The sequence below is a fragment of the Sparus aurata genome, chromosome 1, assembly GCF_900880675.1.
Source record: "Sparus aurata chromosome 1, fSpaAur1.1, whole genome shotgun sequence".
Taxonomy (NCBI): domain Eukaryota; kingdom Metazoa; phylum Chordata; class Actinopteri; order Spariformes; family Sparidae; genus Sparus; species Sparus aurata.
In genome coordinates, this window is record NC_044187.1 from 14,998,140 (window position 1) to 15,235,844 (window position 237,705).

The window sequence follows — 237,705 nt, forward strand, 5'->3', positions numbered from 1 at the left end:
AGGGGGAGAAGAGTAAAAAAAAAGAGGCTATTTTTTCTGGAATATTTCACTAAATATGCAGATGTGTGCAAATTGTAATGCATGCATCAGAAGGCAGAGAGGATATAAGAAGTACTATGCATGACAACATGACAGTGATCATCATCAAACACTGTTCCAGTCAAGTCAATGGTTTGAGGACAGCAATAGTAGAAAGTTGAGGGGGCGGAGTTATTTGTTTTGCGTCATAATTTATGTTGCCTAGTGTAAACAGTCCATTGGCTGATTCTTTGTGATGGGGGTTCCCTGCCCCAGATTGCAGGGGTAAAACAATAAATAGAAGCTATCACTTTAAATTTTCAATCTCTGGTACAGCAGAGATCATAAACTATTAGATATTAGAGCGTGGGGAATAATATAAAACACACCTGGGATACTTTGTATTTCAGAACAGTTTGCAGTCGGTAACTCGTAGTTATTTATTACAAATAATTCTGTCTACATAGATAGGTCTTTCATAAGGTAAGTTAGCCATCCTCCTAGCTAAGTTAGCTATCAAACGCCTGACAAGCTAACGTTAGCCGCATTGTCTACTGAAAACCACGACAACTCGATAGACAGACAGTAACCATTCAAAGTTGCTAGCTTGGTGTGTCGCTACTGTACAAATAGCTTATTTTGGCTATGTATGTAAAAAAAAAGATGCGATCAACTAAATTTGTCAAATCTGGTCCCTTTGTTTTCTTTGAGCTAGCACAGCGCTGAACTTGTTTCATTGAATGCTGTTCGACAGTCCAAGTTGGGAATAATTTGTTTTAAAGTTTGAAAAAGGTTAAGTGTTGTCTGCAGTGTGTAACGATTGCGATTGAGTTACTTGTACAATAGCAGTTGATGCTGTCAAATTCGGACCCCCATTGGGGTAACATGGACATACTTTATTGGTGCACCACAATGGCTATCACTAGCTCAACGTTATGTCGGCTTCATGGTTTTCCTCGTTTGGTTCCAGCGTGAGAGCTGGCGTGAACTCAAAGCAAAGTAAAATAATGACAGTTGTCCGCATTCTCGTGTTAACTGAAAAACCTCTGTTTTTATCATGAAATATGCTCCTCCCGCACATTGCTAAAATGAACACCGGCTGAAGGAAAAACGACGACGCCACAAGTTAGCTAAAGCTAGTGTTAGCTAGCTAACTGACCATGTCGCGAGCTTGGCGTTGCTTTCCTGTATGCCGGGCTAGCGTTAGCCATTAAAGATGACAGCGGGCAGGCCAGTAGTTTACAATTAATATTACTTATGTTGTTGTTGGTTTTTTACAGTGTGTATGTATATTGTTGACCTGGGTGAAACTGTAGTCGTACAGTGCTCCCGAAATTGGTGGAATAGGAAAACATGATGCAAATACTCAGTCTGTCAAGATACATGGCTAATGAACCTGCGACAAATGTGAGAACTGGCAAAATGTTGTTAGCATGGAGATGAAAGGCCCAACTCGTACAGTAGGCCACTTATCTACAAAGGGACGTACAGATGTGTGTAACACATGTATGTGGTTTATACTTTTATAGAAGGATTTAACTGTAGATAAGTTAGTTTTCTCAGCTGCCCAAATTGAACACCTGCACCAGTCGCTTCCTTTTTTATCTTCTGCCTGTTTCCCTCTTTGTCTCATTGGATGAACGTGATGGCGCAGTTGCATGTTAGCTTGTGTGTTAGCCAGCTAGCTAAATAGTCAGCTGTCGTGCTTCTGCCAAAGGCTTGATGTGGGTCAGAGAAAACATTGGCCTCAAGAGACAAAGAAAGTGAAACGTTGTCCTGCCAAAGGGCTCATCAGATGAATTCAGTATTTGAACTTCGTGTACTTCCTGCTCGAACACATCTGTGTTGTTTACCTGAAGCACAGTATAGGTTAATGTGTACCAATGTGGACTTCCTTAAAATGTCATGACTTCAGACAGTTCAGTCAGTATGTCGCACACGCAGTTGCTTATTAATTAGGGATGTTTAACCTTAATTAATGCAGCCTAACACATAAGTTATACAACCTTTTCTGAAAGTTAAAATGCTCAGATTTTGATTAAACTGTTTTTGAACAGGTTCCACTTTATTTCAGCTTTGGTCTTTTTTAGGCTGTTGATAGTTTGTGGGACTGTTGAACCATACTGCAAAAAACAGAGGAATACACAGTGTTTGAATGAAATGCTATAAACACATTTCTGTATGATGACAGAAATGTGTTGACCAGGAACAACACCTAGAGCCTCCACAGTGACCTTAAAGTTTTGATATTAACCTCTGACATCTTTTGAAAAAGCTTTAGCGAACGCTAAAGTAAATAAAAAGTATAAAGTCTTCCTGAAATAAAGTGTTATTGCAGACCTCCCCCTTTTTTTTTTTTAGCTGAGCTTAATTAATAAATTGCATCCTGACTATTGGTGTATTTATGTATGTTAACTCCATGTTATAGATACATCTTTACAATTGAGTCTTTGTTCATCTTCTCCTCCAGCACTTAATATTGTTTACCAAAGAAATGGTGATGGAGAAGCCAAGTCCCCTGCTTGTAGGGCGGGAGTTTGTGAGGCAGTATTACACACTCTTAAACAAGGCACCAGATTTCCTGCACAGGTAATTACGCAAATGTTATGCAATACAGTCAAAATGTGTGGGTGTTTGTAATACTCTGTTTAATTAACCGACATATTCTTGTGCCACAGGTTTTATGGGAGGAATTCCTCATATGTTCATGGAGGACTTGACGCAAGTGGAAAGCTGGCGGAAGCAGTGTATGGGCAAGCGGTAAGTGTTGTGGATCAATAATGAAGATTCACATTGAAAATACTGTGAAGTAGGTGGCTGGTAATAATTACAATGCTGATGAAGAAGTAATCATTTTAATTAAATCGAACATGGCACAACTTTAATCATTGACAGTGTTAGAGGAAGGACTAAACGAAGGAGGAAACATTGTTGACGTGTTCCTTGCATCGGATAAAACTTAAAGGAGAACTTTGGCCGTTTTTAACCCATATCCCTGTTGATCGAGGTTACCGAGTGCTGTTATTAGAAAAGATAATGAGAACATTTGGCACAATATTTACAGAGTTTCAGAACGGCAGCTGAAGCAAACCTATGGGGGCAGACATGACCGAAAGTGAAACTTAAGGATGTCTGCCCCCATAGGTTCGCTTTAGCTGCCGTCCTGACATCTGGTCAATATTGTGCAAAACATTCACGTTATTTTTTTCTACTGACAGCACTCTCGATCAGTAATCTCGATCAACAGGGATATCAGTTGAAAACGGCCAAAGTTCTCCTTTTATTGCCTTTTTTGTAACAGCCACATGTTTACATGTATCAGTATTTCATTTGAGTCTAAACAAAATGTTGTCAGATATGAAAATGTTATTAACCTGCTTTCAAGGTCAAGCCGAGTAACAAAAAGCAAAAGTAAACCACACATTGGCTGACCTCTGATTAAAGGGATATTCCGGCGTAAATTTAATCCATGGTCTAACACTCCGTGACACCAAGTAAGACCCCCCCCTCGAGAGATCAAGTTTTCCAACGGCTAGCTTATGTAGTTTTAGCAACCTCAGAAAAGATTGCACGATAACAATAGACTGCAGTCTATGCCTCCACCAAGAAACCGCCTTCAAAAAGCCACTCATAGCCACAAATAATGCTCAGAACAGCACAAATAGGGTCCCAGCACATAGTTCGAGGCATCAAACATCTGCTTGCTTTGCCGGATTTCTATTGAAAAGAGAACACAACTCACCACTCTCCTGCAGCAGCTTGCTTACTGTGGGGAAACCCTGACGAGTCGATTACCGTAGTGCAGTAGAGTTCCGCAGCTCAAGATGAAAATGTATGATTATTACTCCATGGAAATGCAATCAGAGTTCATGTGTCTTGCCTACCAGTTTATAACAGTTATTATCCAGAGCTGACAGGGAATAGAAGGGAATTGAGCATTTCTAACTGCACTCGGTAATCGACTCGTCAGGGCTTCCCCACAACATTATTTGTGGCTATGAGGGGCTATTCTTGGTGGAGGCATAGACTGCAGTGTATTGTTATCATGCGGTCGTTTCTGAGGTTGCTAAAACTACCTAAGCTAGCGGCAAGCAAACTTGATCTCTCAAGGGGGGGTCTTACCAGGTGTCACGTGTGTTAGACCATGGATTAAATTTACACCGGAATGTCCCTTTAAGGCTAACTGCCAGCAGATTGTAGAAAATGGGAATGTGATTTTCTAATGTAGTTTTGTAGCATGGCATCAAAAGTTTGTTGGAAGTACAAATGTTTTTTTTCCAATGGTATGATGTATTTTGTGTTAGTACTTGAAGTATCCAGTCAACAGTAGCATGACCAATTGTGATCATAATCAATTAAATGCAAAATACTCAGAAAAACAATAAATATCTCTAAAGAAATGTTTTGTTTTGTTTCTTTTTCTCTGCGTCCCTTAGGAGATCCACAAGAAGGTTATGTCCCTGCAATTTAGTGAATGCCACACAAAGATCAGGCATGTGGATGCCCACGCCACACTGAGTGATGGAGTGGTGGTGCAAGTCCTTGGAGAACTTTCCAACAATGGTCAGCCCATGAGGAAGTTCATGCAAACTTTTGTGCTTGCTCCAGAGGTGAGAACCTCCACCTTACAGTACTGTTAACAGACATTATGTTTGAGTGATAACAACAATAACAAATGATTATGCCCTGAGATTTATGTCTGTGATGTTGACTAAAAAGAAGTTTGGGACATTTTATTGGCTTGGTTGAAAACAAATAAAAGGATAATTTGTGGTAAGCTTAAGTGCTGAATTTTCTTTGTTTGCATGACAAATTTTCTTAGGGTTCAGTGGCAAACAAGTTCTACGTCCATAATGACATCTTCCGTTACGAGGATGAGGTTTTCGGAGATTCTGAGGCTGAGCTTGATGAGGGTAAGATGTTCACAAATATCCCCAAAATATTATTAAGTTTTTAGTTTATGTTTTCATGGTAAAAGTGCGAGGGGAATTAACCTCTCAATTTCTTTATTTGTTTTTTCTCACTCAGAATCAGAGGAGGAAGTTGAAGAGGAGCCAGAGGAGAGGCAGCCTTCCCCTGAGCCACTTCAAGAAAGCCCCAACAGCACCACCTACTATGAACCTCACCCTGTCACGTATGCTAAAAGTTAATCGTAACCTCAGATTTATGTATAAGTGTGTTAATGAATAATGAATGAACTTCTGTGGAAGTGACGGCCTCCTGATTTATGCTCTGTAGTAATGGAGTAGAGGAGCCCATGGAGGAGCCAGCCCAAGAACCTGAGCCAGAGCCTGAACCAGAGCCCAAAGTAGAGGAGATAAAGCCTGAAGCAGATGAGAAGGTTCTCGAAGAGATGGAGGAGAAGGCACCGTCACCGGCCCCTGTGGAGTCTCCACCTAACACCCAGGAGCCCCCCAAGGTAAGATTGATGTGTGTCTGTTGTGTACTTCTCTTGTATTTGACTATGAGGGGCGTGATCTCCTGACACGATTTATCTCCCTGTTTTGATATATCAAGTATGCTAACATAACACATCATTTATTTTTTTATTTTTTTTAAGTGGGTGCAACTTGCAGATTTGTTCTCACAGATTTCATTTGTATTCAATATTTTACAGACTTTCTCATGGGCCTCAGTGACCAGTAAAAACCTGCCCCCTTCTGGCACAGTTGCCTCCTCTGGAATCTCACCCCATGTCGTCAAAGCTCCAAGCTCACAGGTAACAAACTACCACTTGCATTGGCATAAAAGAGAATTTTCTAATCATAAAATGTCAGCGTACACTAGAAATCTGTCACTATATAAGAGTCTGCCACAGTGTACATGAAAATCGAACAGTGGTTACCAGCAGCAGTATGTTTATAGGTTTGTGTGAGGGGCACCCTTTGACTCGTAAATTGTGTCCAATGCCTCTTTAATTGTGTAGTGTTTAGAAACAGTAGAGTTTCCAAGGAGTCCCAATAGAAATAAAAAGCCATTAATAATAAAGAATTCACTGCACAAGACTTTCAGGCAAGGGTGGGTTTTCTGAATGGGATTGTTGCGTTGAGTTTTTATGTCTTTATGTCTGGAAGAAGGTATTTCCCTTTGCAAGGACTTTGTGAAAGCACGTTGATGCTCATGTACTTTATTCCATTGTATCTCATTTTTTCAAGACTTCCTCAGACTTTAAATGGATTATTTGTACAGCAGTTTAGATGGGCTTTAGCTCTATATAAAATGTCTCTATATTGAGAAAGAGCATTATGACAAGAGTCACAGTATGTGTAATTTTATACTGCCATATCACTGTCTATAATTTTGAAACAAATTTGCTCGGAAATCAAATTAGAAACTCATAATGAAAATAATTACTAGATATGCTTGTTTTCACATAAACAAGTTAATTAAATACCAAAAAATAAGTACCTTTTTTACATGCATGCATGCATAATCACATCAACAATATGGAAACATCTCTGACAGTTGATGAATTTATATCCTACTGTACAACCACATGTCTAACATAAGGTCTTGTTGAAAAGTTTGGGGAAGAAAACAACAAAAAAAGGTCAAGTTGAAGCAGCATAGTGACTTGACAGATTTGAAATTAAACAATAACCAGGTCAGGTGAAGTGACTTAAACTACTCCCTTGAGCACCAAGTAAAAGCCTTAATAAAAAGGGTGTCTGACTGATTTATTTATTTTTTTTTGTGTCACACTCTTCCACCACACAGCCCAGAGCTGAAGCCAAGCCGGAGACACAGACAGCACCTCTTCGGCCCAGAGACCAGCGCACACGCGACAGACCAGCATTCACTCCTCGGGGTCCCAGACCTGGTAATGCAAACACTCCCACTCCCAGAATAAAGGTTTTTTTGCCCTATTGTTTTTGTATATTCTGACTTCTTGCATGTTTCTGTCACTATTAGATGGTGTTGCATCTTCGGAGTCACAAACAGGAAAACCACACTTGAGTTTTGTTAACAAAGGTACACATGATCATTCTTTGATTACTGACCAACAACATTAATTCATTATCTTCTCACTTGTTGCATACTTTTGGCTTACATCATGCCAGAAATTTTACTGCGCTGTAGATGATTCATGTGAGCTGATCTGATGTTTTTCCACCTGTTGTTCTGACATGCAGGTGGCAGGGGAGATTCTGAATCTGGTGACATGGACAGCAGGCGAAATCCCCGCTATCCAGACAGCCACCAGCTATTTGTCGGCAACCTCCCACATGACATCGATGAGAGCGAGCTCAAGGAGTTCTTCATGAGTATGTTTCCTTGAAAAGCAACACTTGCTCCACGTCCTGCAAAAAATCATGCATGTGGTGAATACAAATAGTCAAATAAAATAATATCTTTTTATTCATGCAGCATATGGAAACGTCGTGGAGCTACGGATCAACACCAAGGGCGTTGGTGGGAAGCTGCCCAACTTTGGATTTGTGGTCTTTGACGACTCTGATCCTGTGCAGAAAATCCTGGGGGCCAAGGTAGACGGGGCATGTATTGACATTTTCATTACCCACTTTCATTCCATTGGTGGTGGTTTGGTGACACACATTTCTACAATTAGTCAGACCCTGAATCTGACACATTATAGACATCATAAACTCCACACAGTCATATTTATGCCATGATAAATAAACCAATATGTTTGCTTCCCATTGTCATATCGGTAACAAATCAAGTTTGTAAATCAGTGTCTGAGGCTGTGTTCAGACTAACCTTGAATTTAAAAAAAAACCAAAAAAAGAGCTGTGTTGCAACAGGTGCAGATGAAATAAAATATGAACCCAGAAGTGTTTGTGGGTTCAACAAATGGCAAGACATGACAAACTTTTCCCAAAAACAGTAGAGACTGTAAACCGCAGAAAGTTTTATTCGCTCTGATATAATCTGCCATTGCAGGATATTCATGTGTTACTGGATGAGCAGACGCACATTTTTTTTCATAACCCCTGTGTTAGAAATTTGGCTGCATCTTTGCGTTGGTATGAATTAAGTGAATGAGGGTGCTGTTTTTTGTTTGTTTTTTTCCTCCCTCAATCATAGTTGATACTGTTTTAACTGATTTTTTCTACTTAATTTTGATAAGAGCAGGTTAATGCAGGGATTTCCAAAGCTTGATTTGTGCTTCTGGGCTGAATGACGTATGCCCTACGCCATAGCCTTTACATCAACAACTGTGATTGGGCCGCTTGGTAGAATTGCATTTGGGGGTGTTGCTTCAGGTATTCTGCGATGAGAAAGTCCAGTTTGAGTAACTGATCCTTGTCCTCCTAGTTTGGAAGATTATAGTACTTTGACAGCATTTTACAACCCTGGAAATATAACACAACAGGAATCTGTTTATCTTTTCTTCCAATGATCTTGAGATAAACGGTAGAAAAACTTTTCTGACAAAGTAATCCACCCAGGATAGTGTGCTGGCATGCGTGTATGATATTACAAACGTTTGTTGCCAGAAAACCCTGTGTTGACACCCCAACTGCAACAACATACTGGCCGCACTCAAACGAATGAGGGGGCTGCATTTTTGTCATACAGGACTGGAGTTGGTCTGAACACAACCTTGGAGATTAAATTGTTTCACTGGCAGGGACACAGGACTTGTCAGGTCAGACCAACGTGACACAGAACAGCGCTTGCATAGTCTGGAAGAGATCAACAAACTTGTGTGCAAACCAGTGAATGATGTGGGTTGTGAAATGAAACAGGGAAATATTCAGTCCTGGGTTCTTCTGTAGTGACATTGCTTTTCTCTCTGCAGCCCATCATGTTCCGAGGCGAGGTGCGTCTGAATGTGGAGGAGAAAAAGACAAGGGCAGTGCGTGAACGAGAGACCCGCGGTGGAGGAGACGAGCGTCGGGACATGAGGCGCAACGATAGAGGCCCTGGGGGTTCGCGAGGCATCGTGGGAAGCGGAATGATGCGCGAACGCGACGGGAGGGGACCACCACCTAGAGGCGGCATGGCCCCCAAACCTGGCATGGGCTCCGGACGCGGCTCTGGAGGCCAGGGAGAGGGTCGCTTCACGACCCAGCGCCGCTGAGAAGAGCACCACCTGCAGTGTGGAAGTAGTTCCGTGTTCTTCATCTTCAACCGTTCTCGTTAACGAAAAGAAATCTTCATGTATAAACGTATATATTTGTTTTTGTTTTATTTTTTATTTTTTGTTCCCTCTTTGCTTTGGAATGTGACACAGCCTGTCAACCATTTGTTTGTGAAATAGACAAAACAGAATAAGCAAACAAAAAAATTTCGCTTATTAGTTGTGAGCTGAGCATCCTTTTCGGGTATCTCAAGAAGTCACAAACTTTAATTTGTAAATTCGTGAAAAAAGGCAAACCAACCAGGAGTAATCTGCCACATTAGGAGGGACTGATAAGACTTTTATCTACGACAGTACAGCCCATCATTTGGAAAAGAGATTATATGCCTTGACTTAACTGGGGCGCTGCTTCACGAAATCCCTCTATTGCACATTTTATATGGTAGTTTTCTGCCCGTTACTGTTGGAAGAGTGAGATGCAAAATTTGTGCAGTTCCAGGGGAAAAGCTTGCCTTTTACTTTTTTCCTTTTGAGAGACCACTGCTTCAAAATTGCATAATGCACTCATCAATATGCACTAATGGGTACTTTTTGTCGTATTACATTGACATCCACGCTCGGAACGCAGCTGGAGAGACGTGTTTTGTCTCAAAGGGATACGACTTAACGGGGCAGGCCTCGCTTACAGCCTGTCTGCTGTGACCAATGTACTTTTCTCACTTTTGACCCAAAACTACGCTTCAATTACTGCTGGATGGACAAGATGACAAGCAAATCTACATTATATTTTTCCTCATTTATAAATCACATTAAGAAAAAGCTCAAATCCTGGACTTTCACCAAATGAGTGGGGGGACAAAGGATAAACAAGAAACAAAGTTGAACAATAGAAGAGTGGTGGTAACGATGGCTGCTCGCTCTGTTTTTCTTTTTCAAAGTTTGATTTTTCTTCATGTTTTTCCCTGCCAGCTAGACCGCAAAAACCGGGATGGACGACGCCTCCCTCCCCTCTTCCCTCCCTCCCTGTCTTAAGTGCAGAGTAACAGAATAAATGTACAGCAAAAGTCATAGTTTACTGTATGTTTGGTTTTTCTGTGTATAATTTAATTTCTCTCTCGACTTGATAAGAGCATGATGGTGCCTTCTATTTCACCTTATCCAGTCTTACTAAAGCGGTTCAGAGCTCGCCGCCTCCCAATGCAGAGCTGCTCATTTTGAACTATTGTCTTCTGGGAGCAGATACAAAAAAAAAAAGAAATTGCAGTATTCACAGGATTTTAGGTTTTTCAGGTGCATTTCTTTTTTCCATACTGTTTTACTACCTAAGATGATCTGTTGTGAGTTTTGTACATTTGTTTTGTATTGTGTCTGTTCTGGGTTTTGTAGAGACAATAGGTGCCTCAAGTTCTGTTTGATGTTCAATGGTTAAGACGTGCATCTGAAGAATTACTCCCAAAAGAAAAAAACAAAAAGGTACATTAAAGATGGTGACCGTGGAGTGCTTGGTCCTTGGTTGAACATGTCAGCTCTGCACAACCGTGATTTCAGTTTGGAAAGTCTCGCAATGTGATTCAGATACTGTTTATTCTTTCTTTTCAGTCTGACCGTCATTTTTGACTCATGGCAGCACTCGGGTTAATCCCCGGACTCAGAAGTTTTCAGACTGTTCTTTTCTCAGCAACAATTTTGTAATGATCTGTGCGGGTGGGCTGGCCGTAGTTCCAGCCTGCAGGCTAGCAAATAATTGTTCTCACTTTTCTAGCTGTTTATGCATTTGTATTTTCATATGCTGATTATTCATTGTGCTTATGATACTCATTTATTTTTCCATTCAAGGCGAGTCTGAATGCCATACTTGTTGTCTTCTCCTTGTCCTCTGGCGTGTTTTCTTTTTACCAATCGGTAGGGAGGGAAGACCTTTTGCTTTCAGCTGGAAAGGAAAACATAAACATGAGATGTTAACCTTTTTTATTTTTTATTTTTGTTATCTTGCACTGAAATGGGAGGTGAAATTGATGTAGCATTTTTCTGGACAAATATTCTTATGAGGTCTTCCTTGTCTGGTGGTATTGCACTATTCCCAACATTTCTGGGACAATCTGTCAGTTTGAACACAAGCCTCTTTCCAAATTTCTCATCTGGCGATGATACAAGAAAATATTAGCGCTCATCTTGTAATCGACATGAAATAACATTTGATTTAATGCTCGGACATGGCAAATTTATTTAGTTTTCCGCAGTGATGCTCAGCTACTCCCCCATGTAGGTGAGAAGAAAATATTTTCAGACGTGAGTAGTTTTCAATAGAGAAAGACTTAATTTGTTACCCTCGGCCTTTGACCTAACATTACAGAAAAATTACAGCTCTTTTGGTCTTGGAGTGTTTTTAACAGACAGCTCTTATGGGTGCCTCTACCCCGAATGTTTATTTGTCAGGTAATTGCTTAACACGGGCACTTGACTGCAATCACACTTTTTACAGCAGTGGTCAATGAAGAGAGTGGTGAAGAAGAGCCATCATGCTTTCAGACCAATCTGTGCTTTTACATTGTAGTGGTGGTGAAAATGTTTGAGCATATAAATTTAGGGGTTGGATAGTTCTTCTTTTTTCACTGAGGGTTTTAACGACCAACCCTTTTTTTTCCAAACTTTAAAGGATCCACATTTAAAAAAACAAAACATGTATGTTTATTTTTCTGTGGTTGAAAATGAGTGGATCCTCATTGTGAATCATTCCAGTCCTTTTTGAATGGAAATAGAAGTACCTTCTTGGCTTTAGCAGGTGTGGTAAACAGTTGGCTGCCATCTTAATTTTACTGTGTTTACCCTTTACTTGTTGCTAGTACAAAGTGTTGCAGATGGAGAATCTTTTTTTGTTTTGTTTTGTTTTTTTAGTTTGTTTTTTTTCCATTTCTTTTTTTTTTTTCCTTTCTATTTTGAATGTGTTGGACTTAACATACAATAAACTACTGATATCAGCACCACTCATACCGTTTGTCATATTTGCAGGTTACTCGGTATAAAAATAATGCAAATATTAAAATGCTTACAATGTTTACAAGTGTAAACTAGAAAGATATTCGGAGAGTGCAGACCTCTTTGAAGGCCCATAGTCCACTCTTCTATGATATCAAAATCTGCAAACGCGGCCATTTTATATGTCTTGATATATTTATAGTTGTACCACGTCCCCTGTTTAATCATTGTCTCTGAGGTGAAGTTTGAGTAACTACATGTGTCGGCTACTCCTGATGGTTACTGGTTTCCCCGAATGTGTATGATGACATGGTGTCATCATTTCGGCTATGTTTTGTCACTGTTAAACTTAACTTTCATCTACTTGGATTATAAATTTTATGGCATTTATTCCGCCATGGACAAATAAACGACCATGTAATGTTGAAGTGATGGATGATGTGTGTACCTGCCCCGTGTTCCCACCTGTTGTTATATTCAATGAGTTCTTCCCAGGTGTAAACCCATCTTGACTTCACCCATTGGTTTGTAGACTACCATTTTGAAGGCTTGAGTTTGGCATTATGGTTGACACCAATTCTGTTTTTTGGACCCAGAAGTAAAATATTTGGATGAGAGGTAGGCATTGCTGAGGACATCCTGATTGGACTGTACTCAGAACCTGAGGACTTAAGGTGCTAGTCACTTGTCGATCATAGCATGTTTATTTTACTCAAAATGGGACAATTATTAACAAAGTGAACGTAATCTTGTTTTGAGGATGGCTCGAAACTAGCAATTGAGACTGTAAACCAATTTGAAAACTGTTTACTGAGGCAATAAATCAAGTGAGAACTACGCTCATTTTCTCATAAGCTTGCATACAATTTTGCAGCCACTGGAGTCGCCACCAGTTGGCAACTTGAAAAACTGTTTCATGAAAATAGGACCAGTAGTTTTTGTATCATCCGGGTGACAAACAAAATTGAAAACATGACCTCCTTCGTGGTAATCAGGCTACAAACCACAGGTGGGTTTTTAAAGGTTTTAGTAATAAATGAGATAATTTGCTTTTATTTTGAATATTTAACATTTGAAGGGAATGTTACAATTAAAGGAATACTTTAGATTTTATACATCAACACCTGTGGAATTTTAACTATTGTAAACGCCGTGGAGCGATGTGTTTATGTGGTACACGCTGCAATTTCCAGCCATTAGTTTCACATTATTCCACTAATCTACAGGTGATGCTAACACTTTAAGAAACACACTAATTAACTAAACCCACAGAAGCAATGAAGAAGAAAAGTAAATTAATATATATGGAAGAGAAAAATCAGCTCATCAAATGTTCTGTGAGGAAAGAAATACACTCAACATGTCTGTCTGACACAATGTGTCTTGGTAATAGTAAATGAAATAAAGAAAAACTCAAAAGGCTGCCTTTAAGACTGAAAGACAAGACGAGGATGGAACCAGTCTCATGAATCAGTCCCCGTCACTATCACTGTCCTCCTCAGAGGACATTTTACTCAATGTCGAATCAGGCCTTTCAGCTGAGAGGGAGCCTCTTTGATTTCCCGTTGGTTTGATGTTGCCTCGAGGAAATGTGCTTACAGGGAGGTGTTTTTTTCTCAGAAGATCCAAAAACCACTGAGGAGGTCGGACAGAGCCAGGCGTTCCAAAAGGTGATTGTGGAAAAAGTTGACCCCCTCCTTGTCCAAACCCATGAGACCCCCCGCTGGCTGGATTATGTGGGAGAATATAATAAGGACCAATAGGTTGGTAGAACACATTTGGTGGAAGAGGAGGGGGTTTCTGACGTGGATCCTGTCCTTGGTTATTGACAGTAGGTGCAGGAGGAGGAACAGTCTGATGATGTGGTTTATCGGTGCAGATCAGAGGTGGATTAGTGATCGTGACTCCCATCGAAGGATCATCCGTGACGGGAAAAATCTGACACGGAAGGTTTTCATTTCTTAGCTGAGCAGCAGCACCTTCGCTGACAAAGGACCCTACGAAATAATCAATACAAATATGATACTGCATTAAAGTTCAACCCCAAGAGAATCTCATGTAGTGCCAAGAAAAAATCATTTCTATCACACATTACCTCCTTTTTCATTTCCAAAAGCTTGATGCTGATAGTGGTTATGGTCATTCCTAACAGGCAGAGCTCCTTGAAGAAAAGACAAATAATTATGTTTTTTTTGGTTATTTCACATGTTTGTTAAATGCAACTCTGTTGCAATGATTTTTAGACATTTTGAGGTCATGAGTATGATTTACCCCATCCCTTAGAAAAAGTTGACCAGAAATAAAAAAGTGAAGTCATCATCATCTATTTTCAATGAATTTTCTTCTTTTGTTTCTACAATTAAAACAAATATTTTGAAGTTTTCACCATTTTTCCACATTTTGTTTATTCAGTTAACTGTTCCTTAAACAAAACAAATTGATATAAGAGGATCATAAAGCACATTTAGTAAACCAAAAGGACATTATATTAACACACAATTACATTCCTATACATCCTATATCCAATATTATTATCATGAAATAATGAAATACAATAGCACAGCTAAATGCATACAGAAAATTGCATTAATGAATTTGAACTCAAATATGTGAAGATATATTTCACATATATTAAATTGAGTTAAAAGCCCTGAAATATTTTAACTATGATGCTGTATTAAAGCTGCAAGCAATACAATTCTATTATATAAATAACTCTTTTCTTAAAAGTGAGCATTAAATCATTTCTTTAAGAATGAAAGCTTACCTGTGTTTTGTATCGATAAACACAGAAGAAACATCAGAGCTGCTGTCGTTGTTGGTTCCATCGCTGACAGAAAATGTCTCCTGAGGACCCTCCGTGACACTTAAAACAAGGAGATCTTTTTAATACCTCATTTGTTTGTGTTATTATGACTCAGGTGTTTGTATCATACCTTGACTTAAATTGTATTCATAATAGTATTGCTTCACTCCCAACATCACTTTATCAACAGAATTACTATAATTACTGAGCCAACGTGATTCAGCTTGTTTTATTTTTCTTAAGGTGTGGAGATACATGGCTCGGTGCTTTGTATGAGTCACAAAAATAAGAGATACACACGTCATGCTTATAGTAAAGTGTGTAACTATGGTGAACCCAAACATTGAAAACATCAAAAGGCAGATGGGGTTTGGAGGCCTGAGGTTGTGCCCTCTATAAGTAAGTTATATGAATAACACGGAAAACACTTTGCTCCCACTCTGATCGACCAATGCTGAGTAACAAAATAATTCTAAATACTCAAATAATTCCCTTTCTTGTTCTGCAAGTTGTTTTTGTTGTGTTTTGACTTGTGTACAGTTTGGAGGTACTTGTACTCGATATCAGTGGACATACTACTTTGGTAAAAGTGAAAGATGTCCCATATGAATAGTATTTGAAGAAAGTTTGAAATATCTGATATCAAATGTACTGATGTACCGCATCAAAATAACAAGTAAAAGTCATCATACATATATTTACTTTACTGTATATAATGTATATATGGGCATCAAAACGGATACTGAGCTGATTGCTGTAAAAGTACATTAATTAAAGCATTTCTATTTGGTTACTTCAGTGAAGGTGTAGGACCACAGCTTCACATACATAACTGATGAAAATATATTATGATATATAGTCCCATGGTGAATTATAACTATGAGATAAAAAACAAAAATTATGAGATGAAAAGTGAAAACGACATTTTGTCCCTTAAATAAAAATAAAATAGTAAAATGTTTTCCACCAAAATGTTTACATATTGCACCTTTAAGTACGATACTTGAGTAAATGTACTGTTATGTAGTTAGATTGCATCACCATTATAACACAGTGGTGACTGAGTGTTTGTGTTTGTGTCAGTGATTTCTCACACAGACTAATAAATGAGGTCTTCTGGCCCTTTAAATAACCTAATGACGTGTCTGCTGATCAGCCACGTATCGCCACGTCTGCGCGCATGCGCGGTGTTACCACATTTGTGTTCCGGGGTCGGTCAGTGTTAACAGTGTAAAAAAAAAATCACCATTGTGTATCCTTTTCCTTTTCCTACTCACATAGTTATTGCGCGGACCACTAAGAGGGGAGTTTGAGGGTTTTTTCCAGAGGGAGAGACGCTTTGAATACGGCACCGAGAGGACGTCTATAAAGATGAACTTCTTCAGAGGAGTGATGGGTGGGCAGGCAGCCGGGCCGCAGCCGTCCGGAGCGGAGACGGTAGGAAACCAGCCCCGGCTAGCTGCGGCTAGCTTACATTTCCTCCACGGTGTGCCCGACAACCTGAGACCACACAGTCGTCACCAATAAAACGTGTCTTTTTTTTCTACACTCAGGGTTATAATTGTCTCTGAAAACACACACAGAGGGACACACTAAGACACTGGGGCCTCCTTAAATTAGATCAACGAGCTAGTCGAGAGGCTAATTAGCTAACGTAGCATACCTGTCAGTCAGCAGCAGGGCTGTTGTGACACATCTCCTGCACCTGTACGTGTAGCTAGACGGAATTATGAATGAATCAAAGAAAACAGCTAGTATCAAATTTTAGGAATATCAGCCGTCAGTCTCTCAAACACCATCTTCCTACAATATCTGTATTAAAATAACCTCCAACAATACAGAATGCTGAAATAGATAGAGATATTGAAACCTAGAAACGTATAAAGATTAGTCAAAGCTATAGCACATAATAAAAATAGACCCTCTTGTTGCTAGGTCTGCAACTGAGTATTACTTTCATTATCAACTAACATGCTGTTTCATTATCGATTAACCTGATGTTTAATTTTCAATGACTGATTAGGTCTACTAAATGTCAAAAATCACCATTTCCCAGACTACAAGGTGACAAGTTGTTTATGTTGCCCAACACCCAAAGTTATGTCATTTCCAGTGACAAAAAAATATTTAAAAAGCAGTAAATCCTCACAGGTAAAATCCTAGTGCGAAACAAGCATTATCTCCAATTAAAACAAGATATGAGATACATGTATTTTTATGCAAAGCGTATGTATTGTTTGCAGAGTTCTAAGTGGAATTTGGTCCTGCTGTTTTCGCAGGAGCGTGATAGCCACATAATCAGATCTTTGTCTCTAGGCATTCCTGTTTTGGCTGTTCAGAGAGTCAGCTTGTCATTCCTGCAGGAAGCGTAATAGCCTGTTTTAAAGTCCTTTCGGATCACTGGTATTTAAACATGTAACCAACCATCTATCCAGTTTTTTGAGTGGGTAAATTATATGTATTTGCTATATAAACAATTGATTTGAGTCTTATTCAGTTTAATGTTGATTGCTACAGCACTAGTTTCTTGACTTTTTCCTGAAATTTAGGCCTGTGATTCTGTCCTGTATATCAGTGTGTCACAGTGTTTTTGGTACCTCAAATCCAAACAATTTCACATGTTACCAGTTGTGACTATGTAACCAAATGAACCAAAGAATGTATGATTGTTTCTTTATTTTCTTTGAATAATTTTGAGAATCCTAATAAGTTAAACTCTCAGAAAACTCTTAGAAATCTATCTGATGACTACTCAGACCAAGAATTGAAAGATTTGCAATTAGACATCTTGTCTTCCTCTGTTAACAGATCCAGAAGTTGTGTGACCGTGTTGCCTCATCGACGCTCCTAGAAGACCGCAGAGATGCTGTCCGCGCTCTGAAGTCGCTCTCTAAGGTAAAGTATAACGACAAATCTATTGGGAACAGGTGCAGTAAAAAATGCAAACAGCTGCTCGTTTACTTGGTAAATCTAGCCATCACTTATGCAGTATAATACAACAGCCCTGCAGTAAATCCTTCCTTCTTGAAGTCTGTTATGTGTACAACCTTTTTTAATTTACTGCTGTAGCTGTCAGCAAAAGAGAAAATAGCAGTGGAATTAAATCCCTCCTCTCCTACGTGAATCTTTTCTCCTCTGCCACACTGTCATGGACAAAGCACTCATTTGTCAAACTCTGCTATTTAAAATGAACTAATCATTGACATTGACTTCGTCAAAGCCAGTTGTTCTGTTCATGGACAGTTGTAGGTGGTTGCCCCATCAACCATGAGTAATGAGTTGATCAGGCATGAATAAAGGGTTTAGGAGGCACAGAGTTGCACGTTAACACAGTGGTGTCCGCGTCGGGCAGAAACTCTGACATGGATGTGCAGACTTCCTGTATTTTGTAAATAGATAAAACAAAGATGTCTTGTTGTCGTCTACATTGATTGAAATTCCTTTATTTTTAAGATAAAGGAATTGGAATTTGATGATCATTGAGCAGCACATCGACAGCATGTTGTTACCGTTATGTTCCTGTTTTCTTGATATAGCTTGTATTTGTTAGTTCTTTTACTCTTTCAAAATCCTGTTGTTTCAAATCCTTAGTGTTGTTTCAAATTGCCTTGCGTTTATTTGATATGTAATGGCTTTTTATGTCTCATGTGCAACACTTGAATTGCTTTGTTGTTGATCGCTGATATACAAATAAACATGCTTTATTATCTTTTTTAGAAATATCGCATGGAAGTTGGCACACAGGCGATGGATCACTTGATTAACATACTGCAAACTGACAGGTGTGTTGATGTAGTGTCTGTGTTTTTGTTTGGTGTCTGCGATGGCTGGAAACGCAAAATCCAAAACAACGGAAGTTCTCCAGGCCTTGTCCCCTTAGGTGGCACTGAGGGAAACAACTTGACTTTATACTCAAGAGAGAAATAACAGATATTTTGTCCTTTTATGATATCGTTGAAGACCAAGGCCAATTGTAAAAAAAAAATACAAACCTTTTTGTGTTGCCTTTTTATCTTATTTTTCTTCCTGCTTCAAAAAGAAACACATTCTCCTCTGCTCTCTCTCTCATGGCTCTGAAATCAAGCTGTTTCCACTTTTCTGTATTTGCAGCGTGTTTGCTGTTCTAATGTTTGCGGTGGCTTTCTGCAGCTCGTTTATTAATTGACAGCACATTTCCTTTGCTGTATTTTGTTTTGTATTTTCATATACTTTAATGAATTGGAATCATTTCTGAAGCTGCAGCATGTTTCTCCTAATGTCAATGTTTTGTTTACCATAGGTGTCTGTCATGTAGGCCCAAAATAGCTTTGTACCTGTTGCTACCTACTGCATAATGTGTTATGTGTTAGATGTTGGTTTGTGACTCAAGTTACCGTGGTTTGTTAACACTCTGCTTCTTCCTGGCAATTGAACAGGTCTGACTCGGAAATCCTCGGCTATGCTTTGGACACACTGTACAACATCATCTGTAATGATGAGGAGGAAGAGCAAGGTATTATACCTTCACATAATTATGAGAAATAATGAAATTCACTTGAAATCAGTTGTCCTGTAAAGATAATTCTTCTTAATTATGTGTTGACCGTGGTTTGTTTGCATGTGTAATTGAGATCAATTGATGTCAACTGGACATCAGTCAATTTGCATTCCCCTCCTTCTGATAAAGACTGCTGTGTATAAAGATTCTCGTCTCTCTTCTCTTCCATGTTTTAACCCTACAGATGAATCAGAAGGTAAAACTCTCTGACTGCATGTTACCACCCCCCTCTAACCTCCTGCAGCACTTACAAATCAAAGGTTCCTCTTTGTTGGATTGTGGAAAAAAAGGGCACATTGATATTCTTGTTTACACCTCCTGCTGCGGTGCACAGATTGTTAACAGCTGATGGAAACTAAGGCTGTGTTTTGGTTGTTGTTGTTGTGGCATGTCTTCACAAGAATCACTCAGCTGGTTCTACTCTTCTTCAGAGTGGATGAAAATGAATGCTAGCTTCATTTGGGCGAGGCTGGTAACTTACTCTCCCTCCTCCTGCTCTCGCAGACGCAGTAACCCCTATCTCTGTCTCAGGGAAGCATAAGAATGTTTCCATGCCTGGTCAGTACTGAAACAAAGCTATCCACACAGTAGTAATAGAACTGCTAGATAACTAACTTCACTAAGATCAGCTGACACTGGAGAAGTTACTAGAAGGTGTTTGGGTGGTAACAAGAATGCTTCGCTAATAACATCACATGCCCGAACCTCTGTCTTCTAGTATGTTATGTCCCAATGCTCCTTTTGTTTCCTTCACATTTTAGTAGCTGCTTGTTTTGCACTGTTGTGGTGAAATTAGGCTGTTTGGTTTTGATTTCCCTTTTGGGTGTTTTGTCATTATCAGTGTACCCCAAAAAATACAATCGAATCTAGTGTTTTGTTTTGAGAAATGAGAATCGTTAGTAACAAAGACTAAAAGGACATATTGCCTTGTTCAACCTACTTTAACTTACTGTGTTTCAGTCCCCTGATAAAGTCGTCGACCAAAATATAGTTACATACTTAGTCACCAAACGCACTCAGACGTAAGATGAAAGTCCAATATTCATGCCACTTATTTGATAAAGCAATGCACTTTATATTCTTAATATTTAGACATTGAAAAGTGAATGTGAATTATTTTTTTTAATATTCCAAAGCAGGTTGCAGGTTGGAAAACCAAAATATTCAACTAAAATCAGCTAAAATGATTAGTATAACTGAGGGAAACTGTAGAGTTGGTTGATATTTATATGTGGGCTTGTCACTACAAATGCCAGCTGTTCAAATTTCACATAGTCATTTGATCCGTAATGATTATTGCAGGTTTTAATGACATTTTCCGATGCCATGACCGGAATTCCATTATTTTGTATTGTTTTGGGGAGGAAGCAGGAATCTTAGAGATGAATAAATCAAAACATGGATAAAAAATGTTGTAGTACCATTTAAGCTATGACCACATAAGTAGGTTGAATACGTACATATTATCAATGCAGCGGTTTTGCTCACTATCCTGTCAAACTAAATCTCTCAGATAACCCCATATTTAATGTTTATTCGTTTGTATACACAGTAGAACCCCTTCTATAGTAACCCCTCTAATCTCACCCTGTTCACACTCCCCCCACCTGTGTGTCACCCTTAATTATCAAGTAGGCCTGTTCAATAGTGTCAACCTGAGTATGCACACATTTTTTATGTAAATGTACATCATTTTTGTAAAGTCAAAATACAGTAGTGGAAAACCACCAGTGACAAACACTTTCCAATAATTATGGCTTTCTAACTCGGGCTGATGGCTGTGAACAAACCAACTGGTTCCCTCCCTTGACTGATGACTCCTGCGGTAGAGTTGTATTCATCAGAGACATTTACTAATTTCAGTTTTTAATCTCCTTCACAGATGAGAACGCCCAGAAGCAGGCAGATGACCTGGGAGTCCAGTTCACAGACACGTTCATTCAGGACCCGGAACATGTGACTCTGCTGCTCACTCTGTTGGAGGTACTGAGCTGTTTCTGCTCCTGTGGCAGGACCTCTGTTTTTTTATTATATTACTGCCTGATGACTTCATGCATTGATGTGGATTTCAGGAGTTTGACTTCCATGTACGTTGGCCTGGAGTGAAGCTGTTGACTGCACTCCTGAAGAACCAGGGTGTCCAAGTCCAGGGGATCATTCTGGTCAGCCCCATGGGTGAGTTTCTCCTCTCCAGATCAATCAAACTTGTTTTGTAATGTCAGGATTTTACTCAGGACCTGCACCCCCGTTGTTATATCAACATCACTCTGTAAGTTTTTAAGAGAATATGTTAACTCTTAAAAACTTGGATTTTTTTAAAAGGTTCAACCAGTATTTAGTTCTCCTTTTTCTTTGTGCCTATTCTCAGGTGTTTCCAGATTAATGGACTTATTGGCAGACTCTAGAGAAGTCATTCGCAATGATGTAAGTACTTGTCCCTGCTGTTTAAGCTGCCATTTTATAATAAGCTTTGCATGAAAGCTTCTGAAATTAAGGTCACGTTCAGACCGACTCTAGTTCTGTGTGAAAAACACAACCCTGCCAACACAGATGGTGCCAGCAAAAGCATTCAGTGTTGTATCTTATTCGTTTTTTGCTACATAATGTCAACCTGCACAGCGCAGTGTTGGCCAATCAGATTCATGTATGTGACATTCCTAATTCCAGTCCGTGTAGGCTGGCGTTTGAGAAGCCTTTAAAATCACAGGTCCGTTATCAGAAGTGGACTTCCTGGATTGTATTTCCTGTCTCAGCGGTACCTTAAACAAAACACCCCCACAACAACAGGCTTTTAATGCAGGGACGTTTTGGGTCTGAACTCCTGTTGTGTATTTAATGCAGGCCTTTTTACAATGAAGAGATGTATGACGATCTGTTTTTTTCTTTTCCAACAGGGCTTACTGTTGCTCCAGCAGCTGACCAAAAGCAATGCTGCCATTCAGAAAATTGTGGCATTTGAAAATGCATTTGAGCGCCTCCTTGATATCATCACAGAAGAGGGCAGCAGTGATGGAGGTACATTTTTCACTTCATTGTCTCTAGACTTTTTAATGAAATCACACCTTTTGTATTTTCTGTTGTTAAAACAGTAAGATTATTTCTCCTTCTTGTGATATAATGTCCTGACGTGCATCCCTTTGCCATGGTGCAGGTATTGTGGTGGAGGACTGTTTGCTGCTGCTGCTTAACCTGCTGAAGAACAACAGCTCCAATCAGAACTTCTTCAAGGAGGGCTCCTACATCCAGAGAATGAAGCCCTGGTTTGAGGTCGGGGATGATAACTCTGGCTGGTCTGCACAGAAGGTCACCAACCTCCACCTCATGCTGCAGGTAACACGGAGCAGTCCCGTTGAACTTTAACCTAACAAGCAGAACAATGGGATGTTGAGTTGTTGAAATCTTGCGCTCTGCTCCCAGTTGGTCCGAGTCATGGTGTCTCCAGTGAACTCACCTGGAGCCACAGCCAGCTGCCAGAAGTCCATGTACCAGTGTGGTCTGCTGCAGCAGCTGTGTACCATCCTCATGGCCACTGGTGTGCCTGCTGACATCCTCACTGAGGTAAAGACTGGAGCACTAACCAGTACAAAGAAGAATTGTTACTGACTCGGAAGGCTCAGTAAATTCAAGCTTGTTATCTGGTTTCTATCTTTCAGACCATCAACACTGTATCAGAGGTCATCAGAGGCTCACAGGTCAACCAGGACTACTTTGCTTCTGTCAACGCTCCTTCAAACCCACCAAGGTGAGAGAATCAAGATGTTAAATCTCCCTTAACGACTTGAAATTCTGTACTTATACTAACTTTTTCTTTCTTCTTCATGTGTTCACAGACCAGCCATCGTGGTTCTGCTCATGTCCATGGTGAATGAGAGACAACCGTTTGTGCTCCGCTGTGCAGTCCTCTACTGTTTCCAGTGTTTCCTCTACAAAAACCAGAAAGGCCAGGGAGAGATTGTCGCTACGCTGCTGCCCTCCACCATCGATGGTCAGTTACACCAGGATGAGAATTTAGAATGTTGAGTTTGTAGACAAACTGACCTGAGAAAACATTATATACCTCTACTGGATATGGTAAAAAATAAAAATTGAGATTGTTTTTACAGTTATTATGATATGACTCGCTATTAGTGGGAACACACATTGTTGCATCACAGTTTTCATTTTCAGTTGAACAATCTATTCAAATCTTGATGATGTGACATTTTTGGGCTCTCAACCAATCAAAACAAATGTTCTTACATCTGTCCACCAGGACATCTCTGCAACACTGCAGTACTCTATGATAATGGTGTTATGTCGCATTTCAGCTCTACCAGAAAATTGCAGCTTGGATATAGAACTTGGCTATTTTTCAGGTTCAATAACATTTTGATTAATTGTTATTGAATTGACAGTAATCTGTAGCCGTATAATTAGCAGAAGAGCTCACAAACATGACATGGAGGTTATAAATGTCCATGGCAGCCTTATCTAGTGTGCCCACTCTATTTTCCCGTTTTACAATTGTCTTTCTGTCCAGCAGCTAGTGTTCACCTTGTTTGGAGTTTGAGTTATTTTTGAAGCCTCCTACTCTACTTTCAACAAGGAGTGGGAGTTCCACTTTCACCATAGTGGCATCTGCGCTTCACAACAGTTAAAACTGTAAAATACATTTTTAGTAGTCATGTTTCGGAAGCAAAACGTTGTCTGGCTGGTATATGGCTGATATATAATGTGATGCAGGAAAAACAATTAATCAATTATTTTAAAGCACAAATCATATATATAATGATCATTTTAATCACTTACTGTCTTACTGACTTTATCATTTTCTCCGCCCAGCAAATTCCATTTCAGCGGGCCAGCTGCTGTGTGGAGGCCTCTTCTCAGCAGACTCTCTGTCCAACTGGTGTGCCGCTGTGGCCCTGGCTCACGCCTTGCAGGACAACCTCACCCAGAAGGAGCAGCTGCTGAGGGTTCAGCTGGCCACCAGCCTGGGGAAGCCCCCGGTGTCCCTGCTGCAGCAGTGCACCAACATCCTCTCCCAGGTATGACCCTGACAATGAGCTGCTGGAATGACAGAGATGCTGACTGGTTACGTGTGTAAGGGTAGAAGGACATTATAAGAAAAGAGGCATATTCTTGGCACACAGAGGTTAATAAAGTGTAAACAACAGTGAATAGAACAATGTGACATTATTGTAATTTTGCAGGGAGATAAGATCGTCCGGCGGGTGAGTAACGTGTGTGTGCACTGTGTCTGTGTTTGTGTTTTTTGAGTGTTTGGGCGGCGCCTGTACTGGTTGTTTTTGGCTTGGCATCTGTAGTAGGGGTCTCACTGACCCACGTGTTAGGGGGGTCTTGCTTCCCTTTAACTCTTCACTACCACTTCTTCGTCCCTAACGTATGGCTATGACCCAGTTCCTCCTCTTTCAGGTGGCACCTGGGTGCACTCCTCACCGTGTATTTGGAAGCTCTAGTAGCTCACTCATGTGAGTGTGGGCATGTACACAAGTGTACATCTGACAGAGGTTCAGAGAAGAGGGACATAGCAGCTGTTTTTAGTGGTTTGAGCGCAGAGATGTCATCCTAACACCTAATTTGAGCTGTGAATTGACCGTTATTTGACTGCAGGCCCTTATATGTGTGCACAGGAAGTGTGCACTGCAGACGCTTTTGGGCCTTTTACTGTTGAACTGAGAGATCTCTGCTCTTGTTTGTCTGGTCCTTTCATTTATATCTACCTACTTAGATACAACTCAAATACACAGAGCAGGACCCAGATGGTTTTATAATGTATACTTTACTTATGAATATTACCCAGTTGTCTGTTTAGGTGTTGAGATGAAGGTTTAGATTATTCAGCCATTCCTAATCAACCATCCTGGAGCTGCAAATTCTCTGACTTTTCTCCCACTGTCGATTCTGAGATGGCAGTCTGCTAAAATGCATGAACTTCTGTGCGCTTTCCTGGTGAAATTTTTGTTGTTGCTTGGCAAACTCTTTGCTTTCAGCTGGGTTGGTCTCAAGTGAGGTGACCAAGTTTGGGTCAAGGAAAATTGGCCCCTGTCCTGGGCACCAATGTTACTTCGTTAAGTTCCCAACAGTGTCCAAACTTGACGGTGTGGGTGAGATCTCTGGGTGAGCTTAAGAGGTACCAGAGTACCAACTAGATGGAGTCAAGATTAGCTCTACGCAAAGCAACATCTTCCGGATTTCGATTTTGTAATTTTTTGATCAAATCTGCGTCTAAATGTTTGGACACTCAGATGCAGAAAAGAACATGGCTGTCCACTGATGAATACATCATGGAGAGTAGTTTAGGTGGTGGAGGAAGCAGCTGGACACGCATCTGAAGACAGGACATGAAGTCTCAGTGCGTATCTCAGTTGTAGCATGTCAGCAAATGTTGAAGATGGACATCTCTCTTACTTGGTTAGCCCAAGAGACACTTGATTCAGCCATTAGTACTGGTAGGGCTGAAAGAAAGCAGCTCCTGTGGTCATGTAAACAGAAAACGTCTGTGTCAGAGGTTTACTGAGAAGCAATGGGGACCCAAGGCCATGGCACTCTTCATGTTTTGGGGGTTCGGAGCAATTTGCTGCTCCAAGTGAGGGAATTTGGAGCGTATCAGGGTTTAATAGTGACAAGATGGAGTGAGACATTGACAGGTCACTTGGTGTGGCACCAAGAGAAGTCCTGGTTTTTACTGGACTGTTGTAGTAAAGAAGGAGCTGACCCCGAAGGACACTCGTGATTCGATAGTAAATCTTGTCCTTATCAAACTACAGGTAATGACTGTGAAGAATGAGATTGTAGATTAAAGCAACAGAATTTTTTTCACACACACTGAGTGTTACCTGAGGAGCTCAGACAGCTAGAAGTAGTCTGGAATGTAAGTCCTGCACCAGACACATCCAGCCTCAGCCTCATTGTACTGATGTTTGACTTCGATGGTTTTAATGACAAGATGGAGTCTTCAGTTTTAACTTTTCAGCTGTAGTTTAAACCACAATCACCCGCACAAGTACATTGTACGATTCTTTTCTTTTTTTTTTTGCTGAGGCCACTGTGTGTTCAATTAATACTTGTGGTCATTTCCTGTCTTTTGTTTTCCTCTTCATTTTTCGCATTACGTCACATTTGGAGACTAAATCTGAAAAGGTGAATCGTAAGTTTCTGTAGTCTGGAATGCTGATAAGTTTTTATCCACACCTTCATTGCTCAGATCTCCGTATTTCCTCAGTTCTGACATTTCTTTATGTCACCAGAGTAAAGAAGTCTGCTCTTCTTAAAGCATGATGTGCATTTAGTTTTAATGCACCAGCTTGTCAGCAGCTTTAAGCTACGGTGTAGAGTTTGCAGTTTCTGTTTGCCACTGCACTTTGATTTAATCTGTTTTTCTACATCTTACATTTCAGCTCCATGAAAATCACCCTTTTTCTGCAGCTGATTTAAATAAATTGTTTGACACTGCATAATTACTTAAGACTTTTGTGAAGATGAAAGAAAATCCAGCTTGAGCCACTTTTTTGTTGTTGATCTTAAACCTCCAAGCTGCTTCTCAAAGCTGTTGTCATGGAAATGCACGATCAATTTTTACATCATCTTTTTATTATCACAGTTCATTTAGTTTTTTTTATTGAAAAGCACATTTAGCAGGTTTTGCTTTGCATGTGCTGATATCTGGAAATGCAGTAAGATAAAACATTCTTTGATAATTGGATTGTAAGTCATCAATCACTAGTAGAATGAAAATTACCAACTTTAATGGAAATCATCAATTTAGGCTTTAAGTCCATTGATGTATTCAGTGAGCTAAATACAGCTTCTTCTTGTCAACATAACCTTGTTATAATGCACTGATTGTATTAATTTGGACTGTTTTTGTGTTTGTTATAACCTCATTAACTACTAATGGTTGATGTGATTGAAGTGCTCCCAATTAAACACTGATGGTTAACCTTTTTATACATCTTTGTTCTTGGAAAATCAAATACAGGATGGGGAAAAAAAAATCATGTGTCAACCAAATTAAAGATTTGAACACCAACTCCTAATCAAGCACTTTCGGTGCCCTTTTACAGCCCCCGTTTTACTTTCTTTTTGCATTAATTTTGTTGGATAACTTTAACATTGGTTGCCATGCTGATACTGTTTCACGATCACATGCCTTGATGTACATAATCTCCTGTATTTAAAATCTGGTTCTTCACTTTCTAAACTCAAAATGTTTAAATATGTGTAGAGGATTACATATCTGGTCTGCATTACGATCTTGTCAACCATTTCATAGTCATCTTGGAAGCCTGTGTTGACATTTCTTTTGCTTTCTGTTGTGCTCTGCAGGGCAGTAAAGTGCAGACCAGGGTGGGCCTCCTCATGCTGCTGTGCACGTGGATCAGCAACTGTCCAATAGCTGTCACACACTTTCTACATAATCAGGAAAATGTTCCTTTTGTATCCTTGAAGCGGCTTGCAACCAGACACAAGTTTCATTGCCTTTACTTTTTTTTTTTTGATCACTCCTTCCTTACTTACTTAAAAATGGGTGTGTTAGTGTGAAACAAGTGGTTGTTGAATTCCTCCTTGACTCGGTGACTCCTGCAGCTGACAGCTCAGATCTCAGAGAACTTGGGAGAGGATGAGCGGCTGGTGCAGGGCCTGTGTGCGCTGCTTCTCGGCATCTGCATCTATTACAACGACAACTCGCTGGAAAACTACACCAAGTAAGTGTCAACTCACGCACCTTAAAAATTACTCAGATATATGATGTCATGATAGACCACATTTTACATGAACTAAAGTCTGTGTTTCTACCGCAAACTTGAACTATTATTGGCTGTGTATGAATGTATTCATGTTATGTAATCAACTGTATGTTTGGTAAGCTGTCACTGCTGCCTGATTTTGTTATACAGATGTGAATCATACAAGTAGACTGCTGTTCTGCAAGGAAACTGACTTATTTTGATTACAGTTTTTTGGGTATGACAGACAGTTAAAAGCACAGATTTTTCGGTTCTTTCCTCTGCTTTGTTATCACAGTGATGCTTCCATGTTGTAGGTATGTGCCATGCAAATAATGTGCACATATTTTATACAGATCAGGACTGACGTGCAAAAATAATCATACTGGGATATGAGTCTCATTTTTTGGTCATTTTTTTTTTACATGTTTTTATCACAGGAAATAGATATAAAAATGATGATGTATATGAATCTCGAAAAACACCAGCCACATTTGCAGTTGAAAGATCAATGTTGATGTCGGACCGACAACTTGTGGCCTTGATCAGGGTCATCCCATTTAAAACCTGCCTTGTCATCTCTGTCTTCCTCAGAGAGAAGCTCAAGCAGCTCATCGAGAAGCGTATCGGAAAGGAGAACTTTGTAGAGAAACTGGGCTTCATCACTAAACATGAGCTGTACTCGAGGGCGGCTCAGAAGCCACAGCCTGTCTTCCCATCTCCAGAGCAGATGCTGTTCGACCACGAGTTCACCAAACTGGTCAAAGAACTGGAGGGTCAGTCAGAGACGGTTTTTATAATCCTGTGATTAATTATTAATTTATTATTAGCAGTCGGAGCAGTCACCATATTTTCAAAATGTTTTTATCACAGGTATGATCACCAAAGCAGTCCACAAATCCAGTGAGGAGGAGAAGAAGGAAGAGGAAGTGAAGAAGACTTTAGAGCAACATGACAACATTGTAACTCAGTATAAAGAGCTGATCAGAGAACAGGTAAACAGAGGATAAGTGGTACTGTCATTTTAAATTCTGCATGTGGTTTTGTTGCTTTGTCCATTTGATGTTATTTATATTCAATGTGTTCTCCTGTTGACTCTTTTTATTTTGATGCTCAGGATGCTCAGATCCAGGAGCTAAAAGAGCAGGTATCTTCCATGGCATCTCAGACCGAACAGATGCAGACTACGATCACTCAGCAGGTGTCCCAGATCCAGCAGCACAAAGATCAGTACAACATCCTCAAGCTAAAATTAGGTGGGTTCCCCTCAGTGGTTCACTGTCAACTGGTGTTTTATGTCCTCGCAAAAAAACAAACAGAAAAAAAATTGGAGGGGAAGTCGTTGGCCAAAGTGTGAAAATTCTGTGTTCTGGCTTTTCATACTACTTCATACCCAATGTGAAAATGTTCATTTGTGGTTTTTGGGGAGGTATTTGACAATTTCTTGAGAAAACAGCAGGAAGTTATAGTGATAAGAGTGCTCTCACCCTATCTGGCTATCCTTGCTAAGACTTCATAAACAACATAAATTTAAATTTAACGTTTATGTGCAGATTAAACAAACATGATACACCAGCTTTAGAGATGCTTGTAAGCAAATTCTTTAACCTTGACCTGAGCCATGCTAATTGCCTCCCGCTTCTTCCTGTCTTCATGTTAAGCTAATGTACTTAGAACTCTACCGGTACACTTAATAAGCAGACATGAGGATGGTGTTGGTCTTTTTATCTAACTCTCATCAAGAGAAAAAGCCACAGTTTCTGATATCACTTATTCAGAAGTGAAAATGAAAGTGAATGCACTAGAGTTGTCCATCAGACTGCAATAGATAGCTCAGGCTTGAACCAGAAAGGTAGTGATATGTTGAAAAGTCTCAATCTGCATGTCAAGTGAAAATAATGTGGTTAAACTGGACGTGTTTAAAACCTGTCTGATAGCTTGTGTGCTTCAGAGTCACTTCTTCAATACCTTATCTGAAGACTTTAGACAGTGACTAAAATTCTGTCACATCCACACTGTTATTCTTTCTGAGAGTCATCATTATTCTCAGACTAAACTCTTGCCTGAAAGGAATTATTTGGGTTAACAGCAGGGTTGTTTGAGGTTTCAGTCAGTTAGTCAGTGTATGACCTTGGGTAGATGGGGGTCAGCACGTCCTCAGTTTGGAGAAGCAGCAGGATTAGAGCGGTAGGACGCTAAACAATGAACTGTGTATTTTCAACACCTGTAAAAAGCCCAGCAAAAAAGTTAATCTGTATTTTTGATATTTTTCACCACTTTACCTCTCCATTAGACAGCTCTTTCTGATGGAAACTGAAGTAATTTTATCCATCCACGCTAACTTCATAGACACCAGACTCCTTTGGCAATAAAACGATCATTTTGCCTCGCAGCACACAGGAGTTGGTGGACTGCTGCTGCCTTTATCAACTAGTTTGTTTGTGTTATGTGTGACTTCTGTGTTTTAAAGGGTTAGGTCAGATTCACCAAAGTCACACTATATCACCAAAAAAACAGATTGAGGTTCCTGGTTGTGTATGTTGTCTAGAACATCAACATTCACTTCACACTTTCTGTTGAATCTGACATTTTAACAGAGTGTGTTTTCATAACTTCAGGTAAGGACAACCAGAGTCAGGGAGACGGCTCACAGATGAACGGTCTGCAGACGGAGGAGCTCACACAGCTCAGAGAGGAGATGGAGGAGCTCCGCAAGCAGCACACACTCCTTCAGTCACAACTTGGCGACAAAGACGCGCTCATCAACACACTGGTTAGTAGATGTTTGTGTACGGCATTGACACGTTTGTTCTTGTGTGTGCCGGGGCTGATTATGGTAAGAAAAATGTAACGCTTTTGTCAGTGCGCAGACTTTATCAAGACGTCTGTGTGTGTGTTTGTTTGTCTAAGCTTCAAACGAAGGCGGATGAGCCGTGCAGGCAAAACACACCCTCCTCCAGACGGCGCTCGGTGACACTCCGGGGAGCGTTTCCCCAAACAGCAACGGTGGTCACAGTTCGACCACCGGAACATGTCGTCACTGGAAACAGTTGACCTCATGGAACAAACTGTGTTTAGTTTTCTCTGGTCTGATTCACACATAACATATAACCCGCCTGGTAGAATATGAGTGATGAAACGAACCACACCTTCACAATTGTAGCCAATGTCTGGCAGCATTACAGTGCTGGTTGCCAACTACAGTGTTCAGGCAAACCAAAACTATTTAAAACAACAAGCAGACTCTTACAGCAGAAACACTTCCCTGGGGTGTCACATTTTATGTGTTTGTAAATCACAGAGAGGAAACTAATAGGCATCTATTCTTGATAATTGATTAATAATTAGTTGCTTTTTTAGCAAAAACTCCAGGTTTAGTAAAGATTTACTGCTTTTCTTTGTTTTTTATCATTGTAATTTGAATATATTATAGTTTTGTACTCTTGGTCAAACAAGACATTTGAAGACATCAATATTTAGAATATAATCAGCAAAACTGATCATTTAATTTAATCTTTATTTAATCTTTATTTGATGAACAATGCTCGTTGAGATTAAGGTGTTTTTTTCTTGACTGTTACGATGTCCGTTCAACTTTCTGAGTACGTGATGAGCACGATATGTGTCTGTTGCGGTAAAGTGTAATTCACTCTATTCTGAATTTAATCTTAGAGTAGAACAGTATGGAGAGTTTTACTTTTATCCTATGACAGTTATAATGACATCATAGAGTATTGATAACTTCCATTGTTTTGTTTTTTTTTGTGACCGCAGAGGTCGGAGATGTCACAGACGGCAGAAGGTTCAGCAGCAGGATCAGACAACACCGAACTGCTTAAGGTGTGATTTCATCACTGTAGACTGTCCCTTTACAAACAGGATACGGCTGGTGTTCTACATTTTTGTTGCATGAATGGATGACAACCAACAAAACTGGTTTGCCTCTAGATACTTCCCAACTTCCCGACCTTTAGCCCTGCAGCCATTTGTTCCTTTTGTAGATAGAAATGTTTAAAAAATACACAAATATCTTGTGAGTATTTACAGCAGCAGTACAGCTAATATGAGACTGACTCAAAATAAGCTGCCCTGCTTGTCTTCATGGTAATTAAGAAGCATTTTATGAAGAGTAAAAGTGTGGCTCATTTATTGTTTTTAATACATTTAGAGCAAGAATGGAGATCTGTGGCACAGAGGAATATTATTCAAGCAAACTCTATTGATTTTCCATTAAATCTACGATACATTTGACAGCAACTTGTGCTGGAGATTCAGCGCAGTAAGAATATTTCAGCCATTGACTACACAAGCAACTCATGATAGTAGAATCAAGTTTTAGACAAGACAAAATATAGCATTTCACCAGACTTGACCTTTAATGTCAATCTAAAGCATTTCTCATATTTTCAGATGATTTAGTTTATATATAGTTATACAGTTTATATATTGCATTTATTTACTGAGTGTTGGTTGACCGTTTGTTGCAGGAGCTGGAGGCTCTGAGGAGTCAGGTCCAGTCACAGTCTGCAGAAATCAACCAGATGAAGACAGAGAGACAAGAGCTGCTGAGAAGAGCTGAAGCCGGGGTGAAAATCATGCAAATAGGACATTTCATATCAAGTATATCACAACACATGCTAAATGAATTGACCTTCCACTGGTTTCTCTTCAGTCCTCGGATGCAGCTCCCAGTAGTGACGGCTCATTAGACGCTGCCAAGATGGCAGAACTAGAGAGCAGACTCGCAGCGCTGACGACTGACACAGAGAGACTCAAGGTTTGTAGAAGAACTTTTCAGAATGTGTGATTTACTTTCATTATCTGACATCTTTGAATCTATGTCCATCAGTTGTTAAGGATTTTTCCTGAGTTCCCATTATTTGTATTTATGGATCATCCTACTCAACATCTACATCCTCCTTTTCCCTCTCTGTCCTCTCCCTCTTTTTCGTTTGTGCAGGGCGAGGCAAAGAGCTCGTCAGAAAGCCGGGCGGAGCTGGAGCAGCAGCTGGCTTCAGTCAACAGCACGGTGGCCATCCTGCAGACCGAGAAGGCGAAGCTGCAAACGGAGGTGCAGGAGTCCAAGAAAGAGCAGGACGACCTGCTGATGCTGCTGGCAGACCAGGACCAGAAGATCCACAGCCTCAAACAGAAACTCAAAGAACTCGGAGAGACGGTAGAAAAGTCACTATTATATTCTTTTTCTGAAGTCAGTGGGAGTTTTAACTCTGGCCATCGTTTCAGAAAGGCTGAACGGCTTTACTGTTGTTAAACTACCATGCAGCCTTGATTGAGATAGAGTGTTTCCAGTCTTGGTGCTGATAATCAGAAAATAAGAAATTGGATTCATTGTTTAAAAGTCTGGAGTTTTTCCTGACTAAAAGTGGACTTAAAGGTATTAATCTAATGGCTAATATGTGCTAAGTAAATAATGTTGGTGCCTCGTCTAAAACTAAATCCAATTTTTCTAATGATTCTAGATTTTTAGATTTGTTAACCCTGAATCTCTACCACTGAATAAACTCTCTGGAAACGCTGAGTAATCTGGTACAATTAGCCATCAGAGAGATTTCATGTTTTATAATCAGTTTAATTTTGTGGCGGAGGTTTTGTCAGTCATAAATGAGCGAGGCCAGCAGGAACTTTAGTTTGCAGGATCCAGTTATCCAAGTATAAAGAGCTCAGTGTTTACCAGCTCCTGATGTCTGTGATCTTAGTTTATAGTAATAGATGTCGTGAGTATACATCTTGTGGTAGAGCAACAACTTTAAGGACATTGCTTTGTGTCCTGACCACTCAGCTGTGTGTTGTGTGTTTTGCTCTAGTTAGCCTGTGACACTTTCCCTGCAGGTGGACGATGAAGACGACCTCGACGCTAGGGACCAGACGGACGACGACGAGGAGGAGGAGGACGACGACGAGGACTAGAAGAAATAAAAACACTGAAAGGATAAAAAGAGAGGGGTGGGGAATTTACAAAAGAAAAGACTTTTCAGAAAAAACTCATGTGAGAAACTGAAGCATAGGACTAATATATTGATGCAGTTTCTCTCCAGCTGCCATGCTGTCTTCACTTTTCTTTACCCCCTCTGTCACATCACATGTTAGTTATATGGACATTTACGTGTTCAAGATGTGGTTCTTCGGTTTTCAGTGACAGCTACAAAGACGTCAGTGCGTTCATCTCCGCCGCGTTCACCATCAGTCTGTGATGATTTTTACCAGTCTTGTGTTTATTGTAATGTATTGTCACGTAGTGTTCATTTTGACACACAAGTCATCTGGGAAAAAACTTAGAGGGGAGGATTTGAAATGTAGCAAAAATGCGACTAAACAGATTTGATATTACTCTCATTTTTTATCATAGACATGCTGGTGAGCTCTTCAGGCTTTTCTCCCCTCCATCTTACTCCTGCTGCTCCCACCAGATGCACCCACAACATTAGCACCACCTGCCACATGTCACTGTGCCTGCATCCCGTCCCCCAGAGTTCACCTTCACACCCAGATCAGTTCAGTTCAGTGTGTATGTTCAGTATTCAAAACACTCAGAGTTGTTTCATTTCACATCGACAACTAACCGCTCTACAATATGCTGCAAAAACACTGACAGAAAAGATGTAAAGTCAAAAAAGATATTTTTGCAACTTTTTGTCCAGTTCTGGCATCAAGCTTCTGTATGATATTGTGTAACTTATCAATTTATGAGCCACATTGAAAATGAATAAAGAATCTATCAGTCTGTATGCCTGTATGGAGGGATAATTGTAGATAAATTAAATTTTACTAAATCCACGGTAAGACTTTTGTATTTGTCTTTTTCAGGATTGTTTATATCTAAATGTTAAGCTGGATAACTTCTTTTATGTAGACATCATAGCAATACAAATATGATTTAGTATCTTCTGGTGTTGTCAGGTACTCAGAGTTGACAATTTGAATTTATATTACAAAAATCAACTGTTCAACATGTTTATACTAACCGGTGTATCAAGCATTTTGGGCTTCAACTTCATGGATTTTGTATGGATTTTCATGCTTTTATTTTGTAGGGATACACAATACAAGACGAAAAACAAGGAAGATGGAGCTAAAATAATGGAGATTCAAACTGGGTTTGACAAGCTGTTGTGGTTCATGGTCACAATTGGGTCGGTTTTCAGAAAGTGGTGGTTTGAAAAACAGCCTTCTTGTGAATAAAGATGAAAGAATATCACACAGTTTGATTATAAGTTGACTAAAAGCAACATACAAACCAACGTTTACAACTTATCTGCTTTACAAGACACATTGCCCCTATACACATCAATATTTTAAATGGAAAGGTTCCAGAAAACTCACAACTTACCCTGTTTTTCTTTTCAACTCAAACACAAACAAAGACATGACGAGCATCAGCAAAGATACCAGGCTGCTTTTGTGGAGACGAAGAAAAACAGCGAGAGGAGAAAAAGAACAACTCCAGCTCATCCTTTTGCTCAAGGACTCACTCGAGGAAATGCTTCGCTTCACTTTTTATTATGAAGCCATTTTTCTCCTCTCTGTCACAAAAACCTGAAGAGGAGGCTCTCCAGGCCCTGAGAACATTTGTCACCGGTCCTTAATGAATAGCAGAGAAACGGATAATGAGTTACCATCTCCTGAAATATAAAGTCTGGGACAGAGTACGAATTAAAAGACTTGTGACATCCACAACACAACAGTGAGTCTTCAATCCAGAATCAGAGAGGGAGGCCAGTAGTGACAATTTAAAACATTGTATGAGCCGTACCCACACATTCATTGAAATTATCCTAGAGTTGCAGATGGCATCTCAGTCATGTTCATCAAATAAGGCACCAAAGTCTTGATTTCCGCTGAACTATTAAACAATATTTGATGTTACAGTTTGTCAAATGTCTCCAACAATTCAAGCTTCCGATAATGTTTCCACTGGTTCCTTTTATTTTCTTATTGCTTTTCTGACGGACACCAAGTTTCTTAGACCATTCCACATAAAAACTCCTCTAAAAGTAGAAGTACTGAGTCAGCTTCTTTACTCGAGTAAAAGTAAAAAATACAGGCTCTGGACAGTGTAAGAGTAATACGAGTCCCTCTGAGGGAAAATGCATCAGAGCTAAAGTAAGGAGCCTGCTTTGGAAATGTAAGGAGCAGAAAGTTCAGATATTTGTGTTAAAATGTAGGGACTCATGTAAAAAGCGCAGAGAGCTGTAACATCTACAGTACTTGAGTTCACTAACAGAAGTATTTGTACTCCTGCTTTCATCAATCCTCTTGTGATGGCTGCGTTTCAACACTAGAGGGCATCAAACACCTTCAAATACAGATGTACCAAACACCACTCAGAAAAGTGACATATTATACGGAATGCTCCTTAACATAACACGTGAGGGAAGCATGGAGGATTCCAACAAGGTTGGGTTACATTTAAAAAAGCAGAAAATACACCTAAAGACATATTTAATGCCACTTTAGATTTATGTTACTGTCAGAGCTCCATGAGTCTCCATTAAAGGACGAGACGCTGTGTTTATCATCCACTGAAGGTTATTATCTGTGTCTGAATGTTGTCAGTTAAGCATCTGTTCAGCTCTCTCTCTCTCACACACACACATGCACGGTCAACAACATATGGAATCTATGCAAAGTATGATGATAACGTATCGTACCGTGAGAGTCTGACAACACACACGCTGACAGCTTTACAGCTTTACAGACCACATTTCACCTGACACACCTGCTTCAGAGCCCCGAGGCAACACTGATCTGTGGGCCTCTTCTTCCTCTTCTTCCTCTTCTTCTTCTTCTTCTTCTCTGTTTGTGCTGCACTGTTTGTTCCCCTCATGCACTCGTCACAAACAGCTCACACACTCTGCACCGCGAGGCCTCACGTGAGTTTTTAAGGGAGTTTTTAAGGGACGTCAACTCAAATAATGAAGGTTTTAAAAAGTAGATTCTCAGTGGCAAAGGCCGACTTTCTTTAAAAATGTGAAAATCTTTCTTGTTCGGTTGAAAACGACACATATGCGCATATCGATGGGAAAACTATAATCTTTGTTTTATGATATTAAAATGTGTTTTAAAAGTCACAACACGTGCAGCTCATGGTGTGAATGTGTGTGACACTCATAAGGTGCAGGTAGCACAGGTGATCCTTTTCGTCTTCTCGCACACAGATTTCGTTAACTGTGCATTGTGTTGTGTTGTGTTGTTTTGTATGATTTCAGGATTAGATTTTTTATTAGATTAGAGTTTTAACAATCTGAATAAACAAACACAAAAATTCCCTGAATAACAATTTTGTATTTGTTTTGGTTCTATTCTTTTTATTCCTTTAATCTCGAAACCATTTAAACATATTACGTTTTCTACACATGCAAAGCAGATCACAAGGATTAAAGACAATAAATGTATGAATATTACATGACCATTCTGCCGTATCTATTGGTTCATGTTTGTGCCTGAAGGGTATCTGAAAAGATTTGAAACAAAATGCAAATACAAACCATAGATTTAACAAAAATGGAGATTGTCAAAATGATCTGTCATGAAGAGAGAGAGAGACTCACACAGAGTGCTTGAACAAAGAGTCGATCTCTTGGTTTTGTTGATTTAAAGTGCGGCCTGCGGACCAAAGCTGGTCTGCTGGGACAATTGTCTCGGCCCACCAGATGTTTCAGCAATGTAAGATAATGATCATGATCTCAATCATTGTTTGAGCTGCTTTAATATGTATTCAGTAAACTGCTCTTCGAATATGTTTTTTATGATCTGAGCACCGTGAGCAGAGTGACACTTTGTGCAGGAAGTGAATTATTTAAAGGGGCTCCGTGTGATAATGTACAGTCATTTACATATTACAGTATTAATTGCTTCTGTATTGGCCAAATGTGAGCCGGTTGTAACGTGAGGTGAAAAATGTAAAAATGCAAACTAAGGACCGTCTTCCATCAGAACACAGAAGACCCACCAGAGCCCCATTAAGAGAAACTGGGAACCTTGAACTACGGAGGCCCGAAGAGACAAAAAAGGCACTTTGGAAAATTATTCTGGCGTTCTTCACCTGATCTGAAGTTTTCAACGTCAACTTTTTGTCTCACTGGCCCCTCCGGGCTTCCGTACAGCATAATTTTCCATCAGTAAAGTGAACAGGTGATTGCTTTGAGGACAAAGAGTTTGAATAAAAGCAAAATGTGAGCTAACAGCACAAAGTAGGACTGCCACTGTACATATGCCTGGACTGTGCAAAGGATTATGGGAAAATGTGTGCAAAAAAAAAAATTATAAAGAGTTTGTACAAAAATAATAATAAAAATAATAATAATTTGATTCATGATGATCTCTCATTTCATGTTGGGAAATGAGTTATTAAAGAGTGTTTTTTCTTTTTAAATCACCGTCATCAGTACAGTTTGTGGTGGAGATCAGCCTGCCTCGCCCCTCCCTCCCTCCTCCTCCCTCGTCGCATCCTGTCCTCCTCTCCTCCTCCTCCTCCTCACGCTGGCTGTGTTGTGTTTCAGGAGGGGGGACGTGTTCAGTCCGTGAGCTCTTCTGTTTTTTGTTTTTTTTATTCTCCGGCACTGTCAAGGTCGAGCCGGGCATCATGACTTTTAAATGACCACCATGCAACAACCACCGCTGTTATAACACGACTCGTCTCCGCCCGGCAGCTCCACCAGCAGCTCCACCAGCAGCAGCAGCTCCACTCCACTGAGTCCTCCTCAGGGAAAACTGCCACCACCTGCCGACGCGTCTCGCCCCATATGACCGTCACAAAGGTGAGTTCACTTCAGAGGAAAGTCGTGCAGCCTGGCTGCTGGTGCTGCTCGCTTTGAGTCTGTGCGGCTGCAGGATGATCGGATCGAGCCTCTGAGAGTCGGAGAGCTTTATGACAGGCGCTGCACCACCAGCTCCACCAGCAGCTCCACCAGCTGCATGGCGTGGCTCCGGGCTGCAGCTCTGCCATGCGGCCAGCAAAACACAACTCCACTCCAGGCTGCAAGTTTGTGTGTGTGTGTGTGTGTGTGTGTGTTAGCTGATCGATGTGTAGCAGCATGTTGGTTAAAATGCATGTGTTTTTAATCCATGACATACACACCAATGAGCTCCTTTGTAATAATGATGATGATGATAATAATAGAGATAATAATAATAATAATAATAATAATAATAATAATAATAATAATGATGATAAACTTTATTTATACAGCACCTTTTAAAAACAGAGTTTACAAAAGCAGAAGCTGAGTCTGAGGTGAAGTTAGGACAAGAAGGCAGAACAGAAAATGTAGAAAAGACAAAAGACTGCGTGAATAAAAAACAGGAGTGGAAGCCATAAAAACAGGCAAAGAAAAGAAAAAGAAAGATACAGGCAAAGTAGAGAGGAGTAAAAGGAATAAAAACCAGTAATGGATGATAAGAAGAGGTGTGCTTGTGGTTTTAATGGTGACAAATGCTGATCATTGTTACAGAGAGACATTCAGATGAACTCAGATAAACAAGCTAAAGGTAAATTTGGTCCACAAAGCATTGTTTGGAGCAAGAAAGGTGGCGCAGTCCGCCACATGTAAACAAAGTGAAACAAGTATGAAATCTAAATAAACAATCAGTATAAGTAGATTTTTCTCTTCTGAGAATGTCGTCCCCAAAAGTATATAGTGCAACTTCAAAGAAAAGATAAAAATAAGATGAAAACCAAGGCTGATGAAAAATATATTTTAGTCATAGTTATGAGATTAAAAGTCATAATTTATCCCCAGTTTGACTTTTTTTCTCACAATTTCCAGTTTCTGTGTCATAATCATGTTTTTTTGTCTTGAATGAGTGGAAATTGGCTTCCAAAGTTTACTGTCAGAGGAGTAAAGAGACACTTTTAAGAAGGCGGAGCCAGAGAGTTATCAATTTAACAGCTGTCAACTAAACGATTAATTGCTGCAGCTGTACAGCTGTTCCTACTGATGCTCATTAAAATCATGTTTCTTAATAATCCTTTTCTCATTGACGCGACTTAAATTAAACAATCAATGGTTTTTGCTCGAAATAAAAATCAGACAAATGGTGAAAAATGCTCAGTGGTTGTATTGTACAGTAATATAAGATTCTTTTTAGAGTAGGATTTCCTTTTTATAGAAAGAGATTAGAATAGAATAGATTGACACAAATTTAAAATATTATTCTGGTTTCAGATATCAAATCAAGAGGATATTCTTTATTTTTAATATCGTTGGGTGTTGACAAATCAGGCTAACGGTGCAACTAATGATTATCTTGTTTGTCATTGATTATATTAGATGACTTTCTCAATTGATCCATGAATCGATTTAGCTATAAGAATTTCAAAAAATAGTGAATATGTGTGTCATAATTTGTGTTTTATCCCTCTAACATAAAAACAAACCTTTAGAAATATTTAGTTTGCTATATATATGTTAAAGAAAAGCATCACATGATCATGTTCAAGAGGCTGGAACAAGTAAATGTTTGCTTGTTTTTGCCAGCAAAAAATGATACATCACAACAGCTGATAATTATCTGTTGATCAACCAATAGATTAATGGACAAGTTATTTCAGTTTTATATAAAACAATTCTTTATTAAGTCACTGAAGCTTCCTTCTACATCTAAATCGACACCACTGATATAAAAGTCTATAGAAAGAAAAGAAATCCCAAACTAAGATAAAATCAGAATCAAAATGAACGTTTAATGAAAGTGACTGATGGTGGTTCACACGTCCCGTCAGCAACAGTACATCTTCAAACCCTGCGTTGTACCCGTTCATTCACCGTCATCTTCATGTCTGCAAACAACATCATCGGTTATAAGTGAAATCTTTTATTTTAGCACCGCGGGTGGTTGCGTTGTGTCCGTCCACCAGCTCAGCTGATGGTTTAAACCCTTTGTCTTTAGGCACTCTAGTCTGGATGGACGTAAACAAACTTAGAACAAAAGAAAAGCAGTTTGAGGGCTCAGTGTTTAATGACCCGAGTCTAATGGCCACCACATGTTGAACAGTGGGAGAAAGACATTCAGGACGCGGTGCCAACTGGGCAAATTATGGCGTGTGACATCACTTCAGGGTAGTTCAGGACAGGCAGCTCGTTTAGACTCGGTCACTGTTTAATTCAGCATCAACAGTACACATCTTCACTGACTTCTTGATTATTGTTATTATATTAACCTGTCGCAGTGTTTTTCTTTATTGTAAATTCCAGAAATCTAATGTTCTGACAGAGATGATATATACAGTATGTTTAATATGGTAGTATTAATGAAGGTAGATGAGCTGATATCGCCGTCACTTTGTGTCTGTAATCGGCTGAGGATGGTGCAGAACGTTGAGTAGTTCTGTGTGATATTAGTGAGAGAGCTCAACATTTTGGGAAATTCGCGTATCTGCTTTTAGATTGATAGCTCACTCATGTTTCTGTGTCTGTTCCAGTATTTAAATTTTTGTCGGTGTAAGTCTTCTAGAGTTCGTAGTTTCCTGGAAAATCATTTTTTAAAATGTTGTTATCTTATCCTGCACTCGGGGGCGTACACTTGTCTTTTGCATCCAATGATTTTTACGACGCCGCCATGGACGTATAAAAAGGACAAGCATTTTATCTGGAGCAGGCATTCACAGATTACTGTACAGAAACTTGTCATATCAGCATGTTGGCTCACCAGCTTTTCATTCACAAACTCGGCATTTCAGGCTGCGGGAGGCCCCAACGTGTCAAGTTCAAGTGTGACAACTCGAGTTGTGACTTTTGGAGCGTGGAGCGGTGTAGAGGTGTCGGCGCCAGCACTAGATCTGTCTAAGTAGGCCGGTTGCCTACCGAGTTGCAAACTCCAGCCAAAGTGAGCATTAGACTAATGAGTCTGCTACACATCTCAGCTCGAAATCTCCCGGCCTCGCTAACTGTGTCGTCGAACAACACGTCTTCATGGTGTCTTTTAATGTTCTGAAGGAGGCGTTTGTGGTATTTGAAGACTCTGTGTTCTCTGCTCTTTATTTCTACAGTTGTCACTAGTGAAATCTGTTGTGCACTTTCATGTCGGGCCGTAAAACGCCAACCAGTATCTCAGGCATGTTATCACACATACTTGAGATTCTCCAGCTTCGTGCAGTTTGGAGCGCACTTCTTCAGAAGCAAATGATTTTTTTTTTGGCTCATCTCCTTCACGAGAAGCAACTGATAAGTTATTTTCTGTTGTATCGTGTGCTGAATCTCGCTGTCACGCACGTCAGAAGGGCAACCAGAGCTGCAGGTTCCAGGTGTCAAAGTCCGACCTGCTGTAATAACTGTGTTGAATTGAAGGCGTGCTTTTGTGCAAACACGCCCTTGAACCGGAGCGCCTTATTGCTATTCAAGGCAGTATGCCACTGTCATGCTGCTATGAGCTTAAAGTGATTAAATAAATATCGGGAGGTATAACCTGTATTCAAGACAAACAGTGTGTCCTGATTAACTCAGAAGCCTGCTGACATGTGATTTAAGATTGCACTCTGCACTGAGAGCGTGGCGTTTTTAATCTCACGGAGAGAATATGAGAAAACACGTCGGAGCTGTTGCGGTACGGGGTGGTTGATCGACAGAAATCTGCAACAATTTTGAGAATCGATTAATTGTTTGGAAACAGCTTACCACTCCTCGCTTCTCCAAGTGGTATAACTGTTAGCACTGCTGTCACAAAGACAGCTGGATCGCTTTCCATTATCCTCACAGCAGCAGCTACCAACAACACAAGAGAAAGAAAGTGCTCATTAATTCATTTAGTCTCTAATGGAGATGTGACAGTAAGTGTAAGTGGTGCCAGGCTGCCAGTCTGGCTGGTTTCTTCGTTTTCTGGGAGATTTCGTACCTGGTGGCAATGAAAACCTGCATGATGAAGCCTGAATTTATTCTACAGCCATTACATCGTGTGATCAGTAGGACAATAAGACAGATCTTGTCTATTGTCAGTTTTATGCCATTTTATCAACAAAATCAAACAAAAATACTACAAACTCATCGGGTCCAGGTTCTCTGATGGAAATATTGGTTGTTTCTTCTTATCTTCTATGATCGTGATTATTTTGGGGTGTAATTAATTGCTGATCTGGAGCTTTCAACCACATCGCTTTAGCTAAATTGAAAGATGATTTTTGGGGGGTTCGGAAATGAAAAGATGCTAAAATGGAAATTGAAGCTACATGACTGGGACTCTATCTGCTGGTGAGGATCACGTGAAGTGATAGAAAGGTCCAGAAGATCTACTAAAAGGACCTCGAGGCAAGATTGTCTTGTTAAAGATGCTGTGTGTAAGAATTGGCCACCTGTCAAATTCATACTCAAAACACGAAGGGCAGCATATCACCAGACTAACCCCTAACTGCTTAGCTTGTTAGCTCGTTTAGCGGTGCATCTAGTGGTCCAGACTGGGAGAGAGACTCTTGGTCTTTTATACCTCTGGCACCAGAGCTTTGGACTGTGATGAGCCGGTGCTAGACATTTAGCATGCAAACTTCAGTCAATATCAAGACAATTCATAGACGTCTAAACTGTTAATATTCTTAGATATTTCATCTTTAAGGTCAAGAATTAACTCTGTATCTGTCAATTGGACAAAACAAGACATTTAAAAGAAATCACCTCAAGCTCTGAAGAACTGTGAATGTCATTTTTCACTCTTTTCTTGCCTTTTATAAACAAATAATTATTGGAAATAGACATGAAACAGATGATTTATTTATATTTGTATGAGCAGAATCATCTTTAGTTGCAGCCGTGTCTGTTCCTGATGTATTTTCACTGATGCAAATGAGTCAACTGCGTTAGCTGATAAGAAAAAAGCCCAACCGTGCTGATGTCCGGATAGTGAACACTCAGCTCTCCTTCCGCAGCGGTGTCTGGCCTGCAGAATGTGTCAGGTCTGTGGCGCTGTGATGGATCATTAGGTGCTGCTCCGCACGGAGGTGACGAAAGAAACCAATTAAAGGTGGTAAGTCATTATGCAACCGGGTCAGACTGTTGAGTTGTTGTTAGGTGTGTCCAGAATACTAAATATAACACAAGATGGCTTTGCGTTTTGTAGCTTTATGACCAACATGGAGGTCTGTGACTAACTTTCACTTCAATATCATGAGTTGAACTTTTGAGATTTGTCTATAAAAGAATACAAAGAATGAAAAATGACTGAACACGAGCTTCTGGAGCATTGTTGTGTCGTGCAGTGCTCAGTTTTATGACCAAAGACCTGCAAAGCCAATGACATTCCCATCAGCCTCAGTTGTTCTTTGTGTTTAGAGCTAATTAGGAGATGTTAGCATGCTAACACGCTAAATGAAGATTGGATTCCGTAAAAAAACATACATGAAAATAGAATGTATGGCTTATATTTAATTGAATACGGGACAAGGACAAGATATTTAATGTTTCGACTGATATATTTTTGTTAATATGAATTTTAGGAACCACAGCATCAGGCTGTTTTTGGAATCGAGGCTGTATTTTGTAAACGTTAGCGTTGTCATTGTGAGCATGTTAGCATGCTGACATTAGCATTTAGCTCAAAGTACCACTGGAAAACTGAAAAACAAAACAACTGAAGAGCTCAAGTAAGCACATTCATTCATCTTAATCGGTCCAAAATAATACACGAACAACAATATAGGATTAAGAAACGCAGCAGCTGGAACAACAAAACTGATTAATGAACAAAATAAACGTGTGTAGTCGTGTCCCTGAATTGTGTGTATTCCTCTTTGACCTTACGCTGGATTATGTCACTGATTTAGGGACAGTCAGAAACAGCCTGAAGGTGAATGAGATCGTCTCACGTGTCCTCTGTTGCTCCGCTATCAGAGTCAAAGAGGACTTTGTGATATGATGAGGTGGTGGAGAACCTGATGTTACCATAAATGATGCCTCATGCATGACTGTACCTCCAGAACAAAGCCTGCAGGGGCCTTAAGACTCTGACTCCGCCAACACCACCACTCCCTCCTATGGTTCACTAAACATTAAACCCATTGAAGGCCTGCCTCCCTCCTCAGCAGGGTCGAGCTGACTTCATGGTGTTTGTGGCCCCGTTTAAGCCCCCAAACTGTCAATGAACCGTTTGGTATTCATACACTGCCTCTGTCTTTGTCTCTCTCTGTAAAAATGCAGTCGAGTGATTACGTTCGGTCACCAACAAGTTTCCGCAAAACCCCTTGAAAATTCTTTGTGTTCCTACTCTCGTTTGTTTGGGTTGATTTTTCTGTTTCACTTTTGTCACATGCCGTGTTTACATTTACGCACAAATATCACTTGGTTAGGGTTCGGAGGGCATCATGGTTTGGCGTAAAATACCTGCTTTGGTTGTCATGGTCACGGATGGAGATGGTCCGACTCCCTGTGAAAAAGTAGCAGGTTTGGTCAAACCTCTGGATCGGTTTTAACATCACACAAATGGATGGAAATGTCCTTAAAAATATCCAGTGGTGCTGGATGGTGCTGAAAATATCCTGCTGACATTCCATCCTGTCAGACTGGGCTGTTGGTTAACTTTTGACTGAGCGAGAGAAATGACACGCTACGTGGCAGTTTAAAGCTAAAAAATATAGAAAAATTCTATAAAAACTGAGAAAAATAGCCAATCCCCACGTTTGACAAGCTTTGAAAAGGGGACTCAAATGATTAAGCAATCATGGAAATAGTTGCCGATTAATTTCCTGTTCCTGTTCCTTTTTTGCGATGAGATGCAACTTCTGATCCGCAGTCTGCTGCGACGTGCGAGCGGTGACTGACGTGATAATTACGACAACCTCCGTCAAGTGGGCAGATGTTTAAACCCGAAGTGGATTCATTATCCGACACTTTGTTGTAATTAAACATAATATTTAAACTACACTGAGATGTTTAGTGATGGACTATTAGATGTTTGTGAGTCACTCATCACAGGGTGCTCTCGAGGCAGCGACCGAACCCCTTTTTCAAACAAGTCTGCCGTATTCAAGCGCACCGGCTTTAGGAACCAATCTGCTGGTGGATGTAAAAGATGATTGCTGTACTCGTCCTGACAATGGTTTGGAAATCCTAAAATGCTCTTATGTAACCGAAGAGTCTGCACGTGACTGCGCAAACCCCTCACACTGTTGTTGTCACACACACAGGCCGCCTGAAGAAGACCACCAGCCGCCCCCCAACAAACCAGCTCCTGCTGTTCCTTTCACACCGCAGGGCAGGGTTCATTTACACAACCGGGCTTAATGACTTTTTAAACAAAAGCTTTGAAAGGACCTGTTTGTGTTTCCATTCCTCCCTTCACTGTTACATCACTGTCACTCAGATCAGCCGCGGCAGGTTTTCTTGCACGTTCCTGACATGACAGCTGTCCGACTGTTTGAGGATTATCTGGTGCGGCACCCACGTGGGGCAAACAGGGAGGGGATTACTTAACCAAATACAGAGAGAGAGAGAGAGAGTCTTTGGATTTGTCCAGTGTTGAGCTCGCGGTGCTCTTGTGAAGGTTTATCAGGCTGTAGTAAGGTGACACTATGAAGGCCACAGGAAAGAGGAAACTTCAGCGCTGTATTGGGACACTGAGCAAACCAAACTGTCTATAATCTGGCAGCGTTGGTCGACTCCTAATGAGCTGCAGCACCACCTTCTGCCTCGAGTCCTTCTGTTTGATTTTGATTCTCAAAAATAAAAATCTTTTTTTTCCTACATATTCCAAAAAATGAAATCTTGTAGTTGTTCTGTTTTTTTTTTTTACTTGTATGAAAATATTAACTCATACAGAGTACCAGCAACATTGACATATGTCATTTCTAGTAAGGCTTCAAAATTTTGGTTAATATTGTAAAGATAAAGTAAATTAAAATATAATTTCCTGCTACCATGTGATGCACGATGGATAGCGGCTAAATGGCTAAAATTGTACACCTGATAATATGAAGCCAAGTCTAACACTCTGATACAGTAGGTGGCTCTAAAATTGATTTTAAAATTTTGTCAGTAAACACAGAGAAGAAGAGATTATCGGTTAATTTAACAGCATTGGCCGTGAGAAGCAGGTGATTATCGGTAATCAGTATCCATATCCTGCAACCCCTCTGCTACTGTCTATGGTTGGATCAGGATGCAGAGTCCCAGCATGGAAAACGGGTTAAAAGTGTAACAGCGGATTAAATATTTAGATTTTTATCCAGATGGAGTCTTGGAAGAGTCTGGAAACACCTTCTTAACAGCGGGGAATGTTACTTAAAACCAGGGATTTATTCTTTATGTCATTATCGAGACATAACATAGCGGTGTTTACAAGTGTGCACATATAGGCGATGGAATAAACAGTCTTGTCCTCTGCTGATCCCTGAAGCCAATCCTCCCTGGCATCCTCTCAACAGTTCATATGTACAGACTTGCAGCTGAAGCTTAACCACAGAGTGCATGGAATTAATTAACGTAAACATATTTATATTAAATATCTTTATCATGAAAATCTTAATATATGATCGTGAAGTTGATTTATGACCTCTTTTCAAAGGTTACATGTTTTTTTGAGCTATAAACACTAAAGGACACGTGATTTTCAATAAGTGTTATCAGCCTTAATATGCTAAACTTTCCATAATTTCACAAGAAAATACTGAAAATATGGTTTGATTATCTTTTCCCTGGCCCCCAAACTTCATCAGATCTATCAACTATCATCAGATCTGTCTTGTGACCCACAGGTCAGCAACCACTGTCTTAGTCTTTTTATTTCATCAATGTTCAGATTGATTTTGTCACTCCTCTGGTGAGCTACATCTGCAGCTACAGGATGTATTTATTTAGTGGCTCTATCTCGACGTGTGCTCCTGTTGTTTCTGGAATCAGGGGGTCTGAATCTGAGGCAGATGGGTCAGCAGAGTCCGTTAATTATTCATGAAGACATATAGATGGTGTGTGTTTGTCAGTGTGTGTATGTTCACCATATTGATTCCAGAGCGCTAAAGTAGCCCTAATGGTTGTACATCATGAAAAATGCTGTCGGAGCAAATGAACACTCGCTGCCTGACAAGGCAAGTGGCAGTGTGTACATTTTGTTTATCGGACCGAACAAGGGCGGCCTCTCGAAAGCTTTTCTGCAAATGGATGTACGGTGTGATATAGTCTATAATGTAGGTTAAATGCTCTAACCTATAGAAGCCTATATGTAGGAGATCGTTAAAGTGGGTGCAGGGTCAAATACCTCATCTCATACTGTTAAACAGGAACGGAGAGTTCATTCAGAAATATTTCAGCAACTGTTGGATGGATTTTTAGGATATTTGTGCAGACATCATGGTCCCCAGAGGGTGAACCTTTATTCTTTTGGACGTCCCCAGCATGTTTACATTTGTTATTTTTAGTGAGGTCGCTCCATAGCTGCCTGATCCCCTCATGATAAGTTGTAGTAACTCTAACATCAGGTCAGAATTTTTCGTAATATGTCAGTTATTTTAGTTTATGACCAAATACCTCCATCTGACGACATTCTCATTAGCTTTACCTCGTATTTACCTCGTATACATTAGCATGATAACACGCTATATCAAGATGGTGAACACGGTAAACATCAAACCTGTTACACATCAGCTTGGTGTCTTTGTTTTAGCGTGTTAGCATACAGACGTTAGCATTTAGTTGCAGCCTGACCGTGCGGCTAGCGTGGCTAATATCAGAATTTCTTACACGTTGAATAAAAAGTTTTAAGTTCATGTGCTAGTTTGCTAGTTTCCCAGCCTATGTTGTGATGGTATTGTCATTGACAAAACACTTGGGCATCAGCATGCCAGCGAGTTGCACATTGTGTGTGTGTGTGTGTGTGTGTGTGTGTGTGTGTGTGTGTGTGTGTGTGTGTGTGTCGAGTATCACAGCCCAGTAATGCAGTTAGCAAATGGGGTTGATCTCGTTAGCGGTGGCCTCCCTCAGCCTCGTAGCAGGGCGTGCACTGCCGCAGTACGCTGTCTGTGTGTTGTTTACTTGAGAGAAGCTGGGCCTATATAAAGGCAGGCTAATCCCGTGAGTCATAGAAAGTGAAACTCACCTTGACGACGGTCACTATGGTTAGGATGGATGAATGACCTTCGCTGGTGAGGCTCACTGACACTGTATTAATCTAGGTGATAAAGAACCCTGTGACCTGTTTGGTCGTCTGCTCTGAAGAACAAGCTCGCTGCCTCTGCTGAATAATTGATCATCCTTCAACCCATTTGTTATTTAATATTCATTACATATAAGCGCGAATTCAGTAATAAATTGCGTCTCTTTACCATATAAATTCCCAGGGCGGTGCCTCTTGAGCTAAATTTAGAACATCAAACCCCGTCTTGTGGCTCTTGTGCTGTAAGTGTTGCACATATTTTCCCCTCTCCCTTTCTTCTCTTTGATGCTGAGTATTTTCTAATGGTGTCAGGAGCTCGTGCGGCAGAGAGCGTCTGCAGAGCCGCTTCGCTTTAGTTGTAATTAATATGAGATAACAGAAACCCCTCTGGAGGCTCCGACCTGAGTCACACTCTGCGCTACGATGTGACATGATCCATAATTATAATTACCTTCTTTATGAGTGGGGAAGCTTTTCTTTTTCAGTCGCGAGAGTCTTCGTTTACATTTGAGACATTTCGGCACTTGGCAGTACTTTATACACTTCCTTTGTGTGTTACAGATATCCTAAAATCACTTCTTATTGGATGATTTCTGCTCGGTGAAGTGAGGAGACATGGAAACATTTCATCTGCCCCAATTACACAGAAAAGATGGATAAAGACATGAGCGTATAGGACCCATTCAGCCGCAAACGTATTGTGTATGTGGATATATATTTGTTGCCTCACCAACAAAAACTGATTTTAAAGTGCTTCCCCTTTTGTTGATTTGCTTGTTGATTTGTAGCCTACAGCTGAAGTCACCTCGTAGTAAGAGCAATATGTTATCTGAAGTCTGAGGCTGGAGGGTGGTGCATTAAATACAATTGAAAACAAATTCATGAAAACATGGATTTAAGTGTTTTCTGCTTTGACATATCTTGCAAGCTTTTTAAGCTAATTTATATGTTGATTGTTTTTTGTATAATTGATCCAATTCTGCAAAATTACTAGTAACTTTAAGGGATAGTTCGGGTGTTTTGATGTGGGGTCGTATGAGGTTTGTATCCAGAGTCAGTGTATTACATGCAATAGATGACCGTCAGCTTTTTGGCGCTTCCAGCCAGCCTTTTCCTTTGGCACTACATTCCCTCGATGGCACGACTTCAGTATTCCTACGCACATGCACAGCTGTGCCTGCCCCGCACTGTATTACGCAGCTGTCTTGCCTCTCTCTCTCTCTCTCTCTCTCACTCTCTTACTTTCTGATGTGATCATGATGTGTTGCGTGTAATACAACCTCCGTCCAGCATGTCTCAAGGCTGGGACCCTCTTACCGTCTGCCAATAAAGGAACTGATTTGGTTTCCAGCTCGTCAAACCCGGCTGATGTTTCGCAGTGGTGCTCCTGGACGCCAGCCGCTCGTTTGTAGTTCTGCACGATTACATTCTCTGTGTTACTAGTCACCATCGTTGTATGTGTGAAAACAGAGAGAAAGGTGCACTTGATTAAATATATAACAGATTTGAACCTGATGTGATTCTTGATCTTTAAAATGAGTAAATTGTATTTCTTTGATGTGAGTTCAGGGATTATTGGCTGCGCAGGCTGTCTCTCACTGCCAGCGATGATGTAAGCAGGTGAGTGAGGCCGTGACATCATGAATTGGAATGGGTTCAAACGGCTCTGTTAATGCAGATATTGGACTGAATCAGACGTGAAGGAATGAGGAGCACTGCACAGGCATGCTAACGTGAGTCAACGTATAAGCATACAGGTGAGATCAGGATGTACTTTAGTCGTCCATATTTTGAATTGTGGCCCTTTTATATTTGGAACCGCAGACATCAGCAACATAGTTTTGAGATGACGATTGATCGTCTTATCGAATAGTTTGTCCCTCGCATCACTGCCCGTCTCCTGATCGCAATCACCTTTTCTGTTTGATCAGCTCAAATCGACCCGAACATCTGCGCGCTGTTTCCTGTTACTGAACGGGGCATGTTTGCGCTCCAACGCGGTAAAAACAACATCTGGAAAGAAACTTTATTTTAAAAAAAAGAACAGCTTCTCAGGTTTAGACTGGCAGAGATTCCCCTCAGTGATTTTATCAGTACATTCAGTCACACCTCAACCTGTTGAGACACATGAGCAGATTATATCTGACTGGACTTGATTGTTCATGTCGTATCCTCGTCTTGTGTTACTGTTGTTCTCACAGCAGTACTAGTTTTAGTAGTTTCATTTTACACCTACTGTCAGTCTCACAGTACATAATGCCAGTGCTTTTTTTTCTCTCACACTCGCATTTTCACGGTGCCCTTTATTGGTCTTCTTCCCCCCTACACTGACAATTTTTTATCAGTGAGTCCAGTAATTGGAAACCGCTAAGTTGAATTTGAAAGCTCATGAACTGCCTTCTTTAATGTATGGTTCTCTTTTGATTCTGTTGGACTCACTTCAAGGTACGAGGCTCTCCAGCCACACTGACAATGAATGAACCCAAGATGTTTGCCTGCTTAGCATCACCTGTTTTACTTTTCTTCCCTGACAAAGAACTCTCCATCTGTCTAATTGAGCCTTGCTGTCGTGAATCCGTGTAGTTTGGCCGGCAGTAGAGCATTCTTGATTGCTTAGTATCACATTCAGTCATCTTTAATCTCATCCCAGATTTATCTTTTATCATTTGTCCTGAAATGCTTTCAAGGCCGAATCCCGAAGAGGACGCCCCACAGTTTGGGCCTTAACAGCGTATTGTAATAAATCCCTTGCTTTTGTAATGTGTTGCTAGATAAGTGTGACTTCACTACATCTCAGAGGCAAATATTGTACTTTTTACACCTTTTCGAACTATATTTTTTCATACCCTGCCTAAACCTTGTGCCATGTACCAACAACAACAAAAAAAAGTGTTTTTCTGAGCTTGTGAGAAGTGAACTTTATTAAAGACATGTAGTTCTCTAAACATCATAGTAGTAAACATCCGGTCACCTCCGCCGGTTGCTGCTGCAGTCAGGTTGATAAAGAGGAGTGAGGATAAGAACATGAATCAAGCTTTTTGTTCCCAAAAGTTTAAAAAGTAATCTTTGAGCTCTTCCCCCGTTTGTAAGCAGCTCTGTATCAGAGCAGAATCCACTGTGACTGTGGGCGTTTGTTCCTCCTAAAGGTTCGGCTCTGCATCCAGCTCTCTCCTCCCAAGAGATTCCCCAGCAATGGAGATTAATTTTTTTGTGTTGAATTAAAATTTTACATATGAGTATGAGTACTTTTACTCAAGTAAAGGACCTGAATACTTCTTCCGCCACTGAGCTATTGACATGTTTATTATTGTCAGAGAAGTTTTATCTCCAACTCCAATCACAATTTAATGTTTAATTCAATATAAATATCCTCAAAACCTGTAACTGTGCATGTTGGAGTAGTTAGTTGATAATTTAGTGAGGAAAATGTGTTTTGCCCCGTAAAACTACATTCATGACATTTGGTCATAAAATTAATATTGTTTCCATTGAAATGAACCCCCGAAATCAACATTATCCCTAAGTTTAGTTTTAATTCATATAAATTGCACTTGCAGTATGAATGGGAAACGTTGTCACTGACTCCTGTGTGACGGCTTTTTAAATCTCCTTTCTATGTTGGTTCAGGTGTGGCTCCTCATTTGCACAGTAAAGCAACAGAATCAGAGCGTCAAACAACATGCAAATTCATAACAAATTGAAAAAAAAGCTTGACCTTGCCTTTTTCTCCGTATTGCTCAGCACTAACGTATTGGTGCCGCACCAAGTGATGCAAAAAGGGTTTTATTTCCACGGTAGGAGGGTGTTGCCCTTTTATTTGCTCTCTGACCAACTCGTGTAAATTAATCCGTCATTAATGGAGTTTTTTGTGTACACTGGACTTCACCAGCTCCAGACGACTTATTCAATCATCAGCTGCACCTGTTCAGTTGAGTGTGCACTTGAATGGGACTGCGCTGTTTGCTCTGTTGCTGGAACACTTGATCACTGAAAGCTCGGAGTGAAAACACTCAGCTCAAGTCCCCCCCAAAAAAGCCTAAACCTTCCTACAGCAGCTTAGGCCCCCGAAACTGAAACACATGATTGTACTTGGCACTGAAACCAGGTGTTTTACAGTCAAAACACAGTCAGACGGCTAATCTGGAATGACAAAGTGAGGACGGGAAGGCCATTGTGTCTCTGCTGTGTCAAAGGCTCTGGCCTGTTTTCTCACAGCAGCCCGCTATTAGTCTGCGACCGTGTGATCTGTGATTAGAGAGTGAGCCTTGTGTTTTGGAGGTCTTCGGAAAGAGTCGCAGGCCTTTTAGGACTCATGCCCTGTCCTTATTGATAATTGCTACAACTCACACGTACACACACACTCAAAGCGCTGAGGTTTAATCCAGAGCCAAGAGCTGAATGAGAGGGAAATACAGCGCAGCCGGTAAAGTTGTTCATAAATCAAAGCTGTCTGTCTGCGTTGATAGGAGGAGTAGATACTCGGTGACACCGTCCAATCGCTCCACTGTCTGTCTGCTGGATATCTGTGACACACCTTTGGCACAGTATTGAACGGTAGATTGGAAAACTGCTCATCAGATTATAGCCAACGCGGGCATTTCCATGTAATTTCCGTACCTTTGATCATTCTGTCCTACTCATCCTTTTAATTTGATCTGTACGGTCACTGTCTAATGTTAGGGTTAGGACTGTATTAAAGGTTTTCCCCTTTTGATGAGTCCAACGCTTCCCACATCTTTTTTTTTTCCCCCCGTCTGTGCGTCCTGTGTGTCTTATCTCAGAGACAGTGTGTGACCATTGGACTTTGTTGTGTATTTGGGGGGGGAGATGTGTTTCGAGCCGGCTTTATCAGCGGTGTGTGTACGTGTGGGTGTGTGGTAGGTACATTTCTTTCAACTGTTGACGTACAACCACATGGACACACGTTCTGTATTGTGGGTGCACACACAAAACATCATCCAGCAAAACATGAGTCACTGCACCAACAGTAGATACTGTAGTTTAAATTGGCACCAGAATTGGCTGCTTACACATGAATTTATGCTGCATAATGATGATGTTTTTTGTGTTTAGACTGGCAAAAGACATGTATTTTGCTTTAATATGTCATTCTGGAGTAAAAACTGATTGCATAGTTCAATGGCTGGAGAAAAATGACACCATCCGTGCTTCCTATAAACCTCACTTTCCTTATACTATTCAGTCAGCTGCCAAATTTCCTTTTCAGTAGATCAGTTAGTGACAAAACCTGCCTACTTCTTAATAAAACAGAGTGGTTCATAGTGCTTTGTTCGGGATTTCTAGGTCAATTTGGCATTCGTGCAGTTGTTTTTTGTCTTTGGACAGTCGTCAGGTCGGTAGCGGTAGCCATGCTGCTAACGCTGTGTTTGCCACAACAGCATCAACAGCGGCAACAGCAGTAGCACAGGGAAACTTTCGAGGGTGAGAATTCAAAAAGTTGTCTTTTTTTTTTTTTTTTACATTGCAGAATAGTTACCTCAGCGCTCTGTCTACACAAAGCAATTAAGGCAATGGCAAAAATCCAACAATAAGACAAACATGAAACTTACTAGACTGAAAACAGATGAGGATACAGTTAAGAAAACTTGTTAAACCAGCATTTAATAAAACCTGAAACAAAGAAAATGCACGTACGGAAATTAAACTTTAAACTGAGGCTGTACCTCAATTAGATATAACTGTTGCAGGTAGCTGTAGCATCAGTAGTCCTGATGATCTGTACAACTGGCGTGCCGTATGCATGTTTGTGCAATAACAACAATTGATCAGGCCCTCGGCTACACCCTCGTGTGACCGTGTGAAAGCCAGTTGTCAGTGGCCAGCAACCCCCCCCGTCCTCTTATCGATCTGTTAGCTCTCCTAGCCTCTCATGCTAATGTTGCATTACATAACGCCTCAGCTTGACTTGGGCTGATGGCCGCTGTGGTCCAGCTGAACGGCTGAATGGATTTTAGGCTCTCTGCCAAACAATCCAGCAGCCGATGTAATTTAGAGTGCATGTTGCACTTCTTTGCTCTGACTTGAAGGTTCTCCGTCTGTGTCGGATCGAACTTCACAGATGACGGGTGGTTTGAGAGGGACGGCCAGAGATTATAGCATTAAGTGGAAATATGTATTTTGTGTGTGTGTGTGTGTAGTGGAGAACCTTTAATCTTACACAGTGTAACTTGTGAATGAAATAAGAACCTTTTTGGTTTTCCGAAAATGTGTCCAACTTTGAGCCTGTTGTGTGAGAGATGGCTTGTTACTAGTGGTGTAAATCACCAGTGTCATCACGATACTATACATCGATTCTTTGGAGAATGGTGCGATATTTATCGATTTTCTACAAAGTCTGTTACAGTATGATTTAGATTAAATTCAGGGGCCAATGATAGATTTGAGAACTTATCATCTGCCTTTTTAACAGGGTCAGCTACAGAAGATGATTGGATAAACCATCTGTCTCTCAACTCTTCAGAGTTCTTTGCATTTCTTTCAGTGGTATAAACTCTCAGGTTCTTCATTGCTAACCTCTTTTGGAGCCGCCATTGTTATTTCCAAATAAACAGTTTCTTCTCACGCAGATTGTTGCATCTAAAATCGCTATCAGTAGTTTCTCGTAGGATGCTGACTGGTGGAGTGGTTAGAGCGCATGCCACATACGCAGCTGACCCCGGTTCGATTCCAGCCGTAGGTCCTTTGCTGCATGTCACATCCCCCTCTCTCTCCCATATTTCCTATCTGTCAACTACTTAGTTAAGGTGTTTATGCCAGAAAAAATCTTTAAAAAAACCAAAAAAAAAACCATCATGTGATCATGAATCTGATCATGATCTCATGAATCCAGCTGTGCTGAAGTGACAGGAGGGAGGGAAAAGGGATGACATGCAACAAAGAACCTGGGATGTTAGCATTATGTAGTTAGGCTCTTTAAAGGGAGACTCTACCAAAGTAAAAAAAAGTTTAGATGTTTGTGAAAACTGGCATTAAATTCATATCAGAGAGCCTCCGTTAACAACTTGGAACGTGAAGTTGACTTATAACGGCACAGCACTATCACTGATGGTGTGTATTTATCCCTAATACTATTTTGATTTAATTTATTGTTTTATTATTGTCTTTTCAAGCTCTTCAAATGCGTTCATGTGACTTAGAGAAAGAACTTTGAAATGTCTCTGTTCGTCTCACCTTCCCTTACTGTTCGCCGGACCTTCTAGGAATGGATATATCTAGATAAGGAGAAAAGGTTATACGGAAGAGATGATGTAATTCTCTTTTTATGAGCTACAATTCTATCGGAAATAAGACATCTCACAAGTGGGTCATTTATTATTGAGCAACGTGGGTGAAGAGGAGCGCCTCCTCCTTCTCCTCAAAGATCGAGCGAGGAATCCTGATTGAGCAAACTCGCAGTGGAGGAGTGACGAGAGGGAGCGGCGCTCACAGATTACCTGCTGCACTCTCTCTCCCTCTCTCTCCCTCTCTCTCTCTCCCTCCCTCGCCCTCCTTGTAGTCACCTCCCTCTCAGGGAGTGTACACACACACACACACACACACACATACACACACTCACTCCTGCGCTGTCCTCCTGCCTGTTCACACACGCACTCGGCTTCATGCTGCACACACACGCCCACCGTCTCCTCTGACTGTCTGTGTGGACATCAAAGAAGAGAAAGAAGCTCGGACGGGACAGTAAGACTCAGGACGGGGCTGCCGGTGTGTGTGTGTGCGTTGTTGTGTGTGTGTGTGTGTGTGTTTCCATGTGTGTGTGTGGAAGCAGTGTTGACCCATGTGCTTGAGATAAAGCCAGACAAGTGATCTTTTTTAAAGGGGGAGTATTTTTGAAAAAAGTCTTTTTTGGCCTGCCACTTAGACGCAGAGTTGAACTTTTTCTCACTCAAGGACCCGTTGCTCCTTCTTCTCGTGCCGGTGACGACTCACTCGACAGGGTGAGTGCTGCAGAACTCCCAGTTTTGGCTCCTCACACACACACACACACACACCTCTTGCTCAATTGCATGCTCTTTCTTTCCCTTCCGTGTCGTCTCTGTCTTCATATCTTTCATATCCCGCCTGCTCAGATCTGTCTCTGCAGTTTCACATACCGTTATTGATCTTTTACTCTTTAGACCTCTGTCCACAAATCTCTATCTCTTTCTCTGTGTGTGTGTGTGTGTGTGTGTGTGTGAGCTCACTTTTTCCCCCTGGGTATTCAAAGTCTGTGTGCATGTGCAGGAGACAGGCTTCAACAAGATGAAACAAAAATCCTCTCCTCAAACATCCCTTCGCTTCGCTTCGCTTCGCCTCGCGTCTGTGCATATTTGAGAAACTATTTTTAAAAAACTTTCCCCCCGCGCGGCTCAGATTTATCTGACAGCCGACTCCTTTTTAGTTAATTATCCCGCTGCTCAAACTTGGACGAGTAGCCGCTCATTCGCTGCCACAAAAGCGTGGAAGTATTTTCTAAAAAGGAACAAAAAATGTCAATATGAAACTGAGGCTGTTCCACAACAGCGAGAATGACATCATCATCCACCGTCCCAGTCAAGTCATCTTTCACCACAGATGGCTATTTATGGCGGCGTCCACCCTTCAAAACACTACCATTCGCTGAAATATGCGCCTTGCGGTTTGAATGGCAGTCTGTTTGAGGTCTTTTCATTAAGCCTGCTATCCTGTTTCTCACGTCAAGGTTTACGAGCCGATGAGCGCGCAGTGCTTTCCATCCAGCTGTGGAAGTGAAGGTTAGAGCTCAAACCTCAAGACGTATTCAGCTCTGACCAAACTGCATCTGTAGCATCTTCTGTGTAGCTTTGTATTAAGTACCATGTAATACGTGCTAGTTAATGGATTACACAGCTCTTTTAGTTCCTTATAAGATGCTTAGTAACATTATTAAAGTGTTAAATGATAGCAACATAAACACGTTTATAAAGATTAGAGGTAACTACTTTTGAGAAACTTTTACAGTTTTTTTTTAACACTTTTTATAATTTGGCCTTATTACCGAGTAACTAGCCCTCATTACAAGGAACTTAAAGTGATATTATGTAACTTTTTTACCTTAAAGTACCAGCTTCAAAATCATTTTGATGCTACAGTGTCTTGTAACAGGGTGAATGGTGTCTCTGTAGGATCACAGCGTCATACATGTTCACTCCAATGTACAAGTTTTAAAAACATAACACTGATGTGATGTTATGTTTTTTTTTTAATAGATAGCGCCTATATTATGTCTGATAAATTGTTAAAGACCTGGGATTTGTATTTACGCGGTATCGCACTCAGAAATTTAGGGAGGCGCCAAATCACACAAAGCGGAAATTTCTACATAATGTTGCTTTAAAAGTTCCTTGTCGTACATTTAGACCAAATGCAATCATTGGCATGCTAACATACTTGTTCTGAAAATATGAAAATGCTAACGTGGTAACATTTAGCAAGTATACTTTTTACCACGTTCGTACTAGCATGCTAAATTTGACTTAAGCATTAAAACGACTAAAATATCGTGAGACGTGACCGATCGGTAGCCATGTCATGAAGTTGCCAGTGATGCTCAAGTTGTTTGGCTTGTTTACTTTTCCTCTGAACAGATATGTATTCATTTATTTTGGAAAACTCGGAGATAAAAAAGTTCTAATTTCACACTGACACATGGAGCAGGTTAAATGACAGAATCAGAAATACTTGAGAAGAAGCGTTGGTCTAAAGTGTGCAGTGTGAGTCTGTTGGGATCTCTTTACAGTAAGGCTGTCTGTGTTGTATCCTGTTGTCCTGCTTATTGTCCGGCTCATGGATGTTCCTTAATGGCTTTAATGGACACAGGGATTGTGTTGTCTTATCAGTGGGGAGATAATAGAAACTCTTAATGGCACACCAGTGATATGATGTGAGATGTGTCAGTATTGGTTTCTGATTCATCTTCGCACCAGCAGTGATCCAAGCACAAACGCCAATTCCAGCCGATCACAACTTTGGTCTCATTCACAGTTTTGCTGCACACTCATCAGGGTGATGGCTGAGATCTGGGACCTGCAATGTTGACTTAAAAAGTCAGACTGTGCAAGAAGCACATGCACTTTGATGATTGCACAGGTTTTAAACAAACCCTGTCATTAGTCAAATTGATGTGAAAGAGAAAATAAAGCAAACGTTGAAAATGATCACCTGAACTGTGTCTGGTGTAAACATCCATCACATGCTACAGACCCACTCTCTGCTTTCAGCTTGACCTGACGTACTCGTCGTAATTGTAAAGTCACACAGTTTTCGTATGCCATAAAGGATTATTACAAACATTTCAGGCGAAGTGGTTTAAACAATCTGTCTAAACATAAAGCAGAGCGCCTGGCTTTGAAGCCAACTTCCATAGCGGCCAAAGCGCTCAATTACAATGTCCCGTAATGCCCTGGGGCCCAATAAGACTTCTTTTCCATAAGCTTACATAGTAAAAGTAGCAGCAAAAAAACGGCAATATATCCAGAATTTAATTGTTGGATCCATGGTCTAAACTGTTGGCTTCATAACAGCCTAGTTGTCTGAGTAGTAAAGTTATAATATCCTGATGATTGATAGAAATGAAGGCCAAAACTCCAAAAAAGAAGATACAATCGGAACAATAGTGTAATCTCAACTTCATATCCAATTCTACCACACTTTGATTATATAAGTGTATATTCAAATGACTCATGTTGGCATTTCTTGTCTTTCTTTGTCCTTGAAATAAGCTGAAAAGATTCACCGCGGCCGCCGAGACAGTCCATCTGATTAGAAACTCATCTGTCCTCCAGAACAACCTCATTTTGTCAAGATTATTCGAATCAGAAGTTCCTTTCCACCCCCGAGTCGGTTGGTTTCATTATATCATCCACACCCTGCCCACCAGGCTCCCGTAAACGTTAATCATTAATCACTTTTGTCTGTTTATGAATTCATGCACCAGTGAAACAGCCTCCTAGAATAAAGGGAGCTACTGTGAGCCGATCTGAAGATCTGAATGTGCAAAAATTGGAGGCCAGGGCTTCGAGAAGCGCTTTGAAAACGTAACCATCTCTCTAAAGAAATGTTCAGAACAGAGACTAAGTGGGTGTTTGTTTATAAATCTGTGACGTCTGAACACTCACGTCCTCTTATAGTTACATTTATATTCAGGTGCCACAGAAAATGTGCATCCAGCTTCTTTTTTCTCCAGGTAAACACTCCCAGACAGACACAATGCCTGTCTCATCCCTTTACACTTATTCACATGTGTGCACTAAATGCAATGAAGCAGCTATTGGATTACCAGTGTGGCTGTTATCCTATTACCAGACAGAGGTTGTAAGCCGTCATCTGTGTATGATAGCAGACAGTCTCGACCGAGTGAAGTGTGTCTCACTCGGTCGGACGGACGTACTGTCACACCGCGGCATGTGTTCACACCTGCACACTCCCCGTCTTGAGTTTCACTGGGAGCGTTTACAAAACATTACATCCACCCCGTCTACAGATGGAGAAGGCGGGGCCGGTGCACGCTTTGGTGTTATGAATAGTGAGTTTCCTCGATTAGGTTTGGAGTCGGGAGGTCATCTTTGTTGGTACAGGAGAGGGCCGAGTGTCAGGATTAGCAGATTCTGAGTTCAGAACGTCTTTCTCCTCGTAGCTTCAGGCCTCAGTGCAGCTTAAGTAACCGATATCTCGACACCAGCAAGTAAACTTTGAACTCCCCTCTCCTCCTCCAGCCTTGGCAAGCCAAAGAGAGGAGTGGCTGCTAGTGTACGCGTTTATGAGTTATGAGGTCCTTAAAAGACAGCCCGTAGGTGAGGAATAGGTGAATACGTACGCTTTGCACATCGATATACAAGCAAAAACCCACACAAGAACCCTAGCTGAGCAAACCAGATGTACGATATATATCTCTTTTTAAAGTCATATCTGTGTTTTCAGTTTAGTTTTATGACTGTTTTTATAGCCCCCTTATTGCAGTTGCTGCTGTGACTCACTGGTCACAGACTAAAATAAATTTCCCTCTGACAATAAAGGACTGCATCTCTTTTTAGAAAAGGAACAAAAAAAAAAAGAAAATGCCAGACATAAAGCCTGTCAAAGAAGCCTTGTGTGATTAAGAAACGTTTTCCTGCTGTCAGTGAATGTGCCTGACTGTCTTTTGATCAGCAAGAAGCCCGGTGCAAAAATAGCCCGGATAGTGTTTTCGTCATCAGTTCTGTGAGGAGCCGAGACAGGCCGCCTACCATGCAGCCTCCTGCGTACCTGCTGCAAGACACAGCTGAGAGGAAGCTGCCACTGGCCTGATTACAACCTGCTTTAGATGTGACAAGATGTCTTAGCTTTCTGCCCTGGAAGGCTCTCCCTCTGGTCTTGTAAGCCTCAGCAACACATGAATGCTGATTATATCGACCCAGATGTGTTCCGTTTGTAAGTACATGCAGTCGACTGAGCAGTGCTTTAGCAAAAAACGTGCAACGGCTGCATTCAAAATTCAGGTCAAACGTGAAAATGTGAAGCAAGTGACAGTTTCTCTCAGTCAGGTCGATAGGTTATCAGGAGGGTTCCTTCAGGTTTTGGTTTTGTTTTTATAGAGCGGAGCAGGTGGCATTTCTTTTAAATGCGCAATGGAGTGATAATGATCAAGAATGTATCTAGGGTGGTTATGCATTACAACGCGCGCGTTATCAGGTACAGGGTTAGGTTTATAGAACGGTGACAAGTGACTTAACAACCACAGGAAACTACAGAGGAAGGTATGTCAGTAAATATACTGCATATGAAGAGGTACAGGTTCCTTGGTAGACCTGAACGTTGATTGATTGAGTTAAATATCAACTTTTTTTGCTAAATGTTTGGGCCAAGTGGATAAAAATGCCATGAATCCTAATGACTATGTTGATCCCCTGACTTCTCCTCTGAAGCACCACCTTTAGGTTGATCTCTTTAGTGACTTGTCTCGACAGCTGTTGGATGGATGGTCATTAAACATTCATGTTCTGCACAGTATGAATTCATTTCATCTCGTGCCATCATCGGGTCATAATTTGGCTTTCGTCTAATGGCTGCTGTGCTTCATTTAGCGCTAATGTCAGTTGTTAGCATGCTACTATGCTAGCATAAACATAGTAAAGCTTACACCTGCTAGATGTCACCTTGTTAGCATGTTCAGTGTGTCAAATGTTAGCATTTGGCCTAAAGATAAAGCAAGAAGATTTGCAAGTTATGCATTGATGTAGTTAATCTTTAGAGCCAGATCAAGATCTTAAGACACACGGTGGTGGTGCTCATACCGGTTCTGTCCACAGGGACCGCCAGAATCACCAAACAACAACCTTCCTTGTAGCTGCTTTAAAGTGCCACTTTAGAGCCTCACAAAACTGTTAGCTGTAGACTTTTAGACTTTTAGATTTGCTGCTTTTCTTTGTCTGTCGGTTGTAGACTGAATATATTTGGTTTTTGGACTGCGGGTCGAACCAAACGAGCAATCTGAAGATGTGTTCTTTGGCTAAATGGCGTTATAAACATTATTCAAGTAATTGAGAAAATAATATGAAAGGGTTGATAACAACTGCAGTTTTTGTAAAGCTGCGAAAGCGTTTTCAGTCATTTTGCATGTTATTTTTTTTTCCCCAGTTATTTGTTGTATTCTTATATCATGTACGCTGCTATTTGTCAGTATTTTGAGGCCATGCAAAATGCTGTCAAGGTGTCCATGTGAACGCTGCAGGTTCAGCTCAAAGGACGGTCATATGGAAGTGACTGATAGTGTCTCAGAGGCAGGCAGACTCTTGAACACCTGAGAGGTTTAATGAAGCACTTCGTCAGGTGGGGAAACATTCCAGCCTGACAGCATGAGGCTCTTTGTGACAGCCTTGGGGTAGAAGGTGAGAGGTGGAAGAGTAAACCAACACCTGGAGAGTCGCAATCCCCATCGGTGCATTTCTGATTCTCAGAGATTCTTCTTTAAATGTTTTTTTTCTTCAGCTGGATTTTTCTGTCCGTTTCATTCCCTGCTCGGCTTCTTTCCAGCCGGCGGCCACACCTGCGTCGTGCTAACCAAATGCTGTTATTTTTTACTGCCCTCGCTGTGATGTCACCCTGTTTGCATGTTGGATGTATTTATTTAGCCATCGTCTGAAAAGGCGAGCGCGCAGTCCACACAAATCAGTGGAATGATGTCATTGATTAAAAGGACAGGATTTTTTTTTAGATGACATCTGAAGGATGTAGCGTCTCGTCGTCCTTTGGCCTATTTTCGCTGCCCATTTGCTGCTTTGCTCTGTCCGTCTACTGGAAGTTGTTGTTTGGGTCCATTTTTTTTTTTTTCTGTTAGCATCTTGTCCGTCAACCTCCTCCACCCCTAATTCATAAGTAATGACCATGCAGCAGGCAGGCAGGGAGCCAGGCAGAGTAGCAGAGCAGACATGCTGGCTGGCCAGGCCTCGTCCCAGTGGACCAGGGCCACTTATCTCTCACAACATAATGACATGTGCATCGACTAGCTTTACGAAAGCGGCTAAAAAGAGACTCTGGATTTGGGAAGGCTGAGTTTATTTAGTGTTCTGTAAATTACTGAGGGATTGATTTTTTTATTTGCATAGTGAAATTAATTTGCCGGCCAGGACACATTAATCAAGGATGAAGGCTGGAAAGACATTGTGGAACTGACATTATTAAACGAGCAAATCTGTCTGTAACATAATTACAGTCATGACTATGAGTATTATTTACAACACATAAACAAATGATCTAACAAGGAATGAGAGTAACTCCTTAACCAACCAGATCTCATACATGTTGTTCTTAAATCAAACATTTTCACACTCGACTGTCGTCAGTGTTAATCTGCCCTCATTCACACATTCAGAATGACTCACCTCAGCTTGTTTTTGAGGGCTTTGCAGCATAAGAAGGTGTCTAATGAATTTATTATTTTTAAATATGCACATTTTTATCTCTAGGACGCTTTGAAGTGCCGACATAAACAGAAAGTCATGACACTAGATGATGATGTGTGTTGTTTCCTTGTACCAGACACTCACCAGACACATGTTGACCTAAAATACAACCCACTCAATAAACAAATGTCTGAGCTTGAGAAATTGTGGCATTACATTTTAACACACTGCACTGAGTTGACCCTGACATCATGTGCTTTGGATGCCTGCGTGGCGATGAAAACACTACATTCATTTGTTGGTTTGATTCTCCAAAGATCCCAGAGTAATCCTCCTTTTGGTGAATTGTTCAGTAATGCTCAATTTATGCTCAGCTCACCTAAATTGTGCATTGTTCTTGGTCCTTTGTATGAATACAGTAACATTACTAGTGTAAAAATAACAAATAGATATCAGTGAATACCATTAAAATAACAGAGGAAGTGAGGAAGCTACATTGTTCTTGAATCATTTTAACACAAGGCTCCTGATGCTCAGGTGGACAAGCATTGTCCATTAGAAAGGGAACTGATTCCGCCCCGTATTAAAGGACACTGCTTCGAAACGTACAAAAGCCTTCACTACCGGGATTTTCTATAACTTTTACTATAACTCTGTTTTTAATCTTGTATCGATAATTAAAGCTGTTGAACTTTGCTCTTGAAGCAGTGTGCACGCATTTTTTGGGAGGGAAACGGTTCACTGTCTAGAGCGAGTGCAGCTCATGTTTTGTAAAAGCGATCACGTCTCCCGTCGCTCCGCTCTTTTCTTGTGAGAGAGGAGCAGGAGAATAAAAAGCCCCATCACCATAACTGTGAGAGATGATTCTCCTTGACTGACCTCCCTCTCCTCCCTTTCCTCCCTCCCTCCCTCAGATGACATGGCGTCCTCAGTACCGCAGCTCCAAGTTCCGCCACGTGTTCGGTAAGGCCGCCACCAAGGAGAGCTGCTATGATGGCGTGCCAATCACACGCAGCGTCCAGGACAACAACTTCTGTGCCGTCAACCCACGTTTCCTGGCAGTCATCACCGAGTGTGCCGGGGGAGGGGCCTTTCTGGTCCTGTCTATCCATCATGTGAGTATCTCGACCTCACGGCAGGCTTTACAGACTCCTGTCAGCTTTTTAAAGTGGCACACGCACACACCATTTCACTATTTATGCTGATAACAGATAATGTCTCATCTCAGGCTACATGCTCATGCTAGGTCTGGTGTTATGCACACAAACAACTAAGCCAAGTTCTACCCTCACTGGCCAATTTATTAGGTACACCTGTACAATCTAAGGCAATCCAAAACAACCGCTCTTTCATGATTTCTACTTTAACAAAGCTCATAAATTTACAGTTTTTGGAACAGTCAGATATAGACATTTAAATTAAAAATTTTAGAATTAATGAAAGATAGTGACAAGAATAGGCATGAATGAGACAGGTGTACAGGTTGTTGTGTGGTTGTCATACAGCAACAACAAATTCCTCTGACAGCATATTTTTTAGATCTCTGTGGAAAAACATTGACTGCTTTTTAGGAGCCTCTGCTGCAGCGTCCATGTCAGCTGAAAGAGACATCTGTGTGACAGATGCTGCTGATTGGTTGAGGCAAAACAAAGTAATCCCCTAATCAAAGGGAAAATATTAAAATGCAAACACATAAAATTCATCCCATCCAAGTATTTTAACTGCATGGTGGCGCAGGGGTTATCACTGTTGCCTCACAGCAGGACAGTTAAAGGGTCGGGCCGTTCCGTGTCGAGTTTCCATGTTCTCCCTGTGAATGCGTGGGTTTCCTCCAGGTACCATCATAACATGCACACTAGGTCAGTTCTCTAATTTGGAGTTTGTCAGTAGTTGAAAGTCTGGACCTTCAATTTTGTCCATTCGTGTATGAAGCTTGTGGCTTGTGTAGTTCAAGGACCTTTGTGTTGGCTGGTGATACTACTGAACGGACTCTCATAGTGTTTGTTTTACCAGTTTTTACATTACTCATGAATTTGATCTCTCTGCTCGGGTATGTGCGTGCGTTTCCATCGTCTGCTCTGTCTCTCAAAACATCAACGTGAAAAATGGCACAAAGTTCCAAAAAGCTCTCACGTCCGGGCCTGTTGACGAAAAAGATGCAACGAAGAGACATGGCGAAAAACCCTTATGTAGCATAAATGGGCTTAAACAACTTTATCTTTAACCTTTGAGTGATTATTAGGAACAGAAAGTTTCCCCATAGATTGCAAATAGTATGTATTTTCTATCTATGCCGGCCTTTCTCGTTGCTCCCGCACTTCACAGCACACCTGGAGGAGACAGCTCTGCTCTCAGATTATAAATAGGACGGCAGCAGTGCAGCCAGAACAATCTCTGAACACTGGGAAACCCCCGTCGACTCCTCCGCTACAACCTAAACATCGCATGTGGTCTTTTTATTTTTTTTTTTACCTCCTCATCATTCTGTCTTATCTCCCTCACTAACCTCAGCTTAAACATGATCAATCAGCACCCTTCCAGACATTATTTATGAGTATTATCACATCCAGCGGCGTTATCAGAAACAATAGAGACCTCTCAAATAAACTCAGGCAGAGCCGCCTCGCTGGCGTGCTGGTTGAATTTACAGTCCCGCTGTAGATCTGGAGCGATTCATCAGGCTGAACACCTCTCCCTCCTGTCTCGGTCTGTCTCCATCTTTTAAATCGTCTCGGTGAGTTATCACCACCCTCCTGGCATGGACAGGAATTGCATACGAGCTTAGGAATGACATAACTCACGGTTTGACCCCACTCTTTCCCTCCTTTCAATGTCTCGAGGAGGTGAAACTTCTGCCCCCCCCCCCCCCCCGCGCACCTTCTCTGCTGCCTTCATGTGTGTGCACTTACAGATAAGCTATTGTTCTGTTGGGGGAAAGTAGTTAACACACATAAATATAAGGACAGAAGTGCAATGTTCAGCTTACCTTGTGCCTGAGTTATGTTGGCTGGAGGCATAGATAGTGGTTACATCATTCCCACCTCACCTGCACAGTAATCTAGCCTGCAGGTGTGTCAGTTGAGGGAAGGTTCTGTCCGTACCAGCAGTGTAATTAGTGTTCTTGTTGGGGCAGAAAATCTTCAGTAAGACTCAGCGGCTTCTCCCTTCTAACACCAGGGTGTGTGTCGCAAAGGTTCTTGTGCAATTCCATTTTCATTTGAGTCGTTTCACGCTCACATCATGAAGAAATTCAGCCACTCGTGTGCTGGATACTTGTTCTAACCTGCACAGATCGACTTCTGTTTAGATTCTCAAAGGAGAATCCCCCCCCCCCAAAAAAAAAAAAAAAAATTACAATTCACTCATCTACTCAGCCCCAAACAGAAAAATATCCATTAAATGGTTCAGTCTTGATGCTAAATCAATGCAGGATTCTTTTAAACTAAATGACTACATATCATGTGAATGGGTTTGTTCAGAGTCATGCATCACATAAAAATGATCATCCGGCTCCTTCCTGCAGTCCTGCAGCTGACTTTTACCTCATTGTTTTAGTTTAATCGCCAAAAACGTCGCTGTTTTGCTTCAGTTTCGCTTCACTTATCTAGTCAGCAACAAACCAAATATCCCAAAATGTCGAACTTCTCCCTTAATCTACGTGAATGATTTCAAATGTTCTGTGCTGTAAACTCTGTGTACTTTTGTGTGTTCATCTATCAGACAGGTAAAGTGGACCCTCACACCCCGAGAGTGTCGGGCCACAAAGGCAACGTGTTAGATGTCAAGTGGAATCCTTTCAGCGACTACTGCATCGCCTCCTGCTCCGAGGACACCACGGTTCGTACACGCCGAGCACATTTTCTGAATTTTCACCGGTTCGTTATCATTTTCCCTGGAATACGAGCATGTAGCAGCAGGGAGATAATTTTATTGCCTTCGCCCGTTTAGCCTTCAAGAAGAACTAGAAGTCATTCCACACATTCCTCAGCTCTGACCTGGCTCAGAGGCTCAGAGCAGATCTGTGTATACAGAAAGAGAAACCAAGAGTAAACAGGTTTTTTGTTTCCTCTTAATACTATTTTTATAAAGTGTGTCCTGAGGCTGTGTTTTCCTTTTTTCCAGATTCAGTCAATCCTGGATTATTTTCTTGGCTGTTAGATAGAAAAAGTGAACAGTGATAAATGATATCTTGTGTACTTGGTGCCCAAAGTGACACTTCCACAATGGTTGTTTGTCCAAACAATAGTACGAAACTCTACAAAATTATTTTAAAAAAGAATTTAAAGTAAGCAAAAAAGGATCAACCTGTCCAACCTCAGAAGTTTCTGTAAACTGTCCGACGTCTGCACAGCATAAAAAATTGAAGAGGCAGTTTTCTTAATCTCCATTTCGAGGACCGAATAATCTTGGGATGTCGGCAAAGACCAACCACTGTTTGTGTATGCGTCTACAGGTGAAAGTGTGGGAAATCCCTCCTCATGGCGTGCTGAAGAACCTGACAGTACCGTGGAAGGAGCTCCAGGGTCACAGCCGCAGAGTAGGCCTCATCGAGTGGCACCCGACTGCTAACAACATCCTCTTCAGTACGGCCTACGACTACCAGGTAGCACAAACAGACACACTCACGCACACTCGCCCTCACGCACCTCGGTGTGTGTTCCTACTGTGACACACTGTATGAGTAATTATGTATTTCGTTACAATGCAGCCAAACGGGTCGCAGCTGTTTGTAGCAGCACAGTAAAAGGGACACTTGGCGGATTTTCAACCAGCTTTATATGATTATGTTGAGGGTAGTAGATGCAAATGAACAGTGTTTAACTTCCCTCCATCCTGTGTGTATGTGTGTGTGTGTGTGTGTGTGTGTGTGTGTGTGTGTGTGTGTGTGTGTGTGTGTGTGTGTGTGTGTGTGTGTGTATTTGTTTGTGTGCCTTGACATGTGCAGGTGATGATCTGGAACCTGGACTGTCCGGAGCAGGTGATAAAGAACCCGGTGCGGACCATCAGCCACCACACAGACGTCGTCCTCTCCATGTCTTTCAACACCGACGGCAGCCTCCTCGCCACCACCTGCAAAGACAGGAAGGTCCGCCTCATGGATTCGCGCTCAGGAAACATACTGCAGGTGATGTTTTGTGCACGTTAACCGCTCTTATTCTGAAAGGCAGTTATGACAGTATGTGCCAGGTAATCTAACGCCCGGATCGCACTGGATGATTGACAGGTAGAGGCAGCTGTCTTGTCTGAAGCCAAATGCTTCTTAAATGAGAATGACGGCGGACCATCACGGAACATCCAACCCCTCATATAGTGCCTCACATGTCACTGTAGATAAAAAGTGTGATTAGGGCAAATATTTTTAGGGTTTATATGAAAAAAAAATACACTATTAAGATTTAAAGAAATACAAAAATCTACCGTCTGTAGCACAAATACTCTGCAGCTTTATTTTAAATTCAATCTAAGGGGCTCAAAAGATGCAAAATCAGAAGCCAATTTGCATTTTCTTTGATGTTTTCTCTTGTATTTAGCATTTCATGAGATGCGCTCTTCACAAAAGACCCTCATTTACTTAAATCTGTAACGAACAATGTCGTGTTCTTGAGCTGGGAACAACGTCTGGATGTGTGTGGACGTTAAATCAGGGTGAAAAATCAGTTAAACTAACATGTTCCCTTTTTTCTCAAATCCAAAGATTTCCCAGTGAAAAGTCTTTAGTGTGTCTCTTAGTGTTCAGCAGCTTCCCAGCCAGTCTTACGTAAGTTGGAGTTCCCTGCTCCTTTTATCCTTCCCGGCTCAGGCACTCATCCAGCACCACACAGCCAAAACTGACACCTCTGGCCCGAGCTGGCCCACAGCATAACTCCTCAGACCTCTGGGTCAACGGCCACCGACTCACACGCCTTAAATCAGTCTGCTCTCACTACCTTCACCTGCCAAACGAGGGTATATGGAACATTACATCACAGTGATGTAGTGTTGAGCAGTCATCTTCAGCTTTTTCCATTATTTTCTAAGTCTTATGGAGTGCGTACAAAGTGTTTAGTAAAGTTTGCTTCATGCCTTGTTTTGATGTATGTTGTGTGTTTGCAGGAAGCCAACAACAAGACGCACAAAGCCAGTAAGGTGCTGATCCTGGGAAACATGAAGATGCTCCTCACGACGGGCACCTCGCGTTGGAACGATCGACAGATCGCTCTGTGGGATCAGGTGAGAACACAACAGCTGAGAGCAAAGCTTCACTCAGGAGCTTCCTCTGTGCTTTCATCCACATTTCACGTCTTCGTGAATGGAGCGAGATCGGGTGTTAAAAAAAGCAAAGTTCTGTCACGTGATGACGCCTTCAGTCACTTGTCCTCAGGTGACTGAAGTGTGACACGCTCAGGTCACGTGATGACACCTGAACCGGCTCCATTCATCGAAGAAGACCACGAGATCAGTCAGCAGAAGCTCTCGTTTGAGTTTAGATCATTTGCTCACATGTGCTGTTCTGTTGTGGTCGCCTCATGTTTCTTTATTGTGAGAGAAGGTGTGTCACAAAGGGAAAACGGTTGAATGTCTTATTAAGTCACGAAATTTCACATTTACAGAGAGGTATTTTCATTTTCACTTAGTCTACTAATTGTTTTCTCAGTGAATCAGTTGACCATTTTGTCAATTAAATGTCAGCTAATTGTGAAAAATTGCCTGTTGTAATTTCCCACAGCTGATGATGATTCAAATGATTCAAATTCCTATTTGTCATTCGAACAGCAATTAAAAGTTTCAGTTTCCCTTTGTGCAGATGTTCAGATCAACCAGCATCCTAATAATCAACTAAACGATTCTTCTTTAAGCGAAAATGTAAAACGTGCTGGTTCATGCTCCTTGAATGTGAGGTGTTGCTGCTTTTCTTCGTCATTCCTAAAAATGAAGAGTCTTCCAGTTTTGGACTGTTGGTCGGACAAAAAGTAGACGTCACCTTGGGCTGTGGGAAATGATTCACAATGTTTATAGACCCAAAGATGAATCGATTAATCGTTAATGAAAACTGTCATTAGTTGCAGCCCTTATTAACGATAATAATACAAGTTAAATAATGGATGAGACGTCACCAGCAGAACATTTTAGAATGAATAAACAGAGAAATGGCGTTTAGAAACTCCTCAGTTCGTCTGTTTTCGCTCCAAATGTCCTCATGTGAGAATCAAACACTTTTACTGTAGGAATAACAAAATAAAAGCGTGTAGTAAACAGAAGCTCATCCCCTCCTGATGTGTTCTGTCATGGTGTGAAGAGTTCTCACTCTCACACACGCAACTCTGCCATCTAGTGGACAGAGTGATGGACAAGTGAAACCACCCACAGTAATCCTGAAGACCTCACAGTGTTAAAGTGGAACCAGAGGTTCTCCTTCATTGATTGTGTCTGTACCTATGATAGCCTGTGATAACGGTCGGTGTGACAGGCCGATGTGTTGCGATGTGAGAGCGCGTCGTGTCTGGGAGATTATGGCCAGAGTGCGGATTAGGGATTGAGTGCTCAGTTTTTGTTTTTTTTAATTCGGAGACTGGATTTTGATATCAGGGATTTTTTCTGTGCATGCTGCTGCTTACGTGTTGTTGTCTGAATTTTTTTTTTTTTTGTAGGACGATCTGTCTGTGTCTTTGTTACAAGAAAACCTTGATGGTTCGTCAGGAAACCTTTTTCCCTTCTATGACCCCGACACGCACATGCTCTACATCGCCGGGAAGGTGGGTCTTTTAAAAGCAACCAAAAAAAAGGGTCTGCACATTCAAAACACAAAATACCTATGGACATAAGATTGTTACAAAGACTTGTCTTTCCTCTCTATCAGGGCGACGGGAATATAAGGTACTATGAGATCAGCTCAGAAAAACCGTACATCCACTACCTGACAGAGTACCGCTCAAACCTACCTCAGAAGGGAATGGGTAAGAAACACACACTTCCACATTCTGATACTAAATTTGTTTTCTTGAATCAAACTCTTGGAAACTGTTAGTTAGAACTTCCCAGATGAGTCCGGTCGCGTAAGATGTAGCACGACCTGGATGACTGAGAACCTTCATCAACAAACTCTTCTTTTAACTGTCTCCTTACTTGAATGTGTGAAACATTAGCCGGTCGATCTTTCTCAAAGCTCTGCCTTCCTACTGGGCGTACTGACACTCCTGCACCTGTAAGCAAAGCTGCCGTGCAAATAAGCATGCACTATTTGAATATCCAAACCAGGTGATCACACAGATCATGTGAAGTGACGGTCTGCAGACTGACACACATGCTGTAGACTTTTAACTCGAGAGGATACTGTCGGACGGAAGGTGTTTTAGAAACTAGTCTCAGATGAATTATTTATGGAACGGAACAGCAGCAGTGAAGGCAGAATTCCAACTAATCCTCCACTGTTTTCTTTTTTTTTTTTTTTTTAAAGAATAGAGATGCTGCTTGTCAAGCTCTGAACGTTTACACTTCTCCACTCCCTTGTGCATGTGTGTGACAGTCGTGTGTTGTTTCCAGTTAGCGTTTGATCAAAGATAGCGGATGGTGGAGTGTTGTTCTGAGAAGTTCATTAGACTACCTAAGGAGGCACAGTGCTGGAACATCTCATCCCTCATTTTCGTGACATCTACTTTATATATTATATTGGTTATTTTTGTTCTCAGGAAATCTTTGTTATATCAGATGAATAACACCTATTAAGTCATTGGTAAAAACAGACATTACAGTCAATTCTGCAGATTTCAATTCTGGAAAAGAATGTGAAGAAATCCACATGTCATATATGTGTTGATTGAAAAGACTCAATTACAACAAGGACTTTAAAACTAATCAACTGAGTATACAACTGAAACTTTAAAAAATACGGTATCCAATCTTCAGAGAAGTCTTGCAGTCCAAAGGTGTAATAAAACCTATAAAGAGTCATGTCCAAATTCATTGCTAGGATCTAATGAGCAAAACAGCCCATTTATTTGATTTTAGGTTGGTGTTTAAAAAGCCTTTAATTTCCTGCACATTAGTGCTGCACGATCAGTCAATTTTTTTTATGATTTTGGTCTTTATATGGCTTTATTAATAGTACAGTTGAAGATACGACAGGAAACAGGATGAGAGAGAGAGGGGGAGTGACACGCAGCAAAGGGCCCCAGGCCCGGACTCAAACCCAGGCCACTGCAGTGAGGACAAAGCCTCTGTACATGGGACGCCCGCTCTACCAACTGAGCTAAACGGCGCCCCGCAGCTGCCATTTTTGACAAATCTGTATTAAAGTGTATGACAGCTTGTTTTTTAGTTGTAAGAAGTTGGGAGGAGACGTTAAAAGAATTTATTGCGGATCGAGATAAAAGACACAATTTCTTTGTGTTTCCTGTGTATCAGAGTAAAACTGTCTCGGTCTGTGTGTTTTGCGCCAGGTGTGATGCCAAAGAGGGGGCTGGATGTGAGCTCCTGTGAGGTGTTCAGGTTCTACAAACTGGTGACAATCAAGAGTCTCATCGAGCCTCTTTCCATGATCGTACCCCGCCGGGTGAGAGCACTTGGACTCACACAAACCTCAAACATCAGGGGATATGAACCAAAAGCTTAATAGATGATTTCTGATTTGTTGTGCTTACTGCACGTCTGTCTGAATGTACTGTGTTTGTGTTTTTCCAGTCGGAGTCGTACCAAGAAGACATCTATCCAATGACAGCTGGAAACCGGCCTGCTTTGACTGCAGAGGAGTGGCTCAGTGGCATCGATAAAGGTCAGAGTTAGTGTGTGTGTATGTGTGTGTGTGTGTGTGTGTGTGTGTGTGTGTGACATTTGAAAAAGATGGTGAGGTGTTGGGAGATTTATAGCGTTCCTCTTATTGTGAAAGGCTGGAGGTGAACTACTCCAAATTCAAAATCAGGATGAAATTATACCTAAAAACAAAACAAAAAAAACTACACAATTAGAAATAATTCTGGGTGATTATGGGTGAAATTGAGATGATGACCACTCTTGGTTTGACTGATTTGAACTATTTTGTAATCTGTCGCGTAGTTCAATTTCTAACTTCTGTCTTCCAGGCCCTGTGCTGATGTCACTGAAGCCTGGAAGTCAAGTAGCAGAGTCGTATTCAGAGATGAACAAGGAGAGGGGGAACCTGCTGGACAGCCGCAGGTCTCAGAGCAGACCGGGCATGCAACAGCTGGCGTACATTCAGGACCAACTGGGAACCAAAGACGGCAAGGAGGACGGCAGCCGCACAGCGGACGACAGGAGTCGGACACCCATCAGCAACGGAGAGGACCTCGCACTTTGCTCTCCGCCACGGACAGAGAACGAGGTACAGACTGATTTATTGTAATTTCTCGAGTTTATACCCTTTTATATCTGTGACTGAATGATTGGGATTCTTCAGAAAGATTTTTTTTTTCCCCACATGCATTTGAAAGTAATGACATTGTTATTTATTTACAGCCTGGTTGATTAAACATGATGAAACTTTCCAAGTCAAACAGAAGAATATGAAATGTGGAGTCATTTTCTGTATTATTAATGCACTAACCCTGAAAATTGGGATAAAAACTTTTTTCACTTCCTCTAACCACAAAATTAAGATTAAAAACAAAAGTAGAGCATGACAAGACTTTGACAGAATTGGCATCTTTTTATTAAAATGATAAAAAGGGGTCCTGAGTGGATGTGTACATCCAAAACAATCTTCACATATCAGAAGATTAGGGCAGATTCAGATTCAGTCAGACAACTTTATTAATCCCACCAGAGGCAATTTATAACTGCTCGCCTTACTAATAATACAACATAGAGTAAGATGTAGACATAAAGATAGATGAGTAATATAAGAGTTAAATACAAGAAAATAAGATAAAATATGCCAAGGAGTTTGGTGGAATAAAGGAATCTGTCATAAACAGAATATGTTAATAGTTTGATCATCAATTAATGGAATAGAAATGACAAAAACAATCAAATCAATTAAAAACGTATCGCAGCGGGAGTAAAAGATTTTGAGTTGCGCTCAGTTTTACCAGCAGGTTAAATACACAACACCGCCGCCCAGAAAGTGGAACCACACAGTCACTAAGCCCTCAAGGAGCCTAATTGTGTGGTTCATTTACAGATGAGTTTCTGTTCAGCAAACGTGAGAAACTGATCAAAACTTAACACATTACATTTTTTAAGAACATATTAATGTTTGATCTTTAACAGCTAATTATCATCAGAAGACTAAATCATATTAAAGCTTAAAAGCAGGGGATGACAAAACCAGCATGTCTGTGTCAAAGGGCGTCTCCCCCATCTCTAATTGATATGACACCCTTGATGTACTCCAATATATTGTGTGTGTGTTTCGTCCACAGCTGCTTCTGAAGTTCCACAAGCAGCAGGAGGAGATCCGACGGCTGAGGGAGCTCGTCCACCAGAGGGACGTGCGCGTCAAACAGCTGGAGCTGGAGATAAAGAACATCAAAAACTCCCAGGCTCAGAGCTCTGACTTCTGACTTTAAGACTTGTGGAGTCGCCGCTCACCTCCTCACGCGGGAACACATGCATTACTGTACAAACCCCCCCATTTTCAAATCGCTACACTCGTCTTCGTGTCAGCTCTTATCCTTTTAATAAGCCTGGGGAATTCACTGCACAGGGGTGACTTTTAAACCTCAACTTTACGTTTGCATTCACTCTTGTCGTTCTTGTCTGTCCCACGCAAAGGTGCACATTACTCTTTTCTTCATGTACATACACTCAAACACTCAGTCCAGCCCACCTGTGACATGTTTTCAAAACTCTTTGCACCTGTCGAACTTCACCACCTTTTTTCTTTTTGTACGCTTTCGCAGCTATGCAATTCCATTGTAATTTTTAGCTTTTTTTTTAATTCTCTTTTTAGCCGAGAGATAAAAAAAAAAAAAAAGGATGTCTGTGCCTGTCTCGAGTGAGTGATGTCTGCGTGTTGACCGAGAGTTGTTGCAGGGGAGGCGCAGACATCCTGTGTGATTGTGAGATAACGCTGAATTTATTTTCTAGGCTTGGTGATTGTTGTTTCCCCCTCCCCCCCCTCCCAATATTTAAACTACTGTAAGTGGAGATGCCTGTGGTGTTTTTAATGTACGCGTGCTTGAATGGGTATGATCGAAAATGATAAATATCATGATCCCCGCTGTGTTTTTTTTTTTTTTGGTTTTTGTTTTTACGGTTCTATTCAGCGTTATTCATTTGTTTTTATTTTTGAATGACTGGAAAATTGGTGGGAATCAATCAGCTTGACAGCAGCTAATGTGTAAGCCAACTCTGTACCTGGTGCCGTGTGGCATTCTTTTGATCTTGATTTTTATATTTATTTTTGAAAAAAAATACACTCAAGAAAAATACCATTAAATCAAGTACTTGAATTGGTGATACAGCTCGCGAACGACATAAAAACAGCATATTTGGTTGTTTTTTTCCAGTGTGGACTCACTGTGATGAACTGATATAAAGCCATTGTAGAGCCGGAGTCCGGCTCATCTGCAGGGTGAGCTTGTGATCCACTAGCTTTCAGCTGTGTGTGTGTTTTCCTTAACAGGGTGTCTTATTTCTCTCTGAAACACATTCATATTTTTGATGTGCGACTGTAGTGGAGAGGAGGATTTGAACACCTCAGATCTCTTAATGAGCGACAGTATGAGTCAGGTTGACAGATATGGTGAGGACAGTAGTTGGCCACATGTTTAATCCTGTTGCAGCGCTCCCTTCCAGTTGCTCTGATGATTTATTTGTCGATTGTTTAATTAATTGGATTAGACACAGACTTTGCTGTCTGAATTAATCATCTATTAAACAGTTTCCTGGCATCTGTATAAGAAAAATTATTACTAAGATGATATAAAATAAGATACAAATGACTGTATTGTTTTCATATTGCCCCGCTCCTCCTGTGGTTGTTGAGTTCTAACAAAAAATAATTTGAAAGAACATTTTCTTACCTTGAAAACGATCTCTACTCAGGGTCCCTTGAGCTGCTTCTACAGTCAAGATTTAACTGTTAAGCTTAGCTTTAAAGGTCCAGTGTGTAGGATTGATGAGTATAAATGGAGTATAATTGTGTTTAAATACATGTATAATCCCCCCGAAACTTAGAATCACCGCGTTTCCGTCGCTTTAGAACAGGTGACACGACCCTATTGAGACTGAGCAACCTCATCGATAGAGAGTAATATGGAGGGAGACTTGTTTTTGTAACTTATGTAGGTTCTCCAAAAGTCAACTGATTGTGGAGGGCGTTGTTCTCTCAGACCGATAAATAGGTGAAAGTAGAAAATGCTAAAATGGGTCGCCAAATGTTCAAGTTTCACACACTTATACTTAAAACGTTAAAACTCCAGGACATGGACGAGTTGCAGTCGGTGTTTGTGATGAAGAGGCACTAAGTTAAGACTGTTTGCTTTTTTATCATATCAAATTATACAGTAATATCATGATATCATGTCACCACAATGCAGTGATTGGATAGAGAATTAATGCAATTTACCATTTTAGGGGGAGTTTTGTATTCTACCGTAAGAAAGATATTGCGATGCATCATTAGATGTTACAGATGAATCGCTGTAACACGATACTAATGTTAACGTGGACGACATAATGTGAATTACTATGAAATTCCCACCCCTAGTTTTTTCACAGTAGTCCAGAACCAAACACTGGCTCTAGCGAGGGCCTTTCATGGTTATTGCATTTTTCAATGGCCACCTTAGGAGAGAGCAAGAGGAGGGGTGTAACTGCTTGATGCCACTTAATCCTACAAACTGGACCTTAACGCCAACAGGCATGAGAAGAACAAGTACAGATATGTGGATATATGCTTTCTAAAGGATGGACAGAGACTTCCTGTGTGATGTTTGAGCTTTGTAAAGAACCCCCCCGTGTGGAATAACGTAGTCTGGACGAGGCTAGTGGAACAGAAGTGAACTCAACAGGAGGCAAGTCTTCATCTCTAATTATGAACGTCTTACTTACATGTGACAGGGAACTCATTCATGTTTTGTTAGTTTTTAAATGCTAAGCTATGATGATCAACCTCAAAGACTTAACTGTAAAATGTACACACATTTACTCTGAGCAGATGGTGAAGGCCATCCTTCATGATACATAAAAAAGTGTTTTCCCTCAGGGAACTCTTGAATGGCATTCCTAATTTTTGCCACGATGCAGTCGGGACAGTCGACTTTGACCGAGAGAAAGCGTTCCCTTGTCTGTCATCTCCACGCTGAGACTGACAGGTCTCTGGTTGGCATGTAAATATGCATAGATGTCACAGAACCGCTTGCAGATGTTAGGCAACACAGACAATATTTGTTGAACCGAAGATAATCAGTGGGATACAATACAACAAACCCTGCATGCTTGTATCTACAGTATATAGTCACAGGCACAAGCTCCATGATGATTTTCTAGATTTGGCTCACATTTCATGGCCACTTTTCAAAGAAGTAACACGTGGAAACTGCCACACTAACCCACACACATACAGATACACTGGCCTCAATACAATTGTGAACCTTTTGACCTCTGTCAGGACGGTTCTAGCACAGCCTCATCTCTGGCTGACTTTTGTCCTCTAACCACTGACCGCTTTCGGTGGACAAGTCTCAGCACGTCGCCACAATGTTCTGCGGTTGTAACAGAGTCGGCCAGCGGACGTTCTCAAGGGCTGATTTGGCTGCTTGTTCACATCACAACAGTTTAAAGGTGCAAAATTCAAAAATTTAGAGAAATGATCAACAGAATGTGAAGAAATAACAATTTTGATGTTACGAAGTCTACGCAGTTGGAGATTTCTACTGAAGTTAGCATGCTAACCAATTAGCCCCGTCATGTCCCTGTCCAAAGTTCCTGTGCAAACGGCATAAACACCAACACCTCCCTTGACTGCTAGCTGCACAGCTAACTGACATAACTAGCTAACGACAGCTACAGTTAGCAGCAGTAAGAACTTACTTTATTGATATATTGCACCGCATTTGTTGAATTTGACAAGTGGTCAAATCTTACATACAGCACCTTTTAAGGTGACAGATTGTACCACGGAGCCATTCCAACTAGCTTAATCGTGTCCATGTTTCCCAAAGAATGTCTTCAAATTGGCTTTATTTTATTTTTAGTTATACTTGTGACTAAAGTGAGAAAATATTGTTGAAGTGTCTGCTTACATTAGCTGTGGAATTCACTGTTTCATGCAGTTGATGCCACACATAAATACTGCATATCTCCACATAAATAACAATAGCAGCCGCCATCTTTGAGCCCATTTCCTTAGCACTATTTCATAGTGACTGAACAACAGCAGAATTTGTGATCTGTTCTCATTCTCGTTACTGTTACCGCATATTACCTCTGATGGAACCCCAGAACTTTAATATAAAAGGAGACGTATTATGCTTTTTTGTTATTTTCCCCTTTCCTTTGATGTGTTTTATAGGTTCTTATCCATGTAAAGGTCTTTAAATTTGAAAAAGTCTGTGCCAACGGGAGCTCCTCTCAGCTCCTGAAGTGCCTGAAATGCCTCATCAGTAGTCCCGCATTTAATTCCGTGACTTCTTGACATCACCATGTCACACGTTTGCATAATTTATGCCTATTTTTTTTTCAGTAGAAGGGAAGAATGCTGTAAAGACAGCACAGCCAATGTGAAGTCACGGTGACCGGTGCTGGCTCAGGCGTATGTGAGCTGACTAATCAGAGCAGACTGGGTATTTGGGAGGAGGGGGGCCTTAAAGAGACAGGAGCTAAAACAGAGTGTCTCTTCAGCACTGGACAGTATGAGAAAACAAATGTAAACCTATTCTAGCAGTTACCCAAAATAAAATTATAAACCTGAAAAAGAGCATAATATGTCTCCTTTGAATAAAATAAAAACATCACAAGATAAAACAGTCAAATTAATGCATTGTGATATTATATACATTTACCAATGATGTGTGTCTAAGATATTATTACAACTCAGCTCATTATTATGAAATGTTACTTCACCAATCATTTTCATAACTGAGTTCTTTTGTGATGTCACCTGAGTTAATTCAACTCAGGCTTGGGGATAACGCGATGGAAAATATGTGGAATTTGAAACAAATGGCGTTTACTAGTTAACAAAAAGATGTCATTGAATGCAGCATTTTATAGCTTGACCCACTCTACGGACCAAAAATGAGGATGTTGTAATCCCTGACCAGCTTCATTTATGTGCAATACTAAATTGCTGGAATATCCCTTTAACTTGATGAATGATTGTATTTGATTCAATATGTGTGGTTTTTGGTGAAATTACACTATTTCAAAGCTACGATATGACATACAAAAATCATGACTTTACTGCCATCTAGATCAATAAATACCCACTCATATTATTGGATATTTGTGGTTTACCACCTTGTAAACTTGTGCAAATGCAGCATAGTTTCAGTATACTTGATTATTAACAATAACCAGAATGGAGTTGAAAAGGCAAGTTCTTTCTTCATAAATATTTTTCTTGCTGATTCTCCTGAGTTTTCTTCTAAATGAATCATCACAGCTTTGTGGTACACTGATGATTGCCTTGCTGTTCTAAAACTTGTAATAGATGATCATCATTCTGTTGCTCTTTTATGAATGTGGCCAAGTCCTCAGAAAGAAAAAAAAACTCCTCAACAAGCCAAATGAGAACGTTATCGATCCATTCCAGAGACCTCTCGGTATTAAAGCATGCACATTTCTTACATTACACTGGAGCAATAATGTTGCTGCGGACTCAGCTGTAGCATTCACTGTCTGATCTAATAAAGCATTTCATTAAAGGGTTGTTGCTGGGTTCATGTGAGCCTCACTGTGCCTGCATTTTAATGCAATTATTGTGATGTCTTTAAATTGTTCAATGCTTCTAAGTGACAACTAAAAAAGAAAAAAAAGCTTTTCTCTAAATAGTGCAAAAAATATATTCATCACATGAAATAGAATTAAACTTTTCTGAGAAATCCATTTGTCTCTTCTCTAATAGAGCAGAATATTGCCCTGCCTAAAACAATAAATTGAAGTAAAAAGCATTTTAACTCAATTGCACAAACACATTAATATTTGAGCAGAGGTTTCTGTGCTGCTTGCAGGTCCTATATATCTTCCTCAGTTAACGCTTGACTGTTTTGAGTGTCTGAAGCTGCAACATGTGGAACGGCTGACATTTTTCATCTGCACACGATCGGCTGGCTTGTGTTTAAAATTCAAACATGTGCTCTAAAGGGAGCAGCAGCAGCCACAAACTGCTTTAAAAACACATTATTGTTCTTCAAAAGCACAGTAATGCACTTTGGTTGCCATTGTTGGCCTTAATATAAAAAAAAAGGCGTTTCAGACTCTCTGAGTAACATTACCGCGTCCGTAGAGTGAAAAATGACATTTTGTTACAGAACGTATTGTTCACTGAAGGCTGCTCCAGCATTAAAGCAATAGTTCACTAAATGTAAAAATGTAAATTCAGTCATTACGTACTCACCCCCATGCTGATGGAAAGTCGGGTGACGTTTTGTAGTCCACAAAATATTTCTGGAGCATTGCAGCGTTCTTCTCTGTCACTTAAACCTTTTCTAAGCTTGTGCATTTCAGACTGGGTGCACCCTAATGTTTTTAGCTTAGGTTGCAGTGAAGGTTTCTGTTTTAAAAAACATTTTAATATCAGTGTGGGATGTCAGGGCTTCTAAAGACTTGGATTAAACCTTGCCAGCTGTTGGGTTGTTTTTGACATCTTAAAACAGGTTTCAGAACTACGTAGCTTCACCCACCTCTCTATCAGCACGGGGATTAGTAGATAATGCCTATTCTCAACTTCACCTTTAATCTTACTGTAATGGGGAAAGCTCTGTAAGGATAGGTCTGAAAACAATTACTCACAGGCTCATAGGTGTATTCAAAGTTAGTGATCACTGTAAATAACCTGATCTCCATCACCATCCCCCCCCTCTCATCAAAAAGTCACAAAATGGAGGTTGACTGTTTGACAAGTTAGAAAAGACAAAAACAGATATTGTATTTTTGCCTTTTTTCCCCCCTCTTCCCCAACACTTTTTACACGCTTTCCTCTGCGGCCCTATAAAAGTTAGTCACATGAAAAAAACAGTAAAGATTTGACTGTTCACAGCTCATAGACATGAAGCCAACACATAAAGTGGCTGGGAACCACAACTGTGCTCATTTTTCCTGTCCATGATGGCTGCCAAGTGATCCCTTGACGGTGGACAATGTCCACAATCGATAAAAAAGTAAGAACAAGTAAAAATACATTGAACACATCACATAAAAAAAAAAAATAAACCCATTTTTAAAGCCTTTTCTGTGGCCACTACAGTGACCAGCATGATGAGAGCATAACAGCAGGGGTCGACTAGAGAAAGGGACCATATGGCCGCCATTTCATCCCTTTTTTGTAAATTTTTGGGTCACCAGAAAAGCAAGGCCCAATGAGAGAAAAGCACAAAATGTTAACATTTTATTTACAAAGTTGTTTTTTTTGTCATACAGAAAGTAAAAATGTAGCTACAACCTTGATTTGTGCAACAGGCGGCCACACTAAAAATCATGGCTCGCTGGTTGCACAGCTGCTATAGCAATAATTTTATTGGGAAAAATAAGGAACAGAAATAAAAATAAAAGACAAAAAATGAGAAATAATAAACCAAACAACAAAAAATAATTCTTCCAACAAAATATTAAAAGCACAGACCCAAAACTAGATACCAGTCCCAAAGTCCTCACACGGGAATACATAAAGAGGGATCGACAGTGAAATTGTGGAATGCTGAGTGCTGGGCTGCCTGAGAACCTCGGGGCCGTGGGGTAGGTGAGGTGGAGGGTGTTGGGTGGCTCTCAGTTCCATGGGGTGGGGGGAGAAAAAAAGAGGGAGGGCAGCTCCACTTGGCCCACCCATCCGGTACAGTCTTGCCCCATAAAAAGAGCTCAGAGCTGGGGGGGGGGGGGGGGGAGTAGACGTGGATTACAAAGCGAGTCGTAGGAGGGCGGACGTTCGGGTTTGTGGGGGAGGAAGGGTAACTCGGTAGGCTCTCGTTTTCAGTTTTGCTCTTAATCGTCGTCTTCATCATCATCGTCATCATCGTCATCCTCTGGGTCTCGCTTTCTCTTCTCGCCTTTGCCAGCTTCTGCTTCTGGGGGCAAAGAGGAAATCTGTGTCATGTGGTGTGTCAGAGCTGCCAAGACGACAAAACTTCAATTTAAGCAAAACGGTGAATATAAAAAAGGAATATTCCATCTGCAGGCATCAAAACAACCCAACTCATCCGAGCCCGCGAGTCATGTCAGAATCACAATATGCAAGATTCTATATATAGTATAGTCTTTATGCCTAACATTTCTTAGAAATAACTCAGCTGTTTAACATTAATTTAGTGTTTATCTACTTAAAATCACTTACACCCCCTAGTTCTCATGCTTTAATTATTTCAGAGAAAGAAAAACTGTATCTATGTGTATTCATGAACACATTTTAAAAGAAAAATAACTAATGGTGTGTGTATGATTCACCAATGAACATACACAAGGGGAGGAGGGAGAAGAACAACTGCAGCACACTGATGTAAAAAAAAACAACAATGCAATATGCAATACAGGGGCTCAGATAGGAGGGAAAAGTCTACAAAGTTGTAAAACATCAAATCTCATTGGAGCTATGGACAATTAAATCATCCACGTCGGCTCACTACATCTAGATGGTGCTATGAGGCGCCCTGGCTAAGAATGGCTGCTCTAGTGTAATCTCAGGAAGTGTGGGCAGTGTTTAAGAATGGAGACTATCATGTTTTGCTGCCCCTACATGTTATAATGTTACATGATCAGCAGCTCAAAATAAACAGTGTCAGATATGCATCTGACAGTATTGACATTTTTTTAGGATTTAACCGGCCCTTCTCTCCAATTTTACACTCCAAGCATGTCAACTTTAATATTCTTATTTCATTTTTGACTTGTAGCTGATCGAGTACAATTATTCCATTCCAGCTATCTTATTAATAGTCAATAATGTAATCAGTGTAGCAGGCACTTGATAAGTCCCTGTGAACTTTTTTAACTCTCCTGCATGAAGCTTCCTCTGTAAACAAAGCCACCACCAGGTGTCATATTATTCCTGATATCGAGTTTGTATTACCAAGTTCACCATGACACCATGTACTCAACTCTATGTACACAATTTACTAATCTCTGCAGCTTGTGTACAAATAAATGTTAAATCTAAAGGCCACTATACCTTCTACGTCATCCTGCCTTGACATTAATGGCAAAACTGCTTTGTGTCCAACTGCAGTTTTAGTACATTTGACTACTGACCTTTGACCATCCACAAACATTACTATGTAATAACACAAGGGCAGTATGATAGTATGTACAGTATAAAATCTTTTTTGCACTGTCACTCTTAATATGTATGAATACCCACAAACAGGAATATGATTTATATGATTTTGGACTTAAATTTTGAGTGGTAACTACACAAAATACTTTTTTGAGTTGGTAAAATGTATTTTCATTCATTTGGTTTGCCATCAATGCCTTTCTCTACTTCTATGTTGAAGTATGTTTGTTTTTACGTTTTTTATGTGATTTCGATACGTGAAGGGACATTTAAAAACGAAAACGGAAATGTTACATACCGTCGTCGTCATCATCGTCATCGTCGTCCTCTTCATCCACTTCCCCATCCTGACCGAAGTCTTCCTCCTTGGTCAACAAGAATTTACAAGTTAAATCAGAAACGATTCATCTGAGCAACTTGTACAAAATGTTCATCCAAATAATCTCCGTCAAGCCTTTATCTTTGTTACCTCGTCTTCTCCGCTGACCTCGTCGTCATCCTCTTCTCCTTCTACCTCCTCTTCATCTTCCTCATCATCCTCTTCCTCATCGAAGTCCTCCTCCTCTCCGTCCTCGTCTTCCTCCTCCTCTCCCTCTGCAATACAAAAAACCCCAACAACGATCGGTAAACCACAAACTACTTATAAACTTTATTTTTAAAGAGAGAGAAAGACAACAATTTCAATTGTGTTGAATCAAAGACCAGGCAGGCAGCCGTCATGAGGGCAGCTATTGTGGATTTAAGGATAGCGTTACAGCAGCAAGACCAGGAAGCCATCTGTGAGATACTGGGAGAACTTCTTACCTTCATCTTCATCATCATCTACACCGTCTCCGTCCACCTCTCCGTCAGAGTCAGAGGCTTCCCTGTCCTCCATGTCATAACCATCCAGGTAGGTGAGCTGGGGCAACAGCTTGAACACGCTCTCTCTGTAGTCGTTCAGATTTGTCACTTCACAGTTGAACAGGTCCAAACTCTTCAGGTTATCCAGCTTTTTCTGTTGATCAGATCAGGTAATCATCAATTAATCTGCTGATTATTTTCACAATTAATCTTTCAATCAAAAAAATTTCCCAGTGCACAAAGTGACACCTTCAAATTGTATCTTTTGTCTGACCACCAACCAAAACCCAAAGATCATCATAAATGACAATGAAAGCAGAAACTCCATACAAACAAGAAATTGGAACCAGCAAATATGTAACATTATTGCTTGAAAAAATTAATTATATGATTAATCGGTTATCAAAATAGTTGTTTTTTCCTTTGATCAACTAATTTTTGCAGCTCTGATTGTTTTAAGCTGAGCTACTGGCATGTCTTAAGTTAAGGACACTACACATATACCATTTATCCAGAGTAAGTTATCTCTTTATTATCTCTGGCATTGTACTTCTACAACAACTTTGAGGCAGTATTGGATTAATGATATTTTTCCATCAATGTGATGAACTACTACTATTTGCCTGATAGTTAGTACTCTCTAATACACAAAAATACTTTTGTGTCTGTTGATTTTATCAATAAGGTTTCTAACTAATCCACTAGAAGAATCTTGTATGCAGTTTGCTCAAGTTTTAAAAGACATTTTTGTTCTTATACGAGTTTCAAATAGTTACTTGAAGGAAATGAATGCGAGTGAATATTAATCACGTTATTGATAAAGATGGTTGGTTCCAGGAATAATTCAGTGTAACAACAAATCGTTTGAATTATCGATATCAAAATAAACAGAAAACAGGGCTTTGAATTAAAAATGCATGTGCTGCTTTTAAGCTGCGACTTGACAACAGTTAATAAACTGCAATCAGTCTAGGGATGTTCATGATTAATCATTACTCGATCAATCGTCGTTAAGAGTTTGTATGATGTAAAAATGTATTCGAGACGGGCACAAATACATCAAAACATATTTGGTTACAGATGAAAAAAATCTCGCTTATCAAATATATCAAAATAAAATACAAACTACTGGAATGGGAGAGTGAAGTAAAATACACGTAATTTGTGATTTATAAAATACAAAAGGACATTCTATAAAATCTGATATTTTTACTGATGATTACCCAAATATGGGTTGGATTTTGTTGAACCAGTTGTTGAATGTCGATTAGTCATTATTTGTATTATCTCGGTTATTTTTTAAGGAACTTGGTATTCACTTCATCTGTTCTTTTGACTCCTAAAGGTGCCTCCTATAGATCAAGTCAATGGTAAAACAGTTCTCTAATGGGAAAATGTCCACCATATTTCAGAAATGATCAATGATGAACCAATAATTTATTGTGTCAGCAGAGTATCAATTCAAGAAATGACTACTAATCACATGGACATGAATACAGCTGCATACATAACAACAGTTTGTACGAATATTCAAAGTTCTTTGTCTAATCATAGTAAGGTTTGTAGTAACATCAGATATGACAACACAAAGCACAGTGCATGCAGCATCCTCAGACTAAATATACACATTGTGTAGGCATGAAAATAGTTATGCATGGTGAGCGCACATGTGAGTTGAATCATACCAATGGTTCCAACGTGCTGATGTCTTTCAATTTGTTGCCACTCAGGTTTAGATGTGTGAGGTTGGGTAGTTTCTCTGCTAAAACATCAAGGCCGCCGCTGATTCTGTTGTCACTCAACTCCAGCTGAAAGACGGAAGAGGGAAAACATCATTCCACCTGACACCCCTGTCACATTTCAGCTTTTACATGGAAGTATGGAGGTGAAACATCACATTTACCTTTTTGAGTTTTCCTAGTTTAGGCAGGTTGGAGACTGAGATTAAGCCAACGTTTATCAAACTGAGGAACTCCAGGTTGACGAACTCAGCTGTGAGGCCTTCAATTTTTCCTTCACTTGATCGACAATTGTCAAGGACAAGTTCTCGTACCTGAAATACATATAAAAGAAATATTATACCACCTAAAGTCTCCACTGTTTTGTGCATTGAGTGGAACTACCTCATTATTGATCCGTAATTACAGTTTTACATAAAACAAACAAAATGTTGTATTATAATTATATCTTAAATATTGTAAAAAAAATATTCGACAAACTGTCTTTTACAAAACAAAATTATGTTTATTGGTGTCAACTAAAACATCTTGAAAACAAGCATTGAAACAACACAACCATGGCGTGTTTAATGGGGGTGGGGTGGGTGTAGTTGTTCGGCAAAATGGCCTTTTTTACTTTGTGTAAAATAATCAAAAGGCATTTTGTAGATGCTGTTAAATATTAGAAAAACAAGCCGTCTGAAGGCGGAGTTACTTTCAGTCAGTTAAAGCCAACACTGGTTGCGCAATTCGGTGTTGGACAAAAAAAACGTTGCAAAAAAAGTTGTTGCCAAACGTCAAAGATCACGATTTCTCAAGTAAAACAGCTCAATGGACACCTCGTCTCCGTCTAAAAGCACTTTGAGTCGCTGTGTGCTTCATTTGATCGGCCACGACGGCTAATGAATCGATTCGTTTGGATCGAGGAAGAGCAAAAGCGGCAGCTTCCCATGGCCTGCTGATGCAGTCACTAATGACAAATGCAATGATTTTTGTGAGCTAGCTTGCTACACGCTAGCCATTGCCCCTTTTAAACGCTGCCGTGCAGTAGAGGAGCAGCTACAGAGGTCTGTCTGCCCGCCATTAGCCAACCCAACAGCAACGGAAAGGATTGCGAATACACCCTTAGAAAAGATTTTCTTTTTTCCGTATAACCAGCTTTCATTGGGGAAGTGGAATATTCTTTGTCGTCGAGCGAACGACCGATATTGCCAGTTTGTTACAGGGGTTACTGCATCGTTTTCAGGTCGAAGTGGCGAAGGAAATATATTGAGAACGGAAATTTAGTAAAAACAAAGATGGAGACAGTTCCTTTCTCCCAGAGCTTCAAAGACGACAGAATGACAACATGGCGATTCCTGAGATACAGTATGCAGTTCTCTGAACACTTCATGGCAAAAAAGTGCTGCTTAGAAAGAGTAATTATCGTGACTTACACATAACCTTTGTCATTTTTCGATGTTTTATTAGTTTTATTTCGTGCATGAGTCGAGGGGGAAACGCCGACCGTCGAGTTTTTGGCTGCCCACGCATGAAGCGCGGTGCACCGGATCTCCCGTGTCATTCAGGCAGCAGGCTGGCTCGGTTGATGAAGCCGGCTAACAAATCGATCCGTTTAGTTGCAAAACGATGTCAAGTTTGATGACAACGACGGGAAGAAACGTACGCTGTTGTTTGATGTTTTAAGTTTGCAACCGTGGTGTATAATTTTTTTTGTTGTCTTTGAGCAGTGTAGCGAAGGGGGTAATATGGCGGGAACAAAAATACTAAGTTATGTAGGCTGCTGTCTGATTCTGACTGGGAAATCATCTGACCAGCAGACTTCATTAAATAAGTATGCAATGTTTAGACGGGCAGATGTAACGATATGGATAAGGGGGCTTAACGTCGCTGCTGTACGAAGTGTGCAAGCTATTTTAAGGGGGAATTAACTGCTGCACACTCCCTTTAACAAAAAAACCCCAACAACTTACAAATCGCAACAGCTTTAAACGTGGCTTCAAACAAAGCACCATTACAGGGACAGTTGGCTTTTTTTCGGTGGTGTTGTTTGAGTAGACATCAACCGGCTGAGCTCACGGTGAAATGGTCAAGGTATGGATGACTCGTGAATCAAGTGACTGTTTTTTTTGTTGTCGCTGCTGAATCTGGCCGTTTGATATTAACGTACTCTAACTGAAATTTCAAGACATAACTCGTGATCGGCCCCCGTTTAACTACACGTTTTTTTTTTTGTTTTTTTAAGCAAAACTCTTTTGTTTTGTTTTTCTTGCACGAACGCATCGGAGTTGTAAAAAGAAGCATTTGTAATACCAAAAGAAAAAAAAAAGCGCCCCATTTTAGCAGTTATGCTAGCAGCAAACATGGCTTCCCGAGGACTGTATTAAAATATACCACTATGTGAATGCCAAAACGCGGCGCAGGAGGGAAAAATGTCCTCATCTACCAGCGTAAAAAGAAGTTTACTAATTGTGCTACAACGGTGGAGTCGAGCTGGATCGTGTGTGCACCGCTGACCAAGGAGGCTGCGAAACGGTTAAAGCACTGCAATAATGCCAGCAAGCTGAGGAATCGCCGTTTCAAAGTAACGATTGAATATAGCTTTTCTCGTCTCGTTGCCCCCATACGCCCAATCCCGAGCAGTATAAAGGATTAGGCGTGTTGTGCGAGTGTTTTTTCCGCCCTATTATAAACGAGAAACATAATCTAAAAGCCCATGTGGTCACCATTACGTTAGCCACACAGGTCACTCGGCAAAGCAAAAAAAGTAGCAGGCAGGCTAGCAAAAGGCTAGCCCAGAAAACTAAAGGGCTGGTTTTAAAAAAGCACGACTCACATCAGACGGTGTCCTGTTTCTTAGCTCCAAGTGGATCCTCTTTTTCATGTCCATCTTGCCCTATGAAAGTTAAACTTTTCTCTCTTGGGTTTTGGTGGGATCTTCAGTCCAAAGGCAGAGATGCCCTAATGGAGGGAGAATATAGGACTGTATAATGAACTGAGCCAAACGCTAAGTTAGTCGGAGAGAGGAGAAACCATGGAGGGAAACGGGACTGAAACAAAATATATGCTCAACAGCGCCATCTGCGTCCAGAACCGCCCATCGCCTCCACAAAGGCATTGCAGTCACAAAACATGACGCTGCCCCGAAACGGTGCTATGGTGCAATTTATTTCTGCAAAGGGAACTACTGTACGATGTATTTAGTGAAGACTAGGAGGCTTTCTGTACGTGAAGCCACTGTTATTAAAATAAAAGCGTGCAGAACATGTTTTATTTTTTTATTTTTTTTTTTACAGTTTACCCCCCCCCCCCCCCCCCCCATAAAATAGTACTCAACCAATTGGATGTCGATAAAGTAGGTCATATGGCTTCACTTTGTTTATCTGCTTAACTTAATAAAGTTTCATACTTTTTAAAAACGTGCCCATGTTTGACGACGCATTGGCAATCGTTTCACATCCAGCGTGAAAGTAAGGCAACTATCTAACATAACGAGGAAATCCTGTTTTTTTTTTTTGTTTGTAATGTTGCTCAAACCTGTTGCCACCTAAAGCTAAAAAAAACCCCAAACATCTCCTTTTTCAGATAGTGATTGTAATTGTAGCCCAGTCAATTAAAAATGCTGAATTTTGTATTTTTGTGATCAATAAACTGCATAATGGATTAAAAAAAAATGTGTTGTAGTTTTTGGCTCTTCAATGTCACTTTCTTTTAACCGTTTTTTGGACACATTGCAAGAAAGGAGGGGTGTGTTTGGTTTGCAGTAAAGAGAGCATTGTATATGCATATGGAGGGTATGGCAACCCCCTCTAACCCCACCCCCCTGTACTTCCTGAGACGCCTCAGCCTCCAAGAAAGAAGTCTGCTCAGTATGAATGGTCGATTTCTGTGAATTGACACATACAATCAGCAATGATCTTCTGTATTTTTCTTCAAATTAGAGGTTTTTCCATGTTCAGTTCAGTAGTATAGTAAAGAGTTAACATAAGTGAACAGAGTATATAGGCTGTAATGCTTTATATACACCATTCAAGGCACATCATTCAAATGGTCTCTCTGGCCTTGTGTGTTTAATATATATATATATGTGCATATAAAACGTTATTAAGCCTGTGATTGGTAGTTGAAAAGACACACCAGAAGATGGCACTGTAATATCTGCTTTGACATTCCTCAAACTTGAGTTTCATTGTGCAACAGTAGGGTGTGTGTCGGTGTGAGCGACAGCCTGTTATGCTTCTGGCTCTAACAGTAAGATAGAACAGATAATAGTCTTGTCATTTTGACTCTTCGAGTAGTTTGAATGTGTGTGTCAGTTTGTTCGTTTAACAACAGGACATCTAACTAGAGCTGCAATGATTAAATGATTAGTTATCCACAATTCAGTTTATTGGCGTCTATATTCGTGGTCGATTAATCTTTTTTTACCACAATTATTTCAAAGAAAACACTCTGATTACAACATCTTGAATATAAATATGTTCTGTTTTATGTCCTCTATGACAGTAAAATGAATATATTTGGGTTGCAGACAATACTAGACACGAGAGGCGTCATCTTTTTTCATTTTTCACCATTTTCTGACATTTTATAGACCAAACAACTCATCAATTAATCGGGGAAAACAATCAACAGCTTAATCTAAAATGAACATGATCATTAGTGTGAGCCCCTTATCTAAAAGTGGTATAGTTTGATCATTTCAGTCAGTGTATCCCAGAGAACATGAGGTTTTTGAAATGACAAAACAGGTAAAGCTGCATATTTCCCACCCTTAAATCCTTCTGTAAAGAATGTCCTACATACATGAACCAGACGGCAATTTAGACTTGGCGCACAGCTTTTTTCTGAGAAAGTGTGTGTGAATTGCTAGAAGCTCCTTCAATACAGATGTGAGTGAACTCAACCAAAAGACCCTCAACATTTCCCCTACAGAGCTGGAGGCAATTGGCAGTTGAGTGTTATTTACTCTGTTGGACAGCTTCTCTCTCTGAGTGGCTCAAACACACACATCAGGGCTCAATGTGCTGTGAGAAGATTGAGAACACACCCCACTACAGCAGCGCTCCGTCTGTGAGATAAGATGGGTATGCCCCAGCTAGTAGAGGGCAGGATTTCTTGCTGCGTCTGATGGCGTTTCAACATAGTAATCTATGTCTTTACATTGTATTTACTAGAAAGAAGACATATTTAGCTTTTTTTTCCCGCTGATTATTGTTATTTATGTTGACAGGAACCCATAGCACTTTGGAATACTGGCCTGTTTATATCTTATATTCACAACTTCATTCAGGTTTTGTGCTTCACATTAACACTGAATAGATTATTTTTATATCTAATTCCAATTCTAGGTCAGTAATCATGTATATTTTATTACAGAACAAAGTAGACTGGCCCTCAGAGCGCATACCTCCCCCTAGGCCCAACAGTTCCCTGAAATTCAATAAAGCCTGATCAAATATCAAAATATAACAACATATTTAAATCCGCAAGATCCCGATTTTTATTTGGATCCACCTAATTCAGTAAGAAAAAAAACAAAAAACCAAAAAGAAGTGCTAAATAAACCACGTGATCCATCCCTATATTGGGATTCACACCAAAAGTTAAAGGTGCAATATGCAATATTGACTGCATGTAAAAGACGTCCATTTGTTGTGTTTGCGGAGACATTTAGCTGGCTAACCAGCTAGCCTCTTTGTATCTCAGGAGGTTATAGTCAGATGGTAAACACCAACACTCCCATTGTGCTCTGAGCTGGTTAGTTAATACCTGCACTGCCTGGCTAGCTGAGCTAAGTAGCTAACCGCAACTACAGTTAGCAGCAGTTAGCAGTTACTCTGGTAACCTGCTGTTCTCTATTTGTTATATTATGAATTCAACAGGCGACCAATTCTTAAGCAGGGCATCTTTTGTAGGGTCTATTCTAGGCTGAGACCCATCCTCCATCCAAGTGTGATGGAAACTGTTCTGGAGTTTTTGTGTAATCCTGCTGACAAGCCTACCAACCAACCAACCAACAAAGGGCAACAAACATACTGAAAGGGAGGAAAACACAACATCCATGGTGGAGGTAGAGACAGTTGATGATGATATTTACAGGCAACGCTGCAAGAAAACATACTCTCATATGGTAACCATTATACTGCCCGCTGGTGGTAAACTACAAAAAAGCCAGCTTAAGAAGTAGTTCATTGATGCTTTGAGAATATTATTGAACAGACCTACATAACGTAGTGCAAGTGAAGAGTTTGTGGCTGCTGGCATTCCAGGCTGTTTTAAGAAAACTTGTGAAACAAAGTAATCCACAGTCCAGCAGCATTAATCAGAATCAGAATCAGAATTCCTTTATTAGTCCCGCAGCCGGGGAGATTTGTGCGTCACAAAATAAACAACTGAAACAAATCGTCCACAGGCTTGTACAGGGAACCAAGAGAGACGATGACGGTCTCATTCTTCATGTCATGTTACAATCTGCTCACATCTGATTAATACATGCAAATTGCTATACATACTTAGAAGGATCCACTTTACTGTCTCTGAAAATTAAATAATGTTGTTTTTTATCAAACATAAGGTTTAGCACTCCACGCTACCAATCCTGGCATTGGAGACACTGATTACACAGATATCTCTTTGTAAGACACTAATGTATACTTTCTTTCTCTTTCAAACTATGATCTTTTATTCTGCTTTTGCATGTAATTCATTCAATCGATTGCTTGTCCTTTCCTGGAACCCTGAGTCAGTAATAAAGTTTGTACTGAGGTTTGCCATTGCTTAGCAACAGCAGTATTTTAGCCTCACTATCAGCCTGTAGCATGCAAATAAAACAAAGAAAAACCCTTCTTATTTAAACATTTGGTCACCAGTTAAATAAAACAGCATTTTCACACATGACTTTTGAGTCTATTAGCCCACTTATACATGTATTTCCTCCTTTACTATATTTACTGTACATGTTTCCTCCCTGTCACACACACTGCCTACACACAACTTGCTCCAGTCGCTTTTCTCTCTCTCTCTCTGACTACTGTGCCAACTCCTCCAGCTTTACAAATATGATAAGAGCAAAAGCTGCAAGAACTCTTCCAGCACTCTGGTAATGGTTAACCAGATAATTCACTTAGGGGTGGGAATAGAAAAACAGTCAGACGTTATTCGGTCTTCTGTGCTGTGCTCGCCCCGCCGTCAATGAGTTGAATTCATTCATAGCAGGAGTCAGAAATGGAGGAGACGTTGCAACAAGAGAAACAGGAGTCGGATTATGTGAATCCAAACGAGGACAAAGGTTAATTTTTAATATTTCTTCTCTTCTTCTGAAAGGAAGCACTTCAATGTTTCAACTCAAGAATGTTGAGTGAGCTAGCTATTCATTTGCATACAGTGAGGTGTCTTAAGGTCAACTCGTGCATTTTAATCAACATCTGAGCTGTGTAACAACAAATAAGAGACACGTTTTAGTTGTAAATGTGTAATTCTATTTTAAGTCTTATGGAAAGGTTTCTGTCAATGACTTGCCAGGGCGTATCTGTTGAATAACCACATCTTAATACACCATCAGTTGCTCACATTTGCCTGTCATGCGTGAATAAATGCTGCTCTGCATTTCTTTGATTTCATGCTGCCCTCATTAAGATGGTTTCTTCTGAACGGGTATCTGTTTTATAGGTGGGATCGGCCGACGACTGAGGGACAGGGATCTTCTCAGGAAGAGAAAGGCTGAAGCGCAAGAGAAGGAGACTAACCAGTGGGTTTTGGGGTAAATTTTATAGAAGAGCACAGTCAATGTTAGTGCAGTGACCTACATTTACAGCTATGATCAGTTTGAGTTACCGTCAGAGACGAAATCTACAAATTCAACTCAGACAGCAAATAATTGGTCTAATGCAATGGAGAGAGAATGGAAGATTTTGGCATTATATAAACTCACTGCACAATGTGAAAACATTATCAGCTGCTTATCGCTCGGCTTTATATTGAATATGGAGCAAGAGGCAACCAAAGGTTGCTCTGGTGTTTCAATTGACGCCCCAGATCCAGGTCAAGGACTTTGTACTATTAGCTTTGCAGGAGTATCACAAAGAGCTAATATCAATGTCCACTGTTGTTGTGGTTGATTGCAATTGTTGTACTCATTCAGGGTGGAGAGCCAGAGGAAAAGACCCAGGGCTGCAGGGGACAGGAGTGGAACAAAGAAGAGAGGGAGGCCCAGAAAGAATGAAACCTCGCTGGAGTTATCTGTCACGCAGGAGGAGGCAGCAGCGCCCGAGGAAGCTCCTGCAGTAGTGGTGGTGCCTGAACCCGCTGAGGTCATCCCCGATCAAACATTAGCTGCTGTGGAAGAGCCACCTGTCCTCGCTGCTTCTGCTCCTCAGCTAGTGTTTGGATCCCTCCAAAACCCCCTCTTCTCTCCAGCTCCATTCATCTCGACCCCTGCTCTCTTTTCACCCTCAGTCTCTGCTCCAGCTCCCGCTAAAGATCTAGATAGGGCTCCAATCCCTTTCCAAGACGTGGCTCCAGCTCCAGATGATGTTCCAGTCCCCACCTCAACCCAAGCACCTGATCCAGCTGCAGCTCCTGCTCCTCCCACAGCTCCTAGCCAAGTGGGGGCCCTCTATGTAGCACAAGGCAGGGAGGCTCCTAACCAGGTCCTGATTGAGGACGTGGGCCCAGACGAGGATGAAGACATCCCTCCGTCTCAAGACAAAAGAGTGGACGAAGGTAAAAAAAAAAAAGGAGGACATTTCGACTTTTTGTAAATGTTGAAACATGAAACTTAAGATTAACTATTTCCTGTCTGTCTGTGTATTTTTTAGATCTGAAAGGGACACCCTTGATCAACGTACCTGAACAAAGCAAGATGTTCTCAGTTCCCACCTTGTCCTCGACGCCACCTACGCAAGAATATCTCCCAGGAAACTCATACTAATTTTCTAAAACATATTTCAGATACCACCGCCGTTCACAAACACAGAAACCACACAGCATCCTTTTGGGTCACAGTTTGTATCTGAGTATTATTCTGATTAGTGTTCGGCCCGTTGGTCGAAGAGAACAAACATTTTGAGCATATGCCTCGCTTATTTGTCAAACTTATGAATTCAAACCAAACCTTTATGCTTATTTATTCTGGTTTGTGCTTCAGGGCGAAGCTCATGAATTCTATTTTGTATTTTACATTCAGCAAACAGCAAATTGTGCCTGCTTTTATTTAAAAGTAAATGGTATTAATCAATGGTAATTATGTATTTGTAATTGTGGATTTATTTTATTCAATTTTGTAAAAGTTGTTTTTTCACTGAATAAAGTACACTGCTTATAATCACCTGACTATGGTCATTATTACCTGTGTCGCCCACAGACAATGTAAATGTGACATGTAAATGATCAATAATTAAATAAGTGTGATTTTTTTAAATGATGTTATGTAATCCTTCTATTTACTATTGTTAGATAGATTCTGCTGGTGTGTTTGTACAGGGTCTAAAGGGACAAACATACATTTATTTTGAGTTTCAATAGTAGTTTTTGAAGATCTATCGGCCATTGTAACATCCATTGTAATGTTTTTTCTCTTAGATTTGATTAGAAATTAGCAGGAATGGTGGAGATAAACTCTACCTGATGATGCAGCCTGTTGTGTTTAATTGCTCCAGTATATCTCTGGTATTTATAGTTTATGAATAATTATTATTAGTAATTATTACCTATTTCAGTATTATTGATATTATCTACATTGTAGTTATAATGTCATGTGAGCCACATGTCTTTACATATTTACATTTCAGTAGTTGTCACATATCACAGTTTAATGCACATATGTTTAGACTTTTTATTCTGTATTTTTACATTCTCTTATTTATTATCATCTATTCTCTACGTTATAGTTTGCTACAGTTGTCTATGCTGTGACATTTCTAGGGTGGTTCTTAATTTAACCCTCTTCATCAATAACAGCACAACAATATTTCCATGTAAGCAAGATAATGTCTTTTACATCCAAAGTATTTTATGTACATGAAACACGACTACAATAGATACAGCAACGCATTGTTTAAGTAATTAAAATAACTGCACTGAAAACTAAAATTGGCATTCAATCATAGCCTGCATACCTCCAGTAAGGCCCAGTAGTCCCCTTTAATTAAATTTAGCCTAATCCAATAACAAACTCTACAGCCCTTTATCACTCTTAACATTAAACCACCCATAACTAACATGAATGTTTTGTGGCCTAAGAAACTTCCCCTAACCTTCCATCAGCTTGGGGGCAAATAGATTATGATTGAATTGTCATTTTTGGCTGAACTTCTTGTTTCATTTTGTACCTGGGAGGTAGAGTGAATTGAAACTCCATTAACCTATATTATCATCCGTAACTATGTATTGTTATTCAGACATGTGACTCAAGTCACTATTTTCTTGGGCAAGTCAAGTCAGTTCTGGTCACAGGTTGTGTCAGGTCAAGTCAAGTTGGGTCCTTAGTTAAGTTAAGGGTGTCACTACCTGTTTATTAATGATATCACTGGTAAATTTATTTAACTGGTTCAAAGAGAAAGACATTAAATTGTACTTGTATTCTAACTGATAATCAGTGAAATTTGATAATGATAATTTTATTAAGGCTTAGTCATTTATTTATTTATTTAATAAAATAATATTCCCTCCCTGTCACTTTGAAACAGTGGAATATTGACACTACAAAAAATGAATTAATCTAATAATTAATTAAATAAATGAATAAATGGAAGCTGAACTCAATCAAATGAACACAGATAAGTCATTCAAGTCATCATATCGAGTCAAGTCATTTATTTTCTAGTCCACACCTCTGATTGTATGACACTATTTTATATGATCTTATATTTTGTGTGTACAATTCAAATCTGTTGAGTAAAGCTTTCAGATAAATCAAATACATGTAGAGTAAAAGTACTCAAGGTAAATGCACAGTACTTAAATTCCACCACTGACTTTATATTGCTGGTTTTGTATTGATGAGATGAATAAAGCTTTATCAAAATAAAATATAAAAAAGGAAAAGTAGCCTGACGTCACTCTTGACTGCCCTCTGCTGGCTTGCAATGTTACTGCAATTCCATCAGTGACTTCTGTAATATTCACGCGTAAATTATTTGTTTCAGCTGCTTGGAGTGTTTTCTGATTACATCAACTTTAAAATCAAACATTAAATGGGATGTGACAAATCTACATGAAGCCACGCTGCTCAGGTGGCTCATAATGTAGTCACGTGGAACACTCAACAACAGGAAGTGTGACATCTGCTTCCGCATTGAGGATCTCGCCCCACATGTGAGATCTACGTGAGGTTTGTTTCTGTTCAGGTTCAGCAGCGAGCTGAAAGTTGACCGATTGAGACGTGTATGTCCTTTGTGTCCTCCTGCACACGATGAGTCCTGCGTGTGACTGCTGCGGTGAGCAGGTCAATAAGCTGAATCAGCAGGTTTCTGTGATGAGGAAAGAAATCAAGAACCTGAGGTACGTTCACAAGAGGAGGTTTGGGTGCACCATACGCACCTGGAGCAGTTTGTCTCTTTGGATATGGTGTTGAGGAGTAAATGTTTAGTGTTTTCCTCTTCTTTAGACGTGCCATCGATGTGTAAAGCTGCTTTTTAAGTTCTTTTGTCATGGTGTGTTTACTTGTGTCTGCCCCTCTCTGACAGGCAGATGTTGGACAGTGCAGTCAGAGCTCATCGCAAACACATGATATCCATTCAGTCTGCTGTGTCAAAGGTTGCACTCTGTGAACCTGCTAGAGAACAGACACCGTCGCCTTCACCACCATCATCACAGGCTGCATTAGAGAAAGGTAATCATCATTTGGATAATTATAAAGTCAACCCACTGGTACTGAAAATAAAGAGATTTCTGTACAGGACCAACTGAGAACATCTACAGTACATTCTACTAGTTCCCCTCATCGCATAAGACAAGGTTGAGCTTTAATCATTCCAATGGACTTTTTTTTTGTTGCCTTTTTTATTATCTATGAATACATCTGTTAATATTTTTTCATGAATCTTTGAATTTTGAATTTTGTCACTGGACATTGCTGAAATAGCAAAAAGTGTCTAAGGTTACATCTAGAGATGTTGTGATGCCATTTTCCCCTTCCCGATACTCATACATGAACACCACATATCGGCTGATACCAAGCAAGATCCTATACCAGTGTGTTACACCTATATGTATTCATTTTAGTTACTTGCTGTTTAGGGATATTGGCCACTTGTGCAATAACAAATCTGCTAGTTACATATATTTGTTTGTGATGCTCCTGTGAAATAGCAGGGCCCTTTTGTTATTTAAAAGAATAAACTGTGTTGTACCAGATCGGTGCACTCGTTGTTACCTATCTCAGTATCAGAAGCATGTCCAGAACATCACTGGTAGTGACATCTTCAAATATACTTGTTCCGTCCGACCAGCAATCCAAAATCTACAGATATTGAATGTACGCAATCGGAGAAAAGCAGCAAATCTCATTAGTATTACTGTTAATCAACTTAATTAATCATTTGAGCACTAAAAAATACATTTATACTATACATTTACTTTTGACACGCGTTGATTGATGAAATAAAAGCAGAAAAGCCCCCGCACATGGAGGAAGGTGGAGCTAAATACACATGATGGTGGAACACATGAGTGAAGGGGCTTCCACTGAGTACTGGTTGATTTTTTCTTTGTAATTGAAAGAGCAGTGAAGGAAATACACGGACAGGTTAATCTGTGTCACAAATGTTACAAAAACAAACAAAACTTTGGACTGTGTTATAATTCCAGGAAACATCCAGACAGTCCCGATCGGTTACATCAGTTCCTGTTTCTCTGTGAAGAACGGGACCCCCAGACAGCCCACCATCTGTGGCCCCTCCAGGGCAGAACTGCGCATCCAGCAGAGTGTCTTCAACAACCCTGAACACGCTCTGGTGGGCCTGGAGCACTACTCCCATGTCTGGTAGGTCACATGCTGTTGATGTATATGTTCACATGAGGTTCCAGTTCTTGATCCAGGATCGATATCACCCAAAATATTAGCAAAAAGTGTTATTGTTGGTTTCTAAGAAGTGCTTTTGATTCCACTGACTGAATAATGCAGCGACTTGGCTAAAACAAGGAAATGGATGATAACACCCCACTGTTTGAATCACAGCACCCTGCCTGTATCTCTCAAAATTTATTTTTAAGTTCTTTTATGTGCTAGTAAACCTCTAAATGAACTTGGACCCTCCTTACTTGAAGATTTCCAACATTTCATGTTCCAGCAAGACCACTGAGCACCTCCACAGCTTTCTTGTTGTTGTTCCTTTTGCATCCCATAAAATACCAGTGAGAGCATCTTTTGTATTATGCCCCAAAACTGTGGAGCTCAGTTCCACAGGATATAAGAAACTCTCACAATGTTTTTAAGAGGAAATTAAAGACCTTTATGTTAACCAGGCTTTTGATATGTAGTGATCTTAATGCTGTAGTTTTTAACTTCTAATGATTTTTTTTTAACATTATATTTATCCTGTATGTTTCCTTGCATTGTGTCATTGTTGTAATCTTTGGCACGTATAGTGAAATCTATTGGTGTTTATTTTTGTCAGTTGTTTTAACTTTGCGCCACATGTTTGTATTAAAGGTGCTGAAGTATATCAACAAAGTTGAGTAGACTCGAACGTGTTTGCACTGAAGCTTGACTTGAACCTTGTTACAATGAGTTTCCACTGAGACATTTCAGTCAACAGTCCCCTCTGTACACTGTACACAGAACATTGATTTTCCCCCCATGTTACATAAGGTCAAAAGCCGCCTATGCACACATACAGATTTTATGTATCCACTGTTCATGTCGTCTGAGTATTTCCTATATTTGCTCTCGACAGGATCGTCTTTCTCTTCCACAAAAATGGACACCTGAGTTACAAAGCCAAAGTGAAGCCTCCCAGACTGAACGGTCAGAGAGTTGGTGTGTACTCCACGCGCAGTCCGCACCGACCGAATGCTCTGGGCCTAACTCTAGCTAAACTTGATAAAATTGTAGGTGAGTGCCATTACCAAAATGTGTCTTAGATTACTAATTGTATGGTAGTTATGTCTTTATGAGGTCATGTGTACATAGATAGCTGAACATATCACCATGTTTACTAACTGGGTATTGTTTTTTTCTGAGTGTAGTGAGATTTACTAGAGGTTTTTATGTGACTCTGCTTGATGAAAACGAATACATCCCCACCTTTATTTTCAAGGTGATACAGTACATCTGTCAGAAATTGACATGATTGCTGGAACGCCGGTCCTGGACATCAAACCTTACATCCCGGAGTACGACTCCCCAAACACCAGGATGGACATGGACTCAGAACCTTGTGATTCAAACGCAGACCAACCAGGTGGAACCACTGTGCCACTAGATGAGTCAGAAGAGATGTTAAACCTCCAAAATGACTCTGAAACAGATGCTCAGTCAGACCTGGAAAGTGTCCTCGCAAGAGAAACGACAGAAGCTGATTCATCTGGAGTCGCCGCTCCGTTTTCTCTCCCCAAACACCTACACAATGTGCTGGAGGACGTCAAGACGTATGTGACCCAAGGTGACCTTTTTCAGCTGAGGTGTGAGAGCGATGATCAAGTTTCAGACTCAACCAAAAGCAAACCGCAAGAGTCGTCGGTGGAGCACCCTTGCTATGGAGAGGAGGCTTACAGCACCATCGCAGGCTGGATCAGAGAGCCTCCTGTGGGCAGTCTGGAGGTTCGATTCACCCCTCAGGCGGAGAGGGAGCTGGCAGAATTCCTTCCAGCACACCAGTCAGGTAAGATAGAGTTTCAATGTGCATTGTATGACGATGAAGCCAGGTTGATGTTTTGCTTTTCTCCACAAGAGGGAGCTGTTGCAAAAGAGATGAATATGAACATAGTTGCTCTACATGACCACAGGGCCCTCGGAGAGTGACAGACCCAGGTTCAAGTTCCTGCGCAGTCCAGAGGAGGCTGCAGCCGCCATCAGAGGGGTTCTGTCAGCAGACCCACGGTCAGTCTACAGGAGGACACGCTGCAGAGACAGACTCTTCTTCTTTACCCTGGACACAGCTGACATCACCTGCTGGTTTGGAAGAGGCTTTGCTGAAGTGCTGCAAGTCCGGCCCGTTGAGCAACACATTGCCCCAACGTGAGGAACCGTCTCACGCTCCGGAGGTGGAAGGACTCTTTCTTGTGTGCAAAGAAACAAAACGAGAAGCTGTCAAATGTTGTTTACCTAGACATTTCCAGTGTCTCTGCAGGTGAATGTGAAAAAAAAACTGACATATTAAAAACCATACATGTGACATACATGATTATGTATAAATAGATTACATAAAATATTTTTGAAACAATGCTTCTTTATTTTTTGTCATTTTGTTTATGCGCTCTAATAGTGAAAGCTACAATTGTTCTGAAAAACAACAGTATAAAAGACTTACCCATTAACGCCATACTATGTCACTATTTAAAAAGTTGTTTGCAACTTAATCCAGAAAAACTAGATCGATCCCTGTGTGGGAGACTGTAACATGCATAGATCCCCTACTAGGATCAATACAATATTTCTTATTCTGCTAGTGTAGAGAAGTAAATCTTACAGTATAGTTTAGACAAAAGTTGTTTATCATTTCCACTTTCAATTATATTTCTTAATTTGGAGGAAGTAACTGGCCCTCTATACACAGTGAGAAATTAACTGTGAGTAGATTTTTGTGTTTATAATGCATGCGTGGCAAAGCTCCCTGTACCCAACAGTTGTAGCAAATCATTTTCCATCTATTGCTTTACAGTGGTGAGTCTGAGAGAGGAGGAGAGTGAGAGGGGATGCTTATGAACAAAGGACATTTTTAGAATTAAGCTGTTATTGGATTGGAAAGTGAGGCAACCTAAATAAACAGGAGAAATACAAGAATGTGGAAAAGGTGGGTTAAATGTCACAAAATCTTTTGATGAGAGCTGTAAATGACATATGAGACAGATTAAATGGACAAACAAGGTCTCAAAAGCAAAAGAGATGTGTTTTTTGTTTCATGCCCAGGCATGAAATTATAAAGAAACTAAATAAGACATAAAAAGAGGAGAAAGGTTATAGATTTCTCTATCAGGAACAAAAAACGCCCTAGTGTAGTGACAGTAACTTCCTGTTGGGGGCAGTAGTATGTGGTAGTACGCGGTACGTCCGCCTTATGTGTCATAAAACAACCGAAGAAGAGTAACGGACCAATCACAGAGCTGACAGTTGTGTTTTGAAAGAAACGCGGTTGGGTTGATGGCAGCTCAACGCTTGGTTTGTTTAACCTATTCTCGTCACTTTTGCTACACCGGTTAAAGTTGGCTGTTTAAAGTTAGAAGGTAAATGTGGTTTTATATTATTTTAGCGGCTGCTATACGGAATTCATAGTTTTCTTGGGTTAAAATTGTCCTTATGTAACGCTGTGAGCTGTGTGTAAACTGACTTGAGTTAACGTAACTTAACGTTACGTTAGCTAACGACCAGCTTTAACGCTTTTAAGAACAAGTTATTTGCTTGCCTACACGCTTGCTAGCATCATCTTAGCAACACATTGTATACTAAGTTAGTGTTATTTCTTACATCTAAGTTATGTTTGGTTAGTTACCAACGCTTATTCATTTTGTTAATAATCTCAAAGTAACTCTGTCAACTGATACTCATACGTAACGTGATGTCAGTTGCTTCTAAGATAGCTTAACATCATTGTCCACCAATCAGTTTTAACCAGGTTTTCTCTTAAAAAAAAAAACTTTAATAGGGAATTGTCTGTCTTGATTTGCAGTCGTAGTAGGAGGTTCCCAGCACTTCAGAGTAATGTCTTCCAGGAAGTCAAGTTCCAGTGGGGAAGGCTTGGTAAGAATTTTGCTCTATGATATGCGACATGCATGTTGTTAAATATGACTGAACAAGCTAATGATATTTTGTTTGTCTTCTGTTAATATTAGCCTTCAAGCAAACGTGCCCCTCTGAGAAGTCTGGAGAATGAAATGCTGCATCTGTCAACTCCATCATCAAAAATCAAGTCAAAATCACTGACAACAGTGGTGGGTGAATACATGTATTTGGAAATGCTTCAACTGTTTGAATTGTTTTCCTGACTTTTTCTTACCCTGCTTTCATTTTAATCCACAGGGTGATGTTCTTGTCTGTAACCCAGAACCATACTCACAATCTCCTCCATTCACCAAATTGATACAAACCAATATATCCAATATGGATATGACAACTGCAGAGACAGCTTCTGGATTTGGAGATGTAACATTTAAATCCTTAATCTGTCCTGGTGGGGAAGTTCAGATTACAGGTGCTTCAGTGTGCACCGAAGAAAGTATTATTTTGCCCAAGAATCAAGCTATGATTAACACTAATGAGACAGAAGATTCGGTTATCTCTGACAGTATGATAGTTCAGTCGTGCTGTGACCACATAGAACATCCCTATCACAATCCTGCAAGGAAACATGCCTCTCTGGTTGATACCCACACAGCTTGTCTCTGTGAAATTTCCAATGCTACTCTGGCGTCTGGGGACTTGGCTGAAAAATGTGCCACACAAGATTTCAGAGCTTTTCAGCAAGATGTCACTTTGAAATTCTTTGTCTGTGATGGTGCTGAGGTGGAAGTCTCTGATATCACCAGACTACAAGATGAGACCATTCCTCTGCCCAAGGCACAGCTTGGTGAACATTTAGAAGACAACGGTGTGAATTCGACAAATCTCTTGGACTGCAGCCAAATACGTCAAGTGGAACATGCAGATCATCCCTACTGTAGCAGTCAAAATGGTGTTTGCGTAAACGCCTCCGCCTCCTCTGAAACCACAAATGGTTCTGATGAGCCTGCTAATGGACTGAGTGATGTAACCTTTAAGTCACTGAACTGCACTGGAGGCGAGATTCAAATTTCAGATGGCACCAGACTTGCAGATGAGACTGTTCCTCTGCCAGCTGACCAAACTGTGGCCTGCAGTGAGTCAACGAATGGTGGTATTGATTCAAGCATTTTAGCTGTTTACCAAGATGTGCAAAACGGTGAAGATCATTTAGATCACCCATACTGTAATGTTGAAATCTATCAATCAACCCCAAGTGGCAACTTCAACATTACCCAGGAACAATTACCATTCAACCTTGATGCTGTGGAAGAGGTAAAACAGATAAGCTTGGTGGTACCTGATGGACCGACTGACACACAAAGGGGTCTTACAGTCAACTCTTTACTCAGTGCCAGAGGTGAGGGTGAAGATTCAGATGGAGCCCGATTGTCTCTGAAGACCTACAATCTGCCTGATGACCAGGCTGTGATCAATCAGACCCTGAATGACAACGGTGTAAATACTTCATTTACACAGGATCAAATTCAACATGACTATGAACAAACCAACAGCCACACGGAAAACAGCAAGATTGTGGTAGATAGTGACCCACCAGCTGTCACTACATCGTCCCTGACTAACGCCTCTTTAAAGTCACTTGGTGATAAATCTGTTCACTCTCAAATGCAAGAACCATCAGAATACGACTTGATACATCCTGAGGACAGTGCATTGCCTTCAGTGTCTCATAAAGCCAGGTCTTCTGAATGTAGCCATCTTGCGGCCTCAGCCACAGCTCCTGTACCTGTGGCAGTGCATCAGGAACCTGTCTCTGATGTGCACCTAAGCAGAGGACCCCATGAATCCAGTGAGGCAAAAGACAGTGCTCTTGGTTCATATGGGAATGAACCTGTTCTTTGTGACTCGGCAGATATAGCCCCTCATCCAGAAAGCCTCCCTGAGGTTTTAAAAGTGCTGTCAAGATGCCCCTCGGTAGCATCAGCTTTGCAATTTGGACTCCTCAGTCCTGTTGTTCGGAGAGCCTCTCTATATTTATTAGGGTCTAATAAGGATCCTGCTGCAGACCCATTTTTGGCTGATGATTCTGCTCTTGAGGATGAAAAGAGCTTCTTAGCTCCTGTTAAAGTCAACCCCGCTGGGTTGTGGGCAGATCACTTGGAGAGCCCCATGCCACGTCCTCTGTTTAACTCTACAGCACTCGGTCGCAAGGCCCAGCCAGGCCCAGTCACTGAGGCTGATGTGGACGTGAACCCTTTTGCAGTGCCTCAGCCTGAAGTGGAGAAGCCAGTTCTGGATGTTCCTTCGGTTCCAGATGGTCCCCTTCAGCAGCAGCTCCGGCAGATGGCAGAGTTCCTCTTATTAGTGACAGGAAAGATGGATCCTGCGGCTGTCTCTGCTCCAATTCCACCTTCTTCTGCTGTCCCAGTCCCATCGGCAAAAGCTACTCCTACAGAATCCCACAGTGTGTGTGTGGGCACCAGTCCTATGAAATTGGTCGACCACAGCGTCAATACATCTGGCCAGTTTGAGAGAAGGAGGGTTTTCTCTGTGGTCGATTCCTGCACTCTGACTGACCCGCTCCTGTGGAAGTAAGTGTAGCCTTTGGATTAGTTATTTAAAAAATTTATTCATGATAACAGCATGGCAAATTCAGCTTTCTGTGTTTTCTGTGTCTGCCTCTCACTGTTTCCTTCTCTTGACGTGCTCTCAGTGTACCTCCAGGCAGCCTAGAGAGTCTTCCCAGACAAGAGCTGGAGCAGAGGTTAAGATCCAGTATGATCATGGTGGAGGCTCTGGTGCAGCAGTTGACTGCAGCCAGGACACATGGCTGTCCTGCTGGCCCGGCCCCTTCAGACCTTAGGGAGAAGCTAGTGCAGACAGACCACACTGAACTCAGTCAGGTGACTTCACAGTCAGATTTTGTTCATTTTTTTTATTTGATTCTTTATATGATGACATCTTAAGTCTAGTTTACCACTGTGTTGATTTTACACAGAGGCCACATTTTCTGTTCAATTGATCATTTATTATGTATTTTATATAGACCTCGATGCACCGAGAACTATATTTGGAGGCTCTGAACAGGATTGGTGAGTTGGAGCTGGATGGAAGTTCTCTACAGAACCTCGTGCAGCGCATGCAGGACATGAAGGTCACCATGGTGAGACACATTCAATAACAAACATGTTCTATGTTGCAAAATTGTTGAAACTTTATAGACTAAACTTGCCTCAAACCCTGATAACTGATGAGTGTCTGTCTTTGTCCCAACAGATGTCTTTGAGTTGTGACACGGATACTGCTCTCTCTAACATGAAGCAAATAGGAGAAGATGTCAAAGTGGATCATCAAAGCCTTGTTTCACATGTAAGTTAACGCGTCTTTCATATCTTTGCCATCTAACAGTCACAGCATGATTTGATGTAATTATCCGGTTGGTATGAAATAGTTGATGTGTATTTTTCCTCTGGTGTTCAGTATGGTCAGATGAAGTCTCTATTAGAGAAAACGAAGGAGACACAGACGGTAATGATGCAGAGGGTCAAAGATGCTCTTCTCCAAAAAGATGACATGAGAATACAAATGGAGGAGGCCTTCACAACCAAGGAAGCTGTAAGCATGGCAACAATATTAACTGTAAATGTGACCTCAGTAGTTCAGTGTGTGTGTTTTGTGTCTAGCTTGATGACTAAATCTAATCTTTGTTTAAGTGGTTCTATTGCAGTTTACAACACAAAATGCTCTTGTCATTATTCTGAATTGATGAAGCCAGTATTTAAAAAAACAGGGGTATACTTTCTTATGATTTTGTTATGAAAAGATGAGGCAAAATTTTTTTTTTAAATGATTCCTGTGCTGATGTTGGTTGATGAGCCAGCCAACTGCGGTATCTCAAAAAAATAAAAAATTCATAGGCCACTTTTTATGTAGCTTTCTGTCTAAAGGAGAATATTCAAACTGCCTTCTAAAGTTGAATACATTTTTGTAGCATTTTTCACTCCAGTAGCATTAAATGTGTGACTGGTTGTGTGTTTTCAGGCCTTCAGTGCGATGGAACAGCTGAGGACACACTGTGCCACAGAAATCTCACAGCTGGAGAGGATTGTGGGGTCTCAGGAAGAACTGTTTGCTGCCCTAAATCAGACTTACCCAGAACTGGTAATAGAGGACAGGCTAAAAACAAAACATCTATTCAGCATACATTCAACAAATGAGTTTAATCTCTCTTTTTTCCCCTACTAAAACAGGTGGCATTAAACCAAGCCCAAACTGAAACGCTGAATTCTGCATCTGACATTTTGTCAACAACCAAAGAGGAGCAATCCAATTTGATGAAAGAAGTATGTTCGAAATGTTTTTTTAAGAGACTCAAATAAGCTTCGTAGCCTTGTTACAATACCTTCACACATTATGAAGCTATTCCCAAAAGTCACAATTTGTAAAGATGCACCCTTAGAAATGATCTTTCTTTCTTTCCAAAGTCTGACCTGCCAATACTGATTTTGGACGATTCCGATTTTCTATCTTAGAAAAATAATTGACAGCTTACACAAACATTTGTGTCCATAATAAAACATTGACTATTAAAAAATCCCTATAAGTTTTTCCAAAAAGTGCACCAGGTTACAAAACCTTCTCTTACTCAAAGTTGTTGCCTAATAATTGGGGCTATAACAATTAGTTGAATAATTTTGTCTTTTGAACGATAGTTATTTGTCAGCTATTTTCATAAACAGTTGTTTCTTAAATGTAAGGATTTGCTGCTTTTTTCATTTATGATATTAACAAAAGAGTCCTTGTTTTCAACATATGCAATTTGAACACTAAAAACAGAACCAACAGTGTTTTGTTATGAACCATCGTATCTAAATGAAATTTAAATCCAGTAATATTTTTGGTGTTCATGTGGTCATCTTTTCACAGCTCTGCACAGTCAGAGGCCTTCTGCAGAAAACTGTTCCCATACTTCTGAAGCTCAACCAGAAGGCAGCTGCTGCTCTGACAGAGAGGGACGAGCATATCACTGCTAGAGACCAAGCCATTGAAGAGAGAGAGCAGGTCAGATATTTATAATTTAATATGGACACTGTGGTGATGGCTGTGACCCACAAGGATGACTGTTTTTTAAATTTGAATGAACCCAACAGATCGAAGGAGAATGGAACCAGACTAATTTGGATCTCCAAACTGCCAGAGAACAGATTGGTGATTTAAATCTGCAGGTGACAATTCTGACTTCAGGTAAAAAACTGAAATAAATATTTGTAACTTTTATTTGGATATTTCATTCCATGAATAAACAGTCAATATAGTTTGCTTTTCTATCAGCCTTACATATCTTTCTTTTCTTTTCAGAGATGGGTGTGCTGCGCCAGAAGCTAACAGAAAGAGATGAAGAGAGGGGTCAGCTGGAGAGGAAGGCGACAGAGCTGTCTGCTACTGTATCCTCCACTTTGGCCTCCTACACCTTCCTGGAGCAGGCCCTTGCTGCTGAGACTACAAAGTATGACCTCCACAGCTACTATTACATTATTACCAAGTGAGGTCTTGTGACAAAAAATGTCACTGAACTGCAGCAAGCAGGTGCTAAAAATGTTTTTGTTTCAGGTTGCAGCAGTCACGGAAGGACATTCAGCAAGCCAAGGACAGGGCAAACGAGTAAGTGTTGATAATGGTTTTGTTTACTCATAGGTAATTTCAGCATTCAGCATCTTAGCGAAGACAAAATGATTGAAGAAAAGTTTCCTTCTGATGTCTTTATATCACTTGTTAACTTTACACTTATTTCAAAATTCACTAAGACCCATTGATCTGACCCATATAATAATAATAATAATAATAATAATAATAATAATAATAATAATAATAATAATAATAATAATAATAATAATAATAATGTTAGGAATGGGACCCACAGACAGGCATGTATTCAGAGAGCAAACCAAACTCCCTGCCACACATACAACCAAGACAAGACCAACACATACCTGAAAATGTTGCCCAAATACTGAAACTAATGTCACTACCTGTGTTTTATTCTGTCCAGGCTAGAGACGTCACTGGGTCAGTCGGAGCAGAATGTGAGTGAGTTGAGTCAGGCTCTGGCTCAAAGTGAGTGGCAGCTCAGTCAGCTGCAGTCCCTCTCACAATCCCAGAGCGTGGAGATCCAGCAGCTCCAAGAGCTTTGTGCACAACTCAGCAATGTCCGGGAGATGAACGAGGTTAGTTTCTGTGTCTTCCATATCCAACGTACACTTGTAGAACTTCTTTTTTTTAATACAATTGACATGGGATGTGTCTGTGATTTAGACCGCATTTGTTTGGAAGAAATGCCCTTTCTTTATTATTATTTTTTATATGCATTTACCCACTCTGCTTCTGGTCTGGTTCTCACTCCTTATGCACTTGTACTTTAAGCCAACATGGAGCTGAACAATTGAATTTGAGCTTTTATGGTAAACTTTTTCAAAAGATTTTGTATCCTCTTTGCTGTCTTGATTGGAAATAATTTTCTGCTCTAAAAATCATGATTGGAGAGAAAATTTGCTGCAGGCAGTGGAGCTCTCTCAGCTGTTTTGAATGCAGGACAATCCATAAAAAGGCCTCATTCAGGTCCAACCAGGCATAATGAAAACGGCAATCCTTCCATTTATTGAGGGGGTGGTTAGTGCGTGAAGGTTGCAGTGGTGCAGATCATAGGGGTTACTGACAAAATGCAGCAGCCCTGTGCAAAAACTTAAAACTGGAAATATTGTACTGGAATTTCTTGAATTTTGACTTTACCAATTCAAAAGATCTCTCTATTCTGACTTTAAACTTTCCCCAAACTAATTCCTTCATAGGTTAGTTCTTCTTCATGCTCTACTCTATCACAGGTACGCATTTGGATACATTTCACTGTAGCAATGTGGAAAAATCTCACCACAAAAATCACCTCCAAAATGAATAATCTCTATTTACAGTATCCCCCTACATTTGACCTTTTTACCAAACTAATTCCTTCATAGGTTAGTTCTTCATTATCATTCCATCTTCTTCTTGATGTCCTACTCTATCACAGGTACACATTTGTTAAAGTAAAGTAGAAAAATATCATCTCAAAATCACCTCCAAAATGAATAAACTCTATTTACAGTATCCTAAACATTTTTCACTCGATTTAACAAAATGAAAACATTTTCACTTGGTTTCACAAAAAAGACTTTTTTTCACACACCAAAAAATATCTTTCACTGGATTTAACAAAACAAAAATATTCTAATAAACTTTTTCACTCAGTTTCACACATGAAAAAAATGTGTGAAACCAAGTAAAAGGAATTTGAAAAGGAATGTGGAGAAATCTCACCTCAAAATCACCTCAAATGAATAAACTCTATTTTAGCAATGAGGAGGTCAGAATACTGTAAATAGATTTGATGTATTTTAGAGGTGATTTTAAGGTAACATTTCACCACAGTGCCACAGTGAAATGTAACCAAATGTGTGCCTGTGATGGAGTAATACGTCAGGAAGAAGGAAGGAAGGAATTAGTTTGGTGAAAGGTCAAAGTCAGAATAACACAATATGTACAATATTTCCGAATTTCATGCATGATAGGAGATTATATTTGGAGTTACCCAAACACAGCAGACTCCCTACAGAGCTAAGACAGTGCTTTATTATGAAATTTCAACAGGTACAGTGGGAATAATTGGGTTTAATACCATTATGGAGAGATCATGGACAACATCAGAGTGAACAATCACTTCGATTTGTCTGATAAACGATCGGTGAAATAAAACTTACATCTGATTTAAATGAGGAAAATGTTAAATCTTCATAAAGAACACATATTGTGCAAAAGCATGTAGGCTATATGTATCTTTTAGGACCTTCACTTTGCTGTAGGACCATGCTTACCCTATTGACTCTAGTTCAGGTGCAACAAAAATCAGACAGTGGCTCACTTTACCACACTTATGCAAACAGCAGCTCACTTTACAGCAATTCTCTGTGGGGGCTTGATCTCGATGATGAGGCCAGCCGTCTTCTTTGCAGAGGAAGTTACGGTCAAGCCAACTGCGTTAAATAGTCCTCCTCCTCTTCTTCATTGGTTTTACCGGCAGACTAAACTCCACACCGCCATGCACTATATCGGAGTTTATACGTCATGCTATTCACTGACTAGTGTCTTCAGTGAGTGAGAACGGGACGTGAGGCTCCAAAAATAGAAAATCAATATGTCGCGTCAAATGTTGATATTGTGGACCGGACCGCCACAAATAAATTTATGTGTGGGAAACACTGCTACTACTGTATCATTTTAGTGTGGTTGACATTACACATTTATGTGTCAGGGTGAAACCAATACTGATATATAGGTAAAAAAAAGAAACATGCACAAACATTCAAGTCTGTCAATTTAGGATAAAGATGCTGCTAACTTGTTGCAGATAGAGAAGAAGACTAAGTTGGGGGCAGGAAACTGGGCCCTACCCAGATGGCCTTCACAGACCAAATGATACTCTCACAGTTGTGTCCTCCCATTCTGCCGCACAACCCTGCAGTTATTGCCACAGCGCCTGATTTGGTTAAATCAGTCAAGACTTGTTCATTCACTCAGCAAAGGCTGCTGTCATCACTGGATTAGTACATGACTTCTGGTTTCTGGTGGATTTCTGGTTTAATTTCCTGTTGTCTCTGTGTATGTTAGTTCTTGCAGATGGAGAATGAGTTGGCGAGAGAGCAGATGTCTGAAAGTGAGCGTATGCTGAGTTCCAACTTGCAGGGGCTCCGTGAGAGGAACATCCAGTGTGAGGACCTAAAAGGAGAACTAAATAAACTTCAGTAAGTTTAAGCTAACACCTGTTTGTGGGTGACTTTTTATACATTTTATGTTTAAAGTTAAAAAAACAGTTAATGTGCCGTTATCCAGATTTAGCAGATTGTTGTCAGGTTGACAACACCACTGAGCACTTATTTACTTAAAGTCCGTGTAAAGCGGCAAAAAAATTGTGTTATGAGTTTGTCACACCAAAGAAACATGTATCATTGACCACTGAGCCAAATTTGAAAGATTAAAAAAATTGTTAAGTATATAAAATTAGGTCTCAAAATCATGGAAAAACAAGCACTTTTTCTGCTGTGAAACGCTGGGGGCGTGTCAGTCAGCGTGTCATGTTAATGACGTCGGTGTCTCCCCAGGTGTTCCCCAGGTGTTCCCCTTGTCTATCTAAACCCGCGGACAGTTTATAATCATATAGATGCTGTTATAACGTGTAGTGATTGAGATCCTGACCCACTAAACATCCTGGAAAGTGACGGAGTGAAGTTTTTCGCGCTAAATTACATAATTATACATAATCACCATCAGTAAACAGGACGCTGTCTGACTCTGTCACTCGCGGGGACGGAGGCTGTTTTCTGGGGGACAGTTTCCTGTAGTCTCGGTCAGGAGGGCTGGCGGTCGCGGTGATTTATTTTCGTTAAACACTCGGTGAGTTAAACACTCTTGTGACAAGCGTGACAGACGCTGTTTTGTGAGCAGAAATGTGAGGAAGAGTCGGGAGGACAGGGAGGGGACGGACAGGAGGACAGACGCTTCTCCACATACAGCTGTGGTATTTGTTTTCCTCATATAAGTCGCTAAAGACAGTTACAGTTACTACGTTACTTTTGTTCGGTCATGTAACGTTGCTTTGTGGGACATTTCTCTGTATTTAGTTGAGTGAAGGACCTGTGCAGTTATCAGACTGTCTGATCAACACGCCCTCGCTCCGCGCCTCCGGATTATCCGTTCACACTGGGACGGCTCACCAATAATGCGGCCCTGATACTACTGCCATATACCGCCGGTGGGACCCGGCATAATCTGGCCGCTGCCGCCGCCACCACCGCAGCTGCAGCCGACCCACTCCGTCCCGCTGACGGCGGGTCCCACCGGCATAATGTGGCCGCCGCCGTCAGCGGGACGGAGTGGGTCGGCTGCAGCTGCGGTGGTGGTGGTGGTGGCGGCGGCGGCGGCGGCAGCCACATTATGCCGGTGGGACCCACCGTCAGCGGGACAGAGAGTGTCAGCAGCGGCCACATCTCCTCGTCGGCGGGAGGAGAGGATGCAAGCCGGGGACAGAGTTGACCAGCGTCAACGGACTCCCCCGTTTCCTTACGTTGTCATCCGAAGGAAACTTAAATAAGATAACAGCGCCGTCACCCTGCACACTGTGGCATCCAGGAAAGATGCAGAGCGATGTGGAGGAGACATGACTGGTTAGCTGACTGGTTGACTGGTTAGCTAGCTGCAAACTATTGTAAGCAATGCTATCCGAGACTTGAGAGCGAGTGGGAGAACCGCTGAAGCCGAGCGCTGAACGTATTTATAGCACTTCCGCAGCAGGGCGGGGTATATGCAAATCATATAGCCGCGTTACGTAATGCGGCCATGATTTGCATGATTTCTGACCCGCCCATTAAATCCTGAACACAGAAATGTTGAAAAACTGTTTGTGAGCCTAGCTCCAAAATTAAATTCTACATGGCCGAATGGCTTTTACATGTTTTAAGTAAACACATTTATGACCTGTTTGATGTGTTAAGAAGAAAATGGCTGATTTTGGTTTACACGGACTTTAATAAACTTGTTTGTTGCTTATTGCGTTGTTTGTGGTATGTAATATATTTGATATATTATGTTGGATTCTTTTGTCGTATTTATTAAACAGACAATGACGGTAAAGGCAAATATCTCTGTGTGCATGCAGCTGTATTAAATTTCAACAAATCTTATGCTAAATGCTAAATTGTTTAAAAACTGTTTAATCTGTATCCTGTTACATGATAACTTGTCTGTATGTACGATGCAGGCTTGAGAACAGGAGTTTGAAGGAGGAGCTGGAAACCACAAAGTTTAAAGCCAGTGCCACCGAACTCGAGCTCGGTGACAAACTGGCGCAAACGGGCACTGAGATTACTTTGCTGCATCACACACTGCGAGGGCTGACCAATGAGCTACACACAGCTCTCAATGACCAGGTAAAAACTACCTAAAGCAGAACATACAGATTTCACCGCCTTTGCCTATGTTTATTTTTGATTCAGGTATGCAGCATGTAAGGCTTTACTGTATTTGTAATAAACTGGAGGTGAAGGTGGAACCACTTATTTTGTTAAGTTAGTCAGTTATGGTTTAAGATTCTAAAAACTATTTTTATGAAAGCAAGTTGAACTAAATTGGATTTAAAAAATATGCGAAGGTAAGTGGACTGCGGAGAAAATTTTTTTTTTTTCATGCAGGCTTGTATGTTGTAATTCTTTAGAAACAAGACCCACTGAAGGATAAAGAGTCTCAAGCAGTCTACAACGTAGAGCGTCGTCACCCCTCCTGCTCCTTTGTCGACAGCATCATGGTTGCATTAACTACTGAGAAGGAAGAAAACGCCAACACAGAGACACCTCTCAGACCAGGTACTGTGATACTTTTTCTAGAATGTAATAACTGTCAGGCATCTCAGTGTTTACAATCTTGAAAGGCATTTTGAAGGGACGGTAATTGCATGCCTACAATTGAACAATCAACACCCTGAATTCAGTTCAGAGAGGGCTTAAATGCCATTTAATGACTTTGGGCTATAGAAAATCTAAGTTGTTGTTCACTATCTCTTCAGTCTCCTCAGACGTGCCTGAGCCACAGTGTGAAACTTTGTTCAGTGAGACGAGTGCCTTCACTCGCATTGCAGCCATCACCCCAAAAAAGAATTTGAACGCAGTAGAGTTTGAGCCCGAAGATGACGACCAGAACAGCTTGGCAAAGCTGTTCGCCGGCCTGGACAGCACCGTCACAGAGCTCAGCAGCACCCTGAAGCTGGTGCTGCAGCGTAAAGATGCCCAGCTGGAGGAGCTGCACAACAACATGTAAGTGATTTGACCAAAAAAAAAACATGAAGGAATCGGTTTCAAAGTTATGACTAAATAAATTTAGGACCCCAACTAAAAATAACTTAAATTATTAGATGAGTTGCTAATTATTAATCATCATTAATCATCGATAAACTGCTTTGTTTTGAAAATATTAGAAAACTGTAAAGAATGCCAGCACAATGGAGCAAAACAGAAAATTATTTTGTGGGGGAAAAGTTGGGAGGCAGGAAATGCTTATTTTTTGCTTGAAAAAATACTTGGAGGTCTTGCACGTAAGATTTAGTGAGATCTAGCTGTGAGAGATCAAAAACACAAATGGAGCTCTCTCGAGCCAGTGTTTGGTTTGTCCTTTCTTGGCTTCTGTAGAAACATGTTTGGAAGAGGACCCTCTTTCCTCGGTAGATATCGAAATTCCAACAATTCTCATTTTGAGGTAATTAAACACTCAATGACTCAAACAATGATTACATAACTATTATATTCCATTTCTGCCAATATATCTCCCTAAATCCTACACACTGGATCTTTAAACAATGACTTAATTGAAAGAAAATGAATCGACCAACAATTCCACTAAGTTATTTTCATTAAGAATTTTTCAGCTGTTAATTACTTTTCTCGATTAATCAACATTTTTTTTCATAAAAGAACATTTCATTCAAATCTTGAAATTCAGTCATTACCAATTCACAAGTTTCCAATTCCACAAAACATTTCTGGAGCTTCACAGAAAACCAACTTTGCAGCATCAAAAACATGATCCATACTTCTTGTCCAGTGTAATCCCCCAAATTGATTACACCCTCAGCACCTTTAGTTAGCAGCAGTGAAAATTTTGTCTTGGAATGAATGTCCACCCAATGTCTCATCCATGAGGGGCTGAATAGATGATGACAAAATGTTCATGTTTTATCATTTAAGCCAGGGAGGATTTCATTTAATTACTTGTTTTAGCCGACCGATGGCTTAAAAACCAGATTATATTGAATTCATTATCTCATTAGACAATAATAGACGCTAATCCTCACAATTTAGAACTTGGAGCTGAAGAACAATTCATGTCTTTGTTCAGAAGAATTGACTCACTCAATTTATTAATTAGTTGCTGCAACTTCAACAGTCGACTAGATGCTCAAGCGATGAGAAAAGCAGATGTGAAAGACAACTCTGGAGCACCAGCTCAAAGATACTCTGCATTTTATTCAAACAACATGCTTTGGTACAAGGCCTTCATCGAAGTTTTGTTTTGATGGGGCCATAGATAAGGGGACATATACAGTTTGTTAATACATTTGATATATATTCTCTAAAGATTAGAGATTTTTTTTATTTTGAGTTTTGAGTTTTCTTTAGCATTTTACAAATTAGTTAAGAAGAGCATTGTATGTTTATATGAGCATTATGCAAAACTTAAGGTGATGCACGTAGATTAGCTTCTTGTCCAGCATTTTCTAATGTGTATGTATTTTAAATTCCAGCTGTGGCCTCCAGGTGGAGCAGCAGGCCGCAAACAACAGACACCAGTCTGAGGTGCTCGAGCTCAAGAATCAACTCAGCCGTCTGAACAGCCTGGCTGAGAGGGGAAATCAGGCACTGCAGCAGAAAGCTCAGGTAAGAAATACTTGACATCTCTGTGGCAGCTAATCAAATTTAAAATGGGCACAGATGTACTGATGGAAATTATCTAGTTGAGCTGAGAAAAGCACTGAAACATTCCTGTAATCTCTTTACACAGGACGAGAAAACTGTGGCAAAGTTGATGTCAGAAGTACAGGAGACCCAGGAAGTTCTGAATAGACACAAGACTGACAGTAACGTAAGGCACAAAGTCCTTATTTATTAATGAAATATAAAATACCCAGAACACATTTGGCGTAATGTCACAATTGTTTGCAACATATATATTTGTCTCTTATTTTGTCAAATTTTCAATTTTTTTAACAGGAATTGCGAAAAGAGGTGATCGAGCTTCGTCGTTCTCTCCAGCAATCAATGGCGGAGTCTCAGTTCCTGCGGGAGGAGTTGAGGAAAGCCGCTGGCCAATCGGCTCCTCCAGCACATTTCATGGAAGAGAAGATTCGTTTGTTGAAAGAGGTATCGTCCTGTCCTTTTTATAGTGAGAATTCTCAGATGCAGAATATTTATTAGAATACTTTTAGTTGATGATTGAGAAAACACTTCAGATTTAATAATGCTCACTTTCTCCAACACGAGTCCTTTTGATTTTTATCTGCAGGTGGAGAGACTGAAGTCGAGTCTGCAGGAGGTGGAGCAAGCCAGAGTTAAACTCCTCGAGCGAGCAAAAAGACACGTAAGAATCAGTTTCACGTACTGAAGTAGTCACTGATATTACTGAGTGCATACCACCATGTTTGTTAATCTGCTTTTAATGGGATAATTTGTATACATAACAAAAAACCTGTCGTATGAATGAGGATGTAATCCAGTGTGTTCACGATGTTGTTGTGTCTCACTCAGCAAATCATCCACCAGAACAACCAGCAGAAAAGTGAGAACGAGCTTCAAATGTTGAACCACATGATCAATAAAGTCAGAGAGGTGAGAGATGCATTTCATATTGCTTATTTTTTCATCTTAATGTATCCTGTAAATACTCAATGTGTGTAAGTATGTTTAATGAATGTTCTCTCCACACAGACCCTGCTGTCTTTGCCAGATGTCGTGAAGAACAGTGAACAGCTCCAACAGCTTGTTGAATACATCGGCTGATGTGTTTATTATTGTCACCTTCGTTCATTTTATTTATGTCTGTTATGTTTTAGCTTGTCCTGACTGTTAAGTGTTCATATTTTTAGTATGACTGAAATAAAACAAGTTGTATTTGTTAAAGTTGAGGTCTCTTTTTTTTTTTTTTTTTTTTTTTTGCACATTCCAAGAGTAATGGCAGTGATGCAGTTTTAGAAGTCTTTGAATATTTTGTGTCAGTTTGTCGCTTTTTAACAACACATGCAGACACTATTCTGAAAACAGATGTGTGTCACTGCAAGCTGCACAGTGTTCTTACCTGTTTGTGTTGTGCACCAACGCAGAGAATATACGGGTCCCATGGGTCCTCGACAGAGCTTGAATTTATAAATTTAACCCAACGTTTGTGAATAAGCTGTCTTCATGTGTCTCCCCCGCAGTTTTCTGCAATCACTGCAGCAGCACAATTGAAAAGCGTTCACATACTCGAGCCTTTTTCTCTTTTCTAATGGTGTCTGTGAGCTTCTGTAAAACCTGCTAGTTCTCATAAGAAACATTCTGTGTTGTGACAGCAATTAACCTTTTATCCGTGAGTCAAGCTATTTCTTGTTTCCTTTCAGTGTTGGGCTTAAATTGTCCTTGAATTTGTTAATATCAGATGATTTATTAAAAGAGAGCAGATTGTAGTACTGATACCTGAATTACAATTCTATCGGAGGATCTTGTTCAAATGCTCAAAACATACAACTTAATTTAGAAAGTGTCCTGTGATTATACAGTATCTATCTTGGATGAATTAAATGACGTACTAGCTCACCTGTCTGAGTGCGCAACCTATGTGCAAGCGGCCTGGGCTTGATTCCGGCCCATTTAGTTTCCATCCATCCATCCGTCTTCGTCCGCTTATCCGGGGTCAGGTCGCTCTTTAGTTTATTTTTTTTCTGACGTGAACATAACAGGAACAGTTTGCTGCATGTTTCCCCCTTCTTTCTCCCCAATTTCCTGTCTGTGTACAGCCGTTCTATCTATTTAAGGCTTAAAAAGCCCCTTGCAAAAAATATTTAAACAAAAAAAAAGTGGTGCAATAATAGTGTTTGAATTTAATGTTAAATGTGGTTGGATATGCTGCAGATTATAATATCATACTATAACTCTGCACACATTTTCTAAAGCTGTTAATATTAATTAGGTTTGGTACTGTTTGTGTCCCTTGTTTAATTGTTAATAATTCTATTCTTTTCAGCCTGCCGTTGAACCATAACCAGAGTCGATGTTTGTAAAGCAAATGTTCTTTATCATCACCTCTGTCACTTAAATCTTATATGCAGTTCTAACAATAATTAAACCATTGTCCTTTTTTGAATGATTAGAATCTGACTCCTGTTCACCACTATCGCTAAATCCTCACAGATTTTAAGATTTGAGCCGCACTCCAGAAAAACACCGATCCTTTCAACTAAGGATACAGACAGCGAGTCATATCTGTCAACAAAGCTTTTTTTCTGATAGAAAGTTCAGAGTCTTCCTCGCTATAATGAAGTGTCTCCTCACTAGTCCCATCTTGTCAGATATGCAGACTTTGCGTAAAAGGAGTTTTTTCTTTTTTTCTGGTGCGGCGATGGAGGACTCCCACTACTTAACTTGATAGGCTGAAATATCCTGTTACGAGTCGATTCATTTTCTTGATTAGTGGATCTGTGTGGTAGATTAACTGCGTCTGTGTGTCTAAGTGCTGCGTTGATGTCTGGGCATGATAATTGAGGCCGGTCATGGTGACTGGTAATACCGCGGCTCCAGACACCACTTTAAACCAGCTGAGCTGAAACGCAGAGAAACACAAGCACAAAAGAAACAGATTTTTTGGAGGGAATATTTTGTTCGGGGTGTTTTCTGTTTTGTTTGGCGTAGGCTCTTTTGTATTATAGTTTGATTAGAGCATTATATGATATCAGAATGTGGATAACCACACCAAAATTTCAGCTTTGAACATTTAAAAAACAAAAATATTCTAATGTGACATTTTGGCGCTTTTGCTATAACTGTAATAGCAATAATACATCAATAATTTAAATTAAGTTTTATTCTTGAAGAACAAAAGTGCTATATAAATCCGTTTATTTCCAAAAAAAAGGCAATCTGTTATGCATTTTCACTTAGCAACAAATTACATGCAAATACACTAAAGCCGATGTTCTTCATACAAGCCACTTATTGCAAAGCCTATGACCGTGAAGCACAATAATTTATTCAAACATTTCAAAGTCTGTCACTTAAACTCACCGGTAATGTAATTTATAAAAACTTGCACATTCAATTCATGACAAAAACGAAAAAAAAAAAAAAAAGCTCACAACTGCACACTGTTGGATGAACTTGACACACTCACACGCCGCGAAAAGGCCTTGACATTAAACTGCACGTTTATAGCATCTATCTCAAAGTAAATTACCATCAATACGGAAAATGTGTTGTAGGGTTACTGAAGTGAATCACAGTTGTGTCAGGAGAGGATGTTTTTCATCAGTCTGTTTGTCTCACGGACAAAGAAAAACTGGCTCAAAATCTCTGGCTCACTCAAAGTCTCTGATGTTCCGTTCTCCAGCTTCGCGAGATGCTCGGCTCGAGATGCTCAGCTCGAGATTCTCAGCGGCTCAGATGGCAGACACAAACCTGTCCATATTCCCTGGGTATGTGGGGTGTCTCAGGTAGCCCCCGGGGTTGCCGATAGGACCCGCAGCACTGCTATACTGGGAGAAAGAGCCCAGCGGCACTGGGGAGACCCTGCCGTAATGGTCCATGGCCTCTGCAGACCCGTGGGCTGAGGAATGGAGGCGTCCTGTCACTGCATACCCCTGGCTGTGGCCCTGTCCATAAGAGCTCTGGTGGTGTGGGTGGCCATTTTGCCCGGAGTAGGTGAACCCGGGATGTGAGGAGGAGCGGGATGATATGGCCCCTCCGCATGGTTGGTTCTGGAAAGCTGGGGCTCCCAGGCTGCAGGGAACGGATTCACTTGGATGCCCCTCGGGACTGAAGCTCCGGTTGGGCTGCTGCATCAGCTCCGGCCCTGGACCTCCAAGCATGCTGGCTGGAGTTGGGTGCCCTATGAGGTTATTGATGCTGAACATGCGGGTCTGACCAGGTCCAAACCCAGGAGGAGATGAGGAAGGGTAATAGGCAGAGGTCAGCTGCTGCCCGTAGGGTGGACTGACCGTCATGTTAGGATAGACAGAGTTGGGATATGCGGCCGATCTGGCAATCTGGACAGGAGAGAAGACTGGTGTCTCATGGACATATGAGGTGTAGGTGCTGAGGTCACAGCGCTTAAACCTCTTCCTGCGCCTCAGGAAGCTGCCGCTCTCGAACATGTCCTCTGCGTTCGGGTCCAAAGCCCAGTAGTTGCCCTTGCCTGGCCGCCCCGGCTCCCGAGGGATCTTGATAAAACAGTCATTGAGAGTCAAGTTATGGCGGATTGAGTTCTGCCACTTCTTTGAATTGTCTCTGTAGAAGGGAAAGCGCTCTGTGATGAATTTGTAGATGCCCCCTAAAGTCAGCTTGCGGTCAGGGGAGTGGGCTATGGCCATGGAAATGAGTGCAATGTAGCTGTAAGGGGGTTTCCCTCGCTGGAGAGGTCTCTTTCTTCTCCGACCTCTGGGCTGCTCGTCGGTCTGCACTGGAGGGTTGGAGGCTGATGAGGTGATGTCCGCCGAAGAGTCTTTCTCAACTTTGACCACTGGCATTGTCATGGGCGGTTGAAAAAAAAAATGTCACTTACAGACAGATTAAAGAGCAAACTCACTGCAAGTGCTGCCCGGTGTTCGTACTTCCACAGTTAAGATGACGTTCCCTGGGGAGACAGATTAAATCCTGCACAGTGGAAATCAAAACAAGAGATCAGCCCAGCACACAATCATGCCGGATCACAGCAGTGTTTTCTAAGTAATCACTGTCTTTGAGTCCAAATCCTGCAAGTCTTCAAGAGAGAATCCTGTTTCATGAAGTGCTGCCCTTAGTCCCCCGAGCTGATTGTCAGGTTAAGTTGAAGAGTTAAGGTATGAGCGCGCCAATCCGCAATGTTGAAGGTGTGTGTGTGATAGAATGAGTCACTCCGTGTTACCTGAAGAGTGTATTGCCTCCACCTGAGAGCCACACCCCCTTAAGCATCACATGCTCTCGACATACCTCTGCTTTATAAGGGTCTATTGTTCATGTTCCACAGAGTCTGCTTGCTCTGTGGTGGATATTTTATAAATTTCTAAGTTATTTGCATATTAAATATTCTGAAATGGAAAAAGGATATGAAATATCCAAACCAGATTCTACTTTTCTGACCAGATCTTTTAATAACTTTAACTGTTGTTGGTCAATAATACATGCACCATGAATAGTGAGTTTTGACCTCTGATCACTTTTTATGTTTTAACTTTAACCATCAGATTTATTCTATTCACGACTTCTTTACTTTCACGGACCAAAACTGTCCAAACAAACATTGTTTACTTTTTTTGATATTCAAATCCTCCTTTAAAGCCAACCTCAGTTTATTTAAAAAGGTCCAAAATGGTCCATGTTGTTTTGACGTTTAACACTAAAAGACCTCTTTAGTGGTAACTTATCCTACGTGTTGTTTTTCTACCTTGCTTCCTTGTTTGTTTTGTGCCAGTGGTTGGACAAGCCAGCTGTGTTAAGAGATGTAAATGTTTTCCAGACAAAGGCCAGCCTGTGATTTCAGCATGCAAAATATAGGCCATCATCATAATCCCTGGACGCAACCCGAGAGACAGGAATAACCAACCCCCGACGAGGAAATCGTTCATTGAATTGGTTTTGATTATGAATGTCTTCTAGGAATTAGTGCGAATACTTGCCGGACAATAGAGGTACTTTTTTTTTCCTGTATATTAGTTTATTTTGCACACACGTCTGATTTCAAATCACCGAGCCCATTCGTGATTAGTCTAACCTGTGAAAGCGCTACTTCAGAGTTGACTTTAAACACTATTAAATTCCACCGGCAACAGTGATAGAGACAACGCTGACGCTCTGAGCAGCTCTGGTGGTATGAAGTGACTCCACAGGGCTGGGGTTCACCACCTTAATCACTTAAACAAACAGAGGGAATAACACGGCAGCACACTCCCACCGCTCAACACCAGGCTGGGGTTAACACTGCGGGCATGTGTCAGAGCGGGAGAGCGTGGTGAGAGAGCGTGGGTTTGCTCAGACAAACAGCCTGATGAAAGGTTCAGTCCTGTGAGGAGGGTCGGGGGATGTGGCTCTCAGTCGATGGGCAGGACCTGCAGCACCCTGTTACATGATGGGCTGTCTTGTATGATGCGTTGACATGAGGTAAACATGAGAGTCCAAAGACCTGTTGGCTTCAATTATTTATACCTGCACACTGCAAAATATATAAATTTTGTTATTCCAAGGTTGTGCGTCACAAAACGGAAGAGAAACAAAGACAGATGTTATAAAAAAGTGTATCATAAACTTAAGAAAAAAATTGCTGGACAATTTAAACTTTTTTTAAGGATATATTAAAGCCTTCATAGTTATACTATATATGCAGAATTTAGACATATTTCTTTATTCATTGCTATTTATGATGATTGGATTATCATCAGATAAGGAGGGAGACACTCAGCTGCAGTATGGTGTGATGATTGATGAGATATCGGTCATGTGGTCAGACTAAGCCACTGTTATAACAATATTATGACTGCATGTTACTAATCATATTTAGTTAAACACACCTTCTCTTTAATGTGCACAAAGACAAACTGTGTTGTCTGTTTGTTGATATGCATGTTAAAACAATGTTTTCATTAGATACCAAATGTCGGATTTTGACGAATACTGTGTGTTTATTAGTAATTTATGAGTAAAGTGGGATTTGCCTGAGGTTTAACATGTGTATACTGTGGAAGACTCTGTGTGTGTGTGTGTGTGTGTGTGTGTGTGTGTGTGTGTGTTTGTACACACAGGGCATGCAAAGCTACCTGACGCTCGTGTCAATGAAGGAGAGAAGCTAATGCATGTCACTGAATCAAAGTGGATAGATTTTTTATTTATTTTTATTTTGAGCATTTACAGCTTAAATGTTCAGATGTATCAATACTTATAAAGAGTAGCTGATGAATTGAGTAGTAGATTGGGAGAAAAAATAGTTTTTTTGAACACACTGTGAAATCTGACATAGTGGCTTTATTTAAATGTTTTTTTATAGAAATATAGTAGACTAAGTAAGGTAGACTAATCATTTTCAATTGTTACAACTTTTTAGCTCGTACATTTAAATAAAGTTAACTGTTAAAATGTATCGTGCAGCTGAAGAGTCCGTGGTTTTACTTCAGAAATATGTAAATTAGATATCTTTTTAAGTTGAAAACTTTGAAGACGATCTGAAGATGTCACAAGGGGTTCTGGTGATTCCACACTTTTTTTGATATAGAATATTTAGAAGATGGACACATTTATATGAGTAATTCAAACTGAATGGAGATATCATCAAGAAAATAGTCGTTAGTTGCATTTACAAACCTATGAGAGTGTGAAATGTCTGGTCTTTGGTTCCCTTGTTAGATATTAGCAAAATAAAATTTAAAAACACAGAAATAATTTAAGTGCAGCACATTTCGAAACACTTGTGCCATTATTTAAAAACAATTCACGTCTGTAGTTAGAAAATAAAGTACATATATTTCTAGTTTATGTCTGTCAGGGTGTATTGTAATATTATAATTAAGTGTGTGTTCTTGAACTTTTCTTTTTTTGGGGGGGTTGAAAATGTTAAAAATTCTGTAATCTAAAAATCTGACTTTTTAAAAAAAAGACTTTGTAATCCTAAATTGTTTTTGAGATCCAGTTATTTTTAATACTGGTCAGTGTGATAACCTCACACTTTACCTTTTTGTTGAAAAAAACAAAACAAACCTTCTGTTTTCATTCTTTTTAGAGTGACTGTAACCGATAATGATAGTAATTGTTGCAAGGCTGCATACCGTTACACTGTAAACTGTGACATTTTCCAAGATGGTTATCGTGCTGTACAAAAATAACAAATTGATGCTGTAATTTTTGAGCCAATACGACGATAAAGTGTTTTCGGCCGTGCAGCGCACACAGAACAGCAGTGGTGGTGTTGGTTTATTTAATCTGAGCATGATGTCTTCACATTTAATCAATCCAAATTTGAACTTGTCAACTTACACACACAGTTTGAGCTGTGTTTTTAAGACTCAGCACAAACATATTGGACATTGCATTAAGTTAATGCACTCTTATCAAAATGACTGTAATAATGTGTTTGATTTTGCGGTCACCTCACATCACCTCCTGACAGATGTGATGGACATGCAGTGAAGTGCGCAGTGGACCTCACCCATTTGGCTAAGACAGCTTTTTATGCTTCATGGCTCTGAACAATTAGTGGTGAGTAATTTCTCAGGTACCCGTTGTTACTGGCGCTCAGGCTCATAGCTGCCATAGTTTGCTTATGCATCATGATTTGGCACTCGGAGAGCATTTACTGTTAATATTTGTTCATGAGCTTTTTATCTCCGCGTTTGTGCAGGTGGATTAAAAATATGAGTTGTGCTGCTGAAAGGTGACTCTGTTGTCAACATTTCCAATCAAGAACGTTTAATAGCGTGTTGATGTGACTCCAATGATTGTCAGGTCGTGCCAAAACGGGCTGTGTTGTGTAACCTGAAAAGATCTGGTTCTCTTTTCAGAGACTTCTCTGTCTTGTCTTCTTAAAAACAATGAACACAAATCTTGTTATAATCCTTTAATTGCTTGCTTAGTTTCCCACTAAAGAGAGCTGCTCTAATCGTAACTTTCAAATAAGCAGTAGATAAAATGACAATTGTAAAAAAGAAATCCAGTGGGGGTTGTCATCAAAATCTGCAGTTCCCCTTACCTCTGTGGAACTTCTTAGCATGTGTAAGATTAAGATGATTCACAGTTTCCACAGTGTCAGTTGGCAAAACAGCCCTGATAAACTGACTGTACATTACCTGTCCAGCACTAAACAGCATGCAGAGAATGTTATTGACTCAAAGGGCCGCCTGTTAGTAAATGCTGTCTCTTATGTTAGGAGACTGAAAGTGAAGTATGATCTTTTCCTAAACCTAACAGAGTACTTGTGGTGCGAAACCTTACCAAACCACAAACGTTTGACAAGTCAAAAAGTCTTAATATGTCATGAAATGTTTTACTTTGAGAGTCTAACTGGAAGTTTTATATTACTTATCTTTACTAACTTGACTGACTTGATTTGTGTGACAACAAACACAACAAACAACGATACATATCTCAGAGTATCGGCAAAAAACTAAACAGATGGATGCATCTCAGCTTAAAATAGGGATATGGTTACAGTAAAGACAAACTGAGTCGTCCATCAGTGTTGTTATTTCTTCCAGCCTCTGTACGCTCATGCACCGTCTTCAATTTCTGAACCCTCATCTATTGGATTTTTTAAAAATCTGCTGTAAAATAGCTGCAAACTGACTCTTGCATTTGAAGTGCACTTGGGTTTGGCATCACTGAGTATATGTTAGGGCCTCCACAGCTTAGGGCCCTGGAGCCATGCATTGATGCCGCCATGAGAGGCCTCCACCTGTCCATCACAGAGCAGTGTGGAGACGCAAATGACGGCTGGAGGCCGGGACAGCTGCACAGGAGAGCAGGGCTGCAGCCAAGGCAAATGAAGAGCTCTTCACTTTGTGTCTCACTTATACTTCTGGCTGTGCCAGAGAGAAACGGCTCTCTCCAAACAAAGACAAACAAATTAGATATTTGAATTTGAACACTTGACTTTAACCATTTGGTGACTGCACGTATACAGGTGGTGGATGACTCCAGTACTGATTCTAGGTGAAAAGAAAGGGCTAATGTCACATTCAGCAGAAGCTCAAAAATAGGTGAGAAGAGCGTGTGATGGACGATCTTGAGCTGTAGCTGGGGTAAAGAGTGGGGAGTTCATATTTCTAAGTTGTGTACTGTTAAAAATCATGTGAAGACACAAAAAATTGCTTTGGCAGCTACTAATCATGTAGTAATTAATGCATATTTTCTCAGAAATAACATGTAAAAGTAAAACCTTACCAGTGGTGCCCTTCACTATACATTTAAATGATTAATGCAAAAGAAAGTAATCTGTGATTTAAAGTTTTCTATTTTTTCTAACTCACTTTTTGCTTTGTCTTTGGTCTCCACCACCTCCTGAAATGTTTTTTCTCATTTGAACATTTGTGAAAAGAAATGCTAAAAACAAATATAAACAGAAAAATGCATAATTTATTTCTTATAATAACAATATTTAGAATATTCTAAGAAGTTTCCCTTTATCAAACTGTGGATATCAGGTTGTAAGATGGAGCTTTTTTATTTCTTATTTGAATTTGAATGTACTGCTGTTTATGTGTGTGTCTGTTTGTGTGTGTGAACGCAGACCCAGTCAGGCCACTGTGGAGCAAATGAGGGCTTCGTGTTTGCATTGGCAGCTGCAGGGGCTTGCTGAAGATGCAAAGTTCTGACGGTTGACTTGCTCCAAACTCAGGCCAGTTTACATAACTGAAGCGCTGCGCTGCCCGGGGGAGCCTGCCGTTAAATCACTGTGTGTGTGAGTGTGTGTTAAAGTGTGTTTGATAAAGCCACGTTTCCACCGCAGGAACTTTCTCCAGGGACAAGGAAGCTTTAGAATAAGTAGTTGGGGGGGTAGTATTTTACAAAAGTACCAGAACTTTGGGGGTTGGGCTTGTAGCTGCTCTCCGATTGGTTGAGTGCAAGCAACATTTTATTTCAGGCACGATTTTTAACAACCATCAGGCAACAAGCAGTTTTGTTCTTTGTTCATTGTCCTGCGTCACACCGCCATGACGTTTCAGAAGAAGACTTTCAACAGGTAGACAGAAAAAAAAAAAAAAAGAGAAAGAAAAAGTTTTGGTGCAATGCACTGAAGGAATTTAACTTCCTCAAAATTTCACCCTACTTTTGAGTATGGCCGTTTGCAGCAGCAACTACTTTATTTTTAGGATCAGTGGACCGTCTCACTAAAGGGTTTCTGCAGGCTACCTTACTGGAATCCCTTCCCAAACAGTTCCACGTTAATTGCCACCTTTATTAATGTGAATCAATATGACCTTCCTGTAAACTTATGGACTCTTATTTGATTTCAGGGTGTGAACCACTCACAGAGCTTGAAACCGCTCTGGCTCTGTCTCTCGAATAACCAGTGAAGCTGAAACAACAAGCCAGTGACTATTTCTTATTTCATTCCTGCATGATAATTCTGTATTTTCCAACGATTTCTATGAAAAGACCAACACTAACAATGTGTCAGTTCATCTCTTGATACTTCTGACAAACAATGGCCTTGCCTTTATGTAAGTCCTGATCCACTAGAGGCAATTATCTAGGTTAGATAATCTGCTGCATCGGAGCCAGACGGACTCCATGAATCAGACAGCGACACTTCAATTAGCACTTGTTAACTAATTATCACAAAAACACAAAAAATCAACGCTTATTAGCGCTGAGGGATTAGAGATGTGAATCGAACGCTGACAGAAAGGATGTGAGAGAAATAATATCTTAGCTAAAGTGATGAGAATAATCCTCTGCTTTATTTTTATATTAATACATCTGTATCTGCAGATTATCAAATTACCCACTTTAATGTCCCTATTCTTAGTCAGTTGTGGATCAGGTTTTGTCTGTATGACTCACAGAGAATGACTCACCCCTCCTTACCTGATAGAGACAGTATCTCTATCCTGCACTGCTACACAGATGGCAATTATAGTCATGCCTGGTTGCGAATGTCAGTGCATCCATGTCAGTTGGGCCCTGTTAGGATCTATGTGTCAACACCTCATAGTTGTCTAAGCCTGCACAGAGCCCAGGCAGCCACACATGAGCATTTTTACCCATGCCCGCACCTGAAAGGAGCCTCAGTTGCACAATAGAATCGCACGTTAGGATGGTTACAGGAGTCGAGCACTATCCTCCTTATTTTGTTCTACTTCATTAACACAGATTCATTTCTCTGTCTGTGTGTCTGCTGTCTGACAGCGAGGCAGGACAGAGGCACAGCCCGTTTTGTGTGTGGACTCATGATGGCACGCAATTCAGGCTGCAAATTGGTGTCATTTAAGGTTATTTTGAACAATCTACAATCTACAATTCTAATCTAAAAACAGGTATTTCAAACGTGATATTTATATTGTAAAATATAAAACATTTCCGTATTGAAAATGTCTAAAAACAATTAAACATTTTTTGTAGTTAGCTCGAGTTGTGTACTCACATTACCTCAAACGTTCAAACCCAGAGAAATCCATAAGTTTATTCAAGGTCACGGCGCGATTCATTTGTGCATCTGTCACCATAACATCTAGGATAACATCATATGATACGTCGGAAAGTGAGGAGGCAAGTCTATGAAAGTGACTTAACATAACTTGAATAAACGGACGTTTCCTTGTCTGTGAAACATTTCTGCCTGAGCCACATCAGATAGTTTTTCATTGGCAGTGTGTAGAAAAACTCCCATGATCCCACGCTTCTTCACAATGTCAACTGATGACATATTTTGATTTCATTGTTTTGATTTAGCGACCCATCACAGCAGAAATGACATACTGTATGTGCGTTTAAATGTATATATTTTTTTTTTTTTAAAGTTCAACCTTTCTCATGAATATATTCTCATTTGCCTCCTTTTTGATGAGAAGATAGATACAAGTTGCAGAATAAAGCTACAGCTCGCAGCTGGTTTGGTTAGCTTAGTGTAAAGATCGAAAGCAATGGGAAACGGGCGAGCCTGGCGCCGTCCAAATATAATAAAATTACTTCAAGCACCTCTTATTACCCTCTCATTAACATGTTCAATCGTGTTTGTTTATTCTCTAAGAACTGTGAGAAAGAGTCATCACATAAACCCTGTTAAAAACACAACCTGACATTTTTACGTGTTTTTGATCTGATTAAACAAATGAGCTATAACGTGTTAGAGAGGAAGCTTTTGAGGTGTTGATAGGTGGATTGTGCTATCTTTGGAAGGAGCCAGGGTAGTTGTTTCTCTCTGATCATGCCGCTGCTGGCTGTAGCTTCATATCTACACAGACATTAGAATGATATCAGTCCTCTCACTTAACTCTTGGCAGGAAAGCCTACAACAACTAATCCTTAACGCTCACAGCATAAAGCTCAAAGTGGTTATCGTACATGTAGCTATATTAGAGAGATTAAGAGACAATTGAGAAACACTGACATAACTTTGCTACCAGCAGGTAAACATAAGGTGTAATTAGATTTATTAAGCTCTCTGTCTTCTTGCCTGTGTAAGCCTGGCACTCTGCCAAACCTGTATCTCCATTATTGCAGCAAGAATTGGCAGTACATTTTTTTCCATCTGTCTCAGTTTGATCATAATCACTACTTTCGTCGCAGGCATCGCCGTTGTTCGGCGATACACATCGCTGCTTTTGTGTGTCATTGCTGACAAGCTTTCACCGCCACCCAAATCCTCTGATTCCTCAGCAGGAAGATACAGGTATTCATCCAGCTTCCACCGATATCCTTGAGCACAGAGTTGTGTTTTCTCAGCTGTCAAACGCCTGACATGTCTTTATAAGCTTGGCAGATGAAGCGCTTGTGGAAAGGAGCTTGGCTCTGAAAATGCATGTTTGTCACTGTATGATATTGTACATGTTCTTTTGTGTAATATGAAGAGATGATTGATTTTTTTTTTATATAAATGAAGCATAAACTGAAGTAGATTTAGCAAAACAATACCTCCTCAAGTGCACTATTGTTTTCAAGCATATTGCAACTGCAAGACAAATAGCTGCCGAACACACAAAGATGTTAATAAAGGAGTCATAATTCACAATGAAATGAATACGATTAGCTCTGTAAGGCTTTACTTGGCAATATGCTATCATAAACATGCTATAATGCTCTCAATCACAATGCTAACATTTGCTAAGTAGCTCAAAATGGAAACGACAGCAGGGGCAGTGGGAGTTTTTGATCATAAACCCGTGTATAGACCTTGTGATGATGCTAGATGATGTTCATCCTGATGGGGACGTGAATGTCTGAACAGAATTTAATGGCGATCCATCCAATAGTTGGTAAAAAAACACCAAAGTCAGAATACCATTGTTCTTGTTTGCCTTTGTAGCCAATCAGTGACTATTTTTGACACCGACATGTCTACGAGCTGTAATCATGTGTATACCCAAAAATGTTTGTAGACTTCTGTTTTGAAGCCTTGAGTTTGGCATCACAGCCACTGACATCCTCGCTTTTTGGAAGCAGAAGTGACCATATTCGACGAGAGGGTGGAGCTGGGTAGGGCATCCTGATTGGATCTGACTGTGAACCCGAGAAAATGTCATGGTAGTGACTTGTCAATCACAAGCTAGCCACACCGTCAAGAATACCCTGCTTTGTTGTGTTTTTCACTTCAATGGGACCATAATTTACAAAATGAACATCACGCTGTATTGAAGAAGACTTGAAACTAGCGATTGAGTCGATGAACTCATTAGGATAACATTTACCGGGGTAATAAATCAAGTGAGAGGTTTCATTTTCTCATTAGCTTACATACAATCAGACTTCTTTTTGCAAACAGTGGAGCTGAAAGAATGCAGGTTCAATGCTCCAGTCCATTGCGGGTCGGAGTTCGATATTTACCAAGTCAGTATTTTTGAATCGAAATGTTTGCTCGGGAAAACATGGATTCTTGCAGCAAACGGATGTTTGTATGCCAAACCTGTGAACTTCAGCAGCAACTACCGCGACTGATTGAAGCGATAAGGCTGCCTAAAAAAGAGATGGGAGGAGTAGGCTCATGCTCTCAAACACTTCCTCCAAGCATAGATCAATTGAATAGAAATGAAAATGCCAACTACAAGGTGTTGTTACGACATGTTTCTGACTTTGAATTTAATCTCAGACGACCATTCTCATTGCACTTTTCCAGGTCAGACGCTTTTTTTCCAAGTTCTGAGTGCAACGGCTGTGATCAGTTCAGCCAAAGAAATACATTATGATATAAATGTTTGTAGATGCCTTACGAGAAACCAAACTCTGATATTTCACAAGAGAGAGATAAGAGTTTGAAAATCAAGCTGCCATCTTCGATGTGTTTGTGTGTTTTCATAAATGATTATCTCACGTCACAGTCAGGAACCACAGGTAGCTTGGTTCATTACTCCACTCTGTGTTCAGTACTCAATGTTTGCTCTGTTTTTTCTTTTTCGTTTCCTATATTGGCAGAGCAGGATGAAGACTCTGCTTTGGTTCCTTTGGAGGTAAAAAATAAATACATCTGACACTGTGTACACATGGTGCATTAATTAGTCATCAGCAATTAGCTGTCTATTTATAATTCTGGCTGTACACTGTTTGGTTACATTGTCTGCCATGAAGACTTAAGCACTTTCCATCTGAGAGAGGCGATGCATGCAATGACAGTGGTGGCAAAGCATCTCCATGCGTGACTTGACTGAGACTAGAGCATGACCACTCAAACAGGATGTGGTGCGGAGCGGTCCACTTGTGTGTGTGCGAGAGGCAGCGTTGGGTGTTGTAAGTCTCACGCATACCTGTATGTGGGTTGTGCAGTGGGAGGTTGCCCTTCTGACTCAGCCTCGCATGGTAGCCGGCCAAGTAAGACAGAAAGTAAGAGAAATCTAGACTGCTATGCAATTTCTTTCCAGTGCCACCTGTGTGTCTGTTACTGTGGGATTTGTAGCTCCTCAATCACTGACACATGTGGATTATCTGTACTTAAGGCAAAAAGCCAGTGCAAGCCACATCTTGTATGCAAGCAATCGGGCTCTCAAACATAACATATCTTTGCCCTTTGTGAGAAGAATCTTCTAAGGATCTGCTACTAGCGTAATTGCTGTAATGAGACCTCGGAAAGAATGTTATCTTAGTGCAATTGTAAATTTTAATACATACATACACAAACCCACACACCCCCGAAGCAGTATTGTCTTAAAATCGGGTTTAGACAGAAGCCTTATGTGATATAATGTGGAGGCTTCTGCTTGGCAGAGAGAGCTGGGTGCAAACGCAGGTTAAAGGTGGATCAACCGTTGAGGAAACATTACAAGCGAGTGTGTGAGCCAGAGGGATAGAGAGAGAGAGAGAGAGAGAGAGAGAGAGAGAGAGAGAGAGAGGGAGAGGAAATACTGAGGAACAATGCTGATAATCTCCCTCATCAGATACCTCCTCACCTGGGTTTCGCTCTGTGCAGGTGCAGGTGGATGTCTGCCCCAAAGCAGACATTTTCCTTTTCTTTGTTTGGCTTTCACTAATGTTGTCATTGGGTCCACCATCTGTGCTGTCGGGGAGTTTATATGAACTTACATAATATACTTTATGCATGTTATATTATGAATCTATAGAATAACCAGGACAGAGTGAGAGAGTTCATGGGCAAAGTGAAATTGTTTTTTTCCAAGCAACTTTGTATTCAAAGAGATTATAAAAGCCCGATCAGTAATCTATCCGACCGTCATCTCTACGCACTTTTTCTCGAGTCTCATGAGGGAAGGGTCTGGAGCCCGAACCCAGCTGACATCGACTGAGATGCAGACTACACCTCGGACAGGTTGTCAGTCAAAACACAGGACTGACACATAAGAGTCAGACAACCATTCACACCTTCTGCAACTCAAGGACCCCAGTGGAGCACGTGGAGGAAACTAATGCTAAAAAATATATATATATATATGAAATGCACATGAAAGCTTTTCTGATACAGTTGTAATGTACAGAGAGTGATTTCATAAGCTGGTCTGGAGTTAAGAGGTAAATCAAGTTAAGCAAAATTTGGGATTGTTTTTTTATAGATCTGGAGACTGCTGCTGTAATAATAACATTTAAAGTCATACCTGGGGAACGCTGGTATTTTTTTGATTGCGGAAGACATCTGTGATCTTAGCTCTGGGTTGATTTTAATATCAGGGACTCATCCGGCCAACCCTGAGAATTGCAAACGTGTTTGATATTTAGGAGTTAAACCTGGATGACTACATCAGTGCATCAGCAGCCTGCAAGAGAGACAAGTCAACAAGGAGATGGAAGTGAACGAGAGGTGTTGGCTAGAAAACACCTGTTGACGGATATTACAACTGACAGATAAAATCCCCCCCCCCCCTCGCTGAAGATTTGGCAACTTGCTCCAAACTCCAATAAGCAATACAACGGCGAGTTGTTTCACCAAGTTGTCATTCTTTATTTTGTCCACAACTTCCCACGAGATCACACGAGGTGGTGCATTGCTCCTCTGGCATGATCATGTGTGCATGTTGGAGTTAAGAGAGAAAGACCATCTGTGAAGCTACCCCTCATGTGTGACGCAACCCGTTCTCAAAATCTGCCGTCGTTTTAAAACTCCTGTCGTCTGAGCGCAGTTTAAGTTCATTCCTAGAATCTGATCACTTAAAAGAGAGGCGGTCAAACGAGTAAGTTGAATGATGACTTAATTTCACAAGCTGTCCATCACAGTCCATCAAGCAATTATGTATAATCACTCACATTTATGGTTTTACCTCAAAATAAAGCGGTTCATATGTTTTAATCAGGCTAATTTATTGGCAGTCTGATCATCTGAACACTCTTACTCACTTCTTGCCCCTGCCAGACTAAGTTATTGCTCTACGTCTACGTGTTACGACTGGAGACAAAGGTCAGGACGGAGAAGTGTTAAATAAAGAGCCGTAGGTTGGATAAAGGAGGCAACAGATACAGAAGATATGCGGGGGCAGATGACTCAAAGGGGATTGTTTTATTGACAACCTAACGTGCTGTGTGACTTCTTAACAGACTGAAACACTGTTGTTCAGAAGGATAAGACTTAGCTGCTCGACAAGTTACTCTAGATTCTTTCAGAAGTAACAGACTCTACTTTCATGTGTAGGTGTCTATGTGCCCGATGACGAGGCGAAAACTGACCAGAGCCAGACGTGGTGGTAGAGAGCGGCTTTCCAACAGCTGGATGCCGGCTGAGGCCCTCGGCCTGCAGGCATACAGCAGAGAGGATGTGGATGCACAAACGGCTGAAAGCAAAGGCCTTGAATTGCGTGTCTGAGCATCGCTGAGCTTTGCACACCTATGTGCAAACATGCATGCATGTGTGTTTGTGTGATTCGAGGCCGTGTTTGAAGGTTGATAAACTCCAGCGGCCCTACTCCGTCATGCATAGAGAGGCTTCAGTTGCACAATGGCAGAGCGATGGGTGTGACTATCTCCGGGATTAAAGAAGGAGAATAGATCCAGAAACGGACAGGTTCCACTGCCTCCCTCACTCAGTCTGCACCGAGACTCCTCCACAACACTGTAGAGGGGAAACCCTGACACTCTTAAATGTCACGGTGTCTGGAGACTTTATCAGGAGTTATATTTATTTGGAAGATAAATGATAAATTCTACTTTTAAAGGTGTCAGGGTTGAGCCTACATGAACTGATGAAACACCTTTTTTTATTTATTCAGACCCCCCACCCCCACCCACCCCTCAGGTTAATTGATTTGTTTGTGTATCAACTTTTTGTTTGGGACAGCATTTGAATGGACTGATGGATTTGCACACCAAATGTTGTCCCATTGTGCTGTTTTGCATGCTGTGCGGCTGGTCCTTAACCTGGCACCATTTGTCATGAAAGCCCTTCTCTCTGGTTCACTGTTGGCTCACACTTAAAAACCTTTTACAAGCTAAACCACTGTGGAGAATTTATGACCAGGAATGAGCTACACTGGAGTTAATGTGCTCAGTGCTGCCAAATAGCTCTGGCTCGAACGCCAGCTCTTCATAAATAGAGGGTAAGCTAATTGTTTAGTCGGAAAACAAGATATGAATTCTCCAACAAAGACTTTTTCCCTGAACAGCAGCGTCTTGAACTATCCTGAACCCTATTTATTAATCTTTAATATACCTTTGTTAACCTTAAAGGTGGATTATTAGGCCTAAAATGTCATATTATTATCATCTACATCATTTTATACATCAAACAGTCAAACCTCTTTGACAATTTTCTTTCTTTTTGTATTAATTTGCACAAAAAATACATCATATTCATGTTTTTAAGCATTTATTCCTTTGTTTTTACATTGTTATGTGCTCCTCCATCAAGTGACAGAGGGAGAATGAAGGAGACAGATTTAACAAATTATTGCTTTTGTCATCTGGTAGATTACACAGCAAATAGGTGAAATAGTAGGCCGTTGGCTGAACTGTGAAATGTTAAGTAATAGTATCGAATCCTATGTTTCCCTTAAAGAACATGGGTTAACGTGAGTTTATGTGCGTTAACTCTCCACTACAGCCCTGGATCCTACCAAGACAGAGGAATGGGGCCTTCTCCCATGGAATAAAGATAATTTTTTTGTTTTTCTGGGTATTATCTGTCAGTAAGGGCCGACATTAAATCTCCTATTCTGGTATCCTGTGTGACGTACCTTATTAAAGTCTATAAATAAAGTGAAATATGCAGGAGACGATAGTTCCCTCACAATCATCGTATGATGTACTTCAAACGACTCTACGCCTTTTGGATTCAACATTTCACCATTTTTGAGGAAGGGCACCACACCAGGATGAAGGATTCCAGCGTGTAAGCCTGAGTGACAGAGACCCTCGTGGGGGGGGGCACGACAGGACCGGAGTTGGAAGTGAATCCAGAGCCGGAAACAAACTTCACTCTCCCTCAGACTGACAGACGAGTGTGGCGTCAGACCCCCAGAGACCCTCACGGTATAATGAACAAATATGCAAGAACACACACACACATATACACACACACACACACACACACACACACACACACACACACACACACACACACACACACACACACACCTCCCTGTTGGCACTTCCACGCTCCTTTCTGTCCCCGCCTGCGCCCTCCCTGCTCCCTCATTCTGCTGCTGCCATATAGCTGCCTGACCTGTCTTACTGCCTCGTTTGTCATCTCCAATCACTTGCTCTTTGAGCGGCTCTGACAGACAGGGGTATTAGCTGCCTCTGTCTGGTGTTGAGAGCTGGGCTTTCCTGCTGAATAGAGAAACTATGTATGAACGCCACAGGGAAACATGTAATGACACACACTGACACACTCCCACAAACAGCTGCTCTTCAGATTGCATGAGTGTGTCTGTGTGTGTGTGTGTGCACGTTTGTGTTAATTCTCAGCGACCTTAACTCTTTTTCTCGTTTAATATTGGCTTTCATATCTGCCTCCACTACTCTTTATTTTATACTTTAATAAACTGTATCATGTCTTCTTCGCTGGTGTGCATTGTTAAGTGTGTGTAAGAGGGGGAGATGCGTCTTAAAGTTAAGTTTTTAAGTCCTATAATGAAGTAATAGTATGTTTTTATTCATATCAAACAGTACAGAAAGTATCAATTAATGCAAACATGCAAAATGTCCTCCCTCATTGTCATACAATTATGTCATATACGACTGAATTTTTTATCACAGATGCACTTATGTGAAATTGGTTTATTCTAGCTATTCTTTACAGGGGCGGTTCTAGGGGGGGGGGGCAACAGGGGCCAGTGCCCCCGTAACTCTGAGTCTGGGCCCCCCCTGTGGCCCCCCTGACAGGGAGTCTGCATTAATAATACAATGACAGATTTCTTGCAATGATTTTGTTCTGAAGGGAAAGGCAGAAATAAAGTGTCTCAGCAGTTTACTACCCAATCAAAATTGCTGAAATTGTAAACACTGCTTTTTCTGAATGAGGGATTTATCCTTTTTTCCGGGTTGTATATAACAAAAAAGCCGGCCCCAACCTGGCCCCCCTATTAAAACTGGTCTAGAACCGCCACTGATTCTATATACTTTAGAGTAGTTTAATGTGTAAAAAATCCATCAAACTTTATAGATTTATTGCATGTTTTGTGTGTTGAATCTTAATTTCTGATGTAAATACACACTGTAGGTTACAATTAAATGCAGTGGTGTAAAACGTACAGTAGGGTCAAGGTATTAAGTGTTACACAAAATACACAAAACTTCATGAATCTATAAAATTGTTTTATTTGTTTGTAGTTTTAAAGCAAAGACGTAATTATTAATAGTTTTACCACACTGTGTTTGTGTGGTGTACATATGCGTTGTTGATTTGACTGACAGCGTTATAAATGTAACTGCTCATTAGTACGAGTAATCAAATATTAGCTCCACCTCAGTCAACATTTGAATGTTTAACATCAGAAGTAATCATCCAGTAATTCAATATTAAATGATTTAACTCAAAGAGTACTTATACCTGTGATACTTTAGGTATCTTTTGCTGATAACACACTTAACTAAGTAAGATTAGTAATGCAGGAGTATTTTAAGGGGGTATTCAAAGGGGTATTCAACATTTTAGCGCTACCTCTACATCTGATGCTTTATAACCAGTCAAATGTGCAAAACTAGAGAAATAGATATTGCAGATTAATACCGTGCCTACCACAGGTGCTGCAAGATTTATTGATATTTTACTTTAATAACCATTTTTATGGCTTTTACAGACAGTTGTAAAGAGCTTAACCCTTAAGCTACTGTGGTTCATACTCAAAACGAGTATATTAAATGAGGGATGATATAATACAGTCAATCAGCTCCACAAAGGACAGCCTCAAAAATGTCCATAAAGATCATCGACATGATGCTAAAACAAAAGCTAAACATTATAACCTTCAAGATTTAGTCAAGGATTTTAGTTTCAAACTGTTTCAGCTGCATGTATTTGTTATGTTGGGAAACCATTAGATGTTTGGGTAGATTTTGCAATCATGCTCCATAAAATTTGTGCAGGGAATTAGACGATAATTGTCCAGTGATCGTTTTGAGGTAATTTTTAGAGTTTGTATAAAAATAGTTTTCTTTAAATGCCTGTTAAGAATATAAACAGTGGGACTGACAGTCTATACAGTATCTTTCACATGTGTGAGTAGCAGTAGAACCAGTTTTTATTGTGCCACGGCTTGTGGGAGGCACCTGAGTTTGATACTTATTGTTCCCTCGGCCTCGGTGAATATGTGGAACATGTCTGTAACCGGTGTGGGTGTCTTGCGGTCTGCCGCGGTTTGGGGTTGGCCAAAAAACAGACGCCATTCATGCATTAAGAGCTGTAGCTGATTCAAGTGTCAAACATGATGGAGTGGCTGAAGAGCCTGCCAGTTTAAGCTTGCCATGGTTGGCTAGCTGAGCGGCTGACTGAGTGTGCGGCTCCTCGCTCCTCTTTACACGCAAACTAAATGAATCGTTGAATCCAATCCGTGTAGACGTTCCAGTTAAGCTGGATTTTTTTTTAGAAGAAAAACTTCTCTGATTGGAAGATTTATTTTAAAATGCGTAGAAGCAACCGATACACAGCCATTCAGCTGCTACAAAAGATCTGTGTCAGTGCTGGTCAAGGATCATCTGGCGTTTTGTTAGAAATGTTCAGCAGCTACGTCAGTGTGTAACACCGGACAGACGGGCAGACACAATGGCTGTGAAGGATTTCTGGAAAACGAGCTGCCGTCTCTGTGCTGCAGCATCCGAGCCGGCCACCCACCAGGAGAGAGGGTCTGAGGAATGCTTTTTACTGGATTGCTTGTCTTGTCGCACCCCCCCCCTCCCCCGATCCTCTTTCTTCCTCAGACCTACAGTCTGTGTGTGAGTGTGGGCATGTGTCACAAACGCCACCTTTAAATACATTACCTGGAAGACAGGAGTGAGTGTGTGTGTGTGTGCGTGCGTAGTCAGCGTGTTTTTGTTTGCCCGGACGTGTGTTTTCCACGTGCACTGTGGCCACCGGTGTTGTGGTTTTGCAGTCGGTGGTTCCTTTTTGTTCTTCAATCCATCTTCCTGACAGACTCTTCATGGCAAGACTTCACAAGAAGTCCTTTTTTCTTTTTTCGTACAGTTGGAGCTGAAACGATGAGTCAGTCAGTGGGAGCAGAGAAAAACACGTGGCAACTATTTTCTATCTTATCATCGATTGTTTAAAGGGGAAAGGTTCATAAAGCCCTTTGTGGTTGCAGAGGAAGCTGCACAAAAACTGATAGGTTGCCTCAAGTGATGTCACTTGAGTCAGCATCAGTGGTGGAGGTGGAGGTGGAGGTCACTCCTGGAGGTGTAGAGTTAGAAATGATTTCTGCCTTAGGTTAGCGACTCGAGGCTAAATTAGCACACAGTGCTCCAATAACAGTGATGTAGGCACCTGGTTTACGCGACAATAAATGGTATCTCTGGTTCTGCCGAGTTTGATCCTTTATTTTAAAAAAAACTGCCAATCCTGAATCAGACAATATTCTAGGGCTGAAATGCTAAATCGATGGAAAATCTTTTAAACCATTTTTAAACAGGCCCGCCAGAGATTCAGCAGTTCCAGCTTTATATGTGAATATTTGGTAGTTTTCTTCATCCTTTATCAAAATGTATATATTTTAGCACTGGACTCTTGGTCAGAAAAAGCTAATCTGTTTGCATCAGAATGGGCATTTAATCATTATTTTCCAAAGACCACCTCGCTGCAGACAGATGGGAAAAAATACTGTCAGAATCATTTTGTCAGTGAAAATAATTGTTGCACATCTATTCTATAAGTTTTATTCAGCTGTGAGTCTAGACAGACGTCCTGTTCAAAAAGAAACTCAAAAAAAATATACAAATCAAATTTATGATGAAATATGACAAAGAAAAGCAGCAAACAAAGAGGCAAGAACAAGAAAAGGTCATATATGCTACATGATATAACAGTTTCTAATATAGTTATAGATACATTTTCTGTCGGTCAGCTAATCATTTAATTGACACATTGATAAGTCTCTAAAAAAAACTCCATGAGTCGCCTTCTCTTATCTTCAGTATAAAGCGCAGGAAGACAACATATAACATAAACGTGTGGAAAAGTGAATCTTCATAATTTCAAATAAAAAAACATTGCATTAGAATTATGAATATCTGACTTTCATTTACATGTGAATTATTTTTTAATAAAGGAATTAAATAAGCATTACGATAGAAGGAAGCGTGCAAACAATTTTTCGTACTGAAGCCACGAACCCTCGGCTCTTTTTCTGTCTTCAGTTATAAGTAGTCCAGTTGTTTCTTCTTGCCTTCAAATATAAAAATACGGACTGCAAGAGAAGGTTGAAGTCGTATTGGTCTAAGCTGATGAACTGCACACTAACCTTCTACTTGAGCACACTGGTTCGATAGAAAGGCTCAGTGCCAAAATTAAACAACATCATATTCATGGGTCTTTTGCAGCCGTATGATTAATGTCTTTCCCAGTGATTAAATCCAAAGGGACAAATGACTCAGACTGTGGGACACTACTGTGGGAGTATGAAGAGAAAAAAGGCAGAAAGAAAAAGATAGAAATACCTGCTATCATCTGTTGTCCTTGTTATCTGCCCTCCACACTGAGCAGTGTGAGTTTACCGCCACTAGAGGGAGCTTCACCACAATGTTTGACAGCAGCAGCAGCAGAGTGAGGGAGGCTCTGGCAGATGGCTTGCACTGTTTCATAAACAACTTTTATCAGGAGACGCCCTATATCCACAATATCCACCTGTACACATATGACAATGTCAGGGAGTGTAGATTGCGGTTATCCTGAGTGTTTGTAGATTTATCTCACATGCACCACGTCAAACAAAGTGCAGGCTATGTCTATATTTGCAGTTATCAGTGGAGCGACAGGGCACAGGGTGTGTGACTATGAGGGCGACATGCTCTGATGCTGTTCTAAAGAATTCCCTGACCCCAATTAAATTACTAATGTCTACACGGCAGAGCTGTTTGTGTGTGTTTGTTTGTGTGTGTGTGCGTGTGTACACAAGTATTGTCACAATACGGGAAATGTAACTTTGATATTATACCTTGATATTGATATTGGATACCATGTTTGGCACGTTTGAGGGCATATCATTTTAGAGAGCTTGTGTTCCCTGATATTAAGCCCAACAGCACTTTATTCAATTTACTCCTGGAGGAGGAAAAGTAGGAAAGCGGGAAAAAAAATAATTCAAATATCTAGAATTGATGTATATTGATATTTTTTTACAACACTAGAGCGTGCAACCCCTGTTTGTGTGTGTGTGTGTGTGGCGCAATGATGAGTGAGACTTTGAGGTGAAACTGGATGCATGAAGAGAGGGTGTAGCCAGATTTGACTGGTGGTGACAGATAATGGGTGGAGGCCAAAAGTTGTCACTTCATGTCTGATGTTAACTGTCATACAGTTATAACTTCCTGTTTTCATTTTGTCATCTCCTTTTATCTGATGAACAAAAGCAGTACTACAGTATCATCACAGTATTTTGAGATGACTTGAGTAAGAAAGCGATTTATAACAATCATAAACTCAAGTCATGCTTATTAACCCTAAAATAACAGCTACAAAATCATTTTTATGGTACCGTGTCAAAATGCCAATTTCTACATTCTACTAATGTTGCTTTAGCTGAGTGATTTCTCCAGCTGATATACTGTAAGGTGGCTGTATTTTGAGGACTCAGAATGTGCTTTAGTGTTTTGGACAAGTTGTCTTAAAGGTGAGAATTTAGTATAAGGAGTGAATACTGAAACTGTTGGGACAATTGAGACAACCAAGTGTAACATTATGTAAATAAACCATAAAATAATAGGATATAATGGCAATTAAAGTAATTTCCTGAACAAAATGTTAAAACACAATCTTCCTGGAATCCTGCAGGAATGTGTCTGTGGCACCGAATTTGTGTTTACACTATATAGTATGGTCGGCGTTTGTCATATTACTATATATTTTTAGCTTATAGCATTATTTCTTAAGTATTCAGGCTATCTAAGCTACAACTGATATTTGTACATTAAGTAATAACATGAAAACAATGAGAGCCAACAGTGATGAACCTACAAAGAATTGTTAGCTCTTTGGTCGAACCCTTTAGCGTTTCAGCAAAAAAGCTCTAAATAAACAGTCTACACTACTCGCTCAGCAGCAAACAGCAGAAAGACAGTTAGTGTCTAGCTGGTGAACTTAGTGGAGCATTCAGCAGCTTAATAACCAGAAATTTCCCTCAGGAGGTGGTGGAGACCAAAATCAGAGCTAAAAGAAGTGATCTGAAATACAAATCCCAATTATGAATGTTGCTCAGTAACTGCCAAATGTATAAATAAGTAACAGTTTATTTAAACTTAAAAGGTCATTGTGACAATGTTAATATGTGAATGTTGTTCACAATATGTTTCCACTACCAATAAGAGTAATGGCAGGTTAAATAAAAGTCATCATACAACACTTAAAAAACAAAAAACAACTACTCCATAATGTCGTTTATATGGAGAAAAAGGCCCCTGCCCATGTGATATTAACATTTATACTCTCATTTAGTATTAATTATTTCTGATGCATTCATCTGTAAGTAGTTTATATTGCAGATGGTGGAGGTGGAGCTAGTTTCAACTACTTACTGCTGAGTTTATTCTGTAATGTTGCCTCATATTTTTATACAGTAATCACGTTTTGTATTTAAAACTTAAATTAGGAAGGAACTAGTTACTTTAACTGTCAGATAACTATCGGTGGAGTGAAAAGCACGATATCCTCCTCTGATCTGTGGAGCTAAGTAGACAATAATATGGAAATACTTCAGTACTTGTACTTTACCTAAGTGTGCATCTTTACCAGATTTACTTTAACGTCCACCACTGCTGATGCAACTGACTCACAGTGATTACTACAGCGCCACTGTAATTCTTTGTTTGTACAGTAAATGTTGTACAGTGTTTGCATTTTATATCCCAGCTTACACGTGTATGTGTTTCACATCTCTTGGAGCCGTTAAGATGCTTGAAGTCTCGACTTTGATAATGTTACACCGACAGGATTATTAAGACGCTTCGGTCGTGTCGAAGGTACAAAGGAGGTTTTCTTACCTGACCTATTTTGTTTCTGTTTGGATTCTTGCGAGAGGACATGAAAGAATCCACCAGGAATATTAATAATGCATCTAGCTTCTTCGTGTGTTTGCCGTGCCAAGTCCCTGCTGCGTCTCCTCCATATTCTGAAAACAACAGCTAGAGACAGAGGTGAGGTAAACTAGATGGTTTAAAAGGTGATTTCTAATGATTTAGATTGGCTTTTAAATCAGAGTTCTACCTTGCGGGGTTGAGGTGTGCACATCTATGAACAGAAAGACCGCAGGTCAATAACTATTTCTTGGTATTTATTTGAATAAATTACATTGACTTATCACATTTGTTTTCTTTACATCAAGCATAGAGTCTTAGAATCCAGTGCAAGAATAAAAGAAAACCGAAAACGGAAAACAAACAAACAAAAAAACGAAAAAACAATCCAAAGACAATCATGTGCAGCACAGAGAATCCCTCCTTTCACATTGCTTCTGGATAATATACTGTATATATACATCTATACTGTATGTGTATACTTTTGTCACAGTTACAAAAATAAGATACGTTACTGTAGATGCGCGACTATACACACAAAGGTGAAAACAAAACACAGAAAAGCTGTACAGTCCTCATTGAGGGCAAAGATACACACGATTGTTAAAAAAAAAGTGAAAGAGAGAAAAGAAAGAAAAGGATTTGTATCGCCTTTTAAAAAAAATAAATACATGACCTTCGAACTGTATCATTATTCTCCCCAAAGTATACTGTCTGTTAAAGTTGTGCTTCCCTTAAAAAAAACCACTTAATATGGGATATCGGTTGATTTTTGCATAATTTATCGTAATTCCACTGAATATAATGAATTGGTCCTTTGATTAAAGAGACATCCATGTTTGTTTTAATGTTGAACACTGTCAGAGACAGTATATCTTCAATACCTCAGCCCCAGAGGTCCTCTGCAGCCCCTTCCCTGTGCATAACACGTACAGTATGCAAACCCAAATACGCACCCCTCCCCCGAAAACACACGCACAACATTACAACAAGATGGGCGGAAAAAAAACAAAAACAGTATCACCGCCCGCGCAGATTGCTCTGCAGGAGGGTTAATACACCGTCGACATTGCAGAGAACGAAACCCCCGGGGAAGTGCTCAGCTGACTGAAACATGTACTGTAATAAGTGAGGTTAGTTGGATCTCTAGATTATCAGCACATCAGTTAAGGACGGGACAAAAATCCCACACTACACGCATACAACCAGGGTCAGGGACAATTTTACATTATAGCATTTTATTCTGAGACATGAAAAAGGGTAAACCAGCCGCTTTTTAGTCCACATTATGTCGGAAGAAAAGTTTTTTTTTTTAGTGTAAGTTGCATCATTTCAATTAATAAAACATTTCCACCGAGACAAAAAGAAGTCATTTCTTCATTCCGTTAGGCCATTTGTTCGCTCCTGGCTATGTCTAGTTTCATCTTAATCAATGGCTTATAGACAGCTAAACTACAGAATACTAATCGGTCTAGTAGGGATGCAGCAACAAAAGGAGCTACGCCTTCAGCTGCAGAAACAACAGTTTGCCCCAATGAGCAGTTAAGTCCTATAAGTTTATATATCACAATACATCAACCATTTTTCACACAAGCTGCTGATAAAATACACGTCGGAGGATTGAAACGTATGCACCAAAGTTTTTCTTACGTCACTTTAAACAGTTTAAACTTCACAACTTGTGTTTTTTTTTTTCGCAAATCATGTCATCACTCCACTAATCACTGGCTCAGATATGTAATGTCACATACTTAAGAATACAGTTTCTCTCCTCTTGATGAAAATACCAAAGAACTAGAGATTGCGAGCTTCACCCTGTTGCATCGCACTGATGTACCGACACCACGACGTCTTTAAACCTTGAAGCTGAAACCGGAGTGGATTCATGTTGTTTTGTTTTTTTTTTGCAGGTAACTTTGGTGTCTAAATCACATACGAGCAGTCACGCGCACTTGTTGATATGTAAAAAATCAAAATATAAAAGTACGATGGGTAAATCCTGGTTGTTAGTTATCAGCTAGATGTATATGCCTACAGCTTTTGTCACAACTCTGAAAAGTTAAAAGGTGAAGACGTCCTTTGGAGCACGACGGGGGACGTGAGCCCCGAAGCGCGCAGGGGGACGATTACCGTTTAAAAAAACAAAAAGGAATATTTCAAACGAAACAAAATCAGCTCAACATATTATCTTTTTTTTTTTTTTATAAGAGAAAAACGTTAAACACTTGAAACCATGCTTGACCTAGAGTCTCTAACAAACATGAAGCACGTGGACCGATATTTTTTTTTTTCCTAGTATGTGAGAGAAAATAATCTATCTACTTTAGAGGTTTTTTTTTCCACAAAGTACAGTGAATTAGAGAAAGTGTGATTTTTGTAAAGCTCCTCTGATAAACTTATGACGGACTGACAGCCAACGTAAACTGAGACAAAAGCCGGGACAGAAATGGATAAAATGACTACGGAGGCCTGAAAGCGCCTCCTGGGATAAAGGGGAAGCAACGACATCAATGCAGATTTTTCCCTCAGATTTTTTAACTCTCAGTTGGTGCATACTTGCGTTAATTTGCTGTCAATCTTTGTTCGCATTTTCATTTCGTTATTGTGTTGTTGCTGTTTTGACTCCTGTAAAGCGGAGTGCAGGTGGTTGGTAGGAATGTTTAGGAGAAAGGGTACTGGGAATACCGGGGGGAAGGAAACCAGAGGTCAGGATTTGCCACCTTTGCAGACACGGCTGGATGCGGTGACGTCCTAGTGGGGCAGCGGCACCAGGATATCCACATAGTTGATGGGGAAGAAGCCGGAGTTGCCGTGCAGCATTCCCTCGTACCAGTTGTCATCGATCTTATTGGTCAGGGTGATGATGTCGCCTTCCTTGAAGCCTAGCTCACCTTCGTTCTCTGGGTCGAAATCATAGAGTGCACGACAGCAGGGCTGGTCCATAGGGGCTGGGGGGAAGAAAAAGGAGTTAGTGGAGAGAAGAGGGGAGACTGGACGCTGCATATAGATTAAAGAAGTAATGACACATCACAGGAAAAGCTTGTGAAAGGCTCACCTGGAGACCTGGCTGAAAGAGAGAAGGAGAAAGGGGAAGAAGCAGAGAGTAGGGAGGGAGGAGACAAAGCAAAAGAAAGATAACATGAGCATCATTGACAGGAAAATAATAATGAGGCATTCAGTGTTCAAAGGAAGCGTTTCACATTTTGGGAAATTCAATTCAATTGATTTCTGATGGACAAGAGGATCAATCCATCTAATATCTGTCTGTTAAAGTTGCAGCCACCAGCCGACAAGCTTAGCTTAGCATAAAGACTGGAAACACAATTAAACATATAGGGCTAACTACGCTGAGCTCATTTGCCTTTCTACTGAAAATAATGAATTCCCTTTGTGTTTCTGTTTGTACCCTTTCGCCTTGTTATTCCACAGGCGTAAAAGCACAAGCAGAAACAGTCACAGTGAGATACCAGACGAAGAGCTCGAGAACTCTTACTGCGCCTTGGCAAACAGTTCACATCCAACAGATAAACAACTCGTTTCACCTGCCGTGCCGTGTGATGGAAAAACACTCGCTAAAAGTAGCGGGGGGACTTTTATTGTGAAGAATTTATAGGAAAAGATCTGTGTTTTTCCACCGTTTCACAGGCACTTCTGTGACCAACTAGTCACAGCTCAGGTCAGCCCGCTGCTTTTATATTTCATCGACTCAGGAGACGCGTGTCATCAGCTGAAGACACAAGTTCAAGCTGGTAGCCCTGTTGCAATGGAGATCCTGTCATGCTGGGCTGACGCACCGAGTCAAACTGAGTCAAGCACGCGTGGATTGAAAAAGGCTAATAGCCTCATGCAGCACTGTCGTATCTATTGCGTTGGAGAAGAGAATTGTTCGGAAACTCTTCTCACCTTTGTGTCACTTGTCGGAGTTTGTATTATTTAGTGTGCAGCGGGCTAACTGTTAGCCCTCGTGGGCATTGGAGGAAACACAAGCCCCCTGTCAAGTACCGCCCAGTGCATGAGATGATCCAGAACGGTGCCAAGGCAAACTGGTTCTGTCCATTGGCAACAACAAAATTGACCACCAACACTTCTTAAACTCATTACTCAACACGTTATATCCTATTTCTTTAATGTGTTCCAAAAAGGAAGTGTAAGAATGAGAATTCACCCTTTGACTGGGACTACTTTTTGGGCTTGGAGCACTACAAATGCACTGTATAACAAATTGAAGGTGGGGTTAGTAAAATTAGAGAAAACTAGCAAGAGTAAGCTAGAATAAATGAATACCGCACCCTCCCTTCAGGCTGCCCTCCAAAAAGAAGCAAAGCGCATGGTTGCCGTCGCTAACCATAACAAACTACCTCATGTCTCATGTAAGAAAAACACCTTCTATTGTATCATAATGAACGTGAACAACGAATATGGCTTCTGTTTGTACTCACAGCTGTCAAACTAGAAATGTACCACGACCTCACATACATTGTCTCCCTGTTTCCAGTCTTAATGCTAAACTAGTAAGAGTCGCCTATCTTAGCATATCATTCCCCAAAATGTCAAAGCTATTCCTTTTTTACAATAAAGGAAAGAAAATTTGATAAAAAAAAATATATATATATTAGTGACAAAGGAGAAACCGGGGGTTAGACAGAAACAGCACTGCAGACGAGCTGCACTGCAAAACAAAAAATGCAGACCAAAAAAAATATACTTCCACAAAAGTTCATTTAAGGAAGGATTAAAATAAGAGTGATAGAGAGATTTTTGCATCTCTTCCCAAGTCACTCTTGCTCACCTGGAGATCTTGCTGCAAAGGGGAGAGCAGAAAACAAAAGGTGAACAAAGAGCGTTTATGTTCAGGAGCATTTTCTCGGTGGATAAATGATGAATCGATGGGCAAAGCACAGAGGGTGCGTCAATGTAAAGGTCAAAAAACAAAACAAGGAGAAACCACACGTTCAACGGGTTGAAAAGAGCGGCCGACAGACAAAGAGACAAGAGGATAAGACAGACCGGAAGATTGACAAGTGAACAAAACAGAAACAGCAAATGCTCGTCCGCCGGTAAGATTCGCATTGTTACTGTAGGTCTCTTTGTACAGCGAGCAGACGGCACTTGTTTTTCTGCTGTTTGCATCATTCGAGTTCAACCATTTTCTCGTAACAAAGAGACAAACAGAAAGAGAAATGGACGGAAAAAAAAGAGAAAGTGATGGGAGAGATATTGTTGTATCTCTCCGGAGATTCACTTTCGTCTCACCTGGAGACCTTGCTGCAAAGAGGGAAGAGGGGGGACGACACGAGGGGAGACAGAAAAAAGCGGTAGAAGAAGTTTTTGAATTTTAAGTGTAAGTGAAAGGATTTTTTTATTAAGAGAAATGAATTCATGAGCAGACAGATGGAGAAATAAAATCGACAGATAAGTTTGACCTGGCTCACCTGGAGACCTCGCCCCTGGAAGAACAACCAAAAATCATAAGAGGGAAAGAGAAGAGTGCACAGTTGTATTATTCAGTTCTGGACTGATGGACTTTCTGTTTAGTAGGTGATAACTGATGTGTTGGGAAAGAGCTGGGAAAAAAAAGAAAATTAGCAAACACAGTAAAAACACTGTGAATTCTCAAATGTTTGCCTTTGTGTAAGAGACCAGGCTTTTATTTGGATTCACCTCTTTCACAAGATCTTTCTTTGATAAAAAAAAATTTGCATTTCTTTTCTTCTATTTTGCAGTTTTCCCCCTTAATTTGGAACCAATGTGCATCAGGTGAGTAAGTTGTTTTGTATTGTTGTGTCTGGCTTTCCTTATACATATTGTGTGCATGTCTTTGAAAAAAATATTGGTAAAACAGGAATATAAGTAAAAGTTGCTAATCGGAAACAAAGCCAGTTGTTTGCCATCTACGAGGGAGCGTGGGAATTAAAGGAGGTAATCTTGTGAGAATATCGGGGAAGACACTGAAACAGCAGAAACAGCAGCATCTTTTTCTCTCAGGGCGGAAACTGCTGATGAGTTAAATCTTTTACATGTCAGATCTTATTTTGAAAAGCTGTTTCCTTCTCCAATTAAGCACTCTCTTTTACCCTTGAAAAGGGCAAAAACAAAAACTCAAGCAAGTGTAAAAAAATTTTGAACACGATACTTCAAAAATTGCACAGAAAAATACGCTGATGGAAGCATAATGACACCTCCTGTTTAAACAAATCACACTCCATACAGGAGGTTTCACATTAAAAAGCCCCTTGGACCCATTTTCAAACATTGGCAGGAAATGTTATGTTGCCGTGTCTTGATATTAAAAAATGATAGTAAAATTGACCAGAGTTTATCACCATACTCATACCACACGTTATATAGATTACTCTCTCTCCACGCTTCTCTTCTTTGCTTTTTTTCTTGGCATTTATTTGTCACATGACCCAGCAGCATCACTATTTTGCTTTCATTTGAGAATTTACAGTAAAAATGAAAACACAGAGCGAGGGGTTGTTAAAGGAAAAAATTTTTTTATGATTTAATAGAAACCAGTCCAGAAACTTTCCTTTTGGGAGGCAAATACTACTGCATACTTTTTTTTTTTAAGGTTTTGTCTTTGAATTAGTTGAAGCAAAAACTTCTGAGGGTCCCCAGTCAGATATATACACAGCACCAGGAATAGTCTCTGGACATGTTTCTAAACAATGAGCTCTGCAGTCCGGGTCTTACCTGGAGAGCGAGCACCGTGGATTCCTCCATTGTGGTTCTCGCTGATAGAGAAGTCCATAGACGGACGTGGTTTAGGGGTGTACTCTTTCCTGGGTTTGTTAGAAGTTTCCCTTATCCTGCAAAGTGGGAGACGCAGAATCCATCAGTGAGCATGACGGATTCCACATTTTATATATACATCTGGTAACGTACGGTGAAACAAAATGGCAGGAAGCGTGACTACTGACCGTTCGTCCATCTTGCTGGAGAGCTGTGTGAGGATCTCAGCAGCCCGGCTGTGATACTCCACCTGAGCCTGGACCAGTGCAGCGAGCTGGCTCACCTGTTCGATCTGTTAAATATACGCATGGCCTACTGTTACACACTGACACTGTAACAGCTGGTACATCGCAGCTGTAAAACAATCTCGCTACAAGGTCCATTAGCAGCTGTTCTGGAGCTTAAGTCAAGACAATCTGAAAAAATCTGCAGAGAACACGATGCTCGGGTCTTCTCTCCATGCCGCAAGTATCAAATAGATGTGATTCATCACACGAGTCTGTAATTCTTCAGAGAGTCAGCAACTCTCGAAAACTTCAACAGGGAGAATTTCCCATACAGGCTAGCTGGTTAGCATGCTCACCTCAGCAGATACTGTATCTCTGCGACACAGTTCATACAAGTCTTTGACATAACATCATAACGTGTTTTTTCTTCAGTTTAATCTAAAAATGTGGTCAATATTTTACATATTGCTCCTTTAAGACAAGAAGTCCTTAAAATGCTTAATCCGAGGCAGATTGTGTGAAAGGTTAGAGCGCTCAAGAAAAGCTGCTGAGGCACCTTATGGTGAGACTGTTCTGCCAACTTTCAGGGTCAACTAATAAACCTGAGTGTGGTATTTATACGGATTTATGACAAGACGAAAAATGAGTCGCTTTTAAGGTGTCATGCAAATAAATTGTAGCCTGTTGCCACATTGAGCAGACACAGAAACATCAGCACTGAATATTAGAGTCATGTTTCATACATTTAGTTCCTTTTTTGTTTTTCCATTACATGTAATCAGCTGTTTTTATAGAAAAACAAAACATCAGGGGAGCTTCAACATAGTTTTTTTTTCCAGTGAGAGCAAGATCAGGACTCCGTCTTGATCGCCATGGATTGAGTAGGAAAAAAAGGGCAACAAGGGTCGCAGGCCAAGCGAAATCATCCTTACATCACTCTCCAGCAGGTTGAACATGCTCTGCTCCGCAATGTCCTTGGACTCGTCGAATTTCTCTAGTGCTTGTTTGAGCTCGTCCTCGTTCACTTTGCCCTGACGTTTCTTCTTGTAGTCAAAGTCAAGGCGGCGACCCTCCATTTTCTTCAGGTGATGCTGCAAAAAGAAAATAAATAAATAATTAATAAATCTGAATTCTTGACTTGACCAAAGAGATCGATGATATATATTTGTTGTCTGTTTGTTTGTCTGTCTGCGCATCAAAGCTCTGCACTCGTACCTGAATCTCCTTCAGATCTTTTTCGTGGAGGTTCTGCAGTGGATCGATGAAGTTCTGCTTCACCTCCATGTCCAGAGCGTCCTTAACCTCCCCAAGCTCACGCATGGCTTCTCCAGCATCAATCAGAGCAATGCCTGGAAAAGATAAAAGACACATTTAGACACAGAAAATAAACACATGAACAGCACACAGCAGTCAGCGTGTAGTGTGAAAAATGTTTGTCTCCAGTAACACCGTCTCATTAGAGTCAACAGCCGATTGTGAAGGCAGGTCTTTGTCTCTAAACAGCATTTTAAAGCCTTCACTTGTGAACTAAATAAAGCAAACTTCAGGCATCTTGTCTGCAAAAACAGGCTCATGCATTTTTCATATCATTGTTACTGCGTCCTTGAGGGAATATAAATTATGCCACCTTGTTCTTGTGAGGCATTTTAAGAAGAAAGTGTTCTGCGAGAGTCGGCTGCAGCTCACCGAAGTTCGAGTCCTCCCCGAGCTCCCTGCCAAACCTCGTCATGGACTCTCCCAGGATGGTCTCCGTCTGTGTGTAGCCCGGTCCCTTCTCCTGGCCCCGCATACGTGACATGGAGTTTATCATGCTCATCTTAGCTCTGGTGGCTGTGGAGGCAAAGCGGTAATGAAATCAGAAACCGCTGAGCTAAAAGTTGGACTAAGCTTTACGCTTTGTGATCTGAAGACGACACCAATTGACTCAAAATGCTTGATTGTGATCATGTTGTTTACAGGTGATTTTGATCTTATTTCTTGAGCGAGTTTGAATCTTTCCAAGCAGATGTTATAGTTATAGGACAGGCTGCTGTAATGTAACCTGAGAAACACATTTGGTTTCACTATGAAAGGTTTTAAAAGGCCATTGGGCGTCCACGATAAACTGTTCTTTACATGTGGATTTCAGGAACAACCACCATGAAACTTAACAGAAGAAGAAGATGCTCCACTCTCAGGAACGTGGCACACAAGGAACTTTTGTTTGAAACACTAGCAAGTGTGCATTCGAGCCATTAAAAGAAACATAAAAAAAAAGCAATTTAGATACGCCATCTGCGAGATTCTGTGATTGGTTCGCTCGCTCCACATGAAAGCATCTTCCGTCAGATGGAAGTAACCCTTTACATGCATGTCCCACCTTTCATTCACAACACAGCTGTGGCGCCATTTTCCCTGCAATGTTACTCAGTCATGAGGTTGGAAACTGGTGGTGCAGATTTCCCTGAACATCAATCGATTGATGCTCACATTCATGAGCTTAGAGAGGAAATGTTCCTGAACATTTCAGGGACAGACTGCATGTGTGAAGGTGGCTGAACTTTAGTCTGGTGTCCTTTTCCCACTCACACCCTCCCATGACTGTGACTGGCTGAGTCTTTGTCCTCTGCCTCGGGCAATCCCACTTTGCAAGAAGACAGTTTTCTCTTCTCCCTGTCATCGCCACATGCTGTGTTTAATTACCTCAAAGTGAACGCACAACAGGATCGATCAGTCAATTGCATCTGCTGGGCTGAATCCTAAAAATATCTTGTGTTGTGATTAATTCAGTTATTAGATGGCGGTCCAAACAGTCAGATCACACGTTAAATACGGGGACTTTGCTGTGTTGTTTCCCCTGAAGCTTAATATTTTTCATGGAAATGTGATAACCCCGAGTGAGAACTTGAATTGAGCAATGGCTTCTTTGTTTACGAGACAATGAAAAAGGGAAGTCATTACAATAATGTGCTTAAAGGATTACTAGTGCTGTGGTTGTACTGGTTGAAAGTAGCTGTAAACATATATCACTGCACTGCTGATAATATAGGTATGCGTATGAATAGATGTAATTATATGTGACTATATGAGCGTGTGTAGGTAAACTGTACGATCATATGTCTGGGTGCGTAAATGCAATAAAGTAGATTTTCCACATTTAATATGTCACCTGGGTTCGGCTGCAGATACTCAGTCGTCTTGGTCATGATGTCCAGCACAGCCCGAGCGGTGGTGTCCATTTTCTGCAAACGACACATGGAAGGAGACAGAAACAGAAGGAGCAGCAACAACAGTTAAGAAAATGGACAGGTTGTGACAAAAATAGGTGGGAGTGTGGGGGAGGATGAGAGAAATATGACGGCAATCAAACAATTTATGGGTCTATGAATCCGTTGTACGATTGTGGTATAAAAAAAAGAAAAACGTATCTCAGTTGTGTGTGTGTGTGTGTGAGAGAGAGAGAGAGAGAGAGAGAGAGAGAGAGAGAGAGAGAGAGACGGGCAGAGATGAGAGCTTTTTCTGTTCAGTGTGATCAGCTCTGCATGCAAGTACACACACACACACACACACACACACACACACACAACATGCAATGATGCTTAAAATACATCAGCACTCACATGTTCGTACGTTATTCAGGGCATTGATGTTTTCAGGCAGGCACATGTGAACATGTGCAACACACACACACACACACACACACACACACACACACACACACACACCTTTTCTCCTCGCCTCCTTTTTTTAAATCCCCTTCAATCGACTTCACTTTGAAGTTCTACTGCTTCTGCATACTGTTATCTCAGGAAATCACTCAAAATGTAAAATGTTCAGCACTTTCTGAACGTCTCTGCTTGTTCTGCCCTGAATACTTATTCAAATATCGGGTTGTTTTCAACATTTAATATGATGCCAACAGTAGAAATCTTCATATTCTCCTCAGACCTGCACAATCTGAAAATCTATGAGAGAAACCATCAGATGTCAAACCTACACTGACGCTTCTCTTCAACTTTTTATACCTATTATACTTATATATGTATACTTGTATATGCTTTTTTTAAACAATTTATTTCCGGAAGGGAAAAACAGTGACATATACAACACACACATACACACATAAAAACTGCAAAGATACATTTAAATTCAGAATTCAATGATGTTTATAAAAAGTGTGAAAAATAGTCTAATTGTGGGAAACAATGTCCGAAACAAATCATGCTGTGAGTCTAAAAACAAAAAGATGCTGCAAAGATTCACTTTGCAGGAGGAATATCTGTAATAATATCTAAATCCTTTTTCTTTTGTGGTTTTTAATCAAGTCAAAACCATAAAAATAAATACAGCTACTAAGTCTAACATGGTGGAAGTCTTAGTTTCTAGCTGGGGAAGCTCTCTGTGTAAGACTGCTGTGAAGCTTTTGTTTTTGACAAACCAGCAGAAGGTTCAAAGCTAGTTTTATTTTTAACTAACTTCTTTATTCAAAAAAGAAAACCTTTATTTATTCATTCAGTGACTGTGACACACATTCATACCTAAAAGCAGCCCAGCACATCCACAGTCTGACCTTTCGATAACAAGCCTGCTTCTCTGAGCTTCTGTAGCCGTCCAGTTTCCACTTAATTTAAGTGTAAACGCCGGTAGAATATCTTACTATTCAATATTTGTGAGTTACATGACACATTTGTTCTTTAGGCGCCATGACTTGCTCGTGTTAACCACAGAGTAACCTGTCAGTGACTCCCAATTATAACCAGGGTCACAAAGAGTTGACTGTTAAGTGTTTGTCCCCTTTTAGAGGCACTGAAACCATCGAGAGACTGGGTTCAATAACGCAGGACAACACTGGTGGAACTTTGTCATTTGGTAACATTTCCTCTTCTGGTAAAGTAATAACAAGAGGTTAATTATCCCCAAGGTCACAATGAGGGTAATAGAAGGAGTTCAGTCTTGCCTTTTCCATTTCAGTGAAGTCCACATCGTACTTCGTTCCTTCTGCACCTCCGACTTTCTCGCTCACTTTCTGCAAAACAAACACAACGGAAAAGACACATGTTAGGGTTGAACGGTACATAGACTTGCATTTCTATGAAGGGTTGAAGCTCTGACCAGCTTGACGAACTGATCATGAATAAAGATCTCTCGAACAATGTTTATATAATCACATCATGTATGCATTTAAAACTGTAGCCTGTCTTGTGCATGAGATTAAAAAAAAAACAAACTAGTCAGATGTTGTTTGATAGTAAATTACACGGCAGGCGATAAATGTGCGAGCGTTTTGCTCTCTCGGCGTGCACAGTGTGAACCAGCTCTTGTCTGCAGCCTCTCTACTCACATTAAGATAATGTCAGACATCAAATAAACAAACATCAGCAAGACCTTGGGTGCTTCACATCACAGAAACCCGGTGCACTAATCATAACACATAAACCTCGCAGAACAACACCAGGGCCCTCAGATCACAACGTCAGGAGTGTGTTAGTGATCTTTGCGTCGGTGTTAACACGCTTTAGAGAAATAAAACACTCATTAATGTGTTATTATCAGCTGTTCTTCGTCTCAAGAACTGGTAAACACTATATGATGTTTGATGGCTTTTTGCAGGTTGCAGCAATATGCAAGTTATTTTCTTCTCAAAGTAATTCTCAGAGTATTTTTAGTGGACTGCAAAGATTAACAATTAAAACTTGTTTGATGACAGAAAATAACAGTACAACACTCGGTTATTGTGTTTAGTGGTCAGTTTGCTCCCTAAATCACCTTCATACTTCCCTGAAAGAAAAAGGTCCCCCTCATCAACTTCACACATTACTGTGTTTTTACAGGTCTTGGGGAGGACTAACATCAAAAGTGTATAAAAAGTCTTATAAAGCGTGAGTCAAGAGGAAGATGCAGGTAATCTGATAATTTCCTCTAGTGGCTAAGTTGCATTGTGGGTAATGTAGGCTTTTTTTTTAAATTACGTTTTCTCTTTTTCCCTAAGACCTGTAAACATACTTGAATGTGTTCAATTGGTGGAGTCACCCTTTAATGACATCGTAATGCCCAAAACTGTACAACTTGAAAAGTATTCATGACACAATTATAATGTTCCCATTACGGCCAATGTCAAAATCAACCACACATGACGGTTCAATGTGACATTAAAACATAAAGTGTGATACACAGACCTGCGATGACACGTTACTACAGGTTATATTGTCTTGGTTTATGTACGGTTGCCGTGACATGCCAGTGTCAGAAGTGTCATGTCAGTCTTTACACACATCCCCTCAAATGAAGTGTTACTGAAAATAACCCGCGCCACATCTTACTCAGTCATCCTGTTGATCATCTCACGGCCCCTCAGCTTTGACTTTGAGTCTTTATTTGAGAATATATGCACAAACAAAGACACACACTGTCGTACTGATGGTTTACATATTTGTACGTACATACGGCATTATTACGCACATACACTCCTCTAACTCTCTACACAAAAAGCAATCAATTTGCCCGGCTCACTGTTCAGCGCAGCAGACATTCTCCATCAGTGCTGGTGACAGTTGCAGCAGCAGAGAGGGAGATAAGAGAAAGAGAGGAGCAGATAAAGTGTGGGCAGTAACGAGCTAAAAGCCCTCATAGCTTCAGACATGGCACAGCTCCACGTGCACACAGACATAAACATGGAAAGAGGAAAAAAAAAAAACTCCTCTGGGCAGCCGTCCGTCCCCTCTATCACTCTCTCTCAGTCCCTCTGTCTGCTGATTATATTTCCAGCTCTGCCACCATCCTGCTCCAGTCTGTGATGTAACCAGATGGCTCGAGGGGGCAGCAATCTGACACAACCAGGCCAGACACAGCCCTCGGAGGATGGGCCGAGGGAGGAAAAAAGGCTTCCAGGGAATGTCACACTGCGTGACTAAAGAAACCGTGAAAGCTAAGGTCAGTGGATGTCTTTCCTCCAGTAAAAAAATCACACTGTGCACGCACTTCTTGGACAGAACGGGTTGATTTTACAGTTTTAGTTTTAAACATTTCTTTGCTCCGTAACCGTAGAGAGAGTCGGACCGCATTATCTTCCTGAAACGGGGATTTAGATGCAATTAAGCGAGTGAAAGTGAGATATATTTCCAGAGGTGAAACATAGAGGGGTGATCTGTGACAGCGCGGGGGGGCTTTATAAGGCTGAGCCTCTGACAGTAGTTTATGCAGTGTAAGACTTTCTGAGGATCGGTGCTCTGTGAGTCATCTTAGCAGAGTCTCCTCTGATCCCTCTTGTGAAACAGCTCAACTATCTGACAGCGACGCAAAACACACACATAGTAAGGAGTCACATTTCCTGTCATTAGCTTCACCTGCACATCATTACAATGTCCTCAAATCCTTTTTCTGAGCCGGTTGCCATGGAGACAGGTGCCTTCCCTGCGCCTGGCTTATCAGGTGAAGTGTCTCAGAGTCTTTAACTCCCTGCGATTTATCTCACTTACTTTTTCTCCCCGACATCAAAGACAGCAAACCTCACTTTAACGCTCGGATATTTGAGACAATGATGAGCAGAGCTGTTGAGATGAACTTGTGCACATACATGGCTGTAAAATAAAAAAGGTAAAGTGTCGTGTATTTGACATGGTTCATGGTTCTGTGTGAGCCACAGCTGTGTCGACACAAGCCACGTACACGGCGTCACTTCTGGTGTTCATCCAGGCCGTTTCATCACTAACTGCGCTGTTGTACACCTCGGTACACAAACAGCCGTTTAGAGAGAAACTGGCATTTATATAGAAAAAAAACCTGAGGCACATACGCTGACACACGCAGGCTTTAATGAGTCATCCGAGCTGAGATATACATGTGTTCCTGTTCGACAGAGAGAGGGATAACATCAGAGGGAGCTCTAATCTATTTCTAATAATATACAGCAGTGCGAACCGGCGGCACATAATGACACAGTCACTATTTTTGTGCTGTTTCAGGATATTTCTCTATTTTGACCCAAGATGATGATTAATGTTCCATACTGAGTTGAACATCTTCAAGATGACGAAGACCTAAATAACCCAATGATTACTTTTTATGTAGGGTTCTATCATTTTGAAGAGGACAGTGCGGGTTTGTTTAGTTTTGTGTCCATAATCTTACACTTGGCCGTGAACTGACTGAAAGGTTTGCATGAGTGTTTGAACTGATGCAAGTGCTCTAAGGCTTGATTCACACCGCATTGAACGTTCCAGTGAAAATGCAGGTCTTCCCATTCATTTGAATGAAGGTAGTACGTTTTGGCTGTGGTGGTGCTGGCCACCTAGTTTTCCTGGACAAAAAGAAAAAACACAAACAAAAAAGCGGCTGTGATGAAAAAGAGTCAACTTCTGGAGAAGTTGGAGCGCTGTGTTTCATTTGGATCACTCAATTTGGTGTTGTGCCCCAGTTTAAAACACACAGTAATGATCCGCCCCATATCCTGGTAGTTTACTGTTATTTAAATGAGTGGGACCAACAGGTTTTATCGAAGACATTCAAGGTCGGACCTTTTTCTTCAAGGCACCTGTGTTCTTCTTGAGTTTGAGAGCATGAAGATAAGTCCTCGAGAACACCGCTGCCCCTTTTTCATGTGTAACAGTTATTTTTGTTATCCTTTAATCTGAAAATGTTCTCAATTAATAGATACACCTTTTTATGTAAAAATACATTAAAACCCACAGATGTTCAGTTTATGATCAAATAATAATAAAAAAGGACAAATTATCATCAGTCTGAGATCTTGGACGTGGTAAAATGTTTTACATCCTTGTCTGAAAAAAGCCTAAAAATGATTCATCCAATATCAAAATAACTCATCCCATACATGTTTGAACTCATTTAAAAATGAGTAAGCAATTTATTTCCAATTATTGAAGGAATTTGGAGCCATGAGCACAAATTAAACTCTCAGCAACCACATTTTCCATCTGAGCTAGTTGACATTTCAGCCTCTTCTCACGACTTGTTTGAGCAGCAAGCACTTACTTTCATTAGAAAGTCGCACTAATAGCAGGTGAGTAACACGAGGAGGTGGTAAGTAATGAAGGAGGAAAAGAAATTTCATGTGTAGGTGCTCGGTATAGGTGTGATAAGCAGAGCTCTAAATTTAACCTCATCTTATCTGTGTGTACGAGTCTGTGTGTGCCCCACATCTATTATTTATTTGGCTTGTAGACGGAGAGGGGCTCTGCAGTCGGTGGAAGTCAGTTATTTTTTAAGCTAAATGGATGAAAAACAACTCCGTCAAGCTGCGCCTCTGGGGATACGCGTATGGCTTGGCAGCGAAAGAGCAACTGAATGAATAAAAATGAGCTGTTGGTGGCCCTTTTGAGTAAGTGGAACAGTGCTGCTGTGCACGCTGCTGCCTATGGCTGCTGTCAACGCATGTTCAACCCCCAGACGCTCGGGAAGTGCAGAGCAGAGACGAAGCCGGTATCGAGCGTTGATGGCTGCGAGCTGAAGAAGACAGCAGCTGAATGCGGTGATGGAGGGGAGACACGTGTACATACACACACTTTAGAGACACTATAGCGCTGTATAGCATGTCGCAGCCAATAAGCAGAGGATGGATGATTGATCCTCTACTCGCGGTGACCGATGTGACCCAGGAAACCATTCTCACCAAGAAATGAATAACCAGCAATGTCCCGGTGAATTCCCACATAACTGAGCTCACTGCGTGCCCGTAATCTGTCCCCTCATTCAACCACCATCCTTTTTCCTTCTCCACCCATCACTCTTCCTTTGCACCCCCGCTCCTCTTCCTCCATCCCGCCTGCAGGGGGAAGGACACCACAAGGTGAACCGAGCAGCAGTGGGAAGTGAACCTTACAGGGATAAGTAAAATGCGCAGTCGGGCTGCTCGGGGAAGAACAGCAGGGTGCGACTGTGTAGATGATATGTAACCCGTGATGTCACGGGCTGCGACGTCACATACGAGCCCTTGCTCTCGTAGTCGTGAGGAGCAAAATGCACATGCAGCTGATTCGTGATGATTCCAGACAAAGAGGCGACGCGGGGATAAGGTTTCCACTGCAGAGCTCGGGCTGGGCTATTCCCATTGTGTTGCAGCTTTTGTATTCTGGGGTACTCTAATATAATTCATTTTAAAGATCCCCTCCAGACATGTTTTTTTTTTTTTTTTTTTATTATAGGCGTACAAAATATGCTATGATTTGGCTCAAAATCTGAACATTGCATCTTCTATTATGGATGAGCTTAAGAACAGCATCACAGAGGCTTTCACTAACCGAGGAAAAGCTGCTCTCGGTACTCATCCGGGCTTAGAGAACACTGGCAAGACACATGAACAGTTTTTTTTTTTATTGAATGATAACTTGTTGTGGTTTCATCTTGCGTGTTTTGTTTTTCTTTCTTTCTATCACTATGGAACATCTTGTGATTCTGAAATAAAGATCTGCGTGCATGTGTATTTAATTTCAAACTACTAGACAAAGACCTCTAGACTTCACTGAAGGAGCTGTTTTGTAGTATTCACATCTCTTTTGTGTGCGTTGCAAATTACTCTACAATCGGCTTCAAAACAAGTTGTGATGTCCACGTCCTAAACTCGGATGTAAATTGAGCAGATTAATGTGACAGCCCTTTGGTATTAAACTCCCCACACACATGATTCTGCACAGTGAAGGTTAAACATCAGAGTGACGTAACAATAAGCCGAACACATTTGTCCCTCGAGGGGGACTGTAACACTAAATGGATATGTGCGGGGAGGAATGAAGCCAATGGGTGCAAAACATGTCTCATATTTAATTAAGTGTAATCACAATCTTCTGGAGGAAAAGATGAAACAGGAAACATGACAACAGTTAAAAGTAATGAAAATAAGAATCTTCTGCCGTGCTAGAAGCTGAACTACGGACAGGATGGTTACTGGACTGAGCCTCTGGGTCTGAAGAGTGAGGCTAGTACCTTAAACCTGCCTTCTTTGTACTGGCCAGCAGGGGGGGAAATTCAACTGGTTTCATAAATAAGTCCGATTGTATGTAAGCTTATGAGAAAATTATCCTGCTTCTCACTTACTGTATTACCTGAGCAAACAGTTTCCTGATGAGTTTATTGTCTCAATCACTAATTCAAGTCTTCTTCCATCCAGCATGATTTTCATTTTATAAACTTTGATCCCATTTATAGTGAAAATAGACAATAAAGCAGATTAAGCTTCAGGTCACGGCCACAGCGTGTCTATCCAGATCCAATCAGGACATCTTTGCCAGCTCTATCCTCTCATTCAAATACGGTCAATTCTGGCTCCACAAAAGAAAAAAACAAGATGGCCATAATGTCAAAATTGAGGTTTCAAAACGGGTACTTCTAGCAGGCTTACGCTTCTGCTGTACTCAGGCATAAGAATAAGCTAAATGCTAACATCAGGATGCTAACATGCTCAGAGTGGCAATGTTAATGTGAGGAAGTTTAGAGGCTGTAATGTTTACCATGTTCGCAATTAGCATGTTAACATTTGCTAATTGACACCATACTCAAGAGTACATGAAGCACAGCTATGGCTGATGACAATGTGATTAGTTAGTAAGTTATTAAGTATTTGGTCATAAACCAAAGTATTGGACATGTCAGATTTTAACCTCAATGAAATGTTAAAGAATGAACGAATAACGTCTGTGGAACATTTCATCATAATGCATCCAGTGAAACAGAGATATTTGAGTCTGGACCAAAATGGTGGACCGAGCAGACGAGAATAGCACCGTCAGATTAAGGTACAACCACAACACAAAACTACACAGAAAAGCTTCAGGTAAAGTTCACATAAGGCTTCAGATCTCTTTCCTCTCATTTTTCTCTCCAGCTGGCAGACCGTGTAAAACCAAATCAGACCAGATTAAAAAACATGCTAAGTGTGGAGGGCAGAGAGATGTCGCCAAAAGCTGCAGGGCCTCCTCCCTCCTCACACAAAAATCTCTTGCATCATCACAGGGGTCAGACGGCGGTGTACGTCCTGACATGCTCCCAACAGTGGGTGTTAAAGCGTTGGTCAGTGCTGGGAGGGCCTCAGGTGACACAAACAAGGTGTAGCAGAGCCAGCATTATGTAACAGGTCAAGTGTGTTCACAGCTGAGATGGGATTCTGCATTTATAAACCTCTCAAGTCACTGATTTTACTCTAATGAACAGTATTTTAAAAATGCCCAAAACTCACACTAATCAACAGGACCAGCTGTCTTCTGTTTTCTTTTTTTACTTGTTCCTATTCATTGGCGTTTCAAGGTATTGGCAGCCACTCTGCTAATTTTAATCAGCGGAGACAATAACAGTATTTTCTTTTCTATAAAGAGAACTGCCCACACAGATTAATGAAAAGAGACTCCTGGAAAACCCAGCGAGAGAGTTCAACAGCAGAGCTTGACACCTGTGTAAGACACCCTGAGCTAATACTATTAAAGGGCTGAGGAGGAAACCGACCTGAGACACATAAAGCGTCTGTAGTTACTTTAAACGGAAGTCCAGGATTGGATTAGGCTGTTCACTGCAGAACACTGCGATCAATGCGACAGCATCATATCTACGCAGGCGCACACATCGTGATGTCGGCTTATTTGTTTGCATATTTCTGCATCTGTTTTTGTTACTTAAATTCAATTTGACAAATATGTGTGGATTAGCAGATCCACCCTTATATTAAAATAACTCCAAGGAAGAAAGCTTGCACTTATTTAATCCATTACTTCTTAAATCTAAGAATTCAATAAACTGTTTGGAGTAAATATCTACCGGGCTGTTTTACCCATTATTAGATTCAGTGTTTAAGCCAGCCGGAACATTATGATGAATTATTTTGCTTTACTTGTTATATTCTACAGCATTTTTACTCAGAGCTGATAGCAAATACAGTACATTTTTCTTATTTTCACACCAAATATACAATTTATGTGTAAAACCATCTTGTATTTCTCTGTCACAGTGGATAATAAAAGGACACCCGAGCTTCATGTTGATGGGAAAAGTAACACAAGAAATTGATCTGGTGTCCACACAGAAGAATAGTGGTTCCCCGGATACAAGAGATTTAAAATCCCTCTCAATCATCACTTTTGACACACAAGAGATGTGTTGGTTTTTTTTGCCCTCTGCCTGTATTTTAGTTGATAGTTGATTGTTGACTCTCATTCATGGCTCAACAACACGTTGGGCTGGTGGCTTGCAAGCCCAAAGAGAGAGGTATTTCATGACCTGGAAATGAGATTCAACTATCTTTCTCCAGAATCTCTTACTGCACTTTTGTAATTGTGCGTTTGCAGACTGCATAGTATACCTTTAAGAAATCAATATAAAACAACTTGAATGTGAAGTGGATACCATTTACTGGGAAATATCACAGATGCAGCACTGCTGTAGTGACAACAACATAAAAAGAAATGCGCACATTTTTCTTCTTTGGATCCGGAGGACTAGACGATGAAGTGACGTATTGCTGCCCTCTACTGTTAGATATTAATGCTCCTTTCACTGTGCTTATATTTAATCAGTTTCTACATTTAAGTCAGTTATCCAGGTTAACTAAAGTGGAGAGCGTAACAAAAGTTTCAGCTGCTTCCAGGTCTGTTCATAGACCTGGAAACAGCTGTAGAAAAACTTTAGTTGCTCCCTCCACTTTACTCCACCAGGGTAACGACCTGTGAAGTAATGCTGGTCAAATTTGGTGTCTTATGTTTTACAACTGAAATGACTTTTGCTTTTACAGAGAGAGTTAAGCACCGACGAACAGGTACCGTTGGGTATCGGTATTGGAATCGGCCCCCAAACCCAAGACCTGATGGTGGCTTTAGAGGAAATGTTAAATGATCACTGATAGAAGTCATCCTGCAGGAGATATTAAAGTTTGTACTAAATGTCAAGACAATGCATCCAATAGTAGACACATGTACCGACCATCAAAACCAAATATAAAACATGATTGTCTTAATTTGCAATCTTGCTTTGGTTTTGTTTGATCATGAACGCAGCAGTACTGTAACAATACTATAATAATGGAACTCAAGTGTGTATTTTCAACCATCTCCTCACTGCTGTGCACAAATCACATCATCATCCAGAGCACATTTGTGTTAGCCTTTATTTTTAGCAACTGTACCGTTAGCATTAGCATCCGTCACATGGCGCCCAATGTGAGCGTGGCGCCTGCTGCTGCTCTCCTCCCCCCCTGCCTCCCCTCCCTCCCTCCCTCCCTCCTCACTAGTCTAATCCCAGCTGGGCACACAGAGGCCCCTGCTTTAAATACGCCCAGGGTGGAAGAGGGAGATTAAAAATGACAGGAGTGATTAGTGAGGCTATTAGGAGGACAGCCCCTGCTGCTGGACAATAACAGGAGGATCTGATTCTTCCTCGCAGAATTAAAACATCCCTTCACCTCCGTCTCGGCCGTACCTGCTTCCTACCTGCCCTCTTCACCCCTTTGTGTGGGAAGCGTCTCCCAACATTTCTCCCTCTCGTTTAGTCTGCATACCTCGTACACCTTTCACCTTCTCCTCTCAATTTTCACATTGAGTGTTTTGCGAGAAGAAAAACGAACAATGAACGAGGACAGAGGAGGAGAAACATTGGAGGCACGGGTCAGCTGGGAATACGACAGTGAACTGCCAAATTCTCGAAAAAGTCAAAAACAATTGCATAACAATGCCCAGAAGATCTTTGTCTCGCCTTCTTTTTTTCTCCCTCTGTTTTCCAGACTGCCTCTACAGTTTTCTTCCTCATCTTTTGTCTTTCACCACGTTCCTTTCTCCTTTCTCACTTCCAAATACCCACGAGGCCAAAACACTGCGCCGAGGATATTCACTGCTAAACTGTGACTCAACAAAATGTCCGACTGTGTTCGCCATAACTTCAATCTACACCGGCGCTGTTAAATCTTGACCCCAAGCCTCATCTCTCAACGCGAGAGGGACCAAACCATGAACGGACATTGACGCTTTATTTAGAAGCAGAGCTATAATTGTACGGGCAGTCCTGAGGTTAGACCTGGGCTCTTGTGGAATCAAGGAAAATCCTGGCGTTCAAAGCCAACGTGTGGGTGGCTGGTTCCTGCTTCAACTACAGCTGTTTTAGGATGACCGTCATCCTGCAGAACATCAAGGCCTGAGGCGGCATTAGCAGGGACAACAATAACAAGGTATAACACTGGTTGTGACATTAAAAAAAACCCACAAACCAGCAATGGACGAGCCATAAGCTGGCGGCTCAGTTCAGAGAATTCGAGCGCAGACTGACTGGATGAGTACCCAGACAGGACGGGGGTGCTATTGTTCCTTTTCCAGCATCAGTCCACCGTTTGGCCATGTTGCTTCACTGACCTCTAGCCTCTCCGAGCCTGTGGCCTGTGGCTATTATAATCTGATTTGTAAGCCTTTGCATGGCTCTTATGTAACAGCATGGATGAGTCTGTAGCAGGGGAGATGTGTGCACACTCCCGTCCATCCATCCATAGACCGCTCAGTAAACGGGGGAAGGAAGGGGAGGAAGGGGAGGGCAAACCAGCTGGCACTGTTTGAGGGTGCGTGTGTGTGTGCTTGTGTGAGGAAAGCGTGCAGGAGTTTGTGAGCATCGGGATACGTGATGATGAGGATGAGACAAAGATGGAGGATGGGCAGCGGCACACACGCCATGAATGATAACGAGCTTTGACTGAGCTGGATGACTGGACTTGGTGCGCAACACAGCCGACAACTATCTGTGAATCTGTTGACTGTACATTCACTTCAAAACATGTTGTTATTTGTGTGTTTTTTCACATTGTTTTTTTTGTATTTCATGGCAAGACGGATAAACAGATCGAGGTACGATGTCCTGAACACAGGAGTGCACGCTTGCAAGCACAGAAAATCACTCCTTCGTCCACCGGCCGTGTCTCTGCTGTTGTGATAAAATTGCTTCTATAATAAACTGCACATTACCAGAGCTCAGCATTTGTTTTTTTTGTGGACGGTCACACTTTCAGTATTCCCCTGCCAGACCTCCTGTGGTTCTGCCCAGCCACCATGAGAAGGTGTGAAAGACTCAATGTGTTCAATCCTCTCTTTTAATTCCCTCTCGCAATCATTTTCCAACCACGCGCTGCCTTTCTTGCTTATCTGTGAATCTCACCTCGTACTAAACTTTATTTTTGTCCATCTTAAAGGTCCAGTGCGTAGAATTAAGGGGGCTCTATCAGTAGAAAATGTATTTAATTTTTACAATACTGAATAATAATGATTTTTTTTTCTTTTATGACAAACAATAAAATATATTTCCGAGGTCCAGACATTTGAATGGATGATACATATTTGAGCATAGGGTTAGTAAATAAAGGATAATAACATTAGGCGCCTCAGACGCTGGAGGAGGGACCGAGCTACTCGGCATGCTCTGGCATTGAATGGAACCATTATAAGATTACAAGGTTCTGCACAAAACATCCGCTGTTAGTTTATTCAGCTTGAAGATGTTCGGAGATATCTTTCAGCATCATTGTTGGCTGAAATCTCTCATTTTTATTCAACAACAGACAGAGAGAGGAACAAGGATTTTCAGCCCACATACTGAGACTCACTCAAAACACTCAAGACACACACACACACACACACAGCTACATACAGTAAACAACACACTCCTTTCCTTTCTCTTCCCCTGCACTTGATTACCACCGTGCGATTTCCATTTCAAACGCGAGCGTGTCTCTCAGAAAGCGCTAATGACACAGCTTTGAGGCCTGCAGAGGACGTGACTCTCTCCAGCACATAACTAAAAAGGGAAACATGTGATATTTATGCGGCACTTTCACAGCAACATCGGCCTAATGTTTACCCATCAGCGTCGAGAGTTAAACCTGCGTGGGTGTAATGATGGTGTGGTCTGGGATAATGAGTGCTGAATATCAGTATTGATGATAGTTATTAAAGCTCACATTCAGACTGCTGCCTGCATCGCGTGTTTGCGCATCTATAATCCATAGATTCATGATCACATTGTTTGTCTTTATCATTATGGTCCAGCTGCCGTCGAGCGCTAGTTCTGTGCTTCAGACCCCTCTGAGTGTTTAGTAGTCAAAAAAGAATTGGCATTAAAGCAGTTTCAACTTTAATTTGTACCACTTTTCTATGTTACAATTCCGCATATTGTTGTTAATTTATAATAGCCATAATTATATAGACAGTGAACACAGAAAAGAAAGGGATCATAATATTATGTGTTTAGATCAATGGACACAGCAGCCATTTTATAAATGTTGTGCTGCTTTTCCTGATTGGCTACGAGAAGCCGAGCTGGTTTTCTTGGCGTTTTCGGTCTCTGGGGGAAACTCTGAGGGAGGAGCAGGAAAGACGCTGGCAGGTGTCTCCCAGCAGAAAGAACCTCGCTGGTATTTCCTCCTCATCAAGCGTTTGACATTTTACACAAGTTGCTCCGTCTCACAGACACACACACACAAAATCGCACACACAGGACAGAGACGGTCATGCTTGCCTCGCGTTACGCGCGGGTCCTCCTGACGTCGGAACTAAACAAAATCCTCCTCTTAACACAAACATTAAGCTGCAATCCAATGGTCAACATCAAAAACGATCCTCCCCGCAGAGAACTTGACCATTAATCAATAAGAAAACATGTGGAACGCAATCCTTTTTAATCTTTGATCAGAGAAGCTAAGGTACAATAAATCATTTAACAAAAATAATCGTAACTCAAGGCCTCTTATGAGCTTTTAATTCAAGCACATCGCTTGGCCTTCACCAGTGAGAGAGCAACAGCTCTCAGGACGGATGTGAGATGTGGTTGAAAAACTTGAAGAAGAACAATTTAGTGGACGTTGAATAAAGATTATTTAGTCAGATTACTGTTCCAAAGGTCAAATAATGAACACTTTGACTCAGAGTTATGTGTCATAAAACATTTGCACCTGTATTGGGGTTTCATTGTGAACTTCTATCAAATTAAAGGAAGAAATGAAGGAAACAAAGGCACAAAATTACAGAAAGGCTGAATGCATAAGTATGAATCGAGAAAGGAGGAGAAGTTAAGAAAGTGAGACAGAAAGAAAGAACAACAATGAATATGTGGAAAAAGCAAAGGATCGTAAAAACAACAGAAACAATTATTAAATGTATCGTAATTCTCTCCTGAAAGATTTTGTCTTGTAGAGAAAAGTCGAAAATTTGAATTAAAATAACCCCAGATTCTCTACAATACAATCACCCGTAGCGATTTTGTAAGACCGGGCTCTACATTCCTCACGGCAGAACCGTTTGGATGGTGACAAGTTAAGGACGTAAACATCACAGCCTGCTCGATCAGCTGGCCAATACTGGCCCGACACAGTATCTGCACATATGTTGAAAAGATTCTTTGGGTTACTTATAACTATTACATTCTAAGTGAAGTGCTCTGTTTCCAGCACTGATGTCAGTTTAAACTATAAAATCTGTTTTCAAACTGTAAAATATATTGTCTCTGTTACATGTCTTTGTCATAAGTGTTAATAACCACATTGAGGGATCCTTATCAGCAAAGGTAAATCGTATCTTAATCAGTCGAGCTCGAGCAGACATTTGTGACATGAAGATAATGGAAGTAAATTCATCTGTTTATTTTCTATCACGGATCATTACAAATATATTGTGTTTTAATAGTAGCAGCTAGTCACACAGTGAGAAAAAAAACAACACATAGTTACAATCCGTCCAGACCGCAACAAACACACCAGTGTCCCTGAACTCAACGCATCGTCTCACACGAGCTCGACTGGAGTTGAACAACCGCCGCAGAGGATGACAGGAGATTCATTATCATTGTTGATGAAGATAAATAACTTTTGCTTCTGAGCTTCAACCCAAACCATCCCGCAGCGACAGCAGAATAATGATCCGGCCCCAAACAAGCAGCCGAGCTTTTACACAAGGAATCAATACGGCAACAAAAAACAGATCCCTACAGCCTCTAAATACTACCGCAGACTTTCAATCACACCGCCCCAATCCCTCCAAAAATAAACAGTATTATTAAAACATCCAGAGGCTGGCATGACCCATTAAAAGAGGAGAAAATTGGAAAGCCTCAGCAGAACAACATCGTGTATATCAGATATTGACTCTCTGCTATTCAACACCCGTCTGATTTGATTAGATTTCCAGTCCATGAAGAAGGTCACGGCAAACCAGAGAGGAATACCAGGAAACCCAGAATACTGACGGCAAACATCAACCGGTCCAAGATTCTCAAATCTGCAGATCTGAAGACAGTAAACTGATTATTCTTAGCTTTTGGGGAACAAGCTTTTCGAAGACAAATCACACTGGGAATAGTTCAGTATCTTTTTTTATATTCGCATTATAAACAAAACCATCACCAGGTTGTTTAAAATCTAAAATATTTGTTAGATGCTGCCTCAAAAAAGTCAGCAGTGAAAGCAAACTAAAGAGGTTAAGTTAATAACAATCTGTGAGGGATCAATAAAAGGCACGCTTTGTGACCTTGTCCGTCAATAATGTCTGTAGATCGATGTATTAAAGGGTTTGTCAGCGTGCCAGCAAACAACGAAAGGCTGCTGTTGATCAACAGTGAAAACATCCTTTTCACTGAAATGCTAAAAACTGAAAGCATATCCGGCAACCCTTATTTTAACAAAAAAATAAAGATATAAAAGTGCCTGTGTTTGTGCTCAATCTAACAAAGTGGGCTGAGGATCAATAATTTATGCGCACAGACATGTTAACTCTGTAAGTGTTTTCACATGAATTCTACATTCGCTGTGTGGAGGCTTGAATCTCCTTTCTCGGCCATTTCATATTGAAACATCTGCTGAGATGAGCTCTTCCTGTGTGGCAATTCTGCAAACTAGAAAAACTCAATAGTTGCTTTGACATCACTGATGAGACACACACACACACACACACACACACACACACACACACACACACACACACACACACACGCACACACACACACACACACACACCTACTTCATGAGATTGTTGAGGGAATATGCAAACTGCAAGCAAATAAAAAAAAAGCGACTTACTGATTTTGCAGGTGCGTTTTTAAATGTTTATTAATGTACGTGCCAACAATTAGAGCTTCTCCTACTCAGACACATTTTATATCATTATCACTTTGTTTTACTTCATAATCATTTGCTGTCTGTTTACACAGGAACCTTTGGTTTCCCACCGGAGTTACAGATGACAAATGCATTGACAAACAATCGAGGCTCAGGGGAAAGACAGAACATAAATTTACAGCAGCTGCCCCAAAGCTCTGGAACAGTCTGCTGTTTGTAATCAAGTTTTCTATAGACACTCAAAGGCATCCTTCTTTTTCAGGTTTTAGACTGTTCCTTAAGGTCTAATCTTTCACCTTTTTACTCCTCTGTGTTTGTATTTTGCATCCGTGTTTAAGGGATAGTACTGTTACGTCATCTGTACTGATTTTTTACTCTTCTGTTTTACTGCACTGCACTTTGGTCAAAGTTGGTTGTTTTAAAATATGCTTTCAAAGTTTAACTTTATTTGGTTTGATACTAAACATGAAATCTGCTTAAACGCTAAATCAGCATACGTCTATAAATGATTTATTGAATGTTTAAGTACTGTTCATGAATAATAAATAAAGGGGGACTTCAAGTAAAGTCTTGCCAAGATGATTAATGTAAATACATTGTTGGAACATCAATATACAGTCTTTCTTTAGCAGCTGTAAAAAAAAAACAAAAAAACATTATTATACAGTACACGTACATGCATATTATACATGTATTTACGTGTATTTTTTGCAGACACACAAACAGTTATGATGAGACCAAAAACAAACAATCTTTTCATACTGCCACAGCTCACTTCTACCACCGGAGTGCAAACCTCGGCTTACATGGCTGCAAAAACACACACCTACACGCAGGCACACCGAAGACTGTCTACACCCACCTTCTAATTAAACACATATCTTTCATTTTCATTTAATTTAAGGTGCTTAACCAACAGCTCGGTCCGTGGGCGGCGTTTGTCATATCAAGTCCAAAAACGGCAGAGAAAAGAACTTTGTTTACCCGTAAAGCCTTCAAGGAGTGTTGGAGATGATGAAGAGGCTTGTTTACACAAAGCACCAGCGTGATTAAATAACTCATTAGTCAGCTGCACAGTAAACAACAACATTGGGGCATTTACAACACATAACAGCACAAGTTTAGTAACAATCAATATTATATATATGATATGATTTGGTGATTTGGACAAAAACTGAAGCTGTTGAGCTGTGTGTGCCTCTCCACGTGGTCACTCTCCAACATTTTAGAGCATTGCTTTTCATCTAAAGTGAATGGAAGTGATGTGCACTAACATCCCCAGAAGAAATAAACTAAAAATAACATTTGAGAAAAAAAAAAAAAAAAAAGGAGAAAAAAGGGGGGAGTCATGTTTTCTGACCCCGTCACATGGTACCTTTGGCGGTCCGGTCGGGTACATGCAGCACGTTTCGCAGATTACAGCTGCGGCGCTCTGAGTCACACACACAGCTCCAATATGATGCAAAGTCACTGTGCTCTGATTAATCTGAGTATAATCCCCCGACAAGCCATTCAGTCTGCGCTCTGCAGCTTGGTGGGAGGACGCTGTGTGTGCACAGTGGGGGCTGAGTTTACCGTGTGTCCATCCACAAACATGGCTTCTTTTTTTTCTGTCTTTTCGGGAGGCGCGCTCATACAAAAACACATCGTGTCCTCCTGAAAACCTACTGCAGAGTGTAGGAGACATGGAATATAAAGCACGTTGTGTTCCCTCCCATCCCTCACCACTGTCCGTTCATGTTCATGAGCCAAATTAGGCTCTAGACCGAGGACATGATGCTACAGCTGCCTGACAGCACTGCCTCCTCTCCTCTTTTGTTCCCAACATCCTCCTCTCCTCTCCTCTCCACTTCACTCCATCACTTCCTCCTCTCGCCCCTTCCTGCCCTCTGATACACTCTATCCCCTCCCTCCGTCGTCTTTTCTCCCACTCTCTTCCTTTCTGTTCCACAATCTCCCTGCCCAAATGTGCTTCGTAGATCATTTCCAGCAAATGAATACATGCATCTGCTGAAATATAAAGTTTATCATGCTGCGTCATTTTGTTTTGCTTCGCTCTGAGGGTGGAAATGTTAGTCGGTCCGGCACTTTGGTCACGACTGAAATATCTGAACATCTACTGGATGGATTATCTTGTTGGATAAACTGCTATAAAATGAATCAAACATATTTTAGTGGAATTAAATGATCCAATACTTTGACTATTGACCAATAAACAAAACCAACCAATAACTAGTGGAAAGGTCAGTGGATCATCAAAGACATTCGGATTGGGTTCTCGAGCGCCATGGTTACCTGTATACATTTATTTATTTTTCTAATCACAATATATCCAATAGAGATATTTCAGTAAGAGCTATAAATGTCAACCCTACAGTATGGTGGTGGTGCAAGAAGAAAAGGGATCATGAGGATTTATCCTCCAGGGAACAGAAATGTCCAAAACTTCCATGGCAGCCCATCTGACGGTTGCTGAGTTATCGCTTTCTGGATCATCCGACCAACGCTGGCACCCAGGGAGGCCGGACACTAGAGTAAAGCTAAAAATAAATCAGATTTTCTTTTCTTCCCTGACTCATCTTTTTTCTCCAAACACGAGGTATAATATCAACATTTAAGATGATGATCTTTCTGCTCACACCATCACACAAATAGAACATGTGATTCAGCTTCATACCTGTCCAAACACGTCCCTCCCCCCTCACAGCATGATTAGCAGGCCTGACTTACACAGGTGGTCCAACACCTTTATTGTGACACCACTCTCCTGCTGATTATTACCTTATTCCTGCCGCTGAAACTCAAAACTAAATCTGCTGCTACAGCTGCTATTCATGAAGGATACCTTAAGTACGTAAGTGCAATGATTTAAGTGGTTCCTGTTGTTTTGTTTATTTTATTTATTTTATCATGACTTGACCATACTAATGCAAAAGGTTCATTCCTTATTTTAATTTTGGCTGAAAACAGGAGTGGCTTGTTTGCCTTAGTTTATGACCGCTCTGCGAGCATTGACCTTTGACCCTGAACAAATGCACTACTGACAATGCCCTCACAAGGTCTGTGGGGGTGTTAAAAACATCCATATCTGCACATTACGTTGCATGACGCTTCATTATTTCACCCATAACAAAGGCCAATAACCAACAGGGCGAATGGGTTTCAAGGAGAGTGTGCTGCGGGCTTCTGGGTTATAGATTGGGTTAATAATGAAGTGACCGGAATGTCCCTGGAGTGAGTGAGTGAGAGAGTGTGTGTGTGTGTGTGTGTGTGTGTGTGTGAGTATGAAGGTGGCTTAATTCAGTCTTATCAATGTTTCCAGCTATTTCCATGCATGAGAATAAATTGCCTTACTCGCTGCAAGAATGGCGACACATTAACTGCAGTATCATCATTTAACGAGAATCCTAATGGTTTTATTTTGTTATGTAATGTGCAACAGTTATACCCGGTATAACATTCACCACATCCTTTAACGATCAATAATTTTAGAAGCATGGGTTAAGATGAGAAAAAAAAAAACAAAAGTACCAACATCTTCTGATCAGTTCTTAATAACAGGTCCTGAGAATTTCCCTTTTTCCAGCCCGAAGCAATCGGCAGTCTTTCCTGCAGTGGTTGAAGCCCAGAATATAAAATATACCAGCCTTGAATAAAACATCAACCATGGCCTGAATACTGATGCTGCAAGAGAAGGAGAGGGAGGGAGTAGGGAAGAGAAACCATGCAGTGGCGAACAACAGCTCACTTTCAATTAACAAACGGAAAACCTCGAGCGACCGTCGCCATCAAGGCAGAACACCACGCAGCAATGTCGAAGCTGAGCTAAACATTGTTCATTCACATTCCCAATGTATGAGGACAGTTAATGAGTTTACCTCACCAGCGTGCTCTCATTCAAAACGTGCCCACGGCATCTAACCACAGGACGGGCTAAGAATAGTCCTGGTGCAGGCCGCGTCCGTCTGTCATTAACCTTCAGAACAAAGCTGACGTCACAACAGCGAGAGATCCACAGACCTGTTTTCGAGCCTCTGGCCACTGCATGTGCACTCCTGTCAGAAGTGATCCAATTTATTCAAAGGCTCTACTGAAGTTCTGCCTCTTCTGTTTGATACTTTACAGTAAATCTATGGGATTTTACTGAGACACACACACAGTAACGCAGGGACCTGCACGGAGGCTTTAAGATGCTTGTGTCAGCTTTGTTAAAAATTCATCACAAAATGAGAGCAGCTCATGTCACAAGCTATGAGGAAGCTGACGCGGCATCAGGTGGGTCTGGTTCAAGTATGACATGTACAGCAGCTTCATACTGACTGTAAACAATATCTAATCTACTGTTGCATAATTCAAAAGTCAAAAGCATTAGTTCCCCTTATGTTAACAGAACAAACTCTAATGTAATAGTTGTATATAAGGAGTTATCTCACATGTAGCTGCCTGTATAGAATAGAATAGAATAGTCTTTATTGTCATTGTACAGGAGAGTACAATGAAATTGAAATTGAAATTGAAATTGAATTGAAACTGTATGTTCACCAGTTATCTTGTGATAGCATAATATAGGCAAGACTGCAGGATGTAATGTCAACATGACAAGGATGTCCCGCGGGGGGACTGATTATCAGAGAGCAAGTAGTTTTGATGATATTGTGATTTAATTTGGTTTAATTTTAACAAATATTGCCTACTTGTGTTTATGAAGCCACTGCTAAACAGCAATTTATGTCCTTTTTTTCTGTTAAATTAACGTACTGGAGGATTAAAATGATTCAAATTATTGTACCGGAGTCATAATCATGACAACAAGTAGACGTAAATGTGCACCTCTACAGAACATGCATTTAAAATAATTGTCTTGGCTCACTGGTGCGTTCAAAACGACTCAACTTGAACGCAGCACACCAGGAAGAAAAGTTGCAGCTCTGGCTCAAAGTTGCTTCGAATGAATGTTGATCTTGTGAGATGTAGGATGCGCTTTTTTGCTTTTGTGATCACCTCAGGAAATCAATTTAAATGAGACAAGGTAGACTAAAACCAACGACTAATGTAAGCATCACAAAAGTGTCAAATTATTCTACCTTGTGGCATTTTTTGCATCGCATATTAGGGAAGTGATTGTATAAATACGATAATTACTGTTTATCTGGCAGCACTTACGGCCACATCTCATTGCGACATGTAGCAGCAGCTCTGGAGATGATGAGTCATGTTCATGACATGCTCCTGAATCCACGGACAAAAAGTTATTGTTGCAAATGCTCTCTGAAGGATTTGTGTGATGTCAGGGAGATTAATGAGAACATCAGTTGGAGGTGAGGTGAGGTGATGGAGGTGACATTTTGAACTCACACTTGCCAAAAAAACAAACCAAAAAAAGCTGTCACTGCTGCTTTAATACATTGCAAAACACGTCAGAAGTTTGGTGAAAGACTTCTCTGTTTGAAAACTTCAGTTAGGGAGCAGCTTCAGGAGCCGGGATCAAATATCTGAGAATATAATGTTTGCACTTCTCAGAACCAGGGGGGAAATTCTCCTGATGGAGGCAAATGAGAGAAAGAGCTCTGCTGTGGAGAGCAGGAAGGGTTTTCCTTTAAGCCGGATGGAAAATGACAAAAGTGAAGTGTACTCAGTGAGGAAAAGACACTAAATGAAGGTAAAAGGATACGGGGTACATCACTGCGGGTTCTGTACTGCAGGACTCGATCCAGTGCAGCATTGCTTTTGCTGCATTGCTGATCCACACTGGGCCAAAACTGGACGCACTGGGTTGGCTGGCTCGAGTGCATTCAAATCTTAAGAGATTGTATCGACAATGAGTCTTTGTCCTCTGACTTATGGACATAATAGTCATGACACATCACATCTACACTTGCCAAGTATCCCGGGGAGGTGCGTCCATGTTGGACAATTCTGCAGCTCACGATTTACAACCGAATGCCAAGGTTCAGAGCCAGCACTGGTGGTGGTGTGCGATGCATGTCGTGACGCAGCATGTACAGAATGTAAAGGGCAGAGTGGGGATGGATGTTTTTTATTGACAGTAATGATAATAATTCAAAACATACTGTGGATGACATCAATAGCGCAAATTCAGTGCTGTTGTTAGACTGCTGTGTTAAACTTCAACTCTACAACAACCAGGAGGCAAATATTTGCAGATGCAGTTTATTAGTTAGAATAAGCTCCACCTTCGCCAGCTGCATCATTGAAGGGATTCATATTGAACGCATTAAATAACTATAATAATATACAGAGCACAAACTGTGTACATGCTATATTCTGGAATGGGCCATTCTGCATGATGAGTGCTTTTACTTTTCGTATCTTTAAGTACATTTCCTGTCTTGTGATACTACAACTACAAACTTTTACTGATGACTCACTGAATCCTTTGACCCAGATGAATTTATAGATATTGCCGCAGTAATACTCTACTGCAAAGGATGCTGTTCATTTCGAGGATTAGAGCTACAATTATTAATTTTCATAATCGACTAATACTTTCAGCAAACTGACAAACATTTTCTGGTCTTAGCTTTTAAAAAAATTAGGATATTTGCGTGTCAAACATTTGTAGTGAACTGAACGTTTTGGGGATTCAGCTGTCACATGAAGTTCTGGGAATTTGGCATTTTTTCCATTTCAAAAAGATTTTGTTGACAACTCGTATTATTGAAAGCAATTGTTGGTTGCAGGCCTACCCAGAATTCATAGGTAAAGAAACAGACAGAGATAGACATAATGCGAATATCAACTGAGAGATTTCAGGTTGGTGGAAATTTCTCCTTAAACCCTCAGGAGAGTGAATCCCTTCAGATCAGCGGTTCTCCACACTTGCTCCTGTTCGACAGTCTCCTCCTCCTGCTGCTCTCTCCTTCAGTATCTCTTGGCTGAATCCTCCCTCGCCCTATCTCTCCCTACCTGCTCAAGGCTGCTTTCTATCTACTTCTCTTTTCCCCCCTTTCTTGTCCTCTCTTATCTCTCTTTCCTTTGCTCCACTCTCTCTGTCCCTCCTGCCCATCTGTTATCTCCCAGCTGGATCTGTTTTACGCTGCACTGCAGTAGGAACCGCGAGGATCCAGGCTGGATGAGTCACCCACTCACAATCTGCTGCCCTAAAGCCCTGCAGGCGTCAGCCACATACAAGACCCCACTGCTGTCCACGGGCATGAACGGATGTACATCGATGCATCCTCACGTGCACGCCTGCACATCGGATACCCTTTTCTTTTCTGAGGAAAGAAATGCCTGCACACACGCACACGATGAATTCAATCTAAAATGGACAGAGAAAGAAAGTCCCCGATTCGAAATTATTTGCCTTCGAGCTAGGATGAGAAGGTTTCCTGTTGATTAATCAGAAAACTTCGCGAAACACACCGAGGCTGAGATGTGTGTAGAGCTGATTAGTATTCAGCACACACACTGGGAAACCTCTACTCGAACCAGGGCTGACTGCAAAGTAAAGGATCACTGCTCCACCGTCCACTGTAAGAAATATACCCCATTTAAAATTTACAGCAGCCTCTTGCTTTCTACAAAACCTAAATGTTAACAACTCAGAATGTGCTCGCTCCGGCTTGACAGATTCTCTTGTTCGGGTCGTATAACACTCGTACAACTGCTCCGCAAAGGAGTCTTGGCTTCGTATTCCAGCTAACAGCCCAAGCCATTGTTAAAAAAAAAATAATGGGCGACTTTTACTAGCCAACTTTACCGTGTGATGTGTCTCTCCAATCTGCAGGTATTCTATTGCTTTCATTTAAAAAAGTAGGACAGCTTGTTTCTCCGTGCTGCCGGTAAATTTCCATGCGTATTTTTGTCACACTAAACAGCCTCAAAAATAGAAAGCGATTGTACACGGTGTTCACATAAATCTGAAGATCTAATGAACCAGTGTTGCTTGAAGCCTGAATTCATCTCTGTGATTAGATTTGATATCATCATATTGTAATTGATGGACTGTATATGGCCCATATGGTGTTGATCTGCAGCCAGGCGGATATTTCCCACTAAAACACCATCTGATCTGATTGAATGAAAATCTTGTAGAAGCGGATTTATTGAGACATGGACAAAAGCAACTCCTTCTTCTGTATTTAAAGGGTTAGTTCACCCGAAATGAAAATTCAGCCATTATTTATTCACTCCACAAGACCTTTCTGGAACTTTACAGCAATACAGCATTCTCCCAAGCAGCTGAAGCATATGGGGATGGTAATCCATATCTTCGGGAGCCCTGAGGCCACAAATTGATTTGAAAAGTCGTTATTTACACCCTTTGGAAAGCTGGAATCTTCACTGCAGCTGCGTGTCGATGGTGTAAATGACGTCCCTTCAAATCAAATTGGGATTTTGGGGCTTGGATTATGCTGAACGAGATGTTCAGAGCCATTATATGATTTTTTTGTGTTCTACTCCAGTTGTTTAGGAGAATGCTTCAACACTTTTTTGCAGTGACATTCCGGGGTCGTGGACGATGCGCATGGGTGAGCGGATAATGACTGAACTTCATTTTGGAGTGTACTTATTCTGTCTCTCTCAAAATCACTAACATGACCCCAAAAAGAGGAAGAAGACAAAATGGACTTAAACATGAGACGCATGTGGAGGCAGCCACACTTGAGAGGAAACTAGCAAGTCTTTTTCTGACATTGACAACATGCAAGCAGCCATTTTACTTGGAAAATACTGCAGCACGAACCCCCCCAAAGACTGTTTTCCCTCTCGCTCTGGCACACTTTCTCAGGCTTCCTTACCATCCTCTTCATCGCCCCTCTTTCTCCCGCAGTTTCTATTTATTAAACATTTTTCTGTCTTCCTGCTGGCAGCACGCACTCACTCACTCACTCGCTTGCTCGCTCCATTGAGGTAAAACATTCTCTCAGCAGCCTTAAGATAGATAGAAAAACTGGTATTCAGACTGGGGTTTGATTAAAGCAAACAGACGAGGAAGACTGTGAGGCTTCAGGAGCAGCACCGTGCAGATTTCTAAACCATTAGTGGAGGGGACACAACCGGCACGCATGCACACACACACACACACACACACACGGGTTTCTGCACGGGAACGGGAGCCATCATGAAAGTAGCATCTGCTCAAAGCATGACTCATTTCACTCCGAGGTGGAGTTGACTTGTGACATAACAAGCGAGCAATCGTCACCTTTGAAAATACGGCAGACAGAAACACTTTGTCTCTGCTTAAAACAATAAGAGGAGGAATATCAGGCTGATATTTTTCCAACTCTCTCATGGCATTCAAATCTATTCGAGTATAGTAGAGTATTTTATAACATAGGAACGAGTAACAGCATGCTGAATATACATATACCTATTTTAAAAAGGCAATTTCTTGGGAACCTTCTGGGTTTTACCCTTCATGCCCCGTGTGCTTCCATTCTTTATAAAATGGCCCCCGTTATTAATGCACCACTCTGAGCCCCGATGTCCTTGGGTGAGAGAGAGAGAGAGTGAGAAAGTGAGCGGGGGGGAGAGAGAGAGAGAGAGAGAGAGTGAGAAAGTGAGCGGGGGAGAGAGAGAGAGAGAGAGAGAGAGAGAGAGAGAGAGAGAGTGAGAAAGTGAGCGGGGGGAGAGAGAGAGAGAGAGAGAGAGTGAGAAAGTGAGCGGGGAGAGAGAGAGAGAGAGAGACAGAGATGCCTGCCATCACAGACAAGTGTGATTGAGGTCATGTGAAATAAATTACTCAGTGATGTATGTGAGAAGGTGAAGCGGAGGTTGTTTAAGTGTGCGCGTGTGGGAATCTCATAAATTCCCAGTGACTTCACAGCATTCTGCCTTTTATGGGTCGTTTCTCTCGGGCTGAGTGCATAAAGTCCATGATGAAGAAATGCCCCCCCCCTCTCATGCACAGAGTGAGGATTTTCATCCTCCCTCAAAGCAGATGCTGAACATTTAACTTCAGACAAAGCTGCACAGCTAATTAGCTATTAGCGGCGCACTGGGCTCGAAGGTCAACGCGTCAAGCGTTTTAGGATGAGCAGTCTGTCCCAATCTGCACATCAACCGGTGTGACAATATTGCTCCTATATCTATTTACTGAAATGTTGAATCTTGTGATTTTATGTCGTCCACATAGAGAGATTTTGCTGCTTATAGCAAGGAAGCCTATCATTTAATATCCTCAATATAAGATGCTTGAGTAAAAGTCAAAATATTAAAATACATTTCCCAGTAATAAATGTACCAATAGTATCAACATCAGACCAGATTTTCAGTTTTTTCTAACTACTGGGATATATTTTTTCTCTGAGTGCTGATTCAAATAAATTAGTTTTAAAATGCACGACTTTGGCTCTGATGCAGCGTGAAATCTGCAAAGTGACTGAAGTTATCAAATAAAGGTAGTGGAGTAAAACGTCTAATATTTGCCTCCAAAATGCATTGGAGTGAAAGTAGAAAGTAGAAAGTAGACAGACCCAAGTAAAGTATCTCCAAACAAGCATAGTACTTGAGTAAATGTACCTAGTTACATTCCATCAGTGGCTACGACCAGTTGCAACCAGTGGAGACTGGATTAAGTAACTGGTGCCAGTCGAGGCAAATAGTACAGCTAGAGGTGTCGCAATATACCACTATTGACGATAATTGTTAAGTTTGAAAATTGATTATTGATATTGTGTTAATTAGAAACATATGATAACATCGGGCAAATACTCCAGCGCCCCTTAAATCATTTATTTTTCTTTCTATTCAGGCTTTGTTACAGAAAATTGGGATAATGCACCTCAACACTGGTAGCCACCCACTAATAAAACAGAAAAAAACAAGGGAAAGAAGATGTTACAACAGCCTCAGAAGGAGACGACAGAAGAGAGCGACACTATCCACAGATATCATAATAATATTGTTAATATGAATTTTTTGGCCACGACGATCTGAAATCTTGACAGCTCTCAGATTTTATCTCTTTAAATTAGCTGTAGGCTAGCCGTATGCACCTGTTTTCAGACTTTATGCTCAGCTGAACTAAACTAAGCTAACTTGCTGCTGCATGTTGTCCTTACAGATATAAGAGTCATATCAATCTTCTCATCTAACTCACGGCGATAAAGGGAACAAGCATATTTCCCCAAAAATTCCAACTATTCCTTTAATTCTGACATCATTTCTGCCAAACTCATATCCGATTGTCTTTAATCCCTGGTCCTGTCCCTTAATCCATGTGACCCCCTCTTCACGTGGTGGGGTGGGGGTACTGCTCAGGTTTGGTTGGAGGGTGTGTGTGTGTGTGTGTGTGTGTGTGTAAATAGCCAGATTGCTGTTAGTCTGGGCCTGGATTACAGGGCTGTGGCACGGGAACAGAGGGGTTGATGGGAGCCTTCTGCCACTGGGAGTCTGGGGAAAAAGATGGTGTGCGTGTGTGTGTGTGTGTGTGTGTGTGTGTGTGTGTGTGTGTTGGGAGGGGGACGAGGAACAGAAGGCAGGAGACCACAGAGTGAGCTAACTCTGTGCCTAAAGCTGACTGAATCACACTGGGAATAAAAACTGAGTAATGAAGACGGCGCAGTGTAAGAAAATCTACAAATTCAGACGTATCCGCTGCATATTTACACACTCAACCACACCTCTTTATTCATGCACACTCACAGCCAAATAACCAAATGCATATTTACAGACATAAATGCTCTCATGCAGCCCTCGCCTCACACACAGACACAGATGAACATGAGGCTGTTGAGGAACATCTGCAGTGAGAGAGAGAGAGAGAGGGAGAGGGGGGGAGGGAAAGAGAGAGAGAGGGAGAGAGGGAGAGAGGAGAGAGGGAGAGAGGGAGAGAGGGAGAGAGGGCTCTGCTAATGGGTGACAATAGACTCATCACACAGAATTAACACAATCTGTGCAGCCATCTAATGCCCCGCGTGGGCTGCTGTCAACTCCCAATCTGAGCGCCTGATTAAAACTGAGAAGTGTGTTAACAGCAGAATTGCGATTCCTTTTTATTGAATCTGGAAACAGAATGAAACTCTTCCAGGTCTGGTTCTGCGAGGGGCCGCTCTTCAAGAGTGTTTTTCTCTGGCTGTAATCATCTGCACAAGCCTCCAGAGTGTCAGAGTGTCAGAGAGAGAAACGCAAACGACTCACGGCAGCATAAATGAACTGAAAATACAACACCGGACTTCATTGTGCGTCACCATATTGGATCCCAGCTAAGTTACTCAGGTCCAACATGCAATCAGGATTGTTAAATATCTGCAGACGCTGACCTTCTGGAGATAAGCCATTATGAGTGTCAGAATTAAATCATTATTCCTTCCCATCTCAGTGACAACCGCTCATAAAAATGACAAATGATGCAAATTGGAAGCTGCAAAACCAAGTCCCTTTGTAGAAGAGGTGAACCGGAGAACAAGGGAGGAGAGGAGCTTGAACGTGTGACTCAGCCAGGCTACAGGCCTCCCGCTGTGTGACGCCCCGGAGCTGCCTGTCAGTGTCACTGTGACTCACCCGCGAGACAACGGACAACCGCCCCGAGATGTGCTGGTGCTTCCAGCTAACACCAGAAATAAAAGTCTTCCCAAAGCCGTGGAGTTGGTGGGAGGAGGCCGCGGGGACGGATCCGCTCTTACCTCTGACCATCAAGATCCCATTACGGCCGGCGCTGGGACAGCTTCCAAAGCTAATGATGGTTAAACGCTTCAGTCTGAGCTCTCGGGAATAAAAATAAGACTAAAATGGCTGCGATGGGTGGAGGAATCCTCTGAGTAACCTTGAAGTGAATATCGCCCGATGCATCCAATAATAACAAATGATTCAGCATGAAGCACCAATCAGTTTAGGAATTCTTTAATAAAACATTTACTAACGTTATGAAAAAGGAATTAAAGGTGGTTCGGAGAGGAGGGCTGCATATCCAACATCAATACTTTTATGTAACAGACCGACTTGCCTTGATACTATCGAGCATCATAAATGTCTTGACATCTGATACCAAATTTCAATACCTAAGGAGTTAATCTCACCAGCGTCAGTCAGCCAATAAGCATGCAGCATGCTTGTAGTGACAAGATCCAACAGTGCTGGTGATTGGCTGTCTCGAGGCATGCAGGAAAAACACTAGGTCACGCCCAGAGATGTAGCTCACCGCGTGTATGTGTCATGAAATCTTTTCGGTTTTTAAATGGATTTCATAAAATTGGTATTAAAAAAAGAATATCTTTCAGGAACTGGTATCTTCTCTTTTTGACGATACCTAGAGCTAAAGGACAGACAGTGGTACAACGGCTAGAAAGCCAAGCACCGCCTGCTGACTGATCACTGAGACTATTCACACTTCCAACTAGAATGGCACTTAGTAGAGTGTATACCTCGACGCCTCAAGATCAGTGAGCTATTCCTGGATAAATTAAAGTAAATGCTGGACAACAAAACAAAACACCACTCACATCTCGCAATATTAAAGACGTATTTTAGCCCCCTAAAGAATACATATCTGTGTATATGTGCTTTAATGTTATTGGTGTTTTACGTTGCCGTCAAACAGTCTTTTCCTTTGGCACCGCATGCCGCTTGTGTATAGGAATACAGATGTTGAGGGTATGTAGTGCTGATGGAGAAGGCTGGTCGACAGGAATGTAAAGCGCCCAAAATGGCCGAAAAATATGTGCACTTTGACATATATCTTTTCAGATGAGACTTATTTTCAGTGGCTAAATGTAGTCTTGCTGCTGGTTCGTGTTACAGCAGCACAATGCTCCACTTCCTCTGCTGCTGCTCCACACAGGCGGAGAGCTGATGGTCATCTCCTGCAGGTTATACACTGATTAGGGGCTGATCGTATAACGTGAACGATCACTTCTTTAAGGTGTGTTTTAGGCTTTGTCATGGCTTTATTGACTGATCAGCTCGAGGGACGAGAGAGGAGGAGTGACGCGCAGCAAAAGGGCCGCCGGTCGGACTGGAGCCCTCGGCCGCTGCAGCGAGGACAACGCCTCTGTACACATACTGAGCTGCTGGGGCGGCCAAGAATCATGACTTTAAAGAAAAGGAAAAACAAATCATGAAATCTGTCTGTTAATGGCGTCTACTCTGGGCCGAAGACCCATCCCTCCATTCAAGTGTCGTGGAAATCCATTCAGTAGTTTCTGTTTAATCCTGCCGACAAGCCAACAAACGGCCACCAAGAACCATATCACCATCAAAAGTGAGGTGACTCCCAGCACCAGGACCACACCCGTGACTGGAGGCACATGATAAACACCACTGAACCCTTTCACTGTGGAAAAAAATCAATTCTCAAATGGTTAGACGGACTAAAATACCTAAGAAATAAGAAAAACCAAAGTGTCCAGGATGGTCTGAGACGCACAGAGAGGAGCAGAGTCTCCACACCTTCCCTCCATGAGCCCACCTCACCTGATTGGCTCCCACTTTGAGCACGGATCCTACAGTCCCCTGTGCTAACAACAAGACAGTGAACACATCCTTTAATTCACCACTGCTGGTTTCCCCGCAATAGGCGATAAATGCGTTTAGAGGGCGCCGAGGTCATGGCGTGCCGCTGCTGACAGGAGCGGATTTCCGCCGAGGCGCACTTAACGATTGCGTAACATCTTGCGCGTCGGAGTTCCCGCTTAAGGAAAGCACTGATTCTTTTTTTTTTTAAAACTACCTCCTTTCATTCAGGGGCGAAACAAGCAGCCGCAATACGAGTGTCATCGGCTGCCATGAGCTGCAGCTCTGGAGCCTTTCTCTGAGCGGAATGTCATCTGAAGGGTACCGAGAGGAACTGACGTCCCCCCGGCATCACCAACCCCATCATCATCATCCTCACTGTCGTGTAATAATCGACGTGAATCACAAATAAAAAGCACATAACAACAGAGGCTGCAGCGTAAAACACGAGTGATAAATTATTCTGTTGGTGCATTGCTGCAGTCTTTTTTTTTCTCCAGTGGAGTACGTTTCAGCACCGGGACAGCAGCCAGGGAGAGACTCAGAGGTAACAGATGGAGCTCTACTACAACATGAGAGCGCGATGAGGGGGGATGATTTTACGCGTTTTTTGTTGTTGTTTTTTTTTCACAACAAGCGTAAAAAATAAATGAAAATAGATGAATCTCTACCATCTCCAACATGCATTGGTGTGATCCGGTGCTCGGGGCGTCGAGTCCCCTCTTACCTGAGTGGCTTTGTGGAATTGCTTCTTCAGCCCCGCTACAGACATGGTCGCTACACGGTGGATCTAAGCTGAGGATGTGAACTGGTGGTGCTGCGGACGGTGAGGAGGAGGAAAGATCTCGGTCCTAAAGTGTGATTTTTTCTGGATGTGGTGATCTTGCAGCCGTCGCTAAGTCCTGTCTACGCTGGTCTTCACCGGAGGGATCTCCTGCGAGGAGAAAAAAAAGAAAAGGGGGGCTGATTGAAGCCTCGATCAGGCTATTGGATGTCAGAGCCACATGTCTAAAACGGCGCTGACGTCGGAGCCAGCTTCCTTTTTTTTTTTTTTTTTTTTTTTAAAGCGTCCGCCTACTCACAGCGGCCGGGCCGGCGCGCTAAAAACAGGCTGCTGAGGTATTTTCTAATCTAAGAACGTTTAGGGAACAGGACGAGCTGGGAAGGGGGGAGAAGAAGACAGAGACTTGTAGGGTTAATCTCTGAGATGATGCAGAGAAGTTCCACTCCCGTCGCCTGAGAAAGAAATCAAGAAAGAAAGAAAGAAAGAAAGACACTGAGGTGTAGGAGCCTGTACAACCAGTGAACGTGCTTTCCCTCCTAATAGGACTCAATCATTCTCCAGCACCCTGGACAGCACCCATCAACAGACGTCCCACTGCGCCCAGACTGACTTACTAACTCACTTCCGTCCTGTTCCATCAGGGAAAATGACTCCACTTGACAACATAGAATAAAAGATAAACCACAAAGAGGATCCAGATGCAAAAGAAAAAAAGCAGAATGTCATGGAAAATGTGCAGATAGACAAATTAAATCAAAATTCAGGATTTAATTAACAATAACTATAAAATAGTTTTGATGTTGCTTGACTGGATTTATGTTCAAGATTGCAAGAAACAGTAGTAATGTTACACAATCTCACAGCAAGGTGGTCCAATCTGTTCTGTAGCTTTCGAGCGCATCACGTGATCTTCATCAGCAGATGGAGTTTGCCCAGTTGTGACAGAAGTGTAGAGGCTCAGATTTATATGTTCTTGGGCATTTATAGAATGAAACATGGGGTGACAGCTTTCCAGATAACGGACAAAAAATGCTTCTAACTGTCCAAATTATATAGGCAACGCAAATGAATATATCACGTTTTCTTTTACCCCACTCATTTGATATTCTTGCTGTTTCATGTAGGCTACCTAATGCTTACTGTTTGATTTTTGTATTTTATAGGACTTTTGAGGGACACTGACAAAAAGCCTCTTCTGCAAAATGACCTGCCAACAGATACTGTAGATACTTTAATTCATGGATAACCATCAATCTTACACATTAAAGTGTGTTTACAGGTCTTGGAGAGAGTAATAATGCATGTGTGAGAAAAGTAGTGTAATACCTTCTGTGGCTCCAGAGGAATCTGTATGTTCTGCATGTACAGCGATGTCACTTAGATGCAAAATTGCATTGTAGGTAATGGCAGGTTTTGAAAAGCAGCCCACTGGTCCAGCATTGCCCTCTTAAACCATGCTGGACTCAATGTGGAGAGTTTTATGGACCATTTCTTTTCTAATGTATTCTTAGTTCTTTTCAAAACCGGCTGCCTACATCACCCACACTGCAATTTAGCCACTGAGTGACATCACTGGAGGCAAGTCCTCAGATAACATGATTAGATTACGGTACTTCCTCTGGAGCCACATAAGGCTTTACACTACTTTTTTTTCACATTTGCACTTGTCATCCCCAAGACCTATACACTATAATAGTAGAACTTGGCGGAGTTACCCTTTAAGAAAAGGATCTGAATACTTCCAGTAAAATCAGACAACATTTATTGGTGTGAAACAAAAAGAAGGTTTGGCACAATACTAGGTATTCAGGACAGACACATGTGGTCACATTTATTTATAGATTGCAGTGGATGTGGGCTTTAAAGTGAGCACGACCTGTAACAGCCCAGTGCTGCTGTAGGATACTTTTACTGGAATTTATCCGTCCCTTTTTTCAGCTACTCAGACCATTTATTTATTTATGGTTTATCTGGTAGGGACCGCTATAATATACAAAGACAAACTGAAACAGCTGTTTGATGCAATTTGCAACACCTCTTCCAAAAAAGGGCTTTTCTGAAAATAAGAAATTAGTAACAATGAGGCAAAAAAAAAAAAAGGCATTAAATTCACCAAACTCAATCTGGTCATGATAATATACAGTATTATTTATCTGATGTGATCAGGCCTCAACACCTGCAGAGTAGCTAAGAAGTCACCTGCACACATTTTGTCAGCTCGACAGCAGATGGCAGGTCGATAGTTGGAGGACTACTCGGGCCGACAGTCAGAGACACGTCCCATATCGCCACTAACGCAGCCCTGGAATAAGACTCGCAGTCGTGATCACCAGATAGGCTAACAAATCTTTAATGTGGCCATATCTGCGACTGTGAGGTGTCAAATGAAGCAAACTGAGGCTGTTTGTGTCCACAGAAGCTTCCATGCAGGAAATGAACTGTAAACATCCAACGACTCGTGTAACATTTAGGAAATAGTGGAAAGTCATATTTTAATGTTTCCATTCCTACATTTTATAAAGGCCTTTAAATAAACCCGTTCGAAGTCATTTCTAGGTGGTGAAATGCAAACACAATGCGAAACACATCAACAAAATGACCAAAAAATAAAGTTATGTGCCAAAATGTAAGATGATGTGCTGTTTGACCATTTGATGATATAAATAATGAATGTCTCTGCTGCATGTCAGCTGCAGATTAGACTGTGTGGGAATCATCCAAACAGTACAAGATGTTCATATGCAGTCACAGTTTAACAACAATGACACATCTCCTTTGTAAATAGGCCTACATTTATTTTCTCAAACGATTCATTTGTTCCCTCAGTGCAGAATTAATCACTATCATCACTATGCCATGATTGCTGAATCATCTTGTTGTGCTATCGTTCTGTATTTTTTAAAATTTTTTGTAAATCTATTTTAGAAATTGTGTCTCAATCTGCATCTCTTGTGATGATCAAATTCCACCACAGAGGATTATTTGAAGGCAGAGCTGGTTTAGAATGAGGAGAAACATTTGTTATGTTAGTGGCGCCATCGTGTGGAGAATTCCTGAACATACATTCAGACAGAAGGAATTATCTAAAATGTTTCTAACAATGTAATTTAAACAACTGATCTATTGCATATACCAAGACACAAAATTAATAATTAAAAAAATGAATAAACAATTATTTCAATTTAATTCCTAAAGGTAAAGTCAAAGAACCAAAAATGGAACGCATTCACAAGGAAAACAACAACAGATGTATTTGTCTTTACCACAAAAAGATTTCACAAAGGTTAAAGTTGAAGGTGGATAATGTCACTTTGGAAAAGAAATTCAAACTCAGAAAGGTACCATTTACTATATAAATAAGGAAAAAATACAAATTTAAAAACACTATTTGACTAATATCTTCCTACAACTGAATAAACGCACTGAAAAGTAGGGCCCCAGTAAGGAGTATGAAGCCAGAAGGATAGCTACTTAACACGCTTCTGCAAACAAAACACAAGTATTAAATTGTGCTTTCCTGCCATAAAAATCAACCAATGAAGATTCTCTGAGTGAAATGTCTTCCACAAAACTACATATGTCAACATTTAATGTCTATATTCTAACATCTTACACGAGCAGCAGTAAATGTTTCTGTTGTTGTTCATTGTGTCCATCTATACTCTGCCTGTAATGTCTTCACACTGCCCAACAAGTCACAATCTCTGATGCTCTGCTTCCAACTTGTGGTAAGAAATGATGCAGCAATGACGATGTGAAGAAGAGTAAAACAAAAAAAAATGCCATTCAACTCATCTGACTACAGTATGTTGAATTACTCAGATCAGACCAGCTCCACAGTCAAAGCAGCATACATTCGAGGAGCTCCCCGAACACCAAATGTTTATTTGGTCTGAGCAGCTCTTATTGGCTCACAGAGAGGTACGAGTGATACATCACACTGGCTGGCTGACAGTGACCTGAGCGCAGTCCTCCCCTCAGTTTTCCTGCTCGCTGGCCTCGGCGGGCAGCTCTGATAAAGTGCTCGGTCCCACGGCTCAGTGATCTGTGTGTGTGGCCCGAGGTGAGTTTCCATTTGTCTTAAGTCGAGAGACAATAAATCTCACCTGAACCTTACAGACAGATGGAGGCTAAGCTCAAGTGAAATATGAGATTGTTGCCATCAACTGTATCACACTGACCACTGGTCACGTTTTTTGGCATAAAGAAGGAATGAAAGTTGGAGCAGTGGAGTTTTCTGTTAGCGACATGTTCGTGTTCTTTTATAGAGCGATATGTTTTAACATGTATGATGATGTAATTATTTATATCTGCTTATTTTTTTGTCTTTTTTGCAAATAACATAACATAACACAACTGAGAGAGTACATATTTCTCACCTTCAGACCCTACTTTAAATGTGCTCTGTGTAACTTGTGTATGTGTGATTTGATGCAGTCTACATGTATTAATCACCTCCCCCGTCTTCCTTGGTTGTGGCAGTCTGGGGAAGACCAGGCTAAGCTGTTCAATGCTGGTGGACTGCTGATTTCTCTGTGACAGACTCGGGTCAGATTTTCCATGACAGTTCAAAGGATGTGACTTTACGCACGTTCCTCGAGTGTATCGCCTCAGTGCCCCTCGGCTAAAAATCAGCTGCCAGCACAACACAGAAGTTCCACAGAGCCCCTTTTAAAAGATATCATGACCGTATCTGTCAAACTCATGTTCCAGTTCAACTTTAAATAAGAACAAGAGCCATTAGCCATACTTGAGCTCGGCCAGTAGGGACAGCAACATGCTTGTTGCAACCATATAGACAGAGGACAAAATGAAAAATACATGATTGTCCTTGCCAAAATAACATCATATGAGGATTCACAAAATGATCCCCAGTTAATATCAAAAATATGAATAAAACCCTTCATATTGCACTTAACACAGAGGATTCAAATTAACTGACATTTTCACTGCATCATAGACAGGACACACGTGAAAACCAAACTGGTCACTTAGATGGAAGTGCAGAACCCAATAAGCAAGCCGTGCTTTCAGCCGTGATTTATGTACTTTATTTAAATAAATATTGTTAATTGTTGCGCTTATCCCCGTCTCACTATCTTTTGTCACAGCTTCTTGAGCCGGTCATGACACATGTTGACAGGCCTTTGGATTCGAGGACGACAGGAAAGATGCAGGCTCCCCCTTGTGGCAATTCAAAATAAATCAGGGAATCATCACAGGACTTTGTGAGAAATAGTCACACCTATCCCAATAATGAAAATTCGCCTTGATCAACTAACCCTGTGAGTTTTTAACTGAATCATATATTGTCCCATCACTGCAACCAAGTATTTTCCAGCATGGCCATGAGGTCATAGTCCAATGAGGCCTGCAGGACAACACTGTAGGCAAGAAGCAGAGATGCAGTCCTGATGTCACCAAAGTAAAGAGAGAAATCGGAAACAAATGTGTTGACTGCATGGTCAAACTCCCATGGCCCATCCTAACTTACCTATCTTGTATCTAAAAAAAGTAAAGATCTGATAATCTTTTCTAGGGAGGCTGAGTGGTGTGATATCTTGATGTCCCTTTCTTTAAAATGGGCACATCGCACCTACAATATCTGCCAACCAATAAGCACTGATTGTAAACCTAGTAATCAAGACATGCAAACCAAGACAGCCCAAAACAATCCAGAACTTTCAGCTATCCAGAGTAAATCTCATCCACCTCAGCTGACGCAGACACGTTGACCTTCAAGTCAAAGTTTCATCAGACTCTTTCAACTCAATCTCGTCCGTGTGTTGGTGTGTGTGCTGAGGAATTCATCAAAGCAGTCCTTACATCATCATAATGGCTGAGGACAACAGTTCTCCTCGAGGCCTTGCTTCCCAGTTTGCCAGAACTTCTTCCTGGCCAACTAGAACTCAAATTCCAACCATAACCTACGATCAGGGGCTCTAGTGAACATGAGAATGAGATCGGTGGCCTTTGCAGGGGGTCTGCGATCATGAGTTCCAGGCATCTGATGGTCAGGAATCCTCTCAGTTGAAGATTTTGGTGCTTGTTCAAGTGGGATGAGACTACAGAGGACCCAGAACACCTGGCATTGGGAATGCCTCAGGATTTCTTCAATTTACCAAGTTACCTCAACTAAATTGGTCTCTGTTTATGCCCAGGACCACCTGCTCTTCTACTCAGCTAGCTACGTTCATTGTCTGCACCTGTGACCTAAACACATGTTTCTGTTCACCTTTGAGGCAACAGTCAACACAAAAAAAAAAGATCTTTTAAACATTACCAAATGGTCATGTTTATATTTGGTCCAGAACAAAGCCCTGAAGAACTTGTGCCTCAAGTAACAGGCAATTATATCGGTGAGGAAAAATGTGTGTTTACGTGCAGATGGGAGAGACAGGATGTTCCGTGACGGCGGACCAGGGGTCATTTGTCACACATATGCCAGTCGACTCACTGGAGACGAGCAACCAACACACACAACAGGCCGTGGTCATGTGTTTTTGGGCTTCGTAAAGGCCTTCCAATCCCCACGCCATCCCACTCCACTCAAACATGCTAATGTACCTGCGCTCTGCTCTAATTGGTCCCAGTGATGCTCGCCCTGCTCCACCTGTGTTCATGGGAAGCCTCCAGTCAGTCCTGCAGTCAGGCCCCCGCCACTGTGTGCGAGCGTGCAGTGCTAATATTATGCAAACAAACACTTCTTTGTTGTTTGGCACTTCTTGCACCGACCCGCCACTGTGGAAGAAAGGGAGAAAGTAAGTAAAGGGAAAAGGAGAAAGGGAAAAGGGGCGGGTGAGTGGGGGGTGCTTGAATTCATTAGTGTGATTACCTGAGGTGTGCTACTTTACAGGGGGTAATCTGCCAGCCCCGCTTCATACCCTCCAAACTTCAGCCAGTCCGCTAATGAGCGCTTGGAAAAGTTAGTCAAGGTGGAGAGGTGCTTTGAGGAGCTATACACCGCAGACTAAGGTGTTATTATATATGCTGGAGCAGAAAACAAAGGATGGCTGCCTGTTTTATAACAGCTAGGACCAATGAAGACTGTATGAGCTGTTAGTTTTGATTCCGAGCGCACAAAACAAAATGGAGCCACGAGCAGAGTGCCAATTGATGAACTTGGATCCTCAGAACAAAAAAATCCCCTGCTTAGATGCTTGGCAGATTTTAAGGCGTGAAAACTCTCACAACAATACACCGCACCCAGGAGTGTCAGTTTTGACTGATGTGTGATATTAGCAGCCACATTTTCTACACCATTTGAGACAGCATCGCGGATTAGTCGCAAGGACGCCAGAGGGTTGAGGTAGTCGCGCCGAAAGAGTCGCTTCTCTCTGAGGTGATGCTGAGGACTGCAGCTTCCCCCCACTACACGGCAAGAGAAGGTGGATTAGAGACCAGATCAACCCCTCTCTCATTCCCCCTCTTTTTTTCTGCCCAGGAGCTCAGGCCATGGCTTTAGAGAGACAGCTGCCATGAGCAAGGCTTAGGACAGTCCACGGGGACGGAGAAAGAGTGAGTGTCAAAGAACAAGAAAAGTGCAGGAACAGCTTGGTTACGACGGACAAGACAAAGATGTGAGAGGAAGGGGAGAGGAATCCAAAAAGAGAAGCCAGAGGAGATATATATATATATATATATATATATATATATATATATATATATATATATATATATATATATATATAATATATATATAGATCCTGTAACTTTCCCCTTCCTCTCGCCCTATGCCTCTGCTTTATCACACAGCATCAAAACATAGCTTTAGTCCCCTGAGTGGCTGGCCTTTTTATCTGCTCCCTAGCTTCCCACGGCGGGCCGCATCCACCCATAATCTGCTGCCGTTTCATGTCTGGAGCGCTGTAGAGGAGGATAAGGGACTTGTTCAAGTGAAGATCAATGAGGTTGTATACATAGCATATGTGCATCAGGAGAGAGTGATTCCCTTTTTTCTTTTAAGGTGGCATCCAGTCCTAATGAAAAAGAAAAATCATACACGGATGTAGCGGAGGAGCCACTTCCATGGTCTGAAAGTTTAAGAAATAATTACCCTTGACCGAAATTTCACACATCAGTCGGGAGTGAATGCGAAAGCGTGGAAGGGTTTCTGTCACACGCTCTGCAAACAGCGTCTACCTTTTGTGTCTGAACATTACTTTAACAGTAAACATGATGCATTATACATTTGTCAAAAACACATTTGGCTGTATGTCACAAGCACCTTGTTATTTAAGACGGTGCCAAGTGTCTGTGAAATCAAAGCAGAATGATACATTGGCAGCAATAGCCAGTGTGTGAAACTGTGTCAGTGAAGTAAGGGAAATCACCAGAGGCTGTTTTCTGTTCACTCCGCAGCTGGTTGACGAGATCTGCAAGGACTAATTGTGCATCAGTTGGAGGCTGCAGAAATGTTTTTTGTACTGTGGGCTACCCGCCTTCCCACCCAAGTGGCACGCACTCACACCACGGGGAACTTAAAAGTACAACAGAGAAGCCTTGGGACACACACGCACACACACAAGACAAACACACACAGGCACAAATCATCGATCGACCCCAAAGTCAACCCGCGACCCTGACCTCTTCTACCCCTCCAGGAACAATCTCCTGCAGGAATCTGAGGAAAGAAAGCAAAAAAAAAAAAACGACCAGGAAGTTGGATTTAAAAAGAAGTCGGGCTGAGAGAAAAAGATGAAGACAGGGGAAAAAAATGACACCGAGTTGATTGTGTAGAAGTGAATAAAAGGGGAAGGGAGGGAAAACTTTGCATTTGGAACTCCTGATCAAAGTAATTCCCACAGGAAACCTCACTTAATGAGAGCTGTACAAGAAAAGAGGGGTGGAAGACAAGGAGAGAGTGAAAGGGAAGAAAAGAAGGGTACAGCACGCCATTCCCGCACAAAAAAATAGAGAGATGAATCATATACAGCACCTAGTGGAAGACATGGGCACGTGTGTGTGTGTGCGTTGGCTGGGTGTGTGTGGGGAGGGGGGTTGTTTGAAGGGTGTTTTCAAGATCGTTTTAACGTCTTCACTGAGGGAGCGTCAGAGGCAAGGCCAGGTTAATTAAACCCATGGGAGTACCAGCTGAGGGGGCCCACATTTGAATATGTCACAGAAATAGCACGAGTGTGTCAGCCGAGGCCGGGGCTCGGCAAGCAAACATGTTGACTATGCATTACACGCTAAAAGGAAGAGAGAGGAATAGAGACAGTCAGACAGCGAGGGGTGGGGGCTCCCAGATAATTTGCGTGGCACTGATGCTTTGCTCTTGTATACCCAGCGCGCCACCGGATTTCTCTGAGTTATTAATGTTTGTCATTAGCCGCATTACGCTGGAGGACAGTGACTGCGTTGGAAAAAAAAAAAAAATTGCAGAAATTTATATGGGACAAATATTGACAATAGCTGGCTCTTGGGTATTGGAGAAGAAGAAAAGATGCAAACTATGTTAATGAATGGTAATTAACCACAAGGGTTTGTCTCTCCTGGATCCCAGCTAAATTGGTCCCCGAGTTGCAGCTAGAGACAGTCCTGGCCTAATCCTTTATTATAAAAAGATAAAGGAAAACGACATCATTAGCATATATTTGAAGAGGGAGGGGGGATTAAAAAGTGGAATTATTTCTTTTTAATTCCTGAACGGAGGATTCTTCGCACCATTGTTAATTATACATAATAAAAAGAAAAGAGGGAAGTGGCGGAGAGGAAAACAAAAGCTGAGAGAGGCAAAGAAAGTAAAAAAAAAAGGGATGACTTGAAGGGAGGAGTGTGCGGTCTCTTGTGTAAGATGCCAACTCAAGGACAGAGGAGACCTGGATCATTGTTTAATATTCAAAATGAATAATAAGAGAGGGAGGAAGAGGGAAACAGATAAAAGGGGTTGGAGGTAGCTATGTCAAGGATTGGAACCACTCCTCTGTGCTGCGCGCCCATGTGGACCCTTGTTAATGATGTCAACAGCAGGGGTCACTTGTTACAGACAGGAACCATGCCAACAGTCAGCTGTCAATCATGAGCGAGGTGAGAGAACCCCGCTGTCCACCAGAGCACCCTCAGTCACCATTGCACAGACCGGCAGCCCTTTGAACCGCTGGAAGGAGCATTTAGACGCGGAACACGACCGCTAAATTCACAACGAAAATGCAGTCTTTAAAAAATAAAACATTAAAGGCAAAAATGTGTGAAATTGGTTTTATTTTCAGAGGAAATTCATTGTAACTTAACATAATTATCTATTAAATTATCAGCAGAACAAACACTTACAGAGCATAAGCTATAACACATTTTTAAATATCCAAAACAAAAGATAGTTTCCTTCAGAAATAAATACCTGCAGTTAGGGCACGTTGGCACGCCATCGCTAATAAAATACCTGCATCAGCCTGAAACGCAAATTTCTGTGAATAAGATGATGTTTAATCATGCAAACCTTTGACAGAGTAGTTTTCTTATTATGTCCAGAGAACATTGTATGTCTGCATCTGCCACTGGGTCATCACGATAAAAGTAGGCACAATAATATTTTAATTCCACAACAGGACAGATTTGATGCTCTCTACAATTAAGTGGAAGAAAATATGTGCATTTTTCTGTATTTACCTTGGCACAAAATTAGATGGAAAATATCGACATACTGGATATCAGCAAAAATCCAATATCGTGCATATTGTATAAAATTCAGCGGCCTTTAATCACTGGTCTGTAAAAGCAGGTCTGATAAATGGATCTTACAGTGAATATTCTGCTCAGTGCTGCACTCTTGACTTTCTCAAAGTGTCGACTTGGCATTGCTAGGTCAAGTCCCTGCACCCTAAGGTCCTTGAGGTGCCAAATAAATTAGGTGGAGAGGTAAAAGAGAGTTTATAAAAAGTCTAACTTAAACATTAGCGTAAGCATTTGCCTTATCACCCCAGGTCTGCGTTGAAAGTGGGGGAGAGTGGCTGCACTGTAAATTAGCTTGGCGCTAAAGGGCCTCTGTCTGATGGACGTAGTGCACTGAGCGCTAACACAGATGTCGAGGGCTCATTTACAAAAGCTGGGCTGCTGTGTTGAGCCAGTGGCCCAGAGTGAGTCGACAGCGCTTTTCTCACAAATATTGGTTCTGCTGCCCCGGCTCAGCTTGGCTCAGCCCAGCTCCCACTGAGCAGGAACCGGGGAGGGAGGGAAGGAGGGAGGGAGGAAAAAGAAGAGGATGACAGTTTTCCCAGCCTCAGCCCAGGGAGTCAGGCTTTTTCGCTGACTGGTGTTGCGAGCGTGGCCAGCTCTTCTGTCAGCACTTTCCTCTCCTTCATCTTCACGCGCATAGCCTCCATTAGCTGGCCGGCAGAGGGGATCTGCAGGGGAGGGGAAGGATAGAAAAAGGGTGTGGGGGCGGCAGTAGAAGGGGTTAGAGAAGATGAGGAAAACACACAAATGCACCACTATTAAAAAAAAGTCAGATTTTTGACACATGGCAGCATTTCAGAGAACCTATTTGCTGCTTTGTGAAACAACAGAACCTCAGATAGAGCCTGAGGACTTGTGAAACTTTGGAGGGACCCACCATGTTGAGCTTTTTGACAAAGAAAGAACAAAACAGGCAACACAGCAATAGTTTTAACATCTAATTATACACTTATACTGTCTTCCACACTCAATAACTGGTATAAATTAATATTTGATCTCCAAGTATTAAGGATACGTTCATATTTTACAAGTCTGTCTTACAAGCAACACTCACATGCGCCCTATGTGCATTCAAACAAGGGATGCCAGTTTCAGTTAACTGGTAACTAGTCGGTTAAATTTAGCTTTAAGTGTCTATGGCGAGTTGGACTGTGTGCATACAACATGCCACAGAGTCTGATGGGAGGCGCGTGGGAGAGTCAGCCGCTACAATGCTTTTTGCCGTGTTTGTGGACGAAGCCCAACACGCAGCGGTCGAGGCCACATGTCTTAACCACACTAGTCAGCATCTCGGCGAGGTTTTCCACACGTGTTTCAAACGGAGGCTCTGAGTGAGGAGAATACCGGACTTCCTCTCCCAGTCAGCAAGAAGTGACAGGTAGTTGTTGTGTAGCTTTCATTTGTGCAGGCTCTCCAGCAGTCAGTGGTCGGAGCTAACTCATCTCTCCTGGCTACCTTAACTCTTAGCTCACCTTTTTTCATTTAGTCATGGTGCTCAGTATAGAGACACCAAACTAGCTCTTTGAATCCCTGGCCCTCTACCACTATGATTGTCACACATCACCCTTCCTACATTGGCTAGCAGCAATGTGATCTTTAGCTGCCAAGCATGGCAATAAGGTGCTCGTTCAAATGTGTTAACGTGTTGTGTTTCTGCATAGTGTTAGAACTTCTGCTAAACAGAAGAACAGCATTATACAGTTTACATTTGAATTTGTTGCCTTTCTGGATGAAATGTTACCACACTGTGCTTCAGTTTTTAGCTAAATTTGCTACCTAATAAAGCCATAAGCGGAGTGTGTGTATGTAAATTAACCTACAGAATGACATACATAACGAGTCAAAAATATTCTCCTTTGTGACATCCCGAATTTAAACAGTTCTTGTTGGCTGTTTCTTGTGGATCTTACAGTGGTGGTGAACACATCCCTTCCAAATGTATTTTCAATGTAAAAGAGAACCAGGACAAGGTTAAAGATAATATGAAGCGTCATTGGTGTAAAAATGATCAAGGGTGTATCTATTGGAATTTTTTTGTACAAAATTCCCTCATTCTGTTTAACTCCATCCCTTCAGTGCAGCTCAGCATGGAAACACTTAAGGAATGGAAAGAAAACTTAAAGGGAGACTTTGTACGACAATGGCTAAAATGGTCTGATCTACACTTGGTTTAACGAACTTATACCGGTAATCGATTTTGTGTTGAAGAAGGTCAGTGGATTAAGTCTTTCATCTAACACTGCATCAGAAAGAGATCTCTTTATGGCCAATTCGTACAAGAAATAACTCTTTTTATGTACATACAGGCATGGAAGTAGTGTTTACGGCATAAAAAAATGTGAAAACGATCTTTTAAGCAGAAAAAAGGCATCCATTGGCTTGTTTTTGGTAGGGCTGAAGACACATTACGCTTTCCCCAGTGGCTTAAGTTGATCACTCTTCAGCAGACATGCCTCAAGGCATAATTAAAACATCACTAAGCCTCACTGGGGACATTTATAGCATTGTTGTTTTTACTGGTCTGTATTTATGCTTGGAAGACGATGAGAATTGATGTCCACTTAATCATACAGGATTAAAAAGGTTGAGCATGAATGAACATACTATGTGCGTTGCTTATTAGTTGTCGTGGACATGGTAAAAAAAAAAAAAAAAATTGAAAATAAAGAGTAGACAGGCTTCTCCTCGGAGCTCCGGCTAATTTTGTTTTTCCTCTGAATCGACACAAGGATTTTATGGTCATTAGGGCGCCTGATCAAAGGCCGGCATTCATACTGTATCACCCATAAATATTCACTTCAACTTATGTGCAGCCCTTTACAAGCGCCTTTTTCAAGCGGCAGGAAACACATTCACTCCCAGAGCATTTTCCCAAGTCACATGGCACGAGATGAGAAGTGGACTGGCCGAGCTGAAAATAGTGACTTCAATATCATAAAATCTTTCACTTTTTATCTCTTAAAAGAGAATCTGAAAACATAAGCTATTGAACCATACACTGAGAAACTGGCTGACACAAGTCTGGAGCGCTGTAACAAACTTTACTGGATAAAATCTACATCGGGGAATACAAGGCATCTCGTTGCTTTGAAGTCATTAACTCACTGACTCACAACACATATTGGAATAAGGTTTGCAGCTGACATGTTTTAAGGACACGGCAAAGGACTGTGATGTGATTTGAAACCATCTTATCAATTTCCAATACGTCTGGAGAGCGGGAACCTCAGGATCTCACATACAAGAGATCCCCCCCCCCCCCCATGCCCCTTGATACCTCTCTCCTCTTCATTAAAGGTAACAGGAGCAGGGAACACAAGGCCCCATGTGCCAGGAAGTGTGTGTGTGCGCACTTGAGCATGTGTGCATTGGGGAGTCAGTTCCAGCAGCAGTGGATGCATCAAACACGCAGCGCTATTCCTCAGAGAACCACAACACTGGAGTAACTGCTGAGACATCTCCCTCTGCCTCCGTCCCCCGGGGAGAGTTCACTCTCTCTGTCTCACATACACATTCACATGGGCGCACACACATACACACAATTTCCCAATCAGCTAATTGCACTTAGAGCCACTAACTATGCAAACAAACCCACTAAAATAGAGACATAGCCACAACACAAGGCTCCATGGGACAGCAAAGAGGGAGACTGGATCATTAAAAGTACCGATATGGGAGTATGTGTAAACAACACTGACAGGTAAACATGATCTAGATAGACCGAACATGGGTGAAATTTAAGCCAAAAGCAGATATTGAAAGTGTGAAAGTAGTTTGTCACATTTAGTCTTTATCAAAGAGAGTGGAAAGATGACAGGAAATGAGGGAAAGAAACAAGTCATTTATAGACCTGCTATCAAAATGTGATCCGTGTCTGAACACGCAACTTGATAAGGAAAAAAGTCGCATTCATGCAAGGTGTAAATGCAAGATTGGAATGTGATCAGGTCTGATTGAACACATCTGGATCTAGACTGGCTAGCACTGTGTTCAGAACTCTCCGTAAACGCTATTCGTACGACTTGCAGACATCTCTACACAACGTAACTTGATACAGATTTTTCAGTTCAAATTTAGAGCAAGGAATTAAGGTTAAAAGAAGATTCAGATATTTCTCAGGATTTGCTCTGGAGGACATTGATCCAACATCAGTGAGGATAACGAGGATGCATTCAATTTACCAGGTGAAAAAGCAAAGTTAATCTCTGATTGGTAAAAGGTCCCCAGCTGGGCAATGTAGTTCATGATCAGTGTTTGAACCCCTAAAACCCAGAGTGCCCCTCTCAGTCCCTTCATGAGAAATCAACAGCACAAAAACTGAGTAATGTGCGAGCATAGCAGGCACGACGGCACCAGCATCTTCAGTAAAGTCGATGTGAGTCACCCAAGTGCAGTGAGAGAACTTTTTGGTCTCTCGCTTGATAAATGATTGTATTGCATTTGATAAAATACCTCTCATTCTGAATCATCTCCCAATAGTGTGTGACTCACATCAGCAGACTCTAGTGCGAGAAAAAAACAAGGGCTCGCAAATGGGACAAGCAGGACTATCATTTCCTTTCATCTACCTGCCACATTTGCTGGGGACCGATACCCTGAAGGATGGTTGGAGGTGAGCTGTGATGCAGCTGCTCAACTGGATCCCCTGGGCTGCTTAAGGCAGTGTTAGGAACTGGGACTAATGTTATGCTACAGCTGATTTAGCCGGGGCCGCTGTCCCCTTTGGCTGAGTTAGCCAACACCAGCAACACAGCCGCTGTTTTGCAAGAGCCCCTGTCCCCTTTGGCAACACTAAAAAAGCTACTGTTGCATTAAGCCATGCTAACTCGCATCCATTACTATTCAACAGGCCCTGCAGAGCAGACCTTTTGTCTAGGTATGATTTCATGAACATGTTTCAAAAGTGAACTGACATATAAAGCCACTGACACTGACAAGTGTGTGTGTGTGTGTGTGTGTGTGTGTGTGTGTGTGTGTGTGTGTGAAGACCAGGACAGGGGCTGCAAGCAAAAGGTGTTTTTAAGAGCCAATTAAATGACATTGCTATTCTACAGCCTGGGGCAAACCTCAAGGCAAGGAGCAGCTCAAAGTTGCAGCACTCCTGTGACCATTGTCTGGCAGTGGCATCACACACTGCAACTTTTTTTTTTTTTTTTTCAAAAGATCGATCATTCCAGCTCTTTTGTCTTCTCCCTCGGAAGAGGTTAGCGCAATTATTTCCAAGGGCCCAATTTGTGAGTGGTTGTAAAGATTGTGTCAGGCTGTTGGATATCTAAATGAGGAGGAATGAAGAGGGAGGGGGAATCAGAGAGCATAAAAGAGATATAAAGGGGCAAATAATCTAAATTTGCAAGTCACTACTGAGTGTTTTTTCTCAGCTATTCACTAGTTTACCACCTTACCAAGATGACTGTAATAACTGGGTGTAATTGGGTGATTGCTGCCGCTTACTACAATTTTATACAACAAAAGCAACATTTTGGATCTTCAAAAGTGTGACAGGAGTGTCTACCTGTATACCCGTAACATCATAACTTACATACAGCCTATAAATAAGGATTCACAACTCGTTAGTTTCATATTAATTGTAAAACAGTAAGGTTTCCAGATCTTACTGGTATGACAGGAGCGTTTTCACAGTGGTAAAGGATTGCTGCTACTAATCTTTGTCCCTGTGCTGGTGAGCCGTCTCCAATCTAGGCCACTATTCAAGGTAAGGGAGAAGTAGTTATAGTTCTATCACAGAGGGGGAAAACAGCTCTTTGATCTTTGATCTTCTCACTTTTGTTTGAAAATCAAATTTATCAAACGGGGGAATAACAACAACAACAGCATGATAAATAGATAAATAAAAAAAAAAGAAAAGAAGCCAGAGCACAAAGGCACCACACTAAAAACTTGTGCATTTGATTATCTCCGATAATGAATATGTCACATTTGCAAAGAGGGTGCTCAGGTAAGAAAATCACTAACGCACCGACAAGCCTTTTCTCTCTCCTTCGTAATTACCTACCCCTGCAGCGGAGCAGATCCCTCTCTTTTCTCCCCTTTAGGCCACTAGAGACTGATATGAAAGGGAATTGGACACTTGGGGCCACAAATACTGTAATTAAAAATCTCTCCTTTTCTTGATACGTTGTTTGGAAACATTATTTCAATGCGCAACATGCATTTGTTAGGGATCTGACCTAAATACACCCTAGATTAAACACAGGAAAGCACCGGGTCTTTGTTTCAGGTTCCTACTCATTAGGTGTGAAAATGAGGTGATTCAGGCACGATTGGGGTATAAATATAGAAAGGTGATATCCATACAAAAGAGATGCAACCTTTAGGTAGAATTCAGCAATCAAGAGCACACCCGTGATTAACTCTAAGGCTCATTGGTCGGGGTAATGTACTGGTACGCAGTTACAATCAACAAAAGTGGCTATGCCTGCAGCAAACTGTCACAGACAAAATAGGAAGGTGCTAAGAATTATTGCCTTTAAAGGTTTGTTCACTGACATCAGGGAATTTAACACATCTAGTCACCTATTCGATAAGGAAAAGTCCACTATGCTCCAAAAGACAGCCTTTAGGTACAGTCAGACTGAGTCACCTTAAAGCTCCAAAATCTCATCATAACTCAAGAGTGATAATACCATTACTCATCTGGCCTTTTTTAACTGATCTCTGAAAAGTGGGGCTGCTATATTGTAGCTTGCCTGCTTAAGTAAGCACCACAACATTTTTATGGCAAAGAAACAGCCTCAACAAGCTGTGTCTGCTCTTTCTATTTAACGGAAGAGCGAGTGGAAGATACGGAAAAAGGCACAGTGATCTCTGGTATTAACAACATCTCTAACACTAGCCTCCTCCTGGGAACCCCCCTCCTCGTCCCCGCCACCGTTCCAGTGACATATTTACAGTACAAAGAATCAGCTCGAGTCCCCTCCACGCACATACAAACACACTTACAGAGGCGGAAAAAGAGTTGCTGATTTAATTAGCTCAATCATTAAATGAGGCTTAATTAGAGTCACTTTCCTTTGGAGAGAAGTGCGGGACTCAGAGCTGTTCCTTGTCATTACGGAGGCATAATGAGCCACACAACAACACACTACCCGTCGCCCTCACAGCGTCGACAACAATAGAAACTTTCGCAGCACATTAGCACAGTGAGGCATCGAGCCTTTGATATGTTTAATACAAGGGTTAATGATGTAATACCCAATGGAAGTGCCGATATGGTGAGGGGCTTTGACAAGAAGTGGCGTGAACAAAGTTTGTTATTTAACTTTGGATAAATGAAGCCATTTACTGCCGAAGCAATTGGCTACAGGGACCCCTCCCCAAAGTTCGATAAGGGTTTGAAATTACAGGAATGATTTGAGCCCTGTAGTCCATCCATAAACGCCTCTGATGTTTTATAACAAGTCCAGTCCAGATTAGTCTGGCCTGCCTCTACTACTGCCTTAATGTAATGTTCACCTGCTTGTTATAGTTTGGAGGCTGATAAGAAGTGATGCTTGTACATCTCCCCTGGGTGTGATTGCGAGGTAAATATTAGCAGGCCCACAGCGCCACCCCATACCAGTAAACCAAACCGCTGTCCTCTCATAAAGAAATCAACAGAGTCAATGACTTTTTAAATGTTATTATGCTGTCATGAGGCTTGAGATGGGTATGTGCGTGTACAAAATGAGTGTGAAAAATGATCTGGGGGGAACGCATTTGTTTGCATGCATGTGCACACGCTTGCATGCACATGCTCCTCCTGTTCATTATTGGCCAGCAGCAGAAGCCAGTCATTTCCCTGTCTTCATAAAGACTTGGCCCATTAAATTCTACCTCCAGTCAATAATTAGGACTCCACAAATAAACCAAAGGCAATTAAATCAATGCTTCCCCGGGCCGGTGCCTGGACCCCATGGCCCACATGGACACTCCATCTTCTCTGCTGGCCTTATTCATGGCGGGTTGCAGTGGAGCCATACAGTACACCCCCTGGCCTGCTCATGATTATTAGATAGCACCGTCCCTCGATCCTGGCTACGGAACGCTGCTTATGGTGGCTCTCCACTGAGAGGCGTAGGGTTTGATTTCATTAACTCACCAGTGGAGGTGAGAGACGAGGAAATGAATGCAATGTTTCATTTGGTTTTGAGTGGACATGCAGGGCAGCGGTGAAATGTATGCCACTTCTTTGGCATGTGGGGAGCAGTAACTCAAGACCTCCACGATCATGTATCTCCATTCCTGCAACACAGTTTGCCAATGTGTCTCTCTTTCTTGTTATGTTGACATGTGGCAGAGCATGACAGTGATGGCGAACAATGGCCCTCACACACAGACACACACATACATACCCACTTGTATGCGGTGTCGTGCACACATACACACACTCAGAGTGAGTGATGGGTTTGCTATTGACAGGGCCACTGAGATAATAAAGTGCTGTCCCACTGGCAGCTCCATTAGGCACTGACAGTGACAAGATGAGGCTGTCGTGAGAGTGCACAAGCACACCCAAGGATGTACACATCCACAGACATACACACAGACGGACACATCCTCATCCTCTTTCAGTGACAGCCAGCCTGTTAAGGACATGGATCTCGCTCTCATCTCTCCTTTCATCGGGTCTATTTCTGTCTCTTTTTAATCCGAAGAAGTGTGTGTGAGTGCAGCTTGGGGGTAAGATCATATCACTATTAGGGGAGTGTGTTATTAGTGTCACAGGCAGGGTGACAGGCCAGACCATTCCACTTCACAGATGTTCTGCTTGGTGAGCCCTTCATAAGCTATGACAGAGAGTAAAAAGGCAGAGGGGGTACAGTACAAGAGTTCTTGAAGTGTACTCCCTTCACTGAGGAAACGCTCTCTTCTCAGCACCAGTGGACATGTGTAGTACAGGCACGTTATCACAGGGGCTGTAGAAACCTCAAATTAGGAGATCTACTTTAGAGACAGGCGCTTAAAGTGTCTTCATGAACCCTTCCCTTGGTCTTTAAGCATGCGAGTTTAAGATGAAAAGACACACTGGCAGAGACAGTCTTACGTCCCCTTGATACGACAGTACACTTTTAAAAACCAGAAGAGAGGAAACCGCGAGATAGAGAGAAGAGGAAAACTGAGAAATAAATAAATAAACAGAAAACCGAACAAGACGGACTTGAAAGGGGATAGAAAAAGTCTGTTGCTGTGAGGGGGGATGACTGCGGAGGTCCCAGCGGTCCCTACAGGGACCTAGGGGCAAGTCTCAGCCTTGTCATACTCCACTCTTCTCCTCCTCCACTCCACACAGCAGCTCCAGTCTCCCCGTCCCACCCCCCCTCCCCTTCCACCACCCCTGTTCAGCCCACGGAAAACGTCGATAGCAGGCTGCCGGTGCCGAGGTCTCTAGTGGACACTAGCTCATTCTCCTGGCATCGACAGGCCCGCCAAATCAATATTTAGTTCCCCACTAACAAGCTGCCTCGGGGTCTGAGCCAGAGAGAGAGAGAGAGAGAGAGAGGGAGAGAGAGGGAGAGAGAGAGAGAGAGAGGGAGAGAGAGGGAGCTAGAGAGAGGAATGCAGGACAGTGGAAGATGGCAGAGAGAGACAGAGAACAGGGACTTAGAGCTGTCCAGCTAGAAGGGAAAAACATGGATTCAGTAGAGTGTGTGTGTGTGTGTGTGTGTGTGTGTGTGTGTGTGTGTGTGTGTGCGTGCGTTAGTGTGGGAGGGGGAGAGGAAGGTGGAAAGGTCAGAAGAAGATCTGGGGAACAAGAGAACAGTGTCTGGTGTGTGTCGTGGTGCGGAGGCGACGCATGAGTGCCCGCGGCAGCCGCTGACAAGAACACAGACAAGACACACATAGACACACGCACTCGACACTCTCAATCATACACATATCACAGCGAGCAGACGTTGACAGCACTCGAGTAAAGCTCCAGCAGAGCACTCACAGATGAGTGGCTGTGCACACAAAGACTCACACACACACAGCGAGGATGTAGTTGCCTTTTCTTTGTTTTATCTTTTGGCATCACTGTTTTTTTTTTCCAGAGCTTGGAGCAGGACACACTGGAATGGGAACTAAAATTCACTGTATTTAGATGAAGCTGGTGTCCAAATTTTTCTACAGTGATGACTGACAAAGCGATATGCAATGTTAAGGCTAAAATATTTTGTATAAGAAGTATCTTGACAAAAATGTCTAACCATTGTGGAAACCCCTAGATTTCAAGCTAGAAAAATCAAGGCTACATTCAATTAAACAAAAAAAAAAAGTCTAAAGGCGCTTACCATTTTAGATATTTTCGGTCAGATACACAGAGTGACACTATCATTCAGTCCTTGAATAGGAATGACTTAAAATGAACTATTTGTAACTAAATCATCAAACAATAGAATCAACATATTCTAAAATACAACGCTCTAAAATGTAAAAAAAAAAAAATCTTTGGTAATAATTAACATTATATTCTATAGCGTATTTCAGAAATAAATGTTATCATCTGAGATAATATCTTCACTTATTGAGAAAAGTATATGTATATGCGCTTTAAGAAAACTAGGTTTTTCTTCTAATTATTATTTGCTATGGAATAAACCATGAAATGTTGCATCTCTATAACAATTAGTGCTGTACCCAAAGGAGTTTTTCTTTTTTGTTGGTAGCTTCTATTGAACTGAATAATGTGCTAAATGTCTCTTTTCATATTTTATTATGTAATCAGCTTAAACAAATCTGAAAAACAAATGTGTGTGTTTTGCAAGTGATTGCTGGATAGACATGCAAAACAAGCATCAAATGTGAATTTAGAATTTGAATGTAAACGTAATGAATGAAGCTTCGAAGTATTCAGTACAGCCCTAATTATAAGGGTCAATATGAGCCTCAATCCTTTCCAATTTTCCTATGTACCTGGCACTGAGTGAGTGACTGAAAGTATGATAAAATAGTGATGGGAAATTAAACAAGCTGAGTATTTTTGCAAATATCTTGAGAAATAGTTAATTTGATGAAAAACCTGTTCTGTTTCATTTCTACTTATTTTTGTTTTCATAACCTTTAAAAAGAAAACCTTTTGCCAATTAACCAAGTAATTCTTTTTATCAACAGCAGTTCTACAAATCCACACCTCAATTGAGAGCTATATTTGTCTGGAAAATGATTTAACTACAAAGAGAGGCTACTAAGAGGTTGCACACAGCCTGTCATCCATGTGTATTTGCAGGAATGAATAATGTGCAATCATTAACGAAGATGAAGGGTTAGCCTGACCTTCTGCTGGAGGATGTGGTTGAGGTGGTCGAGCCAGTCCTGGTCTCTTGGACTCTCTGAATGGGCTTCTGTTCCCTGCAAACAATACAGCAAATACACATGTAAAAGACAGCATGGAGACACACTGACAAAGAAATCATGTAGCTGTTTAGAGCGAATACCTCCAATAACTCCAAGAATTCTTGGTGTTTTCTAGTAGATAAAATGAGCAAAATTTCAAATGAATCAGACTGGAGGTATACTTGATGTTTCTGGAGAAACCCTGCCACTGTATCGCAACATTAGCTTGTGTGAGTCTCCTGCTTCAGGGCAGAATTGTAGCATCACACCATCCAGGACCTTGAAGAAGCTCTCTGGAGACTCAGTGGCAAGTTATGTCAGTGTGCGTTTGTATGCTACTCATGTATAAAGACCTAACAGGAGTGGTAGCCTTGTTACTGCTAATGATGATGGGTGAAGAGCGACTGCGTGGCCATGTACACCTCAGCACTGGTTCCCTTCAAACCCCAGGTGTATCTGCTCCAAATGATGTGACGAGCCTTGTACTGCCTCATAGGGACAAGGGAAGGGCAGAAGGCGGGGGAAGTGTGTGTGTGTGTGTGTGTGTGTGTGTGTGTGTGTGTGTGTGTGTGTATGTGTGTGGCTGAATATAAAAATTCCCACACTGGCAGACTGCACTGGCAGACTGGTGGATCTGTGAAGTCTGGGCTTTCCAATGCAACAAGTCTGCATGGAGTAATGTGAATGTGAACTTAAAGAGAGTCCACGTCAGGTGATGACTTCACATCACGGCTATAGTCATAGTTCTATTAACGTGAGTCAGGCAGACAATTGCTGGCCTTCATCCGACTAAGAAAATTATTTGAAGACCTGCGCTTTAAATTAATGGCAATGTAAATGTTAAGCTATCCAAAGTCATGGGAATGGATGGGAAGTACACTACTCACAATAAGTTAGGGATATTGTGAGAGACTCAGTGGATTTCATACATACGGTGTTTGTTTAACTTCAGAGAGTTTTGGGATAGGGAGGCAATTGTATTGGGGTGGTAGACACACCTCATTTTGTGTTTTCCACGTAATGGTCTCACTGTGTACAGTGTGCCTTACATATTGGGGCCAATACCAAAAAACTAAAAGACAACCCTTTTCAATGTGGCATCAATTTCAACATTCTGTGGGTATAAAAGCTGGTATTGTCAGTAAGTCATTCCAAGTTCATCATTCAAACAGCCATGAACACACGACGTCACTTAACGGACGAGCAGCGCCACCTGGCCATAGCGCGCCTTCGGGTCGGTGGCAGGCAGTCAGATGTTGCTCGTGAACTTGGTGTGTCTCAAAGTGTCATCAGCAGACTTGCATCAAGACACAGAACTACTGGCAGAGTTCGTGACAGACCCAGGAGTGGAGCCCCAGGAGTGACAGACCGCAACGATGACCAGTACCTAAGGACCTATGCACTCAGACATCGTTATGCAACTGCCACACAGCTGCAGGCCCAGTGACGAGATGTGAGGGGTACTAGGGTTTCCAGACAAACCATTCGAAACCGACTCCACCGTTTTGGCTTGAATGCCAGACAACCGTTGCAGGTGACTCCACTGACACCAAGACACCGCCATGAACGTTTGCAGTGGGCACAAGACCATGTGACCTGGACAATGCAGCAGTGGTCTACCGTCCTGTTCACTGATGAGTGTCGGGTCACCTTGCACAGAAATGATGGTCGTCAGCGTTGCTGGAGAAGGCGAGGTGAGTGATACGCCGAGGTCAACATGGTCCCCAAGGTTCTCTTTGGTGGAGGAGGTGCAACAGTCTGGGCAGGCATCACCAGTCAGCGCAAAACAGATTTGGTTATTGTAGATGGCTCAGTCACTGCACGTTCTTACCTCAGAGACATCATAGAACCCATCATCATCCCCCAATTCCGCCAGCACACCCCCAACTTTCTGTTCATGGACGATAATGCTCCACCACATCGTGCCAGAATTGTCACAGCTCGACTTCAGGAAGTCGGAGTGCCTCATATGGTATGGCCAGCAATGTCCCCTGACCTGAACCCCATAGAGCACGTCTGGGACCACCTGAAGCAGAGACTGGATGATCGTACCCCACCCCCACCTGACCTGGCAGAACTGCATGTAGCACTTGTGGAGGAGTGGAACGCATTGCCTCAGAACAACATCATGAGGCTAGTGAGGAGCATGAGACGTCGCTGTCAAGCTGTCATTGTGGCAAATGGTGGAAACACCCGCTACTGACATTGTCAATTTTTGTTATTTGGGGCTATCCTTGTTATTGTCTAAATTTTTTGGGTAATAAATATTAAACTAATGAAAATGGTGTTTCTTCTCATTCATTTTTAGTAATATCAAAGGGAACTTTTACTTATTTCATTAAAATTCAGACCAAATAGGAAAAGAACTCATGCAAATATCAATATCCCTAACCTATTGTGAGTAGTGTATATCAATCATTACATTATCTAAGGCTTTTTTGGGGCTTAGTTGTGAATATCCAAATCGTCAAACTCCGCCACCGTCCTCGCTGCAAAAGTCTCAATACTCAACCAGACAAGCGAGTGGTGAGTGATTGCAAACATGGAGGTTCAGGCTCAAGCTCGTCGAAGCCTCGATGCTCACAGGAATAAATTTGTGCACATGGAGCAGAACTGCTCCCTCGCTGTTTTTTATGTTGAGATTACTTAAACACCACAGAAGACCTTAATTTGTTGCTGTCATTCATAACCTTTCGCTTCTTTTTTTTGCGCGCTTCTTCCTTAGAATACTGATTTGGATGTCAGTTACCATAGCAACGGTGGACGCTTCGAAGCATTTGGGTCAGCCCTACTATTATCTTCATTATTTTATCTAAAGCCAAGGACTGCATAAATATTACATATATTCCCCAATGTGAAGAAAATCCAGTGCCGTTAGAGAAAATAAAACATCTATTTTATATATGTTGTTAATACATTTGTGTGGTAGATACACATTGGTCTTGATTTAACCATACAGTCACAATAATAAAGGGTTTGTAACTTCTGTACTTAAATTAAACTGTGCATTATGGTAGTATTTGGGAAGGAAGACATAACTAGACAAAAGTCCAAACTAGGGCTGTACAATAAGGTAAAAATAAATAAATCACATTCCGATTATTACAGATATAATAATGCAGATCTGCATTTCACTACTTTATTAAAATTGCTGTTTTGTCATGTGTGATATGTGTGTTCAATTAATTTTGTAGCCCTACAATTCAGAAAGATACCAGTGAGTGGGCTGGAATGATTAAGATTTTGGCATTGGTCATATGCAGGGCAATGAGTGAGGTCACATTTCATTCCGTGGTGGCACAGCATCTAAACTACCTTGACCAGATGACTGTAAGAACTTCAGACTTTTCAAAGTATGTATCATAAAAGTCTGCCAGGGCCAATTCTTCAGGTCGACATTTGGATTAAGCATGTGTTTCTCCCTGCTTCTCAGTACCTTCTATTTGAGATCCTTGGTGTTTAGCAGATTTCTAGGCTAATTTCAGCCTTTTCCCTAATTGTGACTGGTGCTCAGAGTAACTCAGAAGTAGACACCGACCAGGGGGAGATGTATAGTTATATTAGTGAGAAAGAAAAAGGGGGGTCTTCCTGCGACTACCGCCTTCAAGCCTCCCATAGGTGTGAACACAGTGTGTGAAAGAGTGTGTGTGTGAGAGAGAGTGGGTGTGCTTGTCCACCCTTGGTAGATATATAACAAAGCACTGACCCTCCATTAAACATTAGGTGCAAAACAAACTGGCCTGGCAATTATAGCCTTATTACATCTGGCTCATTAACTCCTCAACAAGTTGCCCAGCGAGCCTGGAGCTGCTTGGCTCTCTCTGGTCCTCTGCTGCATGCTATAGAGAGGATAGAGACAAATAAAAATGCAGCGTGATACATGTGTGTAAGCATGTGCGGAGTAGTTATGTCTGAACCCACTTACACACAATCTTTGCATCTGTGCACAGAGTACAGTGCAACACATTGATTTTGTGGGTGTTTGTTTGTGGGTGTGTTCAAGGAAGCAGCTTTAAGTTTCTCTATGACTTATAAAATCTTTGGAAATTAATTCAAAAATAGTAAACAACAGGTGAAAATAATTCCCCACGCCCATGAAAAAAGTGAAAACAAGGACGCTCTCATTTTCATTGCTATACTGTCTATAACTTCAGAAACAGCTGCACAAATAACTATGTCACAACTGCATTTCCTTTCCATTCCCGGGACACATTAAACAAACCAAGACTAATGCTCTGGAGGGAAGAACATATCTAGCCTTTGGAAAAAAATGGTGGTCATTACATCTGTTCCCAAAGTTCCCCTGAAATATATCCGCAACAAGGAATAATTCATTAAAAAAATTTGATACGCTTGAAATTCAAAGATGCATTGATTTCAAAGGGGGTGCCCTACAATGTGAAAAAACTTCTGCAAATGTTGTTGACAAGAGAAATCTGCCAAACTAAAGAAAAGTAGCTATGTTGGCAATGGAGTATTCTCATTTGAAAGTAAAACTGAAAAGTAAAAGCAATCCCATTGAGCCCCGAGCTCTCATTCAGCACACTAGTATCGCACAACCAAGTGAATAAATGAATACACTTGCTATGTGTTGGACTTGTTGAAGACTGCTGGGACATCCTGATAACCTCATGTCACGTCTTCAAGTCCAAAGAAAAACATACGATCTACAAAGGTCTCGCAAAAGCTTTGTACACTCTTTGAGTGTGCGGGGTGGGGTGGGGTGAGGGGAATTGAAGGGTTGGGGGTTTCACAATCCTGAAACAAGTATCACGAAAATTCAGCTCTGTAACAAAAAATATATAATTTTGAACACTGTGGCAACCATGTGTCACAAACCAGCTGCAGTTCAATTGTTTGATATTTGCACACCCTAGATCCATTATTTTCAGACAGTTCACCCCAAAATCATAAATACTTGTTTGCATCTTACCTGTAGTGCCATCTATCCATCTTGATTTTTTTGGTAGGAGCTACTGAGACATTGGCTGTAGAGATGTCTGCATTCTCTCAATTCTCCCTGATGGAACTAGATGGCACTCAGCTTGTGAGGTTCAAAGTGCCATGCATTTGAAAAACTCAACAGCAATGTCTCTTTCCAGAAATCATAATCAGCTACTCAAGATAATCCACAGAACTACTCTGTGTGGAAACTTTTATTCCTGCCAAGCCACACTGCATCATGGACAAGAGGCTAGCTAACTGAGCTAGCTAACAATACAGCTCAATGGAGGAGGACGTCATTCAATTTTATATCCTGCCTTTGCATGAGAATGAACCTTTCGTCAAAGAGGCACAATGTCTTATGCACTTTGACAGAGATGGTCGGTATACTTGGTAGAAAGAAAATAGTTTATGTAAAGGGTTAGGGCTAGGGTTAGGGTAGTGTTTTTAACTATGTTAAAAAGCTCAGAACAAGGTTTGTGATTTAGCCAGAGAAAGAGACATTGCTGTTCAGTTTTTAAAATTTATTTCATTGTTGCTATTAGCACCACAAGCCAAATTCCATCCAATTCCACTACATTCAGCGAAGAGAGACAACTCTACAACTGATGTCTTCAAAACTCGGCAACTCACACTAAAACATTCTAGAATGATAAAGAGCGTGATAGCTAAGAGGAAAAATCAGTGGTTTTGATTTCGGGGTGAACTTTCCCGTGATATTGCCCTCATTTCTACAAAACCCCCAGCTCAACACACAGGCTGATATTGTAGTGAAACAATCAATTTCTTTTGGGTTCCATTTCCAACATTCAAATTACACTCAGTAACACATAATCACATTTGAAACTGTTAACTTCACTCTGTGACACAACATTTATAATTCTCTGGTGGGTACGTGCATTTTCAACAGCGCTGTGATCTGTGAATGTTCAATTAACAAAACAGGAAAAACACACCCACCACATTAGGGAACCAGGCAGCCTGTCATTAACCACCATTAATACGACAGAGAGAACAAGTGATGAGGAGAAGAGAGTGATTTTACCCACAGAGGTTTCAGCATTGATGAGGGGGACTTTTTGTCAAGTGAGAAAGCGTTCCCTGTCATCTCCTGGGTGGAGCTGGGCTGCAAAGGTCTAAAATTGGTTTCAAGTGTGAGTAAGTGCCTGGTGCACCCTCTCTCATCTTGTGATAGATGGGAGGAAGTCCCCGGGGATGGGAGGTTGATTGTAACATGGGGTTGCTAATTGATGACATGGCTGGGTATGATCTATGGAAGTGAAAGGACCCACCAAGTTGGAAAAGAGTGTGAAACTCAAGACTCAAGTCAATAGCAAGGATTTTCAGTTCAATGACCGCTTTCAGTAGAAAGAAAAGAGTTGTACTTACTCAACTTGTGCCATATTATATCTTATATCAAGTCGACAGGTGCGGCAGGTGTTGGCAGGTTTTTGATCTTGTCGAGAGTGAGAACGCCGGCTTTAAACATGAAGCCACATCCTTCTCTATTGCACTGCAACTTTCTAACTTATTAGTGACATGCCTCAGTGTGTGGTTCACCTTTACTTGGTCTTCAACCTTGCTTACTTGCCAAAATCCATCAACCCATCAATAAAGAGGGTCAGACAGAAGCAGAGATTTCCAGCGAGGCTAAATGATGTTAGATATAGGTGAAATGAACTAAGAACAGAAGGATTCTGTTTTTCCCTATTTCCTCTTCTCTACACCAACGCCAATCTACAGTATCTGTTCCCAGAGGACAGGCCAAAGTTACCGTAGATCCTTTTTTTCCCAATTGAGACCAAATAAGTGTTATTTGGTCTCAATTGACAAAAACGCCCAGAGCTACAAGCTGATATTGATTAAATAATGTCTTTCCCAGTCCTCTGGTGCAATCACTACGCAAAACCCCCTAAAAACTTTAAGGATGTTTCGAAATCTAGCAGTACACAAAATCTATTATAGGTACGTTGAGTGTTCTGGGCATAATCTTTAGTCAATATTGATCCTCAAGTTAGCGTTTTATATGAAATGTTGACCCACTGTCCCTTGGCCTTACCTGGTCAGTGTCCATTATGTCCGCGAGATCATTCTCTGACATATTGAGGATGGAGGCAGCGATGGACTTGGCTTTGATCATAGACTTGGCTGAGAGGCCGCCCTTTCCTGCCACAGTGTTGGCCTGCCTCAACCTCCTCCTCTTCATCAGCTGCTGTTTGACCTCTTGAACGTCTAAAAGTATTTCACTGGCCAGGGCCTGAAGGGGGAGGAGAAGAAGAAATAAAAAAAGAAGAGGATGATGAAATGGATATAGAATAACAAGAGGGATAGCTCTGCCTGGCAGATGAATAAATGAAATTGATCAAGCATGCGCCAGAGAGGCCTAGTACATTATGGAGGAATATTGAGTTTGACACACTCAGATTCTCTTCGGTTTCGCCTCAAGCTTCCTTGCAGGAATGCGGACCTGAGGGTTTGTTGCCCTGTCGATTGAAAGCTGAGGGAACACAGCTTTGATACCAAACGCACCCCAAGTTTTGCTAAAATCTCCACAGACAGAGAATCATGCATCAGAGAGAGAAAGACAGAGAGCTACTGAAAATATAGCGATTCATTTATTTATTTGCTTTCTGAATGTCTCACAGTACAACAGGGCAGCATAACATTGTTAATAATTAAGCTATGAGGGGCTGTTTTAAATGGTACCCGAGTGAATGGCAAGCGAGACGAGGAAGGCCTGGGATGGCACAGTTGTCGGGCACTAAATGGGAGTTTGCTCTAAATACAGAGAGACAATTAAATGTTAAAACTGCCACTGTACACGAGAAAGTCAATAAAGTAAACTCCCCTTTGCTTCATTTTGAGCTTATTGATCGAGGCAATAATCTTCTGTATCATTCCCTTGTAAGCCTGCTGAAAAGCTGACCTTGGAATAGATGGTCAGATGAGGGAAAGCTAGAGACAGGAGAACTCACAGTACACAACAACAAAAACAAAAAAACTGAAAACAAAGTACAACTTACTCTTGGACAGCACACAATATAACCAAGCAGGCAAGAAGCACAGTGTGTATACACAGACACAAACATAAGTACAAACATAGGAAAACACTCAAGTGCATTACAGTAACAAGGGTAATCACACATGAACAGTGTCGAACAGCGGCAAGCATATCCACTCCTCTCTCTTAATTTCACACAGGTGGGTCGGATGCAGTTTATACAGCCAGTGTTGGTTCTCACAGGAGCGTGCTGAGTGAGTGGTTGGAAGCTTGAAGCTGGAGTAAGGTGTGTTTCTATTTGTCTATTAACAACATTAAATAACAAAATATACATACATAAAACAAAAGCAGAGCTCAGACATTCAGAAAGTCATGTAAGAAAGCCAACAGGATCACATTACACAAAGATTAAAATAAGAATGAAATAAAGTAAAAGGCAAAGCAGTTGTTCACATAAATCAACTCATTCAGCGAACACTCTGAGTTCTAAGCTATAAACTGTTTTGAGCTGTCCAAAATACCAATAATAACTTACAAGTTCATACTGGATGACTGGATCTCGCAAGGGACCATCACATGGGTGACCCAAGTTTGTGTCCCGCACACCGTCAAAGTGCTACACAACATTCTGTTTGAAGCAGGATATAAGGCATCACCAACAAATTAAATGCCAAATTCTAAGGGGGTCCCATTCTGTGCACTAATTTACAAGCATGAACCTGATTTGCACAGATTTGAATAAAAAAAACAAACAAACAAATAAAATCCATGAGTTTCCTGGAAAAACGATTGTGGTGTGATTGTGATACTTCAGGTGCTTGCAGGCAGCTAAGTAGGCTAAGTAATAGTGATAATGTTATAAGTATTCACTGGATAAAGTCGCTAAGTTGGGTTTTCATGAATATATGATGAACTGTACCAATCACCCAAAGAATGAGGATTAGCTTCCTGTTACCAAGGAAACGAAGGTTCTGGTTAAATAATCAGCAGCACCTGAAGTCTTGCCTATAATTTGCGCAAGATATAGGGGACAAGTTATAAAATGGTACCAGGGCAGTAGCAGTAGTAGCATCTAAGCATTCAGGTCAGCCATAAAGCTTTTTCACAATAAAACATGAATAGTGTGAAATTTATGTCATCCACGGCAGCCAGTCAAAATGCTTTTGACTTGCTTCTTCTAGACAGAAGGATGACCAGTTTAGTTCCTTTACATTAAAAATTTAAAATCCAAGTTCATGGGGTGACTTCGTATGTACTATGTAGGTGTAAAATAAACAGAATTAAAAAGAACAAGACTAAATCATAACCATCATCAAGGTCCTGATAACGGAAGACGGCTTTAGCTCTTTTTGGCGATCTGAGAGCTGTGTTTACCCTAAAGGAATACGCAGCTCATTAACAAACAGGCCATTCTTTCATTTACAGCCTAATAGATATTCACTGTCACTAGTCAAGGGTTACATTCAATTGACCTAAACCCTGCATGTGGAATAATCCAGGAAGAAATTAAGGGGTGAATTTATCACTCATTCTCAGCCCTGGGAGAGACAAAGGGTGGGAGGGGGATATGCAAGCATTCGCACACACACACACACACATGCACGCGCACAAAGACACACACACACACGCACACAGACACACACACAGGCATTTTGTGTGTGTGCGTGCGTGCGTCCGTGTGAGTGAGTGCGTGTGTGCGTGCGTACACGTGCAAGTGTCTGTGTGAGTTTGTTAGGAGCTCTTAGCCTTGCTAGTACCACAATCACTATTGCCAGAGGGGCAATTTAGGCAGGGCGAGGATTAGGGCATGGAGATGGGGATCAAATGAGCAGCAAAAAGATATCCTCTTTAATAACTAGCTACCTCTGAACCTCTTCACACAGGACACAAAGGGCCATTCAAAAACATAAGGAGTAGAGCAGGCGGAAAAAAAATGCTTTAATTTTCTTAGATTATGCAGGCACTGATGTAAAACAACTGCTGTTTGCTGTTGTTAAAAACCCTACAAACTTGAAGATGTTATTATGTAACAACCTTTCACATAATATGGTGAATGAAAGGTGTATACTGTAACGTAATCACAGGTAAATGTGTTGTTACATCATTGTTGTCAGGTACTTCATATCCAGAGGCTATATCAAGTAATTACAAAAATACTCTCACAATCCAAACTCGACACAATCTTGTACTTTTCAGTAGGGATGACAAGCCAAAATATTCTTTACAAGAGAACTACCTTCTGTGTGTGTGTGTGTGTGTCTGTGCCTGCATGTGTGTTGTGAAGTAGTCACTACATGCAGGGCCACTGTTTAGCAGTTCAACAGCAGTGCTTACAGCCTGGGGCGTGTGCAGGGGCCAAAAGGGTTTGCTGGCACACAATAAAGTAAAATCTCCACACACAAATACACACACACAGCACATACAGGCACAAAGAACAAAAAACAAGCTCATAAAGTCACACACAGACACATCTATACACACACCGAGACACACACACACACACACACACACACACACACACACACACACACACACACACACACACACACACACACAGACACATGTGCAGCCCTCCGGTCCTGATCAATACATGACAAGAGTAAATCTCCTCCGGACGTCAGGCAGTCCAATCAAAGAGCTTGGTGTTCTTATAGGGAATCACAGGAGCCAGGGGGAGACAAACAATGATGTGAATCCTCAACAACAACACAATGGCCCCACCAGCCTAGGGTTATGGGAATGGAGGAGAGGAGTTATACGAGCGTGAACTGTATTTTTATGCGTGTCTGTACACGTGTGCTTTCACATGTAATGCAACTTCTATTTAAAGGTTACATGTAGATTGCATGCATGTGGGTCATCTTTGCTATATAATTGTGAGGGTATGAAAAAAGGAAGACTTAAGTTTTAGTTGTATGAAAGAAATTAGAGGCTGGAAAAGGATGTAGAGGATAAAGCATATCCACCTCCGCCTCTGCCTAGCTGCGACTGAGCAATATAAGGACCAGACTGCTGGTATTTCTGGCATGTGAGGACAAAAACAATGGCACATCGCCACTTAACTGTGTCCATAATCTGCCACTTGATTTATGTGTGTGCAAATACGCAGCCACCACTATCTATCTCTGCCAAGGCCTTCCCTCCTTTGATAGACAGGTGTCAGCAGAACTGAGTTGATGGAGGGTCTTTATCAGTCTCTGCCAGACACACATAGACTGACATAGACACACAAACACACCTCAAGGTGATGGATTAGGCTAAACATAGACAATAGTGCCCATTCCCATTGGGCACACAGTATTCTCACAGTGCTGGTCTCTGTCTGTCTATACATCGGAAGAAAGTGTAAATGCAAAATGGTGCACACACACGTTGCAATTCCATCCATCTTCTGATTCTTGTGGGGACACGGTTGTAGTGTGTGCAGGCTAAGCAAGGTAGTGCTCACATTCTTCCCCCTAGTCACAACCCTCAAGGTGTTCCTGTGGGATCCCGTGGCTTGCCCTCACCAGGTGGGATGTGTAATCCCTCTAGTGCGCTCTGAGTCTGGGTTTCCTCCCAGCTGGACTTTCCCAGAATACACCCACAGGCAGGCATCAAGGTGATGTCCTGATGACATGCCTGAACCATTTCTACTTTCGATTCCTGGTTCCTGAGCTTGTTCTGGAACTCTTCTGGTAATCAAATGAGCAGCTCTTATTCTTTTGATCACTTTCTAGACCTCATGGGGCTGAAATGTCCACTGGCAGGTAAATCAAGAGCTATTTTCCTTGAGGTTAAGTCCCTCTACACCACAGGTCTGGTACAATACTTGCATCACTTGCAAAACCACACCGGTCATCAAAAAGAAGTATGCCAGAACTTTTGCAAGGCCATTCAATGGTCTCCTTTCTGGCAAGTTTATTCTTCCACAGATGCTACAATCCCTCCAGTGTCTTGATACTCATCTGTAATCAATGAGTTCTTCGTTTGATGCCTTGACAGCCATTGATGATCTTCTGGCCATTACTATGAGCATCTGTCTCCACAACACAGGTTTTGAACACAGTCCATTGGTTTCATGTCTCCAACCTCAATCAGGATGCAGAAAGAAATCCAGACTTCCTCGGTCCACCTGCAATTAGTTCCCAGTTCTGTCTAGCAGCTTCCTCCACCATCCCAACTAACAACCAGGTGATGCTCAGTTGTCAGCCCTGCTCTACTGTTCACTTTACTTTGGCTCTTACATGGTGTTCATTACGAACCAGCACACAAGTCCATCAAAACACCATTGACATTAGATGGGCTGATCCTCCCATTTACATTAGGTTGGCTGATCCTCCCAATCTATGTTTTACACAAAGTTAGTGCTGAAGCACCCCGACCACAGACCCCAAGAAGGCAAGATACTTTGACAGTCATAGAACCTTTCCTCTGTGACATACAGACCAATTATAGCCCACATTCTGAGAAAAATTGAGCTTGTGAGTACCATCTGGGCAACTCTAGAAAAGGACAGTACAAACCCAAGAGCAGGTGCTGTGTATAGAAGTGAGCCCTGACATACAGTATCCAGTTGATACCATTAGGGAGGTGATGAGAGGCTAACATTTTTGCTCAATTAACAATATATTAGAACCCTACACTTAACCTTACAGTTGGCACACCCACTCTATATCATTACAATTCATAGGTAAAGAACTTGCAGATACTCCATACCATTCTGGTTTAAGATAAATAAATAATTTGAAAAGTCAAACTCTGGACCGATGACCATTGATCCCTTGCCCCTTTGGTACAGTACCTTGATAAAAGAATGAAGCTGCTCTAGCTGAGAGTAGGCCTGGCCTAGCTGTCTCTGAAGCCTGTCCAAAGCATGGGAGCTCTGCTTGGTCAGTCCCTCCATTTGCTCAGTGGCTGTCTGCTCCAGTGCAGCCAAAGCCTGCTCACCAGCTCCCACACGAGCCTGCAAGGCATGCACATGCTGCTCCTGTAAAGACAAATAGCAGATAGAACTGGTCAGCTGAAGGCATATAATCTTATTCTGTTTCAGAAAGTAGCAAGGCTGCATAGGCCCGTGAGACATGTGTGGCAAGTAATTGTACAATTTGAATGTTTCTGCCTTTTCAGACTTGTAATACTGTCTGAAGATTTCCGACAGAATGTCTTCATTTTTCCAAGGATAATTTTAAAGATGCTATCATCATAACAAAATGTATTCTTAAGAAACACGTGCCTATCAGTTGTACTTACACCCACCTCAAACTTTCAGCTAATGTGACTTCTTTACAGCTTGGAATGAGTTTTGTTGATTTATTTTTACCTTTGACATTTGATTCCTTGTCTGTTGATCAGCCTCAAAAATGCTTTTATAAAACATTTCTAAAACATAAAAAAATCTCACAAATAATACTATTCTAGTGAGACCTAGCAGTGTGACTGTTACCTACCTTTTTTTCAAGGTCCTCCTTCAGTTTTGAACAGGAGGCCTCATATTGGCTTTTCTCTGTGGTTGCAACATTTAGTCTCCTCTTTAGCGAGTCAATGAGAGCCTTCCTATTGGTGGCCTCCTCTGATAAAGTCTTCACCTGAAGGAACATGAAAAATGAAACTAAACAATGAAGTGCCGATATAAACTTTCTATTGATCTGGAGGTATTCAAGTCATATATCCATCTAAAATGTCCTTCAAATAAATGAGATCAAAATCTATTTTATAAGTTTACTGTCTCTAAAATAAATAATATTTCATGCAGGAGACACAACTATCTGGAATATGAGAAATTCTGAGCACTGCAGTTCCTAGGTTTCTCTTTCTTTGTCACCAGGACCATCAAACTAACTGGATGACCCTGATGATGGCGTCATCTATGATGTGCTGTGTGTACCTTCTTCTCTAGCTCCTCCACTTGTCCTCGATAACTTTTCTCCATCTCCTGCAGGAATTTTAGTCTCGTCTTCAAGTCCTCCACCAGCTGCCTTTTCATGGTCACATCTCGCTCTGTGTGACTCGTCCTGTAAACATAAATAAAAGTGAACACATGAAACAATACAAATATGGTATAAAGCATGAATGAGTATGCATTCTACAAAGATATTCACACTGATGTACAGGCACACTTGCATACAGCATTTGCATAGCAGAACAAACACATACACACACAAGCTGGCAGACACAGTGTCCCCATGCAGTGCATCAGGCATGACAGCTCATTATGACAACTAAATACACTGGCATGTTGTTTGGGTAAGTGGAGGGGGGTGAAATAAGGATGCATATATAATTCTTACTGGCATATATTAGAACAAGTGCTCTAGCGGGGAATACCACACTAAGTGTGACTGGGGACTCCTTTTTGACAAACGGCATTTCGAATCAGCAGTGACACTACTTGAAAGACTGTAATCAATATTTAAATGTTTATTATTTTCAGCTCGGTATTACAGCAGTCGCATATAAAAACACATCAGCGGGGGGAATACTTTCCAAAAAATCTTGTTTGTTTGTGTGCCGTACTGTTCTCATAATACTTCCCTGAAGAGAGGCAAGGTCGCTGTATTGTAAAGCTATTCATGTCTTAACCGTTGCAAACATGCACCACATGTCACTTCCTATTCCGATAACCTGCTGTATTGACATGTTTAATATTCCGGCATTCTGCGCAAACATATTAAAGTGAGGCCTTGTGTTAAATGGGCTTAGTACGTTAGTATGTTTTATTCTGTTTTCATAAAAGGCAAATATGAGGCATTTTTCATGGTTGTCTATGCCTTGGAGAATTAGAACAAATAGAATAAAGATCATAAGGATGCAGTTAATTAAAATGTTTTTTGCAGTGTTTTTCTGTTTTTTTAATTTCAAAGATGTAGTGGATCTCTTAGCTCCCACACGCATCGTGGCTTGTGTGTTTTAAATAAACAGATGATGCAACGCTAGAGCAAATGCTTTCGTGTAAGTAAATGTCCCTGTCTCCCTAGGTGGATGAACGCCTGAGGGCAGACTGGCTAAATAAATGTGAGCTTGTCCTATTGGAGTGACATTAAATTAAATGAGAGAGGAGTGTAGCCGGGGGTCTTTAGGGGGAAGTCGCGCTGGCTGGTTACCCCATGGATTTGGCCATTAATGAGAAAACCCATATTGAACCTTTCAGATGACTGTCTGGTGTTGACTTAGAGACGGAGAGCAGCAATAAGAGCCCCGGCAGCTCCCTCTGCCCCAATGCTAATGGCAATTAGACCGACAACATTTATTTTAGATGTTCTCGTCTTCTGCACCCCAAAAAGAATAGAGGATAAAAAAGAATGAAGGATATATGGTGCGTCTGCCGGAGCGTATGATCTCTATTTATGAGTGTTAGTGGAGAGAGAGAAAGAGAGCCTCAAACTGTATCCCAATCACTCACACGTTTGTTCCCTTTGTTCTGCGCTTGTTGGCAATATTGTTCATCAAACATGCGTGCATTGTAATGATAACAGTCAGTGGTCTGAAGTGTGTGCCTAAGAGAGAGCAAGAGCGCACATTTCTGTGTATGTTGTTAAGAATGAAGTGCGGGTGGACGTTTCATGTGGCTGATAGACAACAGGGCTAAAGATGAAAGAAGCAGCTTCATAAATAAGGCAGGGCCATAGTGCCGGATATTGACTGAGGACATGCCGGTATACTTTGAAATTCATTTCTTTTTTTACCCCCTTCTCTTCTTTAAGGCGAAGCAGCCTTGCTCCCTGTGTGTGTGCTGAGATGTATATTTCAGAGACGTCTAGACATGTCTTTCATTCTGAGAAGGGGTCCCTCCATGGAGGCAAATGGAGAGCTAGGCTAGAGGAGATGGCGAAGTAACGCGTGTGTGCGTGAGTGAGTGTGTGACAAGGGGCTGGGGCTGTTGTGGAAACTCAGCTGAGGCATGTTCACTCTGTCTGGCTGTGATCCGCTGTGCTTTGGTCACACGCAAACACGTACCCGCTGTGATTGTACACATGCCCTGGATGCATTATTGAGGGTGGCAGGCAGAGGACACAGCATACGAGACAAAGAGAGCGAGAGGGAGGAAAGCCAAGTTGTTCTTTGTACCCTTCTCTCAGTTCAAAGATGAGATCCTAATGCAGAATGATGATATATGCCTATTACAACACTGTTCAAATATCGACAGTTTCCCTCAGTGAATTGTTTATAGCTGTACATTCTGACTATGTAATGTAGCGGGTGCCACAGTAGGTGAACCATATAACTCATTAGGGCTTGTGGCCCACAGGCCAGAGTGATGCTGTGTGGGTTTTAGTGTCATGGGCCAAAATGGTCTCTCCTGCGGCACACAAACAATCAATACCCTGCTTTGATCAGCACTCCAGATCAGCTACCCACATAAGCAGCACCACACTACATGACACTACATGACACACAAGACACCCACATGCACACATGCGCATACACACTAATTCCTTCAGTCATCTATATTCACTTGCTTATGAGAACATGCATAATGACTCATGCAGTGGAGAAAGCATGCTTAAGTGGAGTGCAGCAGACTGAGTGCTGCCACACGGTGGATTCAAACACTACAGATGAGAGCTGCAGAGAATGTGCAAACGTGCAGACAGAGACACAGGGAGACGCAGAAATGAAGACAGTGAGAGGGATGCAGAGAGATAAAAAGGAATAGTAAGAGCTGTACTGCGGAGGAACTGAAAGGAAGAAGCACAAAGAAGAACAACTAATGAAGAAAAAGGTGTGAAACTAACTTGTCCTGCAGCTGGCGGAGCTTGTCCTCCTTCTCCTGGAGTTGGCCTCGCAGGGCTTTGTTAGCTGCCACCTGCCTTGTGACCTCCGCACTTGCACTCTGGGGGGAGGGCACACGGTGTGTGTGTTTGTTAATGTGTTTGAGTGTGTGCGATAGGGGGTGGGGAAGGTTTTCACGACACGGCTGATGACAGGTCAGGCACAGCATGCCTCCTCATTATAGTTACAGCGGGAGGGTGGAAGGTGCTAAAAGAGGTTAAGAGGAAGGCAGTATTTTTCAAAGTGGATGAGATAAGAAGAGTAATTAGGAAAAATTACAATTTAGAGACCAACACTAGTGAATATATTCTAACAGGGATTTTTCTTATTAAAAAGAGGATTTAAAAAAATCAAGCCGTGAACATTTTGTTAATATTATAACATTACTGCCTTCATATCCTGTTTTTATCTCTTATATCTCGGCATTATGACACATTAAGACACGTGGCTCATGATGACAGGTTGCCTTCTGATCACAAGACTGATGGATATTTGAATGTGCATGTTCACTTTGGTTTAAAGGGCCCCATGTCTCTTGTGGGAGCCGTACCAGTACAAGCTTTTGACAATGCGCCAACTCAGTGCGTGCACCCCCACAGTGCATCCCTCGCCTCTCCCTTTTGCTGTCACCTGACATGACTTCCTCAGCTGTGTGTAATGACAGCAGCAATCTGCTCGGTGACACTGATGAGCTGGCTGCGGAGAGGGTGATAATACTGTGGTACCACTCACACCTTATTCCCTATGATGTAGGGCACGTCTCTACTGCTATTCAGTATTTCTCATCTTTCTGACAGGTACTCTGTAATAAGATCAAATGATAAGAAATGCTAATTCATGTCGAAATCACATGCAATTTCAGGTGATGTTCAGTGTAAATTGAAAGGCTCAAGAATTTGTTTTTTTTTTTTTACCCTACATGATTTGAAAGTAAAACCTTGATGAAGATTCTTTCAGAGATTTTCTGAAGTCCTCAAGGACTGCGTGCTGCTCAAAGCCAGTGTGATGTTGAAGTGACTCCGAAATATCGATGTTTGATAAAATACCAAGACATTTTTTTTATCATCAAAAAAACATAAACCCTTGTGTATTCCAACCCTGCATAAGTAGAAAAAGGCAACCACAAGGAAATGCAAACTGAAATGTATAATATCCATCAACTAAATTTTCTTACTTTTCTCCATAACCTTTCCTGTACAAACAAACATGAATGTATTTTTTGAGCAGAACACCATTAATACTCTCAAAATGTTCCTTGTTATTGATGGTATTATCCGCTCAAGCTTCATAGTGCACAAAATTGGAAATGAACATGATGCTTAACACCATCATCCTATTAAGAGATTTATCTAATAAGGCGTGCACAATAAGACAAAGCATGAGGGCAATTCATTAAGCCCAGAGTTCGACTTATAACCACTAACCTTAAGTTTGGCTTGTAGTTGTTTGACCTCAGCCCCCAGGGCCTGGGGGTCAGGATTAGCTGGGGCAGGCAGGGTCCTGCACTGGCAGGAGCACTCGCCTTGCACTGGTGCCGTTGGTGCTGGTGCAGTTTGTTGGGGGAGTGTGATCTGCCTCCACTGCTCCAGCTCCATCTCCAGAACCTTTTTCTGCTGCTCCATACCAGCCAGATCAGAGGTCAGCTTCTGCAGATTGAGCGACAGACGGAATTGGTGTGCTACAACTAAAAACAAAAGTTTGGGCAGTTTCGTTACAAAAACCAATATTTTTGTTATAGGATGTCGAGAGGTAAAAAGTTATGGTAGACATGATATACTGCTACATAAATAAATTAATTGTCATTAACTTAAAAAAGTTTGACTCAAACCAAATCCCAGCTCCCTCCACTTTAAGATTCAAAAGTGTATTACTGCTTCAAGAAAAAAAATCCTGACTTAAACATGTCTTTATTTTAAATTCACATTACATGAATATGATAAACGCGGACACTAAGTAAACACAGTATGTCGGAAAAATACTGTGTGCGTTAGCCACAGGAGAGCTGCAGGCTCTGCTATCATATCTCAGCTGTGATAAATCTCCTTTTTTATGCTAATTAGGAGACAGATTATGCCGGTGCCCGGTCAATGGGGCCTAATTCTCACTGTGATTGGCATGCATAATAAAGCCATCCAGCAGAATCACAGAGCACTTTGGGACGGAGGGAGTTCAGCATTTGGTGAGTGGTTGGGTTTAGTGTGATGAACGATTATGGAACTAGCTGATCATGTACAATGAACAGTGTATCAATGATTCTAAACACAAACATCTGAGGTGATGCTTTTAACCACATGTGTGCGGTGGACCTAAAAAAAGCTCTTTGTCTGCTTATTCAGAAAATATGGGGCAGAAACATGTCTCAGTATGTTTGGCTCAATACTGCCACAATTAGCTGATCTGGTATCATTTCAAACATCAAGAATGCTTAATGGCACAAATAGGAGACATGATACATGAAGATGTACACTGCACGCGTGGAGTAAATGCTGGGACACACACGCACACACACCCAAGTGAAACCGCAGATTCCCAGGGGTTTGCTCTCTGCTCTGCATACATGGAGGTTATTGATATCTGGTTGCTGGCTGACACCTTTTAATAGAATCCCTCTTGTTTTAGGTTTCCTCTGCTCTGTTGAAGACGCACATGCCATATCCCCAGAGAGGAGGGGTGAATGAGAAACACTGGAGTCGTAGCGGGAGAGAGAGTGGGAGGAGTAGAGGATGAAAAGCAGTGGCAGTGGTGCACGAATTAAGAGTGGCATTGATGACACTTCCTGTAAGACAGGCTTTGATTTCACAGGCCATTTTCAGCCCTGGTGAGAGATGACACTGACATAGACTGATGTGCTTGTCGTCCATTAGGCTGGAACAGAGGACACCTCTCTCCCCCATCTGAGTAGTGGTCTCACTGATGCTGCTTCAAGTGATACCCAGTCATTAGTAGGATAAATAAAGAAACGGAGGCTGCTGAAATAGCCCCACATGCACACATGCAAAAATCAAGTAAATGTATCAACATGAATCAAGAGAAACACAGGCCCAAGTCTTACTACAAGTTCTTCGAACACTTTGTACTCATTGTGTTGGCCAGACTTTTTATGTGATCTGTAACGCATCTATCATTAAAATTCAAATGACGTCTGTAGCTTTTTAAGTTCAGTCAGTTATGTCTGTTGCACCCCTTAATCCTGTGATAATCCCAGCTTCTTACATGTTAGAGGAGGGTAGGACACTCCACCCGTGAAGAGATAAGGCTGGGAAATTTGGGAAGGGATGTCACAGTACACGGCAAAGTGAAGTAAATGGGGGAGGTAATGACTGAGTGAGGTAGATAATCCAAACGACCAAATGATCCTGTATTTGGATGATACGCATGACGAGCACATTTTGTCAGCAGTTAGACTTCGTAGAATTAGGAGAGTACGCTTCACCTGTCACCTGAGTTTTTTTTAAGCTTCTTATGTCACCTTAAGGGATAATTCCAGGTTATTACAACTCAAGTCTTATTTTCATCGTTTTTGGCCATTATGTCTATCAGGGTTAGTCACCATTACATTAAGATCTAGAAAGAGTTGCCATATTCCTTTATCTCAAACTTCATTGTTGATATCAGGGCTATGCATTTAATCTAAGTATTATTGAAATTGCAATATGGCCAAGTGCAATGTCCAAATTGAAAGAAGCTGCATTTTTTTTTAAAGGTGTTAGTAATAAACCTGCCACAAAACAGCATTACAATGAATCACTGTAGTGCTGCAGAGATGTCCTTGCCCACAAATCTTGTTCTCCAGATGTAATAATAAACCTGTTTATTTGGGACACAGTGAAAAGGAAAATTGTGATTTAAGAATGATCAGTCCCACTAATCATAAATCCAATTGCAGTTGCAACAGTTGTAAAACCTTTACAGATGTTGAGATACAGAACTTTTATAGAAGAAATGTTTCAGCATATCATGCAGCCCTTGTTCATATCTCAGAATATGACAACATCGCTAAAAGTCAGACAGGGTGAGAAAGAGAAACGGCTGGTCAGACAATCAGACAGGTTTTAAATAAACCTCCAGTTAGACAAACCTACTTAAAAGAGAAAACGCGGTGACCGTTGTAAACATTTATCACAGATCACAGACTGACTTTCTGATTCAACTTTGCCCTAAAGCACTCGCCGTAGATATGAGTGCACAAAGTTTCCCTGTGCAATGAGGGATCATTACTGACACTGCCAGGCACTCGCTTTTGATTTTACCTCTGAATAAAATGGTTCAGATAATGGTCGGCTAAAGTGCTGGTTGTTTACAAAGAGTACCATCTTCTGACTACCTGTATTATTTGCTACACTGGACTTTGTCGCGGTGATATTTCCATGCTCCAATAACTTGGCTCAACTTTGATAGGCTTAAATAAATGACCCAAGTTTTAATAAATAGGAATCATCAAGAAAGTAAAAAAAAAAAAAAGAGTCACAAATTTCTGAACTGCAGGTCATTATGTTGCTGATAAAGACATCTTAGGCTAGAACAAAGACAGCAGCACGACAAGTCATTTTATACCTCTATACTGCACGTCTGTTCCTCTTGTTATAGATTTAAGAGCAGCAAAATATTGTTTAAATAGCAGCTATTAAAATGCAGTTATTAAGACATTTAGAAATTCTAAATCCAAACTCAAGGGGATGGTAAATAGAGAGAACAAAGAGAAAAGCAAGTAGGAAAGGAAGGAATAAGGAAATAAGACTTAATGATGGAAGGAGGTAAGGAAGGAGGAAGCAGCAAGGCAAGGACAGAATGGTTGAAGGATCAGGAGACACAGCAACACAAACAAGTTTCTGTGAAACGGCCATGCTACTTCTCACATGATGGCCCCTGTGGAGGCTGTCCTAAGCCAATTACAAGCTGAGAGTTTTAGTTGGAGAGTTGGCCAGGACCGGCTGGAACAAGCCCAAAGTCCATCACCTCTTGCCCTTTCCAGAGAGGGCAACAAGACCCGGCTTTGGCCAGTCAGTCGGCTCTGACTTTCTCTGGTGGAGTGGCATTAATACTGCAGGAGGGAAGAGGAAACAAACAGGAAGACAACAATTCCCTCTCTGTCCACTCATTCACGCAGCAGTGTGTGTTTGTGTATGTGTGTGCGTGCGTGCACTTGTGCCTTTACTGCTGTGTCTGAGTCTAAGGTCTCGTTGGGCCTCGGCAATCAGAATCCTGGGTGGGAGCACAAGGGCCACTTCCTAGGTAGCAACACTATGAGGGCTGCACTCTGACCTGTGTGTACAAGTCCAATACACTGTGAGTGTACTATTCTACACACCAGATATACAGACACATGTGCCTAATCAGACGTCCAGTGGGCCTTCGCTGGCTGCTGCTGTGTCTGAATTCCCCAAAAGAAGTCTCCTGCCTGTCGGATTAACGACTGGGTCTGTCTCGATGTTGGTGTGTGTGTATTTGTGAGTGTGTTCATATGCTGGAGGAGGCCCTGACAGGAAAGATACTGTTTAGGGCACAAGTACTTGGTGTTTTATTTATAGTCTATACCAAGTCTGAGAGTTTCCTACCTGGAGGCAGATACTAAATAACTTAATGGGTGTGTGGCAGTGGTCTCTATCAAAAAACAGTCACCTTGTGTGTGTCTGTGCATGCATGTGCACGTATTTGGAGAAATGTAGCTGCGAGTGACAGAGATTGTTGTGGAGATCAGGCTTGTTGAAACATTCAGAGGGACGAGACAACAGCAGAGTCAGAGAGAGAAAAACACAGAGAGAGGGAGATCCTCATCCCCTCTTCTGCTCCATGGTGCTGACCTCCACAGGCGAGGGTAGGCCTGTCAGCCACACTTATTAAGCATGATAAGGGCAAAGGACCTGCTACTGCTGCACTCTCAGCCCCCAGCAAATACAAAAGAACCACAAAAAAAAAAAGACAAAGACAGAAAAATAAGAAACTTCCCAATACTTACAACCGACTCCCCCTCTTTTCTCATTTCCCTGTTTTGTTCCCCAAGTTACCTGTGTGAGCTGCTTGCTGCTGCAGAGTTTCTCAGTGAGGGAGTTGAGCTGCGCCGTGATCTTCTCGTTGGCCCTTCGCAGCTCGCTGGCTGAAAGCGCAGCATCTTTCCTGGCACTTCGCAGTATGTCAATGTGACGCTGTAGGGACTCTACGCGCTGCTGCAGAGAAGAGGAGGAGCAGTGCTGGGTCTTCATTAGCATCCTCTTCCTCCTCCACCTCTTTCTCTCTCCTCTCGTCCCTCGCTCCCAGGGCTCATGCTGTTCATCGTCTAACAGGAGGAAGTACAAGCAGGCACCTCAGAGTTGACAAGTGCACAGAACAAATCCCTATTTAGAAGCCACTGCTGGGAGTTAACAGGTGTATGCAAGTGTGTTTCTGTATGCACAAGTGAAAACTGTGATGATTAACATTTTCCATTTATAACCAGCCAACCACAAACTAAAAAAAACAAACAAAGCTTGTAAACTTCTTCAAATACTTGTTACCGATAGACAGCATGTACATACATTGAGTGTTCTTCCTGCTTCAATTAATAGTCGATTAGATTTTTGTAGTTTTGCATGGGTGTGAAAAAGGCAAAGTATTCTACCTTGGGCCAGAACACAGGCTTGTTTTCTGTTAGATTCTGCTGCCGGTGCCTCTGTGCGTGAAATCTGTGAACACCTGTAGGACTGAAAGAGCAGAAAAGTGGGAGACAGAGATGAAAAGCAGCTGTTAAATCTAACACAACCGGTTGACATGTTGTGCTTCCTGAAACGCAGCTCATAATGACACCATGATCACAGGGAGTGCTCAGTTTAACGCGACAAGACAAATCACCCTGCGCTTTAATAATTCACCTGAGCGTGTTCAACCGACTTCAACTTGAATGCTCCTCAGCACGGATATTGCTCCTGACAGATGCTTGCAAATGCCGCCTTTGTTCAATCAGCGTCTCAAAGCTCTGATTCACTCCTACAGTATGACGTGCATGTGTGTGTGTGTAGAGTCATTTGCACTCGTAAGTGTGTACGCTTGTGTGTATGTGTGACACCTCCCAACTGCACCATCGTTTGTAGCGACATCAAAGAAGCCCCCCACCACCACCACACCCCTTCTTCTGCTCTGCCTGTTTCCTTTGTATATAGGGTCAGGTAGGATTTGATCAGTGCCAGGTTTGATCACACGGTGCCTCGCAGAGAGGAGAGGGGAGATGAACCCTTTGGTTTGTGACATAGCACGTCGTGAGGGGCCAGGGCTGTCATAGTGATGAGCCCAGGAGGAACTGATGGGCACATTTAGCGGATCTGGGGCCAGGGAAACTTAAGGGGATCTGAGAGTAGGGGGGGCCCTGACAGCTCCCTGGCTACATGTACAACAACAACCCACTCTTCCTCTGCACCTTCTCGAAAGGAGAAAGAGAGAGAGACAGGATGTCTTTAAAAGGTCCCCCTCTTTCCTCTCTTCATCTCTCTTCTTGACGGACATATCTCTCTGGGGTTTGGAGCTGCCATGTCCTGCCGTGAAGTGGTTTGATGTGGACAAGAGCAAGGGTCCAGGCCTATTGATTTCATGGTGTGGAGAGGAGAAGGGAAAAGAAGGAGCACCAGCAACCGCACAAAGGGAGGCATTTGTGAATGTAGGAGCAAAGGGAGTGGATAGTTAAAAGATACATTATCTGGCATGCGCGTAATCATGTGTGCAATGGTTGCAGGAACACTCATAATCACCCATTAGATGATGAATCGCATTACCCTTATTAAAATGCTTCCTATACACAGGTTGGATCGCTCATTTTTGTGACTTTATGGTAAAGAATGAGCAGCTCACATTGTTTTATAGGATGTCAATTACAAAGCGGTATAAAAGCAGTGTTGACGCACATGAATTAAATGACCAGTGTGTAGGATTTTGGCAGATCTATTCGCAAAAGTGAAATATAATATTAATAATTGTGCTAACGAATGCTCATAATTATTCCTTAGTATTTAACAACTGAACAAAAACATATTTTTTGTTTCTGTTACCTCAGAATGAGCCTTTTAAACCTACAGAGGGGGCCTTCTGTTTATGTCTTATGTCTCGCAATTCAAAACCCCACAGCAAGATGCTGAAATTCTACAAACTGAACCTTTAAAACACATTTACTGCCTCATCAACTCAACACTTTGCACTTGCTCTTACTGTAACAAACATATCAGAATAAATGTGTAGACACATGTACGATATTTTACTAAAGAGCACATTCCTTAAAGGTGTAACTGATAATATTCAGCCAATAAATGTGACCTTCCATCTCCCCCTTCCATTGCATTCATGTCACAACGCCTCTGTTGTTCAATTAATCCTCACCCTAAAGTGGTTGCCAGTTTGTTGGACCTAACATGGCTAACACAAGGTAACGTTAATGTCAATAATGTTACCTAGTTAATGCTAGGGCAGTACAGTAGCCTGTGCTCGGTGCACACTGTAGCAATCTTTCCACAAATTAACTAACTAACAACAACCAAGACTCTCGATGCAGACAAAACAGATACCACCTGATAAGAATGGTGTTGTGCTATTGGTTTACAGGCCTTATAAGAAGGTGAAACCAACTGTTTTCTTCTTTTTTATTCTTACACAGAAATAAACAAAACAATCATTTTGGCCCCGGCAAAAACATGAAATCAAAATAATATTTTTAAAGTAATTAACACTTTTATACTGTACCTTTTTACAAGCTCTGTATATGTATTATTCTTCTTAATTACTCTGAATATGTTGACTGTGACACTGCAACCCATTTAAAAAAGATTTAATAATAATAATAATTATAATAATAATAATTTACAACTTTACATGGCACTGATACGGCGTCGGCTTATGCTTCAATATCAGAGTGAAGTCCGGTTTGAGTAATCTAAGAACATAATTGAAGGAAGAGCAGAAACCCACCTTTCTGTTAGTGGGCACACTGTTGAGACTGTCCACGTACTCTTCTCCACTGTCACTGCAGAGAGAATTGAGAGGGGTGATTACCGTCCAGAAGTTGAACCCACCAACCCTGGTTCTGAAAGTACCACCACTGGACAAAAATCCAATTTATCTTTTATGGCTGATTTAGTTGACATCAAGAAAAAATATGTGCATTTCGCCCCCCCCCACCCTCTTTCCAACAGAAAATCAATGTCCCATCCAATTTCTGAGCTGGAAGTGTAAATGTGGGTGTAAATTAAGTGAAAAGCTGCAGCGTGTGGTGCTGATGGTGAATGCATCAACATGTATGAGAGCGGTTGTGGCCTTCATTAGCCCTCTGTGTGTGACAGACGTGTGTGAGAGGCACGGCTGAGCGGAGCCAAGCAAAGTTGCATCTGATGGACACACGGTAAGGGCTTCCAGACACACACACACACACACACACACACACACACACACACACACACACAGGTTTATTGACAGTGACCTTTGACGTGAAGGTGGAAGCCAGTGACATTTACGCTGGCGGGTTTATTAAGGTGGGGCCTGGGAGAAGCAGTGGAGGTAAAGACCACAGAGAGAGGATCTTACTGGAACATGACAGGGGCTGGGGGCTAGTTAGGGTTAAACCTGGTCTGGAAGTGGCACAGGGACTTGCTCAGGACCACTAATCACCCATCACTAAGACCAAGGTTACATGCAGTTTGGTGAAAATCGCTGGTGAGAAAGATAAACTACAGCCTTAAATTTAACCTGATGAATACAATTCTGAAATTATCGCACTCTTAATCTTAGTATACTTTCTATATGTATGCATCATATGGAGATTCAAAATGACAAATTAATGAAGGGTGTTTAAATATTCGATAGAATAAAAATCACATAAATCATTCGCAAGTGCCTTCACAGTCACCAGATCGCATCCTAGTTGAACACCAATGGGAGATTTTGGAGCACTCGCCACTACCGTCATCAAAACAGCAAATGAGGGAATATCTTTTAAAAGAATGGCTGTTCCTCATATTCTTTTGGCTGAGGTCCAAACAATCACTTACCTGATGTTTAAATGTAAAGTTATACCTTTTTCTGGACTATGAGGACATGATATTTCGGTGCAAATTATGTAAATCTTGAATTCAAATGTGTACAAAAAATAAATGTACATGTTTAACCATCACGTATCTGTGGTTCAACTAGTCAGGGTAGCAAAATTTAATTGACTAGGCTAGGAACTTCTTTTCAAGAAGAAGATTTTGTGAGCAAAGACAAATGATTTGTCTTTTTTGTAGTTTGTGTTGCTGTGTTCTCACAATCCTAAGCGACATGTATTGTGTGCTGCTCTTGTTCATTTTCTCTTCTTCTCTGCATTTACTGACAGATTGCAAACCATCTGTAAAGATGCTTACTGCTACATACAGCATCAGACAATACCTATCGGCGCCAATTTAAAAAACATATAAACATAATATAAATAACCAATAATATACATTTCCTAATATTAGGCAAAAAATGTATTACATGATAATTTATAGGGCCGATATATAGCGTGCAACTGCAATTTATTCTCATTTTAATTCAATCTATTTGTAACATAATTAAAGAATGTGTAACTATTTTGGCCGTGAGTTTCATATGTTGGCTGTATTTCTCATCAGATAAGGGAACCTGGGAGAGAATCTTATCAAATGGGGGTCTGTAGTCTAATTTGTGTCAGTTTACGGGTCCTTGAGGTGAAAAAGTTTGAGACCCACAGGACTCATCGACTTATTGCATGCATCCATATTTATGAGAGGGACCACTGAACCCAACCGAGATATTTTATGCAGGTTTTTCCTTTCCTTATCAATGATCTGTCACTCACCTGTAATGTAGTGCAGTGATTAAGAACATATTAAACATGTAAACACAATCATATTCATATTAACAGAACAATCCAATACAATTCTGAATAAGCCCCCCTGCTCCCATTCTGTCCTGCTCTCTAACAAAACTGCTGATCTGCTGAAAATGGTCAGCTGCCTCCAGCGTCTCGAAACTTGAGAGAGGGAGCCAGAGGCAGCGATAAAAAGGAGGAGGGGGGGAGACAAAGACTTGTCAGTAGCTTTAACGAGTCTGACATCTTTATTTGGCACTATTTAGGCCAAACCTCCTTAGGCAGAAATACTGTATTTCCGGCAGTGCCTACCAGACATATTGCTGAAGTAGACCGCTGCGTGATAAGAAACGCAGAAGGCTTTACAGTAACAAATCAGTTGACAGGTGCTTAAATAAGACAACATCTCAGTTTAGACCCCATCTTCACAAATCCACTTAGATCCTCCTCTCAGGTAAAAGCGTATATTAGACTGCTGCTTATTAGCCACATGGAAAGGCATTAGGAAAGCAGGGCATAGCTGCACCCAGTCCCTGTTAAACGGCCTCATGTGGATAGAGATGGGGTGGATTACAGCCTGATGAATTAGTTGGTGAAGAGATGGCGAGTTGGTGAGAGCGGATAGAGAGAGGCATACAGGGAGAGAAAGTGAAGGGGAATAAATATTGGCGATAGCTCTGAGTGTTTGAAATCAAATCATTCCGACCATCACTCAACGAACGTCGGCTCAGTGGCTTTTTTGCATAAAACATACATGAAATAATTACTGTCGATGGTTCTTAATTTAGAGGGTGTTAAACAGCTTGTAGACATCTGGTACTGAGCCGAGTAGGGTCATTCAAAATTTATCTAACTAAATTAAGGCGAGGAGAGGAGAGAGAAGGGCGGGTAAGATGGAAAGGAATTGGTCTGTGTGTGTGTGTGTGTGTGTGCGCGTTGGGGGGGGGGGGTTAACGGGTGGCTGGAGGATATAAGAGTAGCACACGCACACAAACACACACACGTGCACACGCACACACACACATTTGTGAATTGACATGACACAAGATAGCCAACATGACTACACACCCTAGGTTGGGTTTGCTTCTGTGCTTGTACGGTTGTATGTGTGTGTGTTTGTATGGGGAGAGGAGGAGGTGGGTGAGCGGGCCTGGTACTTGCAGGGGGATCCTTAGCGCTGTCAGGGGGGGGTTAGTGAATATGCAAAGGACCAGTAAATTAAATCAAACTGCCAAACTGTCAATTTCGGGGTAGCGTGACTAGTGCATGAAAATGGCATCACTGGAAGGTATCAAGGCTTCGGCGGCCCCCTTATCCCTGGGCTTTTCTGGCATTGGTTCAACTTTGTGTGGAGAGGTGGCTAATTTTGCATGCAAATTTCAGTCAATAAGCTCCAAGCAAGGCGTCCCAGGATATTTCAAAGGATCTGACAGTAGTTTCCCCCTCCTCTCTCCTTCTCTCTATCATTCTTGCTCGCATTCTTCTTTTGGCTCCTGAATACCAACTAGACAGAC

The 237,705-nt window shown here is 41.3% G+C and overlaps 11 protein-coding genes across 29 annotated transcripts in view; 6 read left to right on the plus strand and 5 right to left on the minus strand.

The window, feature by feature from the left end:
• Positions 1 to 285: 285 nt before the first annotated feature.
• g3bp2a (G3BP stress granule assembly factor 2a) lies at positions 286 to 12,055 on the plus strand. 2 transcript variants are annotated; one of them, XM_030413091.1, is made up of 13 exons: positions 286 to 501; positions 2,489 to 2,607; positions 2,697 to 2,778; positions 4,455 to 4,628; positions 4,841 to 4,931; positions 5,047 to 5,152; positions 5,257 to 5,437; positions 5,636 to 5,737; positions 6,736 to 6,838; positions 6,931 to 6,990; positions 7,152 to 7,283; positions 7,387 to 7,514; positions 8,786 to 12,055. In XM_030413091.1, exons 2-13 carry the CDS (start codon positions 2,513 to 2,515, stop codon positions 9,065 to 9,067), a joined length of 1,536 nt encoding a protein of 511 aa, XP_030268951.1. In that variant the 5' UTR covers positions 286 to 501; positions 2,489 to 2,512; the 3' UTR covers positions 9,068 to 12,055. The 2 variants fall into 2 exon arrangements, with proteins under 2 accessions (XP_030268951.1, XP_030269031.1); XM_030413171.1 differs by having other exon boundaries at positions 287 to 501; positions 7,387 to 7,505.
• Positions 12,056 to 13,203: 1,148 nt separating this feature from the next.
• LOC115579653 (uncharacterized) lies at positions 13,204 to 16,555 on the minus strand. The gene is made up of 4 exons (XM_030413268.1): positions 16,513 to 16,555; positions 14,811 to 14,909; positions 14,139 to 14,204; positions 13,204 to 14,040 (listed from the first exon to the last, which is right to left on the minus strand). Exons 2-4 carry the CDS (start codon positions 14,869 to 14,871, stop codon positions 13,514 to 13,516), a joined length of 654 nt encoding a protein of 217 aa, XP_030269128.1. The 5' UTR covers positions 14,872 to 14,909; positions 16,513 to 16,555; the 3' UTR covers positions 13,204 to 13,513.
• Positions 16,023 to 34,916, plus strand: uso1 (USO1 vesicle transport factor). Of its 9 annotated transcripts, none has more exons than XM_030412776.1 (27): positions 16,023 to 16,286; positions 17,658 to 17,744; positions 18,567 to 18,631; positions 19,265 to 19,341; positions 19,571 to 19,582; positions 19,891 to 19,944; positions 21,269 to 21,369; positions 21,459 to 21,561; positions 21,755 to 21,810; positions 22,281 to 22,401; positions 22,538 to 22,716; positions 22,804 to 22,944; positions 23,040 to 23,128; positions 23,217 to 23,371; positions 24,208 to 24,413; positions 24,579 to 24,599; positions 27,715 to 27,825; positions 27,976 to 28,094; positions 28,710 to 28,891; positions 28,989 to 29,110; positions 29,233 to 29,371; positions 30,734 to 30,888; positions 31,890 to 31,955; positions 32,603 to 32,701; positions 32,788 to 32,892; positions 33,076 to 33,291; positions 33,941 to 34,328. In XM_030412776.1, exons 1-27 carry the CDS (start codon positions 16,221 to 16,223, stop codon positions 33,974 to 33,976), a joined length of 2,883 nt encoding a protein of 960 aa, XP_030268636.1. In that variant the 5' UTR covers positions 16,023 to 16,220; the 3' UTR covers positions 33,977 to 34,328. The 9 variants fall into 9 exon arrangements, with proteins under 9 accessions (XP_030268636.1, XP_030268861.1, XP_030268349.1 ...); XM_030412489.1 differs by having other exon boundaries at positions 16,024 to 16,286; positions 33,966 to 34,916; XM_030412567.1 differs by lacking the exon at positions 24,579 to 24,599 and adding an exon at positions 26,515 to 26,529 and having other exon boundaries at positions 16,024 to 16,286; positions 33,966 to 34,916.
• Positions 34,917 to 38,600: 3,684 nt separating this feature from the next.
• coro2aa (coronin 2Aa) lies at positions 38,601 to 80,898 on the plus strand. Of its 2 annotated transcripts, none has more exons than XM_030414984.1 (12): positions 38,601 to 38,893; positions 65,008 to 65,208; positions 67,814 to 67,930; positions 68,547 to 68,696; positions 69,039 to 69,218; positions 70,187 to 70,303; positions 71,722 to 71,826; positions 71,931 to 72,027; positions 73,510 to 73,622; positions 73,751 to 73,841; positions 74,149 to 74,408; positions 75,448 to 80,898. In XM_030414984.1, the coding sequence occupies exons 1-12, from the start codon at positions 38,879 to 38,881 to the stop codon at positions 75,586 to 75,588; spliced, it is 1,587 nt and encodes a 528-aa protein (XP_030270844.1). In that variant the 5' UTR covers positions 38,601 to 38,878; the 3' UTR covers positions 75,589 to 80,898. The 2 variants fall into 2 exon arrangements, with proteins under 2 accessions (XP_030270844.1, XP_030270854.1); XM_030414994.1 differs by lacking the exon at positions 38,601 to 38,893 and adding an exon at positions 56,764 to 57,154.
• A 1,737-nt stretch (positions 80,899 to 82,635) lies between these two features.
• anp32b (acidic (leucine-rich) nuclear phosphoprotein 32 family, member B) lies at positions 82,636 to 90,195 on the minus strand. Of its 2 annotated transcripts, none has more exons than XM_030415006.1 (7): positions 89,853 to 90,191; positions 87,202 to 87,351; positions 86,984 to 87,106; positions 85,260 to 85,452; positions 84,925 to 85,049; positions 84,754 to 84,820; positions 82,636 to 83,253 (listed from the first exon to the last, which is right to left on the minus strand). In XM_030415006.1, exons 1-7 carry the CDS (start codon positions 89,904 to 89,906, stop codon positions 83,171 to 83,173), a joined length of 795 nt encoding a protein of 264 aa, XP_030270866.1. In that variant the 5' UTR covers positions 89,907 to 90,191; the 3' UTR covers positions 82,636 to 83,170. The 2 variants fall into 2 exon arrangements, with proteins under 2 accessions (XP_030270866.1, XP_030270874.1); XM_030415014.1 differs by having other exon boundaries at positions 83,045 to 83,250; positions 89,853 to 90,195.
• A 3,896-nt stretch (positions 90,196 to 94,091) lies between these two features.
• Positions 94,092 to 96,344, plus strand: hemgn (hemogen). Of its 2 annotated transcripts, none has more exons than XM_030412363.1 (4): positions 94,092 to 94,307; positions 94,688 to 94,766; positions 95,160 to 95,740; positions 95,836 to 96,344. In XM_030412363.1, exons 1-4 carry the CDS (start codon positions 94,244 to 94,246, stop codon positions 95,946 to 95,948), a joined length of 837 nt encoding a protein of 278 aa, XP_030268223.1. In that variant the 5' UTR covers positions 94,092 to 94,243; the 3' UTR covers positions 95,949 to 96,344. The 2 variants fall into 2 exon arrangements, with proteins under 2 accessions (XP_030268223.1, XP_030268139.1); XM_030412279.1 differs by having other exon boundaries at positions 94,093 to 94,307; positions 94,688 to 94,778.
• Positions 96,345 to 98,270: 1,926 nt separating this feature from the next.
• Positions 98,271 to 102,404, plus strand: trmo (tRNA methyltransferase O). Of its 2 annotated transcripts, none has more exons than XM_030430707.1 (6): positions 98,271 to 98,518; positions 98,704 to 98,849; positions 99,827 to 100,001; positions 100,915 to 101,072; positions 101,278 to 101,841; positions 101,966 to 102,404. In XM_030430707.1, exons 1-6 carry the CDS (start codon positions 98,430 to 98,432, stop codon positions 102,199 to 102,201), a joined length of 1,368 nt encoding a protein of 455 aa, XP_030286567.1. In that variant the 5' UTR covers positions 98,271 to 98,429; the 3' UTR covers positions 102,202 to 102,404. The 2 variants fall into 2 exon arrangements, with proteins under 2 accessions (XP_030286567.1, XP_030286641.1); XM_030430781.1 differs by having other exon boundaries at positions 98,310 to 98,518; positions 98,708 to 98,849.
• An 898-nt stretch (positions 102,405 to 103,302) lies between these two features.
• spag5 (sperm associated antigen 5) lies at positions 103,303 to 118,642 on the plus strand. The gene is made up of 25 exons (XM_030434861.1): positions 103,303 to 103,337; positions 103,846 to 103,916; positions 104,009 to 104,107; positions 104,196 to 106,486; positions 106,609 to 106,798; positions 106,942 to 107,058; positions 107,172 to 107,264; positions 107,376 to 107,510; positions 107,937 to 108,056; positions 108,146 to 108,238; positions 108,822 to 108,956; positions 109,046 to 109,139; positions 109,254 to 109,401; positions 109,506 to 109,556; positions 109,945 to 110,119; positions 112,593 to 112,726; positions 114,739 to 114,907; positions 115,192 to 115,339; positions 115,540 to 115,786; positions 117,271 to 117,403; positions 117,528 to 117,608; positions 117,737 to 117,886; positions 118,029 to 118,103; positions 118,271 to 118,351; positions 118,451 to 118,642. Exons 2-25 carry the CDS (start codon positions 103,878 to 103,880, stop codon positions 118,520 to 118,522), a joined length of 5,070 nt encoding a protein of 1,689 aa, XP_030290721.1. The 5' UTR covers positions 103,303 to 103,337; positions 103,846 to 103,877; the 3' UTR covers positions 118,523 to 118,642.
• Positions 118,643 to 120,911: 2,269 nt separating this feature from the next.
• On the minus strand, positions 120,912 to 122,579 carry foxe1 (forkhead box E1). The gene has a single exon (XM_030412880.1). It carries the CDS (start codon positions 122,239 to 122,241, stop codon positions 121,150 to 121,152), a length of 1,092 nt encoding a protein of 363 aa, XP_030268740.1. The 5' UTR covers positions 122,242 to 122,579; the 3' UTR covers positions 120,912 to 121,149.
• Positions 122,580 to 144,715: 22,136 nt separating this feature from the next.
• On the minus strand, positions 144,716 to 186,898 carry sh3gl2a (SH3 domain containing GRB2 like 2a, endophilin A1). Of its 6 annotated transcripts, XM_030415390.1 has the most exons (13): positions 186,636 to 186,898; positions 156,374 to 156,442; positions 154,586 to 154,658; positions 153,124 to 153,267; positions 152,653 to 152,786; positions 152,370 to 152,528; positions 151,399 to 151,502; positions 151,172 to 151,287; positions 149,908 to 149,922; positions 149,729 to 149,740; positions 149,265 to 149,276; positions 147,531 to 147,542; positions 144,716 to 147,423 (listed from the first exon to the last, which is right to left on the minus strand). In XM_030415390.1, exons 1-13 carry the CDS (start codon positions 186,678 to 186,680, stop codon positions 147,227 to 147,229), a joined length of 1,092 nt encoding a protein of 363 aa, XP_030271250.1. In that variant the 5' UTR covers positions 186,681 to 186,898; the 3' UTR covers positions 144,716 to 147,226. The 6 variants fall into 6 exon arrangements, with proteins under 6 accessions (XP_030271250.1, XP_030271263.1, XP_030271256.1 ...); XM_030415403.1 differs by lacking the exon at positions 149,265 to 149,276; XM_030415396.1 differs by lacking the exon at positions 149,729 to 149,740 and having other exon boundaries at positions 186,636 to 186,897.
• Positions 186,899 to 196,878: 9,980 nt separating this feature from the next.
• cntln (centlein, centrosomal protein) overlaps positions 196,879 to 237,705 on the minus strand; it is a 91,105-nt gene continuing 50,278 nt past the window's right edge. Inside the window, exons 17-27 of the mRNA XM_030435660.1 lie at positions 234,298 to 234,352; positions 231,971 to 232,052; positions 231,381 to 231,649; positions 226,800 to 227,021; positions 225,339 to 225,436; positions 222,491 to 222,617; positions 222,054 to 222,191; positions 221,408 to 221,593; positions 215,683 to 215,880; positions 208,620 to 208,694; positions 196,879 to 198,034 (exon numbers count right to left, since the gene is read on the minus strand). Coding sequence (XP_030291520.1) covers positions 197,924 to 198,034; positions 208,620 to 208,694; positions 215,683 to 215,880; positions 221,408 to 221,593; positions 222,054 to 222,191; positions 222,491 to 222,617; positions 225,339 to 225,436; positions 226,800 to 227,021; positions 231,381 to 231,649; positions 231,971 to 232,052; positions 234,298 to 234,352 — 1,561 coding nt within the window. The 3' untranslated portion in view covers positions 196,879 to 197,923. The remainder of the gene's footprint in view (positions 198,035 to 208,619; positions 208,695 to 215,682; positions 215,881 to 221,407; positions 221,594 to 222,053; positions 222,192 to 222,490; positions 222,618 to 225,338; positions 225,437 to 226,799; positions 227,022 to 231,380; positions 231,650 to 231,970; positions 232,053 to 234,297; positions 234,353 to 237,705) is intronic.

What these genes read in the sequence shown, in the direction of transcription:
- LOC115579653 (XM_030413268.1), bottom strand. Translation starts at nt 14,871, where the DNA reads ATGGAACCAACAACGACAGCAGCTCTGATGTTTCTTCTGTGTTTATCG. An exon ending in TTTATCGATACAAAACACAG is followed by an intron (nt 14,205 to 14,810) that starts GTAAGCTTTCAT and finishes CTTTTCTTCAAG; the next exon opens with GAGCTCTGCCTGTTAGGAAT. An exon ending in TTTTGGAAATGAAAAAGGAG is followed by an intron (nt 14,041 to 14,138) that starts GTAATGTGTGAT and finishes ATTATTTCGTAG; the next exon opens with GGTCCTTTGTCAGCGAAGGT.
- g3bp2a (XM_030413091.1), top strand. Translation starts at nt 2,513, where the DNA reads ATGGTGATGGAGAAGCCAAGTCCCCTGCTTGTAGGGCGGGAGTTTGTG. An exon ending in TATGAACCTCACCCTGTCAC is followed by an intron (nt 5,153 to 5,256) that starts GTATGCTAAAAG and finishes TATGCTCTGTAG; the next exon opens with TAATGGAGTAGAGGAGCCCA. An exon ending in GCTCAAGGAGTTCTTCATGA is followed by an intron (nt 7,284 to 7,386) that starts GTATGTTTCCTT and finishes TTATTCATGCAG; the next exon opens with CATATGGAAACGTCGTGGAG.
- anp32b (XM_030415006.1), bottom strand. Translation starts at nt 89,906, where the DNA reads ATGGACATGAAAAAGAGGATCCACTTGGAGCTAAGAAACAGGACACCG. An exon ending in GAAACAGGACACCGTCTGAT is followed by an intron (nt 87,352 to 89,852) that starts GTGAGTCGTGCT and finishes TATGTATTTCAG; the next exon opens with GTACGAGAACTTGTCCTTGA. An exon ending in AGGTCAGCGGAGAAGACGAG is followed by an intron (nt 84,821 to 84,924) that starts GTAACAAAGATA and finishes TTGTTGACCAAG; the next exon opens with GAGGAAGACTTCGGTCAGGA.
- foxe1 (XM_030412880.1), bottom strand. Translation starts at nt 122,241, where the DNA reads ATGACAATGCCAGTGGTCAAAGTTGAGAAAGACTCTTCGGCGGACATC.
- uso1 (XM_030412489.1), top strand. Translation starts at nt 16,221, where the DNA reads ATGAACTTCTTCAGAGGAGTGATGGGTGGGCAGGCAGCCGGGCCGCAG. An exon ending in CATTCTGGTCAGCCCCATGG is followed by an intron (nt 21,562 to 21,754) that starts GTGAGTTTCTCC and finishes GCCTATTCTCAG; the next exon opens with GTGTTTCCAGATTAATGGAC. An exon ending in TCAAAGAACTCGGAGAGACG is followed by an intron (nt 33,292 to 33,965) that starts GTAGAAAAGTCA and finishes CTTTCCCTGCAG; the next exon opens with GTGGACGATGAAGACGACCT.
- hemgn (XM_030412279.1), top strand. Translation starts at nt 94,244, where the DNA reads ATGGAGGAGACGTTGCAACAAGAGAAACAGGAGTCGGATTATGTGAAT. An exon ending in GAATCCAAACGAGGACAAAG is followed by an intron (nt 94,308 to 94,687) that starts GTTAATTTTTAA and finishes TCTGTTTTATAG; the next exon opens with GTGGGATCGGCCGACGACTG. An exon ending in AGACAAAAGAGTGGACGAAG is followed by an intron (nt 95,741 to 95,835) that starts GTAAAAAAAAAA and finishes TGTATTTTTTAG; the next exon opens with ATCTGAAAGGGACACCCTTG.
- spag5 (XM_030434861.1), top strand. Translation starts at nt 103,878, where the DNA reads ATGTCTTCCAGGAAGTCAAGTTCCAGTGGGGAAGGCTTG. An exon ending in TCGAGCGAGCAAAAAGACAC is followed by an intron (nt 118,104 to 118,270) that starts GTAAGAATCAGT and finishes TGTCTCACTCAG; the next exon opens with CAAATCATCCACCAGAACAA. An exon ending in TGATCAATAAAGTCAGAGAG is followed by an intron (nt 118,352 to 118,450) that starts GTGAGAGATGCA and finishes CTCTCCACACAG; the next exon opens with ACCCTGCTGTCTTTGCCAGA.
- trmo (XM_030430707.1), top strand. Translation starts at nt 98,430, where the DNA reads ATGAGTCCTGCGTGTGACTGCTGCGGTGAGCAGGTCAATAAGCTGAAT. An exon ending in AAAGAAATCAAGAACCTGAG is followed by an intron (nt 98,519 to 98,703) that starts GTACGTTCACAA and finishes CCTCTCTGACAG; the next exon opens with GCAGATGTTGGACAGTGCAG. An exon ending in GAGCACTACTCCCATGTCTG is followed by an intron (nt 100,002 to 100,914) that starts GTAGGTCACATG and finishes TGCTCTCGACAG; the next exon opens with GATCGTCTTTCTCTTCCACA.
- coro2aa (XM_030414984.1), top strand. An exon ending in GTACGGCCTACGACTACCAG is followed by an intron (nt 68,697 to 69,038) that starts GTAGCACAAACA and finishes TGACATGTGCAG; the next exon opens with GTGATGATCTGGAACCTGGA. An exon ending in TGCTCTACATCGCCGGGAAG is followed by an intron (nt 71,827 to 71,930) that starts GTGGGTCTTTTA and finishes CCTCTCTATCAG; the next exon opens with GGCGACGGGAATATAAGGTA.
- sh3gl2a (XM_030415390.1), bottom strand. Translation starts at nt 186,680, where the DNA reads ATGTCTGTAGCGGGGCTGAAGAAGCAATTCCACAAAGCCACTCAG. An exon ending in CGGGGAGGACTCGAACTTCG is followed by an intron (nt 152,787 to 153,123) that starts GTGAGCTGCAGC and finishes TATCTTTTCCAG; the next exon opens with GCATTGCTCTGATTGATGCT. An exon ending in AAGATCTGAAGGAGATTCAG is followed by an intron (nt 152,529 to 152,652) that starts GTACGAGTGCAG and finishes TTCTTTTTGCAG; the next exon opens with CATCACCTGAAGAAAATGGA.